Below are 288,358 nucleotides of genomic sequence, written 5' to 3' on the forward strand. Positions count from 1 at the left end.
TTTAATTAAAAATGTGTTTGAGTACCACAGAAGCCAATGATGTGAATTCCACATGCAGTACCTCACAGCCTCACCTACAAACTATCATCACTGAACAAGGTAAGTCATCGTAAAAGATGGTAAAAGTATTGTTGAAGACTGTTAAAGAACCACCTCAGAGGTCTCTCATCATCTACCACCGAAGAACTGAGCTCTCTGATGGCTCAGTGGGTGAAGAATCTGCCTGTAACACAGGAGACGTGGGTTTGATTCCTGGATCTGGAAGATCTCCGGGAGGAAGGCATGGCAACCCACCCCAGTATTTTTGCCTGGAAAACCCCATGAACAGAAGAGCCTGGGGCCTGCAGTCCATGGGTCACAGAGTGGGACACGACTGAGTGACCAAGCACAGCAGAGCAAAGAAGGGAATTGAAGGAAACACCTAAAAATCAAAGAGAATACTCAAACACACTTCTTATGAAGACAGTATGGAAAGCTGCAAATGGGAATGATCAGGGATAGGGATAGGAGCCACTGAGTTAATGGAAAACCAAAATATCAGATAAAATTAGACACTGCTAATTTACTTCAAGGAAACCTTGAATCTTTTCCCCATATGATCCCATTAGAAACTCCGATGCCTGATCCTTGTGGCTAGAGAAAGGCTGTTTAAGTTCACATTTTTAGAAATCCAACTGTCACTACTTAAAGTACCTGAAAATTTATTCGTCTTAATGCTTTTCCCCCTTCTATCACAAGACTGTAGGACCTCTAAGAGTCAGGAATTTCTCTTCTAAATGACTATGCCAACATGTTGCAAAGCTACAAACTAATGTTAGTACTAACACAAAGATGCATAATCAATGTAATAAAGAATCAAACAGTATAGCGGGGCAAGGATGGCCTTTTCATTAAAAGGTATCAGGTTCACTGCATATCAATGTGGAAAAAAATGAATATTGACTTCCTACCTTACACCATTCAAAAACAAAAGCAAACAAAAACTCCAATAGACTAAAGAGCTAAATGGGAAAGGCAAAATAAAGGTTTTAATGGAAATCATAGGCAAATATAATCATAAACTTGGGTAAACAAGCATTTCATAAATAGAAAACAAAGTATTAACCATAAAGGAAAGAATCGGTGAACTGGACTACACTAAAAGGGAATATTTAGCCATCAAAAGGCATTGGTAAGCGAGTGAACAGGAGACCAGACTGTGAGACAATCCAGACCAGACAGCCTATAAAGGGCTCAAATACCAAACAACTGCAAGTCAAAGACAGAGGATCTGAACAGAAAAAAGTGTCAAAACACTTGAATAGGCACTTCACAAAAAATGATAAGCAAGTGGACAATATTGAAAAGGTGTTTGGGTTCATTAGTCACCAGGAAAATTTTAATGAAAGATCCATCAGAAGGATCAAAGTGAAAATGACGGCCAACACCCAGCATGGCAAAAGGATGTGGTGCAACCACGACCTCGTGCGCTACTGAGCAGAGTGTAAACTGGAGCCGATTTTTTGTGAGACAGTTTGACGGCATCTACTAAAGCTGGACACAAGCTGACCTGTGACCCAGCAGCTCTATTCCTAGGTATATAACCAGCAGAAATGTATAGAGATATTCACCAAAAGATGTGCATAGGAATGCTTGCAGCAGCACTATGCGTAACAGCCAAACGCCCATCGCAGCGACATGGATTACAAAAGTGCGATCTACTCACATGGTGAAGTATCATGTAGCCAGGAGAACACACTTAAGCTACATTCAATAATATAAACGAATCCCACAATTACACCTTCCCCAACCTGACGACAGGATTACATTCTTGATAAACCCCATTGTAAGCTGAAAATTCCATAATCCAAAGATGCATTTAATACACCTAACCTACCGAAGAGGGTAGCTTAGCCTAGCCTGCCTGAAACACGCTCAGAACACGTACATTAACCTACAGTTGGCCAAAGTCACTTAAAACAAAGCCTGTTTTATAATAAAGTGCTGAACATCCCATGTGATTTACTGAATACTACACTGAAAGTGAAAAGCAGAAAGTTGTCTGGGCACAGAATAGTCATAGGTGTATCAGCTGTTTCCCCTTGTGACCTCGGTGCTGACCAGGAGCTGCTGCCACTGCCCAGAATCACAGGAGTATCTGGGGCCCGGGAAAAGATCAAAATCCAAAATTTGAAGTCGTTTGAATGAAAGAGGCCAGAAAGAAGAGAATAATATACCGGATGATTCTAGTTACAGGAAGCAAAAAAAAAAAGGTCAACATTAAAACATAATACTAGACAACAAAAACAAAGTTACTTTTATAACAGATCATGACAGGGATGCAGGAAGAGTTTCTGGGTGTTATCTTGGGGGTGCTTCTTTTTTGGGTGCTAGTTATATGGGCATGTTCACTTGGTAAAAAATTCTTAGAAAGGTCCATTTCTGAGTTGTATATATTTCTGATGTGTATGTCATTAAAAAAATATTTTTAAAGAGAATATGCCAGATCCATTAATTGGTGTGAGAAAGGAAGTTAAAAAAAAAAAAATGTTGGAGTGAAATGACTTAGAGTATTCTTAAAAGTGCTCACCACAAGAATTGAGAGGTGATGAATGTTAACTAAATTTATTGTGATAATCATTTCACAATAACACATATAGCAATTCATTATGTTGTATACTTAAAACTACCCGGAGGAGGAAATGGCAACTCACTCCAGTATCCTTGCCTGGAGAATCCCATAGACAGAGGAGCCTGGTGGGCTCTGCAGTCCATGGGGCTGCAAAGGGTCAGATGCGACTGAGCATGCACACACACCTAAAACTAAGTGTTGATCATATCTCAAAACTTTTAAAAAAAACATTAAAAAACTAAGTGCAATGAAAAGGTAACTGGCTGATCTATTTTTTTCTCAGTACCGCCAGGCCTTTTGGTGAATAAGGAATTAAATTCTGTTTCAAGTTTCCTCCTTAAACACTGAGAAGCTGAAACTGTTTTCCTTACAAAGTTAGAATTTTGTTGAATTTTATGAAAATGAGCAGTGGGATCTGGCCACCATGCCAGCAAAAAAAAAAGAGTTAATGAGGAAGAAATTGTGGTTTACGCTCTACTGTGATGAACTCCAGATTTTGAAAATGATCTTCAAACCTCAGAGAACAAAGCAAAGATCCTCAAGACTTGGAAGAAAACAACTGAAAAGAAGGAGCTTTCTACCAAGTGGCTGCTGGAACCCGAGCTGATGAGACTATGAAGTGTCAGCTCGGCAAGACTGAGGCTTCCTATGCTTCAGCTAGGCAAACCCTGAGATGAAAGCACACACAACGGAATTGTTAACATGAGATCCAAAGAAAGAGCCCCTCCAATAATAATATAACTCCTCAACATTAAATCTTCAAGCGGAAAATGAAAACTCACAGCTGCTTTTCTCACCAGGAGGAGAGAATAGCAGACTACTGTCCTTCCTTTTCGTGAATTTGAGTACTGCAGTATTAATGGAAAAACAATGCCCAGTTAAAAAATAAAGGCTCCTACTACAGTGCCTTTCGGCAAAAGAATAGACCATTACGGAATTTACCAGCAACTTACACCATTTCAAAAAGTGCTTGCTATTTGAACATCTTAGGGCCTAAACCATCTTACCTAATACATGAAAAACAGCATATAAGAGAAAAAAAAAACAAAACAACCCAAATGCTGTTTTCTATTATATGTAGCTTCAAAGAATTTTAAATCATGCTGTAATTATCATCAGTTCAGTTCAATCGCTCAGTCATGTCCGACTCTTTGCGACACCATGAATTGCAGCACGCCGGGCCTCCCTGTCCATCACCAACTCCCGGAATTACTCAAACCCATGTCCATTGAGTTGGTGATGCCATCCATCTCATCCTCTGTAGTCCCGTTCTCCTCCTGCCCCCAACCCCTCCCAGCATTAGGGTCTTTTCCAGTGAGTCAACTCTTCGCATGAGGTGGCCAAAGTACTGGAGTTTCAGCTTCAGCATCAGTCCTTCCAATGAACACCCAGGACTGATCTCCTTCAGGATGGACTGGTTGGATTTCCTTGCAGTCCAAGGGACTCTCAAGAGTCTTCTCCAACACAACAGTTCAAAAGCATCAATTTTTCGGCACTCAGCTTTCTTCACAGTCCAACTCTCACATCCATACACGACCACTGGAAAAACCATAGCCTTGACCAGACGGACCTTTGTTGGCAAAGTAATGTCTCTGTTTTTAATATACTATCTAGGTTGGTCATAACTTTCCTTCCAAGGAGTAAGTGTCTTTTAATTTCATGGCTGCAATCACCATCTACAGTGATTTTGGAGCCCCCAAAAATAAAGTCTGACACTGTTTCCACTGTCTCCCCATCTATTTCCCATGAAGTGATGGGACCAGATGCCATGATCTTAGTTTTCTGAATGTTGAGCTTTTTTTTTTTTTAAAGAATCCGCCTGCAATGCGGGAGTGAAGTGAAGTGAAGTCGCTCAGTCGTGTCTGACTCTTTGCGACCCCATGGACTGGTAGCCTACCAGGCTCCTCCGTCCATGGGATTCTCCAAGCAAGAATACTGGAGTGGGTTGCCATTTCCTTCTCCAGAGAGAATGTTGAGTTTTAAGCCAGCTTTTTCACTCTCCTCTTTCACCTGCAGCAAGAGGCTTTTTAGTTCCTCTTCACTTTCTGCCATAAGGGTGGTGTCATCTGCCTATCTGAGGTTATTGATATTTCTCCTGGCAATCTTGACTCCAGCTTGTGCTTCATCCAGCCCAGCATTTCTCATGATGTACTCTGCATATAAGGTAAATAAGCACGGTGACAATATACAGCCTTGACGTACTCCTTTTCCTATTTGGAACCAGTCTGTTGTTCCATGTCCAGCTCTAACTGTTGCTTCCTGACCTGCCTACAGGTTTCTCAAGAGGCAGGTCAGGTAGTCTGGTATTCCCATCTCTTTCAGGATTTTCCACAGTTTATTGTGAGTAATTACCATAATTATACCAGGCTTTTATATATATATTAAGTATATATATACTTTTATATAATTATAAAAGTAATTATCATTATATTCAATTACGTGAACTTGAGAGTTCTCAGTCAGCATATTACTTGAAATGCCATGATAATAATAATAATACCATTTATTCTCTTATATTTCAGCCAAACCTTCAATTCTAAAGATGTGCCCAGTTCTCAGAACCCTTGGCCTGTTACTTTGCCATTACAGACAGGCCCTGGAGTACGAGCAAAGGCACTCAAACTGCAGCTGAAGGTCTTCCACTTGAGTATCGGGTCCAAGTTATTATTCAGAGTATGAAATTACAAAGCTGTATCCAGCCTTTAAGTTGGTAACTTTCCCAAGTTCCTTTCTGGCCTTGTGGTAGATGGATGTCAAAGTCAAGGGTAACTGCATCAACAATGTGGAAACTCAGCAATATCTGAGGTTTGGTCCCCACTGCCTGGTTACTTTTTTCAAGCACAACATCGACAAGACACTCCAGGGGCTGGGCAACCAAGTGGGGGCTGGGAATAAGTTAGGGCTGTGTTACTAGGGTACACAGGAAATGTGGAGTGCCGCCAGCACGTTAATTCTCCACTGCAGGACAGTGACAGGAATTCAAAGACACAGAAACAGTGGACGCTCACCGGCTACAGGCAGTAAGCTCTAGTTAGGAGGGCCATGGGCGAGCAGCACAGGCAGGCACTGCTGTGCCCTGAAAGCTTCCGTTCAGAAAACAGCCCAACGATGATCAGACGACTGGATAAATCAGCATAGTGCATCCAGACAATGGAAGACTATATGGCACAAAGAGTGAAGAGTGAAAAAAGCAGAGTAAAGAACAATATTTATAATATATTAGCTTTTGTCTACTAAAGCAGGAGGAAGGTAAGAATCTCTATTTTTATTTCCTCTTGTAAGCATATGCATAAAGTAGAGTAAAAGAAAGATTGGGAAAAACTGAAGGCAAAAGGAGACGGGGGCAGCAAATGATGAGAGACAGACAGCATCACCGACTCGATGGACGCGATCTGAGCAAACTCCGGGAGACTGTGGAGGACAGAGGGGCCTGCTGTGCAGCAGTCTGTGGGGTCGCAAAGAGCTGGACACGACTGAGCAACTTCACAGCAAAGTAAAGCACAACCAACTGAAAACAATAGTCAATGCTTCCGCAAGGCACAGGACCTGAGCGAATGGGTGACTGACGGGATGCAAAGTCTGTGTTATATATCTTTTCATACTTCTTTTTTTGTCAAACAATGGGAATGCATTACATATTTTTTAAAGCATTAAAAAAAAAAAAAAAAAAAACACCTCTCAGTTCCAAATTTCTACTCACTTATTTCAGGAATTATCAATCTACCACTTTAGATATATGTTGGAAAAGACTAAGAGAAAGCAATTGTATCTTCTACTTGAACCAATAAGCACAAAGGCATTTGAGGATTTTTTTTACAGGAACAACTTTTTTAAGTACAAAAGTTAAAAGAAAATCCCCAGAAAAATAGTTTCAATGACTGTTTCTGGTTTATAAAAGGCAAGTGAAATTCAATTACACAGAGAACAAGTAATGTTTGGATTGTAAAGCCTTTCTGTGTGATAATACATTGACACAAAACTTAAGAAAATAGCTTGAAATACAAAAATACAGTTGTGATCCAGGAAATGGCACCAAATTAGAACAGTTTTATTATTTAACATACCAATGTATATACATTGTCCTCCCAAATAAGAAACAATTTTGATTCCAAAGTTTAAAATGTGATTTCCAAAATGAATACTAACCATAATTTTTGGGGTAAAAATAGTCCTGCAAATTAACACACATCATTTTGATCCTTGACTAAAATATGCACACTGTACTAATCACCTCTCTCAGACAAAGTGTATATTATAAATAAAATCTTCAAAAAAGATCTCAGATGTTTACTGCATATCATAGAGAATGCTTACCACCACCTGAAAGGCTTTAAGCCCTTCCCTTTATTAGATGTTTAAAACAGATACTCAAATCTGGATGAAAACAACACTCTGTAGGTATTAGCATATCTAGGATCATATATGATGCTTATCAGAAAAAGGAAAATATAACCTTGCTGGACTGCTTCTGTTACTTTTTCTAAAATAAGAATTACTCTTTCCTACTGTTTTAAAAGCAATGATAAGAGATGTGAACAAATTAAAAGTCCTGTTCAAATGTCAGTTTTCTCTTTTCAAATAGAAACCACATGTAGAGGCATTTTTACCCAGTCATATATTTCTACTTCCTAGGACCAGCCCTTCTTGAAGTATATATTGTTAAAGACCATCCTGCAGGGTTCCTAATGAATGCTATCCATTATCACTAGTAACTGTTCTGGTCTCAACATTTTCAAACTCTCTTAGCTCTGGTTAAGCCAGCACAAACCAGCCAGAACACAATGGCCTTAAGGAAAAAAAAAAAGGGGGCCGGGGGGGGGGGGGGGTGGGGGCTACTAATAAGTTTTTGTATCGCCTAGTACAGTGCCTAGCACAGAGTAGGCATTCAATAAATAGGTGACGAATGGATGCACTATCTCTTAAGAGCGTTTTCTACACTCAGATGTATTAGTGATTTATGAGTAATATGCTGCATTAGGGCACACAAATCTAACATGACTAAACAAAGAACACACAGGACAGGGCATAGACACTGTTAGCTTCTACAATTCTGTCCCAGGGCAGAATGTGTACTTTAAGGGTTAAAACTATGCCAATAATAAAAATTGATTAGTCAAATATTTTTATTTTGCCAAGGGACTCTACCAGTATTAACCTGTGGCAATTCCCCAACATACAATGAACTCCAAACAAAACAAAACAAAATTGCACTGTTACTAAGAAGCAAGTCCACGGGAGCAGACAGGAGGCCCAGTTAAGGGACGGCAACTTCAAGGAGGCGGTTGTTTTTTCGTTTGCAGGTTGGGACACTCCCGTTTTTCTGGTTGCCCTGAATAAACTTCACGCACACTTTGTCCTGCCTGAACTGCACCAGGAACCTAGGAGGAAAGAACAAGGCAAACTAAAGAAAAGTACACACATAACAGCTGACGATCACATGAACACTAGCCTTTGTTTTCTAATGGATATTTACCTTGACAAGTATTCCCCTTCCCATCAGCCCTTCTAGCCAGAGGATTATACCACCAGGTATGATTACATTGTCTTTTGCTTCCAACGGCCACCATTTAGCCCTAAGTAAACTCAAGCTCATTAGCTCATCACATTCCTATACAGTAAGAAGGACTATGAATAATTATTTCCACATTTGAAATATTAATACTAAGACAAACATGCTATTTTCCCCATTTTTCTCCACTTCTGCATAGCAAAAATAGTAAAATTATCAACAAACTGAGAAAATGAAATACAGAAATACAGAGAATGGGTCCAGAGACACTCCAGACTATAGTTTCCAAATACTGGATATTTACACACTTCCTACACTACTTTTTTTTGTATCTATACACTAAATGTGTTTTAAAGTAGTTATGACCTATAGAATAAAAATGATGAAATCATAAGTCTGATCTGCCAGTTATATTTTTAATATCCATTTAAATATGTGTATACACACATATATGTCATTATAAAAATTTAAAAATCTATCATGTACACCTAAAGACACCTCTTATCCTACCAGTGGTACAAGCAGTACACTGTGGGAAATGATATTTTAGTTCAAATCTTTCCTTTCACAGACCAAGAGCAGTCAAGCGTTTGCCCACAAGACTAGTTGTCACACCTTCCTACAACAGACATGACTGGCTTCCCCCGGGCTGGGTGCCGTGAGAAGCAGGCGCTGGGTGTATGAAACGAGGTCTCTGAGCATCACGGGGCAGGCACACGGGCAGCGCGGCTGTGCTGGAACCCAGCCTTTCCCAGCCGGTTTTCTCTGCCATCAGCATCAGTACAGCATTACCCTGTTTTCAGCATGTTTCTCAGGGAACTGCTTCTGAGTTACTGGTGTATAATTAAATGAGTCAGTCTAAAAAGCATGCGGTAGGTCACATGTTCACTGGCACCCACGACAGCTCTGCTCTGTACACGTCAGTCTCTGCTTCAAGGTCTAAAGAGCCCATGTTTCACAAACATTATGCACTAGAGTGAAACGTGACACAAGCTTGTACTCATCGGTGGTACATCTGAGCTTTAGATGGGCTGTTTCTTTTCAACTTGAAAGCACTGAAAAGGCAGCTCTAGTTCCAAATTCGCCTGAGATCTCTCTCTAGCATGCATCCTTAAATCTATGTGCCTCAAAGGAAAAACAAAATCTTTCAAGTTTAACACAAATACATACATTTAAAAGATCAAATATATTTACATTTTAATTTTTAAAGACAATCTGTAGTGTAATAAATGTAGAGGGAAGTTCTTTTCTCAATAACGTAAGCATATACCAGCTGTCTCCATGTCCACAATTCACGCCCATGATTCACTCCAGAAGTAACAGTAGCTAAACCTTATTGAGTGTTTACCATGCACCACACTGTTCTTAGTAAGTTACATATTAACTCAATTTTAAAACAATCCTATGAGGTAAGTGTACTATTATCTCTCTTTCATAGAAGAGAAAAGTGAAGCCTGGCCCACAGTGAGGACACACCATCCTCCAGCAAACAATCATGTCAGATGCATGACTTCACAGCATCAAAACCACTTAGAATGTCACAGCAAAAGGAGTACAGATTAGTTGTTTGCATTTAAAATATCCAGAAAACAACTGTATAACTTAAAGGATACACATATATGTGTGTATTACATGTATGCATGCATATATACATATATTTAAAGTATTTAATAGAAAAAAATCACTTTAGTTTTCAACACTACAGATTCATTTTTAGAAGTACTATAGATCTTGTTTAATGTTATCCTTAAAATGTAATCTATTTACAGATTGAATAGTTTGGGAATTTAAGGACTGGGGATCACAAGGCAGTCGAGTCTCTCAATGAATTCAATTCTCATGTCTACATGTGCTGGTTAAAACTGCTCTAAGGAGGAAGCAGGCCTTTGGCTTTCCTCCTGTAAGCTGACATCCAGTTTATCTACAGTGATTATGGAGATTGGGTTTGTTAGAATACCTACTATTTCTAAAAAGGATGCACTGAGGGAGGTTTTGGTCACTGAAATGCATGCTGTTTATAACACTGGTCTGTATAGTCCACAAAAAGACATCATGGGCATGCTTGTCCATGACTCTGTAAAATTGTGTTTAAATTTAAAATGCTCACCAAAAAAGTACATAATCCCTGCTTAAGAGCTCCCAGAGGTCCCAAAGCAGCGGCTCCACGGGAGCCTCGCTCTGCCACGTGGCGTCCTGTGCTGCCCAGGGAGGGACCCTGGTGCTCTGCAAGTGCCATCAGCTATTTTCTTTTTATGAGGCCGACCAACAACTAGGAATAGGAGAAGGAAAGGTGTTCTGGCCTGGTTTATAATGCTACTAAATGCTTGTTTTCTTCACATGGCCACACTGAATCTTCACTCAGACGAGCATGTTTACTGAAGACTTACACACTTAGAACATCACCCCCACCCCTTCTGTGACAAGCAGGGTCCCTTTCACCTGGAAGCAGTGTCCCGAGATCGAATGCCTCAAACATGAACTGTGAGCGCTGTTGGAGGGGCCCTGTGGCTGGCACGGCACACTGCACCCCCACAGGGCGTCTCGGGAGAGTCACCGTGTACAACAAGACTGCAGAAGCTCTGGGAAGCGCTGCCGTGAAGGGCAGGGCATCTCTTCACAGCACATCACTGCTAACATCCTGCCAATGCAGTGTTCTCAGAATGCCAGTCCGGGAAGTGCTAAAAGCAGCAATCCTTAGTGGCCTGGGTGTTGGTGTGGTCTTCTCAGTAAAGACGGCCTTATTAACATAGCAAACCAAATGTGAAGCTGCTTCATCCACATACCAAGAAGCTTCTGCATCTGAACACATAGAATCTTTCCAGGAGGTGTGGGAAGACCAGTCCCACTAACACAGGAGCCTAGCTTCCTGAGTTATGAAATATTTCAACTGAGAGTTTAAAGATCTAACAACCCTAACAGGTTAACAGTTTAATTGACGAGAACCCAACTGGCCCATGTCTTTTCTCCTAAGTCTTTGTTTTATGAGAAAGGACTTGATAACAAGGAAAGTTAGTTTGTTTAAATTGCAATTTCCAATATAGGGTATATGTAAAAGTCAATTACCACCCCTCACCCTCTATCCCCATCTAAACACCATTCCTAGTGTACAATGAGAACAGTGAACCTAAGGTTCTGTCAAATCTAGTATATCAAGGAGAGCTGGTATGGCTTACAAAGGGACACAAATGGGTATGAACTTATTTTAGAGAAACTTTTAAAAAGAGTTGAAATAAAATAAGCAGGCAAAATCTTAATTAGAAAATAAAATCATTTCCTGAGCAACACGGTGATGCAAATTTTACTCCATGTGCAAGAAAGTATATATGCAGACAGTAAACAATCTATTGAAAAGTAATCAATTAAGTATCAATTCACATAGTAACTAAAATTCATTCCAGTGATCTCATACTGACAGATTTAATAAACGGAGGGATGCTTCAACCTGTATGCAAATAATAGGTCTCTATAATTAGAACCTTAATGTGAAGCCAAAAAAGCAGATTTCAGATTCACAGCAGTCTTAACACTAGTGAACCCTTGTCAACCCGGAATGCTTATTCCATAACTCTACTTTGTATGTGAAAAAAGGTATATCAAATACCTAACACATTCCCAAATGGCACTCTTGACTTTCCCCCACCCCCACCACCCCCGAACCTGTCATTCTTCAGTGTCAACTACTGCAGTAAATGGTACCATTTGGGCTCATGCCCCAAACCTAACACCCAATCTGTTAATAAGTTCTCTTGTTTTCCTTCAAATTACATTCAGAACCTGACTACTTCTCACAGCCTCCCACTCACACCCCTGCCCAAGCCTCGTCATCCTTACCCGACAGCTCGGAGAAGCTCCTGTTCCCTCTGCTTTCACTCTTGCCTCCCTACAGCTATTCTCCACACTGCAGGCAGAGAGATCTTTGAGAATCATAAATCTAATCATGTCACATTCTTGCTCAAAACCTATAGTGGCTTCCCATCATCCTCAGTAAAATCTCAACTCTAGGCTCTACACAGACCCTGCCTCTTGCTCCAGGGTCTTCCCCTGTCCCTATTTCACTCTAACAACGTCCACTCCTGCTTCAGGGTCTCTGCACCTGCTGCCTCCCCTGGAAGGTGTATCCCTGGATTCCAGTTTCAATTCTAATGTCACCGCATCAAAGCGGCCTCCCTGTTCTCCCTATCAAAAATAACACCTTCTGACCTTTAATCTGCTTTTTCTTTCCTCTGCCAGCATTTATTACTAACCAAAGTCATGCCACCTATTTATTATTTCATTTGTGCATATCTGTGTCCTCTATTAGGATGTCAGGCATGTGAACGTGGACAGTAGGTCAGTGTCACCCACTGCCCATCCATCACCTGGAACACATGTCGGACACACACTAGGTACTCAGTAAGCAGTAGTTGTAAAAACGAATGAGACCAGGCCCCTCAACTAAAACAATAAAGCTGAAACTGAAAAGACATATTCAAACAATTCATAAACGTACTCATCAGAAATTTCAATATTGAGCTTCTGTTTGGTTTGGCTGAGAGTTGTCCGATAGAGCTTGGTGGCCATTTCAATCAGGTGATCACTGCTGAAGAGAAAGTCTCCCTTACTAGCTGCCTCGCAGCCCTGAAAGAACAAACCAAGAGTCAGGCTAACTGTAATTAAAGACAGCTCGGGAGGTATGTGTTTACAGGTTTGGCTGAAAACACATTCCCAGTTTCTTTAAAACATCAGCAACTGGTGTCGAGTCTTCCAAATCAATAATGATGACAAGAGCAGTCATCGTTTCTTCCAACTTGCTCAGAGCACTTTAGTAAGGTCACCTAAGCCCTTGTCACCCCGAGCTGGCTGGTGGGCCAGAAGGACCACCAGCACCACCTGGGACCTTGTTGGAAAAGCGGATACTCAAGCCTGACCACAGGCTTATTGCAGATGCTTCCACAGCGAGGCCCCTGTGTGATCTGTTTGCATGCTCAGGTTGGAGAAGCACTGGCCTAACCTACAACCCATCCTGAAAGCGCTGTTCTAAAAGCTCCTCCATGATTTGGTTAAAAAAGTAAGAACAGCAGCAACAACGCTTGCAACAAATATTCTAGGGCAGAGGCTCAACCTCAGCTGCACAAGGGACTCACCCGGGGAGCTTTCAGAAAATAGGGTGCTTGTGCCCCATTCCAAGAAACTCTGATTTGGTTGGACTGGGGAAATGGCCTGTGCACCAGCATATTTTAATATATAATTGAGGCTCAGAATCACCGATGAAATAATATGCTCCCTTAGGTTAAAATTCACAGTGGGGAAAACAGGCTGAACAAAGCATATGGGTTTTTTTTAAGTTCAAAATCAGTTAGATAGACTACTATCTATTAGCCAAGTATGTATCTCTATATATGTTATTATTTACTGACATCTGTTTATTCAGTGACTATTATGTGACATGCACTATGCTAAGCACTTTACATAGTTTCATTTAACCCTTATAACAACACTATTAAGTAGGTACTAATATTTTCCCTATTTTTAAAGAAAAATTAGGTAGGCATATTAAAGTTTAAATACCTTGGCCAAAGTCACTGTAAAGTTAATGGCACCAATGTCAGAGTCTACAATTTAACTGCTCAATTCAAGCCAGGCGGTCCTGGTTAAGCTGACATCAAAAAATCTTCAGGTCAAAATTATTAGGCAGTTGTTTTACTATAGTTGCATCCTTTAATTAAAAAATCCCCAAATTAAGTATGGATAAGAAGACATTTACCAATTTAGGAGGTACAAGAAACAACAGAAGGAAGCAAAACTTTAAATGTCTTGATATTTCTAGGCATTAGTCTCAAAATAATGCACATTACACTGGGTGTAAACAAAAAGCTACTCAAAGAAATGAGAATTCAACTGAACAAGTCAATAAAAGTCATTAATCTTATTTAGTTACTGAAAAACAAAGCCTGAGATTTTATGTAAGAGTGAATATAGCCCAATTTTGCAGATCAGTAAGAAGGATATACAAACTGCAAGTAACAGGATTATTCACATGTGGAAAATCTTAAATCAATGACTGAGAGATTGGACCAATGCAGAAATCTTTCAGTCAAATCAATAGTTGAATCTTTACCTCTTTGAGGTGGATGGCAAAGAAGCCATCATTTTGTGAGCTCATGGATACTTTGGTTACATCCACCAGGGGAACCTCTGACTTGATCTGTCCAGACTTTTGATCAGCAAGAAGCAGATTATTATTTGTTAAGAGGAAAATACGGGATGTACTCTACAAGAAAACAAAACAAAAAAGGATATAAAACCAAATTGTCCATGTGTTTAAGGCATTAGTTATTTGTAGACATGCACATCTTATAATAGTATTTTTCAGCCTGCACACCTATATAAACTGAAAACACACTAAAAAACATAGACAATCTATTTCAATTTGTGAAAATTTCAGAGAATGAGCAAAATTCCACCTAAGCTTAAAGGCAAGAGAAAATAGCTTCCTTCACAATAACTCTGCAGAGAATATGAAATGCAAAAATTTTTTTGATGTATAGTTGATTTATAGTATGTTAGTTTCAAACATACAGCAAAGTGATCCAGTTATACATACACTCTGTGTACATATTTCTTTTCAGATTCTTTCCCATTATACATTATTACAAGACATTGAATATAGTTCCTTACAGTAGGAATTTGCTGTTTATCTGTGTTATATAAAGTAGTGTGTATCTGTTAACCCCGTACTCCTAATTTATCCCTCCCCGCCCCTTTTGATAACAGTGTTTGTTTTCTACGTCTGAGTCTTCCTACAATGCAGATTTTAACATTTAGAAAACTGTCCCAATTGAAACACTGTCATTATAGGTCTCCAGGGTTAGCATTCTTACCTTCCCATTAGCACGGTTAATTTTGTTCACAACCTCAGCAATGATAATCTTTTCTTCAATGGCATCTTTGAGTTTCTTATACTTGGGATTCTTGTTGATTTCCAGGTAAGGCCCTTGGAATGGCTGCCCAACGCTGAAGGAAAAAAGTTCCTCACATTAGAAATGGTTTCAGATGGAAGTACTACTAGAAAAAGGTAATGGGTTAGTTGATTCTGAAATTCAAACTTCATTATATTTTTGATGTGACCATGGCATTTGGTTGGTAAGACTTTGATAAAAATCTCATTACATGGAACAACCAAGACAGAAATCTCTCCCAAGAAGGACAGTCAAGACCCAGGTGCACGGTCTCATGGGAAGGAAGAGGCAATTTCTTCCAATCTGTTAATATAAAGTTAACAGCTGCCTACACAGGATTCATTAACGCGTTTAAACAGTACAGAGCAATGATAAAAAGGGCACAGATCATTACCATCTCCTGCTCCAAAGAAAATTTTCATTTTGTCACAAAGTAAGAAAATTGACAGGCCTTCTAGGGGGGTAGAACAGATCCAGAGCAACCACTTGAGAAGAAAACTTTGGAGCACTTAATATTACCATAGAATTCTGGCTCTAAGCCGGCCACATGTGAAAGGAAAATCAGACTTTCCTCTTAGGATATGCCCTTAAATGGACAGAAGTGGCCAAGGTAAACATTCAGGATCGGAGCAGCTTTCTTCCAAACAAACTACTTCTTGCAAGAGGCATGATCATGCACCCAGCACCAAGATTTCTTTTCCTAAAGACTTGTGGGGTGACTTCTTCAAAGACGCCAAGAAAAAAAACCACAGCTTCACTTTGAGCTATAAAGTTCTGGCAATTTGCAAATGCAACTTAAAATGCTTGCATTGTGGGTGGAGGATCAGGGCAGAAAATCCACGTAGGTGGTCAGGGCTTCACAGCTCCCAGGACAGGAAAGGCCGGTACCCCTAAGAGCTACCACTTCACACAGGAGTGGGCGCGTACACAATTCCAGCTCAATTAATGCTGGAGGCTCAGCACGCCACCATCCCTGAAAACTAGTAAAACTACCCGAAAGACCTTGGCTTGATATTAACATTTTTGGGTGGTTGTTCATATTCTAACATGTTTTTAATAATACAAAGTGCTAACAGTATTGGAAATTTGTTTTTTCAAAAAATTTTTTTTCCCCTCCTTCCAATTTCTAAGGAGTTATCCACAGGGAATGTTAATTAAGAAGGTTACTCTACAATTTAAAGATACATAAAGAAAATGCTGACTGTATTAAGTTGGTGAGGAAAGCATACAGACAGTTTACCTGTTTGAATATGCTTTATAGAGCAGGCATTTTGAGTACCATTGGTTTTAGGCACTGTGTTTGACTGAGGGGAGTGTATGCCCCTTCAAGCAGCCAAATCAGCTAACCAAGTAAGCTGTGCTACTAAAATATCTGAAGCAAATGAGTTTGGCAATTTACGTTCATTTAATCCTTTAAGAACAGCTTTCAAATACAGGTAGACATAGAGAACACACGTGCACACATATCACATGCAGTCCATGTGAATATACTTAGCATATACTGCATTTTTATTTCTAGGACATTCTTTGGAAAAAGCTAGAAGTTGTTATAGATTTGTCTTGAAGTTTATAAATACCAGATGCAAAAGAGATAGGAATTCTGGGGTGGGGAGGGAGGGCAGGAATGATGACCTTGGGAGATGTAAGAATATTCAGATAAAGCAGTTTTTACCAAGAACTTCACTTGGCAAACTTGCAATTGGTTTTCCTTCTTTTCCTGAGTACTTGATGGCTACAATAAAGGAACTGAAATTACAGCAGAGGCCAGTGAAGTCAGAGGCAATGAGTTAGCTGACCAAAGGTCACTAGAGGCCACTGTCTAGGCAATGCTCAGAAAGTGACAGACTGGCTCATTCTTCATTTATCTTACAAAGGAGATTCTGACTCAGCTTGTTAAAGTGGGAAGATTGGAATGGTGATTACAGTAGATTGTCAACAGAAACCAGCTAGTCTCTGAAACCTATGGAAAACGAATGGGAATTTACCAAGTAAATCTCTTATTAGCCTAGACAATTTTTATTTTGAATGACAACTTCTAATTATTTAGGAAGTGTTCAGGATAATGCTAAGGGAGTAAAACCAACACATGTGGTCTTGTTTCTCTGAGTATGCTAAGTATGAAAGCTCTTGCTCAAATGTGTTACATTCATATTCAGACTCTTGAGAGTTCCTTGGACTGCAAGGAGATCAAACAAGTCAATCTTAAAAAAATCAAACCTGAATATTCACTGGAAGAACTGATGTTAAAGCTGAAGTTCCAAGACTTTGGCCACCTGGTGCGAAGAGCCAACTCATTGGAAAAGACCCTGACGCCAGGAAAGATTGAGGGCAGGAGGAGAAGGGGACGACAGAGGATGAGATGGTTGGATGGCATCACCGACTCAATGGACTTGAGTTTGAGCAAGCTCTGGGAGATGGTGAAGGACAGGGAAGCCTGGTGTGCAGCAGTCCACGGGGTCGCAAAGAGTCGGACACGACTGAGCCACTGAACAACATATCCAGCCAATCTCAAAGTAATTCACGAAATTAAAAATCCGTGTGTCACTAAAATCAAATCCCACTAGAAAATGCCTACAAATACATTTGAGAAACTTTTTAAAAATATTGATTTTTATGGGTAAAGTAAAACCATAATACCTAGAAGGATATAAAGCCTTCTTGTCTTTGAAGAGTTCACTGGCTTCTAGCTTCTCTTCATAGATAAGTTTCTGTTGGTCTGTGAATTGGTCCCTGTATTTTTTACACTGTGAGATATGAAAAGAAGAAGAAAAGATATCACTTATATATAAGTAAATCATTACTCGCCCTTAAACATGCTAAGCCAATTTAACAGCAGTAAGAAGAAGAGTAAACGTGTATGAGATATTCACTTAAAAGGTCAAGAGAATTTTTCCTTCTTGAGTTTTAAAAGGTTGGTCTTGGAAAATGTCATAAAAACTACTATTTGTGTTGTAGAACTTGCGATGCTTCTTCAAAACATACAAGCACTGCTCTGGCCTGGGCCCTCCTGGGAGCACCGTTTCCTCCCACTCCACAGCCCGTGGACATCCACACTCTTTCAGAGACTCACAGGAAGAAAAACATGGTTCATCACAGCCCAGTGTACATATGTATACACACACATATATACAACTGACACAAAATGCTCACAAAACAGCACTTATCCTGTCTACATGTCGTGTACCCTGCTATTTTCATTTCAAAATGCTGGTAGTAATACTCCTAAATTGATTTCATGACTCACAAATAAGTTATGATCTATAGTTTGAAAAGCAACGCTCCAGACCCTCCACTGCCGTTTCGTGATGGGATATCGCTGTTCCTTGTTGTCTAGTTGCTTGGTCATGTCAGACTCTTCTGCGACCCCCATGGACTGTATAACCTGGCAGACTTTTCTGTCCATGGAATCTCCCAGGCAAGGATACTGGAGTGGGTTGCCATTTCCTTCTCCAGGGGATCTTCACAACCCAGGGATTGAACCTGAGCCTCCTGCGTTGACAGGTAAGACTCTTTACTACTGAGCCACCAGGGAAGCCTGAATATGGACACAGGGCCTGAGAAATCTCCCCTTCACACTGATTCTGAGATTTACTGAAAGGAGATAGGGGATGGCATAAGGAGCAGGAGCAGTTTTTTTAGATGAACTTTCTAAGAAATCCAGTTCAAGGATGGGTGAGAATCACCCACATGATCATCGGCATTACTGCCCACCCTTGGAATAAATGCATCCTTCTCTCTCTCCACTCCCAAGCCAAGGGAGGTAAGGGCAAAATTCAGGAGCCGGGGGAAGGAGAGGCGGAGCAGATGCCTAGTATTCAAAACCCCCCATCATTATTTCTGAAATAGTTTCTGTATCAGACTCAAAGCAGGAGGTAGATGTTGAGATAATGGCAAATCTTGCCAAACTGACTCACTAAGTCAGAGAACAGCGCTCGGTATTCCGTTCCACAGGCTCTGCTGGGAACAATCATTACACTGCTTAGTGATAATGTCTCTCTGTATATCTATATGATTCAGCTAAGAACAAGTCCCAGCACTGAGCAGGAAAGAGTTTCTTGGAAGATGTATCCATCAACTGCTCACTCACTAAATACAAGCCCTTCAACCTAAGACTTCATTCTATCCAAATGACAAATAATTGTACCATTCCATATACCAACTAAGTTACTGAAATAAAGTCAACCTCTATACAACTACCCCATGTAGTCCACACTGAGCACCACCTAAATTACATGTTATGTGCTCAGGGAAAATTAAGTGAGCTAAAATATGGGCCAAGTCAAATAGATTTTCAGCTTCCCTTTCACTCAGAGAGAGGGAAATTTCAATCTCTTTAATGTCTTTTGGGTGACTTTAGAGCTTTTCTCCCCAGTCCATCAGAAAGTGCATGTTCTCATGTATGTCTATGTAGTTCTATGTAGAAAGTAAACTCATATAATTTGTGAGACTTTACTATTCACATGAAGATGTTTGAATTTTATTATTTCTACCTCCAGTAGTATTTCTTCACATAAAGATAAGGACAAGAAATAGAACTACTTGAAAGCAACTAGAATCTGGAAGGGAAAGACAATGCAGTCCTGGAGACATCACAGGAGCACTGGGGGCTCCGGGGATTCTCACAGATAGCCGTGCTGCTTACTTCAAAATCCTGCCTTTTACGTTACCCTTTGCAAACACTCAAAATAGATGGCAAGACACCTTTGAAAAAACATAAAAAGATGGTTTTTACCCTCCACAAGTGGAAAATCCTTTTTAGTTCCTTGTGAGTAGAATCCAAGAACAGGTAAGGTCTCGATGGCCAATTCTTATCTATCGGAGATAAGGAAGGCACCTTATTTTTCATTTCCAAGAAGTATTTTTGCACCTGTGTTGGGTTTGACAGAAAATACCAGGTGAGTCAAATACACCAGAAAAAGAAAATGCTGTCTCATACAAACTGGACTCAAAGAAGCCAGTCTTTAGTGGAATTTAGCAAGTTCTGGTCTGTAAAACTTTGTAACTCCTCTGAAAACTCTCTACTCTACTATTCCCACTGGCTGGAGAAACCTGAGCTCCACCAAATGGTTAAGGAAAAAGAAAAATAACCAACGTGAATACTAATTTTATTATTATCACCAATACGAATACCAGTCAACACTAGAGAGCTTCAATGTCTAACAGGCGGCCACACCTGGCTCGTGACTACTCTACTGAACCACAAAGATACAGGACATTTTTGCCACTACATAAAGTTCTACTGGACAGCACTGGAAGCTTTACAGTGTGACTTCATCCGAACCCTTACCCTAACTCTACGAGTTAAGTGCTATTACTATCCCCATTTTACAGATGACAAAATGAGGCTTTCACATCTGTGAGTGGTGGAGCAAGCTGGCTCCAGAGTTCGCACTCTTCAGCACTACATCGGTTCTCAGAAAAACAGAGAACTTTAGAATCCCTCCTGGGAGAGGGGCACAGCCTCGCTCTCACACACGCCTCCACCCACTAGTCTGTTTGCCAACCTTGCTCTGCAGTAGCTCATGGCAGTTTAGCAGGGCAAGATCTTGGCATTCCCCTCAAATTCCCATGCTGAAACCCTAGCCCTCAATGGGACAGTATTAGGGGATGGAGCCTTCAGGAGGTAATGAGGTTGAGATGAGGTCATGAGGACAGAGCTTCCAAGATGGGATTAGTGTCCTTATAAGAAGAGACAGGAAAGAGTTTGCTTCTCTTTCTATCACATGAGGAGACCAGGAAGAGGCCCTCATCAGACCCAGACTGCACAGCACCCTGGAGGCTCCACAGGGTGAGAAATGAACGTTTACTGTTTAAGCCACACAGTCTATGGTACTTTTGTCATAGTGGCCTGAATTGAGACACCTGGCTTTCCTGGGTTCACTTTTCCCAAAGTATGTTCTCTCTGTCAAAAAAAGAATATTTGATTAATATTCTTAAATGGGCCTCTTTCTGACATAATTTACCTGAACTTTAGGAGTGATGATAAAAAAAGGTCATATTAAACTCTCAATGTCACCATTAGGATTTAACTGTTCCCAGACAAGTCACATACTACTGAGTTGGTGCTATGAACTAGTTAACCCAATAACACTAATTAGCCATATATAAAGTATAAACTTACAATTCTCTGAAGTGTAAATTCATATATTTTCTTGCCGGCATTGGCTCTGAAGAATTTCCTGTACTCCCTGCGTACCTTTAAAAAGCAGCAGCAGAATACAGAGGTTAGTGTGTGGCCAACAGATGCCCATAAAGATGACATACCTCTATTAAAATAAAAAATAAGTGGAAGAAGTAAATTCACAAGTGTCTTTCTGGATATAGGAAAGTAAATGAAGCATATTGAGACAGTGGGTTTTAAGTCAGAGGAAAAGAAATTAAGAGATGCAAGATAACACCAGAATGTTTTGATGTTTAAAATCCTCTTAACTAGCTTTTAAACAGCCTGAAGATCTGATGAGTAACACTGTACAGGCATAGCTGCAAATCCATCAAAAATCAAAATACATTTCAGAAAATATTACATAAGGTAATTTTCACTTCAAACTGTTCTTAAAAGGCAAGAAATGCCTGAAGAAATACATGGCCGTTTCCAAAAGGCTTGCATATGAAGACAGGACTTTAGTACTACATCCTGAGAAGGGCATATGACTAAAAATAAGAATGTAAAAGGAAGCTTTTGAATGGTCATTATCTTCCACTTAATTACATTCATTTTTCTCTCACTCCTACTTCCCACCAAATTTTCTACTAATACTAATCATAGCACTTAAGACATCATGTTAGTTTTAGTTTACTATTTCTTCTCTGCTATATTGTCATATTTACTTTGCATGCTAGTGTCTAACAAATAAAATAACTGAGGTGTCTGTCAAATGAATGAATGGTAGTTAAGTTTCATAATTGAGGGGAAAATATTTAAAATGTTTATCATCCAGCTATAAATGGGAGAGTTAAGACTCTGGCAAAGTATTTGCCTATTTGAATAATTTAGACATTATGTATGTTTTCCTTATATCTTGGCTTTCTGGGTTTAATAGCACATGTTCAAAATACTTCTGTATTGGGGCTATAAACTAGCAACCAAGTAACCAAATTCAATTTGATGAAAAATATTTTATATGTGCTTTAACTTAAGACTTTCACATAGGAGTTCAGACTGCAGATTTCTCTTACAATTCTTTAAGATCTAGCACAGGGAACCCCACTCTCACACAGCAGGAACTGAGTGAACCAGGGCGACCTTTCGAAGAGAGCTGCTTGCTCCAGACTGCTGGGAGCCTGGTTCCTTCCCCACCTTCCATCTGCTACTTCCCTCATCCGTGTGACCCACCTGGTGCCTCTGGGCATTTGAGTGCCAGACTTACCCTCTACACCTACAGACTTTTAAAGTTTAAAAATTCTCTTATATACCATGTAGGCTGTCCTCCCTTTAATTCATATCTCACGTTACTGATGATCATTTCTCTTGCAGTCATGGAGGTGGTTAGGGGCTTCCAGGTGGTGCTGGCGGTAAAGAACTCACCTGCCAGTTTAGAAGACATAAGGGACATGTGTTCAATCCCTGGGTCAGGAAGATACCCCTGGAGAAGGAAATGACAACCCACTCCAGGATTCTTGCCTGGAGAATCCCGTGGACAGAGGAGTCTGGCGGGCTACAGTCCACCAGGTCATACAGAGTAGGACATTACTGAAGTGACTTAGTATGCAGCATCTTGTTTATAACTATTTCAAAAAAAAATTTTTAAGTTTATGTTTCATTATTTTATTTTTAAAAAATTTAAAAAAAATTTTTTTTTTTTTGCCTCATCATGTGGCTTATGGGATATTAGTTCCCCAACCAGGGAGTGAATCCAGGCCCTCAGTAGTGAGAGTGTAAAGTCCTAACATCTACACCACTAGGGGATTCCCTTTAATCTTAAACTTACAAGGGTAAAAGGAACAAAAAGAAAAATGATACTCATTAACTGGCTCCTAAAATTATAAAAATGTACAAAAGCAGAGAAGTTAAAGTGAGGTTTCATGAAAACACATCCTTAGAAATGTACTTGAATGTCATTGTAACTGAGCTCAATGCATGCTTTGTGATACAGGACAGGCCCTTTTCCCTGAAACACAGCTACACACAGATGCCTGGTGACGAGACGGTACACAGAACGGGCTCCCTTCATGGGCCGCAGGGGCCTTAAAAAGGGTCCACTTCATAACAATTCCATAAGAATCAAGTCCTTTAAAAGGGCAAAACTACTGTTCATATCAACAAAACTCTTTTTAAAAAAAATATAAAATTATTACATTCTTGGACTTCAAAGAAGTTTAATCTTATAATAATTTTATGGTAACACATTAAAATACTCTTGTTTTGTGGAAACTGGGGGAAAAAAGACAGTTATGTCTATAGTAAGGCCAGTTAACTAACTAAAATAGCATTCACCTACAAACTGAATTTGATTTATAAGATGTGAGCACACACTCTTAATATGAAAGTATTATAATAAATATAAAATCATATGTGCAGTTAGTTAAATCCAGAAAACCAAAGATAAATGTGATGTTGCTGGTACAGAGCATTATAGAGAGTAAACCTCCTGACTCAATGCTGTTTGTTCTTTCCCTTTATGAAAATTAGATGCAAATTAGAATGTGAATAAAACAGGAAATAAAATCCTCAATTTTGACTTTAAAAAGTCATTTCAGAACTTGTTCAATTCTTGAAATAGAACATCTAAAATTCATATTTAAGTTACTTCTTAATTACTTCAAAATTTGATGAATATTCATTATAATCAAAAAGTTAATTTACTCAAAGTTATAGGCGAAACTTTCAGGGAAAAATGAACACTCTTAAAAGCAGAGTTTATGGATACTGCTAACTCAGTTCAGACTCAGAGTTAATGGTTTCCTGGATGATATTCAAATATTTAGAAAAAAGTGAATTATTACAGAATTAAAGTAAAAAGAATGAAGAGCAAATATCAAAAAGGGGCCTAATTATCCCCCCAATGACAATATGAATAGCTCCCTACAGTGATGAGTTATTGACTCTTAGGAAGACAAAATCCTTGTATTGCCTAAAGGTCATTCTCAAGGTTTTCCAGGGCTTAATCATATTTAGGTACATGCATCCTTACCTCAAGCAGCAAGAACTTCTTTGAAATAAACCCTGCCTTAAATGAGAAGGCATTTGAATCTAAAGTTCTCTGTAACCTGAATGAGCCACTGCTGGTCTTACTTGTCAAAACCTGTACATTTATGCAACACCCTTTGGTTTCTGTGCTGAACAATTAGAATGATGGGCACTTTGAAGAAAGCTCTGCTCCAGGAGCCATCAATGGGACAGAAGAGAAGGATAAAGGGAAACAAAAGCCCAATATCCCCAGGCTGGTCACTGCAGACAGTGGGTCAGCTTTTAGCTCAACTGCTATAACTCTGTATCACAAATGGAGGGAAAAAAAAACCACTTCATCCTCATGAAGAGGACATTAAATAGAATTTGCATAATAAAGAATAAAATATGCTACATTTCTATATTTAAATAGTATGCTATTACTTTAAACCTATTACTTAAAGAAAGACACTGCAATAAAATCAGAAAATTTTAGTGTATATGTTTGCTCTTTAAAGGAAACCAGAGTAGGCAAGGTGCCATGTAAAAGACTGTGCAGACCGTCAGCAAGCATAACTGATCGTTTGGTCAGGGTTAGTAGGTGCTGGAAGGGCTACATCGAGTCACGTGGATAGAAAGAAGAGGTTGAGGAGGTACCTTCAGTCCAAGCCAGTAAGCCCAAATGACAGCAACTGCATGCTTACGCCTAGCCTCCTCCTTCAAGCGCTTCAACTCCCTTCGAGCCTAGAACGTTTTAGACGGTAAATAAAAGAGACAGCCCAATGCAGATAGCACAAATGACCAGGAAAAGACACCCCACCAAACAGAAGAGCCACTTTATGTATCAGGATTTCAGAATGAAAGAGAAATGCTGCACAATCATTTAAGTCCAAAGCATCAGTGTCAGGCTGGCGTATTTTCAGGGCACTGAGACTCTCTCTCCAAGGTGGACAATCCATGTGGGACCCGAGGGAAACACTCGCTGCCTGCCCCCTTCCTTCCATGCCATTCCTTTTCTCTGCCCTGTTCCCTCTCCCTCTTACATCCTCACCCTCACTCTCTCCCTCCCTCCCTCATCAAAGCCTCAGAACTGTAAGTGGCTCCTAATAATTTCTGTGGACTCCTCTCTGCTGCCAGTCCATGGGGCTAAAGACACAGTGAATTTCCGAGTCCATTCACTTGAACATATAAAAAGATAACTCTTATGAACAACCATTTAGAAAACTGGAAGGAATAAAGGTTGCTTCTCTGAAGTTCCAAAAAAAAAAAAAAACACACACCAAAACACCCAAACTCTGCAATTGGAAAATTAGAAGTAGTATGTATCAAAATTCAATATTAGCTAGGGCCCCAAACAGTGATATATACAGAAGCAAGATAAAAAGTGAAAACAACTCATAGGTTTAAAAATCAACCTAAGGGAAAAATTAATCTGAGGCGTGTTATTTTAAAAGATGAAAACAGACAGGCACTCATGTTTCATGACATGATAGTAGTGAGACCAGGTAATGAGTTCACTCAATGGAGAAATCCCACTGTCCAAGAGACCCTCTGCCTCTGATTCAGTTCCCTCAGTTTATAAAAGGAACTAGCTGGTTCCACACAGACGTTCAGAGGCAAACACAAATGAACAACTTTGGTGAGCTTGTGGCAAGTTATGATCTTTATGCAGGCAAATTATGTTGACTTTTCTCATTTTTCTCACAATATGGGTTTATAACGCTGACAAGGTAGACTTAAAAACATAGGACTATTGTTGGTATTTGAGTTTCTAACTGCGATTCACATTTTTAGCAGAGATGACCTTTGATTTTCTAAGTAACGAAAACATCTAAAATGCTCGTCCCTTGGGAAATGTGAAATGTTCACAGAGCCCACGACTCTGCCTGGGGATTAGCGAGAGTATTTCAGGAGGCCTTTGTTTCTGAACACAAACAGCTGATGCCGAAATTCCTGGGATTCTTCAGGGGCAATTACAGCTAGCTTTGCATGAACATAGCTTTCTGCTAAATCACAGATGATCATTCTTTTCACATATAATATTTTGCTTATAATAATCAATAGCGGCTACAGTGAGCCTAAAAACCAATTTCATTCATGGATTAATATTTTTGCCAAGCATGCATTAAAGGCATTTCTATTATCAGTGTTACAAAGGACCAGTCAAAACCCAAATCTTAATTAAACATTCCCATCATGCCCCCACACACTAAAACACCTTTAGAAAATCACCAGGACACATCAAGGGGGTAAAAAACAAACAAACAAAAAACTCCCCCCAAACTAAACATGCACGTTATTTGAGAGTTTTAAAAAAAGAGCAGCTATGCTAGTACCTCATTAGTAAGCAATTAGTCTTTTTTTTTTGCCTACACGTGCTTAGAGTTAGCTTCCTAATGTGCTCTGTTGGTATGAACATCTCCAGGGTTATTAAATCTCACTGCTAGGACATGCGCCACTGTTAACTGTGGGACTCCATCCCCTGAGACGCTAGAAACATGGATTGATTATTGCAGATTCCAGGATGGGAGTGATGGGATATGCATTTCAAGTACCTTAGATCCAAGCCAGTAAGCCCAAATAACTGCAATAGCATGTTTATTCCTAGCCTCCGCCTTCAGCCGGCTCAGTTCCCTTCGCGCCTGTGATGCATTTGAAAAGGATTTACAGAGAAGTTTAAGGCAAGAAAGGTTACTGCTGGTTCCCAGTGGAGAAAGAGGAAGACGGACACTGTCACCATCAAAGAGTAAACAAAAGCGTGAGCCACCACCCCACACCAAAACGTTGGAAAGAGCGAGAGGCAAAGGCATGCTCAGGAGCTTAAGCCAGTGAAACCCGAATGAGGGGGTCCCCTGTTCCACACGTCACTCCTGACCATCTGCCATCCTGGGGGGGTCTCTGGCCTACCTGGGTGCCGTGCCAATACGCGGCAATGGTGGTGACGGCTTCCTCACAGCGCTTCTGATGCTTCAGTTCCCTCAGGATTTTCCGGGCCTAAAGCACACAGCATGACCCAAAAAGAGCAAAAAATCAACCAAAAAAAACAAAGAAACCCACCAAAAAAATTAAAAAAATAAACCCAGTGAAAGAAACCCACTTGAAAGAAAATACCTGAAAACATAGTCATAATTCCCATTCTCAAGTGAAAAATCAACAGCTTAAAGAAAGGAAAAGGGAAAGTTGCTCATTAGCCCAAATGGACCATGAGAAGGAGATAAATGAAGACACTGTCAATCATGACAGCGTATCCCCACTCAGACAGACAGCATCCTCCCACACTCTGATGAAAGTGAAAGTGTCAGTCGCTCAGTCGTGTCCAGCTCTTTGCAATCCCACGGACTGTAGCCCTCCAGACTCCTCTGTCCATGTGGATTCTCCAGGCAAGAATACTGGAGTGGATAACCATTCCCTTCTCTGGGGGAACCTTCCCCACCCAGGGACTGAACCCAGGTCTCCTGCATTGCAGGCAGATTCTTTACCATAAATCTGACCACAGCAATATAAATTGCATGCGTCCGATGGAAGGAAGAGTTCTCTGAACATAGTGGGTATATATGGTGGGTCTATCTCGAGAGCCACTTGATCACTTTTCCTATTACTGTCTGGAATGGAAGTGTAGCTGTACTTTTTATTCAAAAAGAGATAGCTAAAAACTTGTTATAAAATAAAATTATCTCACTGGTTCAATACTAGTGGCTTCCTTCCAGTCATTGCTGGAAACTGATTAGTGAAACTGATTAGTGTGGTTTGGAGGTGAATCCTGTGTCCCGCCTCTGAAGTCTCTGGACTGACCTGGACCCCAGGACTCAGTACGTCAAAAGAAAAACCTGCAGGCAGCAATCTCACAAACACTGTGTGCTCAGACTTGTATTTGGTCATTGCTGTGGACAACTATTAATACCAAGTCCCTGGGTTGCCCATAGGCCTAGACAAAGGGCAATGGAAGCCATGGGACTCCCAGTCCAAGGCTCCACCTCCAGAAAGCTCTCCGGGCCTGAGAACTACCCTGAAGTAGTTCCTCTGGATGCAGCCACCTCCACAAAATCACCCAAAAGGAATAAGGCAACAAGAGGCCCTGAAGTACCTTTGACCCAAGCAGGGATCAGCAAGCTTTATCTACAGAAGGACAAACAGTATGTGTTTTTGGCTTTGTAGATCACATGTTCTCTATCACAACTACCAACTCTGCCGTTGAAGCACTAAAACAGCGACAGGCAAGATGTCAAACAAGTGAGCACAGTCACGTCCTGTTGTTCAGTCGCCCAGTCTTGTATAGGAGGTAGTGCACTAACAAAGCTTTATTTACATGAACTTTGCACTGCAGGTATGCATATATTTATATGAAACTTGTATTTCCTATAAGTTTCACATGTCATGAAATAGCCTTCTCTTTTTTTAAATTTAATAATAATATACAAATATAAAAACCATTCTTAGCTGTCAGGTTGTGTGAAAAGAGGCAGTGGACTACATCTGGCTTGTGGGCTACAGTTGGTGACTCTGAACCAAGCTTCAGCAGGAAGGACCCAGAATCAGGTGGGGTGGGTGCACTAGGACACCAGAGCTTCGGCTCTTTCAATCATGACAGGACAGCCTGTGAGACTGTCACAGGGAGGGTATGGAAGGCACTGGGCTGGGCGTGCTGAGGTCTGGCAGAACTCACATGTACTCAGCCTCATGGACTACAGCTTCCCTTGCAAATAACAGGTGACAGGAGATCGACATCATGTCCAGTATTATTTCAAGGACTTCCTGCTCAGAGAACAAACCTTGAAAAGAAAGCAGGAAGCAGCCAAGACATGATGCTATAGGGCCCCAGCTTGGCCCATAATATTTATTCTTTCCATCTGACTGTTTACAAGGTGGGCAGGAGACAAGGAGCTCTCCCCTGCAGAGTGAGCATGAAGACATCATCCTTTGTAAAGGACGTGAAAACCCCACATAAGTAAGGGTCACTTCTTTCAAACTCACCTTCCAACCCCGGATATAAGACTGAATTACCAAGGCAGAGCTCTTTATCTGCTGATACCTCTTCTGTTGCTGTAGGATGAAAGGGGAAGATATCAGCAGTTCTATTTACACACCCACAACACAGATACCAAGTGGGTATTTACATATCCACAACACACATACACAATACTAAGTCGGCTCACTCAGTGCAATGAACTCTTGATCACCCATATTCCTTCTGGCAACCAATTAAGTACAGAAATCTAAATATCCAAGAATCCAAAATTATTATAGTTAATCCAAAGTTCGCTTCAAGGCTGGTAAATACAATTAACCAATGTCCTAATGACTCAGGACCCACCATTATTAACATCTGTTCTCTGCATCATGTTGTTATAAGACGTGGTCAAATGCACAACACACACGGCGTGAATGCACACTGACCCTGCAGCTCCTTCTGAGCACGCTCTCTTCTTGGCGCCGTTTCTCGCCACGCCACTGACTGCGCCAGCCTCTGCCATCCCACATGCCTTCTAGGTTTGCTGCATTTACTGCCTCAAGCTGGGAAACCAGCTCACAAATTGAAGCAAACATTTATCAATCGACTCTACTTTATTTATCGAGCTGGTGCTCGGCATCCAGCCCTTGAATAGAACTGTGAAGATGCAGATGTTACCCTGACTGCATCCCTGCACTCAAGGACTCAGAGGGGACACCAGCCAGCAGTGGAAAAGAGAGACAGTCTGTCCCAGAGAAACGCGAGCCCAACAGGCAGGTTCAGATGCAGCAGAGATTATCCAGGTGGGCAAGGTTAAGGAAGACCCAGTCAGAGTCTTCCCAAGGGTCAGCAAGACAAGGTTAATGGCTGGAGGCCCTTCTTAATTCCCAGCTGATGTCTTGGAAAGCAGAGGCTGCTGGAACACTAACTCTAGAAAAAGTGTTGACTGTGTTTAGTGGGGAATATTCACTAAAACATGGGCCCTTGGGATGAAGTTTTACAGTTTTTCAAATTACTGAAGCCAGGCTGTGACTCTGACTCTGGAAATGGCAGACTGCCCAGCTCCCTTTCTCTAAGCGGGGACAGATGCTCCAAGTGCTCTAGGCTATGTTCTGGAAGCTCAGAAGAGATGGAGGGTGATGTTATCAATGTATGAGCAGCAGAACAAAAGATGATGCCAGAGAGAAAGGCAGAGATCCTGACAAAGGGCAATGGAAGCCACGGGGCTCCCAGTCCAAGGCTCCTCCTACCCCCTGAGGAAAGGGTTCCAGGCCTGAGAACTACCCTGAAGTAGCCTCTCTGGAACCAGCCAGAGAATCTTGTTTCTGGGACCTTGGACAAGTCACTGCCCTTGTTGGCTTCAGTTTCCCCATCAATCAAATAAGGAGTTGGAAAACCTCTAAGATTCCACACAGAAGGATACTCCATGTCTGTAGGGACCAAACTGTACCTATAATACCTGACCACTGCTTCTCACATTCATTTAGTACACCCATGTTTTCTTTTAAAATTCCTACATGGCTTGAAAATAACTCTCTCTTTAAAATTCACCTTAAGGAGCCATGAAATATCACAGAATATGAGTTTTAAGGTAATCAGTAACTGAAAATGGACATTCAAAAACTCTTTGAGTTACTTGGTCAAGGGAAAATCACTGGCTTGGATAACTATAGATAACTGATGGAGGTATTACATAGATATTGGAGTTTTAAAAAAAAAAATTTCTTTTTTTTTTTAACGAATTGAAGGTTCATGGCAACTCTGTGTTGTCAAATGATGGTTAGCATTTTTTAGCAATATTGTTTAATTAAGGTATGTACTTTTAAAGATATAATGACACTGCACAACTAATAGATTATAGTGCAGCACAAACATAACTTTTATATGCCCTGGGAAACAAAAAGATTTGTGTGACTAGCTTTACTGGAGCAGTCTGGAAACAAACCCACAAAGTTTCTGAGTTTTGCCCATAGTTAAAATTCTGAAACAGAAATAACAGAGCAGTCTAAAGCTTGGCTATTATTTGTTTTCATTCTAACTCTCAGCATCAAAAATTAATAATACATATGAGGACTTTTTTAAAATCTGGAGATACCAAAGCTTTATGTTGGTATTATCGGTTTCCTTCCTGTTTCTTCTCATCCTTCTGAGGAAATGGCCCCTTCCAGAAGGTCTTCCTTGACCACCCCATCTAAAGTAATGTCTGTCTCACTATTATTCTAAATCTCAGTTCTCTATTTCCTTTCCTAGCACTTACTACAATCTGCCATTGTTCTGATTATTTATTTGCTTAAACGCACACTGTCACTCACTAGATATAAACTGTATGAGGCTGTTTGGTTCACGTTGCTATCCCCTCAGAGTCTAGCAGAGGAGGAGTTTCAAAACTATTTGTAGAATTGAAGACAGATGAATTTAGGATGCTTCAAAACTTGTTTTTTTTTCTTAATGATCTCAAAATAAGAAATAATAAAAATGGGTTCCTTGAGGATTGGTTATTCGTTAGTCCTCCCACTCTAAGGCAAACAGAAAACAGAACGTTACAAAACTGCCAAAGGGCAAAGGACCACTAGTGTGTGCGGCCAGGCTGGCGACAAGAGCCCTCTGGGCCTTTGCAGAATACACGTGAGCAAACTCATCACGAATGTGGCTGGCTGGGGCCAGACTCTAACGCTTGTACTGCTGGTTACACTCTTCTAACTCAAGGAAGCAACTTTGAAGATGTTCTTTTAAATATAATTTCTCTTTACTCATTTAAGTAACATTGATTTCTAAAACTCAGAAATTTACACTAAAATGTATCACATGAGAATAGGCCAGCATAAGTTACGTTCTAATTATACACTCCTTTAAAGTAAAACTACTCTACAGTTGAAAGAGAAGAACACACTTAAGGAGATTTGATTGCAATTTTAATTCACTCTCCAACCCACTCTCTAGTGAAAAAGCAGAGAATGAAAATACACTTGGCAGCAGCGCTCTTATCATGAAAATTCATCTTGTGAGAACACAATGCCAAGTTCAACCTAGCCTAGAGGCAAATCGTCAGGTTTCCCTCAAACCTGTTATGCCGCCAATGAAACACCTATCATTGAGTGAGAAAGAAAATTCCCCAAAGAAATTCCAGATCAATTAAATAATTAAATAAACATACTTTATTTTTTAATCTTTTCCCAAAGGGCCTGATATCTGAGGACGAAAGGAAATCCAAACCTTTACCCAAACCCAGAATTCTACTAAAATGTGGCACTAGCTTTCTGGAATTAAAACCATTTTCAGAGCTCCTACAATGAATGGAGGACAGCCAATTATTTGGGAAAACTGACCCTACTCTACTCAAATGGTTAAATAACATTATCTCTTCCAATCTGAAAACCAAATTCAAGATGCAGACCTCCACTACATGTATCTCCATCAGTGGAAAACAGTGGGATGGACTCAACTGGAGCTCTGACTTGTTCTGGACTCAAAGCCCATCTAGGCCATTTAGTAGCTGTTACTTAGTTTTCTCATCTTTAAAAAGGGGCCCAGAAGAGGACCCATTTTACCAGGTCACTGGGAAGATTAAGTATTTAAAAGGTACTTTCATAGTTAAGAATGGAACAAACATTCCCAAAAAAGTACCATGATTATACCTCAAAAACATCATGAGCTCTTACCGCGTATCTTCTGAACCAGGCAGCAATCACAATTTGGCTTTTTCTCATCAGCAGGAAATGTGTGCGACATTTCCACCCCCGATAAATCTTCTGAATGAGAGTGGCCAGGTCCTCAAGCCGTTGCTTCCTCAGGTCTTCTAATTTGAATAACTAATAAAATAACAGATGGATTTATCAAAAAGCCACCAAAAACCCATGGCATACACAAATGTCATTCTCAAGAAATAAAATGTTATGATGTTGGAATGAACCACATTAAGTAGAGAAAAAACTTAACTATAGATAATATGGATTGTAGTCTAGGAGAAAACTATTTGGATGAATTCATGCAAGATACACAATTTAGGGTACGGTGTTTTACAAATGTTTTACAAAGTGTTTTACAGCGCTTTACAAATGTTTTACAAAGTGTTTTCTCAGTGTTTTACAAAGTGTTTATGACAAATCACATAAGGGCTGAACTGAGCTCTCGATGTGCCTTCACACTATCAATGAGGATGAAGTTGTTAACAGAAGGGAGGTGGTGCTTTCAAACGACTGCCGAGGTTTCTCTCAAGCGATTTAAACACTTTTGTATTTCACCATATTTCCAATAAACTGCTATGCTCATTATATTTCATGCTAGTCTCTTCAGTTATAAAAAGGCTCAATTGGAATTCTTTAATAAGTAGAGTTTTAAGCGTTCTTAGCTTAAAATTTTTTTTTAATTTGGGTGCCTTCATGTACCTCTAAATGGTAGAGTTGTCTTTCCTAAAATTACTGTATAATTCAGACATTACACATACAGACTGAATTAACCTCCAATTTTTATGAACAAGGGAGGTCTTACTGTAATATCAGTTTCTTTATATTTTTTAAATATTACACCATCTATCAGCTCAAAAATTCTGATGTTTCATAAAAATACATGTGTTCTTCCACTACCCCTTATTAAGCCATCTACTTGGACATTTGTAGAAAAACAAAAATGTGACATTCTTGGTAGCATCTTGGTTAACACTATAAAGTTAAACATCCTTTAAGAACTTGCTTACATGATTATAACACAAATGTAAAATTACATACTGTTCTTGGGTTTCTAATGAATATCTTTGATCTACCAAAGGAGTATTCTTCCACAGGAATCTCCAATTCATTAAACAAAACTTCCACACCAGCTCTATAAAAATAAATGAAAGCAATACATTTTCTGAGTTATAAAAATAGGTTATCTTATCTTAAACCATGATATCAGGTTCTCAGCAATATTAAAAAAAAAATTTTCATTTCCAAGTATAAGTGTTTTTTCAGTAAGCATCCTTTCATCAAAGAATTCCCAGATTGAATTCCACAAATTTAACCAAATCCAGGGGGTAAATGCTAAAAAAGCATTTTGGGTTCAAACTACATATTCTAAGAAAATATGGTATTAAAGCCAATTTCTTGATTTCATTTGCAGAAGTGATCAAATATACTCATAACAATGGATCAACCAGGGCCAGAAGAGTATGCAAGAAATTCACATCTATTTTGAATCCTCTTAGTCCCTGTAAACATTTTTAAGCACCTCCTACTACTCAGATTATAGGCAGGGACCAAGAGTGCTAAGCACCAGGCAATGGAATTCAAAAGAACACAAGCCTTATAGGATAGAAGCAAGGGCCTGGACCTGGCTCTAACCTCTCCATCCTAGACCCTGGATTTAAAGTCAGTCTTTAGCTCTAAACTCTGTCCCACCAACTTGTGGACTGGATACCAGGCAGGGAGTGAATACCTGTTCTGTGTATTATGGTAGACAATGACCATAATACCCTGGAAATTAGCAGTGGGAAATGACATAACACTCAGACCCTAATTACTTGGGCACTGAATTATGCATCAGAGACCACACCGTAAGTCTGGAGTTTATCTGCTTGCAATATGAGGTGAGCATGTAATTCTACTGATGCTCCTGTGAAAGGTCAGGTGTACTGACAACGTGGAGGCACAGCCAGTACAGTGAAAGAAAATCCCCATCAACAAACAGCACGTTGGCCCTGCTGTAGTAGCTGGGAAAGCTTCTGTGGGCTGCAGAAGAGTAACTCCTGACTGGTGAGAGCAGAGGGCCCCTGCACAGACAGGGCCTGGATTCTCTCCTGCAGCAGCCCCCCCCACAAGCACACAAGTTCTCTCTGCTTGGGTCTGCAGTGGTCCAGTGCTCTGCTGGGCCTGGATGGGTGAGTGCAATGTAGGGCGGATGAGCTGAAAAGACACATGGCCCTGAGTTCTGCCATATTCTCCAATCCAGTTTTACTTGCAACAGAATAGATACAGAACACAGAACAGATATAAAGTGAAGTGAAAGTCGCTCAGTCATGTCTGACTCTCTGCGACCCCATGGGCTATACAGTCCATGGAATTCTCCAGGCCAGAATACTGGAGAATTGGGTAGCTAGCTTTTCCCTTCTCCAGGGGATCTTCCCAACCCAGGGATCAAACCCAGGTCTCCCACATTGCAGGCAGATTCGTTACCAGCTGAGCCACAAGGGAAGACACAAAGGAACAGATATAACTGCTCCTATATCCATTTCTTACTTGGTACAGACTTGGGCAAAGAATGGGGCCCCCACTCCCTACGCACACTCTCTGGGGTTAATTCTCCAGGGAAAAAAAAAAGAAAGAAAAGCTGAGAGCAGTGATACAAAATGCCTCTAACTCTACCCTGCTATGATTCTACACAAATACACTTATCAATCACAAATTTCCCTCCTGCTAACTCGACACAGCATATTTTAGTTCTATTGACATACAAATTCCAAAGGTAGATTTGATAAGCCCTGTTTTAACCTTGAAGACCAAGCGCTCTATAATTAACAAAAATTGGCACAAAATGGTATCCTGACAGAAGATGGTCCAAAACAGAAATTACATCCAACTCTTCATAGGATTCTGTTTTGCCTGAACAGCACGTGAAGAAAACACCACAGTATTTGTATGTTTTAAAATTTCATCATTAAATGTGATTAAACAATGTCTTACCTTGCTGGTCCTTTCCAGTGAGGCCATGTTTGTTTACACAGCATTTTGTATCTTTCTAGGCAAGGCTCATAGGCCTGCCTGAAGGCATAGCCTGCCCTTCTGACTCGGACATTCTCCAAGAGACCCAGATACCTGACCTGATGACACACTAGGCCCTCATTGAAGATGTGTGCTGCTTTTTTATCATTCGGTTTGATGCACCTGAAAGATTACACAAATTTTAGGTTTCAAACTCTGTCCCTTACAGACTGATCTGTCCATGTTTTACAAAGTATCACATATAATTATTTCACAGTGACATATTACTTATTATTCTTGGAAACCTCATCATTTCCTTTGAAATTATTTCAGATCATTTTAAAAAACATTAAGATAAATACACTGCAGACTCAGCGATAAAAAAAGAATAAACTCTTACGTACAATAACATGGATAAATACCACTGACATTCTGTTGAATGAAAGAAGTCTGATGTATAAGAGTACCTATTCTATGATTCCATTTATATTAAGTTCTAGAGAAACTATTCCTAGTAAGAACTTGGCAGTGTGTTACCTCTGGGGAGAGGAAGGGGTGAAGATGGACAGGGAAGGGGCATGAGAGAAACTTCTGGGTTGATGGAAATGTTTTATATCTTGGTCAGGATGGGGCTACATGGTCATAGAAATATGTAAAAATTCAACAACCTGCACAGTTAAGCTTCATATATTAGACTGCGTATATGTGTATTACATACCTCAATGAAACAGTTAAAAACATTGCTATCTCATTAAATCCCTATTATCTCCCTCCTTTTAAACGGAGCACTTTGCTGCCCAAGCAAAGACTAGATTTCCCAGCTTCCTTTGTAGGTAAGTGTGGTCACGTGACCAAAATTCTAGCCAGAGCAGAAATGATGTTTGCTACTTCTGATGTATCATTAAAAGGAACTTGGTTCTCCCTTTGCTCTTCTGCTAACTGCTGGTCGGCATGTTGACATGGTAGAGAGCTATCTCTGACTATATACATAAGAGGATATATCCTGGAAATGGCAGAGCCTCGACACAGAAGACATTGCTCTATTAGCCTTGGAGTCCGTACACTTAAAAGTTACATAAGAAATAACTGATAATCTTGTTTAGGCCCCTATTATTTCTGGATCTTGCTGGAGCAATCTCTATATCCTAATTAATATACTGTTAAACATTTATGGTTTTATCTGCCTCACCATAACTGTCAAATAAAATCCACATGCATATATAATATATGGACAACTAAATCTTACTTAGTTTGACCCTGGTATTTTCTATGATTCTCCTTTTGACATTTATAAAAATAATGCCTACTTTTTGGCTTAAGAACAAACAGATCAATGGAACAAACTAGTGAGTTTAGATCTAGATGTCTACACATATATTCAACTGATTGTCAACAAAGGCATCAGGGCAAATGAGTGAAAAATAGAGGTTTGGTTTTTTTTCTTTTCAATGTACAGTGCCAGAACAAGATACCTATCTGGGAAAAATAGACCTTAAAATGAATCTGAAACTGAGTTTAAAAATAAAGATATATATATACATTTAAAATGATATATTCACAACGTTGGAGTTTATTAATTAAAAATTCTTAGAGACCCATTAAAACCATTGAAAGAGAAGGAAAAGAAAGGAATTTTCTGGGGGTGATGGAACATTCCATGTCTTGATCTGAGTAGTGATTACCAAAGTGTATTCAGTGGTGAAAAAACAATGGAGCCATTCACCTAGATTTGTACATATCACTCTATACAAATTATACCTCAATTAATAAAATCGTAAGGTTTAAAAAAAAAGTTGACTCAAATGAGAATAACAAAAGACTGATCACACAAAGTTCTTGGTTGAAGTTTTTTGAAACTAGGATCCTTACCTAATATATGTTCTAACCTGTTTGCAACCAAACCAGGGGATGCTATTTACATTTGCTATGAACACAAATATTAGGACAACAAGCCAAACATGAAAATATTCTTCATGCTAACTTCCTCATAACTGAATTTTCAAAGACAACAGGAGAAAGTATGTGCGGGCATGCATGTGCCACATGAAACCTGACCTGTTAGACACACACCCTCTATTACCTAGTTCATCAAATACACACATCGCAAACTCTAAAACTAGTTGGCCTTTACTGAATGTTGAAATCTATGATGACTTAGAAGCAAAAAAAGAAACCAGATTTTTAAAAAGGGGTTCTTGTCTTGTTTTGAAAAAATTCCGATTGTTTCAGAAACCATTACATGAGGCACATGCTTCCTCACACAAGACCTGCAACTCAGGTGTCAATGGTCCAAGTCAATATTACAAGAATCCAAAATGAATCCAACAGAAGAGTTTATGCAAAACCTTATCAGAAATAAATTTATATTTTGTTTCCTGTCTTAAAAAAAAAACAAAAACAAAAAACAGAAAGTTGAGAACTCCTGTATGCCAACAACCCAATTAAGTATCTATTCCCATCCCCGCCACACTTTTTTTTTCCTTTTAAAAATTCCTTATTTTGGGGGGCACTGGAGTATTTTTCAAGCACACCCAAGACACAATATGATTTGACCTGTAAGTACTTTAGTTACCCCTCTTCTTGGGCTACACTCAGATTTAAGCAAACAGGAAAATGATCTTCCTTGTGAATGCCTTCATAGTTGAATGGCCAAAGAATTTTATGTGCCAGAAATACCTAATGTAGTTTGGATTCTTGGTCTGTAGATTTTTCATCAGAGTGGCTACGGATGCTTTGAACTGTGAGCCGGCTGTAGGAGGCCTTTTCAGGTTGATCTTGGCAGGGTTTCCTTCAGGAAACAAAGATTTGATGAGGGCGTGTCCAGCCTTCCACATGGCTTGGGACAGGTCCCGGTAGAGAAGATCATTGTTCTTGTCCACAAATCCTTCCACTTGGTACAGCACCTGTGAGCAGCACACGGGACTCAGTAGCCGATACACGCACACCGGAGCGTCAAACAGCTGCTAAAATATCCTGAGACCAGCTATCCTGCAGCCTCTTTCTCCATCAAAAAACCCTCAACACGTTAGTCACACTCGAATACCAAATCAGCCTCCAAGTTTAAATTCCATCTGTCTAAATCACAGAGGAGTTCAAAATAAATTCTATTACCCTTCAGGATTTGCAAGAATAAACTTCAAAAATGTTATCATAACATTTTCAAAGGATTTTAGGGTTTTTTTGGTATTCAATCATATTTTTGAGGTTTTACTTGTAGTTTTTAGCTTACATGCGCCAATTCGAGTGTGTTTAAAAGGAGACAGGGGAAAACAGAGATAACATTGATATTTTTATAGATATCTTACACCAGCAGGGAAATTGACCAGAGAAGTATTTTTTAATAACATGGGCTAGTGAATAAAAAATGAAGTGCCAAGTTCCAACATTTTGAAAGTAAAGGTAATTTAGATACTATATACTTATATTTGGGAATCCCTGGTGGCTCAGTGGTAAAGAATCTGCCTGCCAATGTAGGAGACTCTAGTTCGATCCCTGGGTCAGGAAGATCTCCTGCAGAAGGAAATGGCAACTCACTCCAGTATTCTTGCCTGGAAAATTCCATGGACAGAGGAGGCTGGTGGGCTACAATCCATGAGGTCACAAAAGAGTCAGACCATGACTTAGCAACTAAACAACAGCAACGAAATAACTTCATATTTACTAAATACAAAATCAGATTTTGTTTCTCCTTTGACGTCTGCAAGCTTATTTAAATAATTACTCTAGGGACTTCCCTGGCAGTCTAGTGCTTAAGACTCTGCCTTCCAATGCTGGGGTTGTCGGTTAGCTCCCTGATTAGGGAGGTAAGATCCCATATCCCTTGCAGCCAAAAACCCAAAACATAAAGCAGAAGCAGTACTATAACAAATTCAATAAAGACTTTAATAATGGTCCACATCAAAAAAATAAATAAGATTGAAAAAATTAAAACCTTACTGTATGTCTTTAGTGACTGCTAATTTTTACTGGCAAATATTTTATGTGTGTCAATAGATCTTTTTTATAGGCTAGCTCTGAGCCTGAAAATAATAAAATTTATTTTTTAATATATATTTGAACTCTTTGATTAGGTCCACTGGCTTTCCTTTCAGATCTCAGTACTAGTAAGATTTTTCTCAGTATGGTCCAGATTCTATGCCCACTGAACGTTCATGGATTCTACGCCCCCTCAGCAGCTCCATTTATCTTGCAGAGCTGGTGCTGGTCAGAATGCCATCTCGGAGGCAAGGTGTCTGCCCTCCAGGGAGACACTGTGACCTCCCCGGGGTCCCGGGGTCCCACACCTTGCCGGCATAGTGCTGGATCCTGAAGCAGCTGTGAGGAAGGGACGTGTCATTGAGGAACCGGGAGCACTTGCTCATCCTGCTCTCAAAATGCTGGTGGGTGGCGCAGACTTGGTTCAGCTTTTCCAAGAAGGTCTCATCCGTGACCGTACCCGGCCTAAGGCACTCTTCATCCAGCATGGCCAGGATCCCGTTTGTGTTCTAGGAGAAAGGAAATAAAAAGGTTTCCTTCCTTCCTCACTGTATTGTTTTCATAATTATTCCTAATTATGCTGTTAAACACAATCATCTTAGTCATAAGAAAATTTCTGTTTCGTTACAACAAAAGCAGAGAATCAAAACAAATAACAAAAGAAAAACACAGGAATCAACCCCTTCCAGGGTGTCCAGGTGTGCTGGGGGAGGGGGCAGGAGTGTCTTTATGGGGTCCCCCCCTCTTCCCCAGTCCACGGTGCCTCCCCGACAGAACAGGACGTAGGAGTCACCTCAGCCACCTCAGCAGGCGGATGACCGAAACTTATGTACTTTAGAAAAAGGCAACTTATACCGCAAAGACCAAAAAACAAATCTGAAAGTCAGGAACTAATGTGACACTACTATCTGTATAACATGCGGTCATAAATCACAAAGCACTGTCTTCTAAGGCTATTATTTGATTCGTAGCTTGAGAAGGAAATTGGTTTCAGATGTTTCCAAATTGCTCACGTGTTCAAAACAGTTTATTTTCTCTGGGAAAAAAAGTGATGTGATTGGGATGCTGCTTTTAACGATCAACGCAATCAAGCTATGTTTCAAGAATCATCTGTTTAGAATAAAATTCTCCTTCCCTATTAAATTTCGAAATGGATGTTAAACATGAGTTGAGAATTTGTTTGCTGAGTATTCAGACCCTGTGATCATATTTATCCCAAGAGCTGTCAGCCCAACTAAACCGAATAAAAAAATAAGAAAACTTCTACTTTACTAAATAAAGGCTGTTGTTCCTTCGATTGCCCACACATCTCCATTCCACGGAGAACAATCTACTGACCATCAGCCCCACCCACTTCCGCTAGGGCAAAGTCTCATGGCTCTCCTCTTCTCTTTACAAGGCCATGACATCCTCTGACCAGCACTTAAACATTCCACACACAAAATCTGGGGAAGTGTGGACTCTGAGGAATCAAGTTCATAACATCCCCAGAATAAACATTATTGTTAGATGTTGCTGAAAGGAAACATTTCCTTTATGTATCCAGGCTCCTACGCAGACATGAGTTTCTTTAATCACATATGCAAGGGGATTTGGGGCTGAGATAATTTAGCTATATTAGCTGTATTACCACTGTTCCTTTTTTTCCCCTCCTCTCTTCTTAAAGGGAAATAATTAAGTGCAATGTTATACTGATGAAGAAAAAAGTGTTAGTCACAACTTCTGAAAGTTAAAATTCCCTCAGCAAATTACTTTGGTCAAAACTTACCAGAAAAACTTTTCAGGAAATCGATTGATTTTCTACATTTTAGACTACAGTTTTAAATTGCTTAGGTGGAATATTAGTGTTCACAATCCAAAACTGTCCAAATTTTTCAAAACAAGGCTTATTTTTTAATTGAAAAATAATAATGGCTCAGAATTTTTTTTTTAATTCAATAATCAAAGGTGCAGCTTTCAAGAATATTGTGAATACTGAAGGAAAAGATATTGGCGAACTATGTAATATTCAAAAACATCTTGTTAAAGATGAACAGCAAACGACTTGTTTGACATTTAGAGCCTGTGATTCTATTGCTGAAACACAGCACTTATCTACGATGACAGCTAAGTTTATGCATTGCTTCAAATTACTTTGTTATCAAGGTCAGGATCCTAAGCTTTTACACACAAATGATGTCTTCCCGCAATCAATTCATTCATAATAAACTACAGAATATGATGCAAACACAAAAATCTTAGATTTGGAAAGGTTACTAAAAATGATGCAGTAATTTTTCACACCTTAAGCCTTTCACAGGCATAATTTGTAACCTGAAAAATCCCATGGCCCTCGGCTACCTGTGAAGTCACACACACTGTCCATCACATCCCTAAAGCAAGGCCGTGATCCATATCAACCACCCCTGGGATCCTATGTAATTCAGCTCCCGAGATGGTGCCTTTATCTTCCTTTACTTTAACTTGAACTACATGGGGTTTTGTTGTTGTTTTTGTAAACTTTTTTGCAGTTTTACTGAGATATAACTGACATAATACTGTGAAAGTTTAAGGTGTGCAACATGTTCGTTGATACACAACCATATTGCTAGTTACCTCCATCACATCACATAATTACCATTTCTTTCTTTGTGGTGAGAACATTTAAGACCTACTTCCTTAACCACAAGTATACATAATACAGTGTTGTTAACTCTATCACCATGCTGTACATCCCAGAACTCATTCATCTTACAACTAGAAGTCTGTACACTTTGGCCTACATCTCCCTATTTCCCCCAAATGTTAGCCCTTGGCAATCACTATTCATTTTATTCTGTTTCTAAGTGTGTTTTTTTTTTAACTTAGATTCTACATACAAGTGACATCATACAGTATTTGTCTTTCTCTGACTTCTTTCACTCAACATAATGCCCTCAAAGTCCATCCTTATTGTCACAAATGGCAGGATTTCCTTCTTTCTCAAGCCCGAACAATACTCCACTGTACATGTACACCGCATCTTCTTTACCCATTCATCTGTGGACGGACCCTTCGGTGGTTTCCCGAATCTTGGCTGTTCTGAGTAAAGCTGCAGTAAATGTGGGAGTGAAGATACTTCTTTGAGATCCCGATTCTGTTTCTTTTGGATATACATACCCAGAAGTGAGACTGCTGGGTCACATAATAGTGCTATTTTTAATTTCTCGAGGAACCTCTATACCGTTTTTCTTATCTTTTTTTCTTCTCTCTACAGTGTTTTCTATAGCGGTTGCATCAATTTACATTCCCACCATCAGTAAACAAGGATTACTATTTCACCACATCCTTACCAACAATTATCTTTTTGATAACAACCACTGAATAGTATGTTAAGAGGTCACTAGAATTTTAGGAACGGCATATTTTGATTGGGCAAACATCTTTTTTATTGAGTTTCCTATGATCAGGGCTCTTATTTCGAGGAGCTGTGGATTGGACCTGGGATCCCAGCACATAAGATAGAATGGTGTACCTAAGGGCATAGCATCTGAGTGTCAAGAACGGGCTCTGTGAGACGGCAACAGGACGAGCATGGGGGAATACTAGCTAAGTATCAAAATGTCTAGCCGTCTATGTATGTGTTTAAGAACTGTGTGTAATTTCTTAAGCTTGTGATAAAGTTCTGTCTCCACAGAACTCTGTATTTCTCTAACATGTTCAAATACTGGAAATACTAATGCTTGACATTGAAGGCAGTCAGATCATTCATAACTAGTGAATTATACTACCAAGAACTTGTTAGAAAACTGTACTTTACACTCACATTTTCTATTAGGTCACAAATGATAGCATTATTGAAGTACTCAATGTGAGTCCATTCTATGTCCTGAAAAAGAAAAAACAGAACATAATCAAATCCCATACAATGATGCTACAACACTATTATCTATAATACAAGACTTTGCCCATCTTACTATCTTCCACTTCCTCTCTGAAAATTTCCTTTATAAAAGTCAGTGTGGCAAATGTCATCTTCTGGTTCCCAAAACTCTGGTAATGCAGCAGTCTAGCACACACACGATTCGATTGAAATAAATGCCCTTGACCTGAGCTGAGACGGCCTCCCCTTCCAGACTCCCATCTGTGGCAATTTCCCATGCACTTTGCTGGCTCTGGGCCATTTACTCACCAGGCCCTCGGGTCAATATTGCTTTGTGTATATTTACAGTGTTTATAAGGAAATAAGTCAGAACTTGAACCCAAGAATCTAAGGCCTAGATTTTTCTGTTCTTAATTTATAATCACAAGGAAGAAATTCATTTTAGAGTCAACCCCATGTTTAGGGCCATTAACTATTTCAAATGTAAAAATAGAACACTGCTAAAAAAAGTATTTTCAACAGAAAGAAAAAATGAAAACCTAGGCACTGGTTCTAACACTAGCTACAAAGCCAAAGCTGGGAGGCCAAATGTAAACATTCTGTATTTGCTTACACTCTGTCCATAAGTGTAAACATTCATTTTTCCTCTAAGGGGAAGAGAGTTAATTCATACTACAAGCTAAGGATCTTCCTATATACTCTTAGAACTGGTTTAGACAATCTGTACAAACTGTTTTAAGTTACAGATCAAAGTTTGGGTATTCGCTTTAGGATGAGAAGACAGGAAGAGAATGAATCTGGCTTTTAGGATGTTTATGTTAAAAAAGGTGTCATTCAAGTATAAAATGTTTCTAAAGCATGATAATAATTCCAAATGGTAGATAAATATTTATGATTTAGTTTTTCAGTAGATGAGTTATTAAAATAACTTAGTAAACTAAGTCACTGGGGATAATATTCACATTAGAAAAATCTATACTAAGAGGCTATAAAAAGAGGATTCTGTGTCTTTAATGACCTAAAATGACACTATAGAAAAATGAAGAAAAATAGGTAATATTACTAAAATATTAAAGCAATAAATGAAAGGGAAACAAAATATAATGCAATACAGATACAATAAAATTTCTCCTTTTGTCTAAAATAAATACATTTATACATAGAAAAATGTTGGCTATTACAAAAAACTCAGAGGGTGAAAACCAAGTATGTGTTTTAAAATTAAGGATGAATGTACTCTGTAAATATTACTTGATTATTTTCCAACTACAGCTAAATGAGATAATACATCCACAGCACTAGCATTAATACCTGCTTTTTATTAAAAATTTTAGAAAATCAATGCTTTTAAAGAGTGAACAAAGTCTTAAAATATTTTCAAATTTATATACAAGACTTTTTTAGTGTACTGTTCTCTCAAGTTTGGGCAAACGCGTGGCGTCAGGTAACCACCACCACCACCACAACCAGCCTCCAAAATTCCCCCAAGCTGCCCCTCTGCAGTCACACACCTATCCCCTGGCCACTACTGACTATTATGTCTCTATCACTGGTGCCTCGGCAGCTCTGACTTCTCTAGAATTACAAACAAATAGGCTCATACATATGTAGCCTTTGAATCTGGCATTTTTCATTTAGCAAAATGCATCAGAGACTCCTTCATGCTGTTGTGTGTATCAATTGTTTGTTCCTTCTCACTGCTGAGTACTAGGACCTTGTACAGATGTACGACTGTTCTTCTGTTCAATCATCTCAGACTAGTTTCTGAACAGGGTACTATTTTATTTCACTGCACTGGAATCCCATGAGACTCAAGTCCATCAACTGATGTCCACTGAGCACCTACTGTGTGCTGAGCACTGTCCCGCACCCACAGCAAAGAAGTTCCCAGTCAGCTCAGATGTCGGAACAAACAAGCTTTAAAAAGGTGCTCGATACATCTGATTGTAAGGTCATGTCTGAATAGTCTTCTGAAACCAGAATTTGTATTATGAGTTATAAAAGGAAGACTTAAAAACTTTTTTCAACATTACCTCCCGTATATACTCCTCTTGCTCTTCTTTAAGAGTCAGCTCAATGAAGATTTGTTGCAGCTTTTCATTACAGTAATTGATAATGAACTGCTCAAAGCTGTTGTCCTATATGGAGAAAAATGAAGACAGCCTTATAAAGCATGCCACCAGCACCCCCACGACAATGCAACTCTAACATCTCACTCCACGAGAAATGTCACACACTGTCTTGTGGACCTAACTGCGGCCCAGCACACAGCTCCCGGACAGAGGCTGGCACACTGCAGGCACATGAGAAACGATTCATGAGTCAAGTGAATGAATGAAGGATACACAAGTTATGCAGTTTTTAGAGAATGAAGAATTTTAGTTGACAAATAAGCAGCCCACGTATGGTAAAAGTGAAAAGTAAATACACTCCCCCAGAAGATCAGCAAATAAACAGCGAGATTCTTCATCTCGGTCACCCAAGTTCTCAGTCTTCCATGCTCAGGTGAAACTCTGGAGCTCAAGAAATTCTTTCTTTCTGAAAGAGCTCTTAGAGCTGTTACTCCCCCACCCAGGGTCACATCCCTCATTCTGACTCTTACACACCAGCACTTGTGAAAAATCATGTTATATGTACATAAGCATGTACATGTGTATTCACACCTTTTGATTAGTTTCATATTAATCAGTCTCACTGGATTTTACATTTCAAAAGGGCTGACTATACATCTCTTGCTCACCAATGGAAGCCCATGCCTGCAGCAACGTGCACCTGACCAAGCACTCGTTGTGTACTGGATGAGTGAATGAATGAATGGAGGGCTCACAAAGTACAGACTCAAGGGAATCAGTACAACAAAATCATCTCCTAGCTACAAACAATCTCCTCTCAGAAGGGTCACACATGCAGCACTTTTATGATTCTCAGCAGTTTCTTCGTCACAGTAGAGTTATCACCTAGGAAGATCCATTCTTACACCATTTCTGAACAATCTGCAGGTCTTAATGTATTGCTGTTCATATACAGGGCACAAAATGCATGTCTGTTGGATGAAAACACTTCACCAAGAACCACACCATTCAGAAAGAAGCATCTGTGGCAGATAAAACTCGTGATTTTCACCTGTGTCCCCTCTTTGCACAGAGGGGACATGGTGGCAATGCGGGCGAGAGACGGAAGCACCGCTGACTCTTCCCACCCCCGGAGTGGGCAGTCCTGGCCTTGAGGCTAGGAGCGGCCACCTGTAACAGCAGGACTGAAGCTCGCCGCCCTCTGTGAATACTCAGCAGCTGCCTTCAAATCTCTCCATACGTGATGAAATCAAAAGTCACAGGTTTCTGAAAGCTGACCTTTCAAAATCAAATTTAGTTTAACCAGAACAAATTGTAAAATGATACCTAGGAGGGAAAACCTAACCACATACTGTCCTATAGGTTGGCTAAGGATTTCTAATCACTAGTAAATGAATTAATCCAGGGAAATTTTAAACTCTAATCCATAAAGTACACATAAAATATATTATCACTGATTAATCTTTTGGTGTTAAATGTTGAAGATAAAAGGTGTGTTTTTTTTTTTTAAAATCCTGAAGGTTCTTACTTAAAAGGCACACAATTATCACCAGAACATTCAATAAATATAGTCCTGGACATGAAGGTCATTCCCCAGCACTCATTTTCATGTAAAGTTTTAAAAACCAAGTGCTCCAATTCTTAGAGATTAATTAATTAATCTAGCAGACTAGCAGCTGATGTCAGTATGATATATCAATAGATGCCTTATTATAATCAGTGTAAGGCCATTTATGAGAAAGCCTGGCTTTCCTAGTTTGGTAAAATACATCTGTGCTACTACCCCAAATTAACACTTGTTTATAAAATTAAAATTTTAGTGATTTATAGGAGCAGATCTTTGTTTTTGTTTTAATTCATGGAGTAAATCCCTTCTGTTATTTAACAGGTTTGTACCCATGGAGCTATTTAAACAAAATTATGCTAAATTTTCAAATGGTAACTAGTGAGAAGAAGGGAGGGGAGAACAACTGGTGTCCTTGACACAGAATGTGGCTGTGAGCAGCTGGAGATATGCCTCCAGAGCAGGACTATGAGATAAATACACACAAGCGAATTAGGAACCAAGGCAAAGCTTCACAATCACAATACAACCTAAGGCGTAAATCTGAGCTAAAGTAAATTTCTCCTCAATTTTTAAAAGTTCTTGTAGGAACTTTTTGGTAAGTTCTTCTATAATACACTTCATATCCACACACAGTTAATCAATGGCCATTTACTGCAAAAACTTCACACAGTTGGAGAAGCTATTAACACAAGCACATGCAACAGAGCAGCAATGCACACAGTCCATACTTACTGCATTCTGGGGCACAAAGGGACAGATCACACAAAATGCAGTCAGTTCTCAATGTGCAATGGACTTCTAAAAGTAAACTCTGATGGATAGTTATTTACTGGTGCGTATGACAGATTTTATCATCCAGGCTATATTTCTGATTGGCACAAAACTTGAGATCAATACATGTGTCCCATCAACTCAAAAGACAGGATCACAATACCTACTCTACATGTGGTATCTGAATTAGAGTTCTGCTAGGGGAGAGCTACTCAGGATAAAAGCCGTTTGCCTGAAATAATATATCATATACCCTGCTTGAAGTCCTAAGGCTTCAGAATGTAGTACTTCTAATGCTAAATTATCAGCAAAAAATAAAATGTGTCTGACATATTCACTCAAAGACTTGTGGACAAAGCTGGCAAGTCACCAAAAGAGTGAGGAGGTTCATCGAGATCCAGGGCACCCCTCCCCTCTTTCCCACCACAGTGACCCATTCCTGTGGTGCACGTGTTGTGTCCCCTTCAAATACAAACAAGAGGGATAGGAGAGTGTTCTGGAAACAGCCTAAGAACAAAAACTTGACTCTGACCTCAACCTGCTGCATACAGAACAAAACCCAAAATCAATAGCACAGTCAATAAGGCAGAAGCCAGCTTACTTACTAAAACACCTTGCATTTGTTGCAAACCTACCTCACAGACCCCAAACATGCCACGAACTGTCAAAGAATGATTCATTATTGCTGAAAATGAAGGCAATCATATTTCCTGTGATTAATGTTTACGTTGTTGACAGTGTCCCAAATTTGGGGGAAATGAGACTTCACAAATCATTACATGTAAGTTGCAAAAATTTACAATTTGCAGAAAATTAAAGAACAGTCTGGCACTAGGTCATACAGGTGCAACTTGCACATACTCAATTTCTTCATTTATATAAGCATTAAATATCACCAGGTTCTCCTGCTCCCCTTTATAAAAGCTAAACTGGGTCAAGGAACCATCACATGAATACATAGGTGCCAAAGCAGCTTGGAATTTGGATGTTTTTGGCTTGTTCAGAACTGCGGGTGGCCAGCAATCCCTGAGTCAGGCTCTCTCTTGTGCACGACAGTCCTGTGAATCAAAGTCTCCAAAGGAGGAAGTAGGCAGGAGCATGTTCTCATGAATGACTCACCTCCTCTCCCTCCAGTTTTCTATCCATGCTCCACGCATGGAATTTTTCTCCATTGTCTAAAGCACATTCATCCCTAAAGACTGAAGGATAAAACTAAAACTCTTGGCACAAGAACATACTGAATTTTCCATTAGACAATCCCCTTAAATGAAGCTCAGAACCACCCTTACCCTTGTTGGACTGCTCTAGAAAACACAAGTAAACAGCAAAGTGTCTGGGTTCTATACCATTCTACACTGTTTACAAAGTGTAGACGGGTAGTAAGCACTCACTGGATTTAGAGATATAAAATACACCAACATTTTATAATCTAGGCCTTCTATTAAGAATTCTAGAGTTTGAGTCCAGCCTTTCAACATCAAAAAAAAAAAAAAAAAAAAACCCCACAAAAATTTGTACTCCCAAAATTCACAGCCAGTTTATACTCATGTCAACCACGAGCTTTCCACTTGTAGTGATTTTGAAAGATGAATCAAAAATATTGGCCTGTTATCGTATTTGTATATTCTCAGCAATAAAGAAGGCTAATGATGTCTTATAGTCTTTAAGACAGATATTTAAATCTTATACTCTTTATAAATAATAAGCATTGAAAGCAAGATGTAAAATAAATGAGGTAGCTCCTTCAACTCCATCATTAGGATGGTGGGTGGGAAGGAGTCTGCAGATGAACTAACCCGCCTGCCAATGCAGCAGACACAAGAGATGTGGGTTCGATCCCTGAGTCAGCAAGGTCCTCTGGAGGAGGGCATGGCAACCCACTCCAGTATTCTTGCCTGGAGAATCCCACAGACGAAGCAGCCTAGGGGGGCTACAGTCCATAGGGTTGCAAAGAGTCAGACACTGAAGCAACTTAGCCTGTAGATAATGTAGGAAACAGGAGGGCAGTTCAAACTCAAAGACCATAACTTACTTCAGCAAAAAGCACTATTAATTACATATTTAATTGATATTTCCCATAGCTCAACACTTTCATCTGAGGTCAAAGTTTGGATGTAACAGGTTGGGTGGGGGTTCCATTTTTTACATACAATGCAGTCTTTTGCATAACAAATGAAAAGTACATTTATCTAAAAGTTCTAAAGCTTTGTAACAACACTGTTTTAGGAATTGGGCTGTATTATTGTTTCAAAGTGTGCTGTTGGTCTTAGCAAAGTTACTCAGTGGAAAACCCTTGGGCAGTCCCCATTTATAATGCTCTTCCTACAGAAAAATACAATGCATTTTAACAATCCATTTTTAAAAATCACAATGTCAAGAAGTGGGCCCCAGGTCAAGAGCCACTTTTTTTCCCCCCCAGAAAGTTAACTTTGTAAAAAAAAAAAAACAATCCTCAGAGTAAGAGAGAAACATTTAACATTAAAGATTCTCCTTTTCAAAACACGCATAAAACTGACTGACTGAAGCTATAGAAAACTTCCCTTTAAATATGTAACATTTTTCTTCCCAGTACCTACTCAAATATAGTCAATATTAGAAAAACAGCATTCTAGTTCTCTTAAATACTTTTTAAATACGCTGTGACTTAAAAAGTTATAGCAACAACACTGACAAACAAGCATATACATGTTATGAACAATATTAATTCTTATCATTTTCATTCTAAAATCTACTTTCAATCATCTCCTTCCTCTTCAACTATAAGTTCTCCAGCATATAAAGGATGAAATTAAATACAAAAAGCTGGAACAAAAGATGTTCCCTGTAACTAGAATCAATCTTCTTTTAAAAATATTTTAGAAAACAAATGCTATAATCAGATGAACTTAACCAGTTGGTCTCACACTGACATTTCCCCAAATATCAGTTAGATTCTTTAATTTGAAACAATCATGGCACCTCGCCTATCACAGCCTTACTATATATGGCCACTTTCAATGAGGTTCTGAGAGCAAGATGAGTAAGAATGCCTGATTGCAAATAACAGCATTTGGCCTGTGCAAAACTAGCTCAGCCATATGAGAGGTAAAATATTCAGTCACTGCTGTCCTGCTTTGGTCTATAGGACACTAACAAGAGTTCCCCAGTAAACTACCTGTCCACTCTATTAGATAAGTACTTAGAAAAGAGTTCAATCATTTAGATTGCCCGACATTGTTTTGAATTCAGTTTCACTTTTTTTAAGAATAGCATTTGCTACTTTATGGAGATGCTGTAAATATTTCTCAGAAATCTAAGAGCATGTTTTCAGTTATAAGAATATCCAAGCTTAATTGTGAAGATTTGGAGTGTCTGGATTATAATTCTCTTCTTTTGCAAACCTGAATATGTTCTACCAGGATGTATAGCTAGATTTTTCTCCTCAATGAACTTTAATTCATTTCACCTTATTTTTGGTATCAATGTCCCACTAATAGGTTTTCCAAACTGACATCAGATCACATGTGGCCAGCAGGGCAGAGCCATTCACCCAGCTGAGACCGGAATGTTTTGCAGTCAAACGCATGTGTCATCATCTCATGGTTTAATGCATCAGTTTCCCTCTTCCGTTTAGAGACAGACCAAAGTAAATGAAAGGTTTCCACCAGCCCAGCTGAAAAACATTCTCATGGGAACTGTCAGTAGGGTCAAGAGGCAGAATTAGAAACATTTAAAAAAATTCCTTCTAGTCCTGTACAATTTTTAAAGTGATACCCAGGGCTTTCTAAAAGGCAGCACCTTAAGTCCTGCAGCCATTTTTCACTGAAGAAAACAGAAAGAATTTTCTCTATATTCTATGAGTTTATTTTCACTTGAGTGAACAATATCACTGAAATTTTCATATTTGTATTGACGTGGATTCTGAATATCTCCTCTTAGGTCATATTCTGAGCCGTTGCATATGAGCTTATCATACATTTATGTCCTCAATTATCTGGGTTCCTAGTGTTCAACCAGACGAGCTCTGACGTTTCCACATGTTCCAATTTTGCTGAGAACCCAGGAAAATGTATAATAGGATCTGGGGTGTTTGTGTGAATACATTAAAAGAAAAAAAACAACTTTCTAATTCTGAATCAAAAGGCAGGTAAACGTATCTTGAAAGAGCCCAACCAAATCCCTCCTCTGCCTTTGCCCCAAATAAGTTTGTTTATAAAAGAAATCATTCATAAATAGATTATTAAAAATCAAGATGCTTGAAAGATTAACTGAGAAGGTTTAGACAGGAACATGGAAAGAACAATTAACTATAATGAAAAACAAATGTTAATTCTCTCAAGAAATGGGGGGAACCCCATTTACTAATTTATGGCATGGAAAAGGAAAATTAACTTCTAAAGATTTTATGGCCATCATAAGATTTGCTGTAGGCATACAACTGGTTGGATCTGGTCTGTTTAAAAAGAGTAAAAGTACAACCGGTTTAGTTTTAGGAAATTATATACACACAGATTAGGTTTAGGTTAAGATGAATTGTGGGTGAGGCAGGGCATATAGTACAGAGATCAAATGTCAAGGACACCATATATGCTTGGAATTTACAGTTCACACTGAAGATTCCTGTTTATAAGAGCAACCTTGATGGCATGACCAGCAAACTGGAATGACCTGGGAACCTGAAACACTGCTGCTTGGACCCCAGGCCCAGAAGTTCTGATCTATTGGTTTGGGTGCAGCCCAGACAGCTGGATTCCCCAAAGTTCCCCAGGTGAGTGCAACGTGTAGCTAAGTTAGAGAACTATTGAACTGGAGTCATGATAGAACATTGGCTTGGCTTCATCTTCCAGTAAGCTCTAATTAGCCATGAGAACTTCAGAACTTTCTTCTGAAGAAAGGAAGACCATTTAGAAACATAATGCAGGCATTTTCAGAATGTCCATAACCATAACAATGTTGAGAAAAATGGTGATAAAACTTGCAGAAGGAAAGCATGTTTGAAAAGGTAGGCTTGTAGAAAAACCTGAATTAACCATAAATGAAAAATACTCCTGGATTGCTAAAGGGTATTCCACTCAGTGCTAAGTTACAGGAAGTTTCCACTTGGAACATCTAAATTCTGTTATGATTGGGTCTGCTTGTTTGTTGTTCATTGGTTTAGTCACTAAATTGTGTCAGACTCCTTGTGACCACACGGATTGTAGCCCACCAGGCTCCTCTGTCCATGTAATTTTCCAGGCAAGAATACTGGAGTGGGTTGCCATTTCCTTTTACAGAGGATCTTCCCAACCCAGGGATCGACCCTGTGTCCTGCATTGGTAGGCAGATTCTTTACCACTGTGCCACCAGGGAAGCCGAATTAGGTCTATAATAAACACTTTAAAGAGAGATCTAATTTCCTGGTTAGAGCTTCCTACCGGAGTCAGGATGTGTCCTCAGCCAGCAACAGACTCTCCATCTTAGAACCAAGACCATAAGCTCCATGAAGGCAAGGAACATCTTTGCCTTGCTTACCACCAGCATTGGAGGTACTGAATAAACCCTGGGGATATGACTCCCTCACGTACACATGGTCAAACTGCTCATGAGGTTTAACTCAGGGGGGCAGGGCGTGGCAGGTCTCTTTTCCCATGGCTAATGATGAAGCCAACCCAATGTTCTATCATGACTCCATTATCCTATTTAAAAAAAGGTTCCATGTACTGTGACAGGACACTAAACACTCGCCCATTAACATGGATCAATGAATTTTTTCTGCCAAAGCAAAAATAAAATTAATTTGATTTGAGAAATATCAATGAATAATTTTTTTTTTTTAACTTTCTAGTGAGATCTCCACTTTTGCCCTGCACATGAAACCATCTAAATGAAGATAAGCAATGTGCTGGATAAGAAACCTCTTTCCCTGCCAATGGCAAAGAATGACTTGGCATTTAGTGCCCATCAAGTGACAATGACCTGAGGTCTTGCTGGAAAGAAGCTAATTTTAGCACCATGACTTCTGAGTCTACTCAGGCAATCCTCCTCATGCACAAATCCCAAATTCTTCCTCTTACCAAGGGACCAGGAGCTCTCCTTCTTAGAGTCTGCTAAAGGCACACCAATATAAGCAGATACTATGCTGAAGGGCAGTCTTCGAGGGCAGCAGGAAGCACAAAGGGCCTGTGCACTCTTCTACCAGCCCACAGATGAATCCTGGGAAGGCACCCCACAATGCCCAGGAGCTTAGAATGATGACAAAGATGCAGAAATAGGGAGATTTCAGAGACTTAAAGCATTTGGGTTTTTTCTTTGTCTCCAGATACTGTGAGTTTGGGAACCATGTGAGTTTGGGGAGAAAAGTAAAGAAAAGCCCAGCAGAAGGCCTTTTTAAACATCAAAGAGGCCTAAGATTTAGGTCCCGAGTCTGACATATAGTGGCCATGTACCTTGGGATAGTTAACTTGACCTTCAAAGCCCTGCTGCTGCTGCTTCTTCTATAAAAGGAGAAATAATAGCAGCCACTCCATGAGACTACTGTGGCAATTAAATCAGACAACATACACACCACTACAGTTCTTGCATATAGGCAGTCCTCAATGATTATTTCCCTCTAGCTGTTAAATATGGAACATAATAAAGCAAGCAGAAGGCATAATCGCCAAAGTAAATGTTGTAAGAAAAAGGCATTGATTAGAAAGGCCTGGCTGAGCTACAGGAAGTGAGCTGATGTCTTTTTTGTGACCCTGTGACACTGATACTTGGAACATGTAAATTCTTTGGGTGGTCACTCTGGGTAGGGCCTCGCTGTTTAAAGGAATTCACAAATTACTGGTGGGGAGAGTTAAGAAAGGAGGAGCCTGATCTACTCGTTATTTTTCCTGAACCAAACTAAAATATCAGTGCTAAAAGTAAGACTCCTTTAGGTCTCACTTTAAGTGACAGTCCTTTAAGGATGCATAACAGGTCTTTAAAACAGCTTCTAAATGCCAAAGTTAGCAAGGGAGTAAATACGAAATTCCAATATAAGTCTATCATGTTGAAATATTTAACTTGCAATGAATATGGAGTCTCTTAAAAAATTTCACTATGAACTCTTAGCTGAAAATTTCTTTCCACCTGTGCAGCAGAACTCGTAAGATTACAGTTGGGTGAGACCTGGATAAGACCCAACAAAGCACATAATGCAGACACTCTCTGCCTGAGTCCTACACAGGTGAAGTAACCAGCTCTGGCCAGGCCACAGCCAGCCTCTGGCTCTCCTATTTCTGGCTTTTTTTTACAGCACCATCCTATCTGTTTTCAAGCAACCTACAAGTGAACAAACATTAATAACTACAGACACAACGTCTATATACTTTGTTAAGAATTTCACAATAAGAATTTTGAATTTGCAATTTCAAAAGTCAAGTACTAATGGAAGAAAGTTTTTTTTAAACAGCACAGTCTCCAAAATGCTGGATCTCAGCTCTTAACACACACACACACACACACACAACTGTGACATCTTTACAAAAGTTATTTGTAGATTAAAGAGTCATATTAATTATATTAAATGTTGTCTATAGAACACATGATTTAATCTCCAACTGTTTCACAAAATAAAGATAATAATAACAGTAATAATAATAATAAAAAGCAGCTCACCTCAAAAATTTCGAAGCCATAAATGTCCAAAACACCCATGACTTTCTTTCTCACTTTTGTTTGTGCCTTAAAAATAGTTTCAAATTGAAGGGTTAATTTAAGTATTACATATAACACTAAAAGCATAACAAGGACTAGAGACACAGATTACAAGTTAATTGTGTCTCAGGCCTAGAAGAATATAATTTAGGTTTTTTTAAACACATGAAAGAAGAAAGACAGTTTATATTTGAAAAGTGTTTATTTGAAAACTCTAAACAAATTTAGTATTTAAAGTCTTTCCTAATTTCTTTTTCTTATATTTATATAAAGATTCCATTTGTATGGAATCTCCCCCAAATTTTAATAATAGATGATTTAAAGAAGGAATCATTATGCTTTCCTTATCAGATGCTATATTAGATGCTTAATTATAAAAAAAGAGATCACAGGATCTTTCAAAACCATCTAGTCCAATACTCTCATTTTCTTGAAGAACATATTATAGCTAGACTGGTCCAGTGACCTCTTCAGCCAAGTGTAGATAACTAGGCACCAGATGAGTCACAACCTAGACCTAGGATGCTCTCTTTCGTAGCAACTCTGCAAAGACCATTAGACTATTCACTGGTGAGATTTCTTATAACATGCATGCAAAACAAAACAGAACTGCTGACAAATTTCAATCCTAAACAAGGGAGAAGCTTTTCAAGGAACAATCTTGGTAAGTGCTAACCGATTACCTGATTATAAAACTAAAATATCCTTAATGTTTATACTCTGAGTACCATTTATTACAATTATTTATTTATCTATTTATAGAGATTCAGTACCTTAATGCTTTCATTGATTCGATTTACCAGCCATGAAAATAACCTGCTGTAGAGGTTTTTAGCCAGAGCATCACGAGCATAATAAGCCTATTAAAAAGAAAAGGAAAAACTCAATACCCACAGTTACCACAATGCTTAATTTCAATAAAATAATGAAGATATTTTAAAAAGATATTGAAAACTCTTTTATTTCAAATTTCTTTTCAGAGGATTTTTATTGTACTCTGGATGAACAGTCAAGCCATTAAGAAAACTGGGCAAATTGCTTATACCCGGTTATTATACTTTTTTGCATCCCATGAAATTAATTTTAAACACTGCAAAGGCTTTCTCCACAAGGATATTCATCTCAGTGTCATAGAACAGAGAAAAATCACAGGCAATTTAGATGTCCAACAACAGAAGCATAGTAAAATAAACAAATAAGCGCCCGGTGGGAGGAAAGTTACACAGTCATCAGAGAATGATTGTTATAAACATCAGATAATGAAATGAAAAATTCCTATTATGCCTTGTGATAATAAAAAGTATACATTTATTATAATAACAACTATTTTTTAAACTACTAGATGTAGGAAATTCAAAGGAAATATATTGAAAATGGTTTTGATTGATGAGATCTGTAATTATTTTTCATCAATCAGTCTTTTGAGCATTTAAAAGAATTTTCGTAATAAGCAGTATAACAACATGTTGTTGGATAATACTTTGTATAATAAAAATAAAGTGCTTTCATTTGCTTATCTGTTTGAGAGCTGTTCACAGCTACTTAACAAGGAATAGGTAGAAGACATCGATGTCTCTCTGACCTTTAGAATACAAAGGCTGGAGAAAGTTGGGTTTGGTCGGGAGACCTAACAGACCCTAAACAAACGTGCCAAGGGTATGCGGGAGTAGGTACTAGTGATAGGTCAGATATCACTGCTCTGGGGTCAGGCCTGGAGATGGGCAGCAGCAGCCCATCTGCTGAAGAAACTGGCCCCAGGAAAGGAAAGAAGAGGTTCTGTTGCTGTTTTTAAGACTAGACATATGTGTGTACTTCACTGTTTATAAATAGAAGTTGGGCATTACAGTTAAAGTAAATCACTATATTTTTATTTTATAAAGAACACAATATACTAGATTGTGTGAAAATTCTTTCTCTACAATTCTTCTTTAAATGAAGTGTGACAACTTCAACAACAGACTCACTCCATGGTAACATACTACAGCTGGGAAGAGAGTATCTTTTCCCTTTATCTGATACTTCCACGCTAATCCCAAACCTGTCTCCCTAAGTCTCAGGCAGTTACTCCAATAAGGGTTAGAAAATCCACCTAGACGTTGGTAAAAAAATAAAGCCTGACTGTTCAATACTATATATGGGGTGGGGGCTGGGGAGCAGAGAGAATAATTCCACAGAAGAAAATGTATATAAAATGCTGACACAAAGACAGAATGTTTAATTCAGAAGAACGGTCTTTCTCCAATACCTTTTCTTCTAGGTTTTGTTCTTTTTTTTTTTTTCTTAATAGATAATTTAAGTGCCTAGAATAGTGCTTGGCACATAGTCTGCAGGTGGATCTTGAAGTGTCCTCGTCCTCTTCTGCGGCCTCATAAACCTAGATAATTCTTTCTTAATCCTTTCCTCTTTCCTCTTATAAGTTCAAGTCATTTCCAAACACTACTTATTTATAAACACTCTATTTCATCATCACATCATCCACCTCTCTTAACTGTATGCAACTTGCTATAAACAAACCACTGTTTCAGTATGCAACTGAATGAATAGTGACAACTTATTCTGGTAAACTGCTTTATATTTTTTAAAGTATAACCACTGACAATCTTAATCGTCCTTGTTTTGTTCAAATACTTATTTAAAAATCTCAAACTCAGATGCTTTCAGGGACTGCACAATAGAAATCAATGGGAAACAGCGGGGTCCAAGGAAGCTGGAGGCTGCATTCCAGGTTAAAGGCACTCAGATTCAAAATTTAAAAAGTAAGCTAACACAAGAAAAGAAATAAGCCAAAACTACTCTTCCCTCAAATATTCATCAGATAAAACACACCGACTGAGCTGCATCTGGCCTCACGGTTGTCAGTCTGCTACCTGTAGCTTCTTGGGTCTGACTGTGCCACCTCATCTCCACAGTGATGTCCTCCACAGGAAGGCTCATTCCCACAGATCATGAGTAAGGTGTGCAGAAACGAGGGAAGACCGAGTGCACAGCCTTGCCATCTCAGATTCTAGCACAAATGACAAGACAGTTTCTGCAGCTGATGAAGCTCTTAGAGAAAAACCCCAGGAGGAATATGCTTCCATGATGATGTCCAGTATCAGGCGTAACCCAGGACAGTAGGGTATGTGGAGACACAGAGATGCATGGGCGTGGGGCCCACCTTCTGGGAGCTTAGAGAGGAATATGGGAGGTCAAATAATCAAAGGGCAAGTTCCAGAGGAGTTTGCAGGAGAAAAATGAGTTCAGAGAAGGAATAATCAGGGCCTTACGATCACGGAAGGCTTCCGAGATGAGGTACAATTCAAGGACCATCTAGACAGCAGAAGGAATTAGCAATGACATGGATAAGCAGGAACAAAGGCCCCAGGTAGAAATAAGTATGGCATTTAGAAACTATCAGGGAATAAACTGAGAGAAGTCATTTGGGGTCAGATGACAGGGACTCTGGGAGCCAAGGAGCAAGTATGTGGCAGAAGCTGAATAATAACTCTGTCTTGAGTTTCTGCTATTTCAATATTAGTCATTCCATCTGGAGAAAGATCTAAATGCCTTGGGGAAAATGAGGCATAGGGCAGTAAAGACAATAATGAGGTCCAAGAATTGAAGCTATGAGGAAAAGGTAATAAAACAAATCACATCTTGTAGGAATCAAAATCTTTTAGGCTCTAAGACTGGTAGAAACAAACTCTCTGAACCCTACAACAACAACAACAAAATCTAGAATAAGGAGCTGAATAATCTAAGATCTCAAGCCAATTCTTTTATGCCAACGGTTAAAAGAATGGGGGAAAGTTTTACCCAGTGATGCAAGGTGACTCAAGATTATAAATGTTAAGAGGCACCTGGTTCTGATTTCTATACAGGATGATTAAAAAGCAAGAATAAAACACACACTAAAAAGACAAAAATACATCCATATATATATATATAATATATATGAAATATCCCTAAAGGGCCTCTTAAACAGATATTTTCTCATCGTATCAGTATATACTTCACCATCCCCACTCTGGCTATTGAGATATTCTCAAAATGGGACCTCGGGGTGGACAGCAGCAGCAGCATCACCTGGAAATTTGTTAGAAATGCAAAGTCTCCCATCCTACCTCAGACCTACTGAACCAAACACTCCAGGGGGTATGACCTGCAAACTGTGTCTGAGAAACCCTCCAGGTGATTCCCATGCACCCTCAAGTTCGAGAACCACTGTTGCAGACAATCCACTCTGACATCATTTCGAGCCATGTAGCTCTGAATCCTCTTTACATGTTTATAGCCTTAACCAAGCCTGATCAACTCTTTTCTGCTATGTACTCCAAACCTGGCTCATCTCACACTTTTCTTTTTGAAATACCATTTCGTCCATTCTTTATACATCTAAATCCTTCAAAGACTGGCTCAGAAATCATGTTCTCCAAAAATCCTCTTTAATCCCTTCTGTCCCTACTAATGGTCTACACAGAGGCTTCCGCTGTGTGGGCTTTCAACCAATTTTTTCTTGACTCACCATCTGACTTTGAATGAGTGAGGTGGACAAGGACAGACATCGTAGCAGCAGTAGTAACTTAGGAAGAAGGACATACAGCAGTTATAGCTAGAAAAGGATTGTTACACCTCAAATTTACATAATTATAAAGGTATAGTATTTTCATAGTCAAAACTGTTCACCTAAAATAAAAAATCAATGTTGAAAGAAAGCTAAAAGCATGCATGTGTTTTGGGTTAGTAAGAAAGACTAGCTCAGAGCAGTAGAGAGAAAGACTAAGCCCACTCTATGTCTTACAGATGCTTAAGGCTACTTACAAGGAGGATGAAAATACAGCTAGACAGAAGAAGCCTGAGTGGGAAAAATTCTAAGTTAACTGTTTAATTCTAGCCCAGATCAACAGTGACTAGTGGGACAGTGTCTAAGCCACAGAACAAATAATTTACACTGAAAAGGTCTATATGAGCTCCTACATATACAAGCATGCCGGAATACGTCTGTTCATCCATCCTTGAACCAAAGGAGAGAAGACATAAGCAAGTCAGACTTGGGTCTTAGAAAGACTGCACTGGCCTGAGTGTGGAGGGTAGAGGGGGAACAGTAAGAAAGGCAGAGAAGCCAGTCTGGTCATTTAACCACAGCCAGCTTCCCCCGCTGTCTTCTCCAAATCAATAATGGTGCTTGGGCCAAAAATGTTGAGAGTCATCCTTGACTCTTCTCTGTCTTTTATCTCACACATACCAACACATCAGCAAATCTTACTGCATCCCTTTTCTTTTTTTTTTTTAATATAAATTTATTTATTTTAATTGGAGGCTAATTACTTTACAGCATTATAGTGGTTTTGCCATACGTTGACATGAATCCACCATGGGTGTACATGTGTTCCCCATCCTGAACCCGCCTCCTACCTCCCTACATCCCCTTTCAAAATACACTTCTCATTCCACTGCCGCCACCTGGTTCAAAAGCCACCATCGACTCTGGGTTAGCACACAATCGTGCACGCCCCTGAGCTATGAATGTGTACCCTCCTCCCCCAAACCCGTATGTTGAAGGCCCAGTGTGACGGTATTTGGAGGTAGGGCCTTGAGAAGGCAATTAGATTTAGATGTGGTGGTGAGGCTGGAGTCCCCATAACAGGACCGGTACCCTTAAAAGGGCATGAAGACACCAAATCTCATTTGCTCACTCCTTCTCTCTGCCATGTAAGGACACAGTAAGAAGGCAAGTGTCCGTATAGAAGGGAGAGGGCCCTCATCACGAATTCGACTGTGTTGGCACTCTAATGTCAGCCTTTTAGCCTCAAGAAAAATAACTGTGAAAAATAACTGTTTTTTGTTTAAGCCACCCAGTCTACAGTATTCTGTTATAGCAGCCAAAGTGACTAAGACACCCTCTGTCCCTTACACTCTGCTGTCTACACTGCAGCCAGAATGACCCCTTACAAGCAGATCAGACCACCTGTGCTCACAACTCTCCAGCTATTTCTCAGCTCACCCAACCCCTCTGCCCCGAACACGATGGGTCTCCCTTACTCTGCTCTACTTTCTTCTCCTTGTCCATTGCACTTATCACCTGCTAGCTTGCTGCGTGAATTTTCTAGGTCTACTGCGTTGTCTGGCTCCTCCTGCCAAAATTTTAAGCTCCACAAAGGCAGGCATCTTTGTGTGTCTAGCTTACTCTGTACCCCTAGTGCCTAAAACAATGCCTAGAATATAATATGACAGGATAATAGCCTGAAAAATAAAATTTTTGTTTCCACTTATACAAGATTCTGAAGACTTTAAAAACTCCCTTCCAGACATCATGTTTCACCCACCTGAGCCACATTCAGTGTAGTTGAAACTTTCTCTTGCTTGGCCTCAACCGTCCGGAAGCTGAAAGCTCGCTCTAGAACTGACTGGTCAATGCCGGTCAGTTCGCAAATTTCTTTTAACTCTGTTGTGGGGAGAATGGTCACAAAGAGTTACTGCATATCTGCTGCTAATAATCAATCACTTTCAAGGCTTACAGTGTTCTTTCTAAATCATTTTCAAACCAATCAGTGTAAAAGATATAAGTCAAAAGACTTCAGACTGAGCTGTAATTACGTTTCTGCTCAGTTTCACTAGATAGTTTTTTCAACTCAAAGCAAGTTTGACTTTCTACATTAAAAACTGGGCAGAAGTTCAAAGTCAGTCTTGCTCAACAGGGCCCGTCCTCCACTGACTTACCGTTTTTATCTTTGATCTTGCTTTCATCTAAGCCATTCACTCGCGATTCGGGCTTGAACTCAATGTTCCCCAGCTTCAACACTGCGGCCACCACCTCTAACACAGACTCAGCTTCATGGTCCATGAAACCCACGATCTGCATGGCATTCTGGGGGAGAAAAAGCACCTGTTTTCTGCCTGCATTTCTCTATTATTTAAAAAAATGAATCATAAAACAGACTCACCTCTGAAAAAAAATCAAAAAGACCAAGTGTCCTACAGTAAACTTTCCAAAAGGCAAAACTAACATCATATGGAAAAATCTGAACGAACTTTGTGGCCAACCCAATAACGAATGAACTGAATTAGAATCAATGCGGGGCTCTATCTTGTTCAGTGGTTTGAAGTCCTGAATCAAGGAGCCCTGGGGTGTTTCACGGGCTGTGGCGAAGAGGAAGACAGAGGGAGAGAAGGTGGAGAGCTGAGCCCCCGGTTCCCACTCCAACCAGCGGGTGTGTGTGTGTGTGTGTGTGTGTGTGTGTGCGCGCGCTGAGCCCTCGGGTGTGTGTGTGTGTGTGTGTGTGTGCGCGCGCGCGCGCTGAGCCCTCAGTTCTCACTCCAACTCTAACCAGCGGGTGTGTGTGTGTGTGCTGAGGCCTCGGTTCCCACTCCAACTCCAACCAGCAGGGTGTGTGTGTGTGTGTGTGTGTGTGTGTGTGTGTGTGTGTGTGTGTTTCACGGGCTGTGGCGAAGAGGAACACAGAGGGAGAGAAGGTGGAGAGCTGAGCCCCCGGTTCCCACTCCAACCAGCGGGTGTGTGTGTGTGTGTGTGTGTGTGTGTGCGCGCGCTGAGCCCTCGGGTGTGTGTGTGTGTGTGTGTGTGTGTGTGTGTGTGTGTGTGCGCGCGCGCTGAGCCCTCGGGTGTGTGTGTGTGTGTGTGCGCGCGCGTGCGCGCGCGCTGAGCCCTCAGTTCTCACTCCAACTCTAACCAGCGGGTGTGTGTGTGTGTGCTGAGGCCTCGGTTCCCACTCCAACTCCAACCAGCAGGGTGTGTGTGTGTGTGTGTGTGTGTGTGTGTGTGTGTGTGTGTGTGTGTGTGTGTGTGTTTCACGGGCTGTGGCGAAGAGGAACACAGAGGGAGAGAAGGTGGAGAGCTGAGCCCCCGGTTCCCACTCCAACCAGCGGGTGTGTGTGTGTGTGTGTGTGTGTGTGTGTGTGTGTGTGTGTTTCACGGGCTGTGGCGAAGAGGAACACAGAGGGAGAGAAGGTGGAGAGCTGAGCCCCCGGTTCCCACTCCAACCAGCGGGTGTGTGTGTGTGTGTGTGTGTGTGTGTGTGTGTGTGTGTGTGTGTGTGTGTGTGTGTGTGTGTGTGTGTGTGTGTGTTTCACGGGCTGTGGCGAAGAGGAACACAGAGGGAGAGAAGGTGGAGAGCTGAGCCCCCGGTTCCCACTCCAACCAGCGGGTGTGTGTGTGTGTGTGTGTGTGTGTGCGCGCTGAGCCCTCGGTTCTCACTCCAACTCTAACCAGCGGGTATGTGTGTGTGTGCTGAGGCCTCGGTTCCCACTCCAACTCCAACCAGCAGGGTGTGTGTGTGTGTGTGTGTGTGTGTGTGTGTGTGTGTGTGTGTGTGTGTGTGTTTCATACTGGAGTTCTGCTGCTAGAAACAAAAACAAGCAAAAAACCTCACATAATCCTATACAAAAAAACCTCCTCATTTATTTTACATATGAGAAAAACTGTGGTTTGCAAAGGTGAAGTGCTCAATTCCAGGAACTATGGGTAATAAGGAACATTCATCCAGTCATAAATTTTTATTGAGAGCCAATGATTTGCCAATCAAAGTAGTCACAGAACTGGTCCCAAACTTAAAATCATGACCAGGGATCAACAGGCTTCCATATGACGCTATTCAGACAATTTAGAAAAAATGATACTCTCAAGAAACATCTTTTTGGAGAACAGCCCAGTTTGCTTGCTTACTTATTTACTTCCCCCCACCCCAATCAATCTACCTGCCTATTTATTTATAATGACTAGGTTACACAGCAATGGGAGTACTATAAGATTTATCATTCTAGAAAATTTCAAACATATACAAGTCTAGAGAGCAGGAAAAGAACCACATGTTATATTCACTCACCCCTAAAGATGAACTGATTCCAATCTTATTTTATCTATAATCCAGCCTATTCCCACCCTGCCACTATTGCAGCTGTATCATCTGGAAGTAAATAACAGTTATCGGGACCATTTCCTAATAGAAGCAATTTTCCAAGTGCCTCAGAAACATAGAAAGCAGAATTTAATTTAAACTAATTTTTTTCTAATGAACACAAATGCTAATTATTCTGTTTTATGGAGGAGTTTTTCAAAAACTATATATAAACATGACTTTCTGTCTGAAAAATAGATTTGACTTAACATGATTGTAGGACAGTTTTCACATGTGGAAATTAACTACTGAGCATTGGTTATAAATACATTTGGAATTTCAGGACAATATAAAAAGTCAAACCCCAAAATAGATAAGAAGGCTCCTTTTGATAAACAGTAAAATTGCATGCTCCATAAAGCCTCGTCTTCTCAACACCATATGACGATTGAGCTAGTAAAATATAAAACTAATAAAAATACAATAAATTCTATAATTCTAAAACCTTTGGGAGCATGAGTTAGGAATCAAAGAAAAATCTAAACTTTAACAATTCTGATGAGCAATAGAACATTACCCATTTTAAAGAGTAATAAAAGCATTACATCTTACCCTAACGGTTCTGAAATTTGCTGCATCATCCACTCCATTAACTTTGGCCGAGTCCAGACCCAGGTAGTTATATCTGCTGAAATCCCGCTCAAGTTTAAGCTTATCTATTGAATCACACATACAAGTTGGTAAGTTACTTCAATAAATCTAATCATCTTTAACATCTCATTTCTTTACCCCTTCAGATAAAAAGACTTTCATACTATGCGTTGAACCAAAAGAACAAGAATGAATGGCATCAACTCAAATAATCAGAAATAGTATTTGCCCCAAATCACCTCTATCATGTGTACATATCTCAAACTTTTTTTTTTGCAGACTCTTTCCATATTTTGATTATTTATCTTCAATGCGCTATTTCCTTATAACATATGATGTCTGTCTAGTGATTCTCCCACTGGTGGACACTTGGATTTTCTCCAGTTTGTAATAATAAATAAAAGGCTGTGATGAATATCTTCACACAAAATATTTTTTGGATTCTTTTGAATGATTCCATTGGGGTGTAACCCAAAAAGTGGTGTGCCTGGGCAGCAGGGTCTGATTATTTTATGACTTCTTCTGCTTTGCCAAAAGTCCCTCAGGAAAAAGTCCTCACTTTGAAGTGATACTTAGAAGCTCTAGGTAGATCAGTCCTGACAGCTCTGCCAGATTTATCCTCTTCAATAACTTTATCTACTTCAGTGCTCCTTCAATTTACATTTGTTGATAATTAACATCTACTTCTGCTTTATTGACTATGCCAAAGCCTTTGACTGTGGGGATCACAACAAACTGTGGAAAATTCTTCAAGAGATGGGAATACCAGACCACCTGACCTGCCTCCTGAGAAATCTGTATGCAGGTCAGGAAGCAACAGTTAGAAATGGACATGGATCAACAGGTTGCAGATTGGGAAAGGGATACGTCAGGGCTGTATACTGTCACCCTGCTTATATAACTTATATGCAGAGTACATCATGAGAAACGCTGGGCTGGATGAAGCACAAGCTGGAATCAAGACTGCCGGGAGAAATATCAATAACTTCAGATATGCAGATGACACCACCCTTATGGGAGAAAGCGAAGAAGGACTAAAGAGCCTCTTGCTGAAAGTGAAAGAGGAGAGTCAAAAAGTTGGCTTAAGCTCAACATTCAGAAAACTAAGATCATGACACCCTGTCCCATCACTTCATGGCAAATAGATGGGGAAACGATGGAAACAGTGACAGACTTCATTTTTGGGGGCTCCAAAATCACTGCAGATGGTGACTGGAGCCATCAAATTAAAAGATACTTGCTCCTTGGAAGAAAAGCTATGACCAACCTAGACAGCATATTAAAAAGCAGAGACATTATTTTGCCTACAAAGGTCCTTCCTTCTAGTCAAGGCTATGGTTTTTCCAGTAGTCACGTATGGATGTGAGAGTTGGACTATAAAGAAAGCTGAGGTCTGAACAATTGATGCTTTTGAACTGTGGTGTTGGAGAAGACTCTTGAGAGTCCCCTGGACTTCAAGGAGATCCAACCAGTCCATCCTGAAGGAGATCAGTCCTGAATAGTCATTGGACAGACTGATATTGAAGCTGAAACTCCCAATACTTTGGCCACCTGATGTGAAGAACTGACTCACTGGAAAAGACCCTAATGCTGGGAAAGACTGAAGGTGGGAGGAGAAGGGGACGACAGAGGATGAGATGGTCGGATGGCATCACCAACTGAATGGGCTTGAGTTTGAGTAAACTCCAGGCGTTGGTGATAGACAGGGAGGCCTGGCGTGCTGCAGTCCACAGGGTCGCAAAGCATCAGAAATGACTGAACGACTGAACTGAACTGAACTGAATATGAGGGTAATTTTTTGCCCAAGTGTGTTGACTTTGCATAGCTCTTTTTGTTTAAACTATTTGTTCAAAACTTTTCATCACTTAGTTACTGACTATTGGATACCCTCCTGATGGACTTATAATAATTCTCTAAAATACCTAAAGGTCAGATTTCTATCTCTATATCAGTTGCAAATGTCTTTTCCACTATTTTTAAATTGTCACTGAGTGGTATGTTTTTATATAATTATACTCATCTACTGCTCCCTGCTAACTTCTCTCCAAGTGGACTAATTATATTCTTCCATTTTATTTTTTTTTAATAGATAATGAGCCCCTCCCCTAACTTTTAGCTCTTTTAGCAACCCATCTGAGACATGTTCCAGTACCTGGTGGGGTACTACAGAGATAGATACCAAGCAAAGATTGCAAGGTGGTAGAAGCCAACCCATCGTGTTCTTCCCTCCAAGTGGAATCATGGAAAAATTTTAAGAGAAAAAGAGGAAAATCATAAGGGACACTTCTGCTTTCAACGCTGCAACAGTAAAAATTAAATTAAAACACAAAAACAGGGACTTACTGAGAAGCTCTTCAGAGGCACCAGAAAGCAGCTGATAAAACACATGAAAGTTTCTTTCACCTCTTGGCTGCTTAACAACTCGAGATTTCTCTAAAAGATCTAAAGAGAAAAAGAATCAAAATCACAATACAGTATTAATCTCACTTTCAAATACACTGTGCTTCTTTCTCTTCCCCCTCAACTTTCTTTTTCACTTTCTGTCTTGTACTAATAAAGTAATAACAGAAGCTACATTTTCAGTTCTACTTTCAGGAAGAAGCACAACTCTAATTAAAACCGCTAAATTAAACAAACCAGCTTCTGGTTGAACAATAATGAATATGCAAAAGAAGTTTAACAATACAATCAACAAGCTGATTAAAGACAACATAGCGTGTATAATAATATTCTCTTGATTTTAGGTATGATGACACTGCATGCATGCTAATTTGCTTCAGTCCTATCTGACTCCTTGCAATCCTATGGACTGTAGCCTGCCAGGCTCCTCTGTCCATGGGATTCTCCAGGCATGAATACCAGAGTAGGTTGCCATCCCCTCCAGGGGATCTCTCCAACCCATGGATCAAGCCCGCGTTTCCTGCATCTCCTGCCCTGGCAGGAAGGCTCTTTACCACTAGCGCAACCTGATGACATTAGGTTCTTCGATATGTGGTATTACAAGTCCAAGTAAGGAAATGCAGCCATTCAGTTAAGAATTCACTGAAGAGTTACAATAATAACAAATTAAATATTTTTGATATTTTATGCTTGATATTTTATGCTAAATGCATATAAAAGACATCTAGAAAAGACATTATCTCATTGAATCCTCCTCATCATTTTGTAAGGTATAACTTCACAGATGAAAAAACTGATAGTCCAAGTGCTTAAGAAGGACTTGAAATCAAGCCATCTGACCCCAGTGCTACTTGGCATAAGAGAAGCAAACCTCTTTGCTCTCTTTAAGTCTTAAAGAATGAAAGGTGGTTCTCATTTCATGGAATCTGGAGTTATTTGACAGTATACTTTCACTGATGCTGGATGATTTTTTCATGCTGTAACTGACACATTATCAAATTTTCAGGAAGGGAGGAAGGCAGACAGGGAGAAAGGAAGACAGGAAGAAAGGAAGGGATGAATACCAGCAAGCCAACCAGAAAGGCACCACCGTGGCAGAAACAGGGAGTGGCCAAGTACAACTGCAGAGAATATTCCTGCCTAGAGTCCTGTTTATCATTGACCAGCAACAGAAAGGAGGGTCTGGGTTCTGTGGTCAAAGACTAGATTTATTTAAAAAATTATGCATCAGTGATCCCATTATTGAGCACTAATTCTAGAGAACAGACACATTCGATTTACCATCAGGCTAAAGTCTAAACATTATCCAAAAAATTAGTAAAGAAGAGTACAGTGTACAATTTCACAGGGACTTTTCACTGAACTTCTTAATTTGTATTTCTGGAAACCTTACCAGCACAAGAGGAGGAGTTTAGGGAGAGTTAAAAAGTGTAGATTCAATGAACAGGGACACCTTAGGGTGCTCCAAATACATAAGGCTGTTTGTAAGAATGCAGAGATGGGTTAAGAGGATACATAAAGTTGACAGAAATTTCTCATTACTTGGAGCATAACAGATGAAGGATTAGATAGCAGGATCAAAGTTTCTTTACTTTATGTATAATCTCTCTTCCTAGGGAAAAAAAAAAAAAGAAATGGTCCAAGATCTTGATTAAAGCTTATAGAAGAATCAGCTTTGCCTGTTTTGCTTGTAAGGCAAGAATGACAACGAGCCCTGCTCCTCTCCACAGATACACATTATGAAAAAAGTGAGTGGCATTGAGGACTTCCCAGGTAGCACAGTGGTAAAGAATCCGCCTGCCAATGCAGGAGACCCAAGAGACACAGGTTCAACCCCTGGGTCAGGAAGATCCCCTGGAACAGGAAATGGCAACCCACTCCACTATTCTTGCCTGGAAAATTCCATGGGCAGAGAAGCCTGGTAGGCTACAGACTATAGGGTCACAAAGAGTTGGACCCGACAGAGCAAATGCATGTGCACGTGTGCATATGTGCACACAAACGCACACACACGGCTTTTCCAAGGGATCTATGTCCCTTCCCTAAAGTGAAATGACACAGTGAGCAGTAATTAAGGGCCTGCCACCTAAGTAACAACAGTTATCTCCATATGGACTCTGCTGCCTTGGATCACCATCCCCGAAGAAAAAATGCCAAATAACCAGTGAGTTACTGGGCATAACTGATGGTAATTTCAATGAAAAACTTGGATTATGAACAAATGTGTGTTCATACACTGAGGTATATATTCTAAAATCAACTCTACAGTATATTTTTGGAAATACACAACATAACCCTCAAGATTGACAATTAGGAAGTTTCACTAAAGACAAGCTTTAAAGTAAAAAAAATGGGGCAAATATCTTCTTACAAATCACTCCCTGTGCCACTGTATTACAGTAAAATAAAGCAGACATGGGTGCTCACCCAGGGCTCACTCTCAGCCCGGGTCTCACACAGACTTCTGTGTGGCTACATGTCCCAGACTTTGAAAGCCCTCAAACATCTGGCATGACAATTTTTCCTATACCTCCACCTCCATGCAGCATTTTCACCTTTAGGAAATCAGCTTAAAGTTCTAACTCAAAAGTCGAATCCTAAAGTGATAAATCAGTACCAAAGATAGCTGGACATGTTGCATTAAAAGTTGTGAAAGGGCTCTCAGTGTCTGCACATAAAAAACCAACTTGGGGTTTGAAACGCTAAGAAAATGTGCCTTATTATCTACCTAATTAACTATGGGGTTTTTACTAGAATCTGGTTTCATATATATAGCACTTAGGCATTTTCACCATGGATTTTTTTTCTAATACAAATTTAAAGTTTATCTAATAACTGAAAAATTACTCATGTGTCTATATATCTGAATCTAAAATTTGATGCCCACCCCTGAAATAAAATTAATGAAATATCTAATCCACATTATCTTATTATTATACACACTATTCTAATAAATCCCAAATCATTTCTTAATCTGAAATTAATTTAGACATATGTGAACATCTGATTTCTTCTATAGTATTGGTATGTAGTCTTATTTCATGATAAACATGCAGTCTTTTCTTTTCATGGTAAACACATTTTTATATAAGAAAGAATACCAAAGTAAAAATGAGACAAAGCATCTACTTTTATATAAAGCCATCCATTACAGAGGAACAGAAATGCTCTCTGAAATTTCAGCTTTATTGCTACAGATACTTCACAACCAGTGGTGGATTATTTCTGTCTTCTGTAGGGGTATTAAATGTCAAAGTGCTAAAAAAGTCCAGCCTTGAATTATAAACTAGGTGATGTACTGCCTCAGTTTTTTTGATGAATTTTGACCCTAAAGAAGACAGATTAAAAATAGACCCTATTTATTTATAAAAACAGACCTTGATGAAGTCACTAGCTGTTGAGAACTGATTCATGTACAGGAAAGTCCCCAATTCCACCTCAATACATCACACACACACACACATACACACACACACACACACCCCAGAAAACAAAGCAGATTCAAGATTCCTTTAGGAAGTGTTGTAACAAGCAGTTCTGCTCCCAATCACCCACTCATCATCAATTAAGCCAAAGGTATAATGTAAAAGGAAAAAAAAAGCTATAAATCTCAAGCAATTTAAAAAGAGTAAAATTATATTCCATATGCTACAAAATGGCATGAGTGTGCTACACATATGGAGTAAACAGCATGCCATGAGATAGCACATAAATTAATTGCATCAAAAATTCAAGAGAAATGTAAAAGAAAAGGAATTCAAAGCAATTCCTTCTACCCACCCCCCCACCCCCCATCTTTCAGGTGAGTTTTCTGAGTTCATGTGGAAGGATTTTCTGCGATTAACTCCCCAGCCCCGCAGACCCTCACTCACTCTTCCACTTGGCGGGAGGAAATGCACCTCTGGGCAACGAAATTTGGAGAAGAAAGGGGCATGAGTGTGTAGCTCAGCCCTCCACACTGCACACTCAGCTCCACTCCCCAGGCGCTGCTCAGCGCTGTGGATGCCCGCCCGCCTGCCCGAGGACTACTAGCATCCCCTTGGTGATAAACCAAATCACTTTCTTCAACCTTGCCTCTATAGTAATAAAGCTGCCTTCTCTCCAGCTTGATTCCTATGCCTATTTCTCATGTGTTTCCAAACCGTGTGGGGAAAGCACATCACCTCTTAGACCTCTGTCTTAGTTATTTACCTTCCGCTGCATAGGAAAGGCCCCCAAACCTACCAGCTTAGACCAATATCATTTATTAACTCATGAGTCTGAGAGGTAGCTTTGTAGTTCTTCTGATCTAACCCAGGTTGGCTGGCAGCTGGCTGACCTAAGATGGTCTCAACTCACATGTCTGCTGGTTCATTCCATGTGTCTCTCATCACCCAGCTGACTCTCCCGGGCTCGTGCACATGCAGGTGATGACAGAGTTCCCCAGAGAAGCGATAGAGGACAAGTCCCAGCACAGAACCAATTCTCGAGCTGACCAGGGCGCCATGCTTGTGAACTGTCCCACTGACCAAAACAAATCTCACGGCCAAGCCTTATGTCATTGAGGGAAGGAACTACCACAGAGGGTGGATCCAAGCTAAAAAAAACTGTTGTGGCCATTTCTATAAACCATCTACTGGGTTTAGGCTATTTAAAATAAAATGGTCACCAATTCTTTCCACACTCTTCCCACTGAGAGGTGGAATCCACATCCCCCAGCACTGAAACTGAGCAAACTTATGTCTACATGGACTTAAGAGAGTCAAAGTAACACTGTACCATTTCCTAGGTTCCTCAGGCTTCTTCCTGGTTCTTTCAGAACGTGGTCGGTCGGTATGTTCCCTTTTGGGGTACTCCCTCTCAGAATCTAGCCGGCCTGCTGTAAGAAGCCCAAACCACCCATGGCCACACGTAGATGGCTCTCAGTCTAGTCCTTGGGCTAGGCTCTGAGCCCAGTCCTTGAATGATCCCAGCCCAGGAGCCTGATATGTGAATGACAAAGACTCCAGAGGACTATGACCCCCTCCATTTGTGTAAGTCTTCCCCAACACTGGGGAAGTCTATGCAGCTGAAGTTCCATATGCTGTGGTGACAAGCCAGCTCTGCTGACTCCATCTGAATTCTTAACCCACAGAATCCAGGAGCATATGACAGGGCGTTGTTTTACTCCACTAAGCCTGGGGTGGTTTACTGGGCAGTAATCATAACCGGACCACACACCAACTTCAACATTTGCTTTCATTCATAATCACAGGATTGCATTACTTCTTTCAACCTGAACAGATATCAGCAACAGAGGAACTTTGATTACCAACAACTCTGTTAGCCTTGCTGGGATTTAGAAAAAGTATTTTTAAATGATTAGCATAGAACGTTCAGATAAAATTATCCAATGAACGAGCAGCTTTATTATTCAATAAATTTCTCCATGTCAAATTGTACTTGATGTACACTAGGTACTTACATGATTAGTTAATTCAACAATTATATAATAAACATCAGACACTATTTTAGTTATTGTCATTCAGCAACCATACAAACTAAGTCTCTGTTATTATAGGGTATATATTGGTCTGGGTGCTAGAGACCATCAACAAATAAGTATCATGAAAAGAAGCTAATGTTTACTGAGTGCTTACTACATGCGCTGTTACAAGCGCTTTGGATGTTAAATTATTCACAACTCATCACAATTCTATGACATCAACCCTATTACCTTCATTTCAAAGATAAAGAAATGAAGGCACAGAGAATTAAGTAACTTGTCTTTTTGTTTAGACATCGGCACTCACATGATAAATCACTGAGAGCTGCATAAGTAAGCTAATGAATATGCTCCAAACAATACAGCAGGAAAACACAGAGCCTGCCTATATTTAACCAATTCCATCCTCGTCTCCAGCATTTACTGAGCACCTACTGTGACTTGAGAAAACAAAGATCATGGCATCTTTGCCATATTTTCTGCACAGTCTGAATTGCCTTTTAGTGCCATAACTATAAACAAGTATCTATGATTATTAATAAAAGCAACAGATTTCCAAACATTTTAAGTTCATAACATTAGGTCCAAAATCCTCAAATGTAAATGTATAAATTTTATGAGATCAACAAGTATTAACAAAATAGGAGAAACAGTACTTCACATCAGCCAAAAATCTGGATGTGCATCCATATTTTATCTTGTCTACTTAAGTAAATGTTTGCCATTTTCTATTTTTGTAAAACCTCTCTCCTAATGACACTAACCTCAGAAACACATAGCTTTCAAATGAGTTGAAGACAAGTTTTACAGTACAAACTCTCTTAGAAAGATAGGGTAAGTTATTGGGCTTCCCACCCCCCCCACCCCACTTCCTGGGTACACAATGGGCTCAAGAGATCCTATGACTTTTTCAAGGTAATAATTACAGCCAAAGCAACTTACACTTTTACTAGCTGGCTGCTAACAAAGCAAGCAATATAGACTTCCTACAAAACAGCAAATCTTATCTTCTTTTAACTAAGACCATGGTATCCAGTCCCATCACTTCATAGCAAATGGATGGGGAAACAGTGGAAACAGTGGCTGGCTTTATTTTGGGGGGCTCCAAAATCACTGCAGATGGTGACTGCAGCCATGAAATTAAAAGACGCTTACTCCTTGCAAGAAAAGCTATGACCAACCTAGACAGCATATTAAAAAGCAGAGACACTACTTTGGCAACAAAGGTTCAACTAGTCACGGCTATGGTTTTTCCAGTAGTCATGTATGGATGTGAGAGTTGGACTATAAAGAAAGCTGAGAGGTGAAGAATTGATGCTTTTGAACTGTGGTGTTGGAGAGGACTCTTGAGAGTCCCTTGGACTGCAAGGAGATCCAACCAGTCCATCCTGAAGGAGATCAGTCCTGAATATTCATTGGAAGGGCTGATGTTGAAGCTGAAACTCCAACACTTTGGCCACCTGATGCGAAGAGCTGACTCATTTGAAAAGACCCTGATGCTGGGAAAGACTGAAGGCAGGAGGAGAAAGGGATGACAGAGGATGAGATGGTTGGATGGCATCACCGACTCAACAGACATGAGTTTGGGTAAACTCCAGGAGTTGGTGATGGACAGGGAGGCCTGGCGTGCTGCAGTCCATGGGGTCACAAACAGTTGGACACAACTGAGCGACTGAACTGAACTGAACAAAATGGCAAATCTTGTCTTCTTTTCTGGGTACAAGAAGCTAACTTTTGGCAGCTTGGTGAGAACAAGAGTGGGTTTACCCATGGCTTTATACCCCCTTAAGATAGCAGGCACCAGCTCCCTGTGGCCACCTATGAGTCAGTCCTCTGTCTATACTGGGTGAAATTTCCTGCTCTCACCACTAATGTTTCCCTCTCCTTTCCAAAGCAAAGGATACTCTAAAATACCAGGGTGTTCCCACTACCACAAACTTCAATATAATTTCATAGTGGGAACAAATGGTAACAGAGACCATCTGAAATCCATTCATGATGATATATTAATTTTCATTGGAAATGAACCGAGTGTTTACTATTTATTCTCCATGGATACTACAAGAACTAGGGACAGGAAGACATTTCTGTTTGAAATTTGAAACTTCAAAATGTAAAACCCAAGTGATTTTCTAATACTTGCAATCTAAGTCATCCTTAAATATTTTCCTAGAGTCCTCAAGAGTAACATAGATTCAGTCATCTCAGAATGTTCTATAATAAAAAGAGTTCATTTATTCTTATTTTAAAAACAGTGTGCTATTCAATTAATAACTAGAGCTAATTTCTCTTATAAAATGCAAGTGCTATAAATGTGTTATAACTGTCTTTCAGAATAAAAGGTAATCATTTCTTACAATTGAGGCTACCCTTTCCCTTACAGCTCACCAACTGGCATGCATCGTGAAGGAAGCCTGCCTAGGAAACCTGGCAGGGTTATAATCATTTGCTTTTGGTGGCATCATAAATGGTTTGCATGAGTACTTCTGCGTCCTTATTTGACATTTAAAATCATTTAACATAAGTAGCACCACCCTAGCCAATTTCACTTCAGATTAAATCTTCCTCTTCAAGAAGTTTCCCCAGTAACAATACATTTTTGCAAATATGGATAATCCCAATGGATGGTACACAAACTAAATTAAAAAATTAAGTTATTTAAAAACTATAAATGGTAGAAATGGGAAGAACCATGGAATTCATCCAAGTCAGTTCTATTGTTTCCAAGATGAAAAAACTCTAGCCCTAGAAGTTTACTCCATGAATTGTAGTTTTAAATGTTTTTTAAAAATTCAGCTGCACGGTGTGCCCAAATTCTAAAAACATTCACTTTGGAATCAAATGGCATTCCTCTGGATCTAGAGTTTGTCAGGAAGACCTCAGGGGCCACCTGGGGGTCTAGGGATTCTGGCAACTCATATCTTCTTTAACCAGATCAGGCCTTGTTTTATCTGTTTCATATTTGGAGTAAAATTTCATTTGGAGAAAGAATGCCACTACTATAACAAAAAGCAGTGCTTCAGATATCTGAGCCAATTTGCTTTTTGTCTGGTATACGCTGAGATTGTTTTCATTCTAACAATCCCAGTAGCATCTTAGGACAGTGAAGAGCCAGGGGAAGGTGGAGAGGTGGAGTGGCTCAGCAGTCTGGCCCTCAAAAAAACAAGAGGGTAGACAGGCTGTGGCTCCCGCTGCATGGGCACAAACCCTGAGTTGTCATCTTACACGTCTCAAACAAATCAGATGAAACAGACATGAGCAGAGACATCAGGACAGTTCTGAAGCGTGGATGAAGGGGCCTCCCTGACAACAGGTACTGACCACTGTGTCCCCTGAGAAAACTCTGCACCTGGGGCTGTTGAGTAGACCTGACCTGATTTTGTTCCTTTTTTTTTTTTTTACCTTTGACAGAGAATGTTTTACTACAATCACAAATCATGACTAAAGAAAACGAAATAAATCTGTTTCTACCTAACAGGTGTATCACATTTCAATTATCTAAATTCACTAAAGACAAAATGAACAGGTTTTTCTCATTCTATCATATAAATGTTATCCCCAAAAGTTATTAAAATCAATTATTATTTATGTTTTCTTTTAACCATAATTTTGTTAAAGAAAACAACTGTTGAAGAATCTTTTTTATTACTGGATTGGCTATAGAATATAAAATACAGTTGGACTAATATTTATTTCTTTAGCAGACTTCTAAAAAGTTTCTCAAAGGCAAAGACTTCGATCTTTTAAAAAAGACTTGGAAATTAAATATTATAAAAACAATCTAAAATGCATAGGTTAAAAATCTAAATGTAAGAACAGGAAATGTATTCTTATAGCTGTTTCTTAAAGACCCAAGTATCTAAACTATTCTATTTATATATTAATATATATTTTACTATTCTGAACTTCTTTAAAATACTCACAGTTACTTATCACTCCTCCCAGTGGATCGCCTTTAAAGTCAAATTCAATATCCATATATTTGCCCTGCAAAAGAAAGAATTTGTGAGTTAAGTGCACCTCAAAATATTCAGTCTGTATCTTAAAACATAGTATAATCAGCCCTTTATACATTGGTTTAAATATAATTAAGAAGGACATAGTCTATGTAACCATGATGCAAAACAACATGCCTCCATAAATAGCTCATACTAAATACTCCATTAGCTCAAACTGAACGTATCTCATTGCTAATTTACGAATACATTTTCTCAACCATCATAAGACTTTTCCATTTCAGATATGTGCTTCAAAGCTCTTAATGGTGTGTGTATTCAATCCAAAAATGAAAACCAGAAAAAAAAAGTATTCCTTGCATATGCTCTAGCTAGGAATATAAATTATTTCAGTTTTACAGGCAAAGTATGTTTTAAGCCATGACTAGACATTTCAAACATACTGGATGGTGGGTAAAATGGAACACTTCAAGTTCTGTTTTTACATCTACTCAAATCAAATGCACAATTATGTGGTGTGACCACCTCAGAATCAAAGGCTGATCATTATTACTCTTTTTGGCTTTTAATCTAGATTATATAGCAATATATAACCCATTATATAATATTACACTATATAGATGGAATCTCAAACACACAGGAATACACGTGGAGTCTCTTATACTATGATTTGTAGAGAAGAATCTTAAATCATCTGGTGAAAGAGTAACAAACATATCAGAATAACCCTGACGGCTGACTTTTGTTTGGAAAAGCGTGTGTTGATCTAATAAGTAGTCTGGTTTTGTTTCATGTTCTACCTTAGTCAGATCTATGGTTTATAAATAATTCTCCCAGAGAATTAATTCTATTTTTCAAAATAATGGTAAAGGAGGAGAAACACGATCACATGGCACACAATCAATGATGCAATTTGTGACTTTTTATTAGATCGTGAATGCTCCCCTGCCTTTTTCTTCATTGTCATGGGTCATCTGGCCTAAGTCTTCACTTACTCATTATAAAAATGTCTATCAAGCATCTCCTAGATACTAACGTAGACTCAAGGGAAAGCAAGGCATAGCTCCTGCCCTCAAGGAACTTACAGCCTTGGGGGAACTGGGACATAAACAGGACATAACCATGTGCAGGGCTGGATCCTACAGTGGGTCATGGTGCCGTACACAAAGAACAGGGGACAGGGGACGGTGTCGGAGATCTGCCCCGACTCAGAGATGAAGTGCCAGGGGAGGTCAGGCAGGCAGGAGCCTGGGGGTCAGCGAGGAGCAGGCTTAAGGACTGGCACCCATGAGGATAGCAAGGGAAGCCAGAACATCATGACACCAACATTTCCTCCTGGCACAAAAGTCTCGTCATTCAAGGTTCCTCAACAAGGATGCCGTGATCAGACTCGCCTCTTTCTAAGATCATTCTGGCTGTGTAGAATGGACTGCAAAGGATCTAACTGGCAGAAGTGACAGCATGTGGGGAGAAATGGTAGTTTGTAGCTAGAGTAGCAAAGGAGGAGACTGAACGGAGTTGAGAGCTACGAAGGGAGTCACGATGACAGGCTGCAGTGGGAAGTAGAAGGTAAAGAAGACTGGGGTCAAGAATTCCAAAGTCCAGGCTGAGATCCAGGCAACCAAGAGCAGTGCTCTGTAGGAGACATGGGGACCCCAGAGCCAAAGCAGGTATCAAGGAGGGAGAAAGAGTAACTTCACAAGAGTCAGCGGTTGACCAGATGAGACAAGATGCCTTTGATGGCAGGTGCTCCCTGGGCAGAGGAGGAGACAGAGCTTCTAGCAGGAGAGACGAGCGAGAGACAGGAGCATGTGTGAGCTGACACGGGGACTGCGAGGTGTCAAGGAGTGGGGCTGAGTGGGTCTGTGAGCCTGGAAGACGATTTCTGTGTGGCAGGCATGAGACCATCAGCTGAGAATAAAGAACAGGAGGTTTGAAGTGAGTAAACCCCGTGGAGAAGGGAAATGGAAACTGACCAGGGCTCAACTCCAGGACAGCACTGAGAACCCAGCTGACGCCATGCTGATGGCGTCCCCAAGGCGCGGTTCTGATCCTGTCACCAGACCGCTCACAAACAACCAGGGGCTTCCCGCAGACTACACAACCAAGTCCGAGCCCCCGACCCTGCTTCTCCAGGCCCTCCAGCTGGGGCCCAGGCCCATCTTCCCAGTGCTCTGCTCCACGGCTCCATTCACAGAACCTCTGGCCTGGCCATGAACTCTGGCAAATGCAGGTCCACACTGGCTTCTCCCTTCAGTTCCTCATGCTATAGTGCCAGCTCCTTGGGCTCACCACTCGAATTTGGCTTCTTTAAATCCTGTGGACCCACTCAGGACTGTCCCTGCCCCGGACTCCTCCAGCTTCTTGAGTCTTCCCTAACACTTCATCTGTACTTTTCATGGGAAACTTACTAGTTTCTGTGTTGTAATTATTTTCAGACATGTCCATTTTCCTGACTAGCCTTTAAGCTTCTTCAAAATAGGTATCCATTCATCAACAGATAAATGTTTCCAGAGTCCACTGTGGCACCAGCTCACTCACGCTCCTGGGGCCACTTTAGTGAACAAGAGGCTGAGGAGCTCACTTCCTCGGCTCCTACCCTCCAGGGCCAATGAGGATGGAAATGGGGAAAGAGCAAAGTTAACCCCAGAGCCTGATGAATGCCTTCAAAAATGAAAAAAGGGTGAAGTCACAGAGATGCCTACCAAAGGCATCATGGAAGTGACATCTGAGATAAGACCTACACCATACGAGATGCCAGTCATACACAGATCTGGGGACGGAGCACATTGGCCAAAAGGACCAGCAACAGAAAGGCCTAAGGCCAGGAATCACTCGGACATGCCTGACAGTCACAAAGGGCTGTGCGGCTGAGGCCTGAGGGGCCTGGTAAGGGTTGGCTGGGCAGCCTAGCTCGCCCTAGGAGGGCTGAGGGAGCCCAGGCTGTATTCCAGGTGCGAGGGGACTGCAGAGGCTGTCACTGGCAGGGGACGGCAGTTTGCAAAGATCACTCAGGCTGCTAGTGGGCAAGGGACGGCAAGCTGCAAGATGACATGCAGGGAGACCTAAGCTTAACTACGTTTAAAAAAAAAACAACAGAGTTTTCAAACAAATGAATAAACTATGTGTGTGTTTCTATTCTTACCAAATGAGAGGCGTGGTGATGAGATCTTCCTGACCCTATAACACTCTCTCCCATGCTCTCCAGAGCCTTATTCACCTCGGGGTACACAGCAGATGCTCAACAAAATCCCCTTCCAAAGTTCTTCAATCAAGAAGTGATTTTCAAAGCCTTAAACTAACCCCTCCAAGAAAAAAAAAAACACTGAGTCTTAACAGAAGCTCAATATGTCAAATTAAAGTGAGTGCTGGGGTGGGGGTCACTATGAGATATATCATGGGAACACTGGTCCACACTGTCCGCTACAGTGAGATGAAGGGTCTACCAGATTTCTCAGCAAAGAGATCAAGAAATTTAATCCAGGACAATCAGTCAAGCATATTTGGAGGAAAGGTAATTTCCCTGGATTCATAAACCCCTGTTATATATACAGCAGTAATTTTAAACATATAAGAGTCCTACTATAGTATTATAATACAGACTTGAGTATATTACTGGTCAAAGTCACAGGCCACAAAGCAGAGAAATTACTAAAAACTGGGCATGAAATGATTTAGCTTCAATTAATCAAGTATTAATCTCATATCCTAATACCCGTGTTATGATAGGATTTCTCTGAAGTTATTCAACAAGCTAAATCACTTGCTGAGCCTTTTGCTAGATTTTCCAATATCTCTAAGTACTAATGACTCTTTAAGCAATATACTTTTCTGAATTTTTATGGCCTATAGACTAAATATATTTGCAAATTTTTTAAATGTATGTACATTTGCCAACAGCAAAAATAAAATCTCTAACCTATATAGAAGCTTGATCTTTGGAATTACTCCTATCCGCCCACACTTTGTGTCTAGTTCTATTTATGTAATGAGATTAGCCAAGTTACCACAACAGTAAAAGGCACGGCTCAAATCAGTTTTAACAACTTAAGGGGGTAATCCAATGGAAAAATTTCACTGCCTTGGAATTAGGAAACTTAGTCTTCCACTTTCCAAGCTATCAAAACTATCCCCACCTGAGGTCATTCTCGTGCCTTAAGCACGGGATAACTCTAACAAGAAAAAAGTAAAAGGGGACTAAAGGAAGCTAGGGGTGGGGGGCTGGGGAGGAGGTATGGGGTGCAGGAAGAATGTCTGGCAGGGAGGCACAGAAGATCATCAATAATGGTCCCAAGCAATGGATATGAGAACACAGCTTTATCAAATTCATAGAACTAAACTATAGGGAAAAAGCCATCAATTTCAAAATGCAACTATCCTATTTCCCCCAGCTGTCTCCAGGCAGTGCGTGTGTCCAGCGTTGGGAGAGAAGGCAGCCCAGCTGGAGAGATCCCAGGGGCTGATGTGCAGGGTGCACGCTGGAGAGACATGGAGATGAGACTGGAAAGGATTCAGTCAGCTTCGGTCATCACTGTTCGGTATTCCACTCATCCCCTACTGGTTGCTACACTAACTGATTTTTACCTCTACAAGGTTTTAGAATACATGTCCAACCTTTCTGGCCCCACTGAAGAAAGGGTAAGAGTTGTAAACAAACTTGATACCTAGTCTATCCTCCTTTCTACTTAATTTCTGAGTCTTAATTACGCTTTCTGAATATCAAAACTCAACACTAGTAAAGATTCTAAACAACCCAATTTTAATTGCTCATAGAGTTTTCTGATAGATGATAAGAAAACATGGGGAAAAAAACAGCCTGTCACTCCAAGAAGAATTTGAAAGGAAAATTCCAGAAAGCATGAAAATAGTCCTTATAGAACTTTTAGCCTGTCTCAATACAGTGCTTCTTATTTTTTAAAATGTGGGTATTAAGAAATATTAAACATCTACTGGTTGTTTAAACACACATGAGCTAAATATTAGTGTTAACACTTATGCTTATACAAATACTTACAAATCTAGAGGAGTTGTCATTCCTTACAGTCTTGGCATTTCCAAATGCTGGTAGGAAAGAAACAGATGTGTGGTCAAGCGACAGAAAAATAATTTCAAGCCAAAAACTAAAACAAATACATGACAGCTATAAATTTCTAGAAATGCTACTAGCAGCAATGACATTTCTGTCCAGAAAATTTCCATAGAAACTAAACGCAAGTTTTAATAAGCTGCCAAAGCTCCCATGTCCTCTTGTAAGTTCATAGAAAGAGTCATCCCTGTGATTCGTGGAACTTTTTTCCAAGTACTACTGTAAACAATCTTGTCTAATTCAACACCTTTTAACTGTTTTGATAGTAGTCAACTGAATGGCTAGCAAGCAGGGCTTCTGTGTTCTTCTTCCATTATAAACAACAAATAAGGTTATTTTAACTAGTTAACATTACCAAAGGTTTTATGAAACTCAACTCATGAGGTTTCCAGGTGGAAAAAAGCATGAGAAACTGTAAACTGTTTAATTAACTTTGAAATAAAAGCTATTTAAATGTGATTAAATATATAACTCTGAAATACAGAAAGAGTAAGAAATTTGGAAACTAACGTCATTTCCAATAGACTAAAAATACCACATAGTTTCATTAGTTTATGTCCATCAGACCTAAGTTTGTTTTTCCAGAAAAACAAAACAAAAACAGCCCACAAGGCAAAATCAAGTCAGTCCCAAGCTTAGCTGCTTCAAGGAGCCAGAATCTTCCACAGGACGCCCTTTCCAATGAGAGCACAGAAGAACCACGGGGATTATACTGCCCCAGGCACAGAACACTCCGGTCTGACAAAGGTCTTTCAGTGTCAAAAGGTTAAGAGGACTGTTTCATCAAGTTTGTGCATAAGATAGGAGCAGATTAATCTGGGCCTTGGTAACAGATGATTAAGTGGGATAAATGTAAATCACAGAAGCAGAGGGGATCCCTGTTTGATGCTGTGAAGCCCAAAAGCATACCTCACACTTTAATGTGTAAACCAATCGCCTGAGGATCTTGTTCAAGTGCACATTTCAGTTCACTGAATCCAGGGATGGGCATGAAATTCTGCTCTTCTACCAATACCCTCCCACCCTACCCTGAGGGATCCATGGGCCATACTGCAGCCAGTAGGGACTGCAAGGTGATATGCGATGGTGTGGCGAATAGAAATGACTCTAGATGAGAGGCCAGGCATCAAAACCCCAGAAGCCCTCACAGCTTCATTAAGTTAAAGAGGGAAGAAGATCAGAATTTATTATTCTGATGATTAACAATGATTAACAATGGCCAAAAGATGGTCCAAATTTTGAAAGCAATCCTCTGATCAAAATTTGGAAAGTTCACTGTGGATATTCAGTAACCAAACCTACTGTGTTTCATGTTAGCTGGTATTTTTATGTTTTTGATTGTTAAAAAAAAAAATAGTTGGTTCCTGCCCAGTTAAGACAAAATTTACAAAGTCACATCAGGCAAGTTCTTTGATTCGGAGATTCCACTTGGAATGGGTATGGCTTCATGGTCCCTGACAACAAATTCTCTTTTTGATAGTAAATAAGCCGAGATGCTGTATTAAGTAAAGAAACCTGCACATGAAAAACACTCAAAAAAGGATGCTTGCTGAAGAGGTTCACGTCCTTATCCCACGTCCACCATCAGCTAAAGGGCTTTGATACATGTAACCTTGCTAATGGTGAGTGTTGACCTAGTCATCCTGAACACCATAGCTTTTCTGTGTTTTCATAGGCTAGATCTTTGTGGTGGGGGTGAACACGCAGGGATGCCAAATTAACTAATATGCACAGCCCCAAAGTCTAGCACAAGATGCTGACACATAAAGGAGAGTTTATTGTGGCTTGAAGGTCAAGGGCAAGTGAAGGAATTGCTTCAAAAAACTTTATTCAGGGTGCCATTTGCAAGCCATAGACCATCTTTTCATCAAACAAATCTGAGTTGCATGTTACTAAACATAGCTCTAAACACTAAAGTCTTTTATTGTAAGCCTCTGAAGCAAAAACAAGTGTTCCATTATAGAACACTCGAGACACACTCGTCAATTGTTTTTTTAAGTTCATTGTGCTAAGTGTTCATTTACAGTAGCAACTCCAGTTAAAAAGTAAAGCATTCCCATAAAATATAATACATGCCTACAGTGGACATTTCTCCCATTTCCTGCACTGAGGCCTCGTTTCAAATACCATCAAATAAACAGTCAAATTCTAATCACAGATGCAAGCTATAGCATTCCACAGTGCTTCTGTTAGATCTCAGCATTCTTAAAATAAGCATCTACAGAAACGTAACACATGTATAGCATCCTAACTTAAAAGCAAAAGACAATAAACAAAAAGTCAAATACTGGAATGAGGAGAAGATACAGTGTTTTCTATCATAGCATCTTTATTTGTTAAGGTACTGAAGGGAAAGAAAGACCATATAATAACGATGTTTTGGCCTTTGTTTCTCATATGCAAAGTATTTCCATGAGTTTTATTTCACTATCCAGGGGATAAAGATGTATACGGTGTAATACAGTGGATGGAGGGACTCGGCCTGCGTAACAGAGACAATGGGCAGGGCTCTGCTTCTCCATACTGGGTTGGGGCGGGGTGGGGGGGTTCTTCCTCCAAAAGGAGCTCTGCTTTAATCCATGTTAAATCTTGACCTTCCATGACTCTGAACAAACGGCTGAACCAAACTACTCTTTGAGACCAGAACTTCTGACCAGGGGTTGTCTTGACCCCCACGACAGCTGGCAATGTCCAGAGACATTTTCAATGGTCACAACTAGAGGTAGGGGTGCGACTGGTACCCAGGGGGCAGAGATCAGAGATGCTGCTAAACATCCTACAAGGCGCAGGACAGCCTTCCATATCAAAGACTTACCCAGTTCAAACTGTCCATGCCCTGGCTGAGAAACCTATTCTATCCTGACAACTGTGTCAAATGACAATACAGGTATGCTTACAGTATACACAACGCAGTGGGCCTTCCATCAACAGAGACAGGCTTTGATTTACTCATTTCAACGTAAGGATGGCTTATGCTGATGGTTTATGCCAACCTCCACGGCAGAAGGGGACTTATCTTTGGCTTGGTTTCCTGATGGTATTATGGACTAAATGTTTATGTCCTTCCCTCCCCACAACATGTTGGAAGCCCTAACCCCCAATGTAATGGTATCTGGAGATGGGCCTCTAGGAGGTAATCAGATGAGGTTATGAGCCAGCCCCCAACCACCCATCGTCCCCCTGCTCCTCCCACATATACACACAAAGAAGAGGTCATGTGAGCACACAGCCGGATGCAGCTGCTTACAAACCAAGAGGCTTCAGAAGAACACCTACCTTAGCAGCAGGTGATCTTAGACTTTAGAGCCCCCACAAGTGTGAGAAAATAGATTTCTGATGTTTAAGCCACCCAGTCTGTGGTACTTTGTTATGGCAGCCCAAGCTGACTGACCCAGATGGCCAAACAGAGAATAAAGTCAAGTTTAGGCTTTCTGTAACCCTTAGAAACTGGTCCTTAAATGTTTCTCTGACATAGCCTTGGTTTCCCTGACAACAGAAATCACCAGCCATGGGTGCTATTCTGAATAAAATAGCACTGCCCTCACATTATTCTTTTTCACTAAGTTTCTCCCAGCTGTCAAGTCAAATGCAAATATCAATTGATTATTATTAAGCAAAATTTAAGTAATTCAAACAAAAACTGAGAGGGGAAAAAAGTGGCTGCAAGTAGGAGAGCTCCTTTAGTCAAGGAAAGTGTTCCCTCCTTCAAGTTCATGCAGCCCCGAGTTCCTATGGCATGCTACCTTGCTCGGCAGGTCTGGGCCTGACTCTCCTCTTCCCTCTGCCCTCCTAGGCTACCTCCAGGTGCCCGAAGTGCCCCGAAAACTGGATTTACTGTTCAAGTCACACTGAACCAATAAACACCCAAAATCCTACCTTCCAGAACTGGGTTGGACTGTAAAAGCTGTTCTTTGACTTGATTAACTTCTGCTCCTTTTCCACAAACAGCTGCCACATAGGACATAACAAGCTTGCTGGCCTCTGTGGATGAAAACAAGCCATATTAATAAATTAAGCAGATAAAATTTTTTTTTAAATTTTGGGGTGAAGAGATCTAGGGGAGAATATGCACTAATAGTGTTCTCAAAAGCCTGCACTTCCTGGGAGCAAAGAATGTTTTGGAAACCTTTTAAAATATTCATGCTTTCTATTCAGATATATCAGTGATTTAGATATAACAGGAACTGTGCTTAAAGGTTATCACTGGGTTGCTAAAAAACTGGCTGAGTAAACATAGCCAACAAGATCTCAGGACTATCTTCTTAAAGCAACTGTTTCTTAAAAAACTAAAAATAGAGCTACCACATATAATCCAGCAATTCCATTCCTGGGCATATATCCAGAAAAAAATCATAATTCACACTAGTATGAATAAAACAGATAAACAACAAGGACCTACTGTATAGCACGGGGACCTATATTCAATATTTTATAATAACCTATATGAGAAAAAAATCTTTAAAAGAATTGTGTATATAAATATATACATATAACTAAATCACTTTGCTATATTCCTGAAACACATTGTAAATCAAGTATACCTCAATAAAAAATTAATTTTTAAAAAGCAATTTTTAAAATTAATTCTACATACAATTACTATATAATATACAGGTGATTCAAGTCAAAATGAACTTGATAACCTGGGTGTCTCTACCAAATGTATTTTTAAAGTTTAAAATAATTGCCTCTCTTCAAAAATACTTTCTAAATCAAACTGGCCTACTTACAATCAGATTAATTACTCTTCAAATCAATTAAAAAACTAAGCAGCTAATCTTAAGGATTTGAATACAAGAAATACAGACCTTCCAGGGAAGCTTTTAGTTATTTTCATAGACCTCACTAGTAGAAAGTTCCCTGCTAAAAGACGCAGGCCACCAGAGGCACGCAAAGAACTCTTTGCTCAAACTGGTGCTTTTGCTTTGCATGAGGGCTCAGCTGTGTCCCACTCTTTGTGACCCCATAGACTGTAGCCCACCCAGGCTCCTCTGTCCATGGAATTCTCCAGGCAAGAATACTGGAATGGGTTGCCATTTCCTCCTCTAGAGGATCTTCCCAATTCAGGGATCAAACCCACATCTGCATCTCCTACAATGGCAGGCAGATTCTTTCCCAATGAGCCACATGGGAAGCCCAGCTGAAACTGGTAAGGTGGGCCAAATCTGGTTTTATCCTTCCCCAATCAGTACATGTCTCTTCTCAGCATCTACTTCCAAAAAACCAATCCTTTTAATATTGTTCCAAGGAATGGTAATAGACATTAAGGGAAAATGAAGTCCAAAGTCAAACGAATTTGAGGCCACAGTGAGTTAGGTTAAGTAAAACAGGTTTCCTTATTACATGGCTTCTTAGAGGAGCATGTGCATTGTAGAAGTCCGGAAAAAGGTCAAGAACGCACCATTTCCCAAACTTATTTGCTATCCAATCTTTCGAACTGCCCCAGTTCTAATATTCTATAATCAGGATGTAGTAAACACTCAACCAGTAAATGTCAGCAAAATAACACAAGGACCCACATTCGGGCAGTCAAGAAGAAAAAGCAATCTCCCCAAATATTACTTTCTTGCAAGTTCTTTGCTCTGGTGCCACTGTTGGAGGGCAGGAGAGCCTTCCATAGGTGTGAGTGGCAGGACCCCTACCTATGGGTGTAAGGGGATCAATCTCAATGCTGCCCTTTCTCATGAGGACATCTACAGGTAACTTCCAGCCCATTTCCCACATCTACATGTGAAGAAATGAATGACTGGAATACGACCTTGGGTGCATTGCCCAACACGTGCTTCAGGGCCTACACACAAACCCAAAGCATCAACTAGTAGCAGGAGCCACAGGGCGCCAGGAATCCACGCAGGTCCCACAGAGTCCTCGAGGGAGTACTAGCAGGAGGTGCTAGGAAGCAGTGCTGAGGACGCAGCCGATCTCACTGGAGCCCTTAGGACGGTGGTGGGGGGCAGGGTATTTCTTCAATGGCTGGAGTTAACGCTGCCTCCAATTTGCTTTCTGGGTAATGAGAACGAGTCCAGATAGGTTCTCTGGTGGTCTGTGATGGCCGATTTCTGCTGTCTCCTCTTAAAGACTGTAACTGAGAAATGTCAGTCTTGCATTTCTGCAACACCCTCCTTCCAGAGGGCACTGCCCCTTAACACACCCTCCGTCACGTCTAGTTCCTGAACCACACTTCCCCTTGTGCTCAGGGTGTAACTATGTAAAGGCAAGCGAACCGCATGGACACGCTTTTGCTGCTCCATCAGGGTGACCTGGCCTCAGTCATGGACAAAAGCTCATATTATTACCTCTCACTTCACTGCTGGGTGCTACATTTCCCTGTACGGTCCACGCTGGAACTCTTCTTCTGTCTCTTTGAAATACTTTGTTTCTAGGATCCCTGGCTTTCAAAGTCAGGTGAGACAGCCCTCCCAGCAAACTCCTGACATCTTGTGCTATCTGGTCTCCCAACTGTGGGCCAAGTCTCCTGAATCGCCCACGCATTCCAACCCTATGGTGTGGCCTCTGAAACCACTCACCTCCAGGCTTGCTTTCTCATCATCCTGCGTTCTCAGCAGCATTCTTTGCTCCCCATCCCCGCCTACACTCTCACATGTATTACCTATACTCTTCCTGACTTGAATTTCCGGCCCTTCTACTCATTATACTACTAGAAGAATGGAAGCATTTACAGGCAAAAGAACTGCTCCAGGTAGTGGTAAACACACACACATACACACATGTATATACATAAATATTTCAGATGGAAAGGTAGGTTTTCTTTTAGGTAAACTAACAAGAAATATTAAAAGTCCAGGCCAGGCTATTTTGCTTACTTCAGTGACTATGAATCTCACTGCAGCCAAACCTCAAACCTCAGATACATGGCTACATCCAGTTCTTTGGAAATCCTATTCCAGTCCAGGATGGGCACCAGGGACAAACTGCTGTGTGTGTGTGCGTGCATGCACGTGTGTGTGCAGATGTGAATGGGAACAGAGGGAGGAAGGGAGATCAACCAAGAATGAGAACTCTTTGGTAGCTCAGAGGATTGATTTGACCTCCCAGAGACCTTTTAATGGCCTGAACGAAATAGTATCAAATTCTCTCGGGGTCAAATCTATTTTAAAATGGCACCAGTAGCAGATTTTTTTGGGATTTGGATTGGACTGACATCATATGGCTGTTAAAACTGTAGGTAAACCCACAATATCTACTGAGATATCAAGATGAGGTTAACTTAAATTGAAATTAGGAATCAGTTTTATTAATTTTAAAATCTATTTTTAAGTAATTCAACTATAATTTTTTAATATACTTCAAAGATCCTTCTAAGTTGTTAACAAGTTTTTATGTTCAGATTCTTAACTATCTAAAGGAGACAACTCTTATTTTTTTTTTTTTTTTCCCGACATAATACTTGATCTTTAACTCAAGTAGTTCACAAGATAGTCGACTACTTTAGAGAAAATAAGTAAACCTGTAAGGACAAGTTGCAAGGTCCAAGGTAGTTTAGAGGACTGTTTTCATTATATTTCACCATGCTGGAAACAAGAAATAATAGTTATCTCATGAGACTTTCTGCTTCATTTTCTTTGGCTCTTCTGTGCTAAAGTTCAAATAAATTTGGATCTTTATTCAAATGTTTAGATATTTATCTAAATCAAAACTTTATATAATCACCTCTACCAATGAAAAATATTACATTTCTGAGAAGAATCAAGAATTAGATTATCATCCTCCTCCATACTACAAAGCCCAATTTTTGAATCATGTTCACTTCCACAGGAACCCACTAAGCATGACCTTGGCAACCACAACATAAGAGCAAGCCTTTTCCAAGACAATACTTTTGAGTAAAATGAATGCATTAATCCACTAATCACACTCTCAGTGACAATGTCTTCCACGTTTGCTGTAAAAATATAAAAGGGTTCTATTTAGGACAAAAAAAAAAGGTATTCTTAATGTGTACTCATAGCTCTGAAAAGCACTGCTGATCTAGATATAAGAGCACTGACATTTAAAATTGGCAAAACATAACAGCATTGCGTACAACTGATTCTAGTTCATCATGTTCTCTAACTCACAGATACTTTACAAGTGTAGATTTATGTACACATACACATTTGAATATAACTTAAATTTTAAAATGCATTGAGTCAGAGAAATAAAATATGAAGTCTTTGACGTCAAAATATCTTCTCACCAGAGAACAGCAGAACATCAAAGGCTATCCAGACAATGCACACTAATGGACAAATGGCCTATAATAAAACATTTCTAGATCAAAATATCTAGATCAGAATTCATTTCTACAAAGAATGGCAAGGGGTTATAGGAGACAGCTTATGATTCTAGAAATTCTTACTTGTTAAGGTAATAATGATGACTAATTCAACACTGTATACTCTGACACCTTGCACCGTGTTGTGAATAATATCTATTGTATGTCACTGTAGAATTACATAATACGTAATCATGTTGTTCAGCCACTAAGTCATGTCCAACTCGTTTGCAACCCCATGGACTGCTGCCTGCCAGGCTCCTCTGTCCACAGGATTTCCTCGGCAAATCCTATGGATTTGAGAGTGGGCTGGCCATTTCCTCCCCCAGAGGCTCTTTCCGACCCAGGGATCACACGCGTGTCTCCTGCGGCTGCTGTAACAGCAGGCAGATTCTACACCACTGAGCCACCTGGGAAGCCCACTATGTCATCATATAAATTCATGCATAATGATATTTTTATGTAAGAAAACATTGCAAAATAGCAATAGGTGCTTGAGAAACAGAAAACTGTGAGATTTGCAACCACAAGGACAAAAGGATGGGAATCTCATTATAGTATTAGTCACTCAGTCACGTCCAACTCTTTGCGACTCCATGTACTATAGCCTATGAGGCTCCTCTGTCCATGGGATTCTTCAGGCAAGAATACTGGTGGTGCTGGTGGTTTAGTTGCTAAATCGTGTCCGACTCTTGTGACCCCATGGACTGTAGACTGCAAGGCTCCTCTGTCCATGGGATTCTCCAGGCAAGAATACTGGAGTGGGTGGCCATTTCCTTCTCCAGAGGATCTTCCCGAACCAGGAATTGAACCTGGGTCTCCTGAATTGCAGGTAGATTCTTTTACCAACTGATCTACAATCCAATCCCAAAGAAAGGCAATGCCAAAGAATGCTCAAACTACCGTACAATTGCACTCCTCTCACACGCTAGTGAAGTAATGCTCAAAATTCTCCAAGCCAGGCTTCAGCAATATGTGAACCGTGAACTTCCAGACATTCGCTGGTTTTAGAAAAAGTAGAAGAACCAGAAATCAAATTTCTGAACTGGATCATCGAAAAAGCAAGAGAGTTCCAGAAAAACATCTATTTCTGCTTTATTGACTATGCCAAAGCCTCTGACTGTGTGGATCACAATAAACTGTGGAAAATTCTGAAAGACATGAGAATAGCAGACCACCTGACCTGCCTCTTGAGAAACCTGTATGCAGGTCAGGAAGCAACAGTTAGAAATGGACATGGGCCAACGGACTGGTTCCAAATAGGAAAAGGAGTACGTCAAGGCTGTATATTGTCACCCTGCTTATTTAACTTAAGTGCAGAGTACATCATGCGAAATGCCAGGCTGGATGAAGCATAAGCTGGAATCAAGATTGCCAGGAGAAGTATCAGTAACCTCAGATATGCAGATGACACCACCCTTATGGCAGAAAGTGAAGAAGAACTAAAGAGCCTCTTGATGAAAGTGAAAGAGGAGAGTGAAAAGGTTGGCTTAAAGCTCAACATTCAGAAAACTAAGATCATGGCATCCGGTCCCATCACTTCATAGCAAATAGGTGGGGAAACAGTGGAAACAGTGGCTGACTTTATTTTTGGGGGCTCCAAAATCACTGCAGATGGTGACTGCAGTCATGAAATTAAAAGACGCTTATGCCTTGGAAGGAAAGTTATGACCAACCTAGACAGCATATTAAAAAGCAGAGACATTTGCTTTGTTAACAAAGATCCGTCTAGTCAAGGCTGTGGTTTTTCCAGTAGTCATGTATGGATGTGAGAGTTGGACTATAAAGAAAGTAGAGCACCGAAAAATTGATGCTTTTGAACTGTGGTGTTGGAGAAGACTCTTGAGAGTCCCTTGGACTGCAAGGAGATCCCACCAGTCCATCCTAAAGAAGATCAGTCCTAGGTGTTCATTGGAAGGACTGATGCTGAAGCTGAAACTCCAATACTTTGGCCACCTGATGTGAAGAGCTGACTCATTTGAAAAGACCCTGACGCTAGGAAAGATTGAGGGCAGGAGGAGAAGGAGACAACAGAGGATGAGGTGGTTGGATGGCATCACCGACTCAATGGACATGGGTTCGGGTGGACTCTGGGAGTTGGTGATGGACATAGAGGCCTGGCGTGCTGTGGTTCAAGGGTCAGAAAGAGTCGGACACAACTGAGTAACTGAACTGAACTGAACTACAAGGGAAGACCCATACATGTAATGGAGCAGGCTTCGCATGGATTCAATCAGTGTCAGGGAAGAAAGGTATGAACATAAGCAAGGCTTATTCTAAGGATCTTTTTTTTCAGAACTAATAAATCTATCCAGGAGTTAACAAGTACCCATGCATGCATTAACAGATATCTAGGTTGGCCAAAAAATTCATTTGGTTTTTTTCCCGTAACATCTTAAGGAATCCAATGTAAGTATTATCGTATGTCACATACACATCATATAAACCATGTTACACATGTCACATAGCATAGAGATAGCCATACACTTATACACCCAATACTGATATATTTACCTACTTACACACCTCTCTATTTCCTTGGTTAAAGCACCCAAGGTTTTCTAGGGACTGAACTTACACATGTCTGGTGGTTCAGCGACCCAAAGAGTATGACTGCCTAAATCAAGCAAGCCATGTTTGTATACAATGAAACAAGGACTCTGAAACATAGAAGAACACCCTTTTTAGTAGCCCTGGGTCTGCAGTGCTACAAAATAACCCAGCTGCAGCACATCCAAACTGACCAGACAGGCAGCTGTGAACTGCCCCAATCAAAATCAAGGGTCTTGCAATGAGAAATACTGCCTCTGCTCCGAGAGGAATCATGACTGGAAATGCTTTTATTGAAACACAATTAAAAAGAAGTTGCTTTGCCTCTGAAAGTTGGCCACAAAATCTCTGATAATTCATGTAAAACACGTGAGTCATGAAAGACCTCGCTCACATGAGGAAGAATGAAAATGAAGCTCACGGCATTTTGGCCTTGAGCTGGCTTAGCTCTTCTGCGTCCATGTGGAGATATTCAGCATTGTAAAACGCTCATGGATGTTTAGGCTGCAAAAAGTCAGTCACATCTCTGTTGCTGACCAAGTCAAAAAACTATCACAGATATAAAGCAGTGCAAGGTCATTCGGGGTTCAGAACCAAGGGTCTTAACGAGCAGGGCAGGCTTCACAACTCTTGTAGCAGATGGCTGCAGAGTTCCTAGAAACTGATGGAATTGTAAAATTAGAAGCCAAATAATTTATAAAGCTTTCTTATGTCAGGATAATCTTCTCAGGCCCACAGTTTACTCTGATGTCCTTGCAAAGATGCAGTTATGATGGTTCCCTCATGTTCTGCCTCCCTGCCCCCATCAGTGCTTGAATGGCTCTCCACAAGCTATTTGTATTCATGACGGTGAATTGTGAGTTCACTGCCTAGAAATAGTTGGGCACTTTTATGAGGCATGATGAATTTTTTATTTAGCACAGTAATGAATTAAATAGGACCCCAAAGGATTCAAAGAGTTTACACCTCTCCCTGAGAGCTCTCACTATACGACCCTGCAGTGTACGAGTGTCTCCAATGTTTAAGACCAATAACATCATCATCTGCCAAGAGAGGTTTACAACCTCATTAAGTTAATTACTTCTTATAAAATGAGCCCTCTGATACTACATGGTGGTTCTGTATGTACTATTAAGTAAAAACTCTCACTGAAAAGAGACACTGTGTAAGTACAGAGCACATTCCAGGCCCTCAATAAATGTTAGCTCTCTTCTTCTTTCATTCATTAGCTGATACAAAAATGCTAATAATACATGTACTCAAAAAATGTTGGTGAATAAGATAACGTGACATTCAAAAAATGGCCTGGCATTGCTCTTCCCCACAAAACTGAGATTAATCCCCCTCTAGAAAAGCCTCAGACACCGTGCTATAATCCCTGTATTATTTTCCATCATTTCACTTTCCTGTAAGTAACCTCCATGAAACAGAGACATTAAACAACACAGTCTCTTTACTCAAAACTATAACCTAATGACAATCAAAACCTTAATGCAATTTGAAACAATTTCTGTGTCAGTACTTTCAAAAGGAAATAAAAGTAGATAAAGATGGGAATAAGTAAGTAAAACACTAACTGTCTCTATGGAGATGGAGAGGCAGGAGATGCTTTTGGAATCTATAAATGAAAGGAAGGGCTAAGCAGTCACCAAAGAGTACAGCTGAGTGGATCTTTACAAACAGAGATCTTAGGAATAGTGCCCACCACCCAGCACCAGGAGTTCAGTGTGATGGATAAGCGAAGACTCACGAGACCGAGGAAGCCCAGTAGCTCAAAAACAACCCAAATGTTCCAAGTGACTTTTGGACAGCGCTACTCAAAGTATGGTTCAAGGACCAGCACTACTCAAAAGCTGATCGGTCCATGAACAGCTATTGGTCTGTCTACACATGAGAATAGACTTTGAGATAAGTTTTTGTAGCAATCTGGTACTTTGTCTGTTGAAACTAAAACGGTAAGCTGGGAACTTTTCTATGTCTTCTTTGATTTCTCCTGGTATTGATCAGCAACAGTCTGGGCGAGTGAAGAAGCTGGTCCTTCCCAGTGGAAGGTTTGACAATATGACTAAAGGTGGTACCCTCCTCCAACCTCCCGCGGGAAGAAGCACTTGTAAACAAAGCTTCCCACGAGAGGAGGCGGCAATGACCCTGTGAAGCAGTTGTCCATTCTTCAGCTTATGAGAGGCTAAGGGGGTGCCAGAAGGACTAAATCCAGGGAAGACGATAGGATTTCAAGCAGTGAATGGGACACTGAAACCAAGAGGACAAGTTATCAAGTAGAAAAATATCAAGAGAAGAGAAAAACATAGAAAAGAAGAATGAACTCGATGTGCCACTAGATTTCCACTAGAGGAATAAGGTGTTTCTGCTTTGCACAGAAAGAATGAATGCCCACCACACGAAACATTAGCAGCAACCTCCACTCCGTCTCTCAATAAGGAAGGGACACAAGCCCAACCAGGAAACAGAATTCTGCACCAGGAGGAAGCAGGTGGTTTACGACTCTCTGAGAAGGAGGAGGCCATATACTAACATAGCTCATGAGGGGACATATGTTCCAGAGGAGATGAAGAACTGGCCCACGCCAATCAAATCAGGGACCACAACCCACTTCTGATGACTCACTTGGGAACAAACTGAAATAATCAGATACTCAAAAAATTATAAAAACATGATGAAGAATGAGTAAAAATCTAAAAGAAAATTAATAGACAGGAATATTTTCATCTCTTCCTCCTTCATGCCTTAAAAAAGGAAGCAAGTGTGAAATGAATAGGCTGGTAGATACCATCAAAAGGACTGGGGTGGGGATAGGTGACACGAGACATCACCAACACAAATGACTCTGTCAAAGGACGCAGTTTTTAACTGGCCTTATCACCACTTTCACTGGTCAACCTGGAAACAAACAAGAAGTGGTACTGCTTTTAAGAATTAAATTCTGTTTCACAAGAAAGAATGGTTAGTGGCAGTGAAAGAGCAAAAACTTTCTCCCAAGATATCAATATCCTCCTAAAGTTCTTACTGGAAAGAGGGAATCCTAAATAGTGAAAGATTTCACAAATTTCTGAGTGAAAAGAGGTAAGAGTCCATACCCAGAGTTCAAACAAATGATCTAAAAGGGGGTGGGAAACTCAATATAATGACTATCTACAATATATACTGAAAACACACAGCAAAAAGCAAACCCTTTAATGAATAGTAACATGAGCTGCCATTGGGGTGGGGGAAACATGAAGGGAAGGTACAGAAGCAGGTAGGGGCTAGGTCAAGCAGAATCTTCTGGGTCAGGCTTATATTTTAGCACAACAGAAACCATTTCATGCAATGAAACTTTATATTAAAAAAAAATACCTTGAGGCAACAAAAATGGAAAAATAATACACCAAAACTGATGAGATGCAGCAAAAGTAGTTCCAAGAGGAGATTTTATAGCTATAAATGCATACATCAAGAATAAAGAAATATCTCAAATAAACAACCTAATATTACACCTCAAAAAAGCAGAAAAGTAAGAACTAAGCCTAACCTTAGCAGAAGATACAGTTTTTTAAGGAAACAATAAAGATTAGAGCATAAATAAATGAAATAGAGAACAGGAAGGCAACAGAAAATTGAGTTCATTCTTCAAAAAAAAATAAGCCAAATTGGCAAACCTTTATCTAGACTAACCAAGGAAAAAAAGAGTTCAAGTAAATAAAATTATAAATGAAAGAGGTATCAACAGATACCACAAAAATAAAGGATCATGAGAGACTACTCCAGACAGTCATATGCCAACAAATTAGACAACCTAGAAGAAATGGATAAGTCTCTAGAATCATGACTAGAAAATCTGAAGAGACCAATTATCATTAGGGAGAGTGATCAAAAACCCCAAAATAAAAACACCAGAACTGTTTCAAACTCGTGTAAAACAAAGAAGAGGAAACACTTCCAAACTCATTTTAACAGGCCAACATTACCCTGATACCAAAGCCAGACAAGGACACTACAAGAAAATAAAACTACAGGTCAATATCCTTGATGAATATAAATGTCAAATTTTCAGTAAAATACTAGCAAACTGAATTCAACAGGTTCATACACAATGATCAAGTGGGCTTTGTCCTTGGAACACAAGGATGATCCAACATATGCAAATCAATAAACATAATACATCACAGTTGATACATGTATCACATCTGAATAGAATAAAAGGTTAAGATCATATGATCATCTCAACAGATCGGGAAAAAGCATGTGACATGCAGGAGAATGAAACTGACAAAACTTAATTACCACTCACAAAAATTAACTCAAACTGGAATTGAAAACTTAAGTGCAAGACCTGAAACTGTGAAACTTCTAAAAGGAAACAAAGAAGAAAACTCTTACTAAACACTGGTCTTGGCAATGATTTTTTTGGATATGACACGCAAAGCACAAACAACATGAGCAAAAATACACAAATGGGATTACCTCAGACTGAAAAGTTTCCGCACAGCAAAAGAAATGATTAACAAAACGGAAGGCAACCCACTAAACAGGAGAAAATATCTGTAAATAATACAACCAGTGAGGGGTTAATATCCAAAATACATAAACGGTTCATACAACTCACTCCCTCAAAAACCCAAATAATCTGATTAAAATGGGAGTAGAAGACCTGAATAGGCATTTTTCCAAAGAAGACATACAGAGGGCCAACAGGTATATGAAAAGATGCTCAACACCATGAATCACCAGAGAAATTCAAATCAAAACCACAATGAGGTATCAGAATGGCTGAAACCTCACACCTATCAGAATGGTTAATATATATATATATATATAAAACAAACACACACACACAAAACATAAGTGCTGGGGAGGATGTGGAGAAAATGGAATCCTTGTGCCACTATTGGTGGGAATGTAAATTGGTACAACCACTATGGAAAACAGCATGGAGGTTCCTAAAACATTTAAAAATACAGAACTACCATATGATTCAGCAAAATCACTTCTGGGTATATATCCAAAGTAAATAAAATTACTAGGTTGAAGAGATATCTGCACTCCTATGTTCCTTGAAGCATTATTTACAATAGTCAAGACATGGAAACAAAGTAAGTGTCTGTCTATGGATGAATGAATAAAGAAAATGTGTTGTATATATACAATTGAATATTGTTCAGCTAAAAAACAAGGAAGGAAATCCTGCCCCTTGTGACAACATGGATGAACTGTGAAGGCATTATACTCACTGAAGTCAGACAGAGAAAGACAAATACTGTGTGATCTTGCTTATACATGGAATCTCATAGAATCAAAGAGTAGATTGCTGGTTTGGGGGAGAAGGGGAAAATGAAGACATGTGGTCAAAAGGTACACAATTTCAGTTATGAGAGGAAGTGCTACAAATCTAATGTACAGTATAGGGTCTAGAGTTAACACTGTATTGTATTCTTACAAGTTGCTAAGAGAGTAGATCTTAAAAGTTCTCACCACATAGACACAAAAGAAGGTAACTCAAAAAAAAAAAAATTAAACAGGCCAAGGCTTTGGTCCAGTTTTCGGTTTTACAGATCATTCTGGTGTCATTCTGCAGGCTAGCATAAGGGGGAAAGAGACCTGTTAGATATTGCTACAAACAGTCCTCAAAGGAAAAAAGGATCAGTGGCTTGCTCTAACTAGAGTCTCCAGGTGGACACAAAGAAAAGGAAGAAAGAGCTTGGCATGAGATATATTTTAGAGGTAGGGCTGATAGAAAATGGAATTCATGTGGAAGATACAGGAAAAGAAAATATCAAGGGTGACTCTTACATCTCTAGCTTGAGAAACTAGGTTGACAGGTGGTCCCATTTATTGAGATCAGGAAGTTTGGGTAGGTGGGTAAAATCAAGAGTTCAGTCTGGGGCATGCTTAGTCTGAGATGTCTCTTAGAGACTCACTTAGACATGACAAGCAGGTACTGGATGTGTAAGCTGGAAGACCAGGCAAGAGGAACTGACTGGAGTACACAGTTTAGGAGGCAACTACATAATCTGAGACTCACTGTGACTCTCTTTTAATTGATAATATAGATGACTTCAAATAATTAAGCAATTGTCCTCCAGAAGAGCAAGTAGACTTATTTGGTAAGGTTCCAGACTACTGAGTAAAGAGGAATACATAGAGGAAGAATTCATCTCTGGGTAAGGAAGAACTTTGTTAGCTAAACCTCTGTGACAAAGTCCACAGGCCACCGCACAGAATGGTGAGCCTTCTATCAGATTCTGCTGTCCCTGGGAGGACCCTACAATAGATGGTCTATATGAGACTACGCTCTCTGTTACCTTAGATTCTCACATGCTGGACTTTCCCCCTCCATTTCTGTCCACCCAGAGCCTAGAACCTGCACAGCCAAAGGAAATGAGTGCACTGTGTGTTCAAAGGCTCCAGGAAGGGAGCCGGACACACTGATCTAATCGTTCTTTCTTCAGCTACTCTACGGAATAGGGAAGAGGCACTCCTCATGAAAGTGGAGTAGAAATAGATACTTCAGGGCAGGTCAGGGGAAACAGAAATAGATATTTCAAGGCACAGATCTAACTAAGGGCTGATGAACAGGATGGATGCAGTCAGATGACTGAAACATCCACAGGGGATTTTCTTCTTTTGATCATCAGGAAATCAAAGTTATTAATCTGATAGCTAATTAGCCAAGCAAAGTGGAAACATTTAAATCCCACTCTGGCAAACAAGTAAAAATTACTAATTAAAAGAGTCTTATCTATAAAAGAAGAACATCTTAGAGATGAAACAGTTATGAAAATATCATCCTCCTCTTTCATGGACTCATCAGTTCAATCAAAAACCCACTGACAAAAGCAGTCCTAACCTGTCCAAGTTTGACTCAGACAGCACAGCTCTTCTGAACCTTTTCCAGGTAGCTGGGCACCACCTGTAAAAGCACATTCTCACTCAAAACCATCAATCACACAAATAGTTTTTATTAAAAGCACGAGAAACAAAGCATAATCCCTCCATTTGAGGGGTTGTTTTATGGGTAGGTTACCAGCCTGTCTAAAAATACATACAGAAATCTAAATTCTTCAGGCTTCAGAGGAAGACTTCTCTTTTTTCAAACAGTTTTTTAATATTTACTATTATAATTTTTTATTTGGCTGCACTGGGTCTTAGTTGCGCCATACGGGATCTTTAGTTATGGCATGTGGGATCAAGTTCCCTGACCAGGGAGCAAACCTGGGCCTCCTGCATTGGAAGCTTAGAGTCTTAGCCACTGGGGCACCAGGGAAGACCCAGAGGAAGCCTTCTCTGGAGTGAAATCCAGCATTTCTTGGGGCCTTCCCTCACATTTAAGCAGAGGTAGGCTTCTGGTTGCGGTCTCTCTAAACTCAAATAATTATTCCTTAGGGAAGAGGTAAGACTTCACACCTTTTGGTGTCTTGGAGGGAAGCTCAAAGACCCTGAAGCACTCAGGGGCTGTACTAGGGGTCTAGAAGCCGGGAGTTGACTCCCGCATTGGCTGGAGCCCCTTTTGATAGGTGCCCGTTCCTTCACGTGAGAGATGAGGCCAAGCTCTTCCTGGAAAACATTCCAGGATCCTAACAACTCTGCCTTCCCACAAAGAAGCTCTGTAAGCTTCATGCTAATGAGCCCACTTTGCTGACATCATCCTGTCCATGGTTCACCTTCTTAGAGGAGAAAGTAACTTGTCTGGTGGTGACCTTACCTGTTTTTCCTGCTCCGCTTTCCCCAGTAATCAGAATACACTGATCTTTATCTTGATCTCTTAGGGATCTGTATGCTTCATCTGACAGGGCAAAGCTGTAGGGGATAATGGGAAAAAAAAAAAAAAAAGTCCTTACAATTCAGCTCATTATTATTCGTTTACCAGATATAACAGGCTCCTGAAGGGCCACTGATATGTTTCAGATAGAAAGCAGAAACACCACATTGTTGTTCTTCAAATTCTTCAAGTAAATAAATAAAGTTATTTATTCTTTGTGGCCCAAGTTATCTTCTCCTATGCATTCCCTACTAACTAAAATGGTATTGATATACTGTACACGATAAAGATATGCTTTATTTAACTCAGATGCTATATTTACAGCTTACTTTATTAGAATCCAGGCAACTAAGAGAACCAAGAAAAAAATTTACATCACATGTCCACAACTGGATAATGTTGCTATTTTCAGGATGATACACTGGAGTTTCAAAACACTGAGAAAAAAGTTTTTCAAACATTAGAAAATGTTACCAAATACTAAATAGCTGATACTACCATCACAAAACTGAAAACAGAACTACCACCTTCACCAACATGATGGTAAAAACTATAAGATCCACAGTGGCAGGTGGTCCTATAGGTTTGCCGTGGTTCTTGTCCAGTCTTGGGCTCCATGATGACAAAGGGCCCTCTATCAAGTAAGCTCTCATGTCGACCTTCCCTTCCTCAAAATCAACTAACAAGGTAAATTTGAGTCCCTCTAGCTAACTGAAAAATAATTTTGACAATATGATGCTGTCTTAAAATAGGTAAAGCTCCTCTTCTAATTCATTTATTTTGAGTCTACCTAACGTGAAGAATCGGAGAAGGCACCCCACTCCAGTACTCTTGCCTGGAAGATCCCACGGACAGAGGAGCCTGGTAGGCTGTAGTACATGGGGTCGCTAAGAGTCGGACACAACTGAGCGACTTCACTTTCACTTTTCACTTTCGTGCACTGGAGAAGGAAATGGCAACCTACTCCAATGTTCGTGCCTGGAGAATCCCAGGGACGGGGGAGCCTGGTGGGCTGCTGTCTGTGGGGTCGCACAGAGTTGGACACGACTGAAGTGACTTAGCAGCAGCAATATGAAGAACATGCTAGGAATGCAAAGATAATTAAGATTCAGCCCTTCTTTGATGAGTTCTCAGCCAAAAGTAGGGGAGAGATACAAATAGAGGATAGATAAGTGCAAGGAAAAAGAACCACACAGGGCCCTCAGTAGGGTGGGGACTGGAGCTGGAGTATCTTAAGAGGTGGAAAAAACAGTCCTAAAGAATTAATCAGCAAGACAAAGGGCTTTGAGGTAATAACAAAGCCAAAATATCCTAGAGGTAGGCTAAGGTGTATGAGCGGTTGCTTGCTGCTGAAAGGCAAGGCCTGAGGAGAAATGCACTAGAGAGATGAAGTGAAGCTGCTCAGTCGTATCCCATGGACTGTAGCCTACCAGGCTCTTCCGTCCATGGAATTTTCCAGGCAAGGGTACTAGAGTGTATTGCCATTTCCTTCTCCAGGGGATCTTCCCAACCCAGAGATTGAACCCAGGTTTCCCGCATCGCGGGCAAACACTTTACCGTCTGAGCCACCAGGGAAGCCCAGAGAGATGAGCAGACTCCAAATCAGGAGAATGGAGCCACCCAGCAGGACTGTAAGCAGAGGAGGGTCAGGACCAGATAGTACCCAGAGAGTAACTGGAGCTAAAACAGCAACACTTACTCTGCACCATCATGGGCCCCAGGCCCTTCGTATTTAAGGATTATAAGTCTCACAAAGAAACTACGAGGAATATATTATTATTAGATGATGTAATATTTTCAGATGATAAAATCATGGCACAAAGTGAAGACAGAACTTGTCAAGGTCACACTGGCAGTATGACGCAGTGCAGCCCAAACTGAGCCCTGCTCCTGACCACTGGGACACACCACCTCTGTGTTCTGGACAGATCGCAGGGTCCTAAGAGTACACTAAGAGAGATCCATCCGGAGGCAAGGAGCCCGCTGAAAGGCTGGGACACTTGGAAGGGCGTCAGTTCAGCCTTTCAATCACAGACTTGGGCTTTTCTTCAGAAAAGTGTGTGCCGCCATTAATATTGACAATGCACTGAGCACCTTCAATCTGCCAGGAGCTGAATCTTATGTGAACAAGGTACACTGATCTCTTTCCATCCAGCAGCCCTCCCTCCCTCCCCCTCAAACCCCTTCGGCCATCCCCTGAATAAGCAGTGCCCTGCTCACCCCCAAGGATGCTCAGTGGCGTCATCCTCGTCCAGTGTTCCCTGATTTCCCAAGTGATAAGCAATCAAGCCCCTCTGTGTGATTGCATACTGTTGTTTAATTACAAAGTCATGTCCAACTCTCTGTGACCCCATGCACTGTAGCCTGCCAGGCTCCTCTATCCAGGGGATTTCCCAGGCAAGAATACTGCAGTGGGTAGCCATTTCCTTCTCCAGGGGATCTTCCCAAGCCAGGGATGGAACCCTCATCTCCTGCATTGGCACGCGGATTCTTTACCACTGAGCCACCTGGGAAGCCCCACTGCATCGTGGGACAGTGGAAAAAACAGTGAATCTGGAGGCAGAGGGCATCCCGGATGGACAGCATTCTCTGGGCCCCAGACCCACAGCTTACCACCTAGAGGACCTGGAGCAAGTCACTCACCCTGGCTGAACTTTGGTTTCTCCAGGGACAAAATAAAGAAATGTAGCCCTGTACTTTAGCTCAGAAAATTAAATCAAACTGTATGAAAGCACCTTAAAAATGACTAAGTCCTCAATAAATGTCTAATGTCTTTCTGTATTATAATCAGTTATGCAGACATCTTCTTATCCCTTACCAGAGTGCAAGCTCCTGGGGCACAGCCTTTCTGTGTCATTAATTTTTGTGCATTCCACAGAGCTATAAACATAAGACATTGTCTATACCAAAATATGAATGAATGAATGAGTGGACCTTCACGTTTTGACAAAGCCCCTAATGGACTGAGCTCCATGAAGCAGGAAAATCATATCTCCTATCGCCTTCAGACAGGGAAGGAAAGCCTTACTTGGATTTCTCATTAGCCCCCTCCTCCCTCCCATCCCTCCCACTTCCAGACAATAGTTCAGCAAAGCCAGTGTCATCTTCACCACTGGCAAGAAGCGCAGGAAAGCACGTTACGCCAAATACAAATGAACTCTTCCAATCATATATTGATATATTCGCTGACCTCTTCATGGATTAACACAGGCCTTTCCCCAGGCTCCCAGTACTGCAAGTTAACTTTATATATTATACCATCATTAGATCCCAAATGATACAAAATTACTTCTAACATGATTAACCATATGTGATTGTGACTGCACACATATATGCATGTATACACACACACATGGGCTCAGAAGATCACCAAATGACCCTGACATGGGTTTATTTCCCATCAAAACACCCAGGTGGAACACTGCGTTTTCTCTTGTCTACCTAGACAGAATCGTTAACTGCTGTCCCCCAACCTGGGCTTGATGCTTCTAGTGGGGAGTATATTTTAAGATAAAGGCTAAAAGGGATGGTTATTCTGTCAGGTCTCTGAAGAGTCAATGATTTCAAACTGTCATGAAAATTTACCAATTAAAGTACTCACACATTGGGAAAACTGGCCCGGAATACTAGCACATCCACTTCGAGCAGAGTATAATGCCATCTTATTTATTTCATATAAACACAAGATCTTGACTTCACTTAAAAAACAACACAGAGGCCAGGACACGAGCCCCGCTCCCAACCTCACTCTTTCTCTCTGGCGATGTTCACTCTTATTCTCTTTCTCTCTGGCAACTTTAGCACGTACCCATCACCACAGCCAACATTTGTAACTAAAATGAAACCACATGCCAGTCTTCCCAACCACTCTATAATTAAGGAACCTAAATAAATCTTTAGAGCAGTTTTTACTTAAAAACAGTTGTGACCCATATGCTTCACATTATTTTGTGAGCATGTCAGCATTGTGATTTACCACACACAAAAATGAATGGTTTACTGCACTGTAATGATGATAACTTAAGGGGCAAACATGGTCTTCATCGCACCACATCAAGAGCAGGGCTTCATCTATTTCTTCTGTCCTCTACTTGAGCTCTAAGAATAGCGACAGCCTGACGTTTGAATGCAAGTCCCCCCTTCATTTCCAGATCAGCTAAACGGCTGTTCACTGAACCTTCCACCAATATCAAGCATGTTGCTGCACATTTGCAAACAGTTGTATCTATCATTTATAGGTTTTGGAAGCTAGATTTGGGGCTCATCTGTCATGCCCTGTCAGAGTAGAAGATTGTGTTGCATGTTCAAAATTATCTAGCCGGTATTCATGTTCTTTCACCATTTCTGTTCAGAATGAGAATCTCTGCCATGGTCCTGCTTTTGTGGGCATCAGGGCGTCCCTGCCCAAAACTCCAAGTTCCTCACCCTGTCATTTTCTTTCTAGGTTTCCTTCACTTACTTCAGGGAGCAGAAAAGATGGTGTGACACCAATACACCACCCACCACCACCTAAAGCTTATGTTCTCCTAAAGTGAAGGTTGCTCAGTCACGTCTGACTCTTTGTGACCCCATGGACTGTGGCTCACCAGGCTCCTCTGTCCATGGAATTCTCCAGGGGTGGGGAGCTGTTCCCTTCTCCAGCAGATCTTCCCAACCCAGGGATTGAACCGGGGTCTCCTGCATTGCAGGTGGATTCTTTACCAGCTGAGCTAGCACGGAAGCCCACCCATGTTCTCCCAAGCAGACCCCTTTTTCTCAGTCCTCTGGCTCTCCTAACGAGGCGCTTGAGGAATCATTCTCTAAAGCAGTCTAATCCATTCTGAAGACTTCTAGTTTGTCACCTCCTCTGGCCTAAGTGTTACACAGAACAAATTTTGTCTTAGGAAACTTTCCTAGCCTTAGATGACTGTTTCTACCTTTCTGTTTCTGTCTTTTTTTTCAGGAACTCTCAAAATGGTACTTCCTTTCATTCAATCCTGAATCCTAGAATACTTTCAAATCACACTAAGGAAATTCTGCTTCTGAATTTAACCCTCTTAAAACAGTTCTGTCTCAAAATTCTCATCCACATTGAGACCTACAAAACTTAACTATTTCTCCACTTTCCAGCTCTGATTCACCACTAAAAACAACATGCTTTTAAAATTAAGCAACAACAACAAAATAAAGTGCTTTCTAAAAAAATTCCTAACCTCTAAGTGTGCCACCAACTTCTCACTTCATATTAAATCTGATTAAGGACTAAGGTTCACAGCAAGGACATGCAAGAGAAGGAAAGAAAGAAAGGGAATTATGTGTGGTGTATTTTGCACAGTATCCTTGAGGTCTGTTTGTTTATTTGCTGGCTTTTAAGGAGAAGCACAATGCTGGCCTTTCTTGTAAAATACTATTGCAGACATCTGTACACCTATAATTGTCTCATATTCTTAAGTCAGAAACATTCACTTGCTTGAAAAATAACACTGAGTTAAATTAGTGTTATGCTCTTCTGTGACACATGCATCCCACATCTTAAGGAAAAACTTCAGGGAAAATAGGTTTTTATACTTGTTACAAGTAACTATAGCTTTTTATCCTGGAAAGCTTTGTTCCATCCTTGCCCTATGCCACGTTTTCATAATTCTCACAGTATCTCAAGCTTTTTCATTATTATCATGATTGTTACGGTGACATGTGATCTGTGATCTTTGATGTCACTATTATAACCTTTTGTTTCATATTGTTTATTTAATGTATGCACATTTTTTAAGATTTAATACTATTACATACTTTACTATGAGACTATTGTATAGTGTATACATAACTATCATATACACTAAGAAGCCAAAAAAGTTTATGTGACTTGCTTTATTGAGATAGTCACTTTACTAAGGTAGTCTGGAACTGAACCCACAATATCTCCGAGGTGTGCCTAAAAAAGCACAGTAAATTAACATATTTACAAAAATACATTTATTCATTCCTACATAGCAACAACATTGGTAAGCATTCTTAACAATCCAAGAGAAGGCAGAACGAAAGTAAGACTCTCTTCAAAATAAGTAGCAATGGGCATATGCATGCATGCGTGCGTGCTAAGTTGTTTCAGTTGTGTCCGACTCTTTGTGACGCTATGGACTGCAGCCTGCCAGGCTCCTCTGTCCAAGGTTCTCCAGGCAAGAATACTGGAGTGGGTTGCCATTCCCTTCTCCAAGGGGACATATATATACTATGAAGTAAAAAGGAAAGATTATGAGAAAGAAAAAAAGAACAGAATTGGAGGGAGATAGATGGTAAATGGACCTAAATGATGGCAAGGTTTCTGAATTTTACATAAAGCAGTACAACATTAACTATGTATGGATCTTGAAAACTTTAGCATATACATTATACCATGAACAATCACAAAATAATAACACAAAGAGGTATAAAACAACAAAAGAATTAAAATGGAATTCTAAAAACAAATTCAAATTATCCAAAAGAAGGCAAGAAGAAAAACAGGCAACAAACAGAAAGTATATTATTAAATGGTAAACCTAAATTCAAGCACATCAATAATTACACTAAACATTAATGGACAAAATACTCCAATAAAAAGGCAGAGTATGTTAAAATGGATAAAAACACAAAATCCAACTTGATGCTTCCTATGGAAGTCAAACTTAAACTATGAAGACATGGATAGACTAAAAGGAAGTAAGATGAAGAAAAAAATACATATATATATATATATATATATATATATACACACACACACACACACACCATGCCAAAGCAACTGGTCAAAAAAAGAAAGAGAGAGAAGTACATTTCACTTTCTTTTCTCTTTATTCAGTTAAACTCAAAGAGGTCCCTAGTTGTCATCTCAATGAAAAGAAGGCTGTTACGCCATGGCATCACATATGGCAGATTAAAGGTGAAACTTCATTAACTTCAATCATTTTTTAAAAAATATTTATCAATACTTACTTTTTAAAGTTCATATGCATTCTTATATCCTAAAAGGCTTGTTTCCATTAGGTACAAAACAGAAATCTCATCAGGGATGAATCATTTTAAAATGACATCTGTTCTGAAGTGACACAGTTAAGGCATCAAATAAAGCTCAAAAGTCAGGTTTTAAAATAAGATATAACAAATGGGCACAAAAAGGTTGTTCTTCCTCTCTAGAATTACACTGGCTTTCAAAAAACAGACTACAGAGTATTTTTGCAAATTTTCATAGACTGAGTCAACCTCAATGTACACTAGGTCTCTCATTATTTTTTAAAGAGTCACTCAAAAATACATTCTAGACAGTCAAACATAATCACTAAAGGGACAAAAACCATAGTATTAGAATGTTTTGTGTGAATAAAATGGTTTGTAGGTATTGTAACGTTCTAAGGACTAACAGAAATCCCTGTGTAATTAGACAAGAAATTCTTCTCCTTGAGTACTAGAATTTACAAAGCTCTTTAACTCATCAGTTCACATGCTAGATATGCAATATAATCCAGAACAAACAGCAAAGAGCACTTAAGGGGTAGTCTTCTTTCAAAATTTTAGGAATTTTATTTACAATCCTCTTGTGATGGAAGAAGCTCTGAGGCATGCTCACATTTTCCCAACCCCATGGACCCGACCATTATCAAAATTATGATGGAGTTCCTCAGTTCTACTCAGCCCGGGGTCAGTTGGCTGAATGTCCCTCGACAAAACAAACAGCTTCCTTCTCCTGGAGAGGGATGTGAAGGTGGACTGAGCCAAGGGGTGACTCATTTCCAAAGGTGAACTGTAAAAGCCAGGTGCTGAAGACACACATTAGTAAGTAGGTAAGAGGTTTAAAGAGACTAAATTATGTCAGGAATGAAAAGGACTGGACTTAAGATATGAAGGCCTTGAGGAGGAAACATCTGCCTTCAGGGCCTAGAAGCTGCTCTTTAGAACTAGCAGTAATCCCTTGTGCTGTTGAGGACTTCCTTCTGCAAATGGTGTCCGGAGCATGAGAGGCCAGCGGGGAGAGCCCCTCGCAGGGCCAGCATCCTGCCTGGGACTTGGCAAGCAGTTAAAAGCAGAGGCTGACTCCACTTTATCAGTCTTTGCTGCTGAAGGGCCTTATCTCGCAAATTAATGAAGTGTGGTTGGTGTCTTCTATCTTGAACGAGGTCCTCTAACAACTAATATGGAAGAGTACGCGGAGGTTACAGCAAGAACCTCCACAAGGGTGAGGTTCCCAGGCACCCCCAAGCTAAGAGGCATCATAGTCACTGTGAGGGTTCTGGGAATAAAGATGAAGAGAATGTCTTTTAACAGCTTAAAATCAAACAGGAAAGACATTAAATCCCCCCCAAAAAGAGGCGTAGAAGAACATTAGGGTGCATAATACTATTCATACAAGAGGAATTCCAGTTGAACCACACTTATTTCTCCCTTCTAATCCACTCCCACTCTTTAAAAAGATTCTATCCAAAACAATGACACAACGTGACAAGGTTCATTCTACACAGAATCCTGAGTTCTGTGTAGAGTTCTGCATTTCCTATATTTTTTGTATCTAATTTCTACCATTACACAGGATATCCTTTCAATGAATATGATAAAAATAATAAACAGCACAAGCAGCAAGCATTCTGGCCTGTCTTCTCCGGTTTTCCATTGACTTGTAAATAGATCTGAACAGATTTCCTCATTTAAAAAAAAAAAAGGTGTGGGAGAAGGTAAGAAACATATGATCAATCCCCTAAAAAGGAAAACGGGGGGCAGGGAACACAACTTCTACTGAGAAAGGTATATCACAGAAGACAGGGATGTAACATCAGAACCCTGAGGCATATGAAAGGACAGAGGCTGGGAGAACACAGCAAACAAGGAGGAAATTGTGTTATTTCCTCTGTCCAGAAATTAACAAAACACACCTGATTTGAGGGGGAAAAAATCAGACAACTGAGCTCTTAATGCAAATTCAATAAGCCCTCAAAGTATTTTTAGCATCTCTTTTAAGAAAAGAATACTAACAAATAACCTTTTGTTACCCAACTCTCATAAAAGTAAGGACACAGCTATTTATCTACAAAAATAGCCTTTTTTGCTTAGGGTAAATATAATTTAAACAAACTCCCAGCACAATTGTTTCCAAGATTTTTAGCAAAATAGCTTATTTCAAGCAACTTATGGCTTCCCTGGTGGCTCAGTTGGTAAAGAATCTGCCTGCAATGCAGGAAAACCGAGTTCGACCCCTGGGTTGGGAAGATTCCCTGGAGAAGGGCAACCCACTCCAGTACCCTTCCTGGGAAATGCCATGGACAGGGGGGCCTGGTAGATTACAGTTCATGGATTGCAAAGAGTAGGACACAACTGAGCGGCTAAACCACCAACAACCGACATCATGGTTTTTTATGACTTTATTATAGGAAACTCAAACTTCGGGTTAAAACTACCTATTCCAAGAGACAAAATGTGGTCCACTGGAGAAGGGAATGGCAAACCACTTCAGCATTCTTGCCTTGAGAACCCCATGAACAACAGTATGAAAAGGCAAAAAGATAGGATACTGAAAGAGGAACTCCCCAGGTCGGTAGGTACCCAATATGCTAAGGGAGATCAGTGGAGAAATAACTCCAGAAAGAATGAAGGGATAGAGCCAAAGCAAAAACAATACCCAGTTGTGGATGTGACTGTGATAGAAGCAAGGTCCGATGCTGTAAAGAGCAATATCGCATAGGAACCTGGAATGTTAGGTCCATGAATCAATGCAAATTGGAAGTGGTCAAACAGCAGATGGCAAGAGTGAATGTCGACATTCTAGGAATCAGCGAACTAAAATGGACTGGAATGGGTGAATTTAACTCAGATGACCATTATATCCACTACTGTGGGCAGGAATCCCTTAGAAGAAATGGAGTAGCCATCATAGTCAACAAAAGAGTCCAAAATGCAGTACTTGGATGAAATCTCAAAAACGACAGAATGATCTCTGTTCATTTCCAAGGCAAACCATTCAATATCACAGTAATCCAGGTCTATACCCTGACCAGTAATGCTGAAGAAGCTGAAGTTGAACAGGTCTGTGAAGACGTACAAGACCTTCTAGAACTAACACCCAAAAAAGATGTCCTTTTCATTATAGGGTACTAGAATGCAAAAGTAGGAAGTCAAGAAACCTGGAGTGACAGACAAATTTGGCCTTGGAGTACAAAATGAAGCAGGGCAAAGGCTAATAGAGTTTTTCTAAGAGAACACACTGGTCCTAGCAAACACCTTCTTCCAACAACACAAGAGAAGACTACACAAGGACAACACCAAAATCAGATTGATTATATTCTTTACAGCCAAAGATGGAGAAGCTCTATACAGTCAGCAAAAACAAGACCGGGAGCTGACTATGGCTCAAGTCATGAACTCCTTATTGCCAAATTCAGACTGAAATTGAAGAAAGTAGGGAAAATCACTAGACTGTTCAGGTATGACCTAAATCATATCCCTTACAATTACACAGTGGAAGTGACAAATGACTAGATCTGATAGAGTGCCTGAAGAACTATGGACTGAGGTTCATGACACTGTACAGGAGGCAGTGATCAAGACCATCCCCAAGAAAACAAAAAATGCAAAAAGTCAACATGATTGTCTGAGGAGGCCTTACAAATAGCTGTGAGTAGAAGCGAAGCAGAAGGCAAAGGAGAAAAGGAAAGATACACCCATGTGATTGCAGAGTTCCAAAGAATAGCCAGGAGAGATAAGAAAGCCTTCCTCAGTGATCAATGCAAATAGAGGAAAACAATAGAATGGAAAAGACTAGAGATCTCTTCAAGAAAATTAGAGATACCAAGGGAACATTTCATGCAAAGATGGGCACACTTAAGGACAGAAATGGTATGGACCTAACAGAAGCAGAAGATATTAAGAAGAGGTGGCAAGAATACACAGAAGAACTGTACAAAAAAGATCTTCACAACCCCAATAATCATGATGATGTGATCACTAACCTAGAGCCCAACATCCTGGAATGTGAAGTCACGTGGGCCTTAGGAATCATCACTACAAAGAAAGCTAGTAGAGGTGATGGAATTCCAGCTGAGCCATTTCAAATCCGAAAAGATGATGTTGTGAAAGTGTTGAACTCAATATGCCAGCAAATTTGGAAAACTCAACAGTGGCCACAGGATTGGAGAAGGTCAGTTTTCATTCCAATCCCAAAGAAAGGCAATCCCAAAGAATGCTCAGACTACCACACAATTACACTCATCTCACACGTTTGCAAAGTAATGCTCAAGATTCTCCAAGCCAGGCTTCAACAGTATGTGGACCGTGAACATCCAGATGTTCAAGCTGGTTTTAGAAAAGGCAGAGGAACCAGAGATCAAATTGCCAACATCCGTTGGACCATCAAAAAAGCGAGAAAGTTCCAGAAAAACATCTATTTCTGCTTTATTGACTATGCCAAGGCCCTTGACTGTGTGGATCACAACAAACTGTGGAAAATTCTTAAAGAGATGGGAATACCAGACCACCTGACCTGCCTCCTGAAAAATCTGTATGCAGGTCAGGAAGCAACAGTTAGAAATGGACATGGATCAACAGACTAGTTCCAAATCAGGAAAGAAGTACATCAAGGCTGTATACTTTCACCCTGCTTATTTAACTTATATACAGAGTACATCATGAGAAATGCTGGGCTGGATGAAGCATAAACTGGAATCAAGATTGCCGGGAGAAATATCAATAACCCCAGATATGTAGATGACACCACCCTTATGGCAGAAAGCGAAGAACTAAAGAGCCTCTTGATGAAAGTGAAAGAGGAGAGTGAAAAAGTTGGCTTAAAACTCAACATTCAGAAAAGTAAGATCATGGTATCTGGTCCCATCACTTCATGGCAAATAGATGGGGAAACAATGGAAACAGTGACAGATTTTACTTTTGGCGGCTCCAAAATCACTGCAGATGGTGACTGCAACCATGAAATTTTTAAAAGACGCTTACTCCTTGGAAGAAAAGTTATATGACCAACCTAGACAGCATATTAAAAAGCAGAGACATTACTTTGCCAACAAAAGTCCATCTAGTCAAAGCTTTGGTTTTTCCAGTAGTCATGTATGGGTGTGAGAGTTGGACTATAAAAAAAGCTGAGCGCCGAAGAATTGTTGCTTTTGAACTGTGGTGTTGGAGAAGACTCTTGAGAGTCCCTTGGACTGCAAGGAGATCCAACCAGTCCATCCTAAAGGAGATCAGTCCTGGGTGTTCATTGGAAGGACTGATGCTGAAGGTGAAACTCCAATACTTTGGCCACCTGATGTGAAGAACTGACTCACTGGAAAAGACCCTGATGCTGGGAAAGATTGAAGGAGGAGGAGAAGGGGACGACAGAGGATGAGATGGTTGGATGGCATCTCATCCAACTGACTCAGTGGACATGAGTTTTGAGTAAACTCTGGGAGTCAGTAATGGACAGGGAGGCCTGGCATGCTGCAGTCCATCGGGTCACAGAGTCGGACACTACTGAGCAACTGAAGTGAACTGGTCCCAAGAGAAATTATTCCCATGACCTTCCTAATTGTCCTTAGGATTTAATTTTTTATTCATTAAGAAAACAGAATGACTTCAAGTTCTCAAAGTGCTGATTTTTGAGATCAGTGTTCCCTGCTGACCAGAAGCCTAAAAATGTGCCACCTCGTATGCCATTTTGTGTGTCTTTGTGTAACACTGAAACACACATCCTGATTTAAAGCACTTCACATCCACATGCCAAACAATGAAGACTGCTGGGTAAAGTTAACCTTTCAACATTCAAACATCACGCATTCTGCGTCATCTAACTTTGACAGTCCCCATTGTCAGGTATATACATGAGGTGGGGTCTCAGCTTCCCTACGGTAAGAGGGAGGAAGAGAAACACAGGGCCAGCTATCCACACTAGAAGATGCTGCACCCTGCCTGGCACCCCGTACTGAAGAAGTGCAGAGAAATCTGGCTGCAGTCAACATGGAACGCAGTGAGTAGAGATGGCCTCTGAACAGGAACCCCAAGTACACCTGCTTTGGAGTTTAAAAAAAAAAAAGCACAGAGGAGAGGGAGTGGGCAGCAGTGAAAGCTCTGAAGAAGTTGTTAGCTTTCCAGCCTAACAGACCTGGCAGAAGCTGCCCCTTATACAGAGCCCACAGGATCTAAATAAAGGACTGAGAGGCCAGATGCGGCTAAGATTGCATGCTACAGAATCAAGCTCACAAATCGACTCACATCTGAAGAAAGAGATCCACCACCATTTCATAGAGTGGATACAGAATTCAGTGAAATCAACAAATATAGGGTTGGCCAAAAAGTTCATTCAGGTTTTCCCATACCATCTTACAGAAAAAACCTGAATGAACTTTTTGGCCTATCCAATATTAATATTAAGATTCCTGGTTACAAAGAGATACATGTACATACATACATACACACAGATAGATCACCATGTACATACAATGCAATTGCCTGAGCTTATGTATATTGCTGTGAAGAAAAGAAAGTGAATTGGCAAAATAATAATAATAATGAAACTTCCTGAAATTAGCTAAATTCATATCATGATATTGTAAGGGAAGAAACATCTTGGGAAATAATTTTAAGAGAATTTAGTACTCGTTAATTCAATAAGCATTCTATGTGCCATGGAGTGTTTCAGGCAGAGGAATATAAATGATGTCATCCCCACCCTCAGGTTGCTCAGTTTGGAGAAATTCCATACTATCTAATGAGACAATAATTCATTCATTTGAGGACATGTCACATGGTCTATGTGGCTTTCTTTAAAAACAAGAAATCCATTTCCTAAAGCTTGAGGGATGCCGGTACTACAAAGAAAATTTTTATTTGATTCTTTCACGCAGGTAGTCAGTATACCCTTCAACTCTACCCCTTTCTCTCCTCTCCATCACTAGTTTTTTATTGCCTTAGATGACTTCCTCATTTCTGGCCTGAGCTTTGGTAACTCTTAAACGGGTTTTCTATATCCAAGTAAGACACTTTTCACAAGCCATCTTGATACAACACTGTCAAAAACTGAGGCCATTTTTCATTGACATGACTTTCTCCCCTGATCTCGTTGCATCCAGGTTTAACTTCTTGATTTTACGTGTTTCTGTGACAAAGCTTTTCCCCCAAATTTGTTAAGCTCAAAGCTAGTTGGTATCGCTTCTGTGTTCCAAAGCTAAGGTCCTCTGGAGCACCGTGGTTTTCAGTGTGATGCATTTGTTTTGCACGGGCACCAGACACAAGCACTGAACACACGATGAGGGCCTCAGAGGTGTGGGCTGAGCTGGAGTGAGCCTAAGGGGCGCTGCCAGCCCACCATCCACCAGGTTAACATGTACCTATTCCCATAAGGTTTACAAATTTAGGACAAAGACAAGATGCAGAAGCCTTTCTTCTGAATTTCCAAACAGGGGGAAAAAAAATTACATGGTCAAATCCATGTCTCAATTTTAAAAAGAAACTTAAGATAAAGGGAGGAAATCAGAGGATTATGAAACAGACCATTGAGACAGAAGCCCCCTCAGGGAATGAGTAGGCTCCGGGCTTGGGGTGACTGACAGCCATCTCTGAGAGGCTGACCAAGGATGACTACTCTTCACTTGGGTGTGGCTCCCAGACAGATCTCACGCCGCCCCCCTCCTTTACCTCTGCTCCCCTTCACAAGGAAGGGGCTCCAACAGTAACATAAGGCAGGCTTCTAAGATGCCAGGAAGTCTGCTCTGTACAGTATTTGGTTAACTTTTACGTGTGTGTGTGTGTGTGTGTCTTATGCTAAAATATCTGCCTTTCAAAAACGGCTTCAACTTTTACGTGTGTGTGTGTGTGTGTGTGTGTGTGTCTTATGCTAAAATATCTGCCTTTCAAAAACGGCTTCAACTTTTACGTGTGTGTGTGTGTGTGTGTTTGTGTGTGTGTGTGTGTCTTATGCTAAAATATCTGCCTTTCAAAAACGGCTTCAAAGTGGCCACGTAAGAATGGGTAAACCAAAAATACCATATGCCACTCTGTCTGTAGGCTGGCTTCCCCACAACCCTCCTCCTTTTAAAACGCAAGCAGGTCACGCCCTCCTCCACAAGCTTCTTTGGCCCACACTTGAGACAGGGGATGACGAAGCAACAATGCTTTGAGCTACTGCCAGAGGAAGATTTAATGCTGATACTCACAAAGTGCCCTAACACTCAGAAAGGGGTCTGAAACAACTCTCATTATTACTTCAGCACACAGAAAGCACAGCTCCAGAATGGACTTAAAACACAGCGCATGCAAACATCTGCTTTCAAGATTCTTAAGCTAGGTCACAGTGTCTGCCAAGTGGCCACAAGGAAATGACTGCCTTGAAATGCCACATAGACAGATGACACGGATATTTGAGAGAAAGATGCAGATCTTCAAGTAGGCAGTTAGTATCATTACCATGTGACTGAAGGACAAAAAGTCATCTGATAAAGACTTTGTCCTAAAAAACTAAACTTTGAAATACTAAGAATAAAGTCCTGGAAGCCAGCAGAAATCCTCCCAGATGAGCGGAGTAGGGACAAAAGATTCTGATGAGGTGAGACCATGCCCCCAAGCGCTCTGGATACAAATACTGGGTCCCTAAAAAGCTATGCACAGGGCCAGGGTATGTTTTTATTATAGAGTATAAGCTCAAGACTCAGGAAGATCTCCTGGAGTAGGAAATGGCAACTCACTGCAGTACAGTTGCCTGGGAAATTCCATGGACAGAGAAACTGGTGGGCCACAGTCCATGGGGTCACAAAGAGTCACACCACTTAGTGACTAACACATGAAGCACTTAAATATGTCCTTCATGTATATCCCTACTGGTTTCTGGCCCAAGGGGTCAAAATCAGGCAGGTCACCCACCCAGAATCCAGTCTCTAAGGGCTTTATTTCTCACTGGTGTGCTAAAGAAGCCAAGCCCCTCCCGGGAGCAAGATCAGGTATGTCTCCTGTTTTATCTCCCAGTCAGTTCCTCTTCTGCCCCCACTGTCCCCACCAAACACTCTCTTCTGGAAACCCTCAGTGATTCCCGTTGTTCAAAGACAGCATTACCTACAAACCTACAAAAATCCCATCTATATATCTACTGTGTCCTTAACATGTGGTTTAAATTTCTGGAGAACTTTTTTTTTTGCTTTTCTCCCTTGAGAGCAAAAATTATGACTCATCATCTCAGTGGATGATACACAGTGTATGGTCAGAATAAATTTGTGAAATGAATCCTAACATAGTCTTCTCTCCTAGTCATGTAAGAAATTGACAGAATCACTGTATGGCATTTTCAAACTCCAAGTTTACCAACTATTTGTAACTAAGTTAGAGAGAAATTAAAAGAAATGTTATTCAGGTATGCATATGTGAGTGCACATTCGCATCTTTACAAAGAAAGAGACTTACGGATTTGAAATACTCAGAGAAGAAAGTTAAGAGAACTGGGACTCTATGTTGTATTTTCTAGCTGAAATTTTTTGTTTAGGTTTCTTAGTGAAGTGAAGTGAAGTCACTCGGTCGTGTCCGACTCTTTGCGACCCCTTGGACTGTAGCCTGCCAGGCTTCTCTGTCCATGGAATTTTCCAGGCAAGATTACCGGAGTGGGTACTATCTAGCAATTCTCCCTAATGTTAATCCATATAGATTCTGTTTAAAGACACAGGCAAATGGTCATCTAAAATCCTCTGCTTTAGAAAGACAAGGCATGATTATATTTGCCCTGGTAACACTCTAGGACCTTGCTATTACATTTCTTGAACTAAGAGGCAAAAGCAACCAGAGTCATTTCCAGAACTGCCTGATGAAAAGATCCTGCTCCTACTGCTTCTCAGAGCCCTCAACTGACTGCCCCACTCCTCTCCAAAATATGTATAGTCCCTCTGCAAGGACCCCCTTGAGCAAATGATCATGTTTATCCTAACATGCTTCTCAGATTCTGCAGCCAGTATCTATCAAGAGGGTACAACCCACCGAGAGCCACGTACCCAGCATCAGAGGATACATAGATGAAAATGAGGCTATCCTTACCATCCAGACCATCAAGTTCAAGGCTCCCCTCCACAGCCCTGCCTCTTCAGAGTCACCCAGCACAGTCCCCTTCAGCCCCCTCAGCAAAAGACTCCACTGGAAGAAGGAATGGAGTTTCACTGCTCTGGAATTTATGTTCTTCAGAGCAGGGTTTCTACAGCAAGAAAAGCACTGGGCCAGGCAGAGGTAGGGTGCTCAAAATTTTTGTCAGATGAATAAACCAGTAAATCTTCAAAGACTCCACACATCAAATCTCTGAGATTTAAACAGGTTATAAGACTACTTAGACATGAAAAGATGCTCAACATCACTCATTATCAGAGAAATGCAAATCAAAACCACAATGAGGTACCATTACACGCCAGTCAGGATGGCTGCTATCCAAAAGTCTACAAGCAATAAATGCTGGAGAGGGTGTGGAGAAAAGGGAACCCTCTTACACTGTTGGTGGGAATGCAAACTAGTACAGCCGCTATGGAAAACAGTGTGGAGATTTCTTAAAAAACTGGAAATAGAACTGCCATATGACCCAGCAATCCCACTCCTGGGCATACACACTGAGGAAACCAGATCTGAAAGAGACACGTGCACCCCAATGTTCATCGCAGCACTGTTTATAATAGCCAGGACATGGAAGCAACCTAGATGCCCATCAGCAGACGAATGGATAAGGAAGCTGTGGTACATATACACCATGGAATATTACTCAGCCGTTAAAAAGAATTCATTTGAACCAGTTCTAATGAGATGGATGAAACTGGAGCCCATTATACAGAGTGAAGTAAGCCAGAAAGATAAAGAACATTACAGCATACTAACACATATATATGGAATTTAGAAAGATGGTAACGACAACCCTATATGCAAAACAGAAAAAGAGACACAGAAATACAGAACAGACTTTTGAACTCTGTGGGAGAAGGTGAGGGTGGGATGTTTTGAAAGAACAGCATGTATATTATCTATGGTGAAACAGATCACCAGCCCAGGTGGGATGCATGAGACAAGTGCTCGAGCCTGGTGCACTGGGAAGACCCAGAGGAATCGGGTGGAGAGGGAGGTGGGAGGGGGGATCGGGATGGGGAATACGTGTAAATCTATTGCTGATTCACGTCAATGTATGACAAAACCCATTGAAAAAATAAATAAATTAAAAAATAATAATAATAAGACTACTTAGAAAAGCTAGTCACAACCCTCTGTCCCTTTTTCATGTGTCTTTTTTGCCATTGAGACCTATGGTCCCTAAACTGACTGTTTAAGGTTAAACACACACACACACACACACACAAGATTGCTCTCTCCACATACGTGTACTTCAAACACCTACTAACTGAGGAAATATCAATCTCTGCAGTGATGCCCCAGACCCAAAGACCAGGACCATCCCTATATCCTTCATGGTTTTCTAAGCATAACTGTAAACTAGTTCCAGTCTAGAGAACCTTCTATTTGTCATGTCTGTAGCCCACAACTCTCCAGAGAGGAAGCAGCCACCTATTTAAATGAGTCTTGGTTTGCTTCCTCGATTTTCATAAAATAATGACAAGCTTATTTCCAAATTAAGGAGCTATGTTTTCCTGACAATAGAGTATGTGTATTCTGGGCTCCTTCCAAAGAATATCATCTCTGTCAGCAGACCACCATTAATTCAAAGCCCAGTTATGAAAAAACTGAAAACAAATAAAGGAACCCATAAAACTGTCACAGATAATCACCTGAGGGAGAAACTGCCATCCATCTGTTCCTTGTATTTCTGAATCAAGCCAAACCATCAATAACCTAGGTACTTGTATTGGTGGTTCTCAGCCTTGGACACACGTTAGAATCACCTGGGGAGCTGATGCCTCGCTACCCTTTCCCACCCTCCACAGATGTGATGGAATTCTCTGGGGGCCCTGTGGAGCAGCCAAGGTCAAGTAATCGCTGACTTCAGTGTCTCACAGACTTGCTTTTGCAAAACTGTGCTCTGGTGTTATGTCCTCTGCTTCTACTTACTGAAGTGGCATAAAAAGGAGCCATATAAAATTCACTACTTTATTTTCTGCAGAGAAATTTTGGGAGGTGTTGCTCAAGATGCTATCCTTCACTTCCTAAGTCCCGTAAGACTTCAAAATCTCTTTTAAAACTAACTGGCAAGGAAAACTTTTCTCTTGAGCAACTCAAGTACTTTGATCTTGTGTGCAAAAAGGATTTTGTAACTGATCATATTCCCCTTTTTGTTTTGACCACCAGGAAATGAAAAATCCAAGTTCAATAACCATAGAGCACAGCATGGTATTAACTTTTGCTTTGGTCTCATTATTTCTGTTTCCTTTGCTTTTTTTCTATTTTTTTTTAAAGCAAAGGAAAGGTTTATTACAAGGCCAAGCAAGGAGAACAGGTGGCTCATGCGAAAAAAAAAAAAAAAACAGCCCCAACCTGCTCTGGCTTTTTGAAAGCTATCATTTTAAAATATTGACTGTAAAAAAAAAATAATAAAATAAAATATTGACTGTAAAACAGTAAGCTGCTTTCAATCAATTTTCAACGTGAGGAGATAAAACAATTAGTTCCCATTCATACTCTTCACATATCTTTAAATGTATATATAAAGCTGATTCACTTCATTGTACAGCAGAAACTAAAAGCAATCATATTCCAATAGAAAAAGTAGATAAAAGACCAAACACTGACATTGCTGTGACTAAAATCCATGTATACATGTAAAGTTCTTTGGGTTTTTTTTTTTTTGGAGGGGGGGAGGATAGACAAGTAGGTAGATAGACAGACATTCCTCAAAATATATGAGCTCACTTAAAATATAGCTAAGAATGGCAATTTCCCAGAAAATTTTCATTTATTCATTTAAAACTGTAACATTCTAAATTCACAAATCTAGAAAAACCTTCAGCGTGCAAGCAGATAAACATAAGTTTATCGGAAGAAAAAGACTACAGTTGAAAAATCATAGCAACACTGACTCAAGAGAACCTCAAGACTATTGCCCCACCTCATGTTATGTAAAGAGAAACTCTGAATGGGTGACTGTTGGCATGGATTCTGTATCTGTTCATTCCTAATTCTATGTTTTCCCCTAACCCATCACCCAAACACCTCAAAACTGCCCATCTCTTCTGAAAAACTTCAATATTCTCCTTTCTTGCCAATTCCAAGAGGACTCTTTCCTTACACGCTTTTATGGAGATGCTGAGAAATGAAGTGTGTGCTTGTGAAAATGTACTATCCCATTCACTAAGATTTCCAGAGTATAACAAACAAATTCTGGTCACCAGTAACTCAAAGAGAGTTAATAGGACTGACTTCTTGAAAGTTATCTCTATAAAGAGAATTGGAGAAGATCTGCCTTGTTTTCCATGGAAATAAGACCTTTCAGGTACATCTTTACACTGACACAGAAAAGTTTGTCACAAGTGCCCAAATGACAATGAAGTTGGAAAAGGGCAAAACCAGACTTTAAATCTAGATATGTTAACTAATCTTCAACTTTCCTAATTTAGACTGTGACCTCAGAAACTGAAGAATCAAATCGTCCCATATACACCTTGTTCTGTGCTTAATCGCTCAGTTGTGTCAGACTCTTTGCGACCCCATGGACTATAGCCCACTAGGCTTCTCTGTCCATGGGGGTTCTCCAAGCAAGAATACTGGAGTGGGTTGCCATGCCCTCCTCCAGGGGATTTTTCCCAGTCCAGGGATTGAACCCAGGTCTCCCGCATTGTGGGTGGCTTCTTTACCATCTGAGCTACCAGAGAAGCCCAAGAATACTGCAGTGGTTAGCCTATGCCTTCTCAAGAGGATCTTCCCAACCCAGGAATTGAACCAGGGTCTCCTGCATTGCAGGCAGATTCTTTACCAGCTGAGCTACCAGGGATGCACATATAAAACCTACTACCTAGTTATTCTAAACAACTGAACCAACTAACATTTTTAAAAATGAGTAACATTAAAAAAATTTTTTCTAATGAAAGTTTTCCTAAAATACACTCCACATTTCTTAAATAGGAAGATCATACACTCATAGGATTTCAGAGTTGAAAGCAACCTTAGAATTAAATTATTTCCCATTCACAAATTCTTTGTTAGCATTCACAACTCAAAACCACCAACAATAAGTCTACTGACAGCACAAGTTCATCTGTGAACATTTAAATATAATATCATTATTACATTCATATCTCGTACTTGAATAATTTTACTGTTTTCTCATTTCTGTTGTGAATCCTTAAAGAAGGCGGCTCCTAAATTTTCAAACTATACCATTTGAAAATTTTCCCTCTTTTTTCAGAAGTTACTAAATAGCAAGCTGAGATATCCAAGCAGAGTCCTTATAGTCTAGCTTCATCTTTTGATATGAATTCCTAGAACATCAGAAATTTCTGAACATGTGATTAAAGGTTTATTTAACCTAATTAACTGATATTACAGACTGTTTAATATGTGCCAGCCACTAAGAATGTAGCAATGAACATGGACCCAAGCTTCTGTGAGTGATGTGGAGGGGAAGGCAGGCAATAATGAAACTAAGTAAAGTATAATGTACCAGAAGATGGTAAAAGAGAGAAACAAAGCAAGCAAGAAGGATGGCGAATGCTGGGGCAGAACAGAAAAGGAGACCAGGATGAAACTGTTAGAAAGGATAACAATGGAAGGACCCATTGAGAAGATAGCATGTGAGCAAAGACTCAAGGAAGGTGAGGGAGGAGAACATGTGGAGAGAGAGACAGGGCTGCATGCACTGCAGGGGCTGGGGCATTCCAAGCAGAGAGAGAGAGAGTACAAAACCCTCAGTATGCAAGTGTGCATCTAGGTTAACAGTTAAACAGAATCCTATTTTAATTTAACTAAATGATATTTTAATGTTCTATTTGATGTCTGCAAAGAATTGATTGACAATGATTTTTAATCATACCTATGGGTACAGTAGACACTGAAGAGATCAAGAAGAGATTGAAAGAATACACAGAAAAACTGTACAAAAACGATCCAAATGAACCGGATTACTTCGACGGTATGGTCAGCCACCCAGAGCCAGATATTCTGCACAGTGAAGTCAAGTGGGACTTAGGAAGCACCGCTGTTAGTAAAGCCAGTGGATGAGATGGAATTCCAGTAGAGCTACTCAAAACCTTAAAGGATGATGCCATCAAGGAGTAGCATTCAATATGTCAGCAAATCTGCAGACTCAGCAGTGGCCACAGGACTGGAAAAGGTCAATCTTCATCCCAATTCCCAGGAAAGGTAGTACTAAAGTGTGTGCTAACCATCGAACAATTGCACTCATCTCCCATGCTAGTAAGGCCATGCTTAAGATCTTTATATCCAATAAAACTGTTTACCAAAAACAAGTGTATTTTTCCAGATCAAGAAGACCCAAGAAAAGTATGTAAAGGATATACCATAAGCATTTTTGCAAAGTACTTAATCATGACCAAAGTTAACAAGAGAATGACTGTTATAAACTAGAAGTAAAATTTTAAAAGTAATATATCATCTACATTCTACAAGATGAAACTATAGAGTGACATTACTTATTGGGAGTGACATTATTTATTTACTTATGGTTTTTGGTTTTCCCACCATGAAAATTAATATGATTGCTGTAAAATTAAAATTTATTGATCAGAAGTAATATTAAAATTCTTCTGCATCCATGTTTAAAATTTTAATATTTTTTCACCTTTCACCTTTGACTACACTCATATTTGGAAAAAGAATTTCACTAATAAAGCTGTCCTTAAACACAACTTAAATTCCACAATGTAAGGGAAACTGATTTTTATTCTTTCATTCTCAGAAGAGTGGAATCCAAAAAAATTAAAACTACACTAGCTTAAGTTTCAAAGTTGGTCAGAACCATTTTGCTACAATTCTCAATAGGTGAATATGTGAACTAACATAGATGAGATCAGCATTTAATTTTCTAAAATTCTCAATAAACATATTTGTTCCAAGAATATCAATAATATGGCAATTGGACCAAAGACAGATCTACTGGCATAAGCCATCAAAGCATTTACACACATCTTCAAATATTCATATATTAACTACTTCTGTAAACAACAGCAATCAAACTGGACACTACTATTAACTTTGCTCATAGTAAACAAATAAACCATTAGTCTCCACTGAGTGGAAAAAAAGGAAAGCAATAACCACAGACACATGAAAAATCAGTGAACAGTTTTACTTTTGTAGTTTAAAATGTGTTCAAATAAGATTCAAATGGAAATGTGAACAGTGATTATAATCATTACAAGGGAAACATTTGACAGTACTTTAAAAGGACTTATTTTCTTTCTAAATTATACTACTGAATTCATGTTTAAATTCATGCAGAAGCTTGCTTTACTTGATAAACCATGAGTTGAGTTATTAAACAGCAACAACTCTAGTGAAATGAACAGATCATCCTCGCAAATAGGAGGCCATGACACATTTTGACTAAATCCCATTCCATCTTCTACTTCCTGGGTGCATTTCCCAGATTCCTTTGCAGGAGGCTGGGCCCATGTGACCACAAACCAGCCAATGAGGAAAGGGTTGACCATGCTCTCTCTCCACCTCCCACAGCAAACTTAAAAGCCACGTGTTCCAGTTGCTACGACTACAGCCTGAATATGAGTCACCACTCAGAGGACAGCCTCTGACCCCCATCAGACTGTGCTATCAGTGACAAGCAAACTTTCACTCTGTTATGTCTTAAGGTATGAAGGCTTGTTGTCCAAGAATAACCTATCTTATTCCAGTACATCCCTGATATTCCCTAACTAGATATAAAACACACACTATTGCCTTGAGTTTTATTGTGGACAGGTAGAAAGCTTGTTAACAACCAGCAGAAAAGAGCTGAAGGCTAAAAATAAATACTTCCTGCGTCCCTAATGTGTCCCTAACCCTCGGTCTCCAAAGTGAGATGTGGGCATCCCAGGGTATGCCTAAGATAAGCCACTGGAATATGGATATAAAATATTAGAATTTCTGTTTATAGGTCTTTATCATATTTTTAAAGTTCTTGTTCTTGTGCATGTTTCATAATGTACACCATACAATACATAAACACACATATTGGATGGATTTTAAGACCCATGATCTTGAGACAAGAAAATAATTATAACTGTTTAGTCCCTGCTCAAAAGATGCTCCCTCTTGTCCAATACTTAAATCGGAAACAATTAATGAAATATATAAGACAGTATACAATAAAGTCCATACAACTCTGACATAATGCATGCTATGGAAAATACATGTTAGAACCACCAAGTGGCCTTTTGGGAAATGGCTTCAAAGTGCAGGTGTATCCTGGATGCGTCCTGAAAGATGAACACATGATAAAGAATGAAGTGAGTGAATACATGACCAGGGTGCCTAAAAAGAAGGAAAAATGAAAGCAACAGCAAGACAGGTGAGGAGAGGTCAAGAGAAGGAAAGCTTACAACTAACAGATCCCCAGCCAAATTTATTCAAACTCAACCTATTTTCAGCCAAAATTTTCACTTAGGACTGACTTTAATTTTGGAAGTTCTGTTCAAGATCAATGCCAGATATATGCAAACAGCAAGGAAAAATCTGTAAAATGACAAATTTTCAAATCTGAAGATTCATTTATGCTACCTGATCTATGCCTGTGAGATACAATCACAGACAGGATACTATTATAATGACAATCATATTATACTCTGAAAAAGAAGAAAATGTTCAAAGCATTATACACTATTTTCTATTTGTTTTAGGAGAGTTGCCCAAGAAACACCCAGAGACATTTCCACACTTCCTCCTTCCTTATATCCATGTTTCAGGTAATGAGTAACCAGACAGCAATGACTCACCCATATAGCAATCTTAAATAGCTAAGTAGGTTCATTTTATGATTTATGTCCTAACAACTTCATACTTCGGTAACGTTTTCTTTAATACATTTCTCTGACCATGGGTGGGATTCTGCCATTTTTAATATCCTTGTTTTTATTCATAATGCTATTCACACATATAAATTATGTTTAAGCCTCTGCTATTAACAATGGCCAAGGCAATTCTAAACATAGAGAGAAGCAGCAGCAACTCTGAAGGACAGAACGTGAGGTAGCGTGAATGAGACAAGAATCTGTCCTCTGAAAGCAATCAAAGCAACAGCTTAAAAAATTAGCAAGTCCTAAGGAAACATTCAAAAGCCCGTAGTAACCCATGCTTCATGAAAATATGGATGACAGAAGTGGAAATGGACACATCCAGTGGACTCATCCCATCTAGGTCTTAAGTAGACAACCTAGGAGGATGCCTATCTGTGTTCCCCAAAAATAAAAGTCCATGGCACAAACTGTGACTTCTCTGGTGGCTCAGACAGTAAAGAATTTGCCTACAACTCAGGAGATCGGGGTTCGATATCTGGGTCAAGAAGATCCCATGGAGAAGGGAATGGCAACCCACTCCAGTATTCTTGCCTGGAGAATCCCATGGACAGAGGAGCCTGGTGGGCTACCGTCCACATGGCCGCAAAGAGTCGGACACGACCGAGCAACTAACTCGCACACCTGGCACAAACCAGCCAAACCTTCCCTCCCTCCAGGTACTTTCTAATGTTTTGCTGTTGAGGTGGACTGAAAGGAAAAGATTAGTAGAAAATGTATACATTCTAACTTATGCCTCTACTGCTTTTTGTGAAATTAAGTCAAACCATCAATAGGGCTTACAGTGTTCTCAATGTAATTGAGTATATTCTTTTCAGATCTCCAGCTGACCACCCAGGCATTTGGACACTGAACACGAATCTCACAAGGGAAGGATTCCATATTCAAAGAAGAGCACATCCTTTGCAGAAGTCAATAATGACTGAAAATCAGGATTCCTGTACATCAAATGCTCTTCCTCCTGAATAGCATTATGATTCATCACCCATAGCAACTAGAGGTTTTGTCATAAAACATAATGAATTAACATCTGCTTACACTTATAAAGTTCATTTCAACATTCAGTCATTTACCACTCATTCATTAAAACACTTCATTTACACACATACATATTTAGGCATATTTGACAAGCCCGACATTTTTTTCCAGTTGGTGACTGAAAATGCAAGATGACAATTTTTTCAGACACATAAGCTTATAATTTTAAGTAATGCCCTCATCCCAAACCCTCCTCCTGTTACTTTAGAATAAACATAATCCTTCAATCCTCCCAATGATTCAAGTAGACTGGTATTTGAATGTTTTATTTTCATAAAAAAAAAAGTTCTACATATGGCTATCATCTCGACTCAAACACCTTTTCCCTTCCTCACATACCTTCCTATCATCCTGGTGTGCTGTGCCTTAACCAAAACTAGACCTTTGCTTTTTCTTCTATACAGACCATTATTATACTTTACAGTGCCCATCGATTTCTAGAATTCCGTCTTGAAGACGCAACACAGGTGGCACCTTCAGAATCCTTTAAGTGCTTTTCTGCTTCACCACCCATCTTCTGTGCTTCCACCTTATTCCCTCTCATTCCAAGTACACTATTATATTAAAATGACCTGCTTATGGAACCATTCCTTTCTCCTCCCAACTAGCCTGAGAGTCTTGGGAACAAAGACCATCCATATCTTCAATACACAGTTTCTAACTAAAGAGTAGGCTCCCCATAGTCATTAAATCAGTCACTCACTCAAGAAACACTTCATGCAACGGCTGCTATGAGACAGGCATTATTATAATTGCTATGGATACATGGATATGTAGAATAAACCCAGCCCCTGCTCTCCTAGAACTGACATTCAAATACAGGAGACAAAAAATAGAGACACAACAGACACCTATGAAATGTCAGGTGATAAATGAAGAAAATAAAAGTCTCAGGGACAGTGACAGTGAGTGGCTGGCCACGGACTGCTATTTTAAGTATCTGAGGTAATGGCGGATGGTTAAGGAGCTTCCCAACTGAAGTAAGAGGGCTCCTCTGCTGGCTCAGATGGTAAAGAATTCACCTGCAATTCAAGAGACCCGGGTTCGATCCCTGGGTCAGGAAGATCTCCTGGAAAAGGAAATGGCAACCCACTCCAGTATCGTTGCCTGAAAAATCCCATGAACAAAGGAGTCTGGAGGGCTACAGTCCATGAGGCGGCAAAGAGTCAGACACGACTGAGCGGCTAAGCACACAGAGGCCTGCAGTGAGGTGACAAGCGCGCTGGTCCCTCCCGGGGGAGAGGGCGGCGGGGCGCGCGGGCCGGGAGGAGGCCGGTGTGGCCGAGCACGGGGCTGAGAAGCAGCACTGTGAGTCAGGAGACCGGCGCCCACATCCAGGGGCGCCCCGCAGGTTTCTGAGCAGCAGGGAAAAGCAAGCTAATGGGCATCTTTAAGAAAGATCACTTCAGCCAGCAGCCATGACATTTTTGGGCAAAAGATGGCTGAGGTAGGAGGTGTGGGTAGGGATACTGGGAGAGCTGAAACAGGAAGGCCCACGAGGAGGCTCCCACAGCAATCTAAGTGGGACAGGCTGGCGGCCCGGACAAGCACGGTGGCAGGGCTGGTGAGACGCGGGTCTATAAAGGCAGTGCCAACAAGTGAACTGAACGTGGGGTGGGAGAGAAAAGGAAGAAAAGGCTTGCGGCACAAGCAGCCAAAGGATGGCGCTGCCACTGGCAGAGATGAGAAAGAGGAGGCAGAGGGGGCAACCCGCCCTCCAGTTTGAAGCGGCTGAAGTTCATTTATACTGAAGGGTTGAATGTGGCTGAGTTACCAGGAGCTAGGGGCTCAAGTCCAGCTGGAGACCTAAACCTGGGAATATCAGCGCATCTTTGAAGCCTATGTGGGTCCCTCTAAGTGTCTACAGAGGAGAAGGAAAAGGCCCGCAGCCAAGCCCTCGGAGGTGCCAACCTTCTGAGGTCCAGGCACATCCAGCCTTCCACCCAGCAAGTGGGGAAAACAGAAAGTGTGGAGGCCAGAAAGCCAAATTAAAGCAGGGTTTCAAAAGGAACTGGGCACACTGTCCCATATGATTGACAATTAAAGGAAGGAGAGAATTCAAAATTGACTACTGGAGTTGATGACATGGAGGTCACAGATGACCTTGATGAAGAATAGTTTTCATGGAGAAGAGAAATAAATGCCTAAGAGAACAAAGAAAAGGAGATAAACTAGAGACAACACACATGTGCAACTTCTTCAGAAAGTTTTGTAATAAAGGGAAACAAACAGCGTGATAGCTCGGAGACATGGAATCAAGAGAAACATTACAGCATGGATGCTGGTGGGAATGGAAGGAGAAGAAAAGGTTGATAACAGAGTGCAGTGGGGAGATAATCACAGAGCGAAGTCCTGAGGGCATGAGAGGGGCTGGATGCCCATCTCCTCCAGGGCCAGCATGGAGGAGAGAGCTGAGAGTGGACTGGACAGCACAGTCTTTATAATTCTCAGTGTTTACGGAAATGAACTCCCCTTAAGCTGAACTACTACTTAAGATATTTCTTATAAAAAGGAGTCCCCAGTAATTCAGCTTTCTAGAACACTTTACAGAAACTGTGACATTAACCTGGCTTCAGGACGCTAACATTCGAGTATTTCAGGGCAAGCTTCCTATGCTTCTCAAGAAGGGCGTATCCACATGTACCAATCTGTGGCATGTGCGTGCTAAGTTGCTTCAAGTCATGTCCGACTCTGTGCAACCCTATGGACTGTAGCCCACCAGGCTCCTCTGTCCATGGGATTCTGCAGGCAAGAATACTGGGGTGCATTGCTGTGCCCTCCTCCCAGGGAACTTCCCAACCCAGGGATCGAATCTGCATCTCTTACATCTCCTGCATTGACAGGCACGTTCTTTACCACTAGTGCCACCTGGGAAGCCCATCTCTAGTATAATAAGAAATATATTTGGGTCTTTGACTCTGGTTCCTGGCACAGAGCTCCTAAAACCCTTGGAATTTCCTGAGTAACAGGAAGTCTTCTGTTATTCATAACAAGTCCCTTTTGCCCACACCTGGGATTATACTAATGAGGTGACTCATGGCAGGATCCCCAAATAGCTTCAGCTTGGGGACTAGTCACCAGAAAGACCAAATGTATGATTAGAGGAGTGGGGGTCTTTCAGCCCCCACTCCCCACTTCCAGGAAGGAGGTGGGGGTGGCTGCAGATTAGGTTATAAAACTCTTCAACAAGGAGATTCAGAAGCTTCTGGGCTGAAGGCACTAATGTGCTGGGGAGCTGATCCACCCAGAAAGGGCATGGAAACTCTACACTTCTTTTCCCCTATACTTTGTGCTATGCATTTCTTCCATTTGGTTGTTTCTGAGTTGTATCCTTTATAATGCTGAGTCACTTCAGTGATGTCCAACTCTTAGAAACCCAATAGACCCTATGGTGGGCTACAGTCCATGGGGTCACAAAGAGTCGGATACGACTAAACAACTAACACTATGAGACCCCATGAACTGTCGGGTCCTCTGTCCATAGGATTCTCCAGGCAAGAATACTGGAGTGGGTTGTCATGTCCTTCTCCAGGAGATCTTCCCAACCCAGGAATTGAACCTATGTCTCTTAGGTCTCCTGCATTGGCAGGTGGGTTCTTTATCACTAGCACTGCCTAGGAAGCCCATCCTTTAAAATAAATCAATAAATCTAAGTGTTTTCCTGAGTTCTATGAGTCATTCTAGCAAAGTATTGAACTTAAAGGGGGATGCAGAAGCCTCCAAATTTGCAGTCAGCTCTTGAAGTGTTGGGGGGGCCTGCACACTTCATTTTCTGCTGGCATCAGAAGCTGGGGCCAACTTGGGAGCAGAGCCTCTGACCTGTGGGATCTGCAATAACTCTGGTAGTTAGTGCCAGAATTGAATTGCCAGCTGGTGTCAGAGAACTGGCTGGTGCTGGAAATAACCATACCTCTGGTATCACAAAACACATAACATCTGCTGTTAGGCCATGAGGGAATAAACCAAACAAGTGATGAGGGACCATGGGAGTTGACGACAGCAGTGAATGTCTCCATGCTGAAATTTCAAAGCAATCAGGTTTAAGGAATAAGAAAACAAGACTACAGAACTGCACTCTCTTAAAAATATATACAGGTAACTCTGGATCTTAAATGTAGAAAACATGAGGGTGGGGAAATCACACACAGCAAAGGCTGGTCTATTTGCTTTCCAAACCTTGATCACCCAAGGAGAAAGATCAGACCAAAGCACCACAGAGCCAAGGAGTTAAGAAACATAAACAACTGGACTCGGAACAAATAATTACCTTATAAATAAAACAGCCACGTGTAATTTCATACACTAATGAGGGTTTCAAATTTTACATAATACCTTTCAGAAGCACATTTATAAACAAGTAAGGCTGAGTGATTGAGCGTGAGTGGCAAGGATTCAATATTGGAAATGCAGGTCTACACACACATTCTCTTCCAGAAGTTCAGACAAGCTGCTCTGTCCACATGCTTGGATCAGGGAATATGAAGATTCCAGGGAAGAAGTGCCCCATTTCATGTCCATGCCAACTCCCAGGACCCACAGCTGCTTTACAAGGCTGTCTCCAGACTAGCTTAGCTTTGGGGGAAGTGCTTGGCATTCACACCCCCAGCTCAGCTAGTAGTCAAGACTGGCCTCTGAGTTTCCTCCCACCCCTCTGAGTCACTCCCACTGAATTCTATGGGTTTGCCTCTGAAATGTTCCATTTCTAGATGAGACTCTGCCCTCATCCCTTGCAGCCTGGATTATTGCCAAAGCCGACCAGAACCCTAAACTTCACTATCCTTGAGTTCCCTTCCCTTGGGGCACCAGGACAGTTCAAATCTCAAGGCTGACCTTATCTCTCCTGCCTGCTTAAAATTGCAAATCCTTAGCACACAAACCCTTTGTGACCCAGATCAGCTCTTCCTCTTCCACATATATCCCCCTTCCCAGCATGCATCCTACATTCTAGCCTCTGCAGACCACAGGAATTGAGATCAAGGATGTGCCATGTCTTTGTACCTCTGTCTCTCTCCTTCAGTCCTTGGCACCTGCTGTTCCCTCTGCCAGAACACTCTTCCCTCCAAATGGCTCATCCCCTTATCTCCAGGACCCATTGGAGTATCACAATCTCAGAAAGTAAGGCATCCCTGGCTGCCCTACTTAAAATGATACACCATGGTACTTCCACCCCCACACAGGCCTCCTATGTTCTTGTCACCATCTCCAACACCATTTATATCATTTATATCTCCTTCTCTGGTTTATGGTCTCTCCCCTTGCTAGATGTAAGCTCAAAAAGGCTGAGATTTTTGCCTGGTACCTGCCCTCATGCAGTGCCTGGTACATGACAGGCACTCAGATAACATCTGCTGAATCACTGGATCAACACTGTTCCCTCTGCTGGGAAAATTATATCCTGGCCCTAAATCCTATTCCTTATCTATGCGGCTAACTCGTTCTTCAAAAATCCTACTGTCCATCCGCCACCACCACACCCCTCCCCTGCCCCGGGCAGGGCCTAATACCTTCTCCCTGGCATGCCCATAGCACTTTATCCATGGGGGGCCACACTTAAGACACCTGCAGACAGGGGGCACTATTGATAATTATGCTGGAATGACAGGCTGTCGAGGGCAGGCCAGAACACATGGTCACTCTGATCTCCCACCTTTTTCATGGTGGTTCTCTCTCTCTTGCGTATTCATTTACTTCCTGGTCTGTCTCCCCCACTAGGCTATAAATCAGTCCTTCAGGGACAAATCATCTTTGTATCCCCAACACCTCACACGTACTGTGGATGCTTAGTAATGCTGAGTGAATGAATGAGCCATAGCTTCTGCTTGGGGATTTGGAACCCTGAGACAGGCTGGAGCAGGGAGGACAGCACACCTAGACAGTGGGCACAGCAGCAAGCCCCCCACCTCGCTGGGGTGGGGTGGGGGGATGGTCCTCCAGGGCCCACTCCCCTTGCAAGTATTTCTGTCCCATGACAGCACTGGGACCCTGCCTCCTAAGAGTGGTTCTCCTAAGTGCCTTACTGAACTCTGTTTCTATCACCCTTGATTTTGTTGACCTCCCCCAGAACGGACCAGTCTTTGCTGACCCCTGTTTAGACAAACTCCCACACAGTTCCCTTTGCCACACCCACCTGGTCCAACGGTCACACAGGTCCCAACAACAGACCACAGCAGTGAGTATTATTTCAACAACAAAGGGGACACCCCTCCCCACCCTCTGAACACAACCTCTCTAGACAGCACTCCTCACGTGGGTTCTAGCAGTAGATGAAGTGTTACATTAACTCCTTTCAGGGCTGAGGCCTAAGGTGAAACAGATCTCTTCCAGAATGTTGTAGGATTTCTCAGGGCCTGTCAAAGTCCTGTAACATTCTGGCGGGAAGCAGCCTATTTTGCTAAGAATCAAATTTTTCCCTTTAATATTATATACCATTAAAATAATCGTGTTTGCTGGTGTGAATATGTGCTTAGCTGGCTCAATATATCACCTTTTCAAAATAAACTTTCTTTCAGGTCTGAGATATGCATTTAATAAGGAGTGATAAAAATTTTAATTAGGGATCTAGAAATTAGAATCCAGAGACTTTGCAGACATACAAAAACATTTTTCATTAATAAATATATCCTTCTATCATAATTCTCAAGGTAAAAACATCACAGTTGTACAGAACCTAAGCTTCCGACTTTAATTTTAAAATTTTCATAAATTATAAGAGAAATTAGCTGAGGTCAATTTCTGCCAAGAATATATGTTCTGAAAGACACTGTTTTGAAAATAACTCCCATAAAGCGATAGACAGAGAATAAAAGTTTGAGTTAAAGGCAGGAAGTTCAGATCACAGAGCTTCGTAAAAGCTGATTCAGTGAGAGGCCCAGGAAGCTTCCATTTAACATCTGTCCTTCACCACCACAGGGCATCACACTGCTTATATAAACCAGTCTTTCTACATCAAGAAATTTTTTCATCCACTGTTGTCCAGAATCCAACAAGTATATGCCAAGACAAAGCAAATATGGTGACTGCCTTCTGCTTATTTTGACCCAAGACAGTCATACAGCAAGGGAAAAGGGCAATTTGAATGATTTTTAAGATGTGGCATTCCATGTGAGTTGTTAACTTAAGGTATTCAAACTAAAGAGTAAGACGGAGCTCAGGGGCTCCTGAGCACAAGTTACTCATGTGGTGGGTTAGAGACCCAAGCAGATACAAACCCGACCAGATCACAACTAATGGCCCACTGACTCAAACTACCTGAGAGAACATGGCTTAGAGGTGCTTTACAAGAGTACTATTTAAAGTCATTTTGCTTTTTATAAGAGTTTCCCTTCCCCGCCTCTTCCCTTTTCCCCTTGAACTAATAGTTTGACCACGTTGGTTTCTGCACACTTAAGTTTGAGGACTGTCTCCTTCATGATGACAGAAATTTTATCGGCTTTGTTCACAGCTATATCCCAGTGCCTACAAGAGAGCCTGGTATATGGTAAGCTCTTGATAAACATCTGCTCAGTAAACAAGTAACTTTCCTAAAGCAATAACTAGAAAGAGTGCTAGATGGGAAAGCACAAAACCCTTTTCTGAAAGTGGTTTTCCGGGAGGGACTGAATCAATGAGAGGCTCACCTATTTCAAAAGGAAAATTAGGGAACTAATACAAAAGCCTCAGTGACAGGACATCACACCAACGTTTTCTCTTGTTCTCTTTCTCCCTCTTCCTCTCCTTCGCTTCTCCTTCTCTCCCTCTCTCTCCTTGAGAAAGTACTTTAAACCCAGTTGTACAAGCAACCTCTTTGAGAATTCAGGCTCTAGTTACCGTAAGACTTCTCAAAACAAATAAAATTTTACTCACAGTATTTTAACTCTGCTAAGGAAAACACTGGTAACAGAGCAGGGACAATGCCTGGGGCTTCTGCCCTGAACCCTATCCTAAGCCCTGGACATGCAACCTCAGCACCAGCAAATGGTGAGATACAGAGATGTTCTTTCTGGTTCACCCTGAATCTGGTTCACCCTGAAAGGAGTACAACGACAGGACTAACAAGGACTCAAAATCCACAACAACTTCTTTCTAGCAACACGATTCTCTAGGCACTAATATCTGGCCCTACAAATTCAATCATCAAAAAATTAGGGATCAGAGGTTCCCTAGAGATGTCTGGAAAACTGACAGGAACATGGTCTACATCCTCCCATTAATCACTTGTCCCTTTTTAGGTGAGAGTAGCCAGAAATTTTTCAAGGTCTTAAGATATTTTTCTCAGATTTTAAAATGTGTTGCAAGCTTTTCCATTTACCAGAATGTAAAGACTGCTTCCTTCAAATAGTGCTTGTAATGCCTATATAATACGGCCACCATACTATACCTCAGTCTGAGAAGGACACATTTCAGCTTGCTCCTGGATTGCAACCACCGAGAGGGGTAGGTGGTGGGGTACTTTTCCTTCTAGAGGCATGTTCCTTTCCCTAGACACTGCATATAATTAGATGGTAAGTGCTCTACATCAGGAATAAATTGAATCTGAACACTCAGTGTTGAAGAGCACTGTAAAAATACTTTAGTCTACTTTTTTATAAAAATGAAAAAAAATTCTCATTATACCACATGAAGTTTTGAATAAACTCTGCAAATAGCCTGCCAAGAATAGTCTGATTTCCTTGAATTGTCAGAGATAACACAAGCAAAATGTAATGAAACATTATTTAAAACCTCTTTTGTACTCAAGTTATGGAGCTCTTAAGAGAAAGCCACAGAGATGTACAGAATAAAGTTCCTGATCTATAGACGCTTCTGTCTCATTAAGGAGGATGATGCTGAAACACAATTAGCCACAGTAAGAAAGGTGGTGTGTAATATCACATGAGTGGTTCCAAGAATTCAGAGGCAGGAAAAGTCACCAGTGGATCAGTCTAGGGCTGATCAAGCCTTTAAGACAGAACCTAAGAGACAGGCAGGATGTTAACAATAGAGTTGGGGTATGAGGTGGGAGAGGTAGAAAGAAGACATGGAAACCTGTGTCTCCAGAAGGCATGTAGTGGTGTTTATGTTGGAGAGGAGGACTGAGGCTGGACTGGCAGGAGCCTGAACAGTAAGCCAAGGAACTTGGAGTTCATGCAGATAGTAATGGGGAGCCCAGGAAGTTTTCTGATTTTATGAAGATCCATCTGAGGGTGATAAACTCTATCTAGTGCTGCAAGGTTAAAAAAAAGAAAAAAGCAATAACCCAAGAACAGGCCAGTTGATTTGGTAACTAGCGTATCAGAAAGTGTATGTCACCACAGTAGTCTGAGTGGAGGGAGAGTAACCAGTTCAGTCATCTCCCTAATCTCTCCCCTATCATTCTTCCCCATCTCTGAGGTTTGGCCTTTGAGGCAGTTCTCCATGAACAGAGTTACTAAGTGGTCTGAAATGTAGTAAGTCCTCCCTGGGATATTTAAGAAAAATTCCTTATATGCAAAAAATGTAAAAACCACACTGGAAAGACATGGCTTACACAATTAGAAAGGTAAATAGTATCATGTATGGCAGAGGCAGCCACCCAACGTTATCACGCTTGAGGTGTAGCTCCAAACATACAGGGTACAGAATTCAAAGAAGGAGGGGAAGAAGAGATTATGACACCAGAAAACCATTTTTGGTTTTTTTTTTTTCCTTTTTCTTTTTTCCCTGGTTACTTGTATTATTTTTCTTATTAGAAAAGCAATTTATGGCTCTTACATAAAAGAACACCAAACAAGCAGAACAATATAAAAAAATGTCCATAATACCACTCAATAGAGACAACAACAATTAGCCTCTTTATACAAATTCTTCAAAGTCCTGTCTGATGTATATTTATTGTATATATGTACATGTGGTGTGTTAGTCTTGTCATTCAGTTGTGTTCGACTCTGCAATCCCACGGACTACAGACCTCCAGGTTCCTCTGCCCATGGGATTTTCCAGGGAAGAATAATGGAATGGGTTGCCATTTCCTTCTTCAGGAGATTTTCCGATCCAGGGATTGAATCCAGGTCACCCATATTTCAGGCAGATTCTTCACTATGTGAATCACCAGGAAAGTGCTATATATGTACACATGATTCCATAAATTAGGTAATACTAATTGTAATTTGTCTGTGGTGTTGTTCAGTTGCTAAGTCGTGTCTGACTCTTCACGACTCCATGGACTACAGCATACCAGGCTTCCCTGTCTACTATGTCCATTGAGTCAGTGATGTCATCCAACCATCTCATCCTCTGTCACCCCCTTCTCCTCCTGCCCTCAATCTTTCCCAGCATCAAGGTCTTTTCCAATGATTTGTCTGTAGCCAACTATAATTTATAAAAGTAATTGATGGTCATTTATAACTAACAATTTATTTATTCCATTTAACCCCTTATTCATGAGTTAAGAAAACATTTTTGAAAAGGAATATAGATAAGAAGCCACTGTTTATCTTCATTTTATTCATTTATACATTTCCGCTCTCTGAAAGTCACATACTTATGTAGAATGTAAATATTTTTCAATTGTCTGACACTTAAGAAAGACCATTTCTGGACACCTTCAAAAACACACAAGTTATAAAGGAAACATCTGGACAGATTTGCAGACTAACAGTGAACAGATCAAGAGAAACTCCAAATAAAATATGAGGCAAATTAATCAGCAATTTTCAAGGGGCGTGGTTTGAGCAGCTGCTTAAGTTATTTTTTATTCAAACTGGAACCAAATTCCTAAAGTAGCTATGATTAGAATGCATCAAAAGCTTAAAGTCATCTTATCTTCTTATACCACAAAGATCTTCTGTTTGTGGACACTATCTCTGAGAAGATCAGGTTGGGTTTTAGTAGGGAAACTAGCAAGCACTAACTCTGTTTCAAGTACTGTCAAAGATGGACATTCACAAAGAATAATGAAGGAAAATGCATTAAAGGAAGTGGAAATGTCCCACCATGGAGGAGAAAATGGTAAGAAAGAGCTTGTCAAAATGTTAGAAATGTGTCCAACTTATCTTATTACAATAATTATTATACTTATCACTGTTAATAGCAGCAGCTGTCCATAACAACAGATTCCCTGCTAAGCACTGTATTTCTATCAGAGAACTGTACTTTCTAAATATCTTCTAGATAGTTATCCCTCACAAAAATCCTATGAGTTAATTATTTTCCCACTGTATGCAGCAAATTACTTAATTTCTGAGTTGAAGTTTTTTTGCAAGTAATTCGTTCAAGGTTACAGAGTTTATAATGGGAAAACTGGGACTCAAACCAAGTCTTGATCAATATATTTTGAACACTTACTTTCAGGTGCTAAGAAAATTATGGTGAGCAAAAGCTGGCAAGGCAGGTAAAGCTGACATGAATCAAATAACGCCCGAAAAAAATGTTTAACTGTAACTGTGACAAAAGCAATAGATCTGACTTTGGCAAGGAAAGGGTCTAACGCAATCTAAGATCTAAAGAACAGGAGTTGCCTTGGGGGAAAGGGAGGGGAAAAGCATTCCAGGGGAAAAGCATTCCAGGCAGAAGGCTCAGAAGGTACAAAGATGACCTGATGGTGGGAAGGAATGTGCTGAGGACTGAAGAGTGAGGCGGGGAGAGCTGTGATATGAATCTAGCCATTTCAGATTTGATAGGTGAGGTTGTACCTTTCACCCCATGTACAATGTTTTATGTTCCTGTTTGTTTAGTTGTTAAGCTGCGTCCAGCTCTTTTGTGACACCAGGTACTATAGCCTGCCAGGCTCCTCGGTCCATGGAATTTCCCAGGCAAGGATACTACAGTGGATTGCCATCTCTTTCCCCAAAGGATTTTCTCCACCCAGGGATCAAACCTGCATCTCTCGCACTGCAGGCAGATTCTTTACCACTGAGCCACCATTTTACAGAACATGGCAAAAATATCTTCTTTATCCTAGGCACTCTGGGAATTTATTGCCGGTGTGGTATTTTCCCCTTGGGGATAAAAGGTGAATTCAGGTAAGCATTGTTATGCAGCCTCTTACAAGAATCTTTAGGAGCGGGAATAAAAATGGATATTCCAGAGCATGAATTTCTGTGTTCTAGAATACACATCTAGCACATAACTAAACAACCCCAAAGTGGAGATTTCAGCTGCAAATGGAAGAATGGCATGCAGTCTCTGGAGGCAAACTGAGGCACAGCAAAGTTATTCTGGAGAGCCCAGAATGCAGGAACACAGGCAACCCAAGGATAGCAGAATAAAACTGCACAGTAACAGGCCTAACGTGAAAATGACAGAATGTATTTCCAGCTGACAGGCACGGCAGGTGACTATTCTCACATCCCTGCTCCCCAACCCAGAGCTGGGTGGCTTTGATAAATGGCTGATTATTCTGAGACAATTTCCCCTCTCAGATGGTGCCAGAGGTAAAGAACCCATCTGCCAATGCGGGAGATGTAAGAGACACAGGTTCAATCCCTGAGTTAGGAAGATCCCCTGGAGAAGGAAATGGAAACCCACTCCAGTATTCTTGCCTGGAAAACCCCATGAAGAGAGAAGCCCGGTGAGCTACGGCCCATAGGGTCACAAAGAGTTGGACACGACTGAGCAACTCAGCATGTACACACGCACGCACAATAGTACCTACCTCACAGAATGATTTTGAGAATGGCATGAGTTACAATACACGTCAAGTGTTTAGAGAAGTCCTTGCACACAGTAAGTATTCAATCAATACAAGCTATTACTGCTACTATTATTATTAATGCTATTGCCATAAAAGGCAGTAAGCAGTTAAGAAAAGGAAAACATCTGCAAATATACAAGACAATGGCTTCCCAGGCGGCTCAATGGTAAAAGACTGCACCTGCCAATGAAGGAGATGTTGGGAACATCCCCTGGAGGAGGAAACAGCAACCCACTCCAGTACTCTTGCCTGGAGAATCCCATGGACAGAGGAGCCTGGCGGGCTACAGTCCACGGGGTCGCCAAGAGTCAGAAACAGCTGAGTGACTGAGCACGCCCGCACACACACACGACAACAGGTTCTCAAACCTGCAAATACCTGTGAATCACCTGGAAAGCTTGCGCAAAATGTAGCTTCCTGGCCTACTAGAGGTAAGGCTTAGGAAACTAAACTTCTCCTAAGCTCCTGGCACAATACTGATATAGCTGATCTAAGCACTTAGAAGGCATGACTTGAAGGCTGAGAACGTAAAACAAATCTTAAGGCATCAAATAAGGTATTTCATTGTAGGGACTTATAAGGAGAACTTTATCAAACAAATTTCAGATTTTATTTTTGCTAAGGCAAAATGAAACAAATTCACTTGCAAAATCTACTCCGAGGAGAAAACTGAATAATCAGAATCTACTTGATTGGTAAAATACAGTGTTTAGTTTTAATAACCACTCCCACAAATTATTTAAATCTTTAGTTTCAAACAGTTCAAAAACGTTACTGTATGCTCCACTATCCAAAAAAAAAAAAAAACCTAAAATAAATATCTGGACAGTGGTGTGTATGTTCTTTAATTATCAGATTTATTTTCTAGTAAAAATAATAGAGCCCATCTTCAATCATACACAGAAAATCCTTTTCTGCTAGGACACAACTAAAATTCTGCAGATTCTCTGACTTTAGCTCAGGGTTTCTCACTAGGTAACTAGTATACATTATTGGTTGGTTGGTTTTAGTTATTAAGTCACGTCCAACTCTTGTGGTTGGCTTCAGTCGCTAGGTCATGTCCAACTCTTGCGACCCCATGGGCTGCAAGCCTACCAGGTTCCCATGTCTGTGGGATTTCCCAGGCAAGAATACTGGAGTAGGTTGCCATTTCCTTCTCCAATTATAGATTATTACTTACAGGAATTATTTACAATAACAAGCGACCTTCTCAGAAAAATCAAACAAGTAACTAACTTCAAGGAAGGTGAAATCATTGGCCTAATGCACACATCTGGTGAACAATGTCCATGAAGATTATAAACTGAAGGTATTATTTCTTTCTTTTTCTCAAAACCCATTACACAATCCGACACTTAGAATCTTTCCTGAACCAACAAAGGCATGGAAACACTGCTTGGGCTCTTTATAATAACAAACAATGCACATTCCTGTTTTATTTGCAAACATAATTAGCAGCAGCTGCTACTTACGCAGAATTTTTAACAGAAAATACTTTACATACTGAAACCAAATATTTCAGGACTTAAAGAGCCTGAGGACAAATGAAGTCGTCTTCTTTTCTTTTTTTAAATTTAAAATAAGCTGTAACAATTAGCTTCTACGTTCCTCCATCTGATTTTTTAAAATGACTAATAACATTTTCCAGATACTCAGAGGAAACAGCTGGACACATCTGTCAACTCAACATCTCTGGAGTGAAAGAGAAACTTGATACTTTAATACCATACTTACATATGAGGGCTCAGTTCATAGAAGTTTCTGTTCCTGTAATCTTCCACTTTCTCTGGTGAATAAATGGGCAATGACCGGTATGGGTTGACGGATATAACCACACTTCCAATGTATGTCTGCAAAAGAAAGAATAAAATACAACCATTTTAACATCTTACGTCTTAGTGTTGCATGGCTTTATCCTTTTAAAAACACTAGTTCTACTATACTCCAGTATAAAATAAAAAGTTTTAACAGTGGTACATCATAAAAATAATTTCAAAATTTTAAAAATAAAAACACTAGTTCTACTGCCTGATCATTTTGTACTTTTCTCTGAAGATAGATAGCCGATAATGTTTATTTTGCTGATACATGGAAAGCACAGATTTATACATTGAAAAAAACTTTCAAAATAAATCTCTAGATTAACTCATGATCCTGGATAAGAGTCCTACACAACCCTCTCATACTTGCCAAAAATTTTGTCACCGACCACAGCTAATTGTCAGCGAGACTATGCTTTCCTGGATTCCAGCTACAGCTGGTGCTTCCCTCTCTCATCTTTATCCTCCAATTTCAGTCTATAGTGACCCAGGCTTCCCCTCCTCCCTGCCCACACCCATACCTATCCAATGGGACCTTGACTTTGGCACTGCCCTTACATAGTCTGTCCATCTCTACAATGGGTTCAGACCACATATAACTCAACATCAGAGTTACAGCTTTCCCTTGGGCATCTTGCTTGGAGAATCCCATTGACAGAGGAGCCTGGCGGGCTACAATCCATGGGGTCACAAGAGTCAGACACAACTTAGTGACTACACCATCACCACCACTCAAACAAAATAATTTCATATTACATCTAACGGACTTCAACATCAGAATTGAAAAGTACTTCCTGAAAGAGTACATTTCATGTTGAATTTAAATTTAATGTAAATTTAAATATACTTTCAGAAAGATCAATGCTGTTATCTTAGCAAACAGTAATCCTCTCACACTGCAAACCAGAACATTATTTATGTTTCTTTCCATTTCTATCTTAAATTCTCAGCAGCAAGAACAGTGTTGGGTTAGGTCACTTTGTACAAAGACTAGCACAATGCTGCAAGCAAAAGTTACTTAACTGTAACTCATCTTAGCAGTTTCATTTTTCCTTTCAGTTTCAACATTATAAAGATGGCAGGAAGGGGGATGCTAACAAAAATATGTCAGTTACGAAAAGCCTTTTTAAGAAAAAGGTAAAAAAAAAGAAAGGAAAGAAGAAAAAGCTCACTTCCAACTTCCCCACCTTTCTAGGGTCATGCAGCAAAAGGTGACATTTTTAGGCAACAAGTTTTTCCAGTACTGTCACCACTGGATTCAAGGAGACAGAGCTTTCTAGAAAATTAAACAGAATATGAAAACAGAACAGTAAAAATGTTCTGATCTTTTTTTCAAAATGTGGGTCACAATTATTTTAATTATAAAAGGCTTTTTCCCCCAACCTAGAAAATGGAACAGGTCACTTTTATACCTCTTTTCATCCGATAAGAATACAGTCTTAGCAAGAGCAGACAGGCCTGCTGCCGTAAAGAAAGACTCTCAGCTCCCATGCAATTAGGATGTCTATTTCTGACACCCTAGCACTAAGGACCCATTTATCTGGGCTGGCAAGCAAGGACTCTGTTTCCTAACTTATCCCACTTGGGCAAGAGTTTTCCAAAAAGGTTTCTTCACACTCCATCCCACCTGACAAGTAGATGAGAGATGCTGGACACTGAATGATTATCTGAATAGCCTGTAGCTATTATGCTAGAATTAGTTAGATTAGTAGATATATAATACAATAATTGATATATTCCTTTAATATCTGCTGATTGAAAGATGAGCCTTCTTTAGAGCAAAAGTACATGAATCTCCCTTTTTAAGGTAGTTTCTTGAATACAATGATTAAAATATATATTTGCTGTTAGAAGAGAAGCCAGTTAGTTACCAAGTTGCTCTTTAAAAACAAATTTCAAAGTGGCTAAATTCTTGAGAAAAATCTGCCTGTGGGGCATTCTTGCATGAAGAAGAAACTCAGCGGCCTCAAACCCAAAATCAAAAGCCACACTACTAAGTTTCTCTGTTACTTGTGATTTTTATACATACTGCATTATATGTGCTTCCCTGCCCCCTTCCAGCTATTTTCCTCACCTAGAACAGGGCTGGCCCATGAATGTCATCTCATAAATATTTAACCGAATGACTGATATGCACAAGATCCAGTCAACATTAAGAATGTGGATGGTACAAACCACTTTCATGTAACTATTCTTCAGCTGAAACACATCAATAATATCAAGTATATCAGCATACAGAGCTTAATATTTTATTAACCTGTATGCCACCTGTTGCCACCAAACAAACTCAAAGTATATCCTTCCCCCAAGACAGGGTTCCTTGTCCTGCTGTGGCAGACTGTTTGCAAAGACGGCTGGAACAATTCCTACCATCCCTATATGCAAACCTTTTGGAATGTGACTTTGCCACTCTATCAAGAGATAAGAGTTTATCCTCCAACCCTTCAATCTGGACTTGTCTGTGTGACGATTTGACCAGAAGGACATTATAAGGTCAAATACAAGCAGAGGTTTGAGCATTTGTGTTTTAGGATGTGCCTTCCCCCATCCTTTTAGAACTGTGGCTGGAAACTAATGAGAGTGAGCCTGGACTAGCGTGTTGGAAAGGCCACACAGAAAGCCAAGGTGCCTAAACTACACAGCCTGACAACCACCAGAAACGTGTGTGTGTATGTGTGTGTGTAAGTCACTCAGTCGTGTCCGACTCTTTGCAATCCTATGGACTATAGCCTGCCAGGCTCCTCTGTTCATGGCACTCTCCAGGCAAGAATACTGAAGTAGGAACAATTTTTGTACAGAAACTGCCCAGTAGTTAGGCCTATTTCTTTCCTAAATCCAAGATGCTAACAAAAACCATCCTACTAACAGTCTATTAAATATCCTTAACAAAACGCTTTAGAGAAAGATGGATAAAACCTCAGTATATAGTGGCTTTAACAGTAGAAAACAGAACTGGAAAATCAGATAACTATGTGAAGTAAATGCCATGAACTGTACCGTACACTATAAGCTTCTCTAAGGAAGTGTGTTGATAGGAATGAAAATCTGAAGTGAAGTGTTAGTAGCTCAGTTGTGTATGACTCTTTGTGACCCCATGGACTGTAGCCCACCAGGCTCCTCTGTCCATGAAATTCTTCAGGCAACAATACTGGACTGGGTTGCCACTCCCTTATCCAGGGGATCTTCCCGACCCAGAGATCAAACCTGGGTCTCCTGCATTGCAGGCAGATTCTTAACCATCTGGGCAACCTTCAGAAACATGAGTGAGGCCACTCTAAATCTGCGGGGGTATCACAGCAACGATTACCAATATACCAATGTGGCTCAACAATTTTTTTAAAAAAAGGGCCAAGCAGAACAAGCTTTATCAATCTAAATAAGCAAAACAGTAAAAGACACCATGGTCTCTCTCTACACTCCACTTTATATGTCTCAGATATGTATCCTGTAATCTTTAACTCCTAGGAGGTTTGTCCTCTACCATGATACCTGCCTGCCCTTGCTGTTTACAGATTTTTTTTCCTTGGGTCTATGTGTATTAGTCAAAGATTTAAACATTCCCACATCTGCCAAGAGAAAAACTCTAACGTTCATAGTCACAACCCTTCTTTCTCAGAGACACCAAAGACACTCTTGGTAGCTGTTGACAGGCTGGGTGGAACTTACAATCCTATTTCAGTTTTAGGCAGCTACCTACTCTACATTTAAGTAACTGCAATAATAGATTAAATCTCCTTTCTAGGGAGCAGACCAGTACTGACCAGACAGTTCATTTTTACATCAACTAATATTTGGACCTACAAATGACATGCATGTATCCCTCGGTGTCCCTGGGGGATTGGTTCCAGGACAGATGCGCAGAGACTGACTCAAATCCAAGGATACTCAAGCCCCTTTTAGAACAGGGAGTTTTGTATGTATTTGCATATAACCTACACACATTCTCCCTCCCCCGTGAACTTCAAGTCATCTCTAGACTACTTATAATACCTTACACAATGTAAATGCTGTGTAAATAATTGTTGATTCATGGCAAATTCAAGTTTTGCCTTTTGGAACTCTCTGGAATAATTTCCATGAATATTTTCAATTTGCGGTTGGTTGCATCTGTGGATGAGGAACCCACAGATACCAAAGGCTGACTGTACTTCATTATTTTAACAAGGAACTGTATACAATTTAAAGTTGGTATTTTCTTATTGCAGCATGCTCTAAAAAGGATCATTAAGTAACCACTGGAATAAAGAAGCTGGAGGTAAGATACAGTTTCTTAAACTTAAGTATGCGCACTAAAGATCTGGGCATTATGTGTCCTTTTTATTCTGAATATGCCAAGGAGAAAAAAAGAAAAGAAAGAAAAGTATTGTAAGCCTTTTTATAAGAAGGAGCAGTAAAAAGGATCCACCTCTTGCCCCTAGAGTTCCACTCACTCGACTGGACTAAGTAGGTACATACTGGCTCCGATATACTGAGTCCAACACCAATGAGCTAATCCTGACTCGAATGGTGCCCATGAGAGAGCCCACAAAAGGTCCCCAGCAGCTTAGCTCATTCCTACCAGACCTCTTCTGTGCTACACTCACATTCCACCTGGTCCCTCTGTTCCAAAGGGCTCACAGAGCAACACCTACTGGAATCCAGAGCCTGTTCTTCTATTCAGCTAATCACACCGAAAAGGACTCCTTCACATAATGGCAGAGACAACTTCCCAATTAGGTTCTATCTACCTTCTCCACCAGGGGCAAGTCTGGCTCTCATTTCCCTCGGTGGATGGATGGATGGATGGATGTGATCAATCCATGTCCTTTTTAACTCCATGTAACCAACCTCCTAGCAATCCGAGCTTACCACTTCCATACTCCCAGCCTTCAACAGCCCGAGTCCTGAAGCGTGCAATCACCTGACAACGGAAGGCCCCCTCAACCTCTCACCACCCTGTAGACCCAACCTCTGACATCTAGGAGGGAAGAGAGAAGGGAAGGGAAAGGAGTGGGGAGAAAAGGCAAAGGGAAGAGGGAGAGGAAAGGCGCTACCTTTCCACAAATGGCACATTCAATTAGCAAGTTTATCTCTCACTTCTCAAGGGCAGACATTAAACCAAGAATGTACAAACATTCCTAAGTCAAAACAATCTAAAACTCCAGATATCTCTAGAATTCAAGAACAGGAGCCTTGTAAATATCCAAACAATACTCAAAAGAGGGCTCCTCCTGTGATGACAGGGGAAACTGAAATCTTTACTGAAGGCCAGGCACCCCACAGGCTCCGCTCTCCAGACCACAATCCGGAATCCAGAGGAAAGGGTCCTGACAGACATATAGCCCAAGGACCATGCATTTCATTCTATAGGAAAGTTCTTCCAGAAGCCCATCCTCAGAAATATCAACTGTCTAGAGAAAGGCCAGGCATTAGCATCTTTAACAGTGTCCCCAGAAAAAGAACCAAGTAACCAAGGTTAAAAACAGTGCTTGAAGTCTTCACCCTCAGGGCTCAGAGGACCAGGTTTTACTTTCAAATACAGCTGCATTGGCCTATCTTCTATTTAAATTGTCCTATGTAATTAATTCCATGAACACTTCAAAAACAAAAGAAAATTCTCCCAGCTTCAATTACTTTCATCTCAGCCACATTTATAATAAACTCAGCATATGGCATCTCAGTACACTACAGAGAAACGGGGGCCTTCCCATGGCAGTATGTTTCAAACCTTTGACCATGACTCAGTGTAAAAAAAATTTTCATCACAACCAAGTACTTGTGCTTGAATGTATATTTACATACATATACATACATACATATATTTACATACATTATATGTGTATACATATACACATACATGTATACATATGTATGAAATAAAAGTTTCACAAAACCATAAATATCCTTATCATATGCAATAAGTACTGATATTCTTTGTTCAACACTATTAATTTTCATTACAAGATGTTTTAAAACTGCTGGTCCTAACCCACTAAATGGTTTCCATCACTTAAAGGCTCAATCTTGTAGTTTAAAAAATACTGCTAACAGAGCACTTCATCTTTTTTTAACCTGTCGATGGCTTTGAGATGCCAGTGAAAGCTATGAACCTTCTCTCTCCAAAAAACACACACGTAATATGCACATAAGAGTTTGCATACAGTCAATATACCAGATTACAAGTTCCCACCCTAAGGAAAGAAACAACAGCCACTAATGGAAAAAGAGAGACAGAGGGGAAACGGGGAGAAAAGAGAGAAAAGCAAAGAAAGAAAGAAAAGGAGTAAGAAGTGGTCAAACTAATTCTAAAAGTATCAAACTGAAGAGTCATTTAGAATAAGAGCCAATACCTCAGCTCAGTGAGCCGAGCGCTTTATTACAGCACTGAGTCAGAATACAGCCTAACTAACAGGAAGGGCCAAAAGGAGAGAGACAGTATTCTGTTTCTGTTGAAAGGACACATGCAATACATTTCGGAAAGATATCTAACCAGAAACACTTTTTTTTCAAGTTAAAAAGGAAAGCACAGTTTTAATATTTTGTGTGTCTCAACTATGCAGAATTGTATACATATTCTTCCAAAATGCCAGGTTCACCAAACGCTAGCAAACATACAGAACAGTCACAAAGGTGTCACATCTTCATATCATAGTTCTTCGCAGTGCAACATTAAGATCTTTAGAAGCCCTAACCCTGAAGGCTTATATTTCAATTCCCCATATGAAATTGAAAATAAAACTATAACTAAACCATAAATACCATAGGAAATCCTATAGTGACTTCTTTTCACCATGGTCATTACTTGGAGGCTTCTTTTCAAATATCAGATTCTTCCAAAATATTTTTGAAGCCCCTGTTCTACTGAGGCTCTAATTTGGCATCCCATATGCCAGCTTCTTCCTTTCTTCAGAACGAATTTTAGCCATTTATTTACAGTCACCGTGGCCTCTTAAAAACTCACGCCCCACAGTTATTAAAGTTTCTGGTATATAATATACACTGAAGCACCTCTTTACTAAATTCTTCCTAAGTCCCCATGAGAGAGAAATGAAGTCTCCATCTCAATGTCCTTAACAATGGAGCACAAAGAAGTTAAGTGGTATGACCACATTATCTAACAAGAGTGGAATCAGGACAAGAAGCCAAGAATCTGTTCTCTTTTCATGAGAGCACACAATCCATGCTGCTGTCAGGCCTGGGAAGCTTTGGCAAAAAGTGGCTAAGAACACCTCATCACAGGAACTTGTGTTGTACAATGCTTTACAACAGGGTCTTCACCTTTGTATAACAGAGTGACTCTGTTGGGCAGAAGCCTCTTTCTGACTATTGGAAGAATTTGGACATCCCTTCGTCACCAGAAATAAACAAAACAGAAAAGGGGAGAGAGATCTTCTAGTTACAGGAAAACTTTTTATCTCAACGGAAAAGAATTTTTTTCCATTATTTATCCCAGCACATAAAGCTGTGCCTACAACTTGAAGAAACGCAAGACACTGTGTCACGATCATCCTTTTAACTTGAGAGAAACGAATCAGCAAGGTGGCAATGGAACAGGTCATGTTAATTTAAATAGTTTCAGTTCAGTTTAGTTGCTCAGTCGTGTCCGACTGTTTGCGACACCATGAATCACAGCACGACAGGCCTCCCTGTCCATCACCAACTCCCGGAGTCCACTCAAACTCATGTCCATCGAGTCAGTGATGCCATCTAACCATCTCATCCTCTGTTGTCCCCTTCTCCTCCTGCCCCCAATCCCTCCCAGCATCAGGGTCTTTTCCAATGAGTCAACTCTTCGCATCAGGTGGCCACAGTATTGGAGTTTCAGCTTCAGCATCAGTCCTTCCAATGAACACCCAGGACTGATCTCTAGGATGGACTGGTTGGACCTCCTTACAGTCCAAGGAACTCTCAAGAGTCTTTCCAACACCACAGTTCAAAAGCATCAATTTTTCGGTGCTCAGCTTTCTTCACAGTCCAACTCTCACATCCATACATGACCACTGGAAAAACCATAGCCTTGACTAGACGGACCTTTGTTGGCAAAGTAATGTCTCTGCTTTTTAATATGCTATCCAGGCTGGTCATAACTTTCCTTTTACTTAATGCTATTTAGTCTAAAATTTCATCAAAAAACATTCAAGAATATGTTGGAGTTCTCCAAGTCCCAGTCTCCAAGTTATGTTATTTTCACCTCAAAAGTAATAATAGTTCAAATCCAGAATGGGTCAGGACTCAAGTAAAGTAAAAATAACCTTTCACAAGGCTGCACACCACATTGTCTTGACTGAATTTAGGCTACGGCGTTTAACAAGTAAGCGGCAAATTTTTCAAGAGAATTCTTTATGCAAAACATCATATTAGGCACAGTGAAAATGTAAAACACTCCTGTGGCCTGTGCCCTGAGATTATAACAGAGCTTAGGAGGTGAGACTTCTATATCATAAAATGTAAAGTTTAAGGGTTATCCATTCTAGCCACAAAAACAGATGAAATAGGATTTAAGTGATTCTTAGCTAAATGAACTGTGGTGTTGGAGAAGACTCTTGAGAGTCCCTTGGACTGCAAGGAGATCCAACCGGTCCATCCTAAAGGAGATCAGTCCTGGGTGCTCATTGGAAGGACTGATGTTGAAGCTGAAACTCCAATACTTTGGCCACCTGATGCGAAGAGTTGACTCATTGGAAAAGACCCTGATGCTGGGAAAGATTGAGGGCAGGAGGAGAAGGGGGCGACAGAGGATGAGATGGTTGGATGGCATCATCGACTCAATGGACAAGGGTTTGGGTCCAGGAGTTGGTGATGGACAGGGAGGCCTGGCATGCTGAGGTTCATAGGGTTGCAAACAGTCAGACACGACTGAGCGACTGAACTGAACTGATAGCTAAATGAATGCATTAGTCTTCTTTCTAAAGGAGTGCTTTGGGTTTAAATGAAAGTCACTGTCAACTGCAGAGATCCGAGAATGTCCCAGAAGTTGGAGGACTTGGGCAGGTCTAAAAGGATGGGCAAAATTCAGATAAAGTAGCATTCCCCCAAATAGTAGCATGAGATTTGGTTTTCAGATCACAGTTGAACCCTCCTCTTTAAAAAAATTTTTTTGCTAAGATTGTTATATGCTTCAAATGTATTTTTTTTTTTAAACTATGAATTGCTGGAGCCTCAAAGCAAATATCTTCACACCCAGGTTCAACTTTGGCTCACAAGTGCCAAAAGGCGGAAGTAACCCAAGTGTCCATAGATGGATAAATGGGTAAACAAAATATGGTATACAGATATAATGGAATATTATTCAGCCTTTAAAAAAAAAGGAAATTTGACACATGCTATAACAAGGATTAAAACATGGATAGCAACATAAAGGCCCACCCAGCCATACTTCAGACGAAGAGAAACAAACAGCTTACCTTGAACAAAGACCTTCTGTGAATAACAGCCTAGAAAATAAGACTGGGATCAAACTGCAGACAGCCTGAAATGTCAAGGTGAAGGGTCTGAGCTTCAGTCTGGAGGCAGTTTTGAAGTAAGAGTCAGTGTGTAGGGTGAGGGGTTAGCTGATGAAACTGACTGAATTTGAACCCAAGTCACCCTTGGACCATTAAAAAGGGTTTCGAATTGTGGTGCTGGAGAAGATTCTTGAGAGTCCCTTGGACTGCAAACCATTCAGTCCTAAAGGAAATTAATCCTGAATATTCATTGGAAGGACTGATACTAAAGCTGAAGCTCCAATACATTGGCCACCTGAAGCAAAGAGCCAACTGATTGAAAAAGACCCTGAGGCTGGGAAAAATTGAAGGCAGAAGGAAAACAGTGCGGGAGAGGATGAGATGGTTGGATGGCATCACCACTCAATGGACATGAACTTGAACAAACTCCAGGAGACAGTGGAGGACAGGGAAGCACGGCATGCTGCAGTCCATGGGGGTCGCAAAGAGTCGGACATGACTGAGCGACTGAACAGCAACATCTTGACTCAGATGTTGCCCTTTATGCTCAAGATTCCAGGCCGTCACATCACAAGGCTTCAGATGTTACCCAGCAAGGCTTTTCAGCGCTTGTGTGAACCTGGGTGCACTACTGAACCTCTCCAACTGCAGCTGCATCTCTGGACAAGGAGGACAAGATCTGAGGGTTAAGTGAGATCGTGTGTTAAAGCACAGACCACAGCACCCGACACACAGCAACTATTCCATAAATATTATCTACTCTGATTAGGGAAACTCACAGTTTGACTCCACTGGAATCTACTGGCTATTATAAACAGCCAATTCTGGACTCGAGTATCTCAGTTAAATTCATCAATGAGCCCTATGATGCTTACCAAATGGTCTCTGTGTACAGGGAACAGGTGAGTTGTCAATATCAGAGGGGTGCATGAGGTATGTACGGTCTTAATGAAGTGGGTATGAAAAGCCTGAGATACAGAAAATACCTAGACAAGAAAAGCTGGTGGAATCTGCAGCGATGACAACATGCTACTCACTTCACCTGGAGGAATTTACCCTCTTCTTGGGTCCTGGATCTTGGGAATTTGATCACAAGACATTAAGACATTACGTGCCACAGCATTTTTAGTTTAGACATCTGTCTTAATTGGTTTTTGAAAGACAGCTTGGTCTACCAAACTCTTCAGTTGGTTTTTCAGACACAGTTCAAAGTTGTGAAAAGCTGTCTGCCTATGTGAAAAATTATAAACATAAGGTCAATAACAATTAGGCTTCTATATGGGTCTTACATCAAGAATAATGGAATTCAATAAGTATACCTCACAAGCCCAGTCTAAAGAACAGATTTGTGGTATAGAAGAATAACAGCCTAATTTTCACAGAGGAGGAACTGAAGACTTTGGAAGGTTTTAAAAACATGCCAAAGCTCTCACACTTTGTGGCAGAGACAGTGTCATGCCAACACTCTCACTGGAGTCTGTGATGGCAGAAGAGAGACGTATGATTTGGTCAGGCTCTGTCAGCTGCTGGGCACAAGATGCTCTCTAGTTATATCAAGCACAGAAAGTTCTATTATAATAAAGACACACTCACGAAAGCCCCAAGGAACCCATCACTGAGCTACCAGAAAAGCTGGGACCCAAGCCCACCCAAGAGTGAGTGTGGATGAGTGTAAGAGTGCATTACGGAATAAAGCAACCTGAGTTTGTGAAGACTTCCTTTCCAGGCCCAGTATCCATGTGCTCATCCCGTGCTCATCCCCTGCTCAAGTTTCTGCTTTTTCTGCTACTGACTGGTCTTCTCACTTTCTACTCCATAGCTGGCCCACTGCAAAGACTTATTCACAGTTTCTGCCTGTACATGGCCCATCATGACCTCACCACGTCATGACTGCCAGCATCTGCTCCTGTTGATTTTTTTTTTTTTCCCAGTATTTCTCAATTCAAAGTTGGAGGAAAGAATCAAGCCCTGTTCATCTTTTTATCTATGCTTTGCCATCAATCACTTGCCTTGGATTAGCAGGCTTGTCAGGTTAGCCTGGTCCCTGACAATCTAGTCTGAGACATGCCTTAACCACCATATGATAATCCTTTGTTCTTGGGCTGCCAGTCATTTCAGACTATGAATTAAAGAACTATATATGAGTTCTATGCTACACCGAATACCAACTAAAAATATCACCTCGGACAGTTTTATTTCAGAGCAGGATAACACAATACTACCTCATCTTCATTGAAATAAACTCTGTAATGAATAAGTATTTTCCAAATATGTACCAATTTTAAGACTCTCTTAACGAAGGTACAGAGTGGTCCCACATTACAGCTTTGCTACCAGCTACAAGTCTTGAAAATAATATTATGCAGCTAATTGAAAGTAGTAATCCAACCAAAAGGCTTCCCTGGTGGCTCAGTGGTAAAGAATTCACCTGCTAATACAGGAAACTCAGATTCTATCCCTGGGTCAGGAAGATCCCTTGGAGAAGGAAATGGCAACCCACTCCAGTAATCTTGCCTGGGGAAATCCCATAGACAGAGGAGCCTGGCAGGCTACAGTCCATGGGGCCACGATAAAGTTAGACACGACTTAGAGACTAAACAACAATAACAACAATCCAACAAAAATGAAATCTGTATGATGAATACCAAAGAAAGAGAGGCGAGGGGAAAAAGGGAGTGTGGAGAGACAAAGAAAGAGTCAGAGAAGGGGGGAGAGAGAGAGAGAGAGAGAGAAATACTCTGCTTATAAGAAAATCTCAGGGTCGAAAACCTTGGACTAAAGTCATTCTGGGTTTCTAAGATTTTCTGATGGTCATGGCCCCAACTAGGTACTCCACTCCAACTATGTGTCAAGCACTGGGCTAAAATGCCCCTTAATGTCCAACACAACTGAACAAGAAAGATAAGCATCAAGACACCTATATTATAGATGAAAGAACTGATCAGCACTTACTTCAATGGTCACAGTGGTTGTGAGTGGCCAAGATACAACCTTGGTCTGTCGGCCCATGCCTTTCCTGACATACCACTTTGTGTCTCACCCTCCACCTCTCCACGACAGAGCTAAATGAACAAAAGAGCCTCTCCTTAGAAATGGGGTTTATCATTAATACCTATCTGCACTATAGGTGTAAGAGCAGAAATAAACACATATGTAGAAGTGAGGGCTGAATCAGCCACATGAACTGAGCAAACGTCTCCTGTGCTGAATTGTTCCCTCTACTCTGTGCTCCATCTTCTTTTTTTAAGATCCTGCCGTGAAAGCACAGAGTCTTAACCACTGAACCACCAGGAAGGAAGTCACCCTACTCTATGCTCTCAAAGGTAAAGGACCACATGCAGCTGTCCGATGAACAGGATGAAAAACAATTTCCTCCCAAGATCATCTCCCATCTTCCAGAGATAAAAACACCATCCTAAAGGTTGCTGTCACTTTTCTTTGACTAGCAAACACCTAGTTTAGAACTGAACATACTTGCTCCCTGCCACAATAGTTCATGTCACTGCACCAATGAATGCTCACTCAACACATGGCAGGAATACTGATTATCACTTCCATTGTCTGTCCGGGTTGTTGAGACTGCCTTGCTCCAAACCCACACATTCTTCAGTATCATATTCAATTACGTTGAACAGCACTCTGCAGGCTGAGAATCCTTCCCTATTAGTGGTATCGCTGATGTGCATGGTAACTGTAAAGTCAGCAGGACTGTTAGTAAGAACTACAGATCCAGACTTTCTGGGTGTGAATCCCTGCACTATCTCTTACCACTGTGTGATCCTGGTCAGGTTACTTAAGTCTTGCTGAGCCTCTTTCTTTATATATAAAATGAAGATAGTTTTAAAGTCTACAGTGCATAAGACTCTAGTAAAACTTAAACACTCTGTGTTAGTCACTCAGTCGTGCCCAGCTCTTTGCAACCCCATACATGGGCTGAAGCCCACCAGGCTCCTCTGTCCATGGGCTTCTCCAGGCAAGAACACTGGAGTGGGTTGCCATTTCCTTCTCCAGGGGATCTTCCCGACCCAGGGATTGAACCCAGGTCTCCTGCATTGCAGGCAGATTCTTTATCATTTTAGCCACCAGGGAATCCCAAGAATACTGGAGCGGGTTGCCATTTCCTTCTCCAGAAGATCTTCCTGACCCAGGGATTGAACCCAGGTCTCCTGTACTGCAGTAAGATTCTTTATTGCTGAGCCACCAGAGAAGCCTTCATTTCCCTCCAAATCGAACTTCAGATATGACTTCAATCAGAACATTTACATTAATATATTATGAATATTAAACAAATATATCAAGTACTAGATAGTGTCTGCATGATGAAACAACTCTCTAGGCTTGGCAAATAACAGATAAACATGTGTCCATTTTGCAAGTTTAAAGAGGAAAAATTTTTCCCATCACCAAAGGTTTTAAGAGAGCTTGGACAGGTTGAAACTGGCAAACTTTTACCAAAAACTAATTGTTTTGAAAAGCATTACAAAACAGTCCAAGAGTTAGACTGTGCTCAGAAAGTAGACACAACAGCCTTGTGATCTGCTGTTTTTCACCAGCTTTGTTTAGCTTCCTAATGCTATGGCTCCATTCCAAACACCAAAGCTACACTCCTGAAAACACATTATTTGTTCTTCATGTTTCCTTAACAATCTACCTTTTCAGCCAACCGAGCAGGCAGACTATGCTCACTACGAAGCCCTCACACACACTGAAGTCTAGGCATTTCACTCCACCAGCTGAGGAGTCCCTCCTTCTTCCCCTATTTGGTTAAGGTAGGACGGGAGGTGGCATTAAAGAAGGCTCTTGTTTCACACAAATTTGCTGGGTCTGGGTTCTCTGAGAAAGACTGACCCATTCAGACGAAGGAGAACCTCCTACTTCCAACTTTAAAACAAAACAAAACAAAAAATTTTCATTTTAAATCAAACTTACATGATCTGGAAGATGACCTATCTAACTAGCATTACTTCTAGAAATGGGTCCTGAAATAAGAAAATTACATTTTTATGTTATATATCCCTACACTACCTGTTTTTTGTTTGTTTGTTTGCTCTCCCAAAAGCTTTTGTTCTTTTTGTAGTTTTTTTAAGGCTATTTAAAGGAAATTAAAAAAAAAAAAAAGCTGGAGAACATCTAGGTAGCAGGAATAGCAGTAAATGGACATCTGAACTCTGCCAACAACGCTGTGGGCCCGGAAAAGAGACGAGCCTCCAATGAGACTGCAGTCCTGGCTGATACCTTGATGGCAGCCTTCTGAGGCCCAGAGCAGAGGACCCAGCTAAGCCGTCCCACAAAAAGAGTCAGATAATAAATGAACATTATTTTAGGTCACTAAATCTGAGGCAATCTATTCTGCAGCAAGAGAAAAATAGTACACCATTTATACCAAATTCTCAAGAACAAATGTTATCCTCAGGAGGTAGGAATTTTCATGTGCATAAATGAAAAGTGACTTTGACACTTCAAATAAATATATAAATGTTAACTAGGATTATTTTCACTTGCTTTGCAATATTTTAAACCAAATATAATTACATTTAAATATCTTTCCTAAGAGCACTGAATCTCATCTTTACAGGTATCCTAATCTTACTACTGACTTCTAAAAATTAAGACAATTTTTACTAGACTTTGAAAGCAATCTTATCTACAATTAGTTTGACTTAAGATCCTAAAATTGGACTAATTCATACCTCTAGATCTAGATGATCCCCACCTGACAGTCAGATAGAAAACAAACTAAATCTTCTTGTCAGCATCAAAAATACTTCCTGTCAGAGGATGGACGCCTTGGTTCTTTAGTTTCCAAATTTGCCCTGGGCCTTGTTCTTGCCTAAATTGCACCTTTCCTGTTCCTGAACAGAACCACAGTCCTGACCAGTCACCCTAAAAACAGCATCACGTCTAGCTGGGTCTCCTGCATTTACTAGTCCACCCGAAACCCTGCCACTCTCCCATCTGGCTGAGGGCGGGGGCAGGGAGCCGGGAGAAGGCCTGACAGGACAGAAAAGAATACGGCAGAGCAGGGATCAGGAATGTCAGAGCCAGCATTTCCCACCACTGACCGAGCCCACGGAGCACCGGCCTGCCCCGCAGCTGGGCCCAGCCTGCACCACATCTGCTACGAGTGGGGAATCAAAGCAAACAGTCTCTGATTCTACACGTTGCCCCATCGGACCAACATGCCCTCTACCTGTTCTCACCTGATCCTCCTCCCTCTCCAGTGGAACAGTCTTCCCACAAGGACCACGTCAATCTCTGGAACTGTCTCAGATTTACAGACTCTGCCCGACTACAGACAGAGTGATAAACCAACTCCAGCTTTAATCAGTGTGTAAACCCAGCTCAAAGCAAAGAACAGACAATCCTGAAGCATGCATTAGCATCTTTCAGAAAATACCAGATCCTACTTTTATGAGGATCCCAATTCTAGTACCAGTTTCTAAAGATCAAGACAATTTTTATCAAGACTTTCAAAGCAGTCCTTTTACAGCTACAATTCATTGAACAGGAGATCCTAAAACTGGACTAATTCAGACTTTGACAGCTAGATGATCCCCATCCTGACAATTCAGATAGAAAACAAACTCAAAGTGCTTGTCAGCACCAAAAACACTTACTCAAAGGAGGGGTGCAAGAAGCATAGCAGATTTAAAAAAAAACATATACATCACAGAATAAAAGAAAACTTGAGATGACTTCAGGAGCAAAGATTTCAACACAATTTCCCTAAAGTTGATGGACTTCAACTACACCCTAACTACACCCTCCTCCGCTGGGGCCCCTGTTTGCTCTGTCCTGCCTTGAGGAGTTCGCCAGGAGAAAAAGCTTAAGAAGTGTGCCTCTGGGTGCACTTCAAGCTTAGAATTTCAATAATAAATGCTTCTCACAGGGCGTGTCCTTCAGCCTGGTAACACCACCAACCAATAAGGCCACTTCACTACAGAATTCCCTAACCAAGCCTGTGGGGATTCCCTTGTGGCTCAACCAGTAAAGAAACCATCCGCAAAGCGGGAGACCCAGATCCCTGGATTGGGCAGATCCCACGGACAAGGGAAAGGCTATGCACTCCAGTCTCCTTGCCTGGAGAACTCCATGGACTGTATACTCCATGGACTCGCAAAGAGTCCGACATGCTGAGTGACTTTCACAGCACGCACCAAGCCTGTGAGGGGCCGACAGCAGAGTCAGCATCAACTCCTCTTCCCTCTTCCTAACATATCGAGAGATGTATTCAGTAGACTATTTAACCTACTTACACACAATCCACCTATTTTGTTGTTGCCTTTTTTTAAAATTTAAATTTATTTCTAATTGGAGGATAACTGGTTTAAAATATTGTGTCGGTTTCTGCCATCTAACAACATGAATCAGCCATAGGTATACATATGTTCCCGCCCTCCTGAATCCCCCTTCCACCTCCCAGCCCTCTAGGTGGTCACAGAGCACTAGATTTGAGCTCCCTGGATCAGACAGCACATTTCCAATGGCTATCTAATTTTACATATGATAATGTATATGTTTCAGTGCTACTCTCTGAATTCCTTCCACCCTCTCCTTCCCCCACCAGCCCTGCCCACAAGTCTGTTAACCCATCTACTTTGGAAAAAGCTGACCCTCCCCCAAACCTCAGAGTAAACATTTTCTTAAGCCATTCAGCTCCTTCTGGTCACCTGGCCACAGTCACCTCCGGTGACTTGGATTGAAGAGTATGTGTGACTCAATGGCCTACCCAGAGCTCCAGGTTTACCTGATAGGATCACTAGGGATGATAAATGTTCTACAGAGGTGATCACTCTTATCCTGTGAGAACTCTGTGAAGGAAGGGACTGTTTCTTACCTGTAGATGGGGTGGTGGCAGAAGGAGGGTGGATGGCAGGATGGAAGAGCACATCCTCTGATCTAGAGCTGCAAAAGCTCTGAGCAGAGCCAGAATTCTGAAGTCTGAGCCACACAGCCTTCCATTCATTGGCCCCCTTATCAACCACAGCATAAACAAACAAATGACTGTTAGCAATATGTTTGCATGATGGATCACCCAAGACCATCACACACTTTTACAGAATGAAATAAAGCCAGGTGACTACGACAGGGACTTTTTTAAAAAAAAAAAAGAAGAAGAAAAAACCTGTATCTTTCTGGGGAAGAATTAAAAAACAAAGTGAAATACAAGATAGTAAAATAGCATGTTATTAACTTGGCCATTGATACCAGGCTAAACAATTTTGTAGCAAACCATGAACAAAAGCAAAGCAGAAATATTATCAGAATAAAGACCAAGCAACAGATTTCCCAAGGGTGGTATATACAATTTGTGGGGTTACAGAGGTGAGATAATCAAATTTATTGTCCCGTATTTTTTGTTAATTACAAAAAGAAAACATGCTTAACAAATTTTATAATACATGAGTATAAAAAAGTAATAACTGTTCCCTGTCCCTGTATCCCATCCCCTCCCCCAACTAAAGTCAGCATGCCTAAACCCACCCACACTAAAGTTAGCATGGTTCTAAAGTTAGCCTGCCTTTCTCTTTATTCATACAAATATACAAAGAAATCTGTATGCAGGTCAAGAAGCAATAGTTAGAACTGGACATGGAACAACAGACTGGTTCCAAATAGGGAAAGGAGTACGTCACTTCAGTTCAGTTCGGTCACTCAGTCGTGTCCGACTCTTTGCGACCCCATGAATCCCAGCACGACAGGCCTCCCTGTCCATCACCAACTCCTGGAGTTTACCCAAACTCATGCCCATTGAGTTGGTGATGCCATCCAACCATCACATCCTCTGGCGTCCCCTTCTCCGCCTGCCCCCAATCCCTCCCAGCATCAGGGTCTTTTCCAATGAGTCAACTCTTCGCATGAGGTGGCCAAAGTATTGGAGTTTCAGCTTCAGCATCAGTCCTTCCAGTGAACACCCAGGACTGATCTCCTTTAGGATGGACTGGCTGAACCTCCTTGCAGTCCAAGGGACTCTCAACAGTCTTCTCCAACACCATGGTTCAAAAGCATCAATTCTTCGGCACTCAGCTATCTTCACAGTCCAACTCTCACATTCGTATATGACCACTGGAAAAACCAAAGCCTTGACTAGACGGACCTTTGTTGGCAAAGTAACGTCTCTGCTTTTTATATGCTGTCTAGGTTGCTCACAACTTTCCTTCCAAGGAGTAATCATCTTTTAACTTCATGGCTGCAATCACTATCTGCAGTGATTTTGGAGCCCAGAAAACTAAAGACTGACACTGTTTCCACTCTTTCCCCATCTATTTGCCATGAAGTGATGGGACCAGAAGCCATGATCTTAGTTTTCTGAATGCTGAGTTTTAAGCCAACCTTTTTACTGTCCTCTTTCACTTTCATCAAGAGGCTTTTTAGTTCCTCTTCACTTTCTGCCATAAGGATGATGTCATCTGCATATCTGAGGTTATTGATATTCCTCCCAGCAATCTTGATTACAGCTTGTGCTTCGTCCAGCCCAGCATTTCTCATAATGTACTCTGCATATAAGTTAAATAAGCACGGTGACAATATACAGCCTTGATGTACTCCTTTTCCTATTTGGAACCAGTCTGTTGTTCCATGTCCAGTTCTAACTGTTGCTTTCTGAACTACACATAGGTTTCTCAAGAGGCAGGTCAGATGGTCTGGTATTCCCATCTCTTTCAGAATTTTCCACAGTTTATTGTGATCCACACAGTCAAAAAGGCTTTGGCATAGTCAATAAAGCAGAAATAGATGTTTTTCTGGAACTCTTGCTTTTTTGATGATCCAGCGGATGTTGGCAATTTGATCTCTGGTTCCTCTGCCTTTTCTAAAACCAGCTTGAACATTTGGATGTTCACGGTTCACATACTGCTAAAGCCTGGTTTGGAGAATTTTGAGCACTACTTTACTAGCGTGTGAGATGAGCATAATTGTGTGGTTGTTTGAGCATTCTTTGGCATTGCCTTTCTTTGGGACTGGAATGAAAACTGACCTTTTCTAGTCCTGTGGCCACTGCTGAGTTTTCCAAATTTGCTGGCATATTGAGTGCAGCACTTTCACAGCATTGTCCTTCAGGATTTGAAATATCTCAACTGGAATTCCATCATCTCCACTAGCTGTGTTCATAGTGATGCTTTCTAAGGCCCACTTGACTTCACATTCCAGGATGTCTGGCTCTAGGTGAGTGATGACACCATCGTGATTATCTGGGTCGTGAAGATCTTTTTTGTATAGTTCTTCAGTGTATTCTTGCCACCACTTCTTAATATCTTCTGCTTCTGTTAGGTCCATACCATTTCTGTCCTTAAATGTGCCCATCTTTGCATGAAATGTTCCCTTGGTATCTCTAATTTTCTTGAAGAGATCTATAGTCTTTCCCATTCTGTCACCATGCTTATTTAACTTATATGCAGAGTACATCATGAGAAACGCTGGACTGGATGAAGCACAAGCTGTAATCAAGATTGCCATGAGAAATATCAATAACTTCAGATATGCAGACGACACCACCCTTATGGCAGAAAGTGAAGAAGAACTAAAGAGCCTCTTGATGAAAGTGAAAGAGGAGAGTGAATATGCTGGCTTAAAGCTCAACATTCAGAAAACAAAGATTATGGCATCTGATCCCATCACTTCACAGCAAATAGATGGGTAAACAGTGGAAACAGTGGCAGACTTTACTTTTGGGGGTTCCAAAATCACTGCAGATGGTGACTGCAGCCATGAAATTAAAAGACGCTTACTGCTTGCAAGAAAAGCTATGACCAACATAGACAGCATATTAAAAAGCAGAGATATTACTTTACCAACAAAGGTCTGTCTAGTCAAAGCCATGGTTTTTCCAGTAGTCATGTAGGGATGTGAGAGTTGGACTATAAAGAAAGCTGAGCATCCAAGAAATGATATTTTGAACTATGCTATTGGAGAAGACTCTTGAGAGTCCCTTGGACTGCAAGGAGATCCAACCAGTCCATCCTAAAGGAGATCAGTCCTGAATATTCATTAGAAGGACTGATGCTGAAGCTGAAACTCTAATACTTTGGCCACCTGATGCAAAGAACTGACTCACTGGAGAAGGCCCTGATGCTGGGAAAGATTGAGGGCAGGATGAGAAGGAGATGGCAGAGGGTGAGATGATTGGATGGCATCACCAATGCAATGGGCATGAGTTTGAGTAGGCTCCTGGAGTTGGTAAAGGACAGGGAAACCTGGCGTGCTGCAGTGCATGGGGGTCCCAAAGTCAGACACGATTGAGCAACTGAACTGAACTGAAAGTTAGCATGCCTTTCTTTTTATTCATACAAATATACAAACATATGTACATATCATATACCCCCCATCTTAAAAAAAGTCATACAACACACATTACCCTATAAGCCATTTGTTTTCTTATTTGCTTAAAATAGAGAATGCCTAAGCCTCCAATATGATGTGTGTTTAAAGTTACAAAATGAAGGCACAAACATCATGGAAATGATAGGTCCAAAGTATCATGGAAAACATTAATTATATGAATATCTGGAAGCAGAAAGAAATTTTCTACTTTTGTTTTATACCAGAAAGAACATTCCTAAAATATTTCAGAAAATAAAATTAGGTAAGGCTGAAACCCAGACATTTCGCCTGCTAAAACTCATGAATGTTAACACTTGGCATTTTGTTTAAAAGAAGACTGTTTTATTTTTAGTGGGCACAACAAATCAGGTATTTGAATGCATGTAATGTTCTATTCTCCAACCTATTCTCAATTCATCTGAAAGGCAATCCTGCTTCTCAGAGCCAAAAAGAAAAACGATCAGCCGCCGTAGGTTGGGATGTAACTGATTTCTCCGATCTCCATCTGAAAGACCAACATGTAAAGTCTGTCTTTTATTTGCTATCAGACCATACTTTCAATTAAAGCTGCAGAACCGTTCAAGTTTTCCCACCTGAAAGCTGAACTGCTATAGACTGAGGAAAGGGGACCGGGGCCTCAGGGCCCAACCAGAGCACACCTCCCCCGTTCCACAGCAACAGCGTTTTAGGCCTCGTCCACCTGGACCCGCGGTTTACACAACTGCATCTCTGAACTCAGGTTAGTAGCCAGCTACCCAATTAACATTCCAAAGCGGTACCCACATATCTCGTTGTTACTGTCAACCTCCTCCATCTCCAACAATCAAATCAAGAAAGATGAAAAGTTCAATTCCCAGATGGTGACTCCTATTTCATTAAGAAATTAATTATCCAAAGTTATCCTTGAAACGTGACTGCCTACCTGAAAAGGAAGACTATATGTGACATAAAATATAGCTTTGCATGTGATTTTTAAAATATATTAGTTCCACAAAAGTTACAAATCAGTTATGTTCTCTTCTTTTTATTTATTTATATTTCTTCCTATTGTTTCCACACTAATAGGAAAACATGAAGCATGTCTCAATAAACCAATTCATATCTAGACACAGATACACTATAAAGTGGAAGAAACAGAACTCAGAGGTGATGTGGGATCTACCAAAAGTACTTCTACCCAATCCACTGGTTTCCTTCTCAGCTGCTGGTACAGGGCATCACTGCCCCATTTCCTCGGTTTCGTTAACACCAGGTCTCTATCTGAGCAGACGCAAATTTCTATGCTTTCTGCCAATTCCCAGAAAGCTGCACATAAAAGCATTTGTCATTCATATTTTAAATATATTTAAAAAACTCGACAGCGTAACACTGTGAAATTCTTCATAGAGAATTTTTACAACATAAAATTCCTATCACTGTATATATTTCTGTTTTCATTCTTGTGCCTGACATGATACTTTTGTATAGCAGGACATGACTATTCCCAAATCTCCAGGGACCAAACACATATTCGTAGCTGGTAATTTGCTCCTGTCTCTACTAACTACAACTGTCAAGAAGGTTTCTCTCTCTTTTGACAGTTGACTGCCTTGCATTTCAATAAGTGGTTTCTCAAAGGTTAGACTACTAATCTTATGTAGGTATCTAAGAAGACACTTCTGGATTTCAAACTTCCTCCAGAGCTTATGTCCCTCAAAGGGCAGAACGGAGTCTTCCACTTGATTCTGAATACCCTCAACATCCAGCGCAACACTCTACTGGGTCAACAGACACCATGTGTGGGAAGAGACTCAGGCGACTCTCATCAACATTACTCACACACCAAGTGAGCAAACACAAAATTCTTCCTGAGGGTATCAACAAATACCTCTGGACTCCAATAAACACACAGAGAAAAGAAGAGTCTGAGGAAGAGAAGCCCACTCTGCACCATAAAATGCAAAGTCTAAACCCCCCAGATGACCTTCCATGCACACTCACATATATCTCACTGTGGTCAAAGCGCTTCTTGAGGTTGTCGATGACAGTGTCCTCATTGAGAGGTTCTAAAAGAACCATATCTCCAACTCCAATCATATTGTCCAGCAGTGATGTTTTCACCTCCATCTTGGCCATAGTCTCTTGCTGTAGGAAAGAGAGAGAAAGGAACAATTTAAATGAGCAGGACTGGTTCAGATGGGTTCTTGGTACCAATGAAGAAATGAAACACTGCTAGTTCCAAACGGTCCTCACTTGCCTTACCATGGTTGTAACCTCTCCCTCCCTACAGCCTACGTCAGAAGACTGGGGGGTCAGGGGGGGTTGGGGGAGGGCTGCAGTCACTGCCAAGCTGCTAGAAGTCCCAGTCATCATCTTCCCAAGCAAAGTCCCTCTACTGAAAGAGCCACCAGGTAGCCAGGATTGCCATTTCCTTCTTTTAGATCACTGCCTCTCCCCAGCCAGAAGTTGCAAAACACTAGCAAGAGAACCCAACCCACCCCTTTCCACAAGCCCTTGCCCACCAATGTCAGACCTTAACCCACAGAAACCTGCTGCCCCAAATGGTATCACCCAGTATTCCATGATGAAAGGCAAAATGCCATTTTCCCAAAAAATGTGTTTAAAATGATGAGTACTTGCTGTAAAGCAGATGCTATCTCAAGAACTTTCTGTGCATCAATTAATTTAATCCTCACAATTCTATGAGGTAAATTGTTATCATTATACCCATTTTAAGATAAGGAAGCTCAGAAAGGTTAACGAGATTTTGCTTATGGTTAGTTAGGACTGTGTCACATTTATGTGTTAAAAGTACAAAATCACCCTTTATAATACTATACCTACGGGGAGAAACTTCATTCCAGGAGTCAACACTGACTGATATACAAAAGAATACACCTGACTTGAAAATCAGAGGTTGCCTATATAATATAACCTGCCAAGAGTGACCTCAGTATTCTTAATGCTCATTCCAACAGACACACTCCTAGAAGAGCAAAGAGACCTTACTTTGCCAACAAAGGTACATCTAGTCAAAGCTTTGGTTCTTCCAATAGTCAGGTATGGATGTGAGAGTTAGACCGTAAAGAAGGCTGAGCGCCGAAGAATTGATGCTTTTGAACTGTGGCGTTGGAGAAGACTCTTGAGAGTCCCTTGGACAATAAGGAGATCAAACCAGTTAATCCTAAAGGAAATCAACTCTGAATAGTCATTGGAAGGACTGATGCTGAAAGACTAAAGCTCCACTCCTTTGACCACCAGATACGAAGAGCTGACTCACTGGAAAAGACCCTGATGCTGGGAAAGATTGAAGGCAGGAGGAGGAGGGGACGAGGTGGTTGGGTGGCATCACTGACTCGATGGACTTACGTTTGAGCAAGCTCCGGGAGATGATGAAGGACAGGGAAGCCTGGCGTGCTGCAGTCCATGGGGTTGCAAAGAGCCAGACATGACGGAGTGACTGAACAATAACAACATTAAAAAAAAATTTTAAATGTGTACTGAAGAGCCAAAAAAGAGAGACTAAGAACCAGCAGCAAGGCTCTCCGATAAACAAAAGCAACCAATGAGGAACTATTAAATAATCAAAAAGAAGAAAACCAAAGTTAACTTCTTTGTTAATCTTTTTAAATATCATGCCAACTATACCTGGAATAAACAGCCCCAGATATTGCTAAAGCGCAACAATGGTCGCACCAAGAATGGTTTCACATACCTTGAACTAGGCCAGGCTGTTTCAAAATCAACCAGGTGGAGGTGGGGACCCCCCAAGCTCTAGAGATGCACAGAAGCCAGAGAGAGGGCTGGGCCCACACCAAGTCCTCGGAGACTGTTCAGAAATAGGAACCTGAGTGCCCAAACTCTGTCGCAATAAATTAACATTTCAATCAAATTTCAAGTTCTCAGACTTGAGAAACGCCAAAAGCAATCTAGCAGCGATACATTACATGTAATTTGGCAGATGAGGGAAGAAGGCTTAGGGATTAAGGGGGAAGTCAACCTGAGAAGAGTTTCAAAAATAACCACCTCAACCCAGCAATTTGAATTAAGTGAAGAGGCCAAATGGGAACTCTTTGCCCCAGGGTAGATTCCTGTATATAAAGTCTATTTATGGAAACAGCTACAGAAAGACAACAGTTTCATGGCAAGTAACAGTAAGGTAATTAAGCAGCCAATGCTTCTCTGTAATTAAACCTGCTTCATCATCTTTCAAATATGAGTTTCAAGCTAGAGTATGGGTTCTAATTTTTACACTTCTTTCCCAACTTTATAATCAATCTGAAGGGCAAGGGCAGAAGAGGGCAAAACACTGCTATAGGCAATGGGTAAAAGGGGAAAACTCTGAAAACACAACTTTCGCAAATCAAAATACCACAATAAAGTAAACCAAGTGAAAAGGTGATACCAACACCCACTTAGTCCAGCCAGCACAGTTTTGTTTCATACCAGTTTTTTTTTTTTTTTTTTAAGCATGTAGGTTCTCTGGGGGAGCAAACAGTGATACCCTCCGCAACATTCTCATTCTGGTGAAACTGGAACTCTGATAAAATGGCACAGAGATACTTCCTATCTTCAAACAAATGAACTGATTCCCCTGACTACCCTCTCCAGGCCTGGTTGGGTCACTCTGACATCTCAACAAAATTAGCCCGTATATTTCGTTCAGCCAAAAGAAACTGATTTGTTTCTTCTCTGAAAGAGCAACACTGACTATGGGAACAAATTTCAGAATCACTTGCTAACTCAAGGTTTCCATAAACTATCCAAAGAATCCACACGGGAACACATGGAGAGTACCGAGGACACTTTGTGTTTGATGCATACAAGTTCATCACCTGCACCCTTCCCAAGAGCCCCCCAGGGGAATGCACGTTGTTCCAAGGAAGCCACTTTTATCTCATGTCCAGGAATAGAGCATGTGATCTAGACTGTGACAATGAACACATTTCCATCTCCCAGCCACGAGAGCTGACTCAGCGCTGGTTATTTAACTGAGCCTGAAGTTTTGGCTTGGAGTATTAGGACAAAGGTTCCATCTACCTCTGGGTGGCATGATTTACAGATGTGGTACTAGGAATTGCTGCGATCATGACTGCTTTTGGGGTTCCCCTGGTGGCTCAGATGGTAAAGAGGCTGCCTGCAATGCAGAAGACCTGGGTTGGATCCCTGGGTCAGGAAGATCCCCTGGAGAAGGAAATGGCAACCCACTCCAGTATTATTGTCTGGGAAATCCCATGGACAGAGGAGCCTGGCGGGCTACAGTCCATGGGGTCTGCTTTTATGAGGGAGCTAGTCTGAAGAGGAAAACAGTACACAGAGGAGGGCAAGGAAAGAAAATAACCCAGTGACATCACAAACTTCCGGAAAGGTTTGCACCTGAAGCCTGCCACACAGCTCGCAAGTACTTATCATTTAAGTTGTTTGAGTTGGATTTTCTATTATTTTCGACAGAAAGCATCTTATCCAATAAAAGAAAGTGGCACAAGGAAATAGAATATTGTAAATAACACACTAAAGAGTATGAACCGGCTAAGCCAAGGCCGCAAGGGTGGAGGCATGAGGACCTACTTACTAATTTGGACTGGCAAGATCACCGTCGATATTTAACAGAGAAACAGGTGACCAAACCATGGACTGTTATGCCTTAAAACATGAACCTTGTGCTTGCAACTTTTGAGAATGTGAGAAAGCGAGGCTATGTGTGGGCTACTCACTGAAGATCTACAAGAAAGCTATAAAACTAGCCTGTCCGAAAGCCAAAGGGGAGAACACATGATTCTAAGAGGAGTCACCTGCCCGGAGGCAGGAGATGCAGAGAAGTCCTCTATCCTAAGAACCAACTGTTTCATCTCTACAGCCTGAGAACAGGATAGCACACCCACCACGAAGATGGAACACAGGGAAAGTATCACCCATGCTACTGCTTCTTAAGCTTAACTATTTCCAGCTGGATTCCATTCACCAAGAGCTAAGGCCAGGTCCAACTGCCCAGAGACAAGTTCTCAGATCAGTTCTAGGTTGAAAACCTAAGGGGTTGGTAGTATGTCTGATTTTTATTGGGGCTTCCCAGGTGGCACTAGCGGTAAAGAACCTGCCTGCTAATGCAGGAGATGTAAGAGATGGGTTTGATCCCTGTTTCGGGAAGATCCCCTGGAGGAGGGCATGGTAACCTACTCCAGTCTTCTCACCTGGAGAATCCCATGGACAGAGGAGCCTGGCGGGGTACAATCCAGGGGGTCACAAAGAGTCGGACAAGACTGAAGCGACTTAGCATACACGTACTGTTTTTTATTAGTCCATGGAAGCAGTAAACCTTGTAAGCCAATAACATTTTTAAGGGAGTCTGGCTGACAGTGACGAGTGCTTAATCTTTAAGACAATCAAAACCAAGACCTCCAACTCATAAAACAAACTAAAAACAAGAACTGTTAAAATATGACAAAGCCATCACCCCCTACACTCCACTTTAGATGGGGCCACAGAAGACAACAGTCACAAGAGATCTTCTTGATACCCTCTGTGGAGGGGCAACTATGTTTTCAGCCACACAGGCAACAGCTGCATGATGCTGGCTGGAGCATTTTATATTCTTAAGCCGAAGTACAGAAAGAAAGGCATATCTGGGTGTTGGGCAGCCACAAGGGTATCCAGAGGAGACATTGCCTTTTTTTTTTTTTTAATGGAGACACTATCTTGTATACAATCCTATTACAGTAAAGAATCCACCTGCGATACAGGAGACCCAGGTTTGATCTCTGGGTCAAGAAGATCCCCTGGAGAAGGGAATGACAACTCACTCCAGTATTCTTGCCTGGATTCTCCAGGAGATGGACAGAGGAGCCCAGTGGGCTAGTCCATGGAGTCTATTCTTCAGTTCATGGGGTGGCAAAGAGTCAGACACAACTGAGCAACTTTTACTTTTACTTTTTTTCCCCCTTTCAGGGAGTCCAAGTTACCTTAAGACAAGTAACTAGTGAGAAGTAATGCCTAATTCTCACTACAGAATTCGAAGGAGACAGATGTGCTTTCTCCACCCTCAAAGAACATGGCTTGTGTGAGTGTGTGCGTGCTAAGTCACTTCAGTCGTGTCTCCAACTCTTTGCAACCCTATGGACTGTAGCCCGCCAGCCTCCCCTGTCCGTGAGATTCTCCAGGCAAGAATACTGGAGTGGAATGCCATGACCTCCTCCAGAGGAGCTTCCTGATCCAGGGATCAAACCAGTTACCTACATCTCCTGCACTGCAGGCAGACTCTTTACCCACTGAGCGACCTGGAAAGCATGAACATGGCTTATGCACAGCCAATCACATCCTTCTATGACCAGGAGTCCCGGGACATGATGACAGACAGCAGCATGAAGACCAGGTGGTTCCCGGGCCCCGGCTTCTGCTATGGAGCCCGGTGCCCAGTCCCCCAGTCTTTCAGAGGTTCCTGCCTGTATCCTCCCTGGTCCTCTGACCTTTCAGCAATTCTGTGAGTTCCTACATCCTTTCTGCATTGCACCCAACCAAAATCCTTGCCTGATTTGAACACCAAGTACTGTGCCCAATATAAGTATTAAACCACTGTTCGATCTTCAATATTATGTGAAACCAATCTTTTTCTCCCAACCTTGGAGAAAGCAATCCACAAAATACAATGACTGGCGGAGCCTTTAGAGGACCACTGGGGAACCTGGAGGCAGGACCTCCACCTCAGAGCACTGGTTTAGCCCCGCCAGAAGCTCACCAACTGATAACAGGTGACTCCATGGCTGCACAAGCTCTTTTCATCTGTTTGTCCATCCAAGAAAAACAAAATATATCACCACAACCATTCCTTCCCCCACTTACTCTCATCTCAAAAACTTACTACCTATATTGCAGTGTATATCAATTCATTTACTGGCATCTTTTGCAGCATAAAAATACCATTTAAAATCTGAAAAGCATCATTTCAAAAATCCCTCAAAATCCAAAAGAATGAAACATAAACATCCCACACCATCTTAAAATGCCATCTATAACCTAACATTTATATATGAGTAGTCCACCCAGCCCCAAACTTAAATTACAAGTCACCTACCATGTTGTCTATGCCTAGGGATGTCAAGACCAGCATTCCCCAAGCCAAGAGCCCCACACAGACATGGCCAAACCATACAGTAGATCCTTATGAAGAGCATGGCCACTCTACTATTGACATCAAAAGAGCAACACTAAAACTTATTCCAAAGTAATTGGTAATTTAATGACTGACTAAGATGTATTTTAAGCTGAAATATATTATCTGTTAGTCTCCTACGTTACTCAAAAGCCTCAGAATGCCACAGATGAGAGCAAATGTGTATTTTTAAGTTGAAAGTTTTACTGTAGAATCTGAAAGAACATTCTCAAATCAGAGCTGAGCTGGGCAATGGTTAAAAAGGATTAACATTAATTTATGAACACAATTTTAAATTTGAAAAAACCGTGGACTACAAGCTACTGTTACATAAAACAGATAAACAACAAGGTCCTACTGTATGGTACAGGAAATTATATTCAATACCCTGTAATAAACCATAATGGAAAGGAATATGAAAAAGAATATAAAACATATAAAACTGAATCATTTGCACACCAGAAACTAACACAACATTGTAAATCAACTATGAAAAAAAAGTGTTAGTGGATCAGTTGTGTCTGACTCTTTGCAACCCCATGGATGTCATCAACCAGGCGCCTCTGTCCAAGGGTTCCTCCAGGCAAGAACACTGCATAGTGTTGCCATTCTATTCGCCAGGGGATCTTCCCACCCAGGGATTGAACCTGGTTCTCCAGCATTCCAGGCAGTTTCTTTACCAACTGAGCCATTCAACTTAAAAAAATAGTAAATAATGGAAATTTCCTGGCAGTCCAGTGGTTAGGACTCTTAATGACACTTTCACTACCACGGCCCAGGTTTAATCCCTTGTGGGGGAACTAAGACCCTGCGAGTCTCCCAGTATGGCCAAAAAAATAAATAAATGATATAAATAATAAATAAATTTTTAAATGTGAAGAAATTTCTTAAGCAAAGCTATAAAAGCCACTTGCAGGAAAACTTAATGAAAGCAGGTTATCTACTGCTCTGATAACTGTAAATGAGGATGTCCGAAATACATCTGTTATAATATACATCAGGAGCAGAGCCTTCGGGGAGCCTTCTTACCGTAGCAGCCACTGTTATTTGACTCGAGTTCCCCTCATTAACCTCCTTATGCCGTAGTCTTGTATGCTTTGTAGCCCCTTTTCTGGAGAATCAGCTCCATGGTGTCAAGAGTCACCCTTATTCATCTTTATTTCCCCAAAGGCACAGTGCATGGCCTCTGGCACATGGCAGGCATTCAGACAAACACAAAAGGAAAACAAGTATGCAAATTTATGGTTGACAACTGAGTTGTTCAATAGTGCACATTCTCACAGCTGCCATCCTGGGCTGGGTGGTTCCCTCCCAGCCAGTCAGAAGGCAAAATAATGACTGTGGCTTCAAGCCACTTTGATCCATTCCTCTAAAAACACAATACTATCAACAAAGGACAGGAAACAGAATTGAGCTATTTGGCTCCCAAAGACATCGCTAATGCTTTTAAGGATAACATGAGAAACACATTTAACTAAGAAAACAAGGCCAATGTGGCAAGATTTCATGAATAAAATAAGAGTCAGCAAATCCTGATAACAAAACAAAGGCAACAGAGAGGCCAAGTCTATAGGACATGGTTCAATACCTAACATAACGGGCTAAAAAAACCTGAAACTTCCTTCCTGGATCTTTCAAAATAGCACCAACCTCATCTTTGAGAAAAATCTGATTAAACTTCCATTCAATTCGGTTCAACCAACCGCTTACACTATTCAGCCCTGTTGGTCCCTGGCATTGTGTTAAGTGCTAGGGACACTCTGAATAATCATGGAACCTTCTTGTCCCATACACTCCCCAGGAGCTCACAGTCTAGTAAGAATCGAGACAAAAAATAGGTGACTTTTGAAATGTCAAATGACCATCTTAATGATTAAAAGCAACACGAGTTCACTAAAGGAAAAAAGAAATCAGAAAATGTAGATGAGCAAAAAGAATATAAGCCAAATCCAACAGCCTCATGCTTTAGTTTAAATCCTTCTGGATTCATTAGAATCCCTAGAAAACCTGATTTTTATAACCAATGAAATGGCCATCATTTCTGGCTTTATAAATTGATCAATGTAAGTATTTCTGCCTCAGGTAGGAATGTGAAATAGATCTACAGGAGCTATGAAACTCTGGAGCTACACCAACAATATCCAACACTTTAAAATTCAGCCAAATTGGATGGCCACCTGTCCCTCTGTTCTTTACCTTCTGTGTGTGTGCTCAGTCACTCAATCATGGCTGACTCTTTGCACCCCCATCGTCTGTAGCCCACCAGGCTCCTCTGTCCATGGAATTCTCCAGGCAAGAATACTAGAATGGGTTGCCATTTCCTTCTCCATTGATCAGGTAAGCCCTAAATTCTCCAATAACTCTCCAGTATCTTTTAATATTCAAATTCCTTAGGAGATGCTCAAAAATATCAGAGAACTGCCATGTGACCCAGCAATTCTACTTTAGAATTTGAAAGGAGGGACTCAAATGTTCATGTTCAAAGCAGCATTATTCACAAAACAAAACATGGCAGACAAACAATGGAATATCATTCAGCCTTAAAAAAAAAAGCAAATTCTGACACATGTTATAGCACAGATGAAACCTGAGGACATCTTGCTAACTGAAACGGTTCAAGTGTTAGTCGCTCATTCGTGTCCGACTCTTTGTGAACCCACGGATGGTAGCCTGCCAGGCTCCTCTGTCCATGGAACTCTTCAGGCAAGAACACTAGAGTGGGTTGCCATTTTCTCCTCCAGGGGGTCTTCCTGACCTAGGGATTGAACCCAGGTCTCCTGCATTGCAGAGTTCTCCCACACTGCAGGCAGATTCTTTACCATCTGAGCCACCAGGGAAGCCCCAAGAATACTGGAGTGGGTTGCCATTCCCTTCTGCAGGGGATCTTCCTGACCCAGGGATCGAACCCGGATCTCCCGCATCACAGGCAGATTCTTTACCATCTGACCAACTGAAATAAGTCACAAAAGGACAAGTACTGCATGACTCCACTTATGTGAGGTCCTAGAGCAGTCGGACACGACTGAAGTGACTTAGCAGCAGCAGAGCAGTCAAATTCATGAAGACAGAAACTAGGACGGTGGTTACCAGGGGCTGAGGGAGGAGGGAAAGGGAAGTCGCTGTTTAACCAGTACAAGGTTTCACTTTGGGAAGATGACCAATGGTGTTGATGGTTACACAACAATGTAAATATACTCAATGCCACTGAACTGCACATTTAAAAAGGTTAAAATGGTCATGATATGTTATGTATATTTTATCAAATATTAAAAAAAAACTTCCTCATCAGAGCTGACATGACTCCACAATTGGACTCCAGCCCTCCTCCTCATTCTCACTGCTGCTTGACCAAGTCTCTCAACCCCTTAAGGCAAACCTCACATGAGGGACCTCCTGGGACAGACAGGAAAGTGGTTGTAGCTGTAGGCCTTTGCTCCACACATCAGCTGAGCTGCTTGTCCTAAATAAGTCCCCGCTGACTTAAACCGGTATGAGCAGCCCTTCCCCAAAGGCCATGTGCTCCAAGCAAGCCCTACACATCCAGCACAACTGTCAGCCTGCTGGTCTCCTCCGGCCTCTGGAGAAAGCCTGGGCTCCCCACGTGTGAAGACCCCCGCTGCCTGGCCAAGGGAGGGTGCACAGGGCGCTGGTTGCGGAACAGGTGGATGGATGCACGTGGGGCTGACTCAGCCCATTTTTCCTTCCAGGGCTGTTTCCATTGGCTCTACCCTTCCTGCCAGAGAGCCTCATGAGGTTCACCAGGAATAAGAAAGACCTGGCTTAGAAACTGAAGGCCAAAACACTTTCTCAGTATTTGTGAAGTTAAGGGCAAGTGGAATGAAAACTGCATTCTTTAGGACAATTTGCTCAAGCAGAGTGTTTCTTAAAGGAGAAGAGGCGGGTGGGCCACACAGGGTGCTGTGCAGGGCTCCCCCAAGTCTAAGCAAATGGGCCATGACGTGCATTTGTGAAAAGGCTCAGATGGTACCAATTTTCATTCCTATCAACACACTCCTTAGAGAAGCTCATAGTATACGGGATGCTGATTCATGGCTTTACTTCACATAGTTATCTGATTTTCCAATCCTGTCTTCCACTGTTAAAGCCACTACATACTGAGGTTTTATCCATCTTTCTCTAAAGCGTTTTGTTAAGGATATTTAATAGACTGCTAGTAGGAAGGCCTTTGTTAGCATCTTAGATTTAGGAAAGAAATAGGCCTAACTACCGGGCAGTTTCCATATAATAACTGTTGTCTTGAGCTCCAACTATGGATAATACAAAGGACATTAAGTTATCAGGCAATGATAAAATGGAATAGATTTGAACTGGGAATGAAAACAAACAGCTAAAACCATACAAAAGCCCATAAACCACAAAGCCAGACCCAGATCTTATAAAGCTCTGTGAATGCAAAAGGCAATTATTGCAACTTTCTGGGTATCTAAGCATCCACACCCCAGAGGGTACCTCTGAATAGGCAGAGATGGGCCAGGAACCACTCAGTGTCAATGTCAAGGTTTGTTTCTGTCTGGGTATAGCAAGCCTGGCCTTATCAACCAAAGCCGTCAGCCAGGAGCTGGGCTACCCTCAACCCCGGGCACGGTCCAGTTATTAAGGATTTGAAAGATAGCATCTAGACAGAACTTTATAATTTATAATGTGATGTGTAAAAAAAAAAAGCTTTTTTCTCACTAAGGAAATGATGAATTGTATTATCAAGACTAATTAGAAAGACTTTTGAATCAAAAATAACTGGCTGCTATGACAACATTGAAGGTTTTGGCTTACAAACTACAAACTACCTCTTCTGATGTATGAGCAAAATTTCTTAGGATCCCAGGCAAATCCTTATTTTACCAGAGACAGAAATGGACCCAGGAGATGTTGCATATTTGGTTTCTGGAAGAGCCAGGGTGAAGAGGAAACTTTCCTAATGGGTCTAAGAGGCTTTCACACTCATTATATTACACACACATCCTTCACTCTAATTCCTAAGTCATCAAACTTCACAATACTCCACAGTTCTTAAAGAGAAGCTTGACTTGGGAAAGAGTAACTTTTCACAAGTTTAGTAGCAAGCGTTTACCATGACTGAGAATTCCCATTTGATCCACCCAACATGGAACATCACAGGCTTTGAATCACTGACCCAAGCTTGCATCCAAGGAAATTCATCTCTGGAATTTGAGTTTCTGATCTAAAAACTCAGGGATGACAACATCCAGTCTGCTTCTCTTTTGAGAAAGCAAAGCCCGACTCCCAGGAGGCTGTCACCAGATGCCAGTTCTCTCCCTCCCTAGCGCCTGCTTCTCCTAACCTCTCCCCTGCTCAGCCTTGAGGTCTCCGGGCCGGCGTGTCCATGTAAATAACCTCGAGCATTGCCTCCTGTGCAATGGGCATCCCATGGAGGTCAGTACCCCGAGGAGGCACGCAGCCAACAGCACTGTCTCCACCGTCACTTCCCGGAGGAAGTTCTGCAGAGTCATGGCAGGAACAACTGCCAAAGGGCAGGGTGCCTTCAGAGAACGCCACCCACCCCCATGCCTCTTCTCCACCCCCTTCCTCAGCGTGGCACCCATCGGGAATGGAAGACAAGCCGTCCTGGCTTTAGGGGGAACCTATGGTGGTGCTGTCCCACTCACACTGGACATTATGAGAACTCATGAGCTAATGTCTGAAAAGGCCTATGACTTCCTGAGGGACAAAGGAGCCAAAAACTATAAACCACTGTTATAGTAAGAAACACAAACTCAGCTGCACGGGGACCTGCAAATTATAACCAATAGGCCTCTCAATCTGTTCCCTCATGACGGATTAAAAAAATTTCCAAGAAGTCCAGCGTGTTTAGATTGGCAAACCTGACACCCTGGGACCCCCAGGTGAACGTAAAAGGGCTCGCGTGTAACTGGCACTCCTGACGGCTCTGATTAGTTCCTGGCTGGTGCTCAGACCCCAAATGCGACCAGTGGTTATTAAACAGAACACAGCCACCAGGGGAAATCCAACTTTCCTTCCAGATGAACCGGCCTGTTAATCAGAGGGTCTCAGTCTCGTCCCACACGCTCACACCCACACCCAGGCTCTCCTGTCCCGAGCCCCTCCTCCTGCTTACATGGTTTGGAGTCCTTCTCTCTGTTCTCTGTATGCTTGATCAGACCATCCAAGCACGCAAGCTGTTCCCCTATAGTTCAAAGTACAGTGATTTGCACCTGGGAGCCACACATGTAGGGTTCCTTATACCCAGCAGTTTGGGGGTCCCTATATGTCAATATTTGAGGACACTTGGCTGAACAAAGACACTCACATGAAATAGCCTGGGGTATACCAAAGCAAAACTACTTTCCTTAAAAAAGGCTCCTTGCGTCACCCAGGCTCTCTTCAGTGACAATGGAGGGAAATGTACTGAATTTAGTGCACTCTCTGCGGTAAGGAAGCAAAGGATCTCTCCGGGACACATCAGCTGTTGCATTCTGCAACAGACCAGAGGTTGGAATGAACACCACAGTGGCTCAGAAAGAATCCCCCGAGTTCCACGTTGTAGACAGCTCTGCAGTAGCGCGGGGGGACCCAGGGCACTGCCAACGTTGAGCCTCAGTCTCCCCACTGAGGGGCTGAACACAGCGTCTCCTAAGGTCTTGTCCCAGCTCCCATCATTACTGACTCAGCATGAAGAGCTCAACTGGGAAAGACTGACTTCCTTCATTTCAGGGTAAGCAATCACGGGTCTGATTACAAAGAATGTGAAAAACCAAAAATGCCAGGCCACAGAAAACTTTCCCAATGACACTTACTCAGACATAAAGGAACGCAGCTCTCTTTGTTCTGACCTCACCAGCCAAAAAAAAAAAAAAAAAATATATATATATATATAAAGGGAATAACCACACACAGCACAGAAGGAAATGCACAAAATCACAGGATCACCATCAGGAAAGGCATCGGGACACATGTGACCGTGTTCTCTGTTTACAACTACACGCTTAGCTGCAAAATGGCACTGGCTGTTTTAACAAATGTATCTAGTTATGAAAGCAAAAAGGGATCTAAAATTAAAAATTAAGAAATCTATATAAAACCAACTATACTCTAATAAGAATTAAAGAAAAAGAAACTACAGTAAAAGAAAAATATGCATCACTCAACACTACCTCTTCAGTAATGTCTCTGTGCTTGTGGTTAAGAAAAAGTATTTTTGGAATAATAAAAATTCAGAAGCTTCCTCAAGCAGTTATCCACTAAACCACTTTAGTGGATAGTTACATATCCACACTATTTAATCAAAGACAGAGATGTTTATACATTTACGTTAGGGCTTCATGAATGTTTATTAGTTGAGAACTGATCAAACAAAAACAGCTAACATGTTACCAAAATGACACTGATATGTAAATTGAGAAGGCAAAATGCCTTTGTCACTGAAAAAGAATTTTTAAAGAAAATAGCTAAATTACACTGGGGTTACTTCACCTAAATTGACTAAAATTAGCAATCAGATTAGAATTTGGAACTATTTTCTGGAATAACTTTTTTCTAGTTTTTGCTCATTTTGGAAGTATTACTGAATTTAAAACCAAATGCACCAACTTTCAAACTACCACATTTTAATATTGTACAGCATCAACTCAAAAGGCCTAAACACCTTAAATTTACACTCTGTCTTTAATCATGTCTCTCACTAGATAAGTAGGTAGGCAGGTAGATCTAAAAACTACGGAGTTCTCTTTAAATGACACAATTATGACATCCGAGTTTAGAAATTAAAACTGCTTACCAACTTTTCTTCTCCATTGTTTTTTCCACCAGTTTAACCAGCACTCTAGCATTCAGTTCATATGAAAGGGAGAGACAAACATTCGTTGTGACAGGGAAAACACACTAAGTACAACAAATATTTTGCAAACAGATAAGAGGGGGAAAGTAGTTCAATATCCTGTGGCTAGGAAGACACAGCCTCAGCTTCCATCCAGAACTGCATTATATGATTAACCAGGCTGGGCTCTTCCAATCACAGCCTCCTGTTCTGACCTGTGCCCCTAGGATGCAAAGGTACTGGAAGAACAAGGAACGAGAGACCCTTCCCTGCTTCCCGTCACTGGCAAACTAGCTGGGTGAAAAAAATTCTTAGGAGCAATGCAACGAATAAAGCAAGCGCTCAAGGATTTCTCTGGCAGCCCAGTGGTTAAGACTTTGCCTTCCAATGCCAGGCAGGCTCAACCCCTGGTGGGCAGAGCTAAGAACCCACATAGCTTGCAAGGCCAGCAAGCCAAAAAACATAAAACAGAAGCAAAATTGTAACAAATTCAACAAAGACTTTAAATATGGTCCACATCAAAATTAAAAATCTAAAAAAAACAAGCGCTCACATAGGGCTGATAATTAACCATAAAAAGAATATAGAGACTACCATCTATGTTCAAAGGTGAACTATTTTCATGGTCTAGGAGAAACACAGAAGGATGGCTGAAGAGGTGAAACCTGACCATCCTTCTTGAGGATGAGTAGGATATGATTACTAGAATGTGATCAGGGGCTTCCCAGGTGGCGCTAGTGGTAAAGAACCCACCTGCCAATGCAGCAGACCTAAGAGATGCAGGTTTGATCCCTGGGTCAGGATGATCCCCTGGAGGAGGGCATGGCAACCCACTCCAGTCTTCTTGCCTGGAGAATCCCCATGGACAGAGGAGCCTGGTGGGCTACAGTCCACAGGGTCTCAAAGAATCGGACACGCCTGAAGCAACTGAGCACTCAGAATGTGATTAAAGAGAGAATAACTTAAACAAGAGGTACAAGACCTATTCAGAAGATGGTGTCTAGACAGAACAGCAGCAGGAGACAGCTAATCTCACGTCCTGCGGGGCCGTGAGGCTGGGAGGAGAGAAGAGCTGGGGCAGGGCTGAGGTGGGGGGGGGGGGGGGGCCGAGGCAGGGGAGAGGGGAGGGGGCATCACACAGCCTGCCTCTTGCAGTCATTACTGGGCTCAGTGCATCCAGGGGGCAACAAGTGTGAATGACAGTCACCGGTGATAGTCGGATGGAAAATGAAGTTGAGGACAGCCGTTAGAGATGACGGGAAGTCATCAAAAATTTTTGAGCAGACGTGGAGACAACAAAAATTTGAAATTTGACCAGGAAATAATCTGAATTTGTTGGGGGAGTGAGTAGAAGCAGGAAGTGGGATTCCTCTGTGCAGTGCTCACTTCAAGCACTGCATAAAAATGGGCCAGCCAAGGGGTAATGTGGGGACTGACATCAAGTCAAGCTCCTGAGGGGCTGGGATTGCCCTAAAGGACACCTTTTTCTACTTGCATAAATGCACTGTACAAGCTAGCAGCAGGAAATTCAGTTGGGGCATGAATCTAGAAGTCGGGAATAAGAACTAGGGTAGAGCTAATAGAAATGAAACAAGAAGATAAGTGCAAGAGAAAGAACAGACAAATCTATCATAAGAGGTGGGAAACTAACTTGATGGGAGAGCACAGAGAGAGAGGAGGATTTAAGACTCAGGTCCTTTTTCATCCTAATGCTTAAGTTTGGCTGGCTGTTTTTTTTTAAAGGTCAGTTAAGGTTGGAAGTCATAAGTAAATGATATATACCAAAGCCTATTAATATTATTTTTTAATATATGTGTTTAGTTGCACCGGGTCTTAGCAGCAGCATGGGGACCTTAGTTCCCCAACAAGGGACGGAACCCGGGTCACCTGCAGTGGAAGCACAGTCTTAACCAGTGGACCACCAGGGAAGTCCCCCTAAACCTATTATTTTAAATAAACCCTATAAAGATATATATTTATTTTCCAATCTTTTTCTGTAGTGTTGAGGCCTTCTGAGTCTATGTCCATTGACTGTAGTCTCCAGTGGTCTCTTGTAAAACATCCTCCATGGCATCACTTTCCAGGTCTAATTTCTTCAAAGAAAGGTGAGGCTATAAAGACACCTGGGATGCAATGTGGGGTGGACTGCAGTATTCCTGACAAATGCTCACTACTCTTCTCTACAGGCTTGCTGAATTCAGGTGTATAGCTAAGAAGGTTTCACATCTGCCCTTCCTCGGCCACAGAGTAAGCAGTGTTTCAGAGGGCAGAGCTCCATCACATGCACCCTGGACTGAGGACCAGGGCCACATGGGCAGACCTCCCGCCTCACCTATAATGGCCCACCCACTGTGAGTGTGATTATTTGAGTCACTAAGATTCTCAGGTTTTACATAATCACAAGTTAATCTGCTTATGCTAAATAACTGACAATTTTAATGGGAACACTTATTTTATGCTCTCCCAAATCCTCTGGGACTCCCCGGTGGCTCAGTAGTGAAGACTCTGCCTGCCAAGCAGGAGACACAGGTTCAATCCCTGGGTCAGGAAGATCCCTTGGAGAAGGGAATGGCAATCCACTCCAGTATTCTTGCCTGGGAAATCTTATGGATAGAGAAGCCTGGCGGGTTCAGTCCACAGGGTCACAAAGAATGAGACATGACTGGGCAACTAAACAACAGCAAATCCTTTAGTTACTTCAGCAAATCCTAAATCAGCTGTAATCACTTTTAGAAACTTATTCTTATTAGGTGGTTTATAAAATAATCAAATGATTTTTCGTAGAAACAATTCTTTCTGCATACATTTTAAAAACATTATATTAACTATAAGAATAAGTAAAGCTGGCATAAATAGGCTTGAAATAAACACAGCTGAGTCCAGATAAGCATAGACTGGTAAGAAGGGAAACTCAAGAGCACACTTATAGGATGGCCCTCCAACTTGGCATTTCCTGTGTTATGGGCATCAGCTATATTTCACAAAGGAAAAGAGCGCCAGCTAATCCACCCAATCTGGAGGTCACTAGGAGCTTAAAGAGTTTTTTAAAGTTATGAGCCTAGACAGTTATAAGAATGAACAGTACTATCATATTACCAGGCTAAAAATCTAGTTGGTTTTTCAAAACCATATCCAACTACCATATTTATTCTGTCCCAAATGTACAGTCAGAAGTGCTTAAGTCATTTAAGAAAGCACAAAAATAACACTTCAAACCCACAACCAGACATAGAGTCAAGAGTACAAGGTCACATGTCATTCCAATAACCTACCTCTCAAAGATAGAAAGAAAAAACACAGAAGTTACTATTAAAAACTAAATTTGAGTTTCATACTTTAAAATTATATACTTCTTTTAAAGCTGTCGACAGAGATAAATGTTCCTCTCAAGCTTGCCCAGAAAAATCTGGGTGCTTCTATTTTAGGTAGCCAAATAGTAAATCTATCCATAATTTATCTCCTTTGAGAAATCTGGTAGCCTTTTCAATAAAAATGTGAACTGTTATGTAGAAATCATGCTGATATATTTCAATAGACTACTGAGAGAAACACTATGTAAACACATATACAGACACCCCAAAGTGAGCAACCATTTTAAATAACATATACTCACAGTTCAACCCCAACTCCTTCACCAATACCATGCATGGAAAGCCTCCCTCGTCTTCATCTAGTAGGAGAACCTACACTTCTATATACTTTTAATTCCAAAAAAAAAACACCCACATCTGGAGAAAAAAGGCAGTAATACCGTATCTACCCAAATAGTTCTGCCCCCAGGCACTACTGGGATAGCCACCCACTCAAGTCTTATTTTAACTGACATGGGCTCTTGGGGGCGGGGGGAATCCAAATCGAAACTTTGGTGGGGGGAGCATTAATTTGTAAAATATGAGGGGAACTCATAAAAATTTTGACTGAACCCTGTAAATCAATGTTTCCACTCTGGTTTGTTTTTGTTTTTTTTTTAAACTGTGAAATGAGCAGCCATGAGGGCAAGATTACAGAATGGTTTAGTCTGAGCATCAATTAAACTTACTACAGGGTTAACCAGACACAACTTTTACACCTGAGAGAATGAATGCTTTGCTATATGAGATTGAGCTAGAGCTGAGGAAGAGTTGAAGACAAATAAATGAACTTGATTCCAGGAAGAGAATAAAGCCAGCCAAGGCCTAAATCCTAGAAAACCTGGACACCAAGGGACCGGGGGAGGTGAGGATAAGACTAGAGCAAAGGTCACCACGGCCACACTCGCGGGCTTTGTGTGAGGGTCAACAGTGTGCAGGGTGGGGGGTGTGGAGGAAGGAGAGAGAACAAGCGTGTCATCAGATCTAGAATCCACCTGTTAGGAGTTGAACTGTGCCTTCACCCCAATGCCAAATTCATATGCTGAGGCCCTAACCCCTAGCACCTCTGAGTATGGGACAGGGGATCTTTCTCCATCCAGGGATCGAACCTGCATCTCCTGCATTGCAAGTGGATTCTTCACCTCTCTTTACCATATTTTATCCCTGGGTCGAGAAGATCCCTGGAGAAGGAAATGAGAACCCACTCCAGTATTCTTGCCTAGAAAATTCCAAGGACAGAGGAGCCTGGCGGGCTGCAGTTCATGGGGCTGCAAAACAAGTCAGACACGACTGAGGGACTCAACAACAACAACACTTGGAGACAGGGCCTTTAAACAGGCGATTAAGTTAAAATGAAGCTGTTAGGGTGGACCCTAACCCAACATGACTGGTGTCCTCATAATGTAACAGGAACACAGCCAGCATAGACAGAGGGATGCCTCTACAAGGTCCAGTGGGAAGGTGGTCATCTGTAAGTCAAGAAGAGAGGCCTCAAAGAAACCAAACCTGCCGACTCCTTGATCTTGGACTTCCAGCCTGCAGAACCGTGAGAAAATGTTTTTCTGCTGTGTACCACACCCAGTCATAGCATTTTGTCAGAGCAGCGCATGCAGATTAATATGACTATAACCCCTTATAAGACTGCCTACTTCTCTCTTCCTCCACAGCCAAGCTTTCTGATGCACCCGACCTTTGACCTTGACCTTTGCCATCCTTCCTAGGCATCCGGAGCTCACTCAGCACATGCCCCTGAAACATCTTCAAGTACAATGTCACCACCTGTTTGCTGCCCACCGCACTTCATCCTAAAACCTCTCTCCAGCCCTGCCTTCCCTCTGGCCACTTCTTCCTGGCTGTCCACTTCCCACCCCCACCACTCCTCCTTCTCCTCAGCAGCTTCTTCTCCTTTGTCCACTTGTCACAAAATGTCTCCCAGACTTCTATCACCCACCTTCTCCCTTCCTCCCTCCTCACTCTAAGTGACCCTCACAACACCCACAGCTTCGATCACACCTAGACGCTGACGGTCCCTCCATCCAGACCTCAGTCCCTGGCCTGTCCCTGAGCCCTAGTGTCTGCGCTTCGTGGATCTGTTAAATCCCACTCTCTGTCTGGAGGCCCTGCATCCCAAATGAAACCCACCACTTTCAGCCTATCTGTGCCAACCATTCACAACGTCACACAGGCTAGAAACTCAGGAGTCATCCCAGACCCCCACTTCCCCAGCCCTCTCCACCCAGTCACTACATCCCCCCACTGATTAAAGAAGGATACAGCAGAACACTCACCACGATCACTGACCCAAGCAGCACATTCTCAACAGCCACCATCAGCAAATCACCCACAATACAGAAAAGGCTCAATGTACAAAAATGTTCATCAGAGAATTATTATTTTACAGGAGCAAAGTGGTAGAAGCAACCCAAATGCCCAATAAACAGGAGGTGCTTCAGAAAATGGTTGTACTCAACAGAATACACAACTATAAAATTTATTTCAAACCCTGTAGTAACAGAGAAAATACGTGAACGCTATGATTAAATCATTCCAAAACAAACACACAGAAAACTTGAAAAGGAATATTCAGAAATGGTCATAGTTGATATTTTACAGTTAGCTGGCTCAAGAAGTGTCCTCTTTTATTTTCCTAAACTTTCTATAATGTTCTTAAGGTGATTTTTTTTTTTTAGTACAAAATATCCAAAAGCAAGTGTTTGTTAGTAGTCTTGGCCCTTCTGAGTTGCCTGGTTTCGGGATAAATGGGAATTTTACTATAGAACTCCCTTCAGCTGCCATGCTACCTTCGTGTTACATCTGTTGCAACATCCAATGCAAACTCCCACGAAATCATGTTTCCTTCTAAATCCCATTATACTTGTAGCCCTCAGCGTGAGATCCTAAAAATTAATTCTTTCAAGAAATCTAACTGGACACATTAACAGCTGCATGACTGCGGAACTGGGCTCCCAGCATCTGCTGTGGTTATTAACTGTTCTAGGAAGAGAAGATCAACACACAGGCGCGGCTGCCAGGAGGGCAAATGCAGAGCTGGAGTAGAATCACAGAAGGTGAAGCCCCGAGGTATCAAGTGTCCGACAGGGCTGCTGACTAACAGGTCAGTAAGGGGCATTTTTCCATCCAAGGGGAGAAGCTGTCAACACTTTCATCCCAAAGTCCATGAGATACGGAACAGTTTCCTGTTGCATTTTACCTACATTTTTCTGTTTCTTTTTAAAATTATCAACAAATGGCAAATATTAAGGTTGGGCTGACAGTCTGACCACTATTTCTCAAACAACTCATGCCATCCCCTTGGCATGCATCAGCTAAATCCAACAAATTTCTCTTCCTCGATGTACTGGTGTAGATGAAGTGAAACAGACAAGCTATAAGATCTCGTCCATGCCTGGTGGGTCAGTGATAATACAGACCTTTCAGAACTGCTGCCTTACTCAATAGTCGTATATATGTTGTTTCCTTTTTAAAGAATTCCTCTGATAAATCCCTTTGAAAAGTAAATACTAAATCCCAGTTATGTGTGTTAGTGGTTCAGTCACATCTGACTCTCTGTGACCCCATGGACTGTAGCCCACCAGGTTCCTCTGTTCATGGAATTCTCCAGGCAAGAATACTGGAATAGGTAGCCATTCCCTTCGCTAAGGAAATCTTCCCCAACCAGGGATGAAACCCAGGTCTCCTGCATTGCAGGAGGATTCCTTACACCCAATCAATCAATCTAGATTTTACCATAAGTAAACTAGACTTCCTTACACCAGAGAAAGAACACACATAAATATTTATGTTATGTTCCAATCAGACATTGTGGTTGAAGATGAAAAACATTACAAACTGTGGAATAAAGTATAGGAAGGCATCCCTTTATTTAAATCCCCTCAACTAGATTTTATATTTGACTGTCAAACATCACTGAAATTAGCAATATTTCTCAAGTAAATACCAGGCAACATTGCTGTCACATTCCTTTGAAATTCTCATTAGTAAATTTTGAGATATTTACAGCATGCCACTGCTTAAAAATAAATTCCTGTAGATAAAATAAACTTAGCAGAAAGCCCATTTCTCCATTCACAATTACTTGAGAAGGGACATATAAAAGGAAAACTGGAAAGCTCGCTGGAGTTTTTTAAAAAGTAATTAAAATCAACGGGCTTTTGAGGAAATGTGTCAAATTTGGCCAAGTTCTATTTCTAAAGATGTATTTTGGCAATTTTCCAGAAAACTTTATTTTCTTAGGCTCCAAAATCACTGCAGATAGACTACAGCCACAAAATTAAGACACCTGCTCCTTGGAAGGCAAGCTGTGACAAACCTAGACAGCATTAAAAAGCAGAGACATCACTTTGCCAGCAAAAGTCCATATAGTCAAAGCTATGGTTTTCCCAGTAGTCATGTACAGATGTGAGAGCTGGGCCATAAAGAAAGCTGAGCACCAGAGAATTGATGCTTTTGAATTGTGATGCTGGAGAAGACTCTTCAGAGTTCCTTGGACAGCAAGGATATCAAACCAGTCAATCCTAAAGGAAATCAACCCTTAATATTCACTGCAAGGACTGATGCTAAAACTGAAATTCCAGTACTTTGGCCACCTGACACAAAGAGCAGACTCATTGGAAAAGACCCTGATGCTGGGAAAAATTGAGGGCAGGAGGAGAAGACTGCAGCAGAGTATGAGATGGTTGGATGGCATCACTGACTAAATGGACGAGTTTGAGCAAACACCGAGAGATAGTGAAGGGCAAGGAAGCCTGGCGTGCCGCAGTCCATGGGATCACAAAGAGTCAGGCGTGACTTAGCTAGTGAACAACAACAATTTTCCGGAATTTTGTTCTTTAAGCTTGGAAAACTTTAAAAATTCTGACACATAACAAGATAGTGGCCATGCAGACAACCCTAAACAAAATAAGAAAAGAGGAAAAATTCAACTTCAACATTCCCTCAATTTTCCAAGTGCCCCAAGATTCTCAGTACTTTGATTTAGGAAATCAAAGACAACCCCCAGCAACCCACTCTAGTATTCTTACCTGGAGAATCCCATGGACAGAGGAGCCTGGCAGGCTATGGTCCACGGGGTCGCAAAGAGTCAGACACAACTGAAGTGACTTAGCACACAGACCACAGACCACTCCCCCAGCCTTTAGTGAGCTAGGAAGTTAATTAATTCTAGATATGAGTAAATAAAAGGCAACTTAATTTAGATTTTTGAGGGTGAAAGTTACATTTATTTTTACGATTAAAAATAATAAAATTTAGTCTTTACTTTGAATTGTAGAAACATGTGCATCATTTCCATGAGACAAGCAAGTAGAGGAGAAAGATGGGGTACTGAAAGAAGCAGTTCTCAAAGAGAGGGGTATACGAGGAAACCAAAAAGAATAACAGATGGCCAGAGGCCCACTCAGGGAGTGCAGCAAGAGACAAAATGGGAAAATGACAACAGAAAAAGAAACACTCAAAGACAGAAGAGCCTCACAAGAACCCACATCCCCATCTTCTAACTTTCAGGAATACTTCTGCTGAAGACTTATTAAATACGGTGTGCTCCTGCAACTACAAGCATACATGGGAAACTCCCCCACCTGTGAACTGCAATCAAAACAGACAGACCCCAGGCATCCCACCCTCTTCTGCCCTACTTGAGGGAATCACTGGGCAATAGCAGCCTGATCTTTCTTATAAGATTTTTGTGTATTATTATTAGTTCAGAGCTAACATAACCAGATTACAGAAAACATGGAAAATAAATAGGGTTGTAAAGTAAGCCATCCCAACCTACTAAATTAACATGATCACTGTGAACACTTTGGTTTGTCATCTTTCTTCCTATACATTTTTCAGAGGAGTATCTAGAGACCTATAGCATACCATATATTATATGCACCGCTTAGAGTCAAACAAATCTGAATAGCTAGTGGGAGAAAGGGAAGAAGAACCCCAGGAATCCATTTTCAGGAAAGACTGAGGAGTAGCAACTAACATTTATACCAAGCACTTGCTCTGTGCCTGACAGTATTCTATACGCATTTTGACTTATTGAATTCTCAATACAACCCAAGGAAGAAGGCTCTGCTATTATCCAAATGTTGCAGATGAGAAAATGGAGGCAGAGACAGATTAAGCTATGTGCCCCAGGATGTGGACAGGGGCTGCTAAGCAGAAGAGTCAGGTTTCAAACCCAGTACTTTCCCCAAAGCAAAGTCTATAAATGAGGGTCATCACTACCTAAGGGAGAACCAAACCTTAACACACTTGGCCCAGATACAAAGCCTCAAAGACCAAAGAGCTGAGGTGGAATCAAGTGTGCATGACTCGGACCAGTGTCCCCCACGCCCACCCCACCCTGTCACAAGAACGCCCTCTGCGTGTCTAGAGAAGGGGCCAGAGGGAAATGGGAGAGAGAGACCCTAGACCCTGGAACAGCCAAAGATGGCCCTGCTCAAGAGCCCTCCCAGGAGGAGACAGAGGGCTTCTCCAGACCGCAGAGCAAACCTCAGTCCAACAGGGCAGAGCCCAGGACGCTGGTGTGCCCAGCAGCCATCAGGAACCAGGGCAGCAGCCGCACTCCAGGGGTGGAGCAGGGGCTGGGGGCGGGCAGCGGCCCCATTCAGGTCCGCCACACAGGCCGCGCTCTCTTAGCTGGGGAGCCTCGTTTGAGAAGGAAGGGGAACACACTGACCAAATTTTTATGTCATCGTAACTTAAACGCTATCACATACCACTACGATGACGAGGGCGTGTGAGTCGCTCGGTGGTGTCCAACTCCTCGCGACCCCATGGGGCCTCCCAGGCTCCTCCATCCATGGAATTCTCCACAAGAGAACGCCAATACTGGGGTGGGTTGCCAGGCCTTCCTCCAGGGGATCTTCCTGATGACTTACTATGATGATGACTTACTGAGAAGTCAAACTTTTTAAATCATTGATGACTAACATTTCCATCAATCGATCATTAAAGCAGGACTGCACCTCAGGGCTTCTGGACCCACCTTCACTGCCTGGAAAACTCCACCATCCTTCTCTTCCTGGAGAGGCCCATCAGGCAACTGCGTGAACGCCTGCTTCCTACGGCAGGCCCTCCCTCTGCCTCCAAGCCCAAGTCTCCCCTCCCCATCTTTCTTATTCTCAGTGTCCTGTCCTTGCCCTTCATAGCAAATATCACAATTCATAAACATGTCATAAACATCTGTGTTCACTTCCGCAGTGTCTCTCCCCTCACATTCCATGAGAATAGAAACATGCCCGCTCTGCTCACTGTTACTCGGCACCTAATACCGTGCCGAGGACATACTAGGCAACCAGACATTTGATGCCTGAATACACGAACGCATTAAACAACCAATAATCACCCTTTCCCCTTACTTCTGAAAGTGACATACAGACTTTTTAAACTGAAGTGAGTTATGACATTTCCATGACAGGCTGTTAGTTATTTCACACTTTAAATAGAAAAGCCACCAGACTCCAGGCTCCCAGAGCAAACACTAGTTGTAAAGTGAACTTGGTCAAGAACCCATCAATAAACAAACACAAAATTGATCCCATTCCTGTATACCAGCGACACCAATCAGGAACGTGTTAAACGATTCCACTCACAATGCCCACAAAAACCATAAAGCACCTTGGCACCAATCTAAGAGAAGTTGTGAAAAAGTTTTACACATAAAATTACAAAAGTTACTTAGGTCTTCTAAGTCCTCTCACTGAAAGACATAAAGACCTAATCAATACAGAGGTATATTAGGTTGCAGATGGGAAGCCATGAGACCCTAAAGATATCAATTCTCCCTAAACTTTTATTATGAATGTAATTCCAATAACACAAAATAAATAAATAAGTAAATAAACAAGCCGCACGCTTGGAGAACATATGTGCAAGTTAACCTGTGTGGAGGGAGAGAGAAGAATGCAACATGCATTTGACGTCAACTGACACAAAGAGAGAACATGGCATTTGGTGTGAATTCCAGTAATTTAACTATTATGGGTGTGCAATATTACTTCCAATACTTTGACTGTTTCAAATATTTTCTCTGCTTAAGCTGTGAAACAGTCAATGCTGCCAGCTCAGGAAAACTGGTGCAGGTGTGACAGGTGGAGAGCAGCTTCCAGGAAAAAGGAGAGATCCAGGAGAGCAAGGTAGAGAAGCAAAAGGAGCATCTGAGCAAGAACCAAGGAACACAAGGTCATGGAAAGCCAGACAGTGACAGATCTAGAAACTCCAGCAGTGCTACCTACAAAGTGATCCTGCCACAAAGGGGGACACAGGTCCCATAAGCTGGGACATGTGCATACCCCATCTTCCTCTTGGAGATCCATAGTGCACAGTCACAAATAAAAGCCCAAGATAAGGCTTTCTGCAAAGAGGAAACTGTTTTAAGTTTATTTAAAGAAACTTATTCAAAATGTTGTTTAACCAACACTTACTTGGCCAAGGAACTCTTTTTTACACTCACATCTACTAACTTTTCATGGAACAACGCCCTTTGGGAAATGTTGCATTCTGGTAACCCAGACTTTTAAAGGCCTGAACCAGAATAGAGACTTAGGGATTTGAAAATAAAAGGCAACACTCAACCAGACAGTGTAACTGAGTGGACGGATGTAAAAGTCACAGAAAATAGAGAAGTCAGTGATGCTTCCAAAATCCAAAGTCAAGATGACTATAAGAATGCTGTTAGTGCAGACACAGGAACAACTACTTAGGTAATGGGCCCTAAGGTCGGATTTTGATGGATCTGGAGAGAGAGCAAGATACTCCCCTGGAAAGAAAACTGAGCAAGGAGTTCAAAGACTTGGGAGCCCAGTGACAAATGTATCCCTGGGTAACTTTTTGAGCCTGGGCAGTTCTCAGATACATGGAAGGGGTTATGGGGGTGGCCTGAAGGCCCTTTCAACTTTACCACTCTACCATTCCAAAAACTAAATATCCGAAGTCAAAACACCAAGAAAGTCAAGTTCTGCCTTTAAAGAAGGTATGAAATGTTTACAACACAGGATACAAATAAACAATTCAAGAATCTGAATATATGAATTTAAGCAAAGGGATGACAGGTTTTTAAGAGATTATATACAATGATGGGTGCTAAAGAGATTGCCCCAAGATCTATAAAAGCTATACAGTCCCCTCTTTCACTGTCACAAAATACTTAGTGTTCTGCTACGGCAGAAAGCAAATTCCTGAGTCTGACCCAATGTGGTGGTTCATATATTTTTATGAATGTCTCTTAACACCCTGAAGACTTCAAGCAAGTGAGAACTTTTTGCTAGATGGCTCACCACATTAGGAGTAAATCAAAACTGTGGTCAGCATATTACAACTGTAATTAGACTGCATGAGGGCTGCCAAAAAAAAAAAAAAAAGCCAAGCAAACTGGCCTAAGCCCTATGTTCATAAAAATTAAACTTTTCCTAAAAGCTGTCCCTGTCTAAAGACAGGGACTTTGTAAAATGAATAAAAAGAGTGATGATCCTTTTGAAGCACTTTCAAGGAAGAAAATGATCAGCTAGGAACTGGGCTTATTTGCAATCTGAACACTGCAAACAGTGCTTCAGAGTCTATTAATATAAAGTTTATAAGAAATAAGCACCAGGGAAAGAGAGGGAAGGTGTACACTGTCAAAGGTCAGTAGGGCCAGCGGGAATTTTTCAACAAAGGTTTTTGGTTTGTTTTTTTCTCTTCTGGTGGCAGTGTGCAGAAAATGTTTTCATGAAGCCAATGAAAATGAGCAGTAAACTAATATGCACACACACAATAACGAAACCAATAATGAATAACCTGCTCCATTCCATTGTCCTTTCAATGCAGTTTTCTAAAGTCTCTTCAGGGAAGTGAATTTTTTTTCTTAACAAGTTTTAAAACTTGTAAGGTACAATTCTGAATCATATCTTCATTTTAACACAGCAAAATGAAGCCATCTGTGTAATTTCAAGGCATCTTGAGTCCATGCAGGACTGAGCAGAAGTCTCTGGAAAGCAGAGACCTGGTCTCCTCCTGGCCCCTCCAAGTTATCTACGAAAGCCAGGCACCTGGTGTTTGTAAAGCTCAATGTTGTGGTTTATCTGATAAGCAAAGGAAGAATATCCATTTTCACTTACCTCTAGACTTCAACTTCAAAAACTGCCTATCTTGGACGAGAATGCATTTCATACCAATTCTTTTCTTCCTTTCTTTGTCCAAAGTCTTAACGCCCAAAGTTCCAGCTCTGCAATGGCACTCCCACAGTTTACCCACATGCATGAGACCCTGAGCTCCAACTGGATGCCCAGCAGCATAACTGTGCCCACAAAGACTGGAGGCCAGAGATCACACAAAGCCCCGGAAAACTCCCAGAAGGTCAGTGAACTCCCACAGGGAAGGCGGTGATCAGGAGAGGATGAGAAAGGTCACTGGCACGGCTGGCTCCTCGTTTGTTTCACCAAGTCTCCCTCACTTGAGAGAAGAGAACAATGCAGGAGAGCCAAGCACAAGACACAGGGGAAAAAGGAGAAACTCAGGAGCATTTCAACCAACTCTCCCAGCACTAGTCCAGTCAAGGACACAGGAGCCCTGACTCCAGGGGACAAAGGAAGCAATCTAGGAGAGACAGAGACTGTCAGGGTGGGCTCGCTCCCTAAATCCATAAAACTCACTCCTCAAGGCTTCCGAAAGCACTCACCAAGAGGAAGCGAGCGAAGCACACAGTCTTGGGTTTGATCTCTACTAGCCCGGGCCGGTTACTCAACCCCCCATTTACAAATACCTCCTACTAAAGAACAGTGAGTAATAAATGAATCAGGCTATGGAGAATACAGGATGCAGCCTGACATGGCACACGAACCCAATGCTTAATGGACAGCAGCATGAATGTCATGTAGCAAAATATATCACAATTCTTTGGTGACTTGGCATTTCCAGTCCACAATGCAAATAGGCCTGAAGTCTATGAACAGCCTCAGTGGGGCTGAACACAAGATGAGGAATGGTGGAATGCTGGCAGGGAAGAAAGCAGGAGGGACTTGCTGGACAGCAGGACCAACCATGGAATTCAACACCCTCTCCCATGGGATGGCACTTTATACATCCTCGGGGTCTAAAAAAGGACACAGTCCTCTCTCCTCAGGCAGCAAATTCACAAGAAAGATGCTCCTTAACCTCTCAACCAGTCCAGCCTTCAGAGGCAGGTGTTCAGAGACTCAGCCCTCTGGCACCATCAGAACAAAACCAAGGCTGAGGCGCTGTGCTTGGGTCCTCCTGCTCACACTTTTGTTTGTTTCCAGCTTTTGTCTCAGCAGCAAGTGTTGGCGTGGCCTTGGTCACCACGGCTGTCACAGTCATTTTCTGCATCACCAACATCCACTCTCTGGATGCACTGAGCTGCCCTGTACATCCTCTGATACACAATAGATTTCGTTTGCTATTTTTTAATGCACAGCCCTACATCAGCTGTGTACTTAATAAGATACGAATTGATGAAGACACTGGCAACTGCAAAGAAACCTCTGACTGGTTATAAGAGCATCCTTCACCCCTCTTAGCTGGTATGGAAGGTGCTCCCAGTTAGCACTCAGCAACCCACATGTGTGCATCCCCTCTAAACATCCAATGGATGGGAAAGTAATGGCCTCAGGAGACAAAACTTACTGCACTTATACTACAGTCTCTGAAGACCCCAAATGATGTCCTAGCTTGAAATAATTAAACCAGTAAAGGTAGAACTTTCAGTCTTCAAAGTGTTATCTTAGGAACAACAACAACAAAAAGAAACCAATATTGAATTTTCCACTTGCCCAGGAGCATTCTGAGAAGTCAATAAGCAACTAATGATGCCCAGTGTTTTGAATCCACTCCACTCCTGCACTCGGAGGTCTCCTAGGTCAAGGTCAGGTGCCTCCAGTCCAGCACCATACTCCACTCCCCACCCCAAGGACAGATACCACTTCCATTCCCCTCTCAGGTCAATGCCTAAGCTTTTCCCTTCCCTTCCCCTGTGGGGACAGGATGAGCACAGAAATCCTGTGGAATGTGTGTTCCCACAGAGCTCAGAAATGTGATGATCTCAGAGGATATTGTAAAGAAAGACCCTTGACACTTCCCTAAGGAAGAATGTCTTCTGTAAAAGGCGACTGCCAGGACAAAAAGCAAGTGCTGGGAAAATCTACGGCCTGCTGCTGTGTATGACTCCAATTCTGCTGTCCCACTTCCTCTTTAGAATCACATTCCTTCCAACCTTATTCCTCTTCTAAAAAGACACGCTGGCATTAGGTCTCAGTAAAGAAGCAAAGTGCAGTGTTCTAATAAAGGCTGGAAGAAAGACGGGCTAAAATAGATTTCAATAAACATCAAATGACTATATGATCTACTCCATTCCACTACCTTTAAATGTTCCCCCTGCCAAAAAAACAACACATCTATTTTTACACATGTGCAGCCTAACTTTTTCATTTATTTCATTCACTTAAAGTTTAACACAGGCCATCAAACAGCAAAGCTTTTTAACAATACAGTTTGAAGAGTTGTCACTAATCTAGCCTTTCAAACTTATCTCACAGTGGTTTCTGAAAGAATCAATGGTGGTAAGATGGGGGTAAGAATCACATGATAAGAATCAATGGTGGTAAGATCACATGAAAGTGATATGAAATCTGAAAATGGCTAAACAAATACATACTTGGGCTTCCCGATGGTGTAGCAGGCAAGGAATCCACCTGCAATGGAAGAGACACAGGAGACTTGGGTTTGATCCCTGGGTCGGGATGATCCCCTGGAGGAGGACAAGGCAACCTGTTTCAGTATCCTTGCCTAAAAAAATCCCATGGACAGAGAACCCTGACGGACCACAGCCCAAAGGGTCACAAAGAGGACACTGAGAGACTAAGCACAGTCAAATAGATGAATCAAGTTGCTGTCATTCCCAGTATTAAAAGAAAATCATACCATACACTGTGGACCTTGGAATCAGAGATTAGAATTCAAGTCTCACCTCCACCACTTACTAGATACCTACGCAACTAAGCAAGTTACCAAACTCCCTAGGCCTCAGTTTCAAAAGTTAAGATGGAGATAATACCCACTTAACAAGTTGTGAGAATTAATAGAATAATGTATATAAAACCCTTTTCACCTAGTAAATACTAAATGATAGCATAAAATCAAAGTGTCCATTGAAAATAGTAGAAGGGGGCTTCCCTGGTGGTCCAGTGGTTAATAATCTGCCTTGCAGAGGACACTAGTAAGATCTCTGGTCAAGGTAGATCCCATTTATCACAGCGCAGCTAAGCCCGTGCACCACAACTACCCAGCCTGCGCTGCAGGGCCCTGGAGCCTCAACTTGGAGCCCATGCAGCTCGTGTCTCTGCTCCACAAAAGCAGCCGCCGCAATGATAAGCCCATGCACTACAACAAAGTGTAGTCCCTGCTCTCCGCAGCTAAAGAAAAGCCCACTCAGCAATGAAGACCCAGCACAACCAGAAAATGAGAAATAGAAGAAGGCAGAGGGACAATAGAAGAATCTCGCCCAAAAGGCGAACAAATATTAAAAACATAGATCCTACACTCTGAGGATTCCCTTCTTGGCCAGATACCACTCCCACCCACCCCCACTCCTTCCCACTGACGTCAGAAGCTCCTCATTGCTTTGCATAGCTGTGCAGCAATCAGGGAGAGTCTGTCTTTAACTCCAGGGTTGACAAAGTGATGATTCATCCCATCCCATGGAGAGGGTGCAGCCTGTAACCAGCCTCATCATACAGTGGGGAATCCATCGAATAGCCTGTGGCCAGAGACCAGCTATTTAAGAGCATCCCCCATCCATGTCTTGGGTAGCAGTGACAGTCTTACACTTTGCATTTTGTTAATGTATATTCCAAAGAGTACTTGGGAGGAATCCAATTGTGCTCTATTTTACAAAACAATTCACAACATAAACAAAAAGCCCAAAATGGCAAGACAACAGTAAGGAAGGCAGTCTCCCCTGCTGCTGCCCATGGCACCATGTTTTGCCAGGCAGTGTGTTAGTTATAACGACAAACAGCTTGGCGGTTGGACAGCATCCCACTTCAGCTGCACATCATAATCGCTCCTAAGGACAAATCCCACTGCTTTTCAGCCTGGCCTAAAAATCTGACCACATCCTAGTAGCTGGTACAGCTCTTTTCCATTACCACTGAGTGGGCAGGAAACATTTTTCTCCCCCGGAGTAAGTTTCTCATCCCCCTTCTAAGGTTAAGAGACTTTCAAACTTGATCGTCTTCAAATGAACAGCCGATGGGGTACTTAACCCGAGCCCAAAGCAGCAGCTTTGCGTCATTTCCCAGCCCTGCCTGCAGCCAGACAACTATAACTAAATGTCTCCTAAGCTATCCCCACAGTAATTCTAACCTTCAGTACAACTTTGGGATCCTTCCACCACGGTCCCATAGGCACAAACCATGAATGCCTGGAAATGTCAGCCTCCTCCCTAAATGGTTTCGCTTGGAATACTCCATTCAAAAAACACTCATCATTCAATCCCCCCAGAGGTCAGCCAATCCTCTTGGGCCTCTTGATTCCAATCTAGGAAAGGGTCACTTAACATATACCCAACACCTTACATTCAATTCTACCTCCCCTAAAAAAAGATTCCTGTTCACCATAGCTAACTGTTCTCTCTCTTAGTCCAGATGACCCACATCATGGCAGTGAAAGCCCAGAAGTCATGACTCCTCAACTCGAAACCCAAACAGTGGTGTCTATAATGTGTTTTCTGGGAAAGACTGTAAAGGGTTTTTCAATCTGGTGTTGTCTAATCTGATTCATGTATTTAGCAATGTCTAATTTTCTGATGGTTTCCCTCCTCAAATATTTCTGGAAATTTGTTATACTATATTACAATGGAGAAAATTGTGTCAAAATCAATGCTATAAAATTTGCTCCCTACTCATTGAAGTCAATACCTACTAGCTACAAACACGGATCCACCGGCACATATATACACACAAATACTCCGGTTTACAGCGCGGGAAAAAGTCTTCTTCCATTCTAATTAAGAAGATTTGATTTCAACAAACTCACACTGAGAACGCCTAGAACTCAAGGAAGTACACAACTTGTTGCAGCAATAAACGCTCGGCCGCAGTCTGAACAAAGCATTACAAATAAGCTCCAGAAACCTACACAGCAAGCCCTTGGACAAAATGCGGGGTGTTTGTAATCAACTCCCCACTGCTCTCTCATCACCCACCCCCCAACCCTCTTCCCCGCCCCAGCAAGAACCCTGCAGGACTCCCGCTCCTAAACGGGCTTCCATTCCAGCCCCGCCCCCTCCCCTTCCGTCTCCAGGACCGAGAATCAATCCCATCCCGGGGCAGGAAACGAGACCCCGGGCAGCCCCCTCCGCTGCGGCGGAACAAAGGAGCAGAGCGCAGCTGCACGCGCAGGACGCCCCATCGAGTCCCCGGCCCTTTCTCCCCAGCCGCCGGGGCACGCCGCACGTGAACCCCACTCCCCAGGACGCCCTATTGTTCTCTCTGCTTTCCTTCCCGGAGGAGGCCACCCCGCCTCCTTCTATAGAACCAGGGGGCCAGGAAGCAGCTGCGCACCAGGGGGATGGAGGGGGTGTGGGTGAACGCCAGGAAGACCTGGATTCCACTTTGCCCACAGGTACGAGGGGGATGGGGCAAAGTGAGAGCAACTTAGCTTAGCGCCCTCTACTCTCCCGCCGCCCCCGAAGCAACTGCGGAGTCGCGACCACCCTGCGCGACCTCTGGCGTGCGCGGCTCTCGCCGCATCGCCGCTCGGCCCGGGAGTGGAGACCGCAGACCCCGCCGCCCCGCGCCCCACGGGGACCGCGGGCACAAAGGACCGCGCGGGCAGGGCAGGGGGAAGAGGGAAAGCGCTCGCGCTACCTCGCCGAGCGCCACTCTGCCTCCTCGTCGTCCTCCCTCTCCGGCGCGCTCCTGGACGCTGGACCTCCGCGAGGCCACGGGGCTCCCACGCGGCCACTCGGCGGACGCCGCTAGCGGCTGCTGCCCGGCGCCTGCCGGCCCCTGCGCCCGCGCTCCCACACACCGCCTCCGAGCGCCGCGGCCGGGGCTCCCCTGCGCGCCCGTTTGCAGAGTGCGCGGCCGCTGCGGAGTGCGGCGCCGCGGCGGGAGGCGCCCGGCCACTCCCCTCTCCCCCAGGCGGGCGGAGGGGCCGGCCGAGGGGCGGGGGCGGCGACCTCGCAGCCTGGGACTCGGCCCTCGGCGCGCCGGCAGACCCGGGAGCCGCCGCCTCCCAGCCGACTCACCTCCGGCCGCCTCGGGGCCGGCGGCACAGCGCCCCCCGGTGAGCGCGGGTGCAGCCTCGGCCCCAGGACCCGCCTGCGCGGGGCAAGCAGTGGAAGAGAGGGCTTCCTCTCAGCCCACGGAAGGCACGGCCCTTTACATTTTTCACTCCCGGATTTATTAACATCAGACGACAAATATAATAACTGGGGGGGGGGCAGGCCAGGGGGACCGGGCCGGCGGGGAATAACAACTAGAAGCCCGTCTGAGGGCACCGGCTGGCAAAGAGGAGGACTGTTCCTTGTTCCTTCTCCCTTGGATAAAAAAAGTTGGGATGCCCAAGAATATTGGAAAATATTAATTTGACCGAAAAGGGAAAAAGTGTACTGAGTAGCAAAGTGTGCTTTTATTTACAAGATTTTTTAATATCTGCTAACTCAGTTTCATGTTATGCTAAGTAAACACTGGCCAAGTCTCTGATATAGAAAATAAAAGATAGTTTAAAAAGAAATTTCAACTACGTGTGTATGTGTTTGTATTTTATTTACAAGATTTTTTAATATCTGAACAATACATATGAATATAGAATGATCAGTGACAAAGCGTTCATCTGCATATTTTTTCGGCATCCTGGAGTGGACAGAGAATCAGGCCCTCCTTCACGCCAGCTGGGTTCTTGTCTCTAAAATTCAGAGCAAGCCATTTGACCCTCACCCTGGTTTCCTCATCCCAAGAAGGAAAGGGTGCTCATCCTAGCTTACTCACTGGGTGAGGTGAGGATTACTTGGCTAAGGTGTTGAAAGCAATGTAGACACGGTAATTGTTACTCATGTTTCTATTTTATCCAATAATGAAATAAATTGCCATAAATGGGGCCAGGTTTAAATGGACTGACCTATATCTGGAAACTCACTAAAATGAGGTGAACCAAAGAATTCAGACCATATATAGTAACTGTCCCCACAGGCATAAGAACCACAGGCAGTGCTATTTGTCAAAGCTACCAGTAGAGACTGAAAAGGTAACTGTATCTTGCTTTGAAACTACACTATCATTGATGGCACAATCAGCATTCTGATCTACATAAGACACCGGAGATGTTCTAAACTTAAACATATTGAGTACCAGATACTGTTCTTTTCCTGTTTAATCTTCACAAAAAACTGGGAGGTAAGTTACCTTCTTTGCCCTTGTTTTACAAACCAGAAACCAAGAACAGAGAATTCTTCCAGCTAATAAGTGGCTATACTTGTTTGAGTACATGCCCGCAAATTCCTTTATGCTCCTCCCATTAAGGAATGGAGTTAATTGCCTTCCTCTAGCATATAGGCTAGACTCAGTGATGTGATTCTAACAAATAAAATCCAGCAGAAATGATGTTCCATAACTCACACTTCTGATTCTAGGTCTTTAAAGGAGCTCCAGCTTTCACCTGGCCCTCTCCTGGGACAATCATCCTTGGAACTCAGCAGCCATGCTGTAAGGAAGCCCAAGTCACAGGGAAGGTCAGGTATGGGTGGTTCTGCTGATGATGCCAAGTGAAGACCCAACCCTCAGCCAGATGAACAGACAGACATGTGAGTTACAAAGCCATTGAGATTACTCCAGTCCCAGTCACTGCCTGAGAGACCTCAAAAGAAGCCCTAATTGATGCCTCGCAACAGGAGAGGTAACAATTATACAAGATTGTCTTCAGGGTGGTCACTGCAGACCAGCAGGCACTGGGAACACTGGGAGAGCTGGGGTGTGAGCCCAGGCAATCTGACTCCACATTCTTCACCACAGTCAAGCACACTGCCTCAGACTTTGATAACCTAGCCTAATGAACACCCTGTAGATTCCTGCCTTCGCAGCAGACAGCATACAGACCTGCTACCTGATGACAAGTGTTAGACTCTCTTCTCCATTTTGCCCATCTGACGTCAGGTTCCAAATTAACTGCTTTTAGTGGTTTGGCAGTCAGGGAGCCCCTGACCTCTGCTGTCCAGTCCAGCTTTTCAAAAATCACAGAAATTCAAACAGTAGGTTCACAAGAACAAATATAAATAGGTGGTTTGAGAGAGTAGGCGAATTCTGTAACGTTTTGATCTTGGAAGAAGACCAGGTTAGTAAAAAGTAGGTTTAAGACAGGTATGTCCTGAGTAGGATAATTAAGAGAGCTTCTCTCAAGAAGGTGTTGGAGCTTCTGCCCCAGGAAAAAAATTGGGAGCATAGTTATGTAAGAACAGTTTTGCTTCAAGAAGAATCTAGCAGAGTGGGGACACCTGAGGTGTTCTTCCTGTTTTTTTTTTTTTTTTTTTTTTTAAAGCAAGTTCAGAGAAGAAAATAGTAAAAGCTGTTGAACTCATCCTAGTAACACTGAGAAAATGAACCAAGAAGCTCTCAGAAAACCAAAAGTGTTTCTAGAGCAAAGCTATGCTTCTCTTTTAAAAATACCATTAGCCTAGTTTTCATAACTATCAGAATTCAAACTTCTGAAGACATACCATGAGGTTTTTAAATACTTTTACCTTCCTGGCTGTTCTTTCCAAAAGTCAATCAATCAACAACTTATGAATTTAAAAGAAGCAGATTACAGCTATTCTAATAACTGTCAAGAATAGATAATAAATCCATCAAGTACAAAGCATTTTTTACTTTCCCCTCAGTCTATTTGAAGGAAGTAGAATCTATGAAGAAACAGAAAGACTGTTATTACAGTCATAAACATAAATTATCAAACCACTGGAGTAAAAGAATGTAAGAAGTATATTTTACCTCAATGAAAACATGCAGTGATTTAAATTAAAACACGGAAAATCCTGTGATCTTTGTGGAAAAATTTAGAAATGAAAGCACATTTCAGGAAGAGAATTATTTTACCACTAAATGTGTAGAGTTGTTGTTGTTGTTTTCCTTAGATGTTTTTACTTGAACCCTTAAAAAAATTTTTTTTAAGAATTCAATATTGGAGAAAATTGACCAACAAAAGGATCGCATGACCTGATTGTACCTCATATTGGTGTAGCAAATGACATAGTGTGCTGGAAGTCATAGTTTTAGATTATCTCACTGGTTCTGTGGGCAACTAACTTTAGAATTTTAGCTAAAAAGCTCATGCTTTCTGTCCTTAGTTATTTTACATCATCTTGAATGTGTTCAGAGCTTCTGGTTCTAAAAAATCTAAGAGTCTTTATTCTTGCCATGTTTCCTCTCCCTACCTACCTGTCCTTCGTTTTCACCCACTTTACTTATCCTTTGAGACCACACTCAGTTCTTACTAATTACTGACCATCTTCTTGAATTGGATCCTGCTTCGTTTGCTCTAGTAACATCTTGATGCCACATCTTCTCCATACTTAGCAATTTGTCCCAGGTTGTGAAAACTTTCCAGTTGTTCTCTTATAAATGTTTGGCCTTTCCAACTAAATGACAAATCTCTAGATTAAAGGAGTAATTCAGTTTGAGAACACCAAGTCTATGATAGTAAGAACTGCCTGAGAGAACTTACTCTGTTCTAGAACATAATCTAAATTCTCTGCATGTGTGTTAATTCATTTAACCCCTTGTAACAGCCCAATCAGGTAGGTTTTTATGATCCCATTTTACAGAGAATGAAACTGAAGCAGAGCAAAGATTATTACTGGCTAGAGGTTCCACAGTAATAACACTAGAGTCAGGATGTGAAGCTGGTCAGTCTAGCCTCGGGCTTGATCTCTTACCTAAAGTCTAAAAATACACTTCCTCTCACGTCTGTGAGTTCTTTTTTTCTTTTGTCTCTGAAAAAACAAGTACTGTCTCATTTCTTTAATGTATATATTTCTTAGTTTAGAGTAGTGCTCTAAATGCAGTAAGAACTGAATTAGTACTTCTCAGTTCCATGCAAAAAAAAAAGAATCTTTTTTTATGTATTTAAAGAATGCTTTGAAAATAAATGCATATTGCTTAAAGTATCATTTGATTCAGATTAGGTGTTGTAGAAAATATTTCTATAGCATTTTCAGCCTCTGGGACTCAGCAGGAAACATACAACTCCTACTCTTAAGTATTAAAAAAGCTATAGATAGAAAGTAGCTAGGAAAATAGATCTTGAAAGTTCTCATCATAAGAAAACAACTAAAAATTTTGTAACTCTGTATGATAATGGATGTTAACTGGTCTCACTGTGATGATTATTTTGCACTTTGTACAAATATCAAGTCATTACATTGTACACCTGAAATTAATATTGTTTTGTCAATTATACCTCTGTAAAAATAGAATTAATTTTAAAAAATTAAAAACTGTAAATAAGCAATAATGAAAATATTACAGGGTAAAAAATGATTGATAAAATTTCTTCCAAACAAGAAAGTTTGCTAAAACTTTTAGATGACAAAAAGAGAAGAATTAAAAACTCAGGAATAGGGCTCCTTATAGGAACTATATGTGAAGACCAAAAACTGTGCTTTATAAAATATGAGTGTAATTGAGCACTAAAATTGGGCAGTGAAATCCGAAGTGTAATTTTTTTCTCCACAAAATACATTTGTCTATAGCTCAGAAATACTCTGATCCCTCAAATAAATTATAGATCCATTGCCAGGAAATTTAAAGCCTGAATTTTTCCCCTAACATTTTATAATTTAGCATTTTGTCATTTCAACTAGTGGAATAATTGTCTTTTTTATTTCCTCTCAAGTTGTAGCAAGTGAGCACCATTGTGGCAAAACCTTGCTGTTAAGCAATAAGTCAATCTGAAAAATGACTAGATGGTTTTTCCAATCTTTTTAAAAAACCATTTTCATTTTTTTAATGATAACTGGGGAGTTTGTCATCTCACTGCCAAGGAGACCTGAGGAGGACTACAAGGAAAAGCAAATTTTATGCTAAAAGAAAAAAAAAATTAGCTATCTATCCCAAATGAAGAGCAATTAGCAAATATATGAAGTAATAGTCTGCTTCTGCTTCAGTCCCTAAAGCTAAATGTCCATTTATTTGAGTATGGTGAATACATTCATCATAGGTATTAGCATATGAAAGAAAATACTGATAGAGAAAGATAATTGTGTAGCCAAAAAGCATTTTAACGTATTAACAAACAAGACAACATGTAATCCAGATGTAAGGACTGTTGACTAAATAAACCAAAATTTAACTGAAACTAAAAGCCTCTCATAATAGATTTGCTCATTGGTTTCATCTGTGTTCTCAATCTTGCCATCTTCTGTACAAGATGAGAAGCTCCATGAGGGTAGGAATTTTGTCCCAGTGGCCCACTGTCATGTTCCCAGAACCTAGAAACATACCAGGTTCAATACTGTTGAACTGATGAATGATGGGTTTTTTTCCCACTGAGGCTTGTAGGATCTTAGTTCTCTGATTAGAGATTGAACCTGCACCCTTCACAAAGTGAAAGTGCAGAGTCCTAATCACTGGACCACCAGGGAGTTTCTGAATTTTATAAATCATTATTATTTTAGGGAAAGTGAAAGTCGCTCAGTCGTGTCCGACTCTTTGTGACTCCATGGACTAAAGAATCCATGGAATTCTCCAGGCCAGAATTCTGGAGTGGGTAGCTTTTCCCTTCTCCAGGGGATCTTCCCAACCCAGGGATCAAACGCAGGTCTCCCGCATTGCAGGCGGATTCTTTACCAGCTGAGCCACCAGGGAAGCCCATTGAACTAGCACATAATCTCAGTCAATATTTCCAGATGGGTCTTAGATCAATTTTAAAACTTTTCACAGCAAGGTAAAACAAAAGTAGGTCTTGCTGATGGGTTCCCTGATCTACTTCAACTGTGAATAAAGCTGAAACTTTAAAGAGAGAAGCACCGAAGAGTAGCCCAGCTCCTGGGGAGGAAGAAGAGTGAGATCACATGAGCCCATGTATTGAACAGCAACCCAGCTCCCAAAGCCAGCGTGACTTCTATTGAAAAGATGCATAATCTCCTTTCCCACAAGACACGATGAAATCTTATCATACTGCTAAGAAAAGGACACAGACACATGTCCTAGACTCTCTGGGCCTCTCTTGCCAGGCCTTACCTGCCCCAAGGCTCCCTCAGCCAGTGGGTGTTTTACAGGTTCTCCCCAAATCTCGAATCTGGATCTGAAATAATCTTGATCCAGTGACCTCAAATGTTTCCTTCCCTGGAGCACTGGATCTGCAAACTGCTTCAAAAATCCTGAAGTCTCCTTGAAACTCATTATTTACCATCTGAGGTATTCTGCAGGGTCGTGCAAGCTTCTACAAGTTCACAGTTTGGAAAGCATGCTAAAATGTCTCATTTTTCTTTATGAATCTTTATTAGCCTAAAGCAACTAGCCCCAGCCAGATGTAACCTGGGCATAAGAGAAGAGGATCTCTATTTTTTTTGTTGTTTATATTTTTTATTAAATATTTTACCCACTTCTATTTAATTGGTACATTCTATGAGTTAAGTATCCAATTTTTGTGTATAAATTTAATATAAATAATATATAATTATATTTAATGAACAATTCCTTTTCATTTTTTTTCAAATTTTGCCATGGATTTCTTACATTTATTTATTTTTCTAATTTTTTTTTCATTTATTTTTATTAGTTGGAGGCTAGTTACTTTACAATATTGTAGTGGTTTTTGCCATACATTGACATGAATCAGCCGTGGATCTACATGTGTTCCCCATCCCGATCCCCCCTCCCGCCTCCCTCCCCATCCCATCCCTCTGGGTCTTCCCAGTGCACCAGCCCTGAGCACTTGTCTCATGCATCCAACCTGGGCTGGTGATCTGTTTCACCCTTGATAGTATACTTATTTCAATGCTGTTCTCTCAGAGCATCCCACCCTTGCCTTCTCCCATAGAGTCATAAGTCTATTCTATACATCTGTGTCTCTTTTTCTGTTTTGCATATAGGGTTATCATTACCATCTTTTTAAATTCTATATATTTGCGTTAGTATACTGTATTGGTGTTTATCTTTCTGGCTTACTTCACTCTATTTCCAGGCACGTGGGCTGTTCCATGCTTTTGCTGCCACTGGGTGATTTTGATTAGTCCTATAATTGCTCCAGGTTAGTGACCATAAAGGGCTTCCCAGGTGGTGCTAGTAGTAAAGAAACTGCCTGCCAAGGCGGGAGACCTAAGAGACTCAGGTTTGATCCCGAAGACCCCTGGAGGAGGGCATAGCAACCCACTCCAGTATTCTTGCTGGGAGAATCCCGTGGACAGAAGAGCCTGGCAGGATACAGTCCATGGGGTCACAAAGAGTCGGACATGACTGACTCGACCAAGCACGCACACAAGCACAGCGGCCATAAATGAACCTCAACCGTGGTGACTCCTTCTGTTCTGTTACTTGTGGTCCTGCATCACCACCCTAGGACCAAATAGTGAAGTAGATAAAACCTGTCCTACATCAAAAGGTTTTAATTGAGTCTGTGTCCAGTCCTGCTGGCCCTGTCGCTAGGATGGGACAATGAACAAGATGATTGTGACCTTTCAGAAAATAAGTCAAACTTCAGATCCTTGGCTCCTTCTCCTGGTGAGTGAAACTCCCTTTTCCCTTAGAACATCTCCCCAGACCTCAGGCAGTGGGAGCCCTGATGCCTCTCCCCCAGGCGTGAACACTCCAGGTGGTCCTTCATGCGTTGCCCTGAGCATTTTAGATCAGTTATTCGGAAGGGCTACAATGTGGTCCAGGGTTTCAATTCTGAGTAAGAGATTAAAAAGCTGCCTTTTGTTTCTTCATTTCAAACTTTAATCATCAAATTTCAAATATTCAAAAATTTAGTAGCTGAAACATATCCTTTGACATTTCTCTAGTCAAGAAAGTCAAATACTAAATAAACTACTTGAGTTGTTTTTAAACTGTTGGCCCCTGTGGGTTTTGGGATTTCACGCTATATTTACTTCTTTTTCATACAAACAGTGTTCAAGTTTTTGTAATAATATACATGCATTATTTTTACAATCAGGAAAAATAAAAAGCTATTTTCACTTTGGACAAAATGTGTGGTCTGTAAGTTTTGAGAGGATGTTTTTTTGCATTAGCCCTACTGAAAAAAATAATAATAAATATTGCTTGCACACTTTTTTTAATACCTTTCCATCAGAACATTTCAGTACTCTGTGAACTTTTCTGTCAAATATGTTAGAAAGTAGCAGATCTGACAACTAGCTCCACTGAGTGAGGGTTTATGCTAAGAACCTACAGAGAGCATTTACCTTGAGTGCAAAGTCCTTGGATTTCTTTACTGAATGCTCTTTAATAAGAGAGGGCCTTCTTTCCACTTCATGAAGTCTTGTGCCCACAGGTAGCAGGCAGAGAGTAGGAGACATGAGTGATTGGAGAGTGTGCTGGGGAAAGTCTGTCCATTGCCAGCCTGGCAGTTGGCTGTGATGACCATCTCAAAAGAAAATTACGACTATGAAGACATCTGCCAAGGGCAAGACAACCAAGATCCCTGGGCCAGGGGGCTCTGTTAGAATCCTCAAAAATGGCTGAACCACTGCATACATGTAAGAACTTAAATATGAAATCTTTAAATTCCCAACTAGCTATTTTCCTATGCTGGTTGCTATTGCATACACCATAGTTCTGCTTGGTTTCCAGTCAATAATAATTCATTCATGACTCCTAGCTTTTGAAATTAACCGAACAATTTAATGACCACAACCCCCATCCTTTCACTGTGCTGAGGTGTCCAGGTGAATTCTACTTTAGTAACCTCAGTAGTTCCTATCTATGTATAGTATCGAATTCTTGAGGAGTGGATGATGTTTTATACTACACTATAAATTCCTTTTTGGGAAAAATATTTCATTTATAATACAAATTACTATAAGTAAATCTAGAATAAAAGGTGCTTGGTGGGTAGAAATATTCAGAAGATTGAGCCATGATACTCGGGGAGATGGGAGCTCTATCTGATCAAAATTTTGAGCTAATTAAGTTGCATTCTTATGAAAGAACCTGGCCTTAAAAGCTCTTACCCCTGCCAATCAAGTTTTAGAAAACTTTTTTACCTCCTTTTATACCCAGGCTTTTGCTCCTATGACTGTATTAAAACTGATCTTGCCAACATGCTCAGTTCAGTTGTCACATCTTAAAGGCAGTTTTAAGTCCTTGTGTCACCTGGAGTCACCACCACATGAAATCTTGCTGCCTTCTTGAGCCACCCTTCTTTATTGGCTTCATTTGGCTACCTCTTATTTTCCTCTTAATGTTCTTGCAGGCTTTTCTCAATATTACTTAAAATTCCTTTGTCTCTGCCTTTCCTTCATAAATGTTGATGTTACCTTAGGTTCTCTTTTCAACCTTCTCTTCTAATTTCACCCACATCCAAGGCTTCAACTACTGATGACTTCCAAATTTGTGTCTCTTAAGCTCAAGTTTCCTGTATTTAAGTGTCTACTGAACATCTACCTCAAATTTAGTATATTCAAAACAGAAACTCCCAAGTACCTCAGACAAAACATGAAAAAAGAAACCATCATCTCTACCAATCCCAACCTCATTTCTTGTCCCTTATGTATGCAGGTCAAGAAGCAGCAGTTAGAACCGGACATGGAACAATAGATTGGTTCCAAATTGGGAAATGAGTAAGTCAGGCTGTATATTGTCACCCTGCTTATTTAGATTGTATGCAGAGTACTTCATGCAAAATGCCAGGCTGAATGAAGCATAAGCTGAAATCAAGATTGCTGGGAGAAATATCAGTAACTTCAGATAATGCAGATGATACCACCCTTATGGCAGAAAGTGAAGAAGAACTAGAGCCTCTTGACAGTGAAAGAGAAAAGTGAAAAAGTTGACTTAAAACTCAATATTCAGAAAACTAAGATCATGGCATCTGGTCCCATCACTTCATGGCAAATAGATGGGGAAACAGTAGAAACAGTGAGAGACTAAAGTCTTTTGGGGGGGCTCCAAAATCACTGCAGATGGTGACTGCAGCCATGAAATTAAAAGATGCTTGCTCCTTGGAAGAAAAACTATGGCCAACCTAGACAGCATATTAAAAAGCAGAGATATTACTTTGCCTACAAAGGTCCGTCTAGTCAAAGCTGTGGTTTTTCCAGTAGTCATGTATGGATGTGAGAGTGGACTATAAAAGAAAGGTGAGGACTGAAGAATTGATGCTTTTGAACTGTGGTGTTGGAGAAGACTCTTGAGAGTCCCTTGGACTGCAAGCAGATCCAACCAGTCCATCCTAAATGAAATCAGTCCTGAATATTCATTGGAAGGACTGATGTTGAAGCTGAAACTCCAATACTTTGCCTACCTGATATGAAGAACTGACTCATTTGCAAAGACCCTGATGCTGGAAAAGATTAAAGGCAGGAGGAGAAGGGGATGACAGAGATGAGATCGTTGGATGGCATCACTGACTCGATGGACATGTGTTTGAGTCGGCTCCAAGAACTGGTGATGGACAGGGAAGCCTGGGGTGCTGCAGTCCATGGGGTTGCAAAGAGTCAGACGCAACTGGAGCGACTGAACTGAACTGAACTGATTCTGAACTGAACTGATGAATACAACTGTTAATCAATCTAGTGGTCCAAGTCAGAAGCAAATGTATTCTAGCCTGCTTGTTCTCTGTCATCTTCTGAATTCTGTCAGTCTGGGAACTATTATTCTACATCCTGGCTGACTCAAAGACCCGTGTTCTTTTCTCCATATTCACTGTCTTCTCACCCTAAAGCTATTGGCTTCCAATGAGTCCATTGTCAGCAGGGCATACATGTGACGTGCGCCCCCTCTCCAGCCCATCTCACACCACACCGCCACCCAGGTCTTCTGCACCAAGTCATTCCAGTCCCCGATCTCTCAGGATTCCTTACTTTCACCTTTGCATGTAGTGTCTCTGCTGCCTGAGGTGCCTCTCCCTCCTTTTTCCCCTGGAAATAAGGCACCTTCTCATTCTGGAAAACATCACCTTCTCTGAGATCTTCTAACCTCTAAAAATAAGAAAAGAACACTTCTTCAGTGCTCCAGTAACACTCTGCATGTCTGTCATAGAATGTATCACACCATGATTAAATTACCTATCAGTCTTTTTTACTATACTGAGACAATCTTAAATGCAGAATCATGTCATTCATTTTCTTATTCCTGTGTTTAACAGAGGTCCTGGAATGTAGCAGGCATTCAGTAATGCTTGTTGAATAAATGAACAATGAATGAATATCAAGCATTTTCAATATATTCTTCCATGGGTCTTGCATAACTCTTACTACTCAGTTTGTAAGATTACCCCATTTCCTATTAGAGAAAGCCTCAAGAATTTTAGTATAACATCCTCTTCTAATAAGCTCAAACACAAAAAAATAGCTACAGATGCTTAAAAGAAACCCAATCTTTCCTTTTTAATCAATCTTGGAACTGACATCTCCTATACTTTTGAACACACATTCCCACCTGGATGCTAAAAGGTCCTCATTTCTATAGAAACAGATACACTAGACTGACCCACTGAGCTTGTCACGAATACACCATAATGGTTTCTATCTCTGCTTCAGAGCCAGTACGTATGTTTTTCTTGGTCTTTCTGCCCATGTCAGTCCGTAAATATTTTAAATCTATGAACTTTTAAACCCAAGAAGATTTATGGAGCCACTTTAAATACTTATTTCTTGCTTACATGAGATTGAAAGATCACAATGGCTCAGTATCAACTGCATTTCATCCTTTGAGTACTTATTTCACAGCTGAGCACTTCTCAGAGTTATGAACATGAGTTCAGTCCCTGACAAGTCATAGCAAAGGCCAAAAGAATGAGCGAAATTATCCACTCTCGAACCACATGGGACAGCAGAGACTGAATAGGCAGCATCTGCTGTGACTTATTACAGCATATATGTTACCCCAGATCAATCCCCAAACGGAAGTCTTATATCATGGGTCTTTCACCACCAGAAAGCAGCATACGCATACATTCAGCAATAACACTACATAAATCTCTGTTCCAATTATAGAACTTTATCTCATGTGGTGCCAGTAAGTAAAAGAGCTATCTCAAAACAGCAGGAGGAAATGACTGCTTCATGTGCAGAAGCATTTAATATCACTATGAGGAAATCTTTTAACACAAGTAAGACATGGAACTATCTGCTTGAGGATCAGTCCAAAAGAAGGAAGAATCTTTCCAAATAATGTCTGACAGATTTTGTGTTTTGAACTTAAATCCATCATTGAAAAGGAGGTAAATGGGAAGAAAATAAGTTATATATAAAACTATAGTTACACACATAAGCAAAACCTAGGGCATTCTGGATATTAGTAGAAGAATAATATTTGACCAAGGACCATGTAGTTGGGCAGGGGGTGGAGCATGCTTAATCTGGAACCAGTGAACTAGCTGAGATGTATATCAAAGTGTGTGTAGTGTGTGTGCACATGCGTGTGCGTGCATGCACCTGAGAGGTGCACCAAAGAGGCATCTGATGAGTCCCAGGGTTCTCCCAAAAGGCTTTTGATTCATGGAGTGTTTCCAACCATGCACTATGGCAAGTATTTCTCAGATTCATAAACAGAGAGGTGCTACTGTCAGGTGAGATTCAAGATTATTTAACCCAGTGAAGATCAAAACCACAGTGCTGGAGTCTTGAGGCCGTTGTACAAAGTGGGTGTGACATATCCTCTCAGATGGAAATGAGAAAGTCACTGCCAACTCTCATGTAACATTTTGTATAAAGCCCATATTAGTAACGTGCGTGGAGAATCCTCCTCTCCACATTTAGGAGAGGGAAAACAACAGGATGCCAGGTGCAGAGAGGACAAGATATTCCACCTGCTTCCCTAGTGCACCCCTAGTGCACCCCAAAATTACCTTTGACACTGATTTGGGGCTTTGAAAGCTACCAGTTTCCTAAGTCGTGCCATGTGTGTAAAAGCCCAGAGAAGACAAGAAGAAGGCCATGCGGAACAGGATTCCACTTGGGAGGACTGTTGACCTGAGATGCTGCTGTGGTGGCTTATGGCTGTTGCTGCTGTTGTTTTACAATTGTTTTTAATTGCCCTTTTGATCTTTATTGTTTTACTACATCAAAATTATGACTAGCTCCGTGTCTCTGGGAATCTGTGTCTCTTTTAACATTGGCAGACCTACTGACACATTAGTCTAGACATATTTACAGGGCCGATTCAAGTATACACAAGGAAGATTCCATTACCTTGTGTAAAGTTGATCATCTCATCAGTACAAAAAATGACCAATATTTGGATATTTATTGTAGAAGTATTATCTATATAAATCACTCATTTAAGATCTAGCTATTACTTGAGTTCATCTCTTCTCTGCCTGTAACTAACAGAGTGTATAAGCTGCTAAAATAACCCAAATGGCACAAATGCAATGATAGTTTCTTTGTTGTACGTGTGTCAGTTTGAAGATGCTGATCTGCTGAGTAGGCTGCCTTCTTCTACATGGTGATTTAGGGACCTAGGCTCATTCCTTCTTATGGCTCTGCCATTCCTGAGGACTTGTCATCTGGAATCAGCTTATAAAGACATCATAAGACTTGAGTTTTGAGAGGTTCAGCTCAGTTCAGTCGCTCAGTCATGTCCAACTCTTTGTGACCCCATGGACTGCAGCACGCCAACCTCCTTGTCCATCACCAACTCCCAGAGTTTACTCAAACTCATGTCCATTGAGGTGGTGATGCCATCCAGCCACCTCATCCTCTGTCATCCCCTTTTCCTCCTGCCTTCAATCTTTCCCAGCATCAGGGTCTTTTCAAATGAGTCAGTTCTTGGCATCAGGTGGCCAAAGTATTGGAGTTTCAGCTTCAGCATCAGTCCTTCCAATGAATATTCAGGACTGATCTCCTTTAGGATGGACTGGTTGGATGTGCTCACAGTCCAACGGATTCTCAAGAGTCTTTTTTTCCAACACCACAGTTCAAAAGCATCATTCTTCGGCGCCTAGCTTTCTTTAGGTCCAAATCTCACATCCATTCATAACTACTGGATAAACCATAGCCTTAACTAGACGGACCTTTGTTGGCAAAGTAATATCTCTGCTTTTTAATATGCTGTCTAGTTTGGTCATATAACTTTTCTTCCAAGGAGCAAGCGTTATTTAATTTCATGGCTGCAGTCACCATCTGCAGTGATTTTTGGAGCCAAAAAAAATAGTTTGGCACTCTTTCCACTGTTTTCCCATCTATCTGCCATGAAGTGATGAGACCAGATGCCATGATCTTAGTTTTCTAAATGTTGAGTTTTAAGCCAACTTTTTCACTCTCCTCTTTCACTTTCAGCAAGAGGCTCTTTAGTTCTTCTTCGCTTTCTTCCATAAGGGTGGTGTCATTTGCATATCTGAGGTTATTGATATTTCTCCTGGCAATCTTGATTCCAGCTTGTGCTTCAGTCAGTCCAGTGTTTCTCATAATGTACTTTTCTTATAAGTTAAATAAGCAGGGAAACAATATATAGCCTTGACGCACACCTTTCCCTATTTGGAACTAGTCTGTTATTCCACGTCCATTTCTAACTGTTGCTTCCTGACCTACAAACAGATTTCTCAACAGGTAGGTCAGGTGGTCTGGTATTCTCATTTCTTTCAGAATTTTCCACAGTTTGTTGTGATCCACACAGTCAAGGGCTTTGGCATAGCTAGAAATGCAGAAGTGTATGTTTTTCTGGAAATTTCTTGCTTTTTTGATGATTCAACAGATGTTGGCAATTTGATCTCTGGTTCCTCTGCCTTTTCTAAAACCAGTTTGAACATCTGGAAGTTCACGGTTCATGTATTGCTGAAGCCTGGCTTGGAGAATTTTAAGCATTACTTTGCTAGCATATAAGATGAGTGCAATTGTGCGGTAGTTTGAGCATTCTTTGGCATTGTCTTTCTTTGGGATTGGAATGAAAACTGACCTTTTCCAGTCCTGTGACCACTGCTGAGTTTTCCAAATTTGCTGGCATATTGAGTGCAACACTTTCACAGCATCATCTTTTAGGATTTGAAATAACTTAACTGGAATTCCATCACCTCCGCTAGCTATGTTCATAGTGATGCTTCCTAAGGCCCACTTGACTTTGATTTCCAGAATGTCTGGCTCTAGGTGAGTGATCATACCATCACGATTATCTGGGTCATGAAGATCTTTTTTGTACAGTTCTTCTGTGTATTCTTGCCACCTCTTCTTAATATCTTCTGCTTCTGTTAGGTCCATACCATTTCTGTCCTTAGGTGTGCCCATCTTTGCATGAAATGTTCCCTTGGTATCTCTAATTTTCTTGAAGAGATCTGTAGTCTTTCCCATTCTATTGTGCTCCTCTATTTCTTTGCACTGATCACTGAGGAAAGCTTTCTTACATCTCCTTGTTATTCTTTGAAACTCTGAATTCAAATGGGTATATCTTTCCTTTTCTCCTTTGCCTTTAGCATCTCTTCTTCTCTCAGCTATTTGTAAGGCCTCCTCAGACAAACATATTACCTTTTTGCATTTTGTTTTCTTGGGGATGGTCTTGATCACTACCTCCTGTGCAATTTCACAAACCTCCATTCATAGTTCTTCAGGCACTCTATCAGATCTAATCCTTTGAATCTATTTGTCATTTCTACTGTATAATCGTAAGGGATCTGATTTAGGTCATACCTGAATGGTCTAGTGGTTTTCCATACTTTCTTCAATTTAAGTCTGAATTTGGCAATAAGGAGTTCATGATCTGAGCCACAGTCAGTTCCCGGTCTTATTTTTGCTGACTGTATAGAGCCTCTCCACCTTTGGCTGCAAAGAGTATATTCAATCTGATTTCAGTGTTGACCATCTGGTGATGTCCATGTACGGTCTTCTCGTGTTGTTGGGAGAGCGTGTTTGCATTCTCTTGGCCAAACTCAATTAGCCTTTGCCCTGCCTCATTCTGTACTCCAAGACCAAATTTGCCTGTTACTCCAGGTATTTCTTTTCTTCCTACTTTTGCATTCCAGTCCCCTATAATGAAAAGGACATCTTTTGGGGTATTAGTTCTAGAAGTTATGGGTAGAAGACTTGGGTATGGCTGGGTGCAGCAGACTTGGGTATGACATAAGCCCTCTTGGAGGAGGTCACCATTAACCCCACCATAGAGCTGCCAGAACTTATGCAGGACTGGGGAAATAGACTCTTGGGGGGGCACAAACAGAAACTTTTGTGCACCAGGAGCCAGGACAAAGGAGCAGTGACCCCACAAGAGACTGACCCAGACTTGCCCATGAGTGTCCAGGGGTCCCCAGTGGAGTCATGTGTTGGCGGTGGCCTGCTGCAGTTTTGGGGCACTGAGTGTAGCAGTGAGTGTATGGGACCTTTTGAAGGATGTCTGCATTATCTTCATTACCTCCACCATAATTTGACCCCAGGTAAATAAGAGGGAGGGAGCACAGCCCTACCTATCAACAGAAAATTGGATTAAAGATTTACTAAGCATGGCCTGCCCATCAGAACAAGACCCAGTTTCCCCCTCAGTCAGCCACTGCCATCAGGAAGCTTACGTAAGTCTCTTATCCTTCTCCATCAGAGGGCAGACAGAATGAAAACCACAGTCACAAAAAACTAACTAATCTGATCACATGGACCACAGCCTTGTCTAACTCAATGAAACTATGAGCCATGCTGTATAGGGCCACCCAAGATGGACGGGTCATGGTGGAGAATTCTGACAAAATGTGGTCCCCTGGAGAAGGGAATGGCAAGCTACTTCAGTATTCTTTCCTTGAGAACCCCATGAACAGTATGAAAAGGCAAAAAGTTAGGGCACTGAAAGATGAACTCCCCAGGTTGGTACGTGCCCAATATACTACTGGAGATCAGTGGAGAAATAAGTCCAGAAAGAATGAAGAGACGGAGTCAAAGCAAAAACAACACCTAGTTGTGGATGTGACTGGTGATGGAAGTAAAGTCTGATGCTGTAAAGAACAATATTGCGTAGGAACCTGGAATGTTAGGTACATGAATCAAGGCAAATTGGAAGTAGTCAAACAGGAGATGGCAAGAGTGAACATTGACACGTTAGGAATCAGTGAACTAAAATGGACTGGAATTGGTGAACTTAACTCAAATGACCATTATATCTACCACTGTGGGCAAGAATTACTTAGAAGAAATGGAGTAGCCCTCATAGTCAACAAAAGAGACCAAAATGCAATACTTGGATGTAATCTCAAAAATGACAGAATGATCTCTGTTCATTTCCAGGCAAACCATTCAATATCACAGTAATCGAAGTCTATGCCCTGACTAGTAATGCTGAAGGAGAGATTCAGAGGAGGTTATAATTTTTTTAATTGCTTTTAGATTACGAGTTTATTACATAACTCATGAGAAGCCAGATGGAAGAGATGCCCAGGCCAGGTGTGTGAAAAGGAGAGGAGCTTCCTTGACCTCTCTGAGCCTGCCACTCTCCCTGCACCTCCACGTGTCCACAGCCTGGGGGTTCCTGTTTGTTGTTGTCATCGTGAGCTCTCTACTTCAATCAGAGCCCAGATGAGAAAAAAGAAACCACTGTAGGTGTTTCAAACAGAGGAAATTTAATACAGGAACTCATTCTACATGTGGTGGAAGAAATAAAAGACCCCAAACCAAGGAGTTAAGTAGGATGTTGTGGGTAACCAAACATTAACAATGGTCAGAGGTTAATAAGCTGCCTGATTTCCCCTTCCTCGGGGCTGGAGAGCCCCAGGGAGAGGGCAGAGCCTAGAAGGTGGGACCATCAGAGGGAAGTCAGGAGCACAGAGGAGGATTCTTAGCAGATGTTGGGACCAGGAAGGGAGGGACTATCTGATAGCAGCTGGACTCATGGAAGAGAAGCAGCCCCTGCCAGATAAACCAGTGAAACAGAAAGGGAGGGGAGAAACTCCCTGGCTTCTCCCCTCCTCCCCCTTCCCATCTTCTGCTTGTGCCTCCCACTGACTCAGCTTATGTGGAAGCCAGAGCGCAGTCCCCATGCCAGAGAGCAGAGCAGGCGAAAGGCCAGGGCAACCAGGTAAAAGGTCACAGCACCTTCCTTTTTATAAAGATAGTGTCACGATGAATCTGAAGAAGAAAGCCACATGGCTGTGAAATTCTTTGTTGATATGGGGAGGGAAAGGGAGGCCAAGGAAAAAGGTAGGAGAGGAAGAAAGGGTAGCAAAGATCACAAGTTAAGAAGAGATAGAATAAAGTGGGGGGGATCTCTCTCCAAGCCTGCTGGAGCAACTGCTGAGATCAGAGGCTCCATTTATACTCCCTGGCCAGTGGTAGCTGGCACAGCCCATCAGAAGAATTCTAGAGCTTCAAGCGACCTTAGAAACTAGTGAAGTGCTCAGACCCGTGCTTTGAAGTTATTGAAGTTTGTGTGTACTTAATATGTAATTAATTGAAATTAATGTGAATTTAATTCTCTCGTGCCAAAATGGAATTTAAACATCTTTCAAGAGACTTACGAAGGGATTTCAGAAAAGCCAAGCCACTGCAGGTCCTTGTGTTGAGCACAAAGGCAGAAAGAACTGAGAACAAGCAAAGCAACAGAAAATATGTGTGTGGGGGGAGAGGGTGTGGGAGAAGAGAGCCCAAGGGGTTTCTTTAGTAATGTTTGTTTATGGCTGTTTCAAATTAAGGAACTAATTTTGGATTGGGGAATAAATAAAGAAGTTCCTTGAGAAATAGACTATTGCTAAGAAAACAGCACTGCCTGTAGTTAAGTAGGGGCGTGGGGTTGGGGAAGGAGTCTATTCCCACTTACACCTGGCTTATTGATTTTATGGTGTTAAATGTGTTTGTGAAAAGACTCTAGCTTGCGCTGTTTCTCTTAACATTTCTTATCTCCTCAGGCAAAGAACCAGTATCTCTATCTACTTTCCTTATTCTAGTCCTTGATGAGACCATCTTTTTAGAAGAGACAACAGAGACACCCCTGGCACAATTCAGCAGTAATTAAAGGTATGGTACACTCTTGAGAGTCCCTTGGACAGCAAGGAGATCAAACCAGTCAATCCTAAAGGATATCAACCCTGAATATTCATTGGAAGGACTGATGCTGAAGCTCCAGCATTTTGGCCATCTGATGGGAAAACCAACTCATTGGAAAAGACCCTGATGCTGGGAAAGATTGAAGGCAAAAGGAGAAGAGGGCAATAGAGGATGACATGGTTAGATAGTATCACTGACTCAGTGGACATGAATTTGAGCAAACTCCAGGAGATAGTGGAGGAAGGGGAAACCTGGCGTGCTGCAGTCACCAGAATCGACTTTGTGACTGAAGAACAGTACGGAGCATACACGCAGCAAGGTGTTCCTAGGTTCTGTGGACTCTGCTGCGTGGGCTGGTGCATGTGCTTTTTGTCAAATGAGTGAAGATGTCTTGGCCCAACAGTAGATTCTGGTTAAGAGCTTAGGAGAAGAAGGTCCATGGGGAAACACTTGATGCTTTTTGAAGATGGCCAGTCTATGGTTGTTAGCGTCACTGAGCCAGAAGAAAGAAAGCAGAAAGCCTGTTTGAAGTTCTAAAGTGTTTCATAAAATCATTTTGCTGGTATTAAGACTTCATCCAGAAATAGTTTCAGTTTTTGTTTTTTGAGCCACTAAGAAAGAATATTGCTAGGGAAATTTCCTATTCAATATTCAGTTTCATCAGTTGAGTTATTCACAGAGAGCAGTTCATGGCAACTATTTCTAAGGTGCCAATAAATGCCTAGTATTGGAATGGCCAATGGAATGTTGATCATAAATGAATTTTCCTAAAACAGTAGCTTTGGTTCTACTTCCAGAATGTTGAAAACACCATTCCTGAAACAGGTCTTCTTCGCCATTCTTACTGTAGCTTACCATCCATGTTTTTCACATGCATGAACATGTGGGTCCATGCTTGGTAAAACAAATGTGATACTGCAGAGAGTAAGAGATTCTCTTCCTACTTTAAGGAGTTTACGATCACCAGCTGAATAATCTGAGTCATCAGCTCAGTGGTTCGCTTCTGAAAGTGAAAGTGGAAGTTGTTCAGTCGTGTCCTACGCTTTGCGACCCAGTGGACTATACAGTCCATGGAATTCTCTAGGCCAGAATACTGGACTGGGTAGCTTTTTCCTTTTCCAGGGGATCTTTCCAACCCAGGGATTGAACCCATGTCTCCCGTATTGCAGGCAGATTCTTTACCAGCTGAGTCACACGGGAAGCCCAAGCTCCTTAGAAATATAATCATTACATCTGTAGGTTTTTCAAGTGCCTTTTAGGAGCAAGGCACTGTAATTATTTCATTTAATGCTCACAGAAATCCCAAGTAGCAGGTACATTAATCATACCCAGAAATGGAGATTCTGAGATATTAAGTAGTTTTTCCAAGAGTCACACAATTATAAAGCAGAAGGGCTGGAATTCAAACCCCTGATTTCAAAGCCCATGCTCTTCATCATTCTCCTCAGGGCTGCCTTTCCTGGATGTGTAACCTGGGCAGTAGAAAGGGCCCATGCTTAATGTTCTACAGTCACTGTCTTGAAATTCTTAAGCAGTTCTGCATTTTTATTTTGCACTGGGTCCCACAAATCCTATATACATTTCCTGATACCCTAAATGAATACTATATGTAGGAGTTAAAAATTCTTCAACAGTTCGTCCTTTAAAAGTTCCTACTCCCCACTTTACTGTGGGCTGTACTTAATGATTCACTTCTAATGAATGGGCAGAGGTGATGTGTGTCTTTATGATCAGTAATAAAAGGCACTGTGACTTCTGCCTTGTTCTCCAGTCACTTGCTCTGGGAGAAGACAGCTGCCATGTTATGAGGACATTTAAGCAGCCCTCAGAGAGGCCCCTGTGGGGAGGAACCAAGGCCTCCTGCCAGCAGTTACGTGAACGAGCTGTCCTGGAAGCATTCAGACAAGCATGGCGATGACTATGCCCCTCCATCCCCACCCCACCCACCCTGGCCCAGAGCTCAACACCAGCCTTAGGAGAGGCGGAACCATCCAGATTAGCCACTCCTTCATTTCTGACCCTCAGAGACTGTGTGAGATAAATTTGTGGTTTTAAGCTGGGATAACTGTTTATACAGCTATAGATACATTATTGCAACCCTGCAACTCAAGAAGTGAGAGGAATCTTTGATTAAAAGATGACTATAGGGCTTCCCTGGTGGTCCAGTGATTAAGAATCCACCTGCCAATGCAGGGGACACAGGTTTGATCCCTGGTCCTTGAAGATCCCACATGCCTTGGAGCAATTAAGCCCTTGCACCACAATTGCTAAGCCCACGCTGCAACTACTGAAGCCCAAGCACCTCAAGCCCGTGCTCTGCAAAAGAGAAGCCCCCACAATGAGAAGCCCATGCCCTGCAACAAAGAGTGGCCCTCAAACTAGAGAGAACCCGAGCACCTCTACAAAGATCTAACACAACCAAAATGCATAAATAAACAAGCAAATACATAATGAAAAAAATTTTTAAGGTGAATACATTTACCCATATGTGGTGCCACATTAAAAGCTGTAGTTGTCTCTTCAATGAATATAGGTATTTTATTCTAGAGGACATAAGAGCAGTGCTCTTCAGTGAGTGTCAGAGGACTTCTTTCTACATGATCATTGTGCAAAGGCCTTCCTTTAAATTTAGGGGCACAGCTTTTGATGGTAACACTTGACCTTCTGTCCTGATTGTTAATTCACAGAGAACCAAGCTCCTTTCTTCTGTAAGAGCTGGTTCCCTTCTGATTGAGAAAGTCTCTAGCTCTTGGTGTTTCCAGTTCAGCCACACCTATGCCATATAGCCTGGGGTTGTACTTCAAGGGACTCTGACAGCATTTCTTCCACCCACCCGGCATGGAATTGGGTCCCCTGGGCTCACTCCCGGACAGCTGTCTGGCTTGCCTGCTTTCATTCAGCTCTGCATGGTCCAGCCCATGAAGTCAAGAGGGGATAAGCAGTCCCTAACTGCTGCCAGACTGACTCCATTTCACAACCCTGTTCTTCAGGACCCAGCCACACTGGTTCATGGGAAAGGTAACAGTGGTTCACACATGACAACAATGGACCCACTTGGAAAACAGATTCAGCACTGGCCATGCATCAGAGTCCTAAGTGTGAAGTCCTAAGTCTAGTTCAACGACCCAACATTTAAAATTTGATGTTGCAAACCACGGAAAACCTAAGGGCTTGTCTGAACCAGTAGAGATGAAACAAGACTTCAGCTCTATCTTTCTGCATGGTAGAGGAATCTTGTACAGAAAAAGCAAATTTGACTACTTTAACTTGGAAAGTTAGAGGGACATAGTGCCCTCTTTCAAAGCCACAAATGAAGTACAAAGTGTCTGGTATCAGAGGATGATGTGGGCTAGCTTTGTTGAAAATGTTGACCCCAGATCCTGCTTTTTACTCAATTTTATAAGACAACCAAGGGAAGATGATGGTGATATGGGGAGGGACAGTGAGGGAAGAGAGGGACTTGTATGATAATCACTGCTTTATGGAACCAGTCATCAGCCATTCTTGTCAAGGAGTTCTATTCACTTTAAATTGTCTGACTATTCTGATGGCAGATGCAACTAAGTAAACTAAAGCCTAAATGAGCATTTTGTAAGAAAAAGCATATGAGATTTGTTTATTACTCCAACAAGTTTCCTGCCCCTCCTCTTCCCCCAGCAGTGCAATGACACACTGCTGATTCCTGTGTTTTTAACTGAGAGCTTGGGAGCTGGAAGTTGAGCCAGTCAGACCCTCAGATCAGGGAATGCAATGGAGGGGGGGTGGGGAGGAGCTCCTGAGAGAGGCTGTCTTTGCTGTTTCTCATACCAGGCATGTCCTAACCTCTATATAGACAGGATCAGAGCCACATGAAGACTTGTGCTGCCTAAGGTGATTGACTGGTCTATGGCGTTTTTATTTGCTTGTTTGCTTTGCTCTCCATCTTTTAGGATGTCAGGTTGATAAAAACAGTGTCTGTAATGCTCACAGTTGTATTTTCAGTTCCATGACATATGGCAGGCATCAATAGATAAATGAAAGAAGGAAGGAAGAAATAAATTCACACCTAATGGAAGTAAATGAGACTCATTGATTCTGGTGTGTTCTAAATGACAACCTTTCAGACCCTTAACAACCAGTAACATTCTTCATTTATTCATCAAATATTTAACCAGTACCTTCTTCATACCTTGAATGAAACCTGCTGTTTTAGTACATTACATTTCTCATTTCACCCATTCAGAATATCCTCTCCAAGAGCTAAAGCCTGAAGCAGTCCTGGCCTCAATTCTAAGACAAAGTTCCACAAGGATAGTATTTTTCAAAGTATTTTTCCAAGGAAGGGCTACCTGCTTCACTACAGAAAGGACCACTGGGCAGCCAGCAGCTACCTTTGTGACTGCACTGGTTTACAAATTCACTACATATTTCACTTGAGAATTCTATTACTGCATCAGGTAATAGTTTCACCAGATGGACTTAATTTACCTGTTTAACCTGTTTTAGGCTATTATTATCAGGGTAATGTTAGCAAAAATAAGGCAAAATTCATATTTGAGGGACCTGGTCAATTCTTTCCCTTCCTCATAATTTATTTATTTTCTTAGAGAAGAATGACAGTTGATCTTGTCTACTGTAGTGGCCTCTGCTGTTTGTTTAATTCTAAAGTAAACCGAAACAAACTTTTTAAAGAATAAATAAGCTAGGTACCATGCAGTTGTAATCTCAAAAGTGACTTTTGGGGCATCTTTTATGATGTATGTGGAAGAAAAATAGCATGACGCTCTCTAGACTCCCATTTTCTCTATCACATGGCCGATGTTACTATGAATGAAGAAAGTATGCACAGAATGTTCGAAAAAGTTATTCTGAGGCATCTTCATCCTCTTCTTTAGTGGCTTCTCTCAACACTTGGTTCAACTGTCTCTTTCAGACAAATGGAAGATTCCTTTGGGACTCAGAAAATGTTTCCCATCCTAGGGCAGGTCTTCGTAGGACATTTAGAAAAGGGGGAGGGAAACAAAAATATTTTCCCAAGTCAGAAGACTTCTGGTCAAAAGGAACAAATGTGGAATCTGGAGAGATTCCAATCAGCTTCCTTGATGTAAAATCATCCCAAAGTTTTTCTTATTTTTAAAACATATCTTTCACTCATGCAGGCAATATGAACAAGTAGCTGATAAATTTCATTCACATAGAGCCTGGGTCGTACGGGATAAAATATATTCCTTGAGAATAAGTTGCTTTTAAAAGAGTCTCAGTGCCCTCCTCTCTCAGTTTTACTTGGCATATTGATATTTCATGGTTTTGCAGGTGACTTCATTGGTTTTATATACACAGATGGATATGAAGCATTGTTATTAATTGAATGTACTGAACATCTATTTTGATGCCTCTCTTCTAAAAAAAAAAAATTACTGCTCAGGACACTCAGTTGAGTCTTGTAACCAGTCTTTATTTGCATCCCTGAACAGGGCTCTGCAGGGGAGAAGTCTTACCCTGGACCTCAGCAGGGGTAAAATCGTGAATGAAGCAAGAATTTCTTTTGTTTGTTTTTCCAGAAGAGAAAAGAAACTGCAAAATAAATAAAATGTTTTTTTACTAAAGAGAAAGAAAAATAGATGGTTGCTTCTTTTCCTCACCTCCCACCTCCATACTTAAATGGAAGAACAGAGAGCCAGGAACCCCCCTGGGGTTCTTCACAAGATCTCAGAAGTCAAAGAGTTCACAGCACTCTCTCTGGGCCTCAGTTTCCTCATCTGTTAAAGGAGATATAGTGTCCCTCTCATAAAGGTTTAAATGCAATGTGAGGCTCTAGGACAAAATCTGCCACACAGTAAGTGCTCATTAAATTTTGTGTATGCATGCTCAGTCGCTTCAGTTGTGACCAACCCTTTTCAACCCTCTGGACTGTAACCTGCCAGGCTCCTCTGACCCTGGGCTTCTCCAGGCAGTAATGTTGGAGTGGGTTGCCATGCCCTCCTCCAGGGGATCGTCCCCACCCAGGGACCAAACCCGTGTCTCTTAAGTCTCCTGTGCTGGCAGGTGGGTTCTTTACTACAGCGCCACCTGGGAAGCCCCATTAAATCTTAGCTTGCATTAAAGTGGAAATGGTCCTGTATCATATTGATTATAATAGTTGATGATTTGCAGTTAAGAGTTTGTTCTAAAAATCTGAGCAAGGATATAGGACTCTTAGGGAAAGCAATGGAAACCTGGCATTTTCCATAGCTTTTTATCCTCCAGCAAATGCATATAGATTATTTACTATTTATGGGCTACTATGCTAGAAGAGAGAGAGGTTGGATTAAGGAGGTCAGGACCCAGGGCTTGCTGTCTAGGTGTTCATAGTCCAGTGAGGAAATCATTCCTAAGTTGGTAACTGTAATGCAACTTGGCAAGTTCTGCAATAAAAATAATTATACCTATTAGTTATTGACTGTGTTTTGGGGTGGGTCAGCATGTTGCAAATATTGTCCTACTTGTCTCTCACCACAGCCCTATGAAGTAAGTATTATTATTCCCATTTTACAGATGAGAACTCAGATTCAGAGAGGCTAAATACCTTGTCCAAGGTCACACAGCCAGCAAATGGTAAGTCTGGAATTTGAACTTGGAATGTTTAAATCCAAAATCTATTTTTTTTTAACCACAACAGTATACTGCCTTCCTAAGATATAGTATAGAGATAATAGTATCTGTTATATTTTATTAAAATAATTAATATATTATTAAATATAAGTAGTAAAAATATATTTGAGAGCAAGGAGAGACTAGCTGGCTAACTGCTGGAAGAAAACAGTAGAGCTTCAGTGAGGAGATGATATTTGAGTTAATCAGTAGAATCATTTTCAAGGATCCATCATGGATTCAATTCAAATGTATGTTTAATTTGGTTTCCCATCCCACTCAGCTACCAGAAACCTAATTTTCAACTTTTCCTAGTCTGCAATACATTTCAAATTTCTTTCATCATTGTACTGGTTACCGAATACATAGTCCCTGAAACCCTGGAATACCCCTATCTCCTTTTTAGGAGAAAACAAAAATCACACACACACAACCTAATATATCAGAGTTTTCTTTAAATAACAAACTCCAGTAGATCATGATACCATTTTAAAATGAATAAGTAGTTATATATATCAAAATGTCAGCATTGACTACTTCCAATTTTACAGGTACTGAGTTTGTGGGTGCAATTTCTTTGCTTCTAAATTTTGCAAGTTTTCTCAAATAGATTATTTGTCACTTTGGTGATGAGATTATGTGTGAATTTAAAATAACAGGCAACAAAACCTCCTAGCTGTTGTCCTAAAGTCAATGCACATTTAGCTCCCTCATCTATACCCCATCTACATTTCTGATAAGAAGTTCCTTAAGGAAGAGGCCTGCATCCCTAGGAAGAAGTCCAAGTGGGCTTTTCATATGATGGACACTTGGCAAACATCTGTTATCTCTCAAAGTGAAAAATGAATATTGGGAGAACTTTTATGACTTACGAATGAAGTCAGAGCTGAGAGACTCTTGAAATGAGACTCTGGCAAACCAACATGTAAACAAAACCACCATGCATTCCTGTTCCGTAGGTATTCTTTAGAAATGGGGCCTGTTATGTACAAGATGCTGAGTAAGAATAAAAGAGGGTAGGAAGGGGCCCCTCTCCAGCTTTCAAAATCTTGCAGTTCAGCTGTGGAGACTGGACATGAATGTAGGAAAAGATCACTAGCAAACTGTGTGTGGAACATGCTTCTCTGCTCACAGATTCAAGTGTGCAAGAATGCTTTATTTCTCAATAGTAGAAAAGGCTTGTTGTTGTTATTGTTTAGAGTCATTAACATAGAAAATAGTGAATGTCTACAACTGATGTCAGGTTCAAATTCTTCCAAGAGGCAAAACCATAGTCAATAAAAGAACTTCTGTCTTCATCAATGCTATCAGCTCTCAATCTGAGGGGACCCAAATGATGGGAGGAAGAATGGGGAACAGGCAGGTGCCCAGGCTGACATCCACTGATATCTATGGTTTTATCTGGCCCTCGGGGTTTGGGCTGCCAGATGGCTACTTGGATGGACCTTGTTCCTCTCCAAAGGGCCCCTTAAGGTCAGTGACTGTCCTCGCTACATAAGCTCTCCTTGAGGACCCTGCATGTCAGGGGGTGGGGTCTGGGGGGCTGTCCAAGGGCCTTCAGCAGTTCTATACTCCTCATGAGCACACTAGACTCATTCCCTAGAGCTCCATCAAGCTGTGTTGGGGATGCTCTGTGAGGCAGAGCATCAGGCCTCTGAATTGAGACAAAATCCACAGCCTATTCTGACATCCTGAAGCTTCCTTAAGCTTTACCTGCAGCCAGGAGCCAGTCTTTCAGTACACCTGGAGTTTCTATTGTCTCCTCTCCAGCAGCCAGATGGGGAGTGGGGAGGGGATGTCTTTTTTCCCCTAAGAACAAACTAGCAGCTCACAGACTCTGTTTCCCCTCTGACACTCAGTGACACTTATCACTCTTGACCCATCAAATAATCTTTTGGGCTGGAAAATCTTGTTCCTGCACCATTCTCTCAGATCCATTAACTTGTTCTCTGTAGGGTTTGTACAATTGGCCTCAAGCCAGAAAAACAATTCTTTTTCCTCTGAGTCAAGGGATGGCTTGTCCTCTGGCTGTAAAATGGGAGCAGAGCTGAAGGGTGACAAGAAAATATGTGAGCAAAATCCTCAGATAGTAGGTCAAAGTATCTTGCTACCAACTATTCAAACGCCGGCTCAAGAAAATAAGGGAAGAGATGGGCCGGTCTAGACCTTGGACCAACCTCAGACTTGGAGTGGTGCTCCTTCTCTTTACCCATCATGTAGTCAGTACTCAGGGGTTGTTTTACACATATCTGCTCCTGGTGGACAGGCACATACGGTGCTAGGCTTTCCACAATGGTCAGGTAGGAGGAGAGACAGAATAAAATAAAGCCTTCTGTGGCTATAGAAAAGGGCCCATCTTACCCTGTCATAACCCTCATTTTACAGGAGAAATGCTAGGGAAGACTTCTGGGTATCAAGTCTCTATGTTGCATTATCTCCTGTCATATATTGCGGTCCCCTTCCTGTTTCTGTCTTCTCTGACATCAGTCATGTCTGTTGGTGTCATTCACCCATCAGGATATACATGCAAGAGTCACAGAGGTATAAAGTATAAGAAGCACAGTTTATAAGTATTGTTATTCTTAGCAAGCCCAATCAATGCCTTTGGGCAAGTCACTTAACCTCTTTATTCATCCACTCATTTAACAAATATTTTTGAGCACCTCCTATGTCCTCAGCACAGAGCTTGTTGTTACAACAGGACAAGAAGGGAAGCAGCCATAGTTGCTACTCTCGTGGGGCTTGCCATTTGTGGGAGAGACACAAAAATAATTCTTAAAGATCACACAAACATATGATAACTTGTAATAATCGCTACAAAGGGAAAGTTCACAGAACTCAATTGAGGTCAAAGAAAATCTTTGAGGCGGTGACATTAAGCTAATACCCAAGTATGAAAGGTTGAGGAGGGGATAACTTGATAGAGCTTTTGAGGGCTGGGTGAGGGCATAGCATTTCAGGTCAAGGAAACAGCATTTTCCAAAGCCCTGTGGTAGAAGGCCAGAGTGGCTGGAAAGAGGGGAAGCTGAAAGGGTGAGCAGGGCCTCGCAGGCCATGTTAAGAATTTTAAATCTTCTTCCTAAGAGCCACCAAAATGAAAGTGTTAGTCGCTCAGTTGTGTCCAACTCTGCGACCCCATGGACTCTAGACCACCATGCTCATCTGTCCATAGGATTTTCCAGGATACTGGAGTGGGTAGCCATTCCCTTCTCCAGGGGATCTTCCCGAGCCAGGGATCAAACCCAGGTCTCCCGCATTGCAGGCAGATTCTTTACCATCTGAGCCACTGAGCCACAACGGAAACCCCAAAAGTCATAAATGACACATTCAAATGTGCATTTTAAAAAAAATCACTCTGGTTGCTGTGATAACATGGTTCATTCACCCCAGCCATCAGTTCTTAGACCCACATCAACAGTTCAGAGCAGTAATGCAGAAATTGTCATCTCTGGCCACAACTTCCTATTCTCCCAGTGTTACAGCAGACACCTCAGGGCGCCTGTTCTTTTATCTCATGGAGACCTCCAGTGGCTTTCTCACCCTGCTGGCTCCATGCTCGCCCGTCCTCTCTCCTTCACTCTTCTCCCGTTCTAGCTGAAGGGGATCAGAACCTGCCACCCCAAGATATGCCACATTGACGTATTGATTATTTTGAGCCCAAGGCACTTAAGAAACAGCAGATGGGGGAAGGGTTCTTTGCCCTCCCACTTCTATCTAAAAGCAGAACATAAATTTCCAGTAAGAAAGATGCCCTCACTGTACCATGAAGAGGGGAACATTCTTATCACAAGAAACAAGATGAATCTGTACAAACAGACCTACTAAAATAGGCTGCATCTTGTATTAACCCTCCCACCCATTTATTTCCTAATCATTTGCCCTCAGTCTCCTGCCCCTCACCCCAAACCCTTCTTCCCTTGCCTTGTTAATCTCCACAATGCATTGTTCTTTATTGATACAGTACATAAGTATCTGCTTCTTTGGGTCTTCAGTTCTTTTCTAGAAAGCCTCCTGTGTCACATGAAAATAGCACCACCAGATAAACCTATATGCTCGTTTCCCTTAATCTGGCTTTTGTTAGCTTAATTCTCAGGCCCAGCCACAGGATCTAAGAGGCCTGAGGAAAAGTCTTTCCTCCCTTACATAGCTAAGATTCAGTGCTCCATCATTTAAGCCACTCTCTTATTAATATCCAAAATGACCTTGTCCAAGTCTTTCTTATACAACATCTGCCCAGTAGAACCCAATGCATAGCAGGAGGTCTGCGCACAGCAGATATACAATAAAAATGTGTAAGTGAGTGATCCCAGCCGTTCACTATCTTGAGTAACTCTGCATCATGAACATAACTTGCAGAAAATAACATACCTTCTACCTGTGTCACCATGGGTCAGTTGTTACCAACCTCAGTCGGGTCTTCATCTTGCTTGGTTAGCACTTTTACTACATCAAATCTTGCCTCTGAATTCAGCTTGCCCTCACTCACTGTCAGCAGATGACACCCTTTGTATGTAAGAGGCAATCACAAATATTGCACAGAAACGACACCAACTTCTGGCCACCAAGCCTACAAACATCCCTGAACTTGCCTCACCTTGACCTTCTCACAGGGAAGTCATCCTTCCTTCTGTGTTCTGAATCCTATCCCCTGCGGCCGTCTTAGGAACCTTTCCCTTGCTGAGATTTTCAACATCTCTCTCATTCTACTGGATTTGTTGTATCAGCATTTAAAACTGTTCATGTTTCTCCCCTTTGAAAAAGCCCTCCTTCTACCTTACCTTCCCAACCAAATTTCTAGAAAATATTTTTCTTGCTGAGGTTGTTGCCCCAGAGTCATACCCCTCCCCTCCCTGAAATGGAAACCAATTCCTCTCATCTAAGTTTCAGAAGGAAGCTTCAAAGAGAAAACAAACAAACAAGAACTAGTTGGAACCAACTAGGCCCAAGATGGTGCAAGATTTGACTTCCCATGATCTTGGGCCTTATTATGCACTCTTTGTAATACATTGGTATGCTCAATGACACAACCACCAGCACCGTGGTCATTGATGATTGCCATGACAACAACTGGACAAGTCCCTAAGAGGACAGGAAAAGAAACTATGTCAGTTCCAGGTCCAAACCACACCCCTATTCTTAGATAAGTCATGAACAGCCTACTCTTCAATTCCTTCCCTTTTACTTCATCTCTTCTATATATTTGGTGTCTCTGCCAATATTGGGTTGAGAGCTTGATTTATCATCTAGGTACCTGCTTTTCCATTCTTTGGCTGTTGAATAAAGCTTGTGCTGTTCCAGCCTCAGCATTATTCCACCATTGGCTGTGCAAATCTGACTGGAAAAAAAACCTCCCTGGAAAAGACATGCGGTCTTCCCTAGACTAGGACCCTGGTGTGGGCCCAGTTAATCAATTGGGTTACATTTTTAGCATAATGATTGTTGACAGAAAGATGCACAATGTGAGGGTTGCGAGTTAAGTTTTATTTGGGGCAAAATGAGGACCACAGTCCAGGAGACAGAACCTCAGATAGTTCTTAGAGACTGCCCCAAACGGGCAGCAGGGGAAGGTCAATATATAAGATTTTGGTGAAGGAGGAGTTCAGTGCAATCAAGCACTTATTATACAAAAGGTTTTCTGCTCTTCACGAGGAGCTGATGTCACCATGAAGGGATTTAGTGCTTTTCTAGATATGAGGAGATGTGCAAGGATTGGGATCATGAAATCAGTTCCTGAAAATATGTAACTATACAAAGACCCGTTCCACCAGTTTCCCTGGAGTATGGAGTGCCTCACTGTCCACCCTGAATTCCCCTCAGGGGGCGTTGAAGGTCGGCAGCTGCAGCAGCACAGACAGATGGCAAATGCTCTGATAGTTGTTCAGTCACTGGCAAATGCCCTTGGCAAGTGCCAACATGTAGTTGACATCATCACCATTTGCTTACCTCACATTCAACTTTTCAACTCCCTGCAATCTGGCGTCAGCCTTGAGGGTGCCATAGAAACTCAGCCCACCAAGGTCACTGGCGACCTTCTTGTCCGCAGATCCAAAGGACGCGCTGAGTCCTCGCTTGCCTGTCTTCTCAGCAGCTCTCAATACTAACGACAACTTCCTCTTTCACGATCATTTCTCGGGGGAGGTGAACTGGGCTTTCTGGTTTTCCTTCTGTACCTCTAACTGTTCCTTCTCTGTTTTCATTACTGATTGTTGATATCTAATCTCTGCCAACTTGACAGTGGTAGGATTCCCTAGCATTCTGTCCCTGGACATCTTCCTTTCTCCCACTTCACTTTCTCCTTACAAGGTCTTCCTGTAGTTCCCACTTAAATCTGTGTGCTGCTAACACTTGAATCTATATGAACAACCACAGTCTTTCTTTTGAGCTCCTCACATTTAAGTGCTTTCTAAACAGCTCCTCTTAAATATTTGTCAAGTGCTTCAAACTCAAAATATCCTGAGAGGAACACAGGAACTTTCCTCCAAAACTGCTTCTTCTGTAATGTTCTCAACCTTGGTAAATGGCGTTACCATCAATCCTCCTGTTTAAGGGAGAAGCCTTGAATCCTCCCCCTCATACACCTAACCAATAAATGCACACTTCCTGCCACACTAGGCCAGGTTGCCATCACTATTTGACTAAAACAACATCAGAATTTCACCACTGGGCTCTCTCCCTTACTTCCTCAAACTCCTCAAACCGACCTCCCCATTTCAGTTACACGACCTTTTAAAAAAATGCATATCTGATGTCACTTTCCTATTTAAAATCTTTTAATACTTCTTACTGACCAATAGGCAGCTTCTCCAGCTTCCATTCCCCCATCCACTATTCCTACCCTTTGACTAAACTGGAATTTTCCCAGTTGTGTGAATTGAGCAGGTTCTTTCCCACTTAGGGGCCCATATAAATGTCATGTCTTTCACCTGGAATGCTTAGCCACCCTCCTGTTAGCTAACACTGTCATTTCCACTTTGATGCCTTCCTTGGCCACCCGCCCCCCCCCAACTAGGTTAGATGCACCTGTTTTACATTCCCATAAGACTTGGTTCTTTGTACCTCTGTAATTGTCTACTTTTATGTCATCATCTGCTTAATGTTTATCTTGCTGGCTAGACTACAGCCTTCATGAGGGTGAGGGTATTACCTGCTTTGTCCATATTAGCACCAGCAGCACCTAGAGAAGAGACTGGAGCATTGCAGATGCTAAATTGTATTTCTTCTTCTAATGATCAGCTCACATCTAGTTAAAAGTAGTAGCTTTATGTTAGTACTTAAAACCGAAGCTCAGGAGCTTCTGTGGAAGTCTAGTGCTTCCATTGCAGGAGGTTTGGGTTTAAGCCCTGGTCAGGGTACTAAGATCTTACGTGCTGTGTGGCCCAAGAAAATAAAAGTAAAACTGAAATTCACGTTCATCTCCTTGGTGGCCTATTCTGAGCCAAGTAAAGTGCTAATTGCATTTGAGTGTCCCAGGTGGCACTAGTGGTAAAGAACCCATCTGCCAATGCAGGAGACGCAGGAGACACGGGTTCCATCCCTGGGTCAGGAAGATCCCCTGAAGGAGGGCATGTCAACCCACTCCAGCATTCTTGCCCGGAGAATCCCATGGACAGAGGAGCCTGGCAGGCTACAGTCCATAGGGTCACAAAGAGCTGGACATGACTGAAATGACTTAGCACACACACACATTCAGCTCTGGAAAGGTCAACTATTGATTCTATTGCATAGAAGATTCATTCAGACCTTCTGTGAGCAGAGCATTACAATAGGTGGTGCAAGATGCAGTAGGCTCAAGGATTGTCCCCATTTCACAGATGAGAACCCTGGAGCACAGGAAGGTTAAAAAGCTTGCCCAAGGTCATACAACTAGTAGCTGGTAGGGCTGGGATTTGAAGAAACCTGAATTTGAATTTGGATTTGAAAGAGATCAGCATCTATCCTTTACCCCGCACTGACTGTGCCTCTGAGAACTTTCCTCTTATAGCAAAATAGGCAGAGTGCACTGGTGGGTATCAGACAGCTCCTCAGCTTCCTCCGGATGCAGAGCTGGAGCTTGGGAAACTGAAAAGCGGTGCTTGGATCTCCTTTGTTAAGGGTGCTGACGGTGGGACCAGGAGTGCTCCCACCCGTGCCCCTCATTTAGAGGCGCTAGTGCCACCTGGTGGACATCGTTTGAGTTCCGTCTTGGATCCTCCACTTAATATTTACTGCTAACCCACATTCATGTGGGTTTTAGGAACTTGTTAATAATAGATTGTTATACAATGACATACTTATGCACTGTGCTGTGCCCCTCAGGGATGAATTCTTCCTTTTGTCTTTTTAAAATTGCATTTAATTTTTACTGAGTCTAATTGAAGTGTGATAAATGCAAACACAAAAAACTTTTTTGGTCATTGTCATTCAGTGTCTTTTTTCTTTTTCCATAATAAGAAAGGCAAAATTTATATGCAAGAAGACTTAAATTCTGCACCCCGGTTTCTTTATTTTAAAATGGTAATAATAGTAGCATTTACCTCAGAGGACTGTAATGAGAATGAAACCAATTAATCTGTATAAAATGATAGAACAGCTCACAGCAAACATTCAGTAAGTGTTAGCTCTCTATTATCGATACTATTGTAAAGGAAATGGGGTACTTTCCTCTCCCAGAGGACCCAGACAAAGACGAATGTTTCCATCTCTGGGTGCTCCAGGGTCATCCCTTTGAAGACAAAGACGGCAAGAGAGAGAAGCCTAACCAGGCGCAAAGTTATGGATTAGTAAGTTTTAATTCATTCTATGTTTATTTCCTGAGTTTCTACTATATGCAAAAATGCTGGAAAGCAATGGTGAGGTACAAGAGGCTTTGACCCAAAGAAGGTAGAGTCGAGGGAGAGAAGGAGAGTGTTAACTGAGCAGAGAAACCGAGAGTGACGTGTGCTGTCAGGGAAGGACGGGGGCCCAGTGAGCACACAGAGGGTGTGACTGATGCAGCTTTTAATTCATGTATAATCGACATACAATATTGTATTAGTTTCAGTTATACCACTTAGTGAACTGATATTTTTATACATTATGAAATGATCACCATGATAAATCAAGTTACCAGCTGTCATCATACAAAGTTACTATCAAATATTGTTGACTACATTTCCTTTGCCATACATTACATCTCCATGACTTATTTTGTAACTGGAAGTTTGTAGTTTTAATCCTTGAACTTTTGAAGTTTGAACTTTTAATCCTTCTCACCTTTTTTTCTCATCCCCTCACCTCTCTCGCCCTTTCTGGCAACCATGAGATTGTTCTTTCTTTTTTTATTTTTTTGGCCACACCAGGCAGCATGCATGATGTTAGTTCCCTCACCAGGGTTCAAACCTATGCTCCCTGCATTGGGAGTCTTAGCCACTGGACTCTCATGGAAGTCCCCAGATTGTTCTTTGTATCTATGAGTCTGTTTCTCTTTTGTTGTCTTTTTCCATTGTTTTCTAGATTCTACATATAAGTGAAATCATGCAATATTTGTCTTTCTCTATCTGATTTCATTTCATGTAATATCCTCTAGGTCCGTCCATGTTGTAGCAAATGGCAAGCTTTTAGTCTTATTTTACCACTCAGTAATATTCCAATTGTGAGATATCTAAAAATAGCCATCTATACTTTTTAGCCATTCATCTATTGTTGAACACATTTGTTGCTTCTGTATCTCGGCTATTGCAAATAATGCTGCAGTGAATACTGGGGTATACATATCTTTTTTTTTTCCTTTATTTTTATTAGTTGGAGGCTAGTTACTTTACAATATTGTAGTGGTTTTTGCCATACATTGACATGAATCAGCCATGGATTTACATGTGTTCCCCATCCCGATCCCCCTCCTGCCTCCCTCCCCATCCCATCCCTCTGGGTCATCCCAGTGCACCAGCCCTGAGCACTTGTCTCATGCATCCAAACTGGCTGGTGATCTGTTTCACACTTGATAATATACGTGTTCCAATGCTATTCTCTCAGATCATCCCACCCTCGCCTTCTCCCATAGAGTCCAAAAGTCGGTTCTATACATCTGTGTTCACCGCAGCACTGTTTATAATAGCCAAGACATGGAAGCAACCTAGATGCCCATCAGCAGACTAATGGATAAGAAAGCTATGGTACATATACACCATGGAATATTACTCAGCCATTAAAAAGAATTCATTTGAATCAGTTCTAATGAGATGGATGAAACTGGAGCCCATTATACTGAGTGAAGTAAGCCAGAAAGATATACATATCTTTTTGAATTAGTGTTTTCATTTTCTTTGGATAAATACCTGGAAATGAAATTGCTGGTTTGTATCATAGTTCTATTTTTATGGTTTTGAGGAAACTTTGTGCTGTTTCTGTAGCAGATGTACCAATTTACATTCCCACCAACAATGCACCGCAGTCCCCTTTTCTCCACATGGATTTCGCCAACACTTATTATTTGGGTTTTTTGTTTTATTTTTTACTATGCCTCTGGCTTGTGGGATCTTAAATTAGGAGACCAGAGATTGAACCTGGGGCATAAAAGTGAAAGTGCTGAGTCCTAACCACTGGACGGCCAGGGAACTTCCTATTTGTTGTTTTCTTGATGGTAGCCATTCTGACAGGTCTGAGCTGATATCTCACTGTGGTTTAGATTTGCATTTCCCTGATGATTAGTGGTGTTGAGCACCTTTTTATGTGCATGTTGGCCATCAGCATGTCTTCTTTGGAGAAATGTCTACTCCGGTCCTCTGCCCATTTTTTAATAGGGTTATTTGCCTTTTTTAAAAATTTGAATTGTATGCATGCCTTATGCATTTTGGGCATTCACCCCTTATCAGTCATACCATCTGCAAACATCTTCTCCCATTCAGTAGGTTGTCTTTTTGTTTGGTTGATGGCTCCTCTCACTGTGCAAAAGCTTTAGTATAGTTCTATTTGTTTATTTTTACTTTTGTTTCCCTTCCTGAGAAGCTCTATCCAGAAAAATACTCCTAAGACTGATATCAAAGAGCACACTGTCTATATTTCCTCCTAGGAAAATATATGGTTTCTGGTCCCACATTTAAGTCTTTAACCCATTTTGAGTTTATTTTTGTATATGATATAAAAAAAAGTGGTGGTCTAGTTGCATTCTTTTGGATGTAGCTATCCAGTTTTCCCAACACCATTTATTGAAGAAACGCTCATTACCACTGTTTATTCTTGCTTCCTTTGTCCTAGATTAATTGATTATATAAGCATGGGTTTATTTCTGGGCTTTCTATTCTGTTCCATAGATTTAGATTTGTTTCTGTGCCAGAATTATACTATTTTGATTACTATAGTTTTGTAGACCAGCTTGAAATCAAGGAGTATGATGCCTCCAGCTTGGTTTTTCTTTCTCAAGATTACTTGGCTATTTGGGATTTTTGTGGTTCCATACAAATTTTAGAATTATTTTGTTCTAGTTCTGAGACAATACCATGGATATTTTGATAAGGATTATATTGAATCTGTAGATTGCTTTGGGTACTATGGATATTTTAACAATAATAATTCTTCCACTCTGTGAGCACAGTATATCTTTCCCTTAATTTGTTTTACCAAATTAAGTAAAATGGTAAGGTATAAACTATACAGAAATCTGTTGCATTTCAATACATTAATAATGAACTATCAGAAAGAGAAATTAAGAAAATAATTCTAATGGAGTTTTATGAGATTGCAATTGGAGAGACGGAGAGATGGACTTTGTCTCTGGCAGGCCCATGGACACCCCCTCACCTCCTGGAGGCATTCTCCTGTTCTAGATAACTTCCTTCACCACCTTAAAAGCCCCCTCTCTTTTCAGGTAATTGCAACAAATCTGTGTTAATACATGAACAATCACATTTTAAACTGTTATCTAGGAATATATCTCTTCCAAGGGGTATTTGCATTTTAGGAAAGACCTCTAGATCTCACAGTTCATCTCCCAGTCCAAGAGACGACCAAGTATCCTTTTGGACCTTAAGATTCTTAGTTCAGCTTAGTTCAACAACACAGTCCAGAGAATTGTGGCCAAATGATCATTAGAAAAAAAAAAATTAGCACCACCATTTTGTGTTCTAGTAGATGTAAAACTGCTTTGAAAGAAGAGAAAAGCACTATGCAAATGTAGGATTTTATTACCCTCTCTCTGTATGCTTACTCACTCCTTCATGCCACGGGTATTGAAAGATTCTATTTGGGACCGTGTTTCTGGCCCTGGCTCTAGATATCATGGTCATAATAGCTGTCATATAAATGAGCTGCATGCACCAGGGTTGCTTGTATGAGATAAATACTGCCTGACTCTGAAAAGAAAGTCTTTATCTCTCTGGATAAAACGTTGGGTTCAAAGACTTTAATTACATCTGCATTACTCTGCAATACCAAATAATATCACAACTCATAAACAGCCTTTTGTTCTTCTGATTTAAACATAAAATTGTATTTTGTCATTTTTATCAGTTTATCTATCTGCTTCCTATCTCATCCTTCCCCTCCCCACTGTCAATCATCAGGAGGTAAAAAATAAAAATAAAGCAAACTTCACCTTTTCAAAGAGCACTGCTCCAGAGTAGAGGTATATAGTCAAACAAAATTAACGACTTGAGTGAAGAGCGATGCAGAAAGAATGTATGTCAACCCATCAAGGTGACCACAAAGTCCTGAATGTGTCATATCCTGTTAGAATTAAGTCACAGGACCTCCTCTAGCATTGGAGAGTAGATCCTAAGATCTTGCCTCTCCAGATCCCCAAACCACCAAATTCTTCTCTGCACTAGGCTTCCCACCTCATATTAGTCAGATTTCCACTGGGGAAGACAGAACAACAGAGCTACTCCCCTTGGGATTCCCATTCATGCCCTCCTTCCTCTCCCCAGACTGGTCAGTTTTTTCTGAGACAAATAGTATCTCCTCCTCAGAATAAAATTGGGATTCCTGTTGTAACCTACTTGATATTTTCCCATTTTGCCCAGCCCATTAGGAAATTAATACAGTATTAGCAGGGTGCCTAGGGCAGAACTTTTGCATAACAGACACTAACTAAATATTAGTTTAATTGAACTAAATAGACTAAGAGGCCACAGCCCAGAAGAGGCATGAGGAACCACGGGGCGCTTTTTGAATTCTACCACTAGTGAAAATGGCTAATTTATCCAAGACTTTGTGTCTCCCAATAACTGGCTTTCCTAGACTATCAAATAGTTTGTTGAGCAACCAGTCTGGCTAAAACTAAGGAAACTGCTCAACTAAAAGACTAAAAAAAATAGAGGGGTTATTGCCTCTCAAAAGAGGACTTAAACCACTGTATCTCACCTATATTTTTCACAAGTGATCACTTTGTATTTTCTTTACAAAACTCCTGCTGTGTGGTTGTGCTCTGATCCAATGTGTTGAACCAGTTTCCAAGTCTAACTGGTACAGCATGAGTGGTCTCCTGGCTGGGGAACGCTTCTTCCAAACCACCCTGCTTTGCTCACACGGCTCAATCCAGGTTAGCATGAGGCCTTGGGGAGCACCCAGGCTCCCCTTCCAGTGAATGGCTGTTTCCAGCCAACACAAATTACGAGTTAATCGCTCTAGTCTCAATGAAACTGGCTAATTCAACCTCTTATTTTAAAGTTAAAAATCTCCTTAGCGTAGACAGACTTAAATTAACCACAATTTGTGAATATCTCTCAAATTGTTGGGTATTTCCAAAGTCATTCTGAAAACAATAGTGATGTTGTATAGACAAATTACAAGAGATGACATTTTTGTTTAAAAAAATGTGGGGGAAAATCTGGGTGCGGTGAATTAAAAATTAAATTCAAGACATTGTGGCCTGGAGGGAAGGACTTGTTTTGGAGTTAAAAAGGATTGTTCAGCTGCCTAGTAGAATCGTAAAGTACTATACCTTAAACATCATTCAAAAAATACCTGACTTTTATTTACTTAACTTTAAAAAGTCACAGAACAGACCTTCTACAAAGGAGACATACAGGTTTGTTTTCCCTGTTCCCTGGAAACCACAGGGAACCATTAGCTCATCAAGGGTCAAAATTCAAAATGTATCAATAAACTAAACAAAGATTTTTAGTATTAGGAACATCACAGAGGTCAGATTTCTTAAGAAGCTAATATTATATATTTCTTTAAATGGTCCCTTAATTTCAGCAACCCTGCTTTTGAAATAGTTCATAATGATCCTCTCCTCTCTGTATTGCCTTAATCCAGGTTCTCATCAACTTTTTCTTGATTATGACAATAACCTCTAAATGATCTCCCTGCTTCTAGGCTTGTTCCTGCATTAATCTTTCTTGTACGAGGATATCACAAATCAAAATCTAAAGTACAAAACCAAAGAAAGCTAAAAAAGAATGAATGTACACTTATGTGTAGCTGAATCACTTTGTGGTACACCTGGGACAAACAGCATTGTAAATCAACTGTACTCTAATAAAATAAAAATGAAAAAACAAGCAAAGCTAAGTAATACATTGTTTAGGGACCTATACATAGGAGGGGAAGAAATTCTTTAAAAAAACAAGGGAATAATGAACACAAAGTATAGCCAGTGGTAATCTCTGGAGAGTCAAGGAGATGACACAGAAAAGAAGTGTACAAGTAGAACAATAAAGGTGGAAATGTTTTAGTTCTTAAGTAGAATACAAATGTTTTACTTCTTTTATTGTATAAAGAGTTCACAAGTGGCCATTCTATTATTCTGACTCATACATGTGATATATTCTTTTAAAATCAAACATTGCATAATAAACTATTTTAAGTGAGATGAGTTAGAATTGATTTAAAGGAAAAATGTTAAAGAAACATTGGTACAGGTATTGTAAATTATATATGGTGATAATGTGACAGTGGTTTAAAAAAAAGACCAAAATTTAGGAAACATGGGCCTGTGGAAACAAATCCATATTTCTTAGCAGATCATAAAAAGGGCAGTCTGGTTCAGGAGTACTTTTCCAACAATTTCCTCTCACTGCTTCTCTCCCAAGCATGCCAAACAAACCACAGTCTTTCATGTTTCTGGGCTCTTGTACTTCCTTCTGCCACATCCTTCTGCTGAACTCTTCACCTACTCTTGCTTGATGAACTCCTACTCATCCCGGAAGACCCAGCTCAGATGTTACCTTCCCCAGTATTGAGACACCGTACTACTGCCTTCAGACAGAATTAGTTCCTCTTGACAGTTCCAGAGTTCCGGATCTGTTGTTGTTTAGTCTCTAAGTCATATCTGACTTTTTTGCGACCCCACGGACTGTAGCCCGCCAGGCTTTTCTGTCCACGGGATTTTCCAAGGAAGAATACTGGAGTGGATTGTCATTTCCTTCTCTAGGGAATCTTCCAGACCCAGGGATCGAACCCTGCATCTCTTGTGTTACAGGCGGTTCTTTACCACTGAGCCACCAGAGAAGACCATCCTATTACCCATCCTCTATTATTGCACTCATGAATGATATACTTGTTTGTTGCTTATCAATCTCTCCATCTAGATGAGTTCCTTGAGGCCAAAATGGACTAAACTTTGCACCTTCAGTACCCAGGGCTGTGCACAGCATTCAAGTGTTACTCTATAAATAATTGAGGACTGCTCTCAATAAAGAGCCAGAAGTATACCAGTAAGCCTTCCCCTGCTGAGCTGCACTGTGACCTCCAGCTCACTTAGACTCTCAAAGAATATAACCATGTGAAGATGAATTTGGCAATCAAAGGGTGGTTAAAGACAAATAAGCCAACACATTGAGGAAAGTGAAGTTTACAGAGGCAAAAAGCCACGGAACCCAGAGTGTTCTCAAGGCAGGAAGCTGCACCAAAGTGGTGCTGAAATCCTGTTGTCTAAATACACACCACTACTCTCCATGGGCAGGCACACATCCCGAAAGACTGGGACCTTTTGTCATTAGCTCACAGAAGCTTCCAGAGCTTCAAAGGTTGAGGGAGAGTGACAGTGGGCTAGGGGATTGGCAGAAGAATATAATAGAAGAGCAGGAAAAGAAACTCTGTTTTACCACCAATTCAGTGACCATCCATCTTCCATGGCAACTTAGAATGAAGAGAAGTTGGCATGAGCTATAGCCACATCAGGACCACTGATCTCGGAAGCATGCATTCAGAGAACAGTGATGCCTGCATTGTGCGATTGCAATGAATAGAGCTGGGTGTGGGTAGAAACATTAGATTAAGGGCAACTTGTCTTGAAAGCCCTTCCATTTTCCTTCACCATTCATTCAACAGTGATATACTGAGCACAGTTATTTGACAAACATGATACAAAGTGACATGAGATCTCAAAGATTATTAAGATTTAATTTTTCCTTCAATGAACTCACTGGAGGGCAAATGTGACATCTGTACAAATAATTACAATTTAATTTAGAATTTAGAATTATCCTACGTGAAGTATAAGCCAAAGAATGTGGAAACACAGAGGAGAAGAAGCTAAGTCTCAATTTAAAGATACTGACAAGGAAGAAAAAACTAAAGGAGGTGACTTATCATTCGAATATTGAAGAAGGAATGGAATTTTAACAGATATAGACAGGAGTGAGATGTTCAAGAAAGAAGGAAAATAGTGTGGATTAAATTCTGAGAATCTAATACTTGGAACACCGTTTTCATTCTGAAAGAATTAGTCCAAAAATCTTTGAGACTCTCCCAAATAGCAAATACTCCCTAAGGCGTATAATACCTCTTCATAATACTTAAGAGAATTAGGTCACAACAGAGAAAAAGAAAAGGCATATATCAGACCCACAATTGCACACAACAGCAGAAATTATATATTGCTAAATAGTGTGGGTTTTCAGCATTGAATGCAATAATAGATAATACAAATGTAGAATTGATTTTTTCAATTTATTTCAAAAAGGGCCTCAGGGGTGTGGGATTGTTCTAATCATAATTCATGGTTTATGATACTACTCTTCCTTGGTTAATACATGAAAACCCTTATTTAATTGTGTGCTTGTTAATTGGACAGTTATTTTTAATAATGTAACAAATTCTGCTTTTGGCAAAAAACGGGGTAACTGGTTTTGGGCTTATGCTCCTACTGTAAACAACTAGGAAATTAGACAAAGTATAGGGGGAAGAAACTCAAGTGATCCTTGAGGAAAGAGAATCAAATAAAGTGACCCTGTGATCACTCTGGCTTACTACTTAGAGGCAATCTCCAGACCATACCCCAAGGTAGAGGAATCCAAGCAGCGTACTGAAGTTGAGTAATGAGTTGAGGAGACAGAAATCAGAAAGACAACAAAATCCAGACACACAGCAGTGCGACACGACAATTTCCAGCATCCATTTAAAAAACACTAGACAAGCGGAGAAGCAAGAAAATGTGACCTATGACCCGGAAGAAAGTCACTGAAAATAGTATAGTAATTTCTTGTCGAAAATAACATAAGCCAGAAGATAACATTTCTAACATACTGAAAAGCAAAACGCTTTAACCTGCTGAAAGCAAAATGCTGTCAACATAGAATTGTACACCTAGCAGAATTATCTTCATAATGAAGTCTATGACCAGTATTGGAGAAGGAAATGGCAATCCACTCCAGTGTTCTTGCCTGGAGAATCCCAGGGACGGGGGAGCCTGGTGGGCTGCAGTCTGTGGGGTCGCACAGGGTCGGACACGACTGCAGTGACTTAGCAGCAGCAGCATGACCAGTATAGAGTAACAGGGACAGGGCTGGCCCACCTGCATTAAACCACTAAAAAAAGGAGGGGGGATATATGAACCAGTGATTTTTAGATACTGAAAAGGATCAGGGCAGGAGAATGGTCATTGAGAAAAGTTAAACAGGATAAGTTCTGTGATTACTCCAGAGAGACATTCCAGGCCATATTGCGGGGAAAAGAAACTCAGACAGATCCTGGTGGGATGACACCTTGAATGGCGTGCCCACTGTAAACACGGAAATAATGAGGAAAGAAATGGAAGGTATTTGAAACACAAAATTAAACTGCTTGGAATGAAAAATATAATATATGAGATGAAAAATTACTGAATGGGTTTAACTGCAGACTAGGTACTTCAGAAGAAAGAGTTAGTTAATGTGAGGACATCAAAGTATCCAAAATAAAATACACACAGAAAAAAAGGCTAAAGAAAAAATTAAGAGCATTAATAATCTGTGAGACAATATCAAGTTATCTAAAATGTATGCAACTGCAATTTCAGAACAGATGGAAAGAGATGGGGCAGGGGGTGGGGGAACAAAAAAATTTTTTTGAAGAAATAATGGCTGAAATTTCAGAGGGAAAAAAGAACCGTCACTTGAGACAAATAGAACACAGAGACCAAGATGGTAGATTTAAGGCCAACAATGACAATAATAGATATAATCGGTAAGACCACTCCAATTAAAAAGCAAAACTATAACAATTGATAGAAAAACAATCCCCAGCTATTTTCTGTCTACAAGAAATGCACTCTAAATATAAAGATATAGATAAATTACATTTGAAAAGATGAAATTAGATATACTAGGCCAACACTAATCAGTGGAAAGCTGGAATGGAGACATAAATATCAGACGAAGACAATTTCAGAAAAAGGAATACTATGAATGATCAGAAAGGAAATTTCACAGTAATAAAAGAATTCATTAAATGAAAATAAAAATTCTAAATGTATGTGAAACTAATAACAGGTTTTGAATATACAATGAGAAAACTGACAGAACTAAAAGAAATAGACAAATCTATAATTTTTTCAATACTCACTCTCAATAACTGGTAGAAATGATAGGGAGACACAAAATCAGAGAGAATATAGAAGATCTGAACCGCACTATTAAACAAGTTGCTGTATTCACTGACTATATTCACTAAGCTGTGAAATATCTCCCCTACCACATACAGAAATTAACAATATCAAGAAAAAAAGAGAAAGGACACTGCTATTGATCATACGGACATCAAAATGATAAAAGATTATCACAAATAATTTTATGCAAATATAATTCAAAACTAAAATAAAATTGGCACAACTGTTGAAAGGCACAACAACCAAAGCTCATTTAAGACTAAATAAATAATCTGAATGGTCCTATATCTAACTAAAAATTGAATTCGTAGTTAAAAATATTCTCACAAAGAAAATTCCCATCCCAGGTGACTTCTTTAGTGAATTCTATAAAAAGTTTAAGGAAAAACTAATGCCAATTCAAACTCTGACAGAAAATTCCAGATGTGAAAGCACTTTTCAACTTATTCCATAAAGTCAGTTTTACCCTGATACTAAAACCAGACAAACATTACAATAAAGAAAAAAAAAAAACTATAGACCACTATTTGTCAAGAAATAAATACAAATTTTTTAAAAAATTAGCAAAACAAATCCAATCATAGTTCAACCATGTACAGAAAAGATAACTGTCATGAATAAGTAGAGTTAATCCCAGGCAGAAGGAACAATAAAATAGAGGAGTGTGTACACATAAAAATTACCACAGGATGAATTGAGGGTTTAAATACAAAAAATAAAACTTTAAAATTCATGGTAGAAAATGAAAGTAAACGATTTAGATTTTTGGATAGGGAAACATTTCTTTTTTAAGAAAATTTTATGTATTTATTTTTAACTACACTGGGTCTTCGATGATACATGTGGGCTTTCTCTTGTTGCAGAGCACAGGCTCTAGATGCTTCAGTAGTTGCTGTGTGTGGGTTCAGTCGCTGTGGCACTCGGACTTAGTTGCCCCACAGCATGTGGAATCTTCCTGAACCAGGGACCAAACCTGTGTCTCCTGCATTGGCAGGCAGATTCTTAGCTACTGGACCACAGGGAAAATCCGAAAGATTTCTTAATACAAGTATTTTTTCTTAAAAATATCTGCTATAAATATTTTTAAATTGTACTAAAATTAGTATATTTTGTTCATCAGAAAAATACCTGCAATTAAATTAAATACCTGCAAAATGGAGAGAAAATATTTTTAATACACACACAACTAGCACCAAGGGCTTCCCTGGTGGCTTAGATGGTAAGGCATCCGCCTGCAATGCTGGAGACCTGGGTTCGATCCCTGGGTCAGGAAGATCCCCTGGAGAAGGAAATGGCAGCTTACTCCAGTATTCTTGCCTGGAGAATCCCATGGACACAGGAGCCTGGTGGGCTACAGTTCATGAGTTTGCAAAGAGTCAGACATGACTGAGCAACTAACACTAATTAGTACCAAGAATATTAAAAAGTTTCTACCAATCAATGAGAAAAGACACATAAAATTAGAGAAAAAAACAAAAGAAATTTTAAAACACTTATCAGGAGCAGAAACATATACAGCCAATACACATATGAAGAAATGTTAAGTTTCATTAGTAAATAAAACCCGACTCACACTCACTAAGCCATGAAACAGCTTATTATCTTACATGACAAGAAGGTCACGTGTAGTGTGGGCCTCAAGTTGGGCACCCACAGTTTCACCTTCACTTGTCTGGGCCTTCCAGATGCTTCTCTCCTCCTTGCTTTCAGCTCCATCCTGCCCATAAGAAAACATACTTTCTTCCACAGGACTGTCTTCTGGAATAAGAAAATCTTTCTTCCCTTTACATCTTATTGGCCAGGATTTGGGTCATTTGTGTTTCCCAATCAAATTGCTAGAAGCGGAGTGTGAGTGTCATACTTGATTTAGGAGTTGTGAATCCTAAATCCACCACATCACCTGCACAAGAGACTGCAAAGAGCACAAACAGAATGAGGTAGTGAGTGGCAAGAGGTGAGGTACTAGAAGCTAAAGGAGAGAGAGACATTTCCAGAAGGACCAGGGTGAAAGGTGTCAAACACTACAGAGAGGTCACATGAAGGAGGGCGTCAAAGTGCGCAGTGAAATTACTTTCAGTAAATTACTGGGGCTGTGAGAGGGTAGCGTTAGTTTTGACGGGTGAAGTTGAGTTTTAGAGACTTGAAGATTAAGTGAGACGGAAAGATGGAAAGATCACAAGCGTAGATATTCTCACAATAAGTTAGATGGTAAACATGTGGGAAGACAAGGAGGTGACAGCAACACCCTGGTTACCAAGTCCTCTGAGAGAGGAATCACTCAGCCTTGGCTGGTCCTAGTTAAAATACAGTAGTGCATATTTGAACATTGCTAAGAGAGTAGATCTTAAAAGTTCTCGTCACAAGAAAAAAAACTCTCAACTCTGTGTAGTGACTGATGTTAACTAGCCTAGTTATGGTGACCAGTTTGCACTATACGCAAACACTGAATCATTATGCTGTACATCTAAACAAACATGTGTCAATTTCACCTCAAGCTTACATTGTTTTCAAAAAATAGAAAATAAGTTTTAAAAGAAAGAAAGAAAGAAAAAGATCTGGAAACAATGGACCTCAGGGCAAGAGACCCTGGAGCCAAGTAGGGCCACAATCTTTTGCTTGACACCGTCCTCTGCTCCCCCCGCCACGCCCCACCCCTCACTTCATAGAGCTCCTGCCTGGCTCTGTGGCAGCAGAGTTATCCACACCTTCTACAACAAAGCCTGGGACGTACTCCGTGATGACTATTAATGACTTCCTTGGCTTAAAAGTGCTTATGGAAACAGAGGGGCTTTCCTGTTCCTATCAGCATGGTCAGGTCCTCGTTCGTGGACCAGGTCCAGTTCTGAGATTCACAGCTGAGAAGGGAAGCAGGGCAGGTGGCCAGGGCACACAGAGGAGACCATGACTGCAGGGCTGGAGAAGAGCCCAAGAGGTAGGTGTTAAGGAATTGGATTTTTTCCTAGGGGGGGAAAAAACAGGCTAAAGGATGACTCAATTGTCACCTTATGTGTCTGAGGGGTAATTCTGATCTGAGTGATCCCCCAGCTCCTCTCCATCCCAAACCCACTGGAGAAGGCGTGTTTATCCTGTAGTGAGAGAAATGCAGCCCAACAATAAGGAGAGTTTCACTTTCGTAAAAATAGGTTCGCAGAAGCTTCCATCTGCTTCAGATCACCATGAGGGTCAAGCTAGATTTTCTGTCTATATATAGCTCATAAAATAAGCTGGGTGACTCCTTGTCCCAACTTAAATTCTTAATGTCCTCCTCTACCATATTCTCTTTTATTTCTGTAGATGTATCAGAACAAAGTTAGTAAAAGTCTTCTCAAATGAGGAAACATGGTATGAATCACTTAAAATTCCCTTTAACAGCATCTATCCTTGAAGTTACCACAACAAAACAAAAAAAAAGGTATGTATACTCTTTCTAAGCAGACAATTAGAGCAGAGCTGGGAAAATAGTTAAGATTTTTTTCCCCAACTTAGCCTTTTATCAGTCAAATTGCTATAGGTACAGTTTGCTCAACAGACTCAAGAAGTGTTTAGAGGTTTAAATCAAGCACAGGGCTTATAAAAAGTATTCCCTAGATTATCCATTTTTGGTTGCTTTTATTTAAAGATAATGACAGGTTTTCATGCCTGTGCTTCTTGTGAACTCTATGTCTAAACAGAGGAGCTGGGGAAATTTCTCAGTAAGTCAAAACTTCTAAATGGCATTTGATACAATAAATTAGAAAGCAGACTGGTAAATCAACAGCAAAGTAACAATAGCTACCCTTTGTGTGAAGCTAGTAGTGGGTGCCAAGTGCTGTTCATGTTAATCTTCACAATGGCCCTGTGAGGGAGTTATCCATATCTTCATTTGACTGACCAGAGTGCAGAGTCAGAGAGATGAGCAACTTGCCCAAGATCATGTAGTCGGTTGCTTCGTGGTGTGGGAATTTTTTGTTTGGATGCGTAGTCTCCATCAGTTGTGTGTGTGTGCTTACTCAGTTTCTCAGTCTTACCCGACTCTTTGCGATCTCCATGGACTGTAGCCTACCAGGCTTTTCTGTCCCTGGAATTCTCCAGGCAAGAATACTGGAGTGGGCTGCCATTTCCTCCTCCAGGGGATCTTCCTGAACCAGGGATCAAACCCACATCTCCTGCATTGGCAGATGGATTCTTTGTCACTGTGCCACCAGGAAAGCCCTAGCCTCCACCATAAGACCATGCAATTTAAGGGACTGTTTGGGTCACTTTCCTGATTTCATTTGCTAAGAGAGTTCATTAGCTCCCAAGGTCAAGGAAATCAATGGTGACAGGGGTCAGTTCAGTTGCTCAGTCACGTCTGACTCTTTTCAACCCCACTGAAGCTGCACTCCAGGCTTCCCTGTCCATCACCAACTCATGGAACTTGCTCAAACTCATGTCCACCAAGTCAGTGATGCTATCAACCATCTCATCCTCTGTCGTCCCCTTCTGCTCCTGCCTTCAATCTTGCCCAGCATCAGGGTCTTTTACAATGAGTCAGTTCTTCACATCAGGTGGCCAAAGTACTAGAGATTCAGCTTCAGCATCAGTCCTTCCAATGAATATTCAGAACTGATTTCCTTTAGAATTGACTGGTTTGATCTCCTTGCAGTCCAAGGGACTCTCAAGAGTCTGCAATTCCATTTCCCACCCTCTCCATTCAACAATCCATTGGATTTTTTTCAGCCACCAATTTTGAAAAACATTTTATTTTTTTATTGAGGTAAAAATTGCTGTATAACATGGTATATGTTTCTGGTGTGCAACAATATAATTCAACATCTGTATATACTACAAAATGATCACCACCCAAGGTCAATTTACCATCCAATCACCACCAGCCAATTGACCCTGCAAGTTTAAGTCTTCAGAGCTATGGTTTCTTAATTTCCACTGGTAAAGCATGGCTCTTTCTCAAGATTCTTTAGGTAGTCCTGGCTTTAAAGTAATGTTCCTTTAGGAGTGGTCCGTGGACTTTCTACAATAGCAACCTGGGATATTGGCTAAAAATATAAATTCCAAGGCTTTACCATTGACAGACTTTTTTTGGGGGGGGCGCTCCCAAATCACTGCAGATGGTGACTGCAGCCATGAAATTAAAAGATGTTTGCTCCTTGGAAGAAAAGTTATGACCAACTGAGACAACATATTACAAAGCAGAGACATTACTTTACCAACAAAGGTCCATCTAGTCAAAGCTATGGTTTTTTCCATTAGTCATGTATGGATGTGAGACTTGGACTACAAAGAAAGCTGAGTGCCAAAGAATTGATGTTTTTGAACTGTGGTGTTGGAGAAGACTCTTGAGAGTCCCTTGGACTGCAAGGAGATCCAACCAGTCCATCCTAAAGGAGATCAGTCCTGAACATTCATTGGAAGGACTGATGCTGAAGCTGAAACTCCAATACTTTGGCCACCTGATGCGAAGAACTGACTCATTGGAAAAGACCCTGATGCTGGGAGGGATTGGGAGCAGGAGGAGAAGGTGATGACAGAGGATGAGATGGTTGGATGGCATCACCAACTCAATGGATATGAGTTTGAGTAAATTCCGGGAGTTGGTGATGGACAGGGAGGCCTGGGGTGCTGCGGTCCATGGGGTCGCAAAGAGTTGGACATGACTGAGCGATTGAACTGAACTGAACTGAACCACTGATCTACTGAATCAAAGTTTCTGGGGACAATCTAAATATTGAACAAGTATTCCTGGTTTATTTTTATACATGCTAAAATTTGAGATGTATTGCTCCTAAAGCAATAAGTGGTTCTTAACCTTGGATGCACATTGTAATCATGTCAGGAATTTATGCCCGCCTTCTCTCTCCAGAGATTCTGATTTGTCTAGGCCATGGGGAGATTTTTAAAGAGCTCTCTAGAGATTCTTGCTCTTTGGAAGAAAAGCTGTGACAAACCTAGACAGCATATTAAAAAACAGAGACATCACTTTGCCAAAAAAGGCAAATCCATGCTTTTGAACTGCAGTGCAGGAGAATACTCATTGGAAAAGAGTCCCTTGGACAGCAAGGAGATCAAACCAGTCAATCCTACAGGAATTGAACCCTGAATATTCATTGGAAGGATTGATGCTGAAGCTGAAGCTCCAATCCTTTGGCCACCTGATGTGAAGAGCTGACTCATTGGAAAAGACCCTGATGCTGGGAAAGATTGAGGGCAGGAGGAGAAGGTGGTGGCAAAGGATGAGATGGTTGGATGGCATCACTGACTCAATGGATATGAATCTGAGCAAACTCTGGGAGATAGTGAAGGACAGGGAAGCCTGGCATGCTGCAGTCCATGGGGGAAAAAAGAGTCAGGACTTAGTGACTAAATAACAACAACAAGAGATTCTTAGATATCAGTTCAAGCAAGACTGAGAATCACTTTCCTAGACCTAGAACACCGCTTCTCAAACATAAGCACACATCAGAATTACCTGGAGGGCTTGCCAGGCCCCACCCCTCAGAATTTGATTCAGTAGGTCTGGACTGGAACCTGATTATTTGCATTTTTAACAAATTCCCAGGCAATGCTGTTTCAGAGACTACATATTGAGAGTCACTGGTTTACAGATTCTTAGCTATTAGCATGCAACACTAGTTTTAAAATAATTAGGAAAAAAATGTTTATGCTACTTTGAAAGCTTCAGGGACACCTTGTACTTTCCAGTGCTAATTTAAATAATTTTGCATACATTTGGTCCACCAAGATTAAGTCAGTCTTGTAAATAGAAGAATTATTAACCTATTTTTCCAAGAGGAGACTGGGATATTTGAGGGAGTGAAAGCAGCATTTGTGTGGAATAAATAATTACATTTCTTAGGCAAATTGCCCTTTGCAAAACAGGTCACTTCCAATATCAAGGCATGTAGCTGAGCAATAAGATGGTATGGAAAATCATGTTTTTGCACAAGCACTTGAATAGATTTTGTCCTTGTGATTACTGGGCTTCCCTGGTGGATCAAGCAGTAAGGAATCCACCTGAAATGCAGGAGACTTGGGTTCGATCCTTGGGTCAGGAAGATCCCCTGGAGAAGGAAATGGCAACCCACTCCAGTATTCTTGCCTGGAGAATCCCATGGACCGAGGAGCCTAGCGGTCTACAGTCCTTGGGGTTTCAGAGAGTCAGACATGACTAAGCGACTAATATTTCCGTTTTCCTTTTTTGTCATCATTGTCTCTGTTCCTATTCCTGCTGTTGCTAGAGAAGACATGCAGTAACCAATTCCTTCAGGACTGGTGTCACTAGAGAGAGGCGGGGTCACTAGAGAGGGGCAGGGTCACTTTGAATAGCCTTGCAGGCTCTTCCCTGCCCAACTCGGGGGCACTGCTCATGTACACTTTGGTATGAATCGTACCCTCTGAAGTTGTGCTACATGGAAGGGCCGAGAATTTTCTGGAGTTTTAGAAACCTTAGCAATTTCTCCCTATGAACTGTTATGCACATGCCAGAAGTCAAAGTTCAGCCTGCTGCTCCGTCCTGACCATGTCTGCTTCTCCAGTTTCCAGGCTCTGCCTCTGAGCGACCTACTAGCAGAGGGATGGGGAGAATGAGAATCTCCCACAGTATCTGTTCACATACACAGAGAGCGATGTGGGAAACCTAGCTCGGGAAACCTTGAGTGCCCAGGGCAGCACAGAAAGGAGGTCTTTTGAGATGTAGACTTTGAACATAAAGGGCCTAAGTAAACACCTGTGAACCTCCCATCCTTTTATAGACATGGATAAAAGTAGATCTTGCTCCTCAGCCAAGTTCCTCTCCCCCACCCCAACCCCCTACTTCTCTACCTTGACACAGTCCACTCTTTCCCCTACTGTCTTCTGCACCCACCCTAGAGCAGCCATATTCTATTCAATACAGTCCAGAGAAATTTCAATTCTAAACATTTTTATCTCAGTCTGGAGGTCTGTCCTGGCTTTAGCTCTGAAAATGTGGTTATTCAAAACCACAGTCTGAAGGACCATCAAGATGTTGCCACTTCAACACCCCACTCAGGCATTTCTCAGACTTCTAGCATCATCCATCTTCCTCAAATGAAGTAACTCTGAGGCTGAATATCTAAACTAGGAGGTGGGGAGTTAGACCAACAGGAATTTCTCAAGAGGATAAAGAACTGGTTTTCAAGTAAATCTTACAGAGAACGAGATTAAAATTTGGAAAGTCCATCGCCCTTTTCCAGGTATTCCATCTCAAACCATTGTTAGGGACCAAATGTGTCTCCCCAGAAGCCATACATTGAAGTCCTACCCCCAAGTGTGACTGTATTTGAGTAAGTAAGTTATTACAATTAAATCAGAACATAAGGATTAGTCATATGATCAACAGGTCATAAGAAGAAGTTGAAGTTGAATGGCTCTCAGTTCAATCACTCAGTTGTGTCCAACTCTTTGTGATCCCATGAATCACAGCACGCCAGGCCTCCCTGTCCATCACCAACTCCTGGAGTCCACCCAAACCCATGTCCATCGAGTCGGTGATGCCATCCAGCCATCTCATCCTCTGTTGTCCCCTTCTCCTCCTGCCCCCAATCCTTCCCAGCATTAGGGTCTTTTCCAATGAGTCAACTCTTCACATCAGGTGGCCAAAGTACTGGAGTTTCAGCTTCGACATCAGTCCTTCCAATGAACACCCAGAACTGATATCCTTTAGGATGGATTGGTTGGATCTTCTTGCAGTCCAAGGGACTCTCAAGAGTCTTCTCCAACACCATAGTTCAAAAGCATCAATTCTTCAGCACTCAGCTTTCTTCACCATCCAACTCTCACATCCATACATGACTACTGGAAAAACCATAGCCTTGACCAGACAGACCGTTGTTGGCAAAGTAATGTCTCTGCTTTTAAATATGCTATCTAGGTTGGTCATAACCTTCCTTCCAAGGAGGAAGCGTCTTTTAATTTCATGACTGCAGTCACCATCTGCAGTGGTTTTGGAGCCCAAAAAAATAAAGTCTGACACTGTTTCCACTGTTTCCCCATCTACTTCCCATGAAGTGATGGGACCAGATGCCATAATCTTAGTTTTCTGAATGTTGAGCTTTAAGCCAACTTTTTCACTCCCCTCTTTCACTTTCATCAAGAGGCTTTTTAGTTCCTCTTCACTTTCTGCCATAAGGGTGGTGTCATCTGCATATCTGAGGTTATGATATTTCCCCCAGCAATCTTGATTCCAGCTTGTACTTCTTCCAGCCCAGCGTTTCTCATGATGCCCAGCATTTCTGCATATAAGTTAAATAAGCAGGGTGACAATATATAGCCTTGACGTACTCCTTTTCCTATTTGGAACCAGTCTGTTGTTCCATGTCCAGTTCTAACTGTTGCTTCCTGATCTGCATACAGGTTTCTCAAGAGACAGGTCAGATGGTCTGGTATTCCCATCTCTTTAAGAATGTTCCACAGTTTATTGTGATCCACACAGTCAAATGCTTTGGCATATATGAAGACCTATAAGACCTTCTAGAACTAACACCCAAAAAACTTGTCCTTTTCATTACAGAGGACTGGAATGCAAAAGTAGGAAGTCAAGAAATACCTAGAGTAGCAGGCAAATTTGGCCTTGGAGAACAGAATGAAGCAGGGCAAAGCAGGGCAATAGTTTTGCCAGGAGAACGTGCTGGCCACAGCAAACAGCCCCTTCCAACAACACAAGAGAAGACTCTACACATGGACATCACCAGATGGTCATTACCGTAATCAGACTGATTATATTCTTTGCAGCCAAAGATGGTGAATGTCTATACAGTCAGCAAAAACAAGACCAGGAGCTGACTGTAGCTCAGATCATGAACTCCTTACTGGCAAATTCAGGCTTAAATTGAAGAAAGTAGGGAAAATCATTAAACCATTCAGGTATGACCTAAATCAAATCCCCTATTATTGTACAGTGGAAGTGACAAATAGATTCAAGGGATTAGATCTGATAGTCAGAGTGCCTGAAGAATTATGGACAGAAGTTCGTGACATTGTACAGGAGGCAGTGATCAAGACCATCCCCAAAGAGAAATGCAAAAAGGTAAAATGGTTGTCTGAGAAGGCCTTACAAACAGCTTAGAAAAGAAGAGAAGTGAAAGTCAAAGGAGAAAAGGAAAGATACACCCATGTGAATGCAGAGTTCCAAAGAATAGCAAGGAGAGATAAGAAAACCTTCCTCAGTGATCAATGCAAAGAAATAGAGGAAAACTATAGAATGGGAAAGACTAGAGATCTCTTCAAGAAAATTAGAGATACCAAGGGAACATTTCATGCAAAGATGGGCACACTTAAGGACAGAAATGCTATGGACCTAACAGAAGCAGAAAATATTAAGAAGAGGTGGCAAGAATACACAGAAGAACTGTACAAAAAAGATCTTCATGACCCAGATAATCCTGGAATGTGAAGTCAAGTGGGCCTTAGGAAGCATCACTATGAACAAAGCTAGTGGAGGTGATGGAATTCCAGCTGAGCTATTTCAAATCCTAAAAGATGATGATGTGAAAGTGCTGCACTCAATATGCCAGTAAATTTGGAAAACTCAGCAGTGGCCACAGGACTGGAAAATGTTAGTTTTCATTCCAATCCCAAAGAAAGGAATGCCAAAATTGTTCAAACTACCTTACAATTGCACTCATCTCACATGCTAGCAAAGTAATGCTCAAAATTCTCCAAGCTAGGCTTCAACAGTATGTGAACCATGAACTTCCAGATATTCATGCTGGCTTTAGGAAAGGCAGAGGAACCAGAGATCAAATTGCCAACATTTGTTGGATCATCAAAAAACCTCATGAGTTTCAGAAAAACATCCTCTTCTGCTTTATTGACTATGCCAAAGCCTTTGACTGTGTGGATCGCAATATACTGTGGAAAATTCTTAAAGAGATGGGAATACTAAACCACATGACCTGCCTCCTGAAAAATCTGTATGCAGGTCAAGAAGCAACAGTTAGAGGTGGACTTGTAACAACAGACTGGTTCCAAATTGGGAAAAGAGTACTTCAAGGCTGTGTATTGTCACCCTGCTTATTTAACTTATATGCAGAGTACATCATGTGAAACGCTGGGCTGAATGAAGCACAGCTGGAATCAAGATTGCAGGGAGAAGTATCAATAACTTCAGATATGCAGATGACACCACCCTTATGGTAGAAAGTGAAGAAGAACTAGAGCCTCTTGATGAAAGTGAAAGAGGAGAGTGAAGAAGTTTGCTTAAAACTCAACATTCAGAAAACTAAGATCATGGCATCTGGTCCCATCACTTTATGGCAAATAGATGGGGAAACAATGGAAACAGTGAGAGACTTTATTTTGGGGGGCTCCAAAATCACTGCAGATGGTGACTGCAGCCATGAAATTAAAAGATGCTTGCTCCTTCAAAGAAAACTTATGACCAACTGAGACAACATATTAAAAAGCAGAGACATTATTTTACCAACAAAGGTGCCTCTAGTCAAAGCTTTGGCTTTTCCAGTAGTCATGTATGGATGTGAGAGTTGGGTTATAAAGAAAGCTGAGGGCTGAGGAATTGATGTTTTTGAACTGTGGTGTTGGAGAAGACTCTTGAGAGTCCCTTGGACTGCAAGGAGATCCAACCAGTCCATCCTAAAGGAAATCAGTCCTGACTGTTCATTGAAAGGACTGATGCTGAAGCTGAAACTCCAATACTTTGGCCACCTGATGCAAAGAACTGACTCATTTGAAAAGACCTTGTTGTTGGGAAAGCTTGAAGGTGGGAGGAGAAGGGGATGACGGAAGATGAGATGGTTGGATGGCATCACCGACTCAATGGATGTGAGTTTGAGTAAACTCCAGGAGTTGGTGACGCACAGGGAAGCCTGGTGTACTGCAGTCCTTGGGGCTGCAAAGAATCAGACCCGACTGAGCGACTGAACTGAACTGAATCCTTTTAAGGTCAATAGGATTAGTGTTCTTATAAGAAGGGACACCAGACTGCTTGGCAACTTGCTCCCTACAGTGCACAGGCTGAATAAATGCCAAGTAATGACATGCACAAAGGAGCTGTCAACAAACCAGGAAGAGAGTTCTCACCAACACCCAAATTGACTTGAACTTTGATCCTGGACTTTCAGCCTCCAAAATTATGAAACAATAAATGCCTGTTGTTCAAGCCACCTGATCTATAACATCTTGTTATGGCAGCGTGAGCAGAATAAGATACGCATCTTTTCTCTTCTCTCCCCACTGAACTCACATTCCTTCACAAGAAGGGCTGGACCAGGCCAAGATCCTTCACTTCATTATCGTGGCATCTTACTGTTTCCACCTCTGGACTGTAAGCACCTAAAGGCAAAGCTGGAGTTGCAGTTATTTCCATATTTGTTGTTTTTGTTTAGTCTCTAAATCGTGTCCAACTCTTTGTGACCCCATGGACTATAGCCAGCCAGGCTCTTCTGTCCATGGAATTCTTCAGGAAAGAATACTGGGGAGCATTGCCTGCCCTCCTCCAGGGATCGAACCTGTGGCTCCTGCCGTGTCTTCTACATTGCTGTCATTTCCATAACTCCCCAGAATTTGGCAGGCGCTTCTCCTCCAGCAGAGTGTGAGAGTTCAGGCAGAATGCAAAGAGGAGGCAGACGCCTGCAGAGGGTGCAGAAGGAAGATGCCTAAGCCACCTTGTTATTTCACCTTTTCCTTTTAATGGTTTATCAAAAAAGCATTTACTCCTATTATTATAACTTCATGTGAACATGCTGAGGTTAGGAATGGCTGAGATGCTGGAGTAAAAGCGGAGTGGACAGTGGTCATTATGGAAAATGTGGAAGACAAAGAACTCTGTCATCTTCCCAGTGAACTCCTCTCTCCCCAGGCTTGGCTGGGAATTGTGGGCAACTCGAGGTGCCAGAGATGGTGTGTGAGGTGGACTTCTAGAAGAGCTGGAAATCTTGCATTGTTGAGGGCTCAGTATGTAACTTAGGAAGATCTGTCCAATCCTTACTAGGGAAGATATTCAAATTATCTGACCTCGTAGGGTGATTGTAAACCGCCAGCACAGCTGTATTAGCGCGCAGCAGCTGCTCATCAACCCAGGAGTGAGCGAAACGCTGTTTTCACTTCCCATTTACTCCACACGCAAAAGTTACATTTGTGGACACAGCTAGGTCAGGGCAGTTAAAACCTGACCGTACAATTCACCAGAAGAGCATATGTGCCGGCTGCCATGAGAATTACCCAGAGAACTAAGTCACTCAAGGGCATGGGGGAATGAGACCCTGTTCTAGATTAGATATGTATCAAGCTCATGCAAATGTTTTTAACTTTAAACCAAATACCCAGGAACCAAAAATAATGCCCACAGTGGTCCTCACCAAACACGTATATTAAATGTACAGATTGGCACCTGTTTTCATGTGTACTTCATCTTCACTCCAAATTTTCAAATGCTGCAAAGAATAGATTTAGACAAAATGTAGAAAATGAACCAAATATAAGATTTTGCTTATATTCTAGGAATTAGATAATGTGAAAAAGTTATTTCTAACTTAACTGTAGGCTACAGTCCATGGGGTTTCAAAGAGTAGGTCCTGGCATAAATGTCATAAGCTGAGAAATGGTGATAAGGGAAGTAGATGTAACCAAATATAAGGATCCAATTCAGATTGTTCAAGCCACATACAATTCCTGCATATATTCAAGGCACATACTTCAAGAGGAAACTCCCATATTTGGAATGCATCTATGCAATATGGCAAGTTAGAATTTCTTTTATTCTATTTTTTAAAATTTATTTAATTGGAGGATAATTGTTCTACAATATTGTGATGTTTTTTGCCATACATCAACATGAATAGGTCATAGGTATACACATGTCCCCCGCATCTTGAACCCCTCTCCCATTCTTGAATTCTAGAAAAGGATTTTATATATAAATATTCACTTCAGCTACAACAGCACTTTCATTGTTCAAATGCCATTCATGTAACAAATTTAGTTATTCAGAACCCAGTTGAGAATATGGAAAAATTTTCGAAGGTCTTGTAGTGATTGAAATATGTAAGTCCATGCATTAAATGCCATTCACTTTACTTCCTAGGGGAAACCCATGTTATTTAAAGTCTCTACACAATTTTCTAAGAGGCTTGTATGTTTGGTATTGAAATATGGCAGAGGCTGCTGCTGATTGATCCCAGCTTCCCTTCTTCCATTTCTACTTAGTATCAGAAACTCAAGTTTGTTCAGGTAAGCTGGATAAAAACTACATTTACAACCATAAGTGTGATAAACTTTTGACCAATGAAAGGCAAGCAGAAATGTTGTTTTGTTAGCCCACAAAGGTGGGACCTAGCCCTTCTGTCTTCCTGCCTTCCAGTCTGCTGGCTGCCCTGCTTTGATGGTTCTAGGAATCTTCTTGGACTGTGAGTATAAGGACTACGGCCTATGGATGTTGCGGGGGAGAGCTAGAAGGAGACTTCACCCCTAAAAATTTCAAGACATGCTGTACTCATCTGGAACTGCCTATCTCTGGTTTCTTACCCATGAGACAGAAATAAGCTACTATCTTATTTTAGCTGCTGTTACTTTTGTTCTCAATGTTATATGCATCCAAGTTTATTCTAATAAGTATGCTCAACATAAATTGAAGGCAATAAATTTAGTTTTGTGGTTACTAGACACAGATACATGATACCTGGGAGAAGAGAGGTCTGACATCCATAACAATTAAGACAGACACAGACACACACAAAAACCAACACAAAAACACACAAACTGCCAAACCTGTGTAATGCATCCCTGCTAAATCGCTTCAGTTGTGTCCAACTCTTTGCGACCCTGTGGACTGTAGCCAGCCAGACTCCTTTGTCCATTGGATTCTCCAGGTAAGAATACAGGAGTGAGTAGCCATTCCCTTCTCCAGGGGATCTTCTGGACCCAGGGTGCAAACCCATGCCATGTCTTGCATTGGCAGACGGGTTCTTTACCACTAGGGGAGGCCCAACCTATAGTAGGTTTTCCTGTAAATACTTTTAAAGTATAGCCTTCTTGTCACACCTATTGAGATAAATTGTCCTAAACCTCTTAGGTTGGCTCCAAGGGCATCAGTATGCTACAGAAAATTGGAATCATCTGAATTCATGTGTAATTATGCTTGGAGCCATCAAGAATAAATTATGTTTGGTTTAAGAGAAAGGAAATATCGTAGAAATATTTTAATTCAAAATTCCTTAGCAGTTTTTTTTAATTGCTTACAAAAGAGCAAGCAAAAAGAGCAAGTTTTCTGGAAATTCTGTGATATGGAACATTACATTTTTCCAAGTTGCAAAATAAATGAGTTGACACTGGATATAGTTCTGTTAATTTTACCATTGTGCTGATTTTATGTGAGGATTATTTCCTCAAAATATCTCTACACATAGGTATTACATTCATTTTATTTGGTCAGCATTCCAACTACATATACATTTTTGCCACAAAATAAGAAGTGAAACAAAAGAAAACCACAAAATATTATCTTCATCCTTGGAAGTAACAAAATAAAGAAATAAATTATACCCTTCCTGCTCCCTTTATTTCCTGGGAAGTTTTAGTTCTTCTATTCAAATCATGTGAAAATTCTCACCTGAGCAATGCTTTACACAGATGAGTGGAAGAAGAGTCAGCTTTTTCTGGCACAGATCAGAAGTAGGCCTAACAGCAATTTGATCTTTAAGCCAAAACCTGATAAATGAGAAACATATTACAAATGGGAAATCTACCGATAACTTGCTGGCTATTTGCCATTCTTCAAACAGAGCTAAAGATAGCAGTAGCATAAACAGAGGAAGCAAAAGGTTAAAGAACAAAAGCATTGGAATAAAATCCCTTAATAGTGCCTTCATTCACTTAGAGGAACAAAAACTTCCACTCCAATGCTTTACCTTCCAGGAGTTAGAGGCCTGTACCATATGTTCCCTTATAGTCTACAACCTTCAATATTCTTCAGGTCTCTTACCAACCGTTACAAATTTTTTTTCCACAAAAGTTTTCAGCTTCATGAAGGCAAAGACTGTGCTGCTCCAATTCACAGTTTTATCCTCATTGTGTGTGTGAGCACAGTTGCTCAGTTCTGTCCAACTCTTTGGGACCCTGTGAACAGTAACCTGCCAGGCTCCTCTGTCCATAGGATTTTCCGGGCAAGAATACTGGAGTGGATTGCCATTTCCTGCCACAAGGGATCATCCTGACCCAGAGATCGAACCCACGTCTCTTGCATCTCCTGCATTGGCAGGCGGATTCTTTACCACTGAGCCACCTGGGAAGCTATATCCCTGTTACCTGCCTACAAAGAGCCTGGCACATAATAGGTCCTCATTTAGATGTCGGATGGATAGATGAATGGATGCATGAAGGAGAAAAAGAAATTTTGGGGAAAATATGATTAGGCACATAGGCTACGGACATATTTTAAACAAACAAAAAAATCTTTAATTCCCACTCCCTCCAACCTATCTTTGACTCACTGAAAACATTAGGGTTCAAGAAGAAGAAAGAAAGAGAAAATAGAGGAAAAGAGGATGGTAACAAGAAGTTGACCAAATTGTTTTTGTTTTTTAATATTCATCCCAATACACACACACACACACACACACACACACACACACATACTTCTAACATATTAATACATATGTTAATATGTTCAACATAGGCCAGAAGTTGTCACAAAAAATGGTTACTTTGAATACTGTATAATTTAGATAATAATTGATGATATGCAAATTTCTGCAACCCCTAAGCCTGACAATGGGCCTCTTCAGGGACTTTCCTAGGTGGATGGTACAAGGCCAGGAGCCACATTTGAGGTGGGTGAATTTGGCTTTTACACTTCACTTTCCCTCTGGCTTTTTAGTGCTCCGCTTGTTGAGTAATAACAAGCCTAAGGGTTGGATGAGAAAAGCAGGATAAAGAGGCTTGGTTTGTCCGGAAACTGAGTAATACACCTCTAAGAAGACGGAGCAAACCACAGCTTTATTCTCATTTCCTTATCTAGGAACCTAAAGCTCAGCAAAAATAGCCACAAAATGAAATGAACAACAGAATGATGCAACATACGGCAAATAGACTGGAACTTGTGTTTCTGGTTCTATTTCTGGTTCTGCTCTTCTAGGCCCACTGATGGGCTTCCTTACCTCCATATACTGAACTCAGATATGGCTGTATGATTGTCTATGGTCAATAAAACATGAGTGTAAGTGACATGGGTCACTTCCAGGTGAAGCATTTAATACCTGGTGGCATGATTCGTCATGATCTTTTTCCTCCCTGCCACCTTGATGGGTGCATTCCAGATGAGGGTGCCTCCATCAGCCTGGGTGCCAGAGTGAGGGTGATATGGCACAGGCATCAACAATCCACAGCCCCTGGGTTGGCTGCCTACTTTTACGAATAAAATTTTATTGGAATAAAACTGTATCCATTTGTCTACGTGAGTTCAAGCTGCAATGGTGGAATTGGATTGTTGCAACAGAGGCTGTTACAATATGCAAACCTAAAATGTCTACTAAATGGGCCTCTAAGAATAGTATGCCAACTTTTGATATACTGTTACCCTACTCCACATGCTTGAGAAGGGCATGTAGATTGAAAGACAAATCTTTGTTATTTTAAACCAACAAAAAGTGGGGACTATTTGTTATTCATATAGACCCAGGTTATTCTGACTGATACAAAACTCTCTTAAAAAGTCACCCAATGTGTGTGTATGTCATTAATAGAAAAACATTTCTCAATAAATAGTGAAACCAAATGTAAAAACAAACTTTTGCTTACCTGGAGGAAAAGGAGGAACAGGAATAAATTAGAAGATTGGTCTATACACACTTCAATATGTAAAAGAGATAACTAAGAAAGACCTACTATGCAGCACAGGTAACTCTGCTCAATACTCTGTAGTGATCTATTTGGGAAAGGAATCTAGAAAGGAGTGGCTATATGTATATATGCAAATAACTTAATCTGCTGTGTAGCAGAAACTAACACAATATTGTAAATCTACTCCAATAAAATTTTTTTTAAAAACAGTGAAAACAACTAGCATGGTACCTGGACAGAGTAAGCACTTGGGTAGTAGTTTCTTTTCCTGGTTGAACATTCTACATGGAAAAGAGAGATAGAACACTGATGTAATCTGGAATGGACTACATGTCACTCCCTCAAAACACGTTGTCTAAAACTAGTGGGTTTTCAACCATTTTAAAAGGAAAAATGTTGACATGACAGTTATTAAGATGTTAGAAAACGTTAGAAGAGTTAGAGTGAAAGCAGAGTTGAGTCCGTTGAGCACACTGAAACCTCACTTGTCAGGACAGGAGGCATGTAAAGAAAAGAGGCAGAGAGCGGCTGCTTTTCATCTGATTGCTCCTGGGAGGCTGGGGCCTGGCTACACGTTTGAAGCAGAGGAGAAAAAGCCGAACTGGATTCATCCGCTTCAGTAATGGAAATGATTTAAAGTTTTAAATGGTAAAAAGGTTTTTTTCTTTTTGGAAGAAAGGTTAGGAAATATTTGCCAAGTTTTTAAATATTAATACCAGCAATGAACACTTTGATAGCTCTCATGATGTTCCAGGCACTATGCTGAGCACTTGACACATTTTAGTTCTTAAAATCAACACGATCCTATGAGTTAGGTATCATCATTATCTCCAAATAAAAGGGTGAAGCTTAGAAAATTAAGTAGCTTTCTCAAGTCCGCAATTGCAAAGTGGAAACGGCCTTGAACGCAGACATTCTGGGTCCAGGAAAATGGCTTTTAGCCATTTTGCCTTATTGAATGTTCAAAAGCTTAGCACTGGACTTGGGATAGAGTATGAAGGCAAAGACTCATCATGAGGTTCTGCTTGCTGGCTGCTTTGGCTGTGTGTATCAGAAAACAACTCAAACCGGTTTAAGCAGTGAAGAAATTATTTCATGTGATAGAAGTCAGTAGGAAGGGTAGCTGCACAATTGGTCATCAGTGATTCATTGATGTCACATGGAGAAGCCAAGTTCTCTTTGCCCTTTGATCCTGTTACTCACAGCACTAACTTCACCTAAGATTCCTTGCCCTTATTGTCGGCAACAGCAACCAGTAGCAGAGGGTATATATGAACTCCTTTGTTGCCATCTAGCTAGAAAGAATCTTCCCTCCATGTTCCACTCTTTCTGGGCCAAGTTAGGTCACATGTTTATGCTTGGGCTGGGGTAGCAAGGGGGGAAGTTGACCAGGGCAATGCCAAATGCTGATTGGCTGAGAAAAATCAGAGTTCCAGAAATTGGAGAAGGCATCAACTTCAACCCTGCTGCATGGCATAAGGACTTAATACCTGAATAAAATCAGATTTTAGCTAGGAAGGAAGATGGGAATTGGATGGATAAGTGACTAACAATGTCCAGCAGCAGTTATCAGATGAAACACAATCTTATTCACCAACTTGGTTATCTCTGCCAATCTTTCTCTGGGAATCCTTCCAGAGACAATACACTGAAGTGATAGAAACTCATATTCTTGTTGCATTGTGAGTCTAAATCTTAATTCTGTTATCTGTTTATGGATAAGTTGCTTAAATTCTTGAGCGATTGATTACACAAACGAACAATGGCCAGAGTTTCCCTTCTCCAGGGGATCTTCCCAATTCAGGGATTGAACTCAGGCCTCCTGCATTACAGGCAGATTCTTTACCATCTGAGCCACCGAAGAGATTTCTATATGTATTCTATAAATATGTGTGTGTGTGTGTGTGTGTGTGTGTGCGCGCGCGTTCAGTTGCTTCAGTCACATCTGACTCTTTGCAACCCCATGCACTGTAGCCCGCCAGACTCCTCTGTCCATAGGATTTTCCCAGCAAGAATACTCGAGTGGGTTGTCATTCCCTCCTCCAGGGGAATCTTCTTGACCCAGGGATCGAACCTGTGTCTCCTGCATCTCTGGATTGCAGGCTGAGCCACCAGGAAAGCTAACCTACTATGCAGTCCAGGAAGATGGACTACTGTCTCTAGCCATTAGTCTGTGAAACCAGACAATACCCCTGTAATAACTAGCCCCAAATGGTCAGGACTTGATTAATAACTGACGGCTTTAATAATTTTGACTGCTCTTTCAACTTAGGCTCAACCAGAGAAAGTCAAATATGCATCCCTAACCAATTACACAGCATTTCCCCAGTTATAGTTAGCTGCTTACAGCTTTTTCATGCCAACAGCCTCCAGTCAGGATAGACCTGAAGCCTTTCCTTTTTCTATACAAAGCTTTAATTTGAATTTCATGTTGAAACTATTTTCATGTAGTTTAAAAAGTTAAAATGTTAAGGTTCCCTGATGGAAACACATAGTTAATCCTCATAAATATTTCAACCTGCAAAATTATATTTCATTACACCTGCTGAAAGGAAAATAGGAAGAAATATGATTAAAATATAATGAGGAAGAAGAACACCAAGGGAGAGTGAGATAGAATGAGTCTCTTCCCATGTGTGTTATGAGACACAAAACAGAAGTGAAGCTGGCTCCCAGGAGGAAATAAAAAAGGCCAGGATAGAATATATATCTTACAGAGAAGGAGATGGTTCGTTCCCTTAATATTAAGAAACGGTAAAGTGTTTGTTGTGTGTCCCCATACATATTATAGATTATTCTGATTAAAAGGAGTTAAATCTCAGAGAAAGGTAGAGGGAATGAAGATGAAAGTAACTATGACTGGGGAGAATTCCAGGTTACAGTCATTTTATCCTTCAAAGACTTCTCCAAGTGATCAAAGAACATGAACAATTCAGGACAAAATAATTTTAACCAAACTGATTTACAGAAAATACTGTGAGGCACCTGTATGAGGTACGGTGGGTCAAGGCTAGGTTTCTCAAAGATTCATGGAGTCCCCTAGGTTCATGGTGACCTCTTAGCATGAAAACACCCTAAGAAGTATCCCCACTCAACCACATGTCTGGATACTTGACAATACATGGACAACAGGGGACTAAGGGGATGAATTGATATTTTGAAGGTGATAATTATAATGTCTGGGAAACAGTGAGCACTCAAAGAGATATCCTAAAAATTAGTCTTTGATTAGCTGTAACAGAAATTAGTGTGGAATCAAAGAGCCCCATCGCCTTTAAGTGATAAAAGTAGAAGACAATAGGGAGGCAGAGAACTGACCATAGCCTGCTGGTGTATGCTTTAAGCAAGAGTGATTTTTTTTTTTTTTAAAGCTCAGGCTTGATGTTTCAGCCATCGCTAGGCAGATTATTTCCTTTGTGGACCAGGTTCTGTGCTTTCCCACCAATTTTGCATTTGGCTCTCTTACACTAATAACCTCACAGAAACCCTCTTCTTTCATGCACAGTGAAGCAGTAAACTCCTCATTCTATCTCTCCATGTGAAGCAGATGCTGTGTCAAAATACTGTTGACACCCAGAAATAGATCCATATAGATATACCCAACTGATTTTTTATAAATGTGAGAAAGCAATTTAATGAAGAGAGGATAGCCTTTCAGTAAATGGTGCTGGAGCAGTTGGACATCACAGAAAAAAAGAGAAAGAGGGAGAGAGAGAAAAGAAGAAAGGAAAAAGGAAGAAAGGAGCCTTGACCTAAGTCTCACACATCATACAAAAATTAACTCAAAATGGATCATAGACTTAAATGTAATACATAAAACTTTTAGAGTGAGAAAAAAACAGTCTTTGTGACCTAAGACTAGGTAGAGTTTTTAGACTTGGCATCAAGACCACAATCCATGAAAGCAAAAAAAAATTAACAAATTGCACCTCATTAGGTTTAAAACTTTTGCTCTGTGAGAGCCCATGTGAAGAAGATGATAAGAAAAGTTGTAAACTGGGAGAAAATATTTGCAAAATACCTATGTGGCAAAGGATTAATATCTATAATGTGAAGAATTCTCAAAACTCAAGATTTAAAAAAGCAAACAATCCAATTAGAAAAGGGGCAAAAAAAAAAAAAAAAAAAAAAGACGTGAATAGACATTTCACCAAAGAGGATATACAGATAGCAAGTAAATACTTGAAAAGATGGAGATAAAATCACACAGGTGATAAAATCATATGGAACTTGGTACACAAGTGTGCCTGAACCTATAGGCACACACACAAATAAGCACCTGCAAGTAAGACTGGGAAAATCTTAATAGGATCAGTAAATTGTGTCAATGTCTATATCCTGCCTGTGACATTATACTATAGTTTAGCAAAATGTTACAACTGGGGGAAACCGGATAAGTTATACAACAAATCTCTGCCCTGTTCCTTAAAACTGTATGTGAACTAACAATTATCTCAATAAAAAAAAAATGTATATGTATATGCTGTTGACAGAGTGAAAACAAAACTAACAACACATGCTAGAATACTAAACTAAAATAGGTTCTTTTGAAGGTAATTCTGACCTTTCTAGATATTTGTATGTTTACAAATGTCCATATCATACCCCCCAAATTTTTAATTTAAATAACTTTAATTTTTATCATAATGGTAATAATGAATTGTAGAAAAGAAAAATATAGATGTAAAAGGAAAATAAAATAAAAAGCACTTCTAATCCCAGCACTCAACAATAACTTGAGATTTGACTTTTAAAATATGTTATAATATGATTTTTAGCTTTTACCGTTTTAGTAATTATTTTTAATGGTCTCACAAGTATCTGAGGCTCTCTTGAAATATGTATTTTTTTAATTTGCATTTTTAAAATAATAAAGGGGGCAAGCATGTAGGTAGTTACTGATTAAACCCTATAATTGTGAGATTAGGTAGTCATGGGAGTGAGCAGGGTTTGTTGAGCAGGGGATGTACAGAGAGCAAGAGAACATCCATCTTGAATGGCCTGACCATACACTGCATCCCTGCATACCCTGCTGACCCTTGCAGTCCTGGCCCACCCCTCTTCTGGGATATCCACAGGGTCAGCTATATAGAGATGCACTGCAATCAATTACCCAAATGCAACACAGACACCAGCAGTTAAAGAGTATCAGGAGTAAGACACTCAGTTGACTAAAGACAGTGATTTTCTAAGAGGTGGACAAACTTTGGAGCCAGGTACTCACTGGTTCAATTTTTCATTGACCAGAGGAAATTCAGAGGAGAATGACAATAGCATCTCACTATAGACCCAGCAATAGGACTTCTTTGAAGTGAGACCACCACTGTCACCCAGCATGCAGATTCCTTCCTCCCAGACTAGGGATGAAGTTTAAGTTGTTTAATAGGCACAGTACAGGTAAGTTCATGACCATTAAGCAGAATACAAAACAGTATCAGCATTCTGAGATAATACTAGCCCTGGGTGTGATCTTTGTCCTGGCCTGCAGTTCCACACCACCGGTCCACCCTCAGTCCTCATAGCCGGTGCCAAATACTGGAGAGGCACTGCAGCAACAGATGAGAGGCTTCTTACAATGGTGCCTTTCTCTAGTAGGGTAGGGGACATAGATTAATTACCCTAGTAGTCAGGTGGGGCCAGGCAAAAGGCAGGTGAAATCTGTAAGTCCCTTTTTAATTCTATTCCCCATGGGGTGGCAAACCCAAATCACCAGGGACTTACCTTACCAGGACCTGCGGTAGATCCTGTGAGAAGGGCAAAAGTGATTTTTTTGTCCTGACTGGCAGTTGGCAATGGTTCTTTGGTGGTCAACAGTTGATCTTGAATTGTGTTGACCAGTTGCCTGGGTTAACTTGGCACAGGCACTGGGACAATTGCTCCTACAATGTTTGGTTATAGTTCACAGGGCTTGGCCTAGTCTCCTGGCCCATGTGTTGAGAGAGCAGTTTCCTGTCTTAATCTTTAAGTGGTCCATTCACAGTCCAGCAGCAACTGAGTTGTAAGGAAGGTGGAAGTGCCAGTGTATGCCATCTCTATTGGCCCAGGCCTGAACTTCATGGTTCTTGGTTATAACTGAAGTCCACGGGAGGCCCATATGTTACACACAGCTGTTCCAGACCCCGAGCAGTGGTTTTTTGCATTGCTTGACAGCTCTAGGAAGAGTAATGTCTTCTGCCTGTTGTAACACATTGTGGACTGCATCTGGCGGTTGTTTCATCACACTATTGTTGCTCTGGCCCCCTAGAGCTGGGGCCAGAAGCCCATGGGTACTCTTTTACTATTTTGCCGTTGCCACGGGCTGCAACCAGACCTGTCTGAGTAACTGGCCATGACAAATTCACAAGACAGTCCATAAGTTAATTATCCTGAATCCTGTGTCTGTAACTGTCTAGGGGTGGTAGGTCATGTGGTGTTTGTCTCACCTGACCAGATAACACCCACATATTTCATAGATCATCCCGGTCCTAGCATTTTGTCTGTATTCACCAGTCATAGCCTGTGCAGTCAGATGTGCCATAAGTGTGGGCTGCTACTTTTAAAATGGAGAGAGGCTCTGACTGAGGTTTACAGGATATCACCTGTATAGTGTTGAGAGAAAGACAGTGTTCATGGTGGTCAGCTGCCCCAGGGCCCCACGTGTGAGTCGACGGCCACCTCAGGATTACCCCCCAAATTTTGTTCCCATCCTTATTTCCCAGCGCCCTGTTGCTCACAGAATCTCTTCAGCCTCCTAGCTGGCTCCCCAGTTGTTGAACTATACCCCACAGGCCTGCACACCTCGTAGTTGTCCAGCCTCACAACTGAAGAAAAGAGCCCAGAGACAGCAACAGAAATATTTATTGGACAAGGAATCCTGCGTATCTGAAGCAAAGGATCCCAGTGTGACACTCCACCATGGATCGTAGACAGCAGGCAGGACATAACAACAGACTTTGCCACTCGGAAGAGGAGGCTACCATTTGCAGGGATAATTGACGTCAGGTGGGTCATCAGTTACCAGGGGAACCAGCTGCTAGGGCAGCGGACAAGCACATAGGCAGTTACTGATTAAGCTCTAAAATTAAAAGATTGGGTAGTCATGGGTGTGACGTGGGAGCTGGTTGAGCAGAGGGTGTGAGAGAGCAAGAGAACAGCCACCTGGAATGGCCTGACAATACATAAGGGTATATATTCTAGGAGAGGCAGAGTCCTGCAATATCTATCAAAGACTTGGAGACTGTCCTTCCTGGATTTCTGCAGGTTTTACCGTGCCTCCCACATCTGAGAAATGTGTATATTCAACAAGTTTCCTTCATATAAAAACAAAAGAAGAGGGCTTCCCTGGTGGTCCAGTGTTTAAGAATCCACCTTGCAATGCAAGGAATCCCTGATCTAGGAGGATCCCGCATGCCACAGATCAACTAAGCCTGAAAGCTGCAACTACTGAGCCATGTGCTGCAACTACTGAAGCCCATGTATCTGGAGCCTGTGTGCAACAAGAGAAGCCACTGCAATAAGAAGTCCGCATACCACAGTGAAGAGTAGACTCTGCTTGCCACAACTAGAAAAAGCCTGCACATAAGAACAAAGACCCACTGCAGCCAAAAAATAAAATAAATAAATAAACCTTAAAAGAAACGAAGAAAAAAAGCAGCACACTTCTAGGGGGTCAAATTCTACAGCCCCAGCTCAGTTTCCATTAGTAGGTGAAATCTGGTTTTTTGGGTCCACTTGTAAAAGTCCGTAATGGATTCTCCTAGGATGCAGGTAATAGACACTGACATTTCAGAAAGCCTTGAAAGTAGAATTCACTGGAAAGAACATCCTGCCTCATGCAGGAAACAACCAAAAAGTGCATGATTATATATTTCCCAGTCTTCGGCATTACGGTGCCATTAAAGGGCAATGGCCTCTCTCAAGCTAAAAGGGATAAAATAGGAAACTCTAAAGGCACAAAAGTAAGTGCAATGTTACTTCCATACCAGGAGAGGTTGCCAGCACTCACAGTAGCACCTGGCAGGCCCTGGAAGCGACCATACTTTCTGCGGTGGAAACACTAGTTTCCACTAGTGAAATGCTCTACCTGTACCACTGATGAGACAGTCTTGCCTGGAAGCCACCTATGCTTTTTCTCTGCTTCACCGAATTGCACTTACTCTGTATTTTCCTTGCTGTATATCAATGCATCCTTCTATATGGGAAAGGGATGTAAGAAGAGCTGACAGATAAAAAAAAAAAATGCTATTTTCCCTCCTGTCTGTAACTGTCTTCTCATTCAGGTTTTGATTCACTGTGGAGTCAGAAACTCTAGCCTAGGCAAAAAGTATCTGAAAGCAGTGCCAGGGCACACCGTGGCTGGCATCCACTCTGGAAATTCAAAGCCAGCTCATCAGTTTCCTCCCACAGGCCTGGGGGAGATATCCAAGCAAATCAGTGCCAGGCTAATTTAAGATGTGATAGGAAACAGATTTTAGCCAGTCAGAATTTTTTTTTCTCAGACAGGAAATAAAAACAAGACATTTCCTAGGATATTATTTGGAACGTGAAATGAAAGAAGATGGGTGCATCAACCCTATGAGCTGCTTCACTTCCAGAAGTGAAGGCTGACAGAGGTGGAGGGCAGGGCTGTATATGGTCAGCACACGTGTCAAGAATCTCTAGATGTCACTGATATCAGTGTCGGCCAAGGGTAAAGCAAACAGATGGGCCCGAAATGAAGCTATTCTCAAGGAACAAAGCATTTCTGCTCTGGGTACATACTGACCTTTATGACAGCTACCAGTGTTGCCTCAATGGCTGTGCTGAAAAGGGCACAGACTGTTATGTTTCCACTTAGCTGTGAACACAGAACAGCCAATCCCTGAGAATTGTTTTATCTAGATTTATAACTCAGGGGAGGAAGTAACTCCACACGACACACTCACCCTTGCTGATTGCCTTTCCTTCTCTGTATTTCACTCTATTTCATATCCAAAGACCAGCTCTTGCCTCTGCAAATGTAGATTCTTCTAACACTGACTGATTCACCAACAAGGCAAGCTGGTATTATTTAAAGTATTTTTGTTCCAAAACCAACAACAGCACTTCAAAATTACATAACATCTTTCCTTCAGTGTTCTTAACAGTTCCTAGACATTACCTCACTAAACCAACACCTTCAAAAGCTTTTGATAATGGCAAAAGTGGCTGCCCACTAACACCCCTGCCCTTCAACTGTGTTATCAGTGTGATATTGTAAAACAAAGCCTACACTGGAGGGAGGCGGTCTCGCTCCTCCACTTATTGTTTGTAAAGCTCACACATCTCATCTGACAGATACAGAGACTGAAGCAAGTGATTTGCACAGACCTCTCCAGTCCTGTGAGCCTATGAAATTCTAAAATGAGGAAAGGTTCTCATTAAGAGTGCCAACTCGCCACATTTAAAAGCAGGCTTAACTTTAATATCCAGCTTTACTTCCTGGAAGGGAAAATGAATACACTCACTCAGCCCAGTTTCTGTGCTACCCACTCATCATCACCTAGTCATCAAAGCCGGGCTTTGGCCATTAGCTTTCTTCCCTAACCAGGTAGGGCCTGGCTGCAGCCCATGCATTGCTGCCGCCTTAAAGCCCAATTGCTGCTGCTGGAGATGTCACCACACTGAGAAGTTTCAACAGACATGACCATCCAAGGAGGACAGACTACTGTGGCCAAGCATTGCCTGGCTTGGGCCTTCAGAAGCTCCAGGCACTCCCTGGAGGGGGTGATGATGCAGCTTAGATTTTGGGGGAAGTTGACACAATGGGGTGAAGTTAGACCAATTAGGGACATGAAATGAAAGCCCATCTGCATGTAAACAGCTTGCCCATCTCCTCCAATAGACAGTTCCAAATGCAGTTATTGTCACATGGTTCCTTTGGAGATGTCTCTTTAATATTGAGCAACTAATGGGCTTGTGGTGAGGCTCTGGCTAGCTCGGTCATGCTCTTCCTTGAGTTGGTTCTTTCTCATTCCCATCCTCATTTCTCTTTTTCCCTTGGGATTCCACCCTGCAATAAAGTCTTGGTGCAGAAAATTTTGGCTCAAGTTCTGTTTTCTAAGAACCTCAGCAAAGACAGTGGTGTTGGGAGTGCCCTTAGAAATCAAACATTCAAACATTCAGGATAAAACTCTGGGTTCCCATTTGTGGTGGCAAACTGGGTGTCTCTAGTCCCTGGCATGCAGCCATGTCACAATTGCTAAATTATTCAACTGGTATGTGGTAAATGTGGAAGGCAAGATATTGGTATGTCAAGTGGCTGCCGTACCTGATGAATAAAGGGGAAGTGATAATTAGCAGGACTGTCTTATGGGGTGGCTGCTTTTGATGGCTTTGGGAGATTTGCAAAAAGGAGGCTAATTGCCCACTTATAGCATGCTGTGAAAGCCAGAAGGTCTCTGTGGCAGCTTTTAAAAGTCTCTTGTTTCCCACAAGGCAAAGAAGAAAATCACATCCAAGATTGCATGTTATAGGGTGGCAAACTTTCAGTGTAGACAAAACACACAGCCCCAAAGTGCTCTTGTGTCAAAGTAAGGGTCTAGAGAGGAAAGGAGTATAAACTTGAGTCCTGGAATGGGGACATTTGAAGGGGCATTCATTGTGAATGTCCACATGTCCCTGTCCCTCCCTCCTGGTTAGGAGAAATGGCCCTTTCTCTCTCCGCACAGGAGAAAATCTTCTTCTTGTCCGGAGACAATGCAATGATCTCATGTGAAGTCTTGCTCCCCTCTGCCCCACTGCCTTCAGGTTGATAATCATGGTAACATCCCAGGACAGTCTGGTCACAGGGAGTGCTTTGATCTACAGTGATGGCTGGTGATGGGTAATGGATCCTGACCAACCTAGGAGTGGGATGGATGGACAGCCAGCGAAGATGTTGTGTTCTCACTCTCTCTCTTTAGCTCTCAGATCTCTATAAAGAAGGCACAGCATCAAGAGTGGCCCAGAGCCAAAAGGGAGCTGCACCTAGTCCAGGCTGTAGTGAGGGCTGCCCGGCCACCTGATCCACGTGACTTATCTGGCTGGAAGGTTCTAAAGGCATCTGTGAGTGAGAATACTGTGTAGACTCTGCAAAAGTCTCATAAGAAGAATCGTGGTACAGACTCTTATGATTCTGGAGCACAGTTATATCTTTTGTGGCAGGAAACAACTCTTTTTGGAAAACTAGCAAGATACTCATCACAAATAAAAATTTAGTCCTCATCATGAACACCAAGTGACTATGAAACAGAGCTGCTCCTCCTGAGTTAAGTGTTATCAGACTCAGCACACCACAGGTGCAGGTGGGGAGGAGCAATGCATGACATAATGAAAGGGGCACATTCAGCATCAGACTGAAGTCAGTCCAGGACACCTGAGGAAAGTACAGAGACAGGTGGCTTGGGCTCACATTCCCTAACTCTGCTATACTAGTGTCTGTCCTTCAACCCACAGCCATGGATCATCGGGGGCTCTCTATGGCAACTGTCAGAGGAAGAAAGGACTTGGGCCTGGCTCAAAAAAGGCAGAGTGGGTTGTTGGATCAGTGATACTGGGCTTGGTTGCCCTCATTTCTTTCTCCGTGTTCCTCTGCTTTCCAGAGCATGGCTCAGTGGGTTCTTTGTGGCCCCAGTGACAAATAACTACACTTTTTGGATCCAGGCTGACAACCTGGCTTCCCTGTATTTCAGTTGGTTGGAGGACCTGAGGACCAAGATGTTTTGTCATCAGTGCTGTATGGATGGAGAAGTCTTGAGGCTACTATAAGAATAAGACTAAATGCCAGAGGCAGGAGGCCTAAAACCAAAACTTGAGATCACCAGAAATCTCCTGACTCCCAGGACCATTAGTTGACAAAAGTTCATCCAAGAGCCTCCATACCTACACTGAAACCAAGATCCACCCAAGAGCCAACGAGTTTCAGAGCAAGACATACCAAGCTAATTCTTCAACAATGCAGGAATAAAACTCTGAGCACAAAAACACAGGTGGCCAAAAGTCACACCAAACCCATAGAGACCTCAAAACTCACTACTGGACACACATTGCATTCCGGAGAGAAGAGATCCAGCTCCACCCATCAGAACACCAAAAGAAGCTTCCCTAACCAGGAAACCTTGACAAGTCACTTGTCCAACCCCACTCAAAGGGAGGAACCTCCACAATAAAGAGGAAAAACAAACTTCCAGCATACAGAAAGGCCACCCCAAACACAGCAACCTAAACAAGATGAAAAGGCAGAGGAATATTCATCAGGTAAAGGAATATGATAAAAGTCCACCAAACCAAACAAAAGAGGAGGAGATAGGGAGTCTACCTGAAAAAGAATTCAGAATAATGATAGTAAAAATGATCCAAAAATTTGAAAACAAAATAGAGTTACAGATAAATAGTCTGGAGACAAGGATTGAGAAGATGCAAGAAAAGTTTAACAAGGACCTAGAAAAAATAAAAAACAGTCAATCAATAATGAATAATGCAAAAGGTGAGATCAAAAGCACTCTGGAGAGAACCAACAGTAGAATAACTGAGGCAGAAGATAGGATAAGTGAGGTGGAAGATAGAATGACGGAAATAAATGAAACAGAGGAAAAAAGAAAAAAGAATTAAAAGAAATGAGGACAACCTCGGAGACCTCTGGGACAATGTCAAATGCTCTAATATTTGAATCACAGGAGTCCCAGAAGAAGAAGACAAAAAGAAAGGCCATGAGAAAATACTTGGGGAGATAATAGTTGAAAACTTCCCTAAAATGGGGAAGGAAATAGTCACCCAAGTCCAAGAGAGTCCCAAACAAGATAAACCCAAGGCGAAACACCCCAAGGCACATATTAATCAAATTAATGAAGATCAAACACTAAGAACAAATATTAAAAGCAGCAAGGGAAAAATAACAATTAACCCACAAGGGGATCCCCATAAGGATAACAGCTGATCTTTCAATAGAAACTCTTCAAGCCAGAAGGTAATGGCAGGACATACTTAAAGTGATGAAAGAGAAAAGCCTACAACCAAGATTACTATACCAAGAAAGGATCTCATTCAAATATGAAGGAGAAATCAAAAGCTTTACAGACAAACAAAAACTCAGAGAATTCAGCACCACCAAACCAGCTCCTCAACAAATGCTAAAGGATCTTCTCTGGACAGGAAACACCGAAACAGATTATAAACGTGAACCCAAAACAATAAAGTAAATGGCAACAGGATCATACTTATCAATAATTACCTTAAATGTAAATGGGTTGAAAGCCCCAATCAAAAGACAAAGACTGGCTGAATGGATAAAAAAATAAGACCCCTATATATACTGTCTACAAGAGACCCACCTCAAACCTAAGGACACATACAGACTGAAAGTGAAGGGCTGGAAAAAGATATTTCACGCAAATGGAGACCAAAAGAAAGCAGGAGTAGCAATACTCATATCAGATAAAATAGACTTTGAAATAAAGGCCGTGAAAAGAGAGAAAGAAGGACACTACATAATAATCAAAGGATCAATCCAAGAAGAAAATATAGCAATTATAAATATATATATGCACCCAACATAGGAGCACCACAGTATGTAAGGCAAATGCTAACAAATATGAAAAGGGAAATTAACCATAACACAATAATAGTGAGAGACTTCAATATCCCAGTCACACCTATGGATAGATCAACTAAAGAGAAAATTAGCAAGGAAACATGAACTTTAAATGATACAATGGACCAATTAGACCATATGATATCTATAGGACATTTCACCCTAAAACAATGAATTTCACCTTTTTCTCAAGTGCACACAGAACCTTCTCGAGGGTAGATCACGTCCTGGGCCATAAATCTAGCCTTGGTAAATTCAAAAAACCCGAAATTATCTCAAGCATCTTTTCTGATCACAATGCAGTAAGATTCAGTTCAGTTCAGTTCAGTCGCTCAGTCATGTCCGACTCTTTGCGACCCCATGAATCTCAGCATGCCAGGCCTCCCTGTCCATCACCAACTCCTGGAGTTTACTCAAACCCATGTCCTAAGATTAGATGTCAACTAACTAAGATTATGGCATCCGGTCCCATCACTCCATGGCAAATAGATGGGGAAACAGTGGAAACAGTGGCTGACTTTATTTTCCTGGGCTCCAAAATCACTGCAGATGGTGACTGCAGCCATGAAATTAAAAGACGCTTACTCCTTGGAAGGAAAATTAACACCAACCCAGACAGCATATTAAAAAGCAGAGACGGATGTGAGGGCGATCTCGTTGCGACATCTGTCACCCCACTGATTGCCAGGGTTGATTCGGCTGACCTGGCTGGCTAGGCGGGTGTCCCCTTTCTCCCTCACAGCTCCATGTGCATCCCTCTGGAAGCTGCACACTCAGTCAAAGAGGACTACCATCCCCGATAGAGTAGGACCGATCTCCGGTCAAGGGTATATGAGTAGCTGCGCTCCCCTGCTAGAACCTCCAAACAACTTCTCAAGGTTCATTTATAGGAGAACGTAGGGTAGTCAAACTTCCAAGACTCCAGACACATCCAAAGGAGGCGCTGCACGTGGCAGTCTGCTTTTCTTAAAAAAAAAAGAAAAGAAAAGTAAAAGCAGAGACATTACTTTGTCAACAAAGGTCCGTCTAGTCAAGGCTATGGTTTTTCCAGTGGTCATGTATGGATGTGAGAGTTGGACTATAAAGAAAGCTAAGCACCGAAGAATTGATGCTTTTGAACTGTGGTGTTGGAGAAGACTCTTGAGAGTCCCTTGGACTGCAAGGAGATCCAACCAGTCCATCCTAAAGGAGATCAGTCCTGGGTGTTCATTGGAAGGACTGATGTTAAAGCTGAAACTCCAATACTTTGGTCATCTGATGCAAAGAGCTGACTCATTTGAAAAGACCCTCATGCTGGGAAAGATTGAGGGCAGGAAGAGAAGGGGATGACAGAGGATAAGATTGTTAGATGGCATCACTGACTCAATGGACATGGGTTTGGGTGGACTCTGGGAATTGGTGATGGACAGGTAGGCCTGGCGTGCTGTGGTTCATGGGGTTGCAAAGAGCTGGACATGACTGAGTGACTGAACTGACCTGAACTGAACAGGAAAAAAATTATGAAAAATACAAACGTATGGAAGCTAAACAACACACTTCTGAATAACCAACAAATCACAGAAGAAATAAAAAAAGAAATCAAAATATGCACAGAAACAAATGAAAATGAAAACACAACAGCCCAAAACCTATGGGAATCAGTAAAAAAAAAGTGCTAAGGGGAAGGTTTATAGCAATGCAAGCCTACCTCAAGAAACAGGAGAGAAATCAAATAAATAACCTAACTCTACACTTAAAGCAACTAGAAAAGGAAGAAACGAAGAACCCCAGGGTTAGTAGAAGGAAAGAAATCACAAAAATTAGGGCAGAAATAAATGCAAAAGAAACAAAAGAAATCGTAGCAAAAATCAACAAAGCTAAATGCTGGTTCTTTATAGAAGATAAATAAAATAGACAAACCATTAGCCAGACTCATCAAGAAACAAAAGGAGAAAAACCAAATCAACAAAATTAGAAATGAAAGTGGAGAAATCACAACAGACAACACAGAAATACAAAGTATCATAAGAGACTACTATCAGCAACTATATGCCAATAAAATGGACAACTTGGAAGAAATGGACAAATTCTTAGAGAAAACTGAACCAGGAAGAAATAGAAAATCTTAACAGACTCATCACAAGCACAGAAATCGAAACTGTGATCAGAAATCTTCCAACAAACAAAAGCCTAGGACCAGATGGCTTCACAGCTGAATTTTATCAAAAATTTAGAAAAGAGCTAACACCTATCCTATTCAAACTCTTCCAGAAAATTGCAGAGGAAGGTAAACTTCCAAACTCATTCTGTGAGGCCACCATCACCCTAATACCAAAACCAAACAAAGATGCCACACAAAAAAAGAAAAATACAGGCCAATATCACTGATGAACATAGATGCAAAAACCCTTAACAAAATTCAGCAAACAGAATCCAACAACATATTAAAAATATCATACATTATGACCAAGTGGGCTTTATCCCAGGAATGCAAGGATTCTTCATCATTCTCAAATCAATCAATGTGATACACCACATTAACAAACTAAAAGATAAAAACCATATGATTATCTCAATAGATGCAGAGAAAGCCTTTGACAAAATTCAACATCCATTTATAAAAAAAAAAAAAAACAAACCTCCAGAAAGCAGGCATAGAAGGAACATACCTCAACATAATAAAAGCCATATATGATAAACCCACAGCAAACATTATTCTCAATGGTGAAAAATTGAAAGTATTTCCCCTAAAGTCAGGAACAAGACAAGGATGCCGACTCTCACCACTACTATTCAACATAGTTTTGGAAGTCTTGGCCACAGCAATAAGAGCAAAAAAAGAAATAAAAGGAATCCAGATAGGAAAAGAAGTAGTAAAACTCTCACTGTTTGCAGATGACATGATCCTCTACATAGAAAACCCGAAAGACTCCATCAGAAAATTACTAGAGCTAATTAATGAACAGTAAAGTTGCAGGATATAAAATTAACACACAGAAATCCCTTGCATTCCTATACACTAACAATGAGAAAACAGAAAGAGAAATTAAGGAAACAATTCCATTCACCATTGCAACAAAAAAAATAAAATAAAATAAAATACTTAGGAATAAATCTACCTAAAGAAACAAAAGACCTATATATAGAAAACTATAAAACACTGATGAAAGAAAACAAAGAGGACACAAATAGATGGAGAAATATACCATGTTCATGGATCAGAAAAATCAATATAGTGAAAATGAGAAAGCAATCTATAGATTCAATGCAATCCTTATTAAACTACCAACGGTATTTTTCAGGGAATTTGAACAAATAATTTCACAATTTGTATGGAAATACAAAAAATCTCAAATAGCCAAAGCAATCTTGAGAAAGAAGAATGGAACTGGAGGAATCAACCTGCCTGACTTCAGGCTATCCTACATAGCAACAGCCATCAAGACAGTATGGTACTGGCACAAAGACTGAAACATAGATCAATGGAACAAAATAGAAAGCCCAGAGATAAATCCACACATCTATGGACACCTTATCTTTGACAAAGGAGGCAAGAATATACATTGAGGAAAAGACAATCTCTTTAACAAGTGGTGCTGGGAAAACTGGCCAACCACTTGTAAAAGAATGAAACTAGAACACTTTCTAACACCATACACAGAAATAAGCTTAAAATGGATTAAAGGTCTAAATGTAAGACCAGAAACCATAAAACTCCTAGAGGAAAACATAGGCAAAACACTCTCTGACATAAATCACAGCAGGATCCTCTATGACCCACCTCCCAGAGTAATGGAAATAAAACCAAAAATAAACAAATGGCACCTAATTAAACTTAAAACATTTCCATAACGAAGGAAGCTATAAGCAGGGTGAAAAGATAGCCTTCTGACTGGGAGAAAATAATAGCAAATGAAGCAACTAACAAAGGCTTAACCTCAAAAATATACAAGCAGCTCCTGCAGCTCAATTCTAGAAAAATAACCAATCCAATGAAAAAATGAACCAAAGAACTAAACAAACATTTCTCCAAAGAAGATATACAAATGGCTAACAAACACATGAAAAGATGCTCAACATCACTCATCAGAGATATGCAAATCAAAACCACAATGAGGTACCATCTCACCCCAGTCAGAATGGCTGCTATCAAAAAGTCTACAAACAATAAATGCTGGAGAGGGTGTGGAGAAAAAGGAACTCTCTTACACTGTTGGTGGGAATGCAAACTAGTACAGCCACTTTGGAGAACAGAGTGGAGATTCCTTAAAAAGCTGGAAATAGAACTGCCATACGACCCAGCAATCCCACTGCTGGGCATACACACTGAGAAAACCAGAATTGAAAGAGACACATGTACCTCAATGTTCATTGCAGCACTGGTTACAATAGCCAGGACATGGAAGCAACCTATATGTCCATCAGCAGTAGAATGGATAAGAAAGCTGTGGTACATATACACAATGGAATATTACTCAGCTATTAAAAAGAATGCATTTGAATCAGTTCTAATGATGTGGATGAAACTGGAGCCTATTATACAGCGCGAAGTAAGTCAGAAAGAAAAACACCATACAGTATATTAACACATATATATGGAATTTAGAAAGATGGTAACGATGATCCTATATGCAAGATAGCAAAAGAGACACAGATGTAAAGAACAGACTGCTGGACTCTATGGGAGAAGGCAAGGGTGGGAATATTTAAGAGAATAGCATTGAAACATGTATACTATCATATGTGAGATAGATCGCCAGTCCAGGTTTGATGCATGAGGCAGGGTGCTCAGGGCTGGTGCACTGGGATGACCCTGAAAGATGGGATTGGGAGGGAGGTGGGAGGGAGGGTCTGGATGGGGAACACATGTACACCCATGGTTGATTCATGTGAATGTATGGCAAAAACCACCACAATATTGTAAAGTAATTAGCCTCCAATTAAAAAAAAAAAAGGCAGAGTGCCATATGCTGGATCCAGCCAGGGATGAGCTGCTGCTCATGATTACCTTGAAAGGGGTTAATCCTGCCATTGGACAGAGTTAAGAGCAATACATTGGTTAGCATTTTGTATTGAAGGAGAAGTGGCCTGAGGAAAGGATATGTTAATCAAATGGTCAGTACTGAGAAGGAACAAGACTTGAGACAACAATGTCTACCAAAACTACATGTACATAGACTAATGAGAGTGAACGCAATGCATGCAAATCTGTTGCATGTGTGCTAAGTCACTTTAGTCATGCCTGACTCTTTGTGACCCTATGAACTATAGCCCACCAAGCTCCTCTGTCCATGGGATTTCCCAGGCAAGAATACTGGAGTGGGTTGCCATGTTCTCCTCCAGGGGATCTTCCTGACCCAGGGGCTGAATCCAGACCTCTTACATTTCCAGTATTGGCAGGTGGGTTCTTTACCTCTAGCACCACCTGGGAAGCCCTGCAGATCTGTTATTACATATTAATATTACACTGGAAGGGGGTATCCATTCCCTTCTTCAGGAGATCTTCCCGATTCAGGGATCAAACCCAGGTATCCTGCATTTCTGGCAGATTCTTTATTGTCTGAGTCACCAGGGAAGCCTTACCAGAGAATGACAATCTCACACAAAGCTCTCAACACCAAGTAGACAATGAATGTCAATCAGCTTGTTACTGAGTCATCCAGTGCTTGTGCAATGGGGCCATGAAAGTAACGAGGCAAGAACGGAAACCAAGCATGGGTCAAAAATACATGGGTTCGCTCTCAAGAAGGCTGAATCCAGCTTCTGCTGCTACTGAATTCCCTACCTGCCAGGATCAGAGACTGACGCTAATCCCTTGATATGGCTTCAACCTTGGAAAGACCTGCTAGCCAGCTGGTGGCAGGCCAGTTACATTAGACCCCTTCTACCTTGAGAGAGCAGTGATCCATCAAATTGATACTCTAGAGATGGGCTTGCTCTCCGTGCACACAGTGCCTGTTCCAACATCACCATCTACGAATCCCCATAACACCTAATCTACTAACTTTATACATATGACATTTCCTCAGAGTAAAGGACTCATTTTATAGCAATTGAAGTGCAACAACGGGCTCATAGTTATAGAGTTTATTAGTTTTAAAATGTATTCTGTCACTTGGAAGCAGTTAACTTGATAGAACAGTGGAAAGGCATTTTGAAATCTCAGCTAAGTTACCAGCAACGGGACAAAACCTTGTGGGGCTGGGATGCTATCCTTCATGGTGCAATTGATTAGATAGATAGACAGATTAAATAGAGATACATATCCTATGTGATATAGATTTGACCCTGTTCCACCATAACTTGAAATGACCCGCTTGCAGAATTTGAGCTTCTCATTCCCACAAACTTAGTCTCTGTTAAATTAAGATGTTCTAAGTCCCAGAGTGGGAACTCTTTGGCCAAGGTTTCCACTGAACCAAGGGTCCAACTGCCACCTGACCACTGGGCTCCACAAGCCAGTGGTAAAAGTAGGTTAAAAAGAGTTACTATACTGGCAGGCATGATTGATGATGATTCCCTTGAGGAGCCAGGTTTGCTGTTACAGAGAGGAGTATGTCTAGAACCCAGGGTATTCACAGAAGCTTCTCTTGGCTCTTATGTGTCCAATAAAGATCTATTAAAGGGCAATACATCAAAAGTGATCTAATAAGAATCAGGCAACTAAGGGCTGAAACCCATCAGAAATGAAGGTCTGTGTCACTACACCAGGCAAGCAACCAAACCAGACCAAAATGTTGATCAAGGGTAAGGAAAATCCAGAATGGGTGGTCAGGAGATGAACAATGAGTGTCAGCGCTGCCCAGGGAGCAGCAGCAAGGGCTATAACTTGGTTTATTAACCTTCTATAAGACTTTTAAGAGATTACAACTGACCATTACCTCAAAAGACTGGACATGTATTCCCCCTTTCAAGAACAGTAAGAAATTCTCATTATCCTGTGGATAATAAAGTTAGGATATCAGGTCTGAGTGGCCAAGGAAGCAGTCCTGACAGACCTCTCCTCTCCTCTTCTTTGGGCTGCCTGTGAAAGGACAACTATCATGTTGCCAGCATCATTCTCACTAACAGACTCTGTCATGATGCTTCTCCTCATCAAAAGAAGAATTGGGGTTTTCCTGTGAACCCAGTCCAAAGAATAAGTCTAGATAAAGTGTAGCTAAGGAAGCACTGGGATAGAGGAGGGGATGATGTCAGGAGAGCAGGGAATCAAGAGACATCTTGATTCCAACGTTGGATCTAGGAATTGCAAGAAGAGCCTGCACATGCTACCCCGAGGGTATTGTTGTTGTTTAGGCACTGAGCCATGTTCAACTCTTTGTGACCCCATGGATTGTAGCCCACCAGGCTCCTGAGGAAGGCTTTCTTGTCTCTGCTTGCTATTCTTTAGAACTCTGCATTCAGATGGGTCTATCTTTCCTTTTCTCTTTTGCCTTTAGCTTCTCTTCTTTTCTCAGCTATTTGTAAGGCCTCCTCAGACTACCATTTTACCTTCTTGCATTTCTTTTTCTTGGGGATGGTCTTGATCACTGCCTCCTGTACAATGTCACCAACCTCCATCCATAGTTCTTCAGGCACTCTGTCTGTCAGATCTAATCCCTTGAATCTGTTTGTCACTTCCACTGTATAATCGTAAGGGATTTGATTTAGGGCATACTTGAATGGTCTAGTGGTTTGCCCTACTTTATTCAATTTAAAAATGTTTTTGATGTTCAGTAAGGCTGAGGCTCTGATTTGTGCCTCTGGAACTCCAAAGGATCTGGCCCTAACTGTATCCAGTTACTCTGAAGTTTTGTGATGGGTTGAGCTGTGGTAAGTTGATTCAATTTGTTTTGGTTTTCCTAGGACTCCCTTGGTTTCACTACTAAAAATCCCACTTCCTCAGAGCCTCTCCCATCCCAGCAAAGCAGGCCACTGGTCATCACAGTGTTCTGTGCTGAAACCCTCCTTACCTCCCAAGAGGAGCAGATATTTAAGTCTGGCTTGTGCTGGCAATAAAACAATTTATGTTTGGACAGGTGTGAATTACTTCATAATGCTTTCTGCCCTGCCCTTGGGAAGAATCCTGAAACAAAGAGCACTGGCCATGGGGCATTGTTCCTCGGTGACTTTATCATTTGCTGTGTCTAATTGGGAACTTTTCCAAAAACAGTTATGGCAATCTCCCATCTAAAGTTAAGTATAACTGGGCCTCCCTGGTGGCTCAGCAGTAAAGAATCCACCCGCCCATGCAGTAGACACAGGTTCACTCCCTGGTTCTGGAAGATCCCACATGCCACCGCCACGCACTGCAACTAGAGAGCAGCTTCAGCTCACCACATCTAGAGAAAAGTTCGTGCAGCAACAAAGACTGCCAAAAGTAAATAAATAAGTCTCAAAATAAGGTGTAATCTCACTGTTTTCTTCCATGACCCTGAGAACAAAAGTCAGGACCTCACTAAGGAGGTGGCTATCATGGTGGTAGGCATTAAACCAGATCTGTGATTGGTTCTGCTCTCCTCTAGGTCACAAGAGCACCCATGACAACACAGGAGTGGGTCCACCGGGTGACCAGGGCCCTCCTGCATGGCCACAGACTTCCACCTTGGCAAAGATACAACTCTGTCACACATGGCATTTCTCTATTTCCTGGATCCATTTGCTTGAATGGTATGTAAACAAATGTTTAAGATTCTAAATATTATTTAAGGCTGTAGACGAGAGCCATAGAGTCCCTGAGTTTGGGGGAAATGGCTGAGAGAAGAGAATGAAGGATGCTGACACTTCATCAACCTCCTACCTCCAAGCACCTTGAGACACTCCCTTTTCATGTACTTTAACTTCTGTGCATTTACACCAAGTTCTGCTTCATGAAAATACTTTTTTTTTTTCCTAAAATGTTTGAAAAGAACAAAAATAGAAGATATAAAATATTTATAACATTTACCTGTAAAGATATGATCATGAATACTTTAAACCACTTTGAGTGCCGAAATAATCCCAACAAGCAATATCTTAAGCCACATAAATGTTTGTTTCTTTTTTCTTCATTTTCCAAATATAGCATTCCCCCACCCTCCTGCTATTTTTTTTTTTAAGTGTTAAGGCTGAAAACTTGAATGATTAGATTCAAAATCCAGCCCTGCTGTTTCATAGCTTTCTTACTGTGACAAGTAAATTTAAGCTACATGAGTCTCTGTTGCTTTGTGTGTAACATGAGTATAATAATACTGACTTTCTGGATTCTGTGAGGGTTAAATGAAATACCGCACATCAACTGTCTGGTATGTAGTTGCTTAATAAATAGTAACTACTCTTCTACTATGGTAACTACTATTTTAACTAACTGAAGTTATGAAGCTTCATGACAGCCCCTGCATAACTCTCCAGCTTCATCTCTCACTATCCTTCCAAGTTCTGTTGGAGACTTAAATCACTTTCAGAATAAAGAAACTGAAGAGTTTTCTGATATGAATTTGAGAAAGGGTGGCAGAAGATGCCCAAAGTGTGAACTCATCTTGCTATCCTGCCCCCCAAACCTCCTTCTGTGCTTTGAATATGCTGTTCTCATCTGCCTGCAGTCCTGTTTCTCATTGTCTTCACCAGACTAACCACTAATGATCCCCCAGGTCTCAGCTCAGGTGTCACCTTTTCAGGAAGCTTTTCCCTTACTCCTCCCATCTAGACTAGAGACAGCCTCCTCTGTATTCTACCGTGGATCAATTTTTCGGTGCTCAGCTTTCTTCACAGTCCAACTCTCACATCCATACATGACCACTGGAAAAACCATAGCCTTGACTAGACGGACCTTTGTTAGCAAAGTAATGTCTCTGCTTTTTAAAATGCTGTCTAGGTTGGTCATAACTTTCCTTCCAAGGAGTAAGTGTCTTTTAATTTCATGACTGCAATCACCATCTGCAGTGATTTTGGAGCCCCTAAATTAAAATCTGACACTGTTTCCACCATCTCCCCATCTATAACAAAAGTTGTGCGTCAAAGAATTGATGCTTTTCAACTGTGGTGTTGGAGAAGACTCTTGAGAATCTCTTGGACTGCAAGGAGATCCAACCAATCCATCCTAAAGGAAATCTGTCCTGAATATTCATTGGAAGGACTGATGTTGAAGCTGAAACTCCAATACTTTGGTCACCTGATGGGAAGAACTGACTCATGGAAAAGACCCTGATGCTGGGAAAGATTGAAGGTGGGAGGAGAAGGGGACAACAGAGAATGAGATATTTGGATCGCATCACCGACTCAATAGATGTAAAATTGAGTAAGCTCCGGGAGTTTGTGATGAACAGGGAAGCCTGGCATTCTGCAGTCCATGGGCTTGCAAAGAGTTGGACTGAGTGACTGAACTGAACTCAACTGACCCAAGTCTTCGCCATGAGCTATAACCTATGGCAGCAGTCTCAGGCCTATTTAGGTATCAGTATCATCACTAGGATTTTAAAACACATGCTGTGCTTTCCAACCCCAGATATTCTGAGTCAATAGGCCCAGCATAGCCCGCACACTTGTTTTTTGAAAGCACTTCAGCTGACTCTGATAGGCAACCAGGCCAAAATGCTCTCTGAGCCATCGCAGAAAGAAGAGCTCGTCTGCTTAGAGCTTGGTGGAAATTTGAATAAAGAAACACAGAACAAATTTTATAAGGAGCTTGGGATGGAAAATGAAAGAATTTTGTGGGGTTGAATGAGGGTCATGGAAAGTCAAAGACACTTGTTATATGAAGCTACCAGGAAGCCGAGCACATGTGGATGGTGAAGAAGTTGATCTGCAGAGAAAGGGAAGTGGAGCCTGAATGTAGACAGAGCTGACCAAACAAGAGAATGAGAGACACAGAGATGAAGCATCATGAAGAAAATAGGTAGGCAGAAAGGTCACAAGCAGAGAAAGAGAGAGAGAAACGGGCAGAGAGAGGGAACTGCCACCATTAACCTAGTTTCCCAGACTAGAGACCTCTGTTGACTTCTTAGTCCTCATCCATGACCAATCTTGTCATTTCCATTAGAGAGGCTTTTCCCCTCTCTAATCATATTGTCCCAGCCTTCATCAGCATTTGCTCTCCTTGTGGATATTTGGTCTACCTAGATGTTCATGAGAACAATTTTTTTCCTTTTTATTTTTAATCCTAAAGTACCTCAGTAGAAGACCAAATCTTAAAAAGGGAAAAGATGGAAACATGAATTAACCCATTCTCCATAACCTGGACCCCTTAAAAACTCTAACAAAGTTTAAGGGTACAGAAATCCAAATTCAGTCATTGTTGAATCGTTCTGATGCAGAAATGCACACGTGAAGGGCAATTTCTGATCAGATTTTACTTTGTATACTTTGTTCCCTTTGACAGTGATGGCGAATGGAACAAGAATTTTGTTCACCAGAAGCAGCTCAGCAGCATGTATCAGTTCCAATGAACTTGGAAGTCGTTAGTGGCTAAGCATGGCTCAGGGGCTTATTGACTTTCATGAATCCTGTTTGCTTCTATTGGCCAAAAAAAATGCTTTCATTAAAAAAAAAAAAACAAAAAAAACTTGTATTATGTGCTAAACATTTCATTTTGGTCATGACTCCCACTTGAGTCACTTGGTATTAGAAAACGAGTAGGAAAAGGTGGATCTCTGCCAACTGAAAGGAGAGGGGCTAGTCTGGGCAGAGCGTTTTGTAGGATACAGATTTGAATGTAAGCCAACTATTTTAAAATCCTCATTCTTGTGAGCCAGTGCATGACCTCGACAGGGTAAGGAGACGATAGAAGTACATATTTGCCATCTGAAATGACCTGTGCAATTCATCTAGAAACCTGCATCAGTGAGAACTTTAAATTAATCACAGTGATGAACAAGGAGAACAAGCTGGGGCAAAGAGGTCAGTTTCATTTGATAAGAATGGAATGTGTGGTCTAGCAGGGAATGTGCTGACATTCATCACATTCAGGAAAATTCTCTACAGCCTCTCCCTCTGGAGAGGATTCCTGGGAAAGAAAAGGGCTCCCTGTGAAGCTATAAAAATGAGAACCCCTATAAGCCTTGACTCTTGATGGTGTCCATAATCACTGTGATCCTAACACCTTCAGATGTCACTCTTTTTGGTCCTACAGGGGAAAATGTCTCTCCATTCACACCTGGTGGGGCTTCCTGTGTTTGTTCAGAGCATGTGAGAAACAGACAGAATGCCTAGTTAGTAAACCAAGCACCAGTTGGAGTTGTTTTCTACCAAATGCATGATTTTTATTTTGAAGTTCTTTGTTCCATTGTTCTTCAGTGCTGTGAAGTGCTTGAAACCTAGCTAACTGCATCCATCTTTGGCCTGGGAAACCAAGCACAGATCTGGCTTAAACGTCAAGCCTCCAGGTGGGATGCATGAGACAAGTGCCCGGGCCTGGTGCACTGGGAAGACCCAGAGGGATCAGGTAGAGAGGGAGGTGGGAGGGGGGATCAGGATGGGGAATACATGTAAATCCATGGCTGATTCATGACAATGTATGATAAAAACTACTACAATATTGTAAAGTAATTAGCCTCCAACTAATAAAAATAAATGAAAAAAAAAGTCAAGCCTGCGAGAGCCAAATTTTACTGGGTTTTGTTGCTGCTATTTGTCTTTGAAAGAGGTGTCAGTGAGAATGGTATTTGAAGTTTGCTTTTGGTGTTTGGGAAAATAGGCACCCATTACTGTAAAAGACATTTTTTAAAAATCAAAATGTGATAGAACTCCACACTGTTCAGCTTAACTCTTGAAATTGAAATGTTTAGGGAGAAGTGGAAATCTGGTAATGGATAATGAACTTAAGGTGGCGAGAGATGATTGGAAAAGTCATTGAATGCAATTCTTTGCTTTAATAATACCTTAATCCATGGTTTTCTTTTGAAATGATGCAGCCAGGAACTAGGTATTACAGATGAATCTAGGTCCTTGTACTTCTCTGCTTCTATGTCTTGGAACTGTCATTCACAAATTCTACTCCCCAGTCTCTGAAGATGACTTTTGAATCTGCATGTGTAGAAGAATTGGCATCAAACAGAGCTGGGTTAAAGTCTCAACTTGGCCACTTACCTGCTGTTTGACATTGCATAGATTCATTGAACCCTGGCTCTGTTGATGAGTTTTATACAAGTGGGTGTCTCATCTGGATTTAACCCATTACAACTCATTGTTCAATGTTGCTTCTCAGTAATTTACTGAATTAATAGATGAATAAATAAACCATCCACTGACCCATCTTGTAGAGACATTGGTATACAGGCATAAGGAAATTACATGGTATACTTAGGAGTATATCTACCTAAAGAAACGAAAGACCTATACATAGAAAACTATAAAACACTGATGAAAGAAATCAAAGAGGACACAAACAGATGGAGAAATATACCGTGTTCATGGATTGGAAGAATCAATATTGTGAAAATGGCTATACTACCCAAAACAATCTATAGATTCAATGCAATCCCTATCAAGCTACCAAAGGTATTTTTCACAGAACTAGAACAAATAATTTCACAATTTGTATGGAAATACAAAAAAAACCTCGAATAACCAAAGAAATCTTGAGAAAGAAGGATGGAACTGGAGGAATCAACCTGCTTGACTTCAGGCTCTACTACAAAGCCACAGTCATCAAGACAGTATGGTACTGGCACAAAGACAGAAATATAGATCAATGGAACAGAATAGAACGCCCAGAGATAAATCCACATACCTATGGACACCTTATCTTTGTCAAAGGAGGCAAGGATATACAATGGAAAAAAGACAACCTCTTTAACAATTGGTGCTGGGAAAACTGGCCAACCACTTGTAAAAGAATGAAACTAAAACACTTTCTAACACCATACACAAAAATAAACTCAAAATGGATTAAAGATCTAAATGTAAGATCAGAAACTATAAAACTCCTAGAGGAGAACATAGGCAAAACACTCTCTGACATAAATCACAGCAGGATCCTCTATGACCCACCTCCCAGAATATTGGAAATAAAAGCAAAAATAAACAAATGGGACCTAATGAAACTTAAAAGCTTTTGCACAACAAAGGAAACTATAAGCAAGGTGAAAAGACAGCCCTCAGATTGGGAGAAAATAACAGCAAATGAAGAAACAGACAAAGGATTAATCTCAAAAATATACAAGCAACTCCTGCAGCTCAATTCCAGAAAAATAAATGACCCAATCAAAAAATGGGCCAAAGAACTAAACAGACATTTCTCCAAAGAAGACATACAGATGGCTAACAAACACATGAAAAGATGCTCAACATCCATCATTATCAGAGAAATGCAAATCAAAACCACAATGAGGTACCATTACACTCCAGTCAGGATGGCTGCTATCCAAAAGTCTACAAGCAATAAATGCTGGAGAGGGTGTGGAGAAAAGGGAACCCTCTTACACTGTTGGTGGGAATGCAAACTAGTACAGCGACTATGGAGAACAGTGTGGAGATTCATTAAAAAACTGGAAATAGAACTGCCATATGACCTAGCAATCCCACTCCTGGGCATACACACTGAGGAAACTAGATCTGAAAGAGACACATGCACCCCAATGTTCATCGCAGCACTGTTTATAATTGCCAGGACATGGAAGCAACCTAGGTGCCCATCAGCAGACGAATGGATAAGGAAGCTATGGTACATATACACCATGGAATATTACTCAGCCATTAAAAAGAATTCATTTGAACCAGTTCTAATGAAATGGATGAAACTGGAGCCCATTATACAGAGTGAAGTAAGCCAGAAAGATAAAGACCAATACAGTATACTAACGCATATATATGGAATTTAAAAAGATGGTAACGATAACCCTATATGCAAAATAGAAAAAGAGACACAGATGTACAGAACAGACTTTGGGACTCTGTGGGAGAAGGCGAGGGTGGGATGTTTTGAGAGAATAGCATTGAAACAAGTATACTATCAAGGGTGAAACAGATCACCAGCCCAGGTTGGATGCATGAGACAAGTGCTCAGGGCTGGTGCACTGGAAAAACCCAGAGGGATGTGATGGGGAGGGAGGCGGGAGCGGGGATCGGGATGGGGAACACATGTAAATCCATGGCTGATTCATGTCAATGTATGGCAAAAACCACTAAAATATTGTTAAGTAATTGGCTTTCAACTAATAAAAATAAATGAAAAAATAAAATAAAAAATAAAAAAAAAGAAATTACATAGCAACTGCTTAAAATATATTCAAATTGGGTGTTTTACATTAAGTTCTTAAGTGAAAAGTGAGAGTTCATTTAAGATATAGAAGCTCGTCACATTTTTTTAATGAAGCTTATTTAATGAGCTATTTTACAAAAGAACATATACAATAATGGAAAGTCACAGAAAGTGGGAGTGAGGTAGAAACATCCTTTCAAGAATAACATTTTACTAATTTACAAGGGAAGTAAAAATAGAAGCAAACAGTGGAAAGACTGAAATAATCTTTTCTCCATAAGTTTTGCTTCATATTGGTTTTACTTCTGACCATGACAAAAACAAAGTTGCAGATAAAGCAG

The 288,358-nt window shown here is 41.1% G+C and overlaps 1 protein-coding gene and 1 long non-coding RNA gene across 4 annotated transcripts; one reads left to right on the forward strand and one right to left on the reverse strand.

Moving 5' to 3' along the window:
• Positions 1–6,638: 6,638 nt before the first annotated feature.
• MYO1B (myosin IB) lies at positions 6,639–197,057 on the reverse strand. Of its 3 annotated transcripts, XM_061149116.1 has the most exons (30): positions 163,735–163,878; positions 140,928–141,043; positions 100,566–100,660; positions 85,918–86,022; positions 81,970–82,016; positions 76,923–76,986; positions 67,479–67,577; positions 65,097–65,200; positions 62,353–62,500; positions 61,959–62,077; positions 56,427–56,513; positions 55,615–55,680; positions 45,636–45,740; positions 43,546–43,608; positions 40,070–40,270; positions 38,463–38,689; positions 35,769–35,969; positions 33,837–33,930; positions 32,772–32,921; positions 29,136–29,204; positions 27,072–27,158; positions 26,720–26,806; positions 24,822–24,908; positions 21,180–21,254; positions 19,791–19,925; positions 17,696–17,802; positions 14,981–15,113; positions 14,218–14,370; positions 12,610–12,737; positions 6,639–7,989 (listed from the first exon to the last, which is right to left on the reverse strand). In XM_061149116.1, the coding sequence occupies exons 1-30, from the start codon at positions 163,867–163,869 to the stop codon at positions 7,866–7,868; spliced, it is 3,411 nt and encodes a 1,136-aa protein (XP_061005099.1). In that variant the 5' UTR covers positions 163,870–163,878; the 3' UTR covers positions 6,639–7,865. The 3 variants fall into 3 exon arrangements, with proteins under 3 accessions (XP_061005099.1, XP_061005098.1, XP_061005100.1); XM_061149115.1 differs by lacking the exons at positions 24,822–24,908; positions 26,720–26,806 and adding an exon at positions 196,918–197,057; XM_061149117.1 differs by lacking the exon at positions 26,720–26,806.
• On the forward strand, positions 21,177–26,132 carry LOC133061027 (uncharacterized). Its single transcript, XR_009693891.1, has 2 exons — positions 21,177–21,250; positions 24,818–26,132. It is a non-coding gene; the product is annotated as an uncharacterized LOC133061027 (long non-coding RNA).
• Positions 197,058–288,358: the final 91,301 nt, after the last annotated feature.

Source organism: Dama dama, chromosome 8, assembly GCF_033118175.1.
Source record: "Dama dama isolate Ldn47 chromosome 8, ASM3311817v1, whole genome shotgun sequence".
NCBI lineage: Eukaryota > Metazoa > Chordata > Mammalia > Artiodactyla > Cervidae > Dama > Dama dama.

Coding starts and splice junctions, on each gene's coding strand:
- MYO1B (XM_061149116.1), bottom strand. CDS start 163,869: ATGGCCAAGATGGAGGTGAAAACATCACTGCTGGACAATATGATTGGA. Junction 76,987..81,969: donor ATGACAACTCCTCTAGATTT/GTAAGTATTTGT, acceptor TTTCTTTTGCAG/GGCAAATATATGGATATTGA. Junction 62,078..62,352: donor CAAGATCAAAGATAAAAACG/GTAAGTCAGTGG, acceptor TCCCCACAACAG/AGTTAAAAGAAATTTGCGAA.